This window comes from Pseudopipra pipra, chromosome Z, assembly GCF_036250125.1.
Source record: "Pseudopipra pipra isolate bDixPip1 chromosome Z, bDixPip1.hap1, whole genome shotgun sequence".
Lineage (NCBI taxonomy): Eukaryota > Metazoa > Chordata > Aves > Passeriformes > Pipridae > Pseudopipra > Pseudopipra pipra.
In genome coordinates, this window is record NC_087581.1 from 67,056,818 (window position 1) to 67,345,175 (window position 288,358).

Consider the following 288,358-nt stretch of genomic DNA (forward strand, 5'->3'; position numbering starts at 1 on the left):
CAGAGTGTATCACAGTGTCATTAGTTCTGCTTAATTCTGTGCATACCACAGTGCTTGTTACCACGTGGGAAAGGTCAGTTTGACAGTATGGGATTTTATGAGGGATAAAATGCAGAAACTATTGACTCCAACCAGTTCTATACAAATATATTTAGTCCAGCAAAACTTATGAGGAATACCAAGTACATCAGCTTACTTATAGAAGATGCAAACCCGATAATGCCATAGATTTCAATGTGGTTGTGATCTCCATTTGTGTGTTCTTTTGTTGTCTGTTAGACATGCAGTAGGAAAGGCTTATGTACAAATACAGGCCCATTACAGCCCACGGTAAATTTAAATGTGTATTTGACAGAATGCATGCCCCTGAACTCACTGGGGTGAAAGGGAACTAATTCAATCTTGTATAATATATAGGAATACTGTTAGCATTTTTAGGTGAACTTAGCTACATTCCCTTTTTCTACAGTTAATATTTGTATCATAGGGCTTATTATCTTTTAGAGGAATAAGTTCAGCAGAAGCATCATTATTTTGTACTAATCCTGTTTCTTTAATTAAGTTCTAACACTGAAATTGATTGACTGTGAATTAACTTGGTCATTTATGGATAGATTGGAAAATCAATCAAACAAATGTTAATGGTTTTGTGAAGAGATTGAATTAAAGATGTTAGACTTGGCTGGCTGTCAGATGCCCACTAAGATACTCTCACTCTTCCTTCTCAGCAGGGCAGGAGGGGAAAATAAGATAAAAAATCTTGTGGGTTGAGACAAAGATAGGGAAAGATCACTTAGCAATTACTGCTTAACCCATCACAGAAGAGAAAAATAATGAAAAGTAGACCTGTAGAGTTTTCCTTCTTATTTTGCTATATTTTAACTGGCACTTAAACAATTTCAGGTCATAGTGCCAGAACTGATATTGACTTAGATACTTATGCTTAAGTAAATGGGGAAATATGACAATTTTAATTGAAAACAGGAGCTGGGTTTTCCTGTTTTAAATACAAAAAGTTTGCCTTTTGGTGGACTTTTGAAATTTTACCAGTTACCCCCAAAAAGGAGGGAGAAGTAATTTATGTAATGTTTAAACTAGGAGGCCAAGCAGTCCAAAGTATGCAATAGAAAGAAGCAACAGTGTTCATGCTTTGGACAGTCAGAAAATTGGAGCTCTGAGACATACTGCAAAACATGCGCAGTTCAGACATATCCTACAACTGGCAGGCTGCAACATTCAACCTCAGAGGTCTCGTCTAGGCTGAAATATGAATTATAACATTACTGTCCCTGCAAAGACTGCTCCAGACCTAGAAATGGTGTAACAAAGACTTCACAAACGTACTGTCGGTTTCTGTGGCCAGGTTTTGGTAGCAGGGGGGGCTACAGGGATGTTTTCTCTGAGAAACTGCCCGAAGCTTCCCCCCGTGTCCAGTAGAGCCAATGCCAGCTGGCAGCAGGACCTGCCACTGGCCAAGGCCAAGCAAATCAGGAATGACAGTAATGCCTCTGTGATAACATATTTAAGGGGGGAAAAAACTTGTTTTGCAGAGGAAAATTGCAGCTAGAGAAGAGAGGACTGAGAATATGTGAGAGGAACAACTCTTCAGACACCAAGGTCAGTGGAGGAGGAGGGGCAGGAGGCTCTCCAGGTGCTGGAGTTGAGAGTCCCCTGGTGAAGCCCACGGTGAAGAAGGCTGTCCCCCTGCAGCTCATGGAGGTCTACAGGGGTGCAGAGATCCACCTGCACCCCATGGAGGAGACCAATGCTGGAGCAAGTGGATGCCTGAAGAAGGCTGTGATCCCATGGGAGGCCCACGCTGGAACAGTGTCCTGGCAGGGACCTGCTGACCTGTGGAGAGAGGAGCCCACGCTGGAGCAGGTTTTCCTGGTAGGACTGGTGGCCCAGAGGGGGACCCACGCTGGAACAGCCTGGGCCTGAAGGACTGCACCCCGTGGAAAAGTGGCCCACATTGCAGTAGTTTGTGAAGAGCTGTTGTCCTAGGGGTGGACTTACGTTGGAGAAGTTTGTGAAGGACTGTTTTCCATGGGAGGGATCCTACAGGGGGAACAGGGGAAGGATTCCTCTCCCTGAGCAGCGGCAGAAACAACTTGTGATGAAATGACTGTAACCTCCATTTCCGTCTCCCTGTGCCACTGTGGGGGAGGAGGAAAAGCCTGAGAAGGAGGCAGGAGTGAGGGAAGGGTATTTTTACTGCTCATTATCCTGCTCTGATTTTGTCAGCAATAAATTTAACTAATATCCCCACTTTGAGTCTGTTTTGCCCGTGACAGCAATCTGTGAGTGATCTCTCCCTGTCCTTGTCTCAACTCAAACTCTTTGTTATATTTTCTCTCCTCTGATGAGTTGCAAAGGGTGATAGAGTGGCTTTGGTGGGTACCTGGCATCCTGCCAGGATCAACCCACTACAACAATTCAAGCTCAAGTAAGCAGTATCTGAACCATGAGGCATACAGAAATTATGTGAATTATCAAGGTCATCCTGGAAGTTTGTTTTAGTTCCAGGGACTGTAGCCAGTTCAACAGACTGAATTGCAGTACCCTTGGCAACACTCTTGAGCAGCTTGCTGGCTTAAGTCAGGGCAAGGACACTGCTCCCATGCAACCTCCTTCATCTATAACATGCTTATAAAGTGTTGGCCTGGTAAGATGTCAAGCTGTGGGACTCTACTAGCTCTTGCCAGGTATCCTGCTGGTCTGAGGGGCATCACCTGAAGTTTTGTTTACCCTGAGGAGCAACACTATGGCTTCCTTACTTCTTGCTAGCTGCTGGTAGCCATTAGGCACACCTGCCAACTGATCCTCCCACTTGCTTTACTCTTACCTTACCTCTTTGGTGAAGGAAGGGTCAGTGGATAGTAATAGTTCAACACTGTCTTTCAAGCAAAGCATCTCATCAGCAGCCCTTAAGGCACTTCCCGACTGGAAGCCTGCAATAGTATAACACCCATTTTCCAAGCCAGAGATTCAGTGTGGGAAGTAAATGGGGGAATCAATGTCTTGACAAGAAAGTGATTTCTTCCCAGTGCACACTGATATGTGGAAAGTGGGGTCCTGGCAAGCTGCCAGATCATGTGAATGTGGAACTGGAGAACAAAGAGTCCCCCAAAAAGGTACTCATGCAACATCCATCTAGCTTTTTGGAAATGGGGTTAATTTTCCAGAAGTGGCAGCAAAGAAAACAAGTGTCTGGTATGAAGTCAGTTTAGACTGACTTCAGAAAGTGAAACTGATGTAATGTTACAATCCTTTTATTAAATGTGCATTTTCAGCTCTTGTGACTGACTCACGAGCCACGTCTGGCAAAACAATCTGAGGTATATTTCCAGTATAATTTACCTGCTTTAGTAATTGATTCTACATAATGTAAACAAGGGCTTGCAAGACTTTTCTGTACAGACTGCCATCTCCTTTTCGCAGTTGAGCAGAAGGTATAGGAGTCACAGCAGATTCAGATGCCCAGGGTAGCACTCTTTTTGCTGACGCAGCTTACTAAGTGTACTGTTTTGCTTTGTTTGGCTCGGGAAGTGGAGTGCCCTGTAACTGGTAACTCAAATGTACATAGAATAATGTCCCTCATCTGCTGTGGCGTGGTGGGGCCCAGCAGATATCTGGGTCCTATGAGAGAGAATAGACCAGATGTGGAGAACCTGAGAGTGTAGCTTGTTATCTCAGACAACAGAAACACCACCCCTTGAAATTAAAAAAAAAAAACATTTGGAACTTGTTGTCCTTCTCAAAGGGAGAGAGATGCCCAGGGGAGATAATTTTCTTTCCCAGGCAGCTTCCATTTGAGTCTCCTGCTTGGTAGAAAAAGCTGCCTTGTGCAAGGGAGGTCAATCGCTGTCCCTTCTTTGAGAGCATTGGGCAGCTGCGCTGGTCTTAACTCACCAGTTCGGAGTGAGGACAGGATTTGACCACTTCTTATTCTCATGTCAGTCTGAGATGAAAGTGGGAGACAGGCCAAGTAGAAACAACCTTATAAACAGAGAAATAGTTCCCATCTGAAAACCCAAAGTGGAAAAACTCTCAAAGGCTTTGGTATTCATTTTAAAACTCTGCCTTTGGTTTCAGAGGCTTTGATGAAAATGTGAAGAAAGAGAGCTGTACAATGGTCAAGACATGACAACGTCATTTGCATTCACTGAGGAGTTTGGCAGATCCTAGTGAGGTGTTGACTAACCTTTTTCTAGGAGTATGTTCATATTAAGATTCTTTGTAGCTCCTTTGCTCTAGCACCAAATGGCTTACTTTAGGTTTGTCACTACAATCTATAAATTGTTGTTGGGTATTTACAGTATTTAATTAATCACCAGATTGAAAAGGGATATGAGGTCTGTAATCCTTGGGTAGAAAGGTTTAGGTCGCAAAACCTTTTCAGTAAGAGTATTCCACTTACTTTTTTTTAAAATTTTAACCTACTGTTAAAATTTCTATGAGCAAAAAAGCCGCTTGCTAAATGAGGACAGAACAATGAGGTATCTCACTGAAGGAGAGACAAATTCTCCTTATACACAGGCCTCAGGAGGGAGGAATTTGCTTATTTCCAAAGTCTCTGCCTTCCATCAGAGACAGGACAACGAGTAACAATGGGTCTGTTCTATGCCTGTCCCTCTGTCTAGAAGGCAATGTAATCTGCCTCTGTACTTTTAAATGTGGGGTAACCACAAGAACAAAACCACGTCAGTCCCCTATAGCCCAGGCTATGCTGACATCTCAGACCCAGGGGAACTCAGCAGCTGTGATGACTTTATACATGCTTGGACACTGCTGGGCAGCACCACAGGAACAACCCTGTGCATGGCCTGAAGGTCTGTGTGGGCCTGTTGCCCACTAGAGGCTCTTGTTTTCACTGGGTATTGCTTTCTAATTTAGTGGGCATTGACCTCCAGAAGGTTCTTCTGTGAAATCTTTTACTCACAACTAGATTAAAAATTATCATCTATCTGTAACCTTGAAATCATGTGTGAAACTTCCAAATTCTGATGACATATATCCTTAAATTGTTTCCTTTATTTTCTTGAGTGATATTTCCAATTTTCTCCAACGGTGCAAAAAAAAAAAGTAAAATTGAACATTTTTAAGCACGGCAAGGTTATATTCTTGCTTAATCCCATTAATATAGGAACTGTGACTTTAAAGTAAAGCACAAAAGAAATAAAAATGAGACCCATAATGAAGTGGTGAGAAACTAAAAGCCCATCTACAGCTCACCAAAAACATGGCAATATTGTCCAGCTAACTGGTCTACAGAAACATTTGATGTCTAGATCAGTGCTCTTAGGGCAAGTTTCTCACACATATTCTCTTTCTAAAATTAATTAGATTTCATTTTTTTCCAGATAAGAATCCTAACTTTTATTGTGATACCCAACATTTAACTTCTCTAAATTGTTGAATTTTACACCTCCAGGAGTAATGGATTGTTTTGTTCTGGTGGTAAACACAGAATTATTGAAAAATAATTATTTTCTGGGTGCCACATACATTTTCTTCATCATGAACTGTACTAATCTATTCTCTTTTTCAGAGTATTTTACATTATTTTCCTGGTACCTCTTTTACCACTCAGATTTATTTTGAAAGCAAAATTGTTTTCTGAAAATCAACATCTGGAACATGTCCTTTGCATAAATAGTCTATTAGTACTATTATAATTTCTGCCAAAATTGTAATGTAATTGCAAGCTGCACTTTACAAAGATTCTGAGAAAAGTTACGTATCCCTAATTGTGTACTTTGCCGTGAATTCTCCTTTACAATAATCTTGCCAGGCTGTACTCTGTGCTCTCTGACTTTAGAGTGGAGCCTGGAGTCATCAACAGTGGTGTGGTTACTCAGATATGTGATTTCACTGTGGCTTACAGTGCAAGAACAGGGCCTTGGCATAGCATTGAAGGGACACAAGGACATCCAGCTAATGAGGTGGAGAGGGGATTTGTAAGCCCGTGAGTCACCTTTGAATTTGCGGCACCACATCGTTGCTTGACAACTTACAAATATTGTCATGGAAAATGCATCACCTCAACAGCGAGAACAACAAAAGTTATTAATCGCAGTTCTCTCTATGTCCTTAAGGGCAAATCTTTTATTCTGAGTTGCCTAGGTGTGCAGACATGGGTTTAGGATGAAGCATGGCTGTTGCACTGCCAAGTGTTGGAAATGGTGGGAAATAACAGTGTTTTCTCAGGAGGAGTTTTGGGTTGGCCTGTTCGTCTGGCCTCACTTTGACATGAGCACTGCAGCATGTGCCCTTTCCACACTAACTTTTCCCACCGTGTTTACTTCTGTTCAGGAAACAGAGTGTATGAGAAGTGCCCCTTGGATGACCTGTTGCATGAGACGATACAAATCAAGTATTTACAGCATGAGAGGAATGAGTCAGTCCATAGAAGAGTTAATGGTGTGTCGTTTGCATAGAGCTGGGGTCTCACTTATGAAAATGAGCGGATGATTACATTTACTCATTTAGCTATCTAGGTGTTCAAATTTGGAGATAAACTGATCAGCAGACCCAGGTGTAGAGCAATGCTTTGTACAGGAACGAAGTCATTCTCAGCTGCAATGTGCTGCAAGAGGCACTGTGGGGTGTACCAGGCATTCACCTAGGTATACTCTGCCAAAATTTTACCCCTGTCCAGTGCTTAACTCGTCTTGAAGGTTTCTATATGATGTCAGAGGGAGCATGAATAGCACTTCTAAAGAAGAAATCTGAAATGAGGAGTGATTTGCATGGTGCGTATTGTCATTACTTAGGAAAATCTTTAATAAAACGGAATTTTTTTTTTTTATTTAGTATGTTGTACTTTTAGATTTTGTAGAGATAGAGGCAAAAAGGAAGTAAGAGAAGGAAAACTGGTATGGAGTGATTGTCATATTAGTCAAACTGGAGTTCACAGGAGATTTGTATATATACCTGCATGAAGAATCTTCTCTTCAAATAGATTTAAAGGAAAAGCATTTAATCATGCAAAATGAGAAAAGTGGAAATAGCTCAAGTTACACTCTTTGTCTATTTTGTTTTCTTTTTTTGAGAGAGAAACCATATGTTATGTCAGGCAGTGAAAGCTAGCCTAGTATATACCCTTGAAAATCCAAGGAGTGTAATTTGACAGCTGTAAAAACCCACAGATTGTGAATTTTATTTTATAATGTGATTTGAAGGAACTCATTGATTGTTTTATATAAGACAAAGAAACATCAGCAACAGTGGTAAACAGCATGTAATTTATTAAATCAAAGAATCACTTAGGAATCTGTGGCCAGCCTATAGGTGAAGTTCATGATCCCTGGTGGTACTGGCAAGTTTATATGGGTTTAACCACAATGCATCAGCCTATCAGGAGCATATGGAAAAGTCAAAATGATCCCCTGTAGAAGTGGGGTTTCTGGTGTTGTTCTGGTATTCTTCAGGGGACATCATAGGACATTTGAGCCTTGGAAATCCTGCCTCCACAAAGGCCATTCACAACAGTATCAAGAAGTCCTAGCTGCTGTCAGCCTCCAGTTCTTCTATTTGCCCTTTAGCTGCTGATAAGCAGCATCACAGGTGATCAGTGTTCTTCCTTGATGGCAGCACTATGTTCTCTCTAGAGGGTCTTGGCTGTTGCCCATTGCCAGAGCAAATAAAATCTATGTTCCTCCCAAGCAGAATTTAGGCTCTCCAAGAGAAGCAACTCAGTGTTCCAGGATCCCAGCAGTCCTGAATTCGCAGTTGTTCCTGGGATACTGTGAAAAGGAACTCGGTGGATGTTTGTTTGATTTCCCTCCAAGGGTAACACTGAACAAGGTGGTCCATCAGAAATTGAGGAGCATTATGATTACAGTGAAGGTTCTGTCATGACTTCCCCAAAGGAATGGGTAGACACTCACTATCAACTTCTCTTGTTATATTCTTCCAAGATTGAACTACCTCCTTGCAAGAAAAGGACAGGTTCTCAGTTTGCCCAGGGGATTTTTTCCCAGTAGAAATCTGGACCAGAAAGAAAATCAGCAAAGACCATGGCTGAACAAAGATATGAACCCATGTTCTTGAGTATGAAGCTGCCAGACAAACTTTCAGATCAACTTATCTTGCCTTTAATAAGTCTAACAAATCATACATGTATTTATATAAAAATTAAATCATATGGTCTCCTCCTGAACCTTCATAGTATGAAAAGCAGGGCTAATTGCTGCAGAATCAACTTAAAGTCACCTTGATATCAGAGTTACAGTTCACTTTTACAAACACCATGTTTGTCCTTGTTCTGCTGTCCTCGTGGCTTCACATATATCTTCCTGTGGAGGTGGAGAAACAGAGGAATTCCAAAAAGCTTGAAAATGCCATATGCTTTTTAGCACGTGACAGTGCTGCAGAGAGACAACACAACGGCAGTAGGATGCAGTTCTCCTCATAGTTCTGTGGTATGATTCTGCTGATGACCATTAGTAACATGCAGTAACAATTGCTGAATCCCAGTGGGTGATTTGCCAAATCCGTATAAGACTGCACAGTATGGTATTTCTCAACGTGCTCATTCAGGTGACTGAGCCTCCACTTGAGGGGAGACATTGTGACTTGTTGAATCATTACATATTCCTTGCAAATCTGCGTTGCGACCTAATCAGGTACGACATGGCTATGATTGCTTTACACTGCCATAGGTTCTCACAAATTGTTCTCACTTGTAAGAATCCCTAGGGTGGGAGGTATTGATTTTTTTGCCAGTTTTTGGTTTTTGTAATACCCTGTTTAGTGATTAGGTAGTGATGCTTAACGGGAAAGACTAACTAGGGTGAATTTTTATAGCTGCTGAATTTTTAGTAGAACCTATATCACACCAGTTTCAGGCTCAGAAAACACAAAAACATTTTTATTTTCAGTTCATAGCCTAAAAATGACTGGATGCCCTTCAGTTCAATAGCAGTTTTCAAACCTAGTAGAAGATCAGGTTTTGCATCCTGACTTAGGCAATGAACAACAGTGGATATATCCTGATTCACATAATGTTTTTCTTTCTCTTAGTAATCAAAACCTTGCATTATCCATACTATGTATATTTTTGATCCTTGGCTCTGATCTAGAGTGAATGAAGTTGTCCTGGGTGTGTGAATCTTGGTATAGTCTGAGCCATCAGGGTCCAGACATACAAGATGGATGCACCTCACATTATATCAGCTCTCGCTGCAAGTGAGTGGTCTCTCTACTCGTCTCTTCTCATTTCATTATCCCCTTGTAGCTAATTATACTCATTTATTCATATGGTCACAGTTTTGCAACAGTCCATCTGTTACACAGACATGTGCTCATATTCAATAACCTGCTCTCCTGCATTGCCTGGGAGAAATTCAGGACACGTAATTCCTTACCACAGATTGTGCTCTGCTTTGAGTAGTGTCCATGTGCTTCATATCTTTAAAGAGACAGGTCATTTTTAGTAGAAGCACCAGCATTGAAAATCTATTTCTGTGTGGGACTCACTGTAGCATGATCGAAAAAACACACCTTCTTGTAAGTCAGCAGATGCTTTCTAATGAATTTTGGTCGTGAAAGAAAAATGTTGCAGCAGAAGAATGCTGGGAAAAGAAAGAAAGGTTTGGCTGTCTGTGTGGATAACAGCAATGAGGAGAAAGATCTTTGAGACGTTCTGCTGGCAGGAGGATTTGAAATAAAACAAAACAAAGATAGAGTATAAAAATCTTGTGCAAATGAATGTGTAGGGACTAGGAGGGCAGTGAGGATGGGGCTTTTAATAGTTACTAATATTTATTGACAGAGATTTCGTATGGTCAAGAAGAGGTACTGCATTGTCTTCCTTAATATATCACCTGTGGGTTGGTATGATTTCAGGCATAGGCCAAATTGATGACATTGGCATGATATTGGTATGATGGATGACAGGACTGATCCCAGTTGCTTCCAAATCATAGTCAAGATCACCAGAAAACAGCAAGTCACAATTCAAATGCAAAAGAATTATGTATTAATTAATTAAAAAAAAATTACTGGCAAAGTTATAATTTTCAACACATGCATTCCTGTGCTGTTCTGTTAAGCACCCCAGGACTCTCAAGGCTAGAAGTCTTGTCAAAGAAACCTCTGTGAAATAGAAGTAAGTAGTCTCATATGGCTTCATGAATCTAGAATCTGGGTCAGAGAAAGGAGCAATGAATATTTTGAAGTTAATGATGCATCATATATCCCGGCACAAGAAAAATTCTCACTGGGAGCAGTAATACTAAAATTATTCCAATATTCACTGTGAATTAAGGTGAGGCCTCCACCTACACAGAAATTCAGGTTGTTGTTTTCTGTAAGCATCTCTTCTCCAGATGTTAATGCGATCTCAAATGTCAAAATCAAGTAGGTTTTCTGGACATACTTTGGCAGATATGTTCTTGCAAGGAACAATGCTCTGAACCCTCACTGCCTGTACGCTCACTACCTGTAAAATTCAGCATGAGACAAAATTATATGACAGTATCCAGGGGCAGAAAATACCAAGGCTTTTACGGTAGCTAAGGTGTTAGACACTATACAGCAAGGAGAAAGGCTGATCTCCACTGTCTAGGGCTGGCTACAATACATTCCCAGGAGCATCATGGAAAAGTTTTTTTTTTAAGTGTAGAGGATTTTCTCAGACAGAAAAGACTTGCTTTCTGGACTGTATCCTCAATAATACAGCCCATGATTTACCTACATTGAAGGTGGTAATAAGTAGAATAAATATCTCAGATGAGGGAAAGTCTTACTGCTTAAATTAATCTCAGAGGAAATCCACTTGAGATAAAGCTGCAGATTTTTACCATCAAAGTATTTTGCTACTGACTGCAAGAGGACTACTGTGGCTAGACATGTACCCTAGTCCCAAGTGCTGAGACAACTGAGACCTCACTCTATGGAAATGTAGGCAGCAGTCTGCAGCTGGACTGGAATCACCACCTCACAGTTCCCATTAACAGTCTGTAAAGAGATGTGGACTATGATTCAGGCTGTTGGATTCTAGTCACGCTTCTCCTTCATCTTGGTGGTGTTTTTAAGCCTGAATTTGTATCTGAAATTAAAAATACATAGTTAGTTTTCATAAGACTGAAAGAGGACCCACCAATAAGCGTGTTTGTGAATATTTTCAGTGTAGACTATCCTCCTGCCCCTCTTTTTGCCACCTTATTCAGGAATCTGTGTATTTCTTAAATAAGCAATAAATGTTACAGATCAACATTTAACAGATAACAGGAAATGTAACAGGTAGGCAATAAATATTGTGGTCTCTCAAGTGAGGTAAGAAGGTGTTTGTGGTCTATCTTAATCATCCATTTGAGCGTGCAAGGTCTTCTTGTTACATTCTCCCCTTTTCTTATTCGTAAAAATGGAGTTTCTTGTTTGTTTTTTGGTTAAAAATCAGTCTGATGCTAAAGAAAATAATTTCATCTTACATTTTTCTATTACCTCCCTTCCACAAAAAAACCCCATAAAACCAAAACTCAAGCACAAAACCTTGACAAGCTAAAAACAACACAAATCTTTTCCTAAAAAAAAAATCTGTCACTTTGTTCTACTCTTTTGATCCTTGTATCCATGCACAGGGTGCTGAATGAAATTTATAATTTATGGAATGTAGAAATAAAAGGCATTAGATCTGTTTTGGCACTGCCAAGGTCTGCACAGCCTTCAGGTGCTGGGGCGGGCCCACTTCTTGTCACACCTCCTGCCATGGCTCACTGCTGCTCTCAGGCTGCTGCAGACCAAAGGATGCCATGCACAGCAAATAGCTTTTCTTACGTGGTGGATGTGCTGCTCTGGCTGGCTCCAAGGCACAGTGTGGTCAAACCTTCTGTAATTCTAACTGTGATCCAACAAAGCAAGGTGAAAATGCCACAAGTCCTCTCATGATGCTCTGTTGATATCTGAGATCCCTTTTAGGAAGGTGTTTTTACAGATCGCCCTGCAGATCTGACACCGGATACCTCTGTCTCTGCACTAACGTGTCTGAAACCAGCACACTCTTCAAATGCAAACCAGCTCCAATACATCCAGGTGTCTCTGTGTTCCTACCTGTGAGAACAGGGAAACAGAGATTGAGCCCAGGCCTTGGCAAATGGGTTAAAACATTTCACTGTTTCCTTCTTGCCTTTAACTGTGTCTACTTGAATATTGAGTGTCATTGAGATCTCTTAAAAGAGGTGGGAAGGTGTCTGCGGTCTCCCTCAGCCATCCACTTTAACCTGCATATCTTGTTACCCAGGAGGTAAGAATACCTCATCTCTACATCCTGCTTTTTTATTGCCTTCAATCTTGGATGTAGCTGAGAGGCTGGCTTTGCACAGCAAGCCTTGCCGAGGTGACAAAAACCCACGAGCTATGAGCTAAGATAACCATGTTTTATAATGAAGCACGGACCACATGCCAGAATGCCTTGGCAAACTTTGCTTTGGAAGCAACAAATTTTCCTCAGTGTCTAAACTTGTTTTTTCCTTTTTGTCAACTAATGATTAGACAGAATTTTTCTCACCTTGTTCTCGCAGGATAAAGACTAAGGAGAAGAAATTATTAGTTTTTTTTCAAGGTATATGCTAATCTTCTTTTGGTAATTTAGGAAGTAATAATTGTACTGGTGTCTGGTTTTTTTGGGTCTCTTAATATAGGAGTAGAATCTGGTCATACTGCATTAAAATGAGATTTCCAAATCATCAGATCAGTTGTCCTTGTATCATGCCTGGGAATGGGAGGACATTTGCAGAAGAGGCTTGTAGAATAATCTTTCCCTTGGCTGCTAAGGGGCTTTAGAAAGTAGAGAAAGTGAAGCAGTTTTTTTATCCACCGGCACTGTGACACTTCTGAAGCCAAGCCAGCCCAATTCCCCGCTGCTGGAATTAGAATGCAAAGGCTGTGTGTGCCTGACCTTGCTTGTTCTGGAGGAAACACATGGTCTACCCAGTCACAGTGGGAAAGGTCAGGTATTTAGCACCTGAATGGGACAACACAGTCTTTTGGTTTCTTCTATGCATTGAACTGGAAAGCAGCTTCAGAGATATGTTGCTCAGGGCTGCACCATCTCCTTTGGGTGCTCCACGGCCTTGGAGTGTGGTTAACAACTGGATCATGTTGGAGAAATGCACTAATTGGAGGGTAGAGTTTGAGTAACCAATCCATAGGTGTCCAAGGCCACTTCAGGAGTATGGTGTCCTACTCTCAAGGGGAAAGGAGCACTCAAAATTCATAAATGCTCGTGGTTGAAAGAAACAACAAAAGTCAGAGGGTCTGCCAAAACCCACAAAGCTTTATGAGTCAGTTTTACACTTGGCATAGAAACTGGTATGTTAGTCCCAGACCTACTATATAAGCATATATTTTTGTTTTGGATAAAAGGGTGGGGTGAAAGGGATGAAACAAACCCCATTTCCCCCCCATAAAATTCCAGCGAAAGCATTTCTTTCTTCTAAGACTATGGATAGTCCTTGTCACAGATAAATGAATCTGTTTGTTATAAAAATTATTGAGAAGTCCAAGCATTTAAAAACTGGTAATTGGTAATAAATCTGTAAATGAAGGAGGAAAATATGGTTTAAATAGCAACTTCACTGCCTGACAAGTTTAATTAAACTCATAGCCTTAAGGCAGACAAGTCAAAGTTTCCTTGTTGTTCCTCGAATAAGTTTTCAAAACATAAACTTCCACATGCAAACAGAAATACTGGAAAGAAGTGTGTGAAGAAACTAATTAGATTGAGCAGAGATGAACAGGAGTAACAAGTCTACTGTGCTATAGCCCAATTAGATCTTTGGCAAGATGGAGTTTCAAGGGAGAGAATAATAGAAGATTGGATATTTTGGAGAAATAAGCAGAGGTGATATTTAGTGCTCCAGGAAAATAATTGACTCTAGTTTTTCCTGTTGTAATATCTGGATGGGAAATAATGTAGAACATCTTTGAGAAATTGTCATTTTCCATCCAGTATCAGCCAAAATTTAAGCCTCTTCAGCCTATTCCTTGACTGGTGGTGGATTGTTGGGGGCTAAAAATTATGTGTTGGGGGAAAGGTGAGGAGTTTGGGCACACGTTGGAGCAAAGAATAAAAAATATATTCAAAGACAGTAAGGAGCAGGAAAAAAAGAAGAAAACAAGAAAGAGAGACAGGGAGTAGGATGAAAAGCAAGGGAGAGTGTTCTGGAGAATACTTTTTACTATGGCAACTGACTATTGCAATATGAAGTTGTGAAGCTGAGCAATGTTACCTGACTCAAGGTGCTGCTGTCAACATCAGGCACTGGGAACACCTTGGATTTTACTTCCTCCTGTAAACCAAAGAAAGCAGACTCCTTAATTCAGATGTCTTGGCTTTAGTGGGAATTGCATTCTCTTCCTCTGCAAGCTTAAGTGTCCCAGAGGAACCTATCCAGGTGCCTGGCCAGGACAGACATGATTATTTGTTGTTTCATGGAGGGTCTGCTTTAACCCTTGGCCAAGGGAAGAGTGTTCTTTCTCCTTGGGACTCCAAGTGCAGTTGCACCAGCAGTTTTCAGGGATACTTCAGGACTCTCTGATTTTCAGGTGGTGTCGGTTGTTGACCAAGCTCTGAGCCAAAGCCAGAACTCCAAAACTGGCTTGGATACCATACTGTAAATAAATATACCATGTAGCATAGAGAGATTATTTATCCAATGTACAGGCTGACTTTCCATCATGTCACTAAATCGCAGCTGTGTATGAGAAATAGATCATTCAGCTGTATAAGGACTCAGGGGTCCTTCGTGGTGAACCAATAAAACTTTCTGTGCCTTTTGTATGTCATTTGAGTATCCATATTTTCCATCTGAGTCTGAAAATGTGAAATGGTGAATTTGGCCATTTCCTTTTCTGCTTGTGAGTTCTCCAGAATGTTAAAACAAAAGCACCCCAAATAACTCTTTCCCAAGTTTGAGTTACTCTAATTACTACAGTGACAAAGTTATTACTCACCCTTAAGCACTTTTTTGACAAAGTTATTACTCACCCTTAAGCACTTTTTTAAACTCTCAGATGCATGTTTCCTCTTGTTTATCAATATGTTTGAACAAGTAAAATGTTTCTTTTTATTCTGATAGATTCTTTTCTATTTTTTTCTATTTATTACTGTTAGAAACCTGATACATGAGATGAATTACTTGAATCATTACTATTCCCAGCCACTCCTTCAATAGGACACACATCTGTCATGGAAAACAATTCATCCCAAGAACCTTTCAGTGTCTTAGAGATAATCTTGTATAGGCACTTCCAACTGTTTTGCCTATACTTCCCATAGAAAGACAGATCAGCTTTTCTGAAGGAGTTTTAGACCATGTCTCCAAATCAAAGGTACCTCTCTCTGAGGCCTGGCAGCCTAGTTCATGTACACACAGTCTTCTCTCATTCCAAAACAGAGAGGACTCAATCTTTGTTAATGGTGCATTTCTCACAGTCCTTCAGACTGTTATGTACTTACCATCTGCCCTACCACTGGCAAATGACTGCCACAGAACATCCTGTACCCTGAGCAGGAAGGCTGGCAGACACTGTGCAGCTCCTCTCATCTCATTTTTCTGGCACCTTCTTGTGATGCTCCAGGTTTCTGGCCTTTGAAACCTGTCTCTGAGCCCGGTTACTGATGCTAGTCCTGTTGGGCAACCTCAGACAAGGGTCTTTGCTTACCATGCTGCTGAACCCCATGGAGGTGACAGGAGCATGGCCTGGCCTGAGGGTGCAGAGTGCTCTGGGGGCTGCTGTTTTCGGGATGATGCTCCAGACCTGGGAGCTGTGAGCTGTCGGTCTGCAGAGCAGACATTTAGCAGAACTGCCGTTCTCCCGAGGAGACACAAAGGGAAAGTCTCAGCAGGCTCTCAAGACAGTAGTTGTGTGCTATAAGTAGCTCTACAGAAGACACTTCCCTCCCCTTCTCTGCATCATTACTGTATTTACTCAAGTATTTTGGGCTTTGTCTAAACAACAGGAAGGACAATACCATGGAAATCTACTCCTGACTCTGAAAAAGGCACCACTGTGAGCAAGTTCTCTAGCATTAATGTCACAGCACTGGTTATTGTTCTACTTTGAGTCAGAACTGATGAAATCATGTAGATGTGCTGGAAGTGTGGCTCTTCTGCCTAGGGACACCAATATTTGGGAGTACTTGAAGCTACAGTGAGAACTTCCTGTCAAGGAAGACACTGTGCCTCTCCTTGGAGCTGGATCACACAGCTCTGTTGGTGAATGCAGTAAACTTTTTCGGCATGACAGCCTGACTTTGAGAAATGTGAGGCTTAGTGTACAACCAGATGACGCCTGACTGGCTTTCCTACTCCTGTGGGAGAGTTGCCCAGTGATGTTACTTTCCTCCTCCTCTAAACACCCCATGTCCCCCAGAAAATAAAAAATTGAGAAGAAGAGGGAGAATCTTCAAAAATGTAGTTTCTTTCTCACTTCATTTTCAGCAGGAAGAAAACTAATGAAGGATTTCAGAAAGCCTATGATGCATCATTGTTGGTACTTATGTTTGCTCAAAACAAAATGTTGCATTAAAAAAATAAATAGATGCTTAAATTGCATTAAACCCTGTTTTTTTTTAGGGGACATGAAGTTTATTTTGTCCCAGTTTGAACTTCCTGAATTTCAGACTCACTCAATGTTTAAAAAGTGGTTTTCTTCTCAACAAAACCTGAGATATTGATAAAGAGATGATTGCTTTTCACAGTTTTGGAAGACTGTTACAAAGACACAGGAGAAATTTAACTGAATTGAAGATAGAAAAATGCAGCTAGTTTCTACCAATTACATTTTTTTCTTTTCTTAGCATTATTAAAGTTATTGCTAAGTCATCAAATTCTATCTTCCTTGTATTTCAGCTACTTACTTTTTTTCTGTGCCTATTAAGTGAAAGCCACCTGTATCTAGGGAACTATTATAATTCACGCTTCGGTTGTGGAACTCACTGCCACAGGATTTTGTCAGAATTGTAAGAGATCTCAGAGAGGGATTGAAAACTGTTTATTCCTGGGTACTTCAACAAACAAAGATATTACGATAGTCCAGGTACTTCAGTGCAGGAAGATTTTTAAGGCTCCTTTGGGTGGAAATTTAGGATGTTTAATAAAATAAGAATTCACTTTGCCTTTCACTTACACATCTGTGGTAGGCTGCAAGTGGGGACAGGATACCCAGTTAGCAGTTTGATTTTAATTTGATTCAAGAAAGCTGGTTTTCTGTACACAGATGGGTGGTGCCAGTCCATTAATATTTACTGCAGTGTATTCTTTTTCTGTGTTTGTTATATTATGCCTACACAGTTGGATCTGATATTAGATAGGATTGTCTCTGTTTTATGTCAGCTTTGGATGTTATAGAATTCTTCAGGATGCAGACTAAGTATTTTAATTGTTATATCAGGTTCTCTCTGTACTGTGGATGATGCCTGTTTCATAGCCTGGCTAGCACATGGATTTTCATAGTGCACGGATATTTGCTACTGCAATAAAGCAGGGAATAGCCTTCATCCAGTCAGGAAAAGTGATATTTCCACAGTCAGAGTACAATGAGTGGATCTGCTTTTCTTTCCTCAGAAAAAATCAGCTGAAAAAAGCTAACTTTCCTCCAGGTTTGGTTTGGCTGTAGTGCAAATTAAAAATGCAGTGGAAACAGTGAGTTCTCTCAAGATTTCTATCATTGCTCAGACTGTCATATCGAGAGAAACTGACAGTAGGTTGAAAACTGTATAGGTGTGTGGAAACTGCTTCTCATAGTTATCTAGCTAATTTTGGTATGATGTTTTATTTTTTACAACGCCAGAAAGGAAGAAAAGAAATTCAAAGGTACAGAACAAAAAAAGCCCATCTCCTTGTACACTTGCCCCAAAAGATTTTAGTTTCAGATAAAGATAATAATTATAATGGTGATGATGGTGATGTTAATAATGAGGGGGTCAAACAATTTTCCTACTTTTTATTTACATATAATTTCTGTCTGTGGTGTTTCTAACACCTGTCCTGCCAGGTAGAAAGACAAGGTGTCATAAAATTTTTGCCTGGATTTGGTTGCTCCATGTGGTGGGATTACCCTGCTGTGGAACTACAGGAAATCCCCAATTATTTCATAGTCTCCCTCCTACTGGCCTATCTTCAGTGCTTTAGAAAACATGTATTCACTGTAATTATTCTTCCTAGGTATGGTTTATCCTTCCTTTGGCTGCTCGAAATGAACTAAATCTGAGGCTTTTTGTAGTGGGTGAAAAAAATTATTTATTTTTGTGTTTGATTTCTTTAGCAAAATTGATCAAAAACATTAAAACCTGAGAATTAGAGGGAAGTCCCTGTCTTTGTGCTTCATTACATTACTATAAATTGTTCTTACTGTTTAATGAACCATATTCAGCTAAGACTTTTCATGACAGAGACTCTTCCTCTCCTTGCCACACTATAGACCTCACTGCAGAAAAAGTGAATTAAGCTTGAGTTTTGACCTTTGAGAAATGTTGTGGAAGATTCTGCAATAACAAAAGGTCCTGGTTGGAAATGTCAGTGTCTTAGTTTCAAAATGCTCAAAATGAACATATTGAACTCATACAAAGGCTTTTTTCCCCAGATTTTCATTCAAGATTATTTATTCTTCTCCCTGAAATTACATGTCTGCATATCATGTTTTTGCTTTTGGAACTTCGGACACTCCTAGGGTCAAAACCATTTGTTTGCAAAACTTCCTGCCAAACTTCAGCCTTCTTTCCTCTTCTCTGGGTCCCTTTGCCTGCCCTTCACAGGCTGTGACCACAGCTCTGCCGCTGAGAGGGTGTTGTGCTGACTGTCACCACTTTCCTACCCTTATGCTTCACAGCAGAGGTCATTTACTGGCGGCATATGACTGAACTGGGTTGGGAAAAGTGTGCACTTTGCACAGGAAAAAACAGATTTGCGGTGTTAAGCCTTTCTTTCAGCCTTTGTAAAGGGCTTTTTCCGTGCCCCTTCAGGCAGCCTTAGCTCCAGCACCTACAAACTCCTTCATGAACAAGTGGTATTTAAAACACATATATGTTGAGTGTGATGGGGTGGGGTGGGGTTGGGGAGGGTGGAGGGGAGCAGGATAGCTGTCTTGGGGGTCTTAGTGTGAGCCAGAAAAGCTTAGGAAGAAAGTATAGTCAGCTATGCAAAAGAGAAAGCTTGGAACAGAAAGTGGGCCGCCAGGATCCCAAATGAATTGGGATCATAGGCATCCTGACGCAAAAATAACTTATTCATTTTTCAGCTAGAGTGGCAAAGATCTCTCTTTATGGGCTAGATCCAGTCTTACATTAACCAGGGGGTGCACTAGATCTGCAAAATAGGAAGTGCTACCTTACAAGAGTTAATGGAAAGGATTGGCAAGCAATAGTTCCAGTGCAGAAGACCAGACAACAATAAGAAAGTCTGAACAGAATTGCAAGATGATTTTCTGGGTTGGGAATCAGAAGGCAAAAGAAGCAGTAGAAATCCAGTCACCAACAGAAATCTCTGTATATGGGAGAATAGCTGGTGTATGGTGAAGCTGTGTTACCATTTGCCAAGCTGGATGATCGGATCTGTCATCACTAACGTCCTTCACAGTTCTTCCTATTTTCTCTCTGCCAAGATGTGAGCTTGGATCCCAAGCTGCTTGCTCAGGGAAGGATCTGCATTACTACTTCTCACAAGTACAAAAACCACATGAACTCTGCTAAATAGCAATATGTTTTTGGGAGCCCTTTTTAACTTCCATCGTGCCTATATCTGTGCAGCTGCCAGGACTATTGCTGATTTAAGGAATGGGTGGTATTTTTTCTCTAGCCTGTTATTAGCCTTTTTAATGTAGCAGCCGTTTTTTCATGAGGAAACTCTAGATTTTACATAGTATTTCATATCCCTTCCTCTTCTAATTCAGATCCCTGCATGAATCAGATGATAAGAATAGGCTCTCCTTGGCTTTGAGAGGGCAAACACCTCTGGTTCTACACCAGAGGACCCAGACTGCTGTTCACTCTCAGCAGTTCAGCTGTTAATTTTCTGTGTTTTGTGGCTGCCTCTGCCTCTGCCCCATGTTTCATCCTTAGGACAGAGCACTCATATTTTTCAAGTTTGTTCTAATGGTACTTGTAGGTGCAGCTGTTACAAAAGCAAACAGAGCACAGTAGCCCTTCTCACGTGGTGCTTTTGCCCTTTTTGCCTTGTCCATCTGGTGGCTTAGCTGATCTGAGGGATAGCATCAGAGCAGTCTGCCTAGATGGTAAACTGTGGAACAAATATCACTTCAAGGATATTTTCCATGAGACACTGAACAGTGGCTTTAGGTAATGGAACATCTCCTCCCCCTTTGAACTTTGCTCATGTCACTGAAGTTTCCAATTTGTAAGTGGTTTGTAAGAGCTTAGCATTCACAGTGAAATGCTAAACATGTTTATAAGTGATGCCTGGTCTGAAGGATCTTTGACATTATCCTGTAATTACTTTTTAAGATTTTTTTAACCTAGACTGCTTGTGGTTGGTATGGAATGACTTCATGGAGTTGTTCCAGCTAGATCACTATCTCAGTCTATCTTGCACCAAGGGTGATGACGGTACTATATTTTTGGAAAATATTATTTCCTGCTTACTTTGGTCCCTATCAGATTCCACCTGACAGCTCTGATGTCAGTGACATCACTCTACCCCAGATTGCTCATGGGAAAGTCTCTATTGCTTTGAGTTCTTCATTACACAGCCTGGTCACTGGATTAAGAACAACGAACATTTTTAGTTTTATTATGATGGTGAGTGCTGCTTCTGTAATTTCTGTCCTCTTTCACTTTATAACCTTTTTGTGCAGTTTTTCCAGCCTTCAAACAGTAATTTCCACAATGCATGTTTTCCAGCCCGATTTCCCATTCCCACTAAATGTTTCTTTCTTCTGACATGAACAGATTAAATATTTGCCCAATGTCAACAGGAAAATTATGTTTGTTTTTGACTCTTTGGATAGCTCTGAGAAGCATTTTATTTTTTATTTTTTGTCAGTAAGAGCAAAGCTGAAATGAACAAATCAGCAAAGGCTGATTTATCAGATGTACCAGTCCTGATGAAGACCTTGATTTCAAAGATCTGATCATGTTCTTATCATGTTCTTTGTATCAGAACTGGTCCTTTTAGTCTTGAGCTTACAGTTCTACTCAAGGGTTTACAGCACTGCTTGTACAACTACTTCAGTGTCTTCATCAGGCTTGGCTCTTAACATCCTGAACTGTTTAACTTGTATTCAAGGAGAAACAGTCAGCACTTGCAAACACTCATTTTATAGTAATTCCTGTGGTTCAGCTTCTAGCTCTCCACCTTCACAAGGCATACAGAAAATATAAAACAGGAGAAGGTATGACGCTTTGAAACCACTCCTCTCTTGAGCTCACCATGGTTTCCTTTCAGACAGCTCTCTATAGAGTGCTCATAAAATGTCTGTGAGGTAAATCAGGTGGCTTATAGAAGGATTGTTTTGATTCTTTGCCATAAACCATGTCTCTTCAGAGATCCTTACAAGGTAATTTAGCAAACAGCTACAGCTGGGGAAGAAGAGTGACTGTGAGGATACTGTGAGCTCACTAATGAAGAAACTTGAACAACAAAGAAGAGGAAAAAGTGGGATTGTATGGATTTCCATGTGACATCCCATATCTGTCACCAGCACTACAAAGTTAAAACTTTGCAAGGATTTGAAAATAAGGACAGTTAGTTATCATGGAGTGGCAGAGAGCTGACAGGTAAAGCTTTGTGACTCCTACCACTCCTGCTCCTGGAAAAGGAATAGAAGCTGTCTACTGATGATACAGGAATAAACTTAGGGAAAGGCATTTAAAAAGTTAAAAGTATCTTCATTGTAATCTGTATCTTCTTTGTGTGCTTCTTTTGTGTTTGATCCCTTTTGGCACAAGTGTCTGTCATAACTCTCCTTTTGACAGAGTAAAATGCACTTTAAGACTTCAAACCTTATGAAGAATAAAATTGCCTCTCTGAGACAAGGTATGCTAAGTGCACCACTTCCCAGGGAGTGGCAAAAGTAATGAGCAGGTACTGAAGTACTCAGGGTTGCTATACACTCTGCCACTCATATTCCCAGGAATTAAAGTTGCACTCATGTAATACCGGGGGTTGTTGACATGGATCTCCAGGTATAAGAACAGAGGTGCATTAGTAAATACTATCTGGAAAACAGCAGAAAACCAGGAAGATGTGTCATAATTCCCATGGAAAGCCAGTGGAGGGAACTGAGAGGAGGATAGACTTGGAGAGATGTCTGAAGAAAAAGAAAAACTCTTGATCAGCCTAGGAATGTCAATGTGAAGGAGAGCTCTTATTACAGCTACATCTAACTGGGCAGATATCTCAAGGAAAACTTGGTCAATTCTCTTATTTTTAATCAAATCAAGATCCAAGCAGTTTATTGATTTGTTAAATACACATAATTAATGAGGGAATGATACATTCAGAATCCAGATTGGAGCTTCTGTAAAGGCTTTTATAATTACTTAGTGACAAAAGAAAGGCCAGTGAAAATGTGGGGCCAGTGTCAAAAGAAGTGGGAGTCCTGCTGAGATTGGATGTTGCAAAACTTCAGTACTTAATGCTTTCTTTTCCTCGGACTTTACTGGCAAGACTGGCATTCAGAAATCCCAGTCCACAGAGATCAGGGGAAGTCTGGAGCAAGGAAGACACATCTTGTTGAAAAATGATCAGGTCAGGGAATGCTTATGCAAGTTGGACATAGAGTAAGTCCATGAGCCGTGATGGGATGCACCTGCAAGTACTGAGGGAGCTGAATCAGCACTACGGAGACCACACGAGTGCTGGAATTGAGTTCCAGCTGTGGAATCACCAGCATAAGGGAAACGTGGATTTATTAGGCGGAGTCCAGCAAAGGGACACTAAGGATTAAGGGGCTGGGGCATTTCTCTTGTGAGGAAAGATTTAGTGAGCTGAGACTGTTCAGCTTGGAGAAGAGAAGGTTCCGGCAGGAATCTTGTGCATATAAACACCTGAAGGGAGGCTGCAAAGAGGTGAAGCCAGGCTCTTTTCAGTGGTGGTGAGTGACAGGTCTGGAGACAGTGGGTATTAACTGAAACACAGGAGGTTCCTTCTGAATATCAGGAAACAATTTTTCTCTGTGGGGGTGATCACAGGTCACACACAGAGGTTTCTCTTTCCTGGCAATGTGATTCTCCTCCACACTTCCCCTCTGTGCTATAGGAGATGCAGAAGCTTAATCTTTGGGAGTGCCTATGCTGTTCCATGAAGTCCATGCATGCCCACAGTAGTAGGAAAACTGTTGTGTGGTCCCTGTGCATACCTGGGGCTGGGGTTGCATGCCATCAAGCACCCAACTGAGTTGAGTGCATCTGCTGGCAGCGTGGAGGCTGATCTGAGAGGCTGTGATGACGCCTTCATCTGTGACGGAGGGTGTGACTCCAGCCATTTCTTGCAGTGCCAAACTGGCCTGACTGCTGCTCTGGCCTCACTGCCCCCCTCCAGCATGGGTCCCCATCACTACAATTTCATGCTTCTTTTCTGCTTTTCTGTTTGACTGTCCCTGTGTTCAACAGTTGCTTGGTAATCTGGTTATGATTGGATCTGGCTGATTGTCATCCTCCTTTTCAATGCTATTAGGTGGAGCACAAGCTATTTTGGGCAATTTTAAGTGTGTTGTGTGCACACACTGTTTAAACTCACGTTTGCATTTTACCAGTTTTGCCAAGGTGTTGTGTGGTGGGACAGGGTGTGAGTCATTCTCACAGAAGAAGATGGGTACAGATGTTTTCTGGATGTGCATGGTGAGAGAACAAAAGACTATGGCCATAAATTAAAGAAGAGGAATCCTCATCTGACATATAGAGAAACTTCTTTCCCTTGACAGCTGTGCAGCCCACAAGAGAGGTGGGGAGATGCTTGAAGATATCCAACCATTTGCTGGAGAAGTCCCTTGGCAAGCTGATCTAGTTGACACAGCTTTAAGCAAAGGGGCAGGACTGGAAAGTGCTAGGAATCTCTCCCAGCCTACATTTTTGTGTAAATGGCAAACCTGTGGAAAATGTCAATGTTGCAAAGCATTATTCCACAGCAAATGGTAGCAATAGATCAAAATATTTTGATTCTGCTTAGAAAGGAGATTGTCAGCATTTAATTTTAGAATTGATGAAATATTTGGATTTGATTTGAACAGAAAATAAATGTAATACTCATACTGTCAGATTCCTCCCTCTGCTATGCTACTCAAACACCACATTCTGCAATTTTGCAAATTAAGTTTCCCAAGGTAAATAAGGCCCTTTTTCTCAGAGTAAGTTATCCATAATCTAGGCAGGGAACCCAAAGTGTAAGAAAGGCATGGCACAGTAACAAGCAAACTAAAGCTCTGAAGTATTGGCATACTCACACACAAACAAACAGATCAAGCAGAACTGGCTCAGACAGGAAATTTTTAGCTTGCTGAATAAAGCCAGAGCATTATCATGTTGCTTGGAACCCTTCATAAAGAGGCAATCTTTGGTTGTTCTTTTAGTGTTTTTTGTTTTTTTTTTTGGTAGACGATGTAAAAATAATGTTTCTGAACAATTATGCCGAGTTTTTTTCACCTTGATGGAAAAATCTTGAGTATCTACATCGCCCTCTTACAGTGTATATTAAAGTGTCATAATTTTAAAAGCTCAAATGCACTCTAAATCTCTAACAAGAAATTTTAAAATGTCATCATCAGAATGTATAATACATAAAATGCATTGGGCTTTCAGGCTATTGATCAGTACTAAAGCTTCCAGAAGAGTTGTGACCTGGTGTCAGGATAGATTTGTCAACACAGAAAATTTCCCTATGTTTCTAAAGCTGAAAATGAAAAATAAAAAACCTTCTAAGCTTTTAAAAAGCATTAAGTAGCACTGAATTTCTCACAGTATTGAAAGACCCTGCAAATTGCGACTTGACACAAATGTGAGCCAGACAACAAAGTCCCTGTCAGAGCTGGCATATGTGTATGCAACATGCAAGGGGTTTAATCTTCCTAAATCCCTTGTAAAATGTTTTTCAGGATTTGAAAGTGAAAATTTGATGTGTCCTTGACTAAAGTTAAAGAATAGAGCATAACTTTCCCTTTCTGAAATCTCAGAAAGGGAGGCCTTCATAAAAATCCATTCCTGTTGCCAAGTGGTTGTGTGGGGGGCTTTTTGTAAGTCTGGTTTTGGTGGATTTTTTTGCTCATATCATTTTTTTGCTTGTTTCTGGTTTCATTTTTTTTGTTTGGTTTAGTTTTGTTTTGAAAAAGCTGACATGTTAATTGTCATGGTTAGAGGTGATTTTGTTTTCCATTTCCCTTTTCCAACACTGCCTTGGAATGTGTTTTTAAGAGCAAACCCCTGTGATGGTTTGCTTTGGCTGAGCGCCAGGTGTCCACCGAAGCTGCGCAAATCCCCCTCCCGCCTCCAGAGGGAAAAGGGGAGATGGAAAAAAACCCATAAAAACATGGGATTTACCAAGAAAGGCGGTTTTATATTTACACAGAGAAAAGGAAAAAAACCTAATAACATTACGAACACACAGGCAAAGGAAACTAATAGTAAAATTCTACTTCCCACGAGATGTGACATCTCAGACAGGTGTAACTGTCTACAGGGCAGCCATCCAGGAAGAAGAGAGAGAGCTGCCTTGCTTCTCATCTCTTTTATATCTGTGCTGATGTAACACGGTACGGAAGACCTTACTGGCACAACATGAATCAGGTGATCTATCTAGTTCCTTTTCCCTCCCAGGGAGGGTAACAAACCCATTACAATCTCCACTCTTTATTCCATACCATTTTATGTCACATTCATATCCCATATTCGCCTATATCCCGCGCTTATACAGGTCTTGTCTTCTACAGTTGTCTCATCGTTGAGCATCAGCATCAGCTTAGTTCAGGTCTTCCTCGTCTGGTGACTTTTCCTGCAACATACAACTCAGAATATGAATTACTTTTTTCCCCAGGTTAAATCCCCTTGAGGTACACACTGGGTTTCCCCATCTTCTCTCATTATCCACCAAGTATATCCCGGTCCTTGACCGAAGACAATCCCACAAACGGGTTTGCCTTTGCTCGAGGGAGGGTTAAACCAAACTGTTTTGCCTAACATACCTCTCAGGTGAATTACTGGGACTTTGTCTCCATCCACAGTGTGAAGGGGCTCTGATTGGGCAAGGCTGGCTTGATTGATGGAGTCTCTAGTGTTGACTAGCCATGTAGCCTGGGCTAGGTGCTGATCCCAGCTTTTGAAAGTCCACCCACCCAATGCCTTCAGAGTAGTTTTCAGCAATCCATTACACTGCTCAACCTTTCCAGCAGCTGGTGCATGATATGGGATGTGATATACCCACTCAAAGCCATGCTCTCTTGCCCAAGTAGTCACTAAACTGTTTTTGAAATGAGTCCCATTGTCTGACTCAATTCACTCTGGGATGCTGTGTTGCCACAGGACTCGGTTTTCAAGACCCAGGATGGTATTTCAGACAGTTGCATGAGGCACTGGATAAGTCTCTAACCATCCTGTGGTTGCTTCCACCTTGGTGAGCACATAGTGCTTACCTTGGCGGGTCTGTGGCAGTCTGATATAGTCAGTCTGACAAGCCTCCTCGTATCTACACTTATTCCAACATCCACCATACCATAGGGACTTCACTCTTTTTCCTTGTTTAATGGCAGCGCATGTCTCACAATCATGGATGATCCAGAAATAGTGTCCATGGCTAGATCCACCCTTCGGTCTCACACCCTTCTATAGGTGACATCTCTGCCCTGATAGCCTGAAGCATCGTTATGTGCCCATAAGGGAACAACTCTCCCTTATGCTGCCAATCAGAGCTACCTGTGACACCTTAACTTGTGCAGCTCAGTCTGCTTGTTTGTTGTTGTGTTGAAATACATTTTTAAGAGCAAGCCCCTCTCCACAGCTGGCCAGGGAGGAAGAAAGCTCCTGTAGTCCTTGCTGAGGGGGCAACACCAGCTGAGTTGGTGCCAGATGGAAGTGGACCCCACTCTGTCCTGGTGGAACCACACCCTCCCTGCTGGTAGAGCGGAGAGAGGGAGAGAGACAGACCCATGGGCTGTTGGAGCCATCCCTGGGAGCCAATCCAAGCTGGAATGGAGCCGAGTCTAACCCAAACCACTGCAGCACCGGGACCCATGCCCACCTCCTGGCAACTTGACTTCTTTTCGGATGACATAGCATCCCCGGTTTTGCTTTGCCCCTGTTTCCTCGTGGTTTTTGCCTAGATGAGGAGGGTGTTAGACTGGGGATTTTGTCAGTCACAGTTTTTTTCCTTTGTTTTCCTGGAGAGAATGGCTGGGGGGAAGTACGTGTTTGTCACCGTTTTTGTCTGTGTACAAAAGGAGTGGGGACAGGCTAAGGGTGATCTCTCTCTGTTGTTGGCTTGAACCATTCGGTTTGTATTTCCACTGTTGCTGCTACATTTCTTGTCAGTAAACTTATTTTTTCACTTATATCTCCTCGCAATTGTCTCTCCATACTGGAGACAAGGGAGGAAGCTCATTTGCTGGAGTCTCTGCCCCAGCACTTGTCTTAGACTAGTAAAAAAAAAAGAATTATGATTCTTCATTCTATCTTTTAAACTGTAGAGTCAATCTCTAGTGCACTGAGTACTAACCATATCATAAGCAGTTGGTGTTTGTTTCACAGAAATTCAATACACTTGCTGTGCATGGCTGTCTGTGATACTTTGAATCTGCTACATGTCTTGTCAGTAATGGAACTGAACCAGAATTTTCTATTTGTGGGGAAAGTCACTGTTGCAGAAAACTGCTGACTCACACGGAAACAAAACAGAATTTTTAGCTCAGCATGCTGATTTTTCGGCTTTCTTTCTCTTAGGGTGCAATCTAGGAGAAATCAGAGTTGCCCAGAAAGGATACCCATGTATTTTTCTAGGCCTCTGGTGTTACAGTAGGCACAAAAGTATTTTTCTGAAATGTCTCCCGAACTGTCTTCATCCATATCATGGTACAGGTGTGTTGGTTCTCTAAGGATGATGTGGCTTTCTGTCTCTTTTCCTAACTTCCGCGAGAAGAAATTCCTGTACACTTGGAATCCAAGACAATTGTAAAGGAAGGCTCAAGGAAAACCTCTCAAACAGTAAGATCCTGTCAGTTGGTGTCCTCTATTAAGAGAAAGCAATTTATATGTGGTATGTTGCCCTTGTGTGTCTATCCTTCTGCCTTCCTCCTTCCCTCTCTCCCTTTTGCAAAGGGACAAACCTGGCCAGCTTGGTACAGCTGGATAGCAATTCCATTTCTGCTTGGGGAAACATGTGGTTCATACCCAGGGTTGGTGTATGAACCTAGATCCCTTACAGAACATTCAGTAGGTGTTACACACCCAGATCCTGTACCTGTCTGGAACTAGCTCCTTTCCTGATGTATTAAAGAGATGTAGGATATAGAGGGGTCCTGTAGCTGAAGGTGATTTTTTCCTGAGATGCATAGTCATGATAACAGGTTTGAAAATGCAGATGTTTAGAAAAAGAAGTGTATCTATTTTTGGCCTCCTGTGTCAAGAAACCCTGAGGCTGTTCAGACGCTCTTTTATCTTTACTCTTGCGTGACTAGCTAATGCTTCTTACAAGGTCACTTGGAAAGGGAAAGCAGCTGTGCTTCTCTTGGCTAAGCATTGAGACATCCTGAAAGAGACGTGTAGATGGTGTTAGTGGAATGAGAAAAGACTCCATTGAAAAATGGACACAGGAAAACACACGGACCCAGAGGATTTCTTAACAACTCCATGGATTCCGATTCTGGTAGTTAGAAGGTTTCCAAAAATGCATAATGACTTCATGTTATGACAACTACAGAGAAAAGCAAAGGTATCACAAAAATGATCCAACACTGTATAGGGTGTTTTTTTGATACCTCATGCACTGGCTGTGACTTTTAAAGGTCTGTTGCTCTGTGTAATGTCTGTGGAGAAAGATGGATATCCCTGCCTGCAGAGAATTCTGGTGTCTTCCTAGGCCACTATATTGCTTTGTGCCTCCAAGTGAATGGAATTTTTTCTTAGAAATTGAAATGCAAATATTGCATATAAATATAGAAAACTCAATGAAGGAATATAAATTCCGTATTATAATAAACAGTGACTGTAGCTACCTTTGATAACATTTGCTAAAATGATTTACCTCTTTTATGCTTTTGCAGGGACAGAACACTGGCTAAACATGACCTGTGAAAGGCTGTGGTGAAAAACTCGGCCATATTGGTGTAGGAAGGCAGACTAACCTTGATGCCCATGTACATACTGCAGCAAAAATGTCTGCCTTGGTTTAAAGATAAATATTGGTATGGGAATTCCAATCAAATGAACTCCCTCTCCTTTTTTCTTCCCCCCCCAACATAGAGAGACAAAAAATGCTAGGAGGTTATAAGTGAAAAAATAACAGTTTACTAACAAGGGAAAATACTTTGATTCCAGCCTGGCTGCTGACCTGGCAAGGTAGGAGAGGTTTACGGTGGTGGCTGAGACTGTGGAATAACTTTTACCCATGGCAAAACACTCCCCCCCACAACTCTCCACACGGAGTGGGTGGCCCCCCCCTTCAGACAATGTAGTGGTACTAATGTTCATTGCTATAGCTCCATTCCCTGGCTTGTAACCATAAAAATGTCCTTGTGCTTTTCCTTTATATACCTTTATATACCTTTATATACCTTTATATACCTTTATATACCTTTATATACCTTTATATACCTTTATATACCTTTATATACCTTTATATACCTTTATATACCTTTATATACCTTTATATACATTATTTCAGTGACTGGTTTGCTGGGAATTGGGGGAACTGGTTGAAGTTGGGGGAAAGAGTAGCAGAATGTATTTTTTCCCATGTAATTTAAGTGGGAACTGATTTTGAGATCTTGAAACCCATGGTGATTGGACAATTGGACATTGGACATCGGACAATTGGACAATTAAACCCATCTGCTTATTAGTTGTGTTTATTTTGTTTAAAAAAACCGATTTCAGGATGGAAAAACTGTTCTGGTTATTTTTTTTCCCTCTATGTACATTCAACAGACTTAAACCAGACAATATAAATAAAAGCAGATTTTTAAAAGCTGTTTTGCACACTTGTAATTAATTTAAATTGCTTTTCAAGCAGAGCTTGAACTAATGGCATAACTAAAAACCAGTTTTGTATTAAAAATATTATGTATGATGCATCTTTTGTTAAATAAAATGAAGATTTTCTCCATAAATGTTACATAACTGCCATGGCTGTCTGATTTCCAACAATTAAATAAAATTTTAAAAAAACCCCAAGCCCGTATTTCAGAAGCTAACAACTGTTATAAATATAAAACAAGACTGACATATGCTTACAGCATTGTGTCCTCCTTCCTGATCCAGAAACTTCGCTCCAATATGCCTCACCCATTCCAAATGGAATAACTCCCCAGTCTTAGAGCCTAAGTCTTCTATTGTTCATCAGTGAATTTGTCCAAAATCATAGGAATTCCATTTGAAATACAATGATTTGCTGAGAATTATAAAGAATGGATCGAGTTTCAAGAAGAGAAACCTAGACCTGAGAAAAGCATTCTACAGCAAAGATCATGGAGGACTGGGATGGAGTGGTGAAAGAATGATGGAAGAGCATGCTAGATACATATCTTTCAGAGGAATATCTTAGTAAGACCAGCTCTCATGATTTTAGAGTGAGAGACAGCCAGTCACAGTATTCCTGTCTCTCTTTTCAATATTTCTGTAGCACAGTATTTTGAGAAAGACTTTAATTTCCTGAGTGTTGAATCTTGATTACAGGTTCACACTTAAATGGACTTCAATGGGAAGGTTAAATTACTCCCTTGAAAAAGTAATTAGAATATCTGTCTCTCAGGACAGTCATGTCCTGCACGTGTGCTGTAAAAACTCCAAGGCCAACCATAGCTACCAAACCACTGCTTCCTCAGGGGACCTATTTCCCTGTCCCCACAAAGAACCGTGTAGGGTTTGTGTGTGTGTGTGCTGTATGTGCTGATTAGAGGAGCCATATGTGAAGTGTTGCTTGAAAATATATTGATACCTACCATGCCAAGGATATGAGATGAGAGGGAAATGATATCTCTTGAGGAAATGATGGCTTGCAAAAAAAGGTGACTAAGCCCAGAACAGTGGGCCACCTCTCCACAGGCACTTCTGCTAAGCCAGAAGATCCTGACAGCATGTTTGGATGCCCTCAAACTGTGAAGACAGGCTTCAGCTCTCTAGAAAGGCAAGTGCCCACCAGAGGTGTTTGTGCAGCTTCAGAAGAGGACTTCAGTTCATCTGTATTAGGATGATACCATAAACCACTCCTCCCACTGAATTTTTATGCATCTTTAAACTGAAACACTCCTTATTAGAGAAGATGATGATGCCACACCAATAACTGATAAATCAAGAAAGACTCCTAAAGGTGTGGACAAAAATGAAGGAGGTCAAGGGACTAAAAATTATGGAGAAACTGTCACGCTCTTGGAAGTAGAATTTTTTTCCCCTGTCTGCATGACAAGAAGTTCTCAAAGATTTTCTTCTAAAGGTGTACCTAGTGAGAGCTGTGTCTGTAATCCTTATGTAATGACTGCATTGGAAATCTTCCTAGGAGTACAAGCTATGTGGATAGGGACAGTAAGAAACAGTGATTATTACTTTTTTTGCAGTCAGTTTTTAGATTTCAGTTTGATTTGAGCAAATATTACAGTGATGCCTGGTGCATCATTAGAGGTAGAGTTGTGTCACCATTTCCACTACAAAGTCTGATTTTCAGAAAATTAACTCAGCCATAAATATTTCTACTGGACCAATTCTCGATAAAAGGAACCCCGAAGGATCAGCAAGAGGAATGTAAATAAAGTTATTCTTATGCAAGTCTGCTGATGAGTTACAGCCTGCTTCTGACTGTCTAAATGATTAATAGTGCTTCAGACTGTCACACTGTATGAGTTCATGTAGATACATTGTAGGATAATGCTCAGTGTCTGACTGCTGAATTAACTGTACTGACCTCGTTAGATCACAAAGAGGTTGTGGTGCTTATGTACTGGTGTTCTGGTGACCAGAATCACAACTAAGCAGAAGGCCTGTCTAACAAATCAGTGGGGGCTGGTAAATTATGTTTGCAATACTTTTTCCATCACACATTTCTGGACACTTTTTAGCATTCGTGTTAAAAACAAGTCTACTTTAATTCCCTAGACAGTTACTAATTAGGGCCATTTAATTAAGTCAAACAACAATAAGTGAAGTGTTAATTGTTGTCCTTGAAGTAGTAGAACCTTTTCTAGCCTAAGTACAGCATGTGGGCAACATGGTGACAAAGAGTGGCTCATGTGCCTTTCTCTTCACAGATACAGTAGGTTGAGGCCTGTCCAGCTCTGGAATTGTAGGCAGGGCATTGGTCCTTCCAGGACTCAAAGCATTACACCATATGGAAATCCCAGCTTCCGTCAGAGCTACGGGCGTAATTTTCCATTGCACAGAATTGGAACACCATAACTGTCCATCTCTAAGGAGGCAACAGGTACTAGGAATCTATGCTGATGCATATGACTGACTGGATATGTGTTATCAGCCTGTTGTCAGCACTACAAATCAAGTAGACAGATGCTACCTGTACACTGTCTATATGCACTTTCACAGTGTGATGTGGGCCACAGTCAATTGTCTGGGCTGCCAGATGCATTCAAAGTAAATTCAGGCATTGGGATCTAGAAATAAGCTAGATTTCAAAGTCATCTGAGTAAGATTTGCAACAGAGCAGTCCAGCACTGCAAGTCTGACTGCTTTTCAGACAGCTAGGATCCATTGAAAATCATCTTTTTGCCTACGATGTTCACAGGTGATTCTCATTGAAGAAGAAAAAATGAACAAAGGTTATCTTGTTTCCAAGGACAGAAGTCAGCCAATGCATCCTTCTGTTCTCTTCTGGGAAGCAACTATTTTTCTCTGTATTAAGCCAATGCCTCCAGACCAAGTGACCAAGCCAACCAGCAAGCCTAGTTGGTACCAAAACCTGTCCCATCAGGCACAGTAAAGCAGCGTCTTGAAGGCACTCCTGTAGGTAATGGGAATTTAGTCTCTCTCTCCAGTGGGTTCCTATGTTGACAGGCAATATCCATTCTTTTCACTTCTAAATAGCTTCCTTTCTCTAGGTAGCTACCAGGAAGCTGCTATGACTCTTCTAAGAATTTAATTCTTTCTGTGTCAGGAGAAAGGCAGTCTTGGAGTTTAACAAAAGGAAAAAATTGAATCTGCATCCTACTGACATCTTAGAAAGTTCCAATGTACCTGATCTCATTAGTCACAACAATAATGAGTCATAAGTTCTTTGTTTCTCAATTGAGGTCTCTGCATTTTTGAAGAGAAGTATCCTTTCCTTGCATCTTAAACAGTAATGCTCCTATGAAGGATAATTGTGCCATAAAAGTCATAATCTATTTTCTTATTGTATCTTAAACCAAGTTCTTTATGTCCAACTCTACACAACTAACTCTGAGTGAATATGTTCCTACTAGTGAAATATTTGAACAGGCTTCAGCAGCTCTTGCATCAGGTCTTTATGTTTGGAATTTGGAATTTGGTTTCTTAAGATACCTGTTTGCCAAGCTTTCTAGTTCTGTCACTCAAGACTATTTCCTCTCATCTTCTCTCCTCCAAGAATATTTTTTTTAATGCCATAAAGTCCATTCATCTCAAAAGGATGCTTGGATGTGAAGGGAACAGAAGAAAAATGGTGCCATAAAAGTATTAAATCTTTTAGATCATTGTTCTTCATTTTGGCCTTGGCTAAACACATCAACTGTTCACTTAGGCCTCTTGTCAAGGAACAAAACCACTGTTCTGAGACTGCCACTATGGAGACCGAATACTTTGGGTTAACTCTGGGTTTTTTGCTACCAAGCTTATATTTGGAAGGGCTTGTGTGAGAGGAATTCCAGGGACACTTTTGCTAAAAGTTTACACTTCTCTTTCAGGAGTTCAACTGGTGGCGCTGCTTCCAGTTTTACTGAATCTGCTTCAGACCTGAGAAACAGACACCCAAAATCTGTTTGACTCAAAGCGCATATGACAAAGTTTATAACACAAATTGAAGAAAATTCTCCTCCTCCCCTTTTTTTCAGCAGTGGCCATTTTGCTGAGAATGATCCAAGGCTTAGAGGAGTCTCCCACCACTGGAGAATTCAGAAGGTTTTTTCCATGATGGGTCAGGTGCAAATTCCAACTGTTAATGGAATTGTCGTCTCTGTGCCTGCATTAGTTACAGCCAAATTCTTTCTCTCTCTTAGTTATATGTGCAATCTGTAATACACCATTAATTTAATTTTGTTGAGGGACTAAGAATAAAATTAATTTTCTGTTTTTGCTTAAACTGGTTTGTGCCTAATAAATAGCATTAATAGTGAAAGATATTCTTGTAGAGAGATAATTATATCACAGAAGAGACATAAAAAGCAGACAAAAACATCCTTCCTCTCTTTCAAAGGTTATGCCCATGTCTCAATAATCACACATGCCCTGAGACTGGTTAATTGATATTACTGAAACCAGAGCTTGCAAGACAAATTGTATTTCTGATGTGTTAAATGAAAATGAAATTAGAAACTCAAAATGTCAAAAACCTATTTCAGATCACATACAATTTACTCTTACTCCTATTTCAGCATATTCAGTGGCTAATCATCATATTCTCTTCCTTTCAACTAGACAGTTTGATAAGGTCAATGAATGCACAAGAAAAGTCCCCATATTTAGCATTCAAAGAAAGGCCCACTCTTGGAAAGGGATGCAGCTGTCAACTGGAGTTTTCTCTCTTTTTCCCTTAAAACTCAGCTTTGTGATTAGCTCTTTTCACTGCTAAGATGAATAAAATAAGATAGCAGTATTGTTTAACAAAGATGCCATATCTTTCATCAGTTGCATTTATTGCATTTCCATGTGAAAATGCTGTTCAAATCCTGACCTAAACCTATCTTTTTCAAGGTCATTTTTTTTGCACTTGCTTTGTGTTTGATTTAGGGAGGGTTTTATCTGATCTATTCCACTACATTTTCTCCCTCACACTAGAGCATTTAGGCCTCTCCAAAAGATGGAGTGTTATTACCCCAATTTGTGGGTGAGAACTATCCTTCATAAAGATGAAAACCAACTTCTGCAAGGCAATATATTGCAGTGGTCAGGTCCTGACACCCAGAATTATTTGCAGGTTGCTTGAAGGATGTGCAGATACATATTGTATTTCAGAGTGTGGGGCACGTTCCATCCTGATTTGAAAGATATCCACATCAGCAAGCAGCTGCAAGCTTGTATCTTGAAACTTTCTCTCTGTGGGACACTTAGCTGCTCCCATATTTCTAAAGGCAGAACCTATCAGCTTCTGTTGAAGGTATCTTCAAGGCCTGTTGGACAAGACACTGGAACTAGGGCTGGATCACAAGCTCAAGTGAGAGTCTGTGACCTCCAGGTGTTTTTCTTTGCTCCTCACTAAAAAACTTGGCACGTGTGGATGCTTTTCTAGTTGATGAGCGTTCCTCAGACCACGGAGGAAAGTGCTTGAGCTGTTTTGACAAGGGAGAAAGAAGTAGCTTTGAGACAAATGCAAATGAAATGCAATAACTGTGATTAAAATCAGATACACACTGAATTTGCTGGGCGGATATTAGGTTTCATGGTGGCAATAAAAATGCCTCTGTGGCTTTAAAGGTCCAGTGGTTTGTGCTTCCATTCTTACAACCTCTTCCAAATGCTGGAGCGCTGAGTCAACTGGGCAGGAGGTGCAAAAGAAGATGAATGACTGGTTGGCTTTTACCAGCATCTCTGTTTTTGCAGTAGGTCTCCCAAGGACAGGCTTCACCCTGTGTGAAATTACTGGACCTAAGTGAGAGTATTTGAACAAGAGGGACAGCAGCTGGATGACTCCAAGGAGATGTGATACTGTTTAATCATTACTGCAAGGCAAACAAAGTCTTGCAATGCATTAAACACTGTAGATCTGATAAGACTTTTTTCCTGAAGGGGCAGTGGAGACGTAGGAGGTGGAGTACTGAGAAGGAAGCCACATTTCTAATACCCACTCCCCCCCCCCCCCCAAATTTCTGCTTTCCACAGGTAATGTCACTAGCAGTCTGATTGCTGGACAGTCCACTTTTGGACTTCATTCTGCTGCTGAATCTGCTGCTCTTAATATGTGAAATGCCTTACAAGATGAAGTAATCTGTATTGTCATAACTTCTCTGTACTAGAAGATTGATGCTTCCTCATAAGCAGGTGTGTGATGAAGCCCGGTTATGTGGCAGATACATAGCAAAGTGCTTGTAATATCTAAATCAACAACCAAGATACCCAAGCACTCACAGCATTTAGCAAGGTGTGTATCCTTTCCCCTTCTTCTTGGTACCAATTTTTTTTTCATCTGGCTTCTTGTGCTGGCCACTTGTCATAATTTTGGTCATTTAGACAAAGTATCTGGGACTCTTTGTCTTCATTGATTCATATGGGTATCACAAATCACTTTTCTTCAAAAGGGCAGCTTGGCCATTAACAACCTGCTGAGCTGATGCTGATCCATCATTTCAGACCTTCAGCTATTTGACTCCAGAAAACCTCAAACAGTTGCTTGTGTTACAAAGGTGCAGAAAGCTGATTATGATCCTGCCTTCATTATGACATACTCTCATTCCCATGCTGTTTCCTTGCCTCCAGTACTACACTTTTCAATTTCTTTAGGGTCACCAGCAGCTGCCTGTTTGTAATTTCCTGTGCTTGTGGAAAATCACACGACTTAAAAGTATTGTCACAAAATCTAGAAATGCAGTTGTCTTCAGGTAGCACACTCACAAGCCAAATATTAGGACTTAGCACTGGGCAGAAGAGTTATTTCCCTGCATAAAACCTGTAGATCTTACAAACTGTCCCCCAAAGTAGGGAAAGGTCAGGTCTGTAACAATTAAAAGATGGAAGTTGTTGATCCCCTCTGTTGCTGCAGTGGAGAATAAAGTTTGTATGTTTACGGTAGACACTTCTAATATTGCAGATTTTGCAAGTGAAATTGAAGGTACATTTCATTTAGAGCTTTTTTTCTCTTTCCCTTTTCTCCCTCATAGTGTCACTGTAAGTTAAGACTCTTTGAGTGCTTTAACTACATTCACATGTATTAAGATTTCATTTTAAGTGTAACACTAACTTCCCTGTGTTTCTGATGCTTATTTCTGCATAATTATGCCACCTATGCAATTTAACTTACTAATAAATACTCTGCCCTTTAACTCCATTTAAGTGTCACTCACATGGGAATTCAAAATGTACTTTAACACCACAAACCACCTGATGGCTTAAAAGGTTTTTTTCCGCTGCTGCTTTATAAGTGAGCAATTAAGTTACTTAACAACTGTTTAAAATCTCCGTGGACAGGAATTTGTGCCAGCAAAACCAGACTTCAGGCTACTTAGGGAATTAGTAAGTAGGGTCCTCTGGGAAAGCAGTTTTGCAGATACTGGGGTCTATCAGTGCTGGTCATTTTTAAACATCACCTCCTAAGGGCATAGGATCAGCAATTCCCAAATATCAGAAGTCAAGCAGGTGAAGCAGAAGGCTGGTTTGGCTAAATCTTCTCTTGGAAATAAGGAAATAAGGAAGGTGTATGCTCAGTGGAAGTAAGGTTAAGTGACATGGGAAGAAATTCAGAGATACTGCTTGCCACTGTAGGGAGAAAATCTGTATGGTCAAAGCTCAGCTAGAGCTGAAATTGGATAGAAATGTGGGGAAAACAAAAAGAGTTTTTTAAAGTATATTAATGGTAACAAGCAGTATAGAAATATCATTGGCCCATTACAGGATGAGGATGGTCACCTCACAAACAGGGGCACAGACAAGGCAGAGGTGTTCAGTGCTTGCTTTGCCTCTGTCTTAAACACAGATGGTGGACTAAGGGAGTCTCAGTGCCCTGAGCTGGAGGACCATGACTGTGAGAATAATCAATTCCCATTTTATCCTAAAGCTGTGCAGGATCCCTAAAAATCTGTGGGGCCTGATGGAATTAAACCCAGAATCCTCAAAGAGCTGGCTGATGTCATTGAAAAACCTCTCTCAATGATTTTTGAGTGGTCTTGTGAATCCAGAGAAGTCTCAGCTGACTGGAAGCTGGCAAATGTTGTCCCGATTTTCAAGAAGGGCAAGAATCATAGAATCACAAAATCACAGAATATGGTGAGTTGGAAGGGACCCACAAGGATCATCAAATCCAGCTCTTAGCCCTGCACAGGACCATCCCCGAGAGTCACACCATGTGCCTGAGGGGATTGTCCAAACACTTCTTGAACTCTGTCAGGCTTGGTGCTGTGACCACTTCCCTGGGGAGCCTGTTCCAGTGCCCAACCACCCTCTGGGTGAAGAACCTTTTTATAATATCCAAATTATACCTCCCCTGACACATTTTCAGGCCATTTCCTTGGGTGTTGTCAGAAGGAGAACCCTGGAAAGTGCAGGCCCATTAGCCTCACTTCAATACCTGGTAAAGTTATGGAGAAGAGTATTCTGGGGGGTGTTGAAAAACATCTGAAAGACAACACAGTCATTGGTCACAGCCAGCACAGCTTCATGAGAGGAAAGTCCTGCTTATCAAACCTAATTTCTTTCTATGACAAGGTAACCCCCCTAGTTGATCAAGGGAAGCCAGTTGATGTAATCTTTTTGGATTTCAGTAAAGCTTTTGATCCCGTCTCTCACAAACTGTCCAGCCCACAGCTGGATAAACACATCATGTTCTGGGTGAACAGTTGGCTCATGGGTGGAGCACAGAGGGTAACAGTGAATGGGGTGACATCAGACTGGTGACCTGTCACTGGTGGGGTTCCACAGGGCTCCATGTTGGGCCCTGTGCTCTTCAACATTGCCATAAATGACTTGGACACAGGACTGGAAGGGATACTGAGCACTTTTGCACGGCACACAAAACTGTAAAGAGCTGTTGACACCCTCACAGGCAGGGAGGCCCTGCAGAGAGACCTCGATAAATTGAGGACTGGGCAATCACCAACCATATGAAGTTCAACAGGGGGAAGTGCTGATTCTGCACCTGGGATGGGGCAACCCTGGATGTATGTACAGACTGTGGAATGAGATGCTGGAAAGCAGTGCCATGGAAAGGGACCTGGGGGTCCTAGTCTATGGCAAGTTGAGTCTGAGTCAGCAGTGCCCTGGCAGCCAGGAGGGCCAACCCTGTCCTGGGAGCATCAGGCAGAGCATCACCAGCTGGTTGAGGGAGGGGATTGTCCTGCTCTGCTCTGACCTGGGGCAGCCTCACCTTGAATATTGTGTGCAATATAAGGAAAATACTAAGCCATTAGAGAGGTCCAAAGGAAGGCAGTGAAGATGATGAAGGACCTTGAGGAGCGGCTGTTCTGTTCAGCTGGACAAGGGGAGACCTCATTGCAGTTACAACTTCCTTGTGAAGGGAAGAGGAGGGGCAGACACTGATCTCTTTGTGGTGACCAGGGACAGTACCCAAGGAAATGGCCTGAAGTTGTGTCAGGGGAGGTATAATTTGGATATTATAAAAAGATTCTTCACCCAGGGGGTGGTTGGGTATTGGAACAGGCTCCCCAGGGAAATAGTCAGAGCACCAAGCCTGACAGAGTTCAAGAAGTGTTTGGACAATCCCCTCAGGCACATGGTGTGACTCTCGGGGATGGTCCTGTGCAGAGTTAAAAGCTGGACTTGGTGATCCTTGTGGGTTCCTTCCAACTCATCATATTCTGTGACTCCAACAGTTTGCTTGCAAGGGGAATTAAGTTATTCTTAAATTCTAGAACAGCCTTTTCCTATGAACTGCCTTCCTTTAGACCTAGGCTAGCCATTAGACTGCTTCTGGTCAGCTTACCTACATTGTGGAGTAAGTTGGTGATGCTATTTTGGTAGTGTTCAGTGTGGGACCTCAGTAACATCTATTTTCTCATCCACAATCTAAATAGACTGCAAGGGGGTTTTTTTGCCTAGAATTTGACCTGTGTCATGGAGAAACAAGTGCTTCCAGAAATGAAGGCAGTGTCAGGATGTTCTGACAAGAAACTATCAAGGGCAAGAGAATATTAAATACTACAGTGACAGCTGCAGATAGCAGCAAGCATTATGTTCCTGTATTAATCCGTCTCTACTAATAGCTCTACTTCGGAATTCTCTCTATATTGGGCTGAACTTTTAATGAGTTTGACTTTTGCTCATACGTATATAGCAACATATGTATTTGTATATTTTTTAAATCTATGAGAAAAGTAAAACAAGTACATTTTTGATTGCTTATAATAATTAAAAAAAGTGTTTTAAATTTATTCTCATACTAGGAGAAGAGCTCTAACCTTTGCTGTTTGACTCATAAGCAAAATAGAGCTTTCTTCCTGGGGTCAGTCTTTTAGGTGCATAATGGATTCTGATTCAGGATTTGAACACCTACCTCAGGTTTTAGTAATCCCAGACAAATGAACCTGTAGAAAACAATCATATACAACCCTTAGAAATACTTTCTTGAATCTCTTTCTGTCTTTGCTGTGTTCTCCTCAGCTAGCTATATTTTCTGACCTGTCCTTAGCTGCTGCTTCCATGGAACTTGGACCCTTCAGATAGTTTAGAGCCCAAGGCTTCTCACTTCTCTTGCCTCTAGACAGAATGCTTCAGAAAAAAAAAGTATGTTTCTGTGTCTTTCTAGTTCTTTACTTCTTTCCCTGGCACTCCTCCCGCGACTGGCAATGCAGAAGAGATTTAGCAGTCATCTACACTCTCCCTTGCCTTGTCTTGTCAGTCTGGAGGAGACTGTGAAATTCCATGATGTGCTTTTCTGCTGACAAGAATTTGCTGTCCCATCTTCCCACCATGAACTCATCTGCTTACCTGCAGATAGACAGGTGCACACACATACACCATTCCTCTTGACTGTCTTCCCTACGCTCAATCATCTGCTCAGAACAGATGCATCACATCACATGTTCTGTGGTTTGACAACCATTACTTTCAGGAAAATCTGAATAAGTGGCACTTAGGAGGTTTTAAACATCTCTGCAATCTCATTTGGGACGCTCTCCATTGTTCAAACGGAGATCAGCAACAAGTGGTATTGCCCAGGGTTCTTTATTGTGACCAGTTTGTTTCAATATCTTTGTCAATGACGTGGACAGTGTGATCAAGTGCACCCTCAGCAAGTCTGTGGATGACACCAAGATGGAGTGGTGCAGCTGATATGCTGGAGGGAAGGGATACCATAAAGAGGGACCTTGATGCACTTGAGGAGTAGGCCCATGTGAGCATCTTGAAGTTCCACAAGTCAAAATTCTCATGTTTGTTGCCCTCCTTTGGACACATTTTAATATTTTTTAGATCGTTCTCATATCGTGGAACCAAAACCTGCACACAGCACTTAATGTGAAGCTGCACCAATCTGAGTACCATGGGATAATCATTCCTTTTGGCTGGTTAGATACAGTGTGCTTGGTGCAATGCTTAATGCACGTTTGGGCTCCCGGGCACCTTGCTATCCCTTTCTGCAGGGCTGCACTCCAGCCTCTAGTCCCCAAATCTGTACATGCATCCAGGATTACGCCATCACAAGAGCTGAATCCAGGCATTTATCCTTGTTAGAATTCACATGATTGGTGACTACCAGCACTGTAATCTACCAAGATCACTCTGTAAGGCCGGTCTGGGCTCAAGGGAATCAACAGCTCATCCTAACTTGGTATTGCAGGCAGACGTGCTTAATGTGTACTCGGCTCCTCTGTCCGGGTCATTGACAAAACCACTGAAGAGAACAGAGCCTAAAATTGAGCCCTGGGGAACACCAGTAGTGACTGGTCACCAGCCAGATGTTATCCCATTTACTACAACTGTTTGAGCCAGACACTCCAAGGCAATTGTTCATGCAGTGTGCTGTGCGTGTGAATGCCGGGCGTTTTGTCCAGAAGAATGTGGTGTAAGACAGTGCCAACAGCCTTTCTAACATAAAAAACCCACAGATCCACAATCTACCATTCATCCACTAGATGTGTAACCTTATCATAAAGGATGTTAAGTTAGTAAGGCATGACTCTCCCTTCACAAACCCATGTTTGCTTTGACCAATGACTGTATTTCATTTGAAGTCTCTTTTCAATAACTCCCAGAATAATCTTCTCCATAATTTTACCAGGCATTGAATTGAGACTGACAGGACTGTTATTACCAGGGTCTTCTTTCTTGCCCTTCTTGAAAATAGGAATAATATTTGCTAGCTTCGAGTTGACTGAGACCTCTTCAGATTCACAAGACTTGATAAAAAGAGGGGTCTTGCAACAACATTGACCGGCTCTTTCAGTACCATGAGATGGATCCCATAGGGCCTTATAGACTTGTGTGCATTCAGCTGCAGTGGCAAATTCTGTTCAAGTTCAAAGTTGACTGAGAGTGTATAACTCCCACAGTCATAGTCTTCCACCCTGAGTTCCAGAAGTCAAAGGACCCAACACTGATATTAGAGACAGATGCGAAGAAGGAATGAAATGTCTCTGCTTTATCTTCATCTGTTTTTAACATGACCAACCTCATCATGTAATGGACATCTTTTTTTTTGCTGTTAAAATACTTTAAAAAGTCTTTCTGCTATCCACCACAGTATGCCTGGCTTCAGATTCAGATGAACTTTGGCCACATGAATTTTCTCTCTGCAGCATCTCAGGAGTTCTCTTGTGTAGCCTAACTTTGCTTCCAAAGCCCACACGATTTCTTTTTCCTCCAAGTTCCAGAAGGAAATTCTGGTTCAGCCAAATGAGACTTCTGCCTTACTTTCTTGAATTTTACACATACTTCTGCTCCTGTGTTCTTAAAAAATGGCTCTTAAAAACCGACCAGCACTTATGGACCCTTGAATGTAAATCCCAGGGGACCTGACTACCCAGTTTCTTAAGCAGTCTAAAGTCTGCTCTTCCAAAACACAGGGCAGTAGCTCTGCTGTACAGTTTTCTGCATACCACCAGTCTTTAAGCTTAATCATTTAATGATCACTGTGGCCAAGTCAGCCACTAATCATCACAGCACTCACAAGATTGTCCCTATTTACAAACACATCTGGGAAGCTGGATTTGCCCATAAGAAGAAGGACAACTGATCTAGAGATTTCCCTTAATTCTTTATGGAATAATCACGTATCAGTGTCACAATCCTGGCTGGGTGACTTACAGTAAACTCTCACTTTGTTAGTTTTCCCCCTAGTCTTTACCCAGAAGGTCCCAACCATGTTGTCTCCAACTGCAAGTGCTGCAAAATCCAACCCTCCTTTACACACAGTGCCACCCCTCCACCTCACCTGCCCTGCCTATCTCTCCTGAAAAGCCTAAAACTGTCCATCACAGTAGTCCGGTCACAGGACTCTTCCCATCAAGTCTCACTTATACCACTGAGATAATCACAGTCCTCCTCTCCAGTACAGTGCTTGACTGAGGGAGAAGGAGAAAATAATCAAGACTGATTTTGGAGGCTTGCAACTGACCCAAAATAAAGACTGCTGGCGCAAAGAGCATCCGGACCATGAGAGCTGGGGAAGAGTCCTGGTTATGGAGAGATGCTTTACACCAAATCAGTGGTAGCAGGTCTGTATGAGGTTTCTGCTACATCTGTGAAAGCTTGTGGAGGGAGGACTGGCCTAGGGACAGAAAGGCTGGTTTTACATTGTAAAAGAAGCCACTTTCCCTGAGTTTTCTCTCACATATTTTCAATGAGACATGACCAACTAATGATATGGATTTTTTACTTTCGCAGTCATTTCACCTGATTAGTCTATCTTCTCTCTTAGTACTTTCCACATTTTCCCCCTGATTCACTGGGAGACCTTACTGTGTCTAGGAGGAATTTCTTTTCCTTTCCTGAGCCATGAGCAATCGGAGAACAAAGAATTTTCAATGATGTTGACTCAGATAAAACGTGGACATCCAAACCAGGCAAATGGCAGTTTGGCACACATAACTCTCCCACCTGTTTCAAAACATTTGCTCTAAAATAAGAGCTGTTTGCAGCTGCACATGTTCTGTAGTTTTCATTCTTACAGTCTCTCTCGTAATTTTCCCTTAGATAAATGCTTCTTCAGGGATCCAGAAAGTAGGGATAAGCTGTGTCTCAGGTAGTTCTTCAAAACTGTGAACATGATGCCCCCTAAAAGAGAGATTGCTCATCTCCAGGTCATAGTGAGAAAGTATGGCCATTATCGATTCCTTAGGTAAGAAGATTGGTACATTGAAGAAAGGAGTAAGCTCTTATCTACCCTCAGCTGGAACAGAGAACTTGAAATGTATTTTAAAAGCTGGAGAGATAATTCATGAAGGTATTAATAGAAACTTTCTGATAGTAAATAAAGTTCCCTTTATGCAACTTGTTTTCAGAATTCTCCAGGCAGTCCTTCATCTCCCAAACCAAATTTGAGCAAAGGTCTCATTTTCTAAATCCTGAAGGAGTGCAATAGCAGCTTCTCTCACCCTGATCAGAGATCTTCTCTGATCTTCCAGAGGAGCACTCAGGCAATTGCATAAACCAAGCAGAGTGTTAGGATTTATGAAGCTGTAGAAGAGCATAGAAAGCTATGTTCCAGTTATTCACTTCATGCTGTGCATCAGCTTTTTGTGCTAATCAGGAGAATATTAAAAGCACATATTTCATGCTAATTATGATAAGGCGAGGGGACAATTTGATTAATGCTAGCAACTTAGTCTTGCCAGGTGATCTACTTAGTCAGAAAATAAATAACCAGAACCTAATAGCCTTGGGGTAGATTTAATTCACTCGTGTAGAGAAAGGTTTTAATCCTCCTTACTGGTAGTCAAAGCAATAATCATGTTATGTACAATTCAAGAATGTGCTGTCAAAGCAAACACGATTGTAATTAGAGACTATCCTTTCAGGGAATTTGATTTTATGACATCCCATGATAAACATAATTAAACTTCCTGGGAAGTTGGATACTTAAGCTGAGTTAGAAATAGCCTGTGAGACTTCAGAAATGATGCTGCTGAGGTATGGCAAAGAACTTTGGATCTGTGACAGCTGGAAATGTGAGACTTGTATAAGAAATTCCTTTGCTCTGGTAGTTCTCCCATCATTCTTGTCAGACCAGAGCAGAAAATATTTGTCCTTGCGGATGTCTTTCTATCAAGGAAATTGTGTATGGTGGGGGAAACATCTAAGCACTGACAGTTCATACCAACAAATCTGAGCTTCAACCAATTCACATCTTCACTGGAAAGCCATTTCAACTGAAATTCTTATTTGGCCTCTTTTCCGTAAGATCCCCAGGTGCTGCAAAATAGACATAAAAGGAACCCTGAGAGATGGTCTCCATCACTCACTCTGAGCAGACAACATTTTAAAGAGTGACTACTTTTCCCTTCTGTTCTCTCACAAAAGCTGGACAAGTTTTTCCTCCTACAATACAAAAAAAGACACCAGCCAGTTTCTGGTGTTTGCTGAACTGATACCAGAAATAAGCTTCTAATTGCAAGTCCAGCTCAGACTAGTCTACCACTTCAAGAATGAGAGGGTTATGAGGAAAAAACACAAGAAGGAATGGCTTTTCTGAGGAGTGAGAATGAGCCACAGAAAAACAACAGTACTAGGTAAGTTTTTTTTAAAGGCTGTAAAAGTCTGAAGTTCAAGGGAGTTTTCTTTGTTTGGTTTCTTTTAACAAGCAGGATTGATGAAATCATTCTGTAGATGAAAAGAGCACTGCCTCTGCAGAAGAATGAGCCAAGTCCCCTGGAGATAGAGTTGTCTTGGTGTCCAGCAGATATGGAAAACTGTCTTTCCATTACAAACTTTCATGCACATCTGTCACTCTCAAAGAACTTCCAGAGGTCCCCAAGCCAGTGTGTGCTCCATGGGTTTCTCTTCTCAGTCTTGCACAGACCATGAGCAAAAGTGTGTGATGGGAAAACTGAAAACAATCCTGTCCATGTCAGAACTTCTTTGTCTTTCCTTTCCTCTGCAGTGGCTGAGCAATACTGAAAATAGAGAGCTCTTATACTACAGACCTTTTGGGAGGTTGTGGCCTTGTTCGTAATAGGCTGCTTTTCCAGTTCAGAACTAAATCAGCTTCTATTCTGAACCATGATATTTAAGAGTGTCTGGTTTTTGTTATTTTTCAATATTGAGGGAACTTGGTGTAACACAGAGAAAGTGGCAGAAAAAAAATATATAGTTCATATAAATTTCTGCTTTTTCTCCACAAGACAGCGTCTAATTAGGCTGTAACATGGTTTTCAATAGTCACAGTTACTAGTGGTTTCACACATAAACAGAGGATTAACCATAGGATAGAAATATATTTTTGTGTCAATACAGTACAGTTAATGGTTTTAAGTCACAAAAGTATAGGCTAAGATTTGCATACACCCTCTAGCTCTTAAATGAAAAAAATTAAGCTCCAGTGAGAGTCCCAGTCACATATATTGAGTATAAAAGACAAGGGGCATTAGTCTTGAAAATGTAATTAATAAACTAGCTTGGACTAATTAGTTGTACATTATCCAAAAAAAGCATATTATATGTAATGACTCTAATTGGCATTTGACTCCTTTGTAATCACATCCTGTCATCTGATGCACAGTGCTGTCTTGTCTTCGAAGCTCTTTTCAAATACATACTTTACAATAGGTCTGGTATTGCTAGAAGCCTTTCTTCCCTCTTTTTATCCAGCAAAACTACCGTCTGCTTTGCATTCTGTCTCCCCTAGAAATCTCTCATACAGAAAATGACTAGATTAAATGCTGGTTTGCCAGAGCTTCAGCTGGAGTGAGGGTCAGCTGGTGAAAGCTGTAGTCCAGTGATGTAAGAGCTTTGGCACTGAGAAGGGTGAAGAAGGACACCTTTCTTTTGGTACAGTCTTTATTTGAACACTCATGGTGCTCTGAGGGGGAAGGGGCAGCGAGCTGGAGTGAGCTCCTTCTAATACTAGCACTAGGGACTAATGATGTGCAGCTATCCTTGGGAATCAGCAACCCAAAGAGGAAAACAGCTCTGTTCGGGAACCTGTTGCTGCAGATGGCAACCTGCTTCTCCAAAAGGTCAACAAAGTAGTGGCCTCTGCAGTGGAGGTCTGGTTTTGAACAGGCTGCTGGCCTCTTTAAAACGAAATGGAAGTGCTAATAGCATGGGATGAAGTGCCTGTAACAGTTCCAGCTGCTCCTGTGAAGACATATTGAGCTGCAGAGCTGACAGGGAGATCAGGGTTCATTTTTTTTTTTTCATGGCTTCTGAGTAGCCTGGGAGAGTTGTAATTGTCAACAGTTCCCCAATTCACAACCCTGTAGAATGTGAGTACATTGATATTGTGTTTGACTTTGTAAAGAAACTATTCAAAGGTCCAGACTATACACTTGAATCCACTCTTAAAGCCACTTTCTTAGTCACAACATGTTATGTACCTTTTGAGTCTAGTTTTGTATTTCACTTTTGAACCAAGTTCAGACAGGATAGTGTACACAAATCAGGTATGTGAGTCCTTGGAAAATTGGACTAGATTTTGGTTTCACATGCTTAGTATCTTGGTCTTCTGCAAGCTGACACACCTGAAGGGTGGGTTGCCATCCAGAGGGACCTAGACGGGCTTGAGAAGTGGGTGCATGGGAGTTTCATGAGGTTTAACAAGACCAAGTGCATGGTGCTGCACTTGGGTCAGGGCAAACCCCGGTATCAGCACAGGCTGGGGATGAACAGACTGAGAGCAGCCCTGCTGAGAAGGACCCAGGGGTGCTGGTGGTTGAGAGGCTGGACATGACCCAGCAATGTGCACTCACAGCCCAGAAAGCCAGCTGTGTCCTGGACTGCATCAAAAGCAGCGTGGGCAGCTGGGTGAGGGAGAGGATTCTGCTCTTGTGAGATCCCATCTGAAACACTGCATCCAGCTCTGGGGTCCTCAGCACAGGAAGGATATCAGCCTGCTGGAGCAGGTCTGGATAAGGGTCACCAAGATGATCAGAGGGCTGGAGCACCTGTCCCATGAGGAAAGACTGAGAAAACTGGCATTGTTCAGCCTGGAAAAGAGATGGCTTCAGGGTGACCTAGTTGTGGCCTTTCAGTACCTGAAGGAAATTGACAGGAAAGATGGGGTAAGACTATTTACAAGAACATTTAGTGACAGGACAAGAGGGAATATGTTTAAATTGAAAGAAAGTAGGTTTAGACAAGATATCAGGAAAAAATTCTTTACTGTGAGAGTGGTGAGGCACTGGAACAGTTTGCTCAGAGAAGCTGTGGATGGTCCATCCCTGGAGGTGTTCAAGGCCAGGTTGGATGGGGCTTTGAGCAACCTGGTCTAGTTGAAGTTGACCCTGCCCACAGCAGGAGGTTGGAACTAGGTGATCTACAAGGTTCCCTTCCAACCCAAATCATTCTATGATTCTATGAAACCAGACTCTAGTCTGGAACATTCCCTGAAGCATGGGACTTTCTGCTTAGAGTCCATCTTCCAAAACCGAACTGCTTTGGAGAGCCATTGAACATCTCTGTCTATGGGAAAGAATGTGTTTATTGTCTGGTGAATGATGCTACTTAAAACACTGTCTGTTCATTCTAAGCAGGACACTGGCCCATGGCCTTCATGCTGCAAATGCCTTCCAATCCATTCCATCTCTGTTGTTTCAGCCTTGAGTGTTTTCCTTTGTTGTTGCCTGAGACTTGCTTCAGTTGCCATTACTGTGTCCCCAGATGGGATATGGCATTGTTGGTTACTAGTTTCAACACCTGAAATGTCTGACCAAAGCCCTGCGTGGGCCTGGAGCATCCTAGTGATTAGAGATTAGATATGCAGCTGCTGAGACTGGTTCTTGCTCATATCTCCATCTTAACACATCTATAACCCACTTCACTGTCTCACCTCGGTCCTCCATGAAGAACCTTCAATATATTTCAGAATCTATATTGCTTTCCTATATTAAACTACCCTCCTGACTCTGCTAATTGTGTCATTTCTGGTTACTGAATGATATATTCCTTCCACTCCCACATACCTTTCTTTCCTTATATGTGAAAAAGAGTTTGCTAAGGTCTCCCAGCTGAAATACAAAAATGTCCTACCTTCTTCTCTTCATTGTTAACCTATACACAACGAGAGAAGTGCCTTCTTGAAGTCCTTTTGCAAGTTATAGGTTGAGATTATTGTTGCCTGTTATCTGAAAAATGGGTCTGATGACCAATATGTGCCCAAACATCTCAGGGATGGTTAATCTCCTTCTGTGTGCTCACCTCAGCTCCAGAGTGAAGGTTGCTGAGCCTTTGTTTGTCATGCTTTGTTTGTCATGCTGTATTTGTCATAGATAGAACTCTCTAGCTCATCTTTTAGGGATCTATCAGTGTTAGGATTCAAGACATTCAGGAGCTTCTCAGCGCAGCCATGTGTCTTGAGAAATGTTAAGTGATCAAAAGTGGAACTGTTTCTGCAGATTTTTCCTGTGCCAAACTAAATTTTCTGGGTTCTTAGTTCTTTAAGGAATTTGATTTTGAAACCCAGAAGAATGGATGTGGTAATAAAGAAATGACTAACAACTTGTGGGCCAGGTGGTGGGCAGTGATTGTTAGGTCTTTGTATGGTTCACCGATGCTAGGAATAGAACTTTGTTTTCAACAATATCCTAGTATGCAAAATATCTATACCATGGGGGGACTCACGCTTTTTTTTTCTGTAACTCTTCCAACTGGTATTACTGGTATTACTAAACTGTTCAAAAGAAGCCAATATAAACACTGATTATTCCCATTATACTCCGTGAAGATGGGGCAGATTGAAATGTGAAGCCACACCTGGAAAGTTCACAAAATGCACTGCTGTTTTTACTGAAGGGAAGGAGATGGTTCTTATCTTTTATCTTTTAAGATAAAATCTTATCATTATCTTTTAAGATAATGTTTTGAGTACTATTTTTTGTCTTTGTGTTACAGAACAGAATGAAGTAGGAAATACTGCTATGTTGAGCTCTGTCTATCCAACAACACTATAGAAGTGATGCCTTAAAACTTTTTGAATTTTTTTAATTTTTGTAGATTTTAGAAATAGTTGTGTAGTAAATGTAGATTTTAATGTAGCCTTATAATCCCTTACCCTTTAGCATTGTAGTTTACAAATACCCAACCCTATTACTCCATTTTATATCGAACTTTCTAAATTCCTTTAGCATGTTTAGACTTTTTTTCAAGGTAGAATTGTAGAAAACACCTGTTTAAGAACATTGCACCCTAGGCCTGAACAACAAGATACCATGGCAGACAAAGTGACCTTTCAGCCCAGAACTTTGGAGGACCTCCACAGACTGCACTGCTGTGAAGAAGATGAGGATGAGGAAGAAGGGGTCCCAAAGACCCCAGACCCAACTCCCAAAGGGGCGTGTTGGGGGCAGAACCGGGCAGAACTGGGCAGAACCAGGGGGTGGATAAATCTGGGATTGGACAGATCATATTATAAAACCACAGAACAACTGCCGGGGTGCGCATGTGTCACGTGTATTCCCCTGGGCCTGAGGGCCTGATTAAAGGGCCTGCTCTTTTGATATTATCTTTTACACTAAATTGACCTGGAGTTTTTTCTCCGTGATCCCTCTCTCAGCACCAGAAGCATGCACACAGATGAACCTGCCGGTGACAAAACATGGCATTTAGGATTTCTGCAGAGCAGAAGGGATGGTCTGTGGCGGTTTCCTTCTGGTTGCAGTGGTGTTTATGTCACGGTAAATTGGTTTGCTGTGATTAGCAAACACCTACCTTGTAGGTGTTAAACTTAAAATCTTCATTTGAACATGATTTGAGCCTCCTAGAGTGCTTGTTGAGTTGGAGAGGATTAGGAAAGCAGAATAGTTTGTCATTGTTAGGAGAAGGGGACAAGGACTTCAGGCTCTCTCTCCTTGCAGCTAGCTGTGTAATGCAAGGTATTGGAGATTGTAGGTATGAGAATTGAGGGAGTAGTGTGGGTACTGGGAATGGAGTAGCAAGCAAGCAAGGCTTTTGACTTCCTTCCACACCTCTTAAGAGTACAGATACTCCTCCACAGTTGCCTACAGTGTCCTACTGCCCATAGACTGCTGCTCCAGTGAAGTCCAGCTATCTTCAGATGTTCACTAAGGCATGTCAGAGAGCAATGATAACTGACAAAGTCTGCTTCTGTCCCAGAAACAAGTTGTTCCATTTCCTGATAAAACCCTCTCTTGTGGATTAATCCTGTGGGCAGCTCTGTTACACACAGCTGCTTGCTTTCTCACTCTCCCCCAGTAGAATAGGGAAGAGAACTGGAAGAAGGGAAGAGAACTGGAAGAATAAAACTTATAAAACTCACAGGTTGAGTTAAAGACAGTTTAACAGGAAAAACATAAACTGCATGAACAAACAAAGCAAAATAAGGAATTCTTTCATTACTTCCCATCAGCAGGTATTCAGTCATTTCCAAGAAAGCAGGTCTCCATTATTTGTCACAGTTAATTGGGAAGACAAATGCCCTAACTATGAAATGAAACCCTTCTTTCCTCCAGATTTTTTTGCTGTGTGTGATGCCATAGGGTATGGTATATCCCTCTGGTCAGCTAGGGTGAGCTGTCCCAGCTGTATCTTCCAAATTCTTGTGCACTTCCAGTCTGATTACTTGTGATGTAGGGTAAGGAACAGAGAAGGTCTTCATGGCTGTTGTGAATGGGTGTTTAAGGGTGTTTAAAGAATCACTGGCAAAGGTATCAGCAAAAGCAATTTTAATACAAATTTGTGAAAGCACAACCAAGTTCTGTGGCAAAGTTCACTCTGTTACTACATAGATAAAGCACACAAAGGAAAACTTGATTAAAATCAATCTGGAACAATGTACACGCAGACTTCGGGTGCAGAAGGGTAAAGATGGAGAATCGTAAGGGTGCAAAGGAATAAGGGAGACCCACCCATTGATTCATGAGATTCAGAGTGGACCCAGTTGCCAAACTTAGCCTTGGAATTGCTCAGTGATTTCTGTCTTAAGGATTTGGCAGCACTTAATCCCTGACTAATTTAACATGTACAGAATGATTCAATAGGATTTACTACAAGCAAAACAGTGGCTTAATTACGAATCTAAGATGGCAACACTGATGCTACACTTGCTAGAAAGTATTGAAATCAATTTACATATGCAGACATGGATGTATATATTACATATATATATTTCTGCATATATATGTACAAAGGTACCTATCGAGTTCAGTGAAATACCATTGAATGCCTTTTGCATTTCTCCGTGGGCAAAGGGTTGAGCCTTGGGCAGGGGGTACCAGCCCAGGCCCCGTTGTCAGTTTTCAGTGATGGTCCCTGAGCTCTCAGACCTGTGGGTTGATGAGTTCCGAGAGGTATCCTGCTCCAAGAGAGGTGCTGGCACAGCCACTGTGGCCCAGGGGAGTTCAAAGGGCCTCATTTGGGATCCCTGTTCATAGGGTTGCAAGATGCTTGGCTTTAGTCCTCCATCAATATCCATCTGTCGTGGGTTGAGGTGGCTGGGTTTTTTGGTAGCTTGGGGGGCTACATAGGGTGGTTCAGCTAGAAGCTGCTAGAAGTTTCCCCCCTAAGTGAAGCCAATGATAGCTGGCTACAGGAGGGACTTCCTGCTGCTGGCCAAGGGAGAGCCAACAATGATGTCTCTGTGATAATATATTTAAGAAAAAGTTTGTTGCGCAGAAGAATTTCCAGCCAGGGGAGAGCTGACCGAAGCTCCCGGGTGGCCCCGCTGCCTCCCCTGCCGTGGGGTGGTGGGGGCGGTGGCAGCCCAGCCCGGGCCTCTCGGCACCTAGCCCTGAGCAGGCAGTGGTGCCCCGGCCGAGCCGCCTGTGCTCTCTTGGCAGTGTCAGCCAAGCCGAGCGGCGGCTTCTGTGGAGGGGCGGCCAGGGCCAGAGCTGGGGCCGGGGTGTGCAGCCCTGTGGAGAGCGGCCCCATAGCAGGGGGGCCCCGCGAGCAGCCTGTGCTGGAGCCCATCCTGCCCAAGTAGCCGAACATCACCGACAGCGCCAAAGCCCCCAAGGTGAACTGCGAGGGGTGGGGGGGGAGTGCCCTGTAGGCTAGTGTGCTGGTTTAAGAGTTAACCAGCAGGGGAAATGAACTCAACTCAAAGGAGAGATTATAAGTCAGAATAACAATTTTTTACAATAATACAGTAAGTACAATCATACAAACAAACAATTGGTCTCAACCCACAAAACCCAAATGTATAATCAAGTACCCTGGGGCATGAAAAAAGTGGTGTTCCTTGGGCCCCACTTGAGTCCAAAGTAAAGGGAGAGGGGAAGAACCTGCTGGTGGAAGAGTGGTTGCAGTCTGGTCAAAAGTGGTGATTGCAGTCCAGTGATGGTCTAAGTCTGGTTGAGAGTGATGAGCTGCAGCCTTCCTCTGGATCCCACAAGGGGTTAAAAAATGTTCCAAGACTCCAAGATTATATATCCTCCAGTTCAGGCAGGAATGTTCAGTGTTCCCCTCAGGGTGGGGAGTTCCACAAAGGGTGTGAGGACAAGAGCATCCTCCTATCTCACAGGCCTCTTAACATCTAGTTTATAGCCTGAGGAGTCAGGCTCTATGGGCAGAGGGTGCGAATAGTCTATTGACAGCAATAGTCTAGTTTCTGGGAAATGGCATGGAAGGCTATAGAATACATAGTTTTGGGTTACACCCACCATGATGAACTGGTCTTCAGCTGTCCTAACTAGGACAGCTAGGGTAGGGCAGCAGAGTGGGTCCTGCTGGTGGACACTGTCCTCCCTTCCCCCCCGGCTGAGCCGAGCCGGGCTGGGCCAGCGTGGCCCGTCGCGGTGCAGCTGAGCCCATGTTGGAGCAGACGGACGCATGGAAGAAGGTCATTACCCCTGTGGAAGGCCCAGGATGGAGTGGAGTCCTTCAAGAGACTTGTGGCCCGTGGAGAGGAAAATCCACAGCGGACCAGGTTATTCCTGGGTAGGACACATGGCCCTGTGGGGGATCCACATTGGTACAGCTCACCCTATGAAGGACTGCATCCTAGGAAGGACCACTGGAGTGCAGAGATCCCCCCTGCACCCCATGGAGAAGTGACCCTTGGGACAGTAGATATAGAAGAATTACTGCCTGAGGGGTGGACCCACATTGGAGAGGTCCATCAAGGACTGTTACGCGTGGGAGGAACCCCACCGAGCAGGGGAAGGACTCAGGGCTGTGGCCCCACCTGTAACCTGTGGTGAGGAACATGGTGGAGCAGGCTGTCACCTTGCAGCCCATGGAAGAGTGACCTATGGGACAGAAGATTTGGAAGACTTGTTACCCGAGGGGTGGACTTGTCTCCCCGTGCTGCTGCAGGGGGAGGAGAGAAAACACGGAAGGAAGGAGGGGTGGGTGGAAAGTGTATTTAAGACTGTTTTATTTCTCACTCTTTAGATCTTATCCTGTTAGTAATAAAGTTTAGTATTAACCCCACGTTGAGTCTGTTTTGCCTGTATGACCTCTCCCAGCTCAGAGTGACTTTAGTGAGTGCCTAGAATCCGGCCAAGGTCAATCCACGACACCATCCTGGCCTCAATCCAGGTCAGTAATTTTCCTCAGAAGTCCAGTAACAATACTATTGTTTCACTCTGGCTGTGATTCAGACAAAAACAATTTTCCAAGGCTATTTGAGAGAAAACAGAGGTTTGTTAGGCAACAGAAGTTTTTGAGAGCAGGCAGTGTTACCAATAAGCTCTAGGGGAGCTTAACTGTCCAGCAGCTATTAATTAAAACCTAGGCTTAATGAGAATTCCTGAGATCATAGAGTAGCTCATGGAGGTGGGGGGAATATCACAACACTCTGCATGCATAGCTCAACAATAACTAAAACACCCCTATCTCATCATCATCTTTTTTTTAATCAGAAATCCAAAACATAGCATATATGAGCTCCTGCTGGGAAAATTAACTCCATCACAGACAAATCCAGTACTCTCTACTTGCTTTCTTGCCCGTCTCTTCTGGGGCTATAGATGGGCAGCACAACAACTCACCACAGTGAGAGTGTCTTTGACAAATTAAGGGGTCCATTGGCTGGGCTGCTTGGAAAGGATGTTTGACTCTCGTGTTTTCCTAATCAGTCCTAATGGTAATTCTAACAGAGAGTTTGCCTGGTCTGGTTTCATTTGAAAAGCAGCCCTGATAATACTTTCCTTTCTTGTGCTAACTTTTAGTTGGCTTCTTGTGTTTTTAGACAGGGATGTAAAAATATATTCTGTTCTCTTTCTTCAAGGGTGGCTTGTGGAACTCTTTACCCTGCTATCTATGTTGCCAAGCATTAAAAAGAATGAATTTTTAATTGAAAATTAGTTACATTTGTGTGTGAGTTAGCGTTTGTACATCTGTGTGCCAGACTCATTGCAGAGCAGAGCCGAGCCCCACAGCTGAGCCCCTCAGCCAAGCCAATGACATCTCTGGGAACACAGTTAGGAAAGAGCAGAAAGTGCTGCACAGCAGTTGTGAGGGCAAAGAGTCAGAAAAATATGTAAGAAACAACCCTGTAAACACCAAGGTGAGAAAAGAAGGAAGAGCACTAGAGCAGGGAAGAGTAGCTGTGGAGGACCACAGTGAAGCAGATATCCACCCTGCAGCCCATTGAGAACCCCACACTGCAACAGGTGGAGATATCCTGAAAGAACCTTCAGCCCATGAAGAGCTTACGTCAGAGCAGAATCTTGGCAGGAGCTGCAGCCCAGGGAGAGGAGCCCACGCAGGAACAGGTTTTCTGGCAGAAGCCAGAGCCTGTGAGGAACCTACACAGGAGCAGTTCAAGAAGGACTGTATCTTGTGGGGAGGGACTCCATAGTTTAACAAGGGAAAAGTGTGATTAGGAAGAAGAAGCAGAGAAGATCCATCGAGATCTAACTATAACCCCCATCCCTCTGTGCCATTTTCAAAGAAAGGAGTTGAGAGTGAAGGAGAGAACTTGAACATGAGAAGAAGAGGTAGGATAGGGGAAGGCATTTAAGTTTTGTCTTTGTTTCTCATCATCATACTCTAATGAGATATAAACAAAATAATTTTCTCCAAGTTTAGTCTGTTTTGCCCATGATGGTAATTGGTAAGTGATGTCCCTGTCTTTATTTTAACCTAGGAGCTTTTTCATCTTATTTTCTTCCCCTGTCCTCTTAAAGGGGTAGAGTGAGAGACTGGGTGAATGGGGGTGTGGCAGTCAGCCAGGGCTAACTTGACACAAAAGGAAATAAAAATACTTTCCAATATTGATCTGGATTTTATCTGCTTGATAAAATCCTCTTCCAAAGGTTTTCACAGTGCCAGTACTTCCTAATTATTATTAACATGCATTCATAAAATTCTCTATTGGTGCTTCCAGTCTTATTTAGAAAAGCCTGAAGCTTCCAGGCGGAAAGCAGAGGAGATAGAGTGACTTTCTGAAGAAGTGCAGTTCTTAGCTGAGTTCTTTGAGATATCTCTGTCATTCTGATGCATGTCGCTGTCAACCTTCTGGACATCTTAAGTTTTTGCCAGCTTGGACTTCCCAAGTTTATGTTTTGTAGTTCTCTGCCTCATGGAAGAAGAGGAGGCCACAAAGATGTTTTCAGTTTTCCTGCTCACCCTTTGAAGAGGAAAAACAGGAAGGTAGATAAAATGATGAAGAAACTGGCTAAGGAAAAGTTTTGTGAGTGTGAACAACTCAAAGAAACTCCATAAGGCTGTGCAGCAGCTGCTTGCAGTTGAGAAAGTGATCTACATCAAGTCACAGCTGAGTACTGCGAGCTGTCACAAAAGGAAAGGTGAATGGAGAATTGAACAGGGACATAGCAGGAGAGATTTCTCTCACACGGAAACACCTCTTTTTCAAACTTGGGCAGTAATTGTGTCTCTGTGAAGATACCTCCATGGTGTACATGAAAGATAGTCAGTTTTCCTAGGAAGAGGCTTGGGAAACACCTGTTTAGTACCCAGCAAACTGTGATAGAAGTGAGACTTGTCTATAAGTTTGAAGCAAGAGAAGACAATGTTACTAGGTTAAAATAACTTGATACCATATGCTTTGGTCAGTATTTTAAATGAAATTCAAGATGCAGGGAACACTCATTTGTTTCCATATTTCACTTGGGATGAGATCATCACCAAAACTTTAATAAATAAATATTGCTGGATGAAATAAACGTGAATATTTTAAGTGGATTACCAGTCTAAGGAGAGAAACTCTACATGCAACCTGTCATTACTATTTCAACGTGTATGGTTTGTTAATGATTTGAATTCATGGCAGATTTTAGACATATCGAAGCTATAAGCTGTTTTTGAGGAGGGACCAGAACAGCTCAGAAGGGGTATCTGGGATTGCAACTTTGTGTCCATATTTGACCTGGATTTTCTTTGAGGAAGAGTTTTAGAAGTTATGCAGTCATAAAATTAAAAGTGTGGGCATATGGGTTTGGTTCTATCCACACTTGCTCCCCTGGAGTCATAAGCCTGACACAGACTGTCTGATCTTGGCAGAAGAGCAATACCTCAAGCTGAAGACTGGAGAGTGCTCCCAGATCACAGAATTGTTTGGAGAGGAACTCAGTGAACATTAAACCTAGAGGACATCTGCAATGCAAGGACATTTTGCCTTTCTAAACCTAGTGACTGCTGGGATCATTGCTGTTGAGGGTGTGTGCGTGGAGGGGGGAGCTGTGGAGGAGTGGAGTTGGATTCCAGAAATGCTGTAGAGCTTTAATGAGCCGTGTTGCTACACATCATACAGTTTAATTGAACTGTGGTAGGTAGCCTAAGAAGGAGGACAATGAAATATGATATCAAAGATCCCTAAAGAGGAGGCAGCTTCACTGCAGGAAATAAAGAAGTTACACAGAAATCCAATGCAATGGACGAGGGCTAGATCGGGACCATGACTTTCTCCCTGGAAGCAGCACTGGTTCCTCTTTGTCAAAAACCAGGTGTGGATTTTCGTGCTCTCTAGATTTTATCCCAGTGTTAACCAGTCTGTACGGAGTTCTGTTGTTTTGCCAAAGCAAGTATCCAGCTCAGTTTTAGAAATCTCCTTAACATGGCAGTGAAGCGTACCTGGGATTAAAAAACATCACTGTGTAAAATTAGTAATGTCATTGGAGCAATGCAAATAAGTCCTCTTGAAATAAGAATCAAATAGAGGAAGCTACTTTAGGGAACCCTTATTTTGGGCAACTCTTTTGTAACCTGGACTTCAGCTTTGGTTGCCAGCTCTATCCCATTTAAATAGTAAGCTTTTGAGGGAGGACTAATGCCCTGTGACACAATGCACAGCCCTTACCCCCTAAATCCCAGAAATGGCCCACAATAAATTATTTTTTCCTTTCAATTCCTTTCAATACCAGAGGGACAAAAGTGTCCCTCAGCTTTCACAGAGAATAAAGGAAATAAGCCTGTAAAGGTCACAGAAAATACAGCCTTCACTTATAGAAAATAAGTGCAATAAACTAGGGCCCCTACAGGACTCCGGCTAATGCAGAGACAATCACTAGCTTTTATCATGGGTGATGTGGGTGGTATGGATGCTGTTTTACAGTTGTTATAATCAAGAAATACTCAAACACTAACAGCAAATGCAGGTAAAGGTGAATCTCCTTCTGACTTTGAAAAGGAGCAGGAATGTAATTTATTGGTCTGGTACCTATCTCTCCTGTTCTAATTAAGATCTTGTCAGCTTTCCCACTATAAAGCATTTTTTTTTCTGTTTAGCAACAACTGAATGAATGAACTCTCATAAATACTTGATTCAGCAAATTTGACTTTTGTCTCAAATCTCAGGTTGTACATACCAGACATAACCAGCTTCCCTTAGTGCATACATGCTTATGACTCATTAACAACCCTGCCAGAGATTTTATGACGCCTGCACATCTGGAATCCTCACATCCCTGCTTGGTGCCTTGTTGCCTCTACTAATGCTTCCAAAGCTTAAGCTGATCACCTCAGCTGCAAAGACATCAAATTTCCCATAAGTATATGTGATCACTCTTTCACTGAAGAGCCATTTGGGTCACAAGACAGAAGTGTGTAGACAAGGCTGGCTTATGGAAGATGTTCTTGCCTGCATCAAGCAAAATTAACTAGATAAGCTCTTTTGCTCTTGCTGAGAAATTTACTTTCTCTCTATTCTCTTTCACATGGAACCTATTCTTTGGAATTAAAACCTCTTTCCTTTTTTTTTTTTTTTAAGTTTTTAAGTGAAGATTTTTAAAAAAAGGCATTTAGTTACTTAGATTCTCCACATTTACAGCCATTCAGGAGACACTATTTCTAAGCTAGCTTTGTGAAAAGATCTCTTACCTTCGAAAGTAAGTACAAAAATTTTATGATCCTGTTACTGCTTTGAATGTATAATAGCTAATTTTTTGACACAGTCAACAACAGTAGACATTTAGGCACGATGTAACAAATGCCTGATTATTTTATGTGTTTTCCTCTCTCTTCTGACTAAGCTTGGTTTGCCACAAATAACACTTCTGGTTCACTTGAATGCCTAATTACAGGGAGGCTGACATCCTGGTATGGAATTTATCATAAAATTGGACTCAATATTTTGACTGAATTTTTTAAGGATAGGTTAGGATTTTGTTTCTCCTTTATATTGGAACTTTTTATTTGAGGAAAAATGTTCTGCATGAAACAAACGGCTGCCTTTGAAATGGTTAAAATGAAATTATAACTCATGAGTTTTAGGCTATGTAGTATTCTATGGCCACAGATGTCTTCAGAGGGATAATATTATTTATGTGTTCTATTTCTCTAATTTGTGCTCATATATGACAGAAGAAAGAGAAATGTTACTGCTGGCTGTGGCTAGAATTTGAAACTACTTATTCTTGAATGTGTTATAGTCAATATTTAAGTTTGTCTTTTTCTTGTTCTATTAGGCTGACACCAATACCAATTTAAAGACAGTAGATGGCACATATTTTGTGTAAATATTTAAAATATTTTCATTCTTTAATATCCATATTAGTTGGGCAAGTATATACATATCAACTTTCTTCACAGCAGGCTTTCAGCTAGTTTATATGTGAAAATGGAAAGCTTCAGAGATGAACAGATCATAAAAGCTTTGAGTGACCTGGCTGAGCAAGCTTTGCTCAAGCATGAAAAATATAGTTAGCACATGTATAAGAGCTGCAATACTAATATATTCCTTACAGACTATGGTTTCTAGTGATGTTTCTTGAGAAGAAAATGTCTATTTTGAAATGTTTTATTGGATGAAAACATTTACTTTCACCAAGCTCTCTGTAAGAACTTTTAAGAACCAAATTTCAGAGGTTATTCTCATGAGGTTTCTGTTATGAAACATTAGCATAGGGTGGAAATGGAAAACGAAAACATTAAATCTAAAAGCTAATGAAAGACGGTTTCCTGAGCAATTACACCTGGCAGTCCACAGAAAGTACTTAGTCCTTCTAGTACTTGTATGTTCTCTGCTTTCAGCCACTCTGAAGTCTGATTCTCTCATCAGAGACTCACAGAAGCATTTAGGTTGGAAGGCACTTCTTGAGATCATCTTGATCCTCCTTCTTTCCCTGCTTGAAGATGAGAGTAGTGTTTCCTTTCTTCCAGAGACCTCAGGAACCTCTCCCTTTCATCATAACCTTTAAAGAGTGGCCTTGCAGTGGCCCCAGTTCAGCTCCTCCAGCACTTGTGTGCACATCTTGTCAGGCCTTGTGGACAAGGCAGACCCAGTTTAACTATTTCCTAATCTCTTTCTACTTTACTGAGCGTAAGTCTTCCTTGCTTCAGATTTTTGTTCTTGTCTCAAGGGCTTGAGGGCCCTGAATGCTAATTTTACAAGTAACAACTGAGACAAGGAAGACAGTGAATACCTTGGCTTTTTCTGTGAACTTTGTGACGATGGTCCCTGCTCCATTTAACAGAGGAGCCACATTTTCTCTGGTCTTTCTGTTTTTCTGTTGGTGTACTTGTAGAAGGTCTTCCTGTTGTCTCTCACTAGATTAAATTCTGGTAGGTTTCAACTTTCCTAATCCTACCCCTACACAATCTGACAGCATCTCTATACTCTTCCTGGGTCACCTGAACCCACTTCCACCTCTTTTATATTTCCTTTTTATGTTTGAGTTCAGTCATGGGCTTCCTACTTTTCCATGCAGGCCTCCTGCTGCCTTCTTTTCAGGAAGACTCTTTGTAGAGTTTAAAGTGGATCTTGGAATATAAACCAGCTGTCATGGATCCTTCTTCTCACCAGAATTATATATCATGGATTTTTCCAAGCAGATATCTGAAGAGATTAAAATCTGCCCTCCTGAAGACCATGCCTACTTTTTACAATGTTCCCTCGTCTTAGAATCCTGAAACCTATGACCTCATTATCTCTCCAGCCAGAATTGCACCCAATTTTCACATTCACAACCAATTCTTCCTTATTCATAAGAATCAGGTTCAGAAGAGCACCTTTCTTTGATGGTTCCTCGAACACCTGTATCAGGAAGTTATAATCAACACACTCTAGTTATCTTCAAGGTTTGTACTCTGCTGTATCTCTTTCCAGCAGATACAGGAGTGTTTGAAGTTCCCTGTGAGGGCCACAGCCTATGAATGAGAGGTTTCTTTCAGTTTGCAGAAAGACTTGTTTACTTCTCGATTAGGATATCTACAGCAGACACTCACTACAAATTCATCTATGACTTTCTGCCCATTCATCTAGATTCACCAGCTCTTGACTTGGTCCTGACCCATAGCCAGAATCACAAAATCATTGATCCAAGATCATTGAGTCCAAACTTTGACCAATCTTCACCTTGTCAACTAAATCACATAACTAACTGCCACACCAAGTTTTTTCCTGAACACCTCCACGGACGGTCACTCTATCACGTCCCTGGGCAGTCCATTCCAATGTTTAGCAACCATTTCTGTGAAGAAATTCCCCCCGATATTCAGCCTGAACTTCCCCTGGTGCAGCTTCAGTCTCGGACCTCTTGTACTCTAGATAGTTGCCTGGTAGAAGACACTGACCGTCAGCTGGCTACAACCTTCTTTGGGGTAGTTGTAGAGAACGATAAAGTCTCCCCTAGGCCTCCTTTTCTCCAAGCTAAACAACCCCAGCTCCCTCAACTGCTTCTCATAGGACTTACCCTTTAGCTATTTTGCCTCTCTGGACATGCTCCAACACCTTTGACACATGAGGATGGCCTGCTCCTGTGCCTTTAAAATTTCCTTTTTAAAGTATGTCTAGTCTTCCTGAACCCTTCTTTTATTAAGGACTGAAGCTCTCCTTACCTTCCTGGCCTGTCCTTGCTGAAAAGCCTGCACTCACTTATCACAGCACTCCAGTCATGTGAGTTGGCACACTGTATCTCCATAAGCCCAGAAAGGTCATTGTCCTACAACTGCACACGGACTTCTAATTTCTCCTGTTTGTTCCCTATGCTGCATGTGTTAATGTAGCGATGTTTCAGAGAGACAACCAAGCATGCTAATTTCCCAGACCAGGCATGAGGGCTTTATCTCTGTGGCTGTTCTTTCTTTACATGCTTGGAGTGATTGTATTTCACCCCTGTTTTTTGTTGATTGCTATCTCCCTTCTCTTCCAGTCACCCTGGTTCTTGGTTTTCCTGCTTCATCCACAATTCTTTCACTTGCTGTTTGGCAAATCTCTCTATGACACCATCATTCCTAATTTAAACCTTTCCTTTTCAGGTTGGCAAGCCTGTTGGCAAAGATCCCTTTGCCTCACCTTGTCAGGTGGATCCTGCCTCTTCCAAATTGATCTTCACAGGGGGTCCCAAGTTCCTAGACACTGAAATTTTGCTGCCAACATCATCTGAGGTATCAACTGTTGATCTGTAGGATCCATCCAGTCCTTCTCAGACCCTTGTCCCTCAACAGCATGATTGAGGAGAACACCATCTGGTTGCCCATGCCCTCACCCACTGTTCCCAGAGCCCTCTAGTCACTTCCTAGGTCTCCCCTGGCAGTGCCTCCGTAGAACAGCAGCCACAGGTTAGATGAGTATCTATACATCATCCTGAATTTAAGCCTCCAATAAGCAGCAAGCCTTCCCTAATGGAAAATCAAGTTGAGAGCCTTCATCACCTGTGGTAGGGTCTCCTCCCACTACCACTCACCATTTCCTTCCAGTGGTCCCAAGTAGCTCAGATTCAGCTGCAAGAAAAGATGCATTTGGCAGCACTTTCATCCTCTCATCAGGAATGAGGACAGTAAATGTGTTATCTAGGTGCAAATCTTTAGGTGGGGCAGGACCTTCCTCTTAATGTGAGTCATTGCCAGCTTCCAGCCTTCATCATGATCAGAGTTTTCACTTTTACTTTGTGGACACAGGCGCTTCCTGCTCCTCTGCTACAGCTGAAGGTTCAGACTCTGAAACTGCAGTATCTTAGATATGAGGAGGCTCATGTTTTCTTGTCCTTTCTGATGCTGTATGGTGTGTTGACGCTCTCCTACAGCTCTTTCATGGAGTTAGAGTTTAGCACTCAAATGCTTTTGTGTAGCTGAATGAAGTCCTGTTGCTGCAAAGAAAGAAACACTGTAGGTGTCAGATCCCAGGCTGATGGGAAGTGTTCATGTTCTATTGATCAAATGCAGAAGTGAACATCATCATGGTGACATTTGGAAGGCTTGATAACCCAGGTGCTGAGCTGCCTTTGAAACTATTTTTACATATATGAAAATTATTTCTTCTCTTGTTGCTGTTTCTATGTTTATGTCCTCCAGGCTGTCAGATTTTTCAAAGCTAGTGGTATATTTGTCCATAAAGCTAAGTCCATCTTCTTTTTTGCAGGTAGTGCCATAAGAAAGATAAGATGCAGAGCTCAGTTGGGTGCTTCTTCAGAAAGAAAAGATTGCAAAACATATCTGTGCTTTACCTGTCTGTGCTGATCCAGCAAGGCCAGATGAAGCCCTGGAGCAATGTCAAAATTACTAGAGGTAGTATCTGCTCACCTGAAAACAAACAAGAAATCAATCCAAGGAAAGAGACTGGAGAGTACATGGGAGCTATTCAAATGGACATCTGCCATAAATGACATCAAGGGAGTGGGGATTATCCAGTCAGGGCTCTGATAGGCAATTCTCAAACGAAGAAGGGATTCAATTAAGTCTTGGCTGAAGACTGGGCTCATGCAGTCCTAAACACAGATAATTGCTCAATTTCTGTAAGCGTTTTGAAATATCTGTAATTTCTATTTAGGTTTTGGGGTTTTTTGGTAATTTAGATTGGAAACGAGACCTGCTGTTTTAACAAAGGGTCTCTAGCTAGAACTGGCTACATTTTTCAAGATGAATGAATTAGTGAGTGCTTTCTTTTGTACTGTAAATCACTTGCAAACAAGTGTAATTTTTGTGCCGGTCTTCTTTCTCAGTGTATAACATTTTTACAATTTTTCCCCTGGGTCTTGCTTGAATCCATAGGTTTAAGTGTTAACTACTTTAAACTCCTCTTATAACAGTGAATTAAGAATATCATGGACATGTGAGTGCATTTCTAAAAAAAAAAAAAGTCCTTCCTGTAGAACTTACCCTCTGTCTTCTCTGCCAAATAACTCCTGTTACTTCATGCAGGTGAATCTGCTCTGCATTGCTTCATTTTTATTCTCCTGATAGAGCTGGAGACATTCTTTAATGTTATTATCTTGTTAGTGAATAAGCAAAGTGTTTTTCCCAAGCTCACACAAATTATGGCAAAGCAGGGCATGGAGCCCACGTTTGCAGATGTATGAAAAAGATATAGTATCCTCAGAGGACTCTTTCCACCCACCTTGGTGAAACAACAACCATATTTAGGAAAGTAGAACATGAAGTAAGAAAGAGACAGAGTAGATAGGCTGATATTTTGCTTTCCTGAAATCCATGAGTGAATTTTTGCTATACTGTAAATGGGACACATTGATACTGACAGCATACTGAATCTAATATTAATTACATGTTTTGCTCCAACATCCAGTGGAATCAATGAAAAAGCTTTCAGTTACAGTGAGTCACCTTCTCCGATGAGGTGAAGAGGAACTTAAAACTTACAAGTTAAAAGCAAGTGTCCTCATGGTCAGATTTATGTTGCACACCTGTAAGAAGAAGATTCTGTCTTTGTAGAACACATAATCTATGCCACTGCAGTACTCACAGCAGTTAATGCAGCAATAAACAGTTCAACTGCTTTGAGTCAGAAATCCATTTGTGGTCAATGTCAAATTATATTAATTAATTGTCTTCTTTCAGCTGGATTCACCTGCAGAGTCGGTTGATATATTTGGCCTGCTTTGAGGATGATTTATGAGTTTGTAATTTCCTGTGGAAAATAGTTGTAGAAAATATATAATTAGATATGTAAGTATAGATATATATGTCACGAATTATAAGTACAAATATTAGTACATATATATTGGGAATATTCATATATCCCTCTAGGGAACTTTCTAGGTAATTTAACTTTTTAAAGATTTTTACCCCAAGTACTTATCCATTTGGTTGACTTCTAGCATTGGAAAAATTTCAACATCCTGGCTTGCTGCTGTCAGCCCCAGAAGAGAAACAATACCTTTATTCCAGATTAATGTTAATTCACTATGCAAATGAGAACTGATTAACTGCAGCCCCTCAGATGGACCATCTATGTCTAATCACATCTGCTTTCATCACTACCTGGAGGAAGTCTCTGTTCAACTATTTGCTCCTGCTATACTGTCCTTCTACCATGCTTAGGAAAAACACATCCATAGCTTTTGGTGTGGAAATTAGAGACAATCTGTGCTATGGAGCTAGTTGAATACTGTTATCTTCAAGGACTTATTGAATCCTTCCTACTCCGTGGAAGTGTTAATGTTAGGTAGGTTAACAACATGCAGATGGGTCAGAAAACTGCTGCTTGGAAACGAGTCTTCTGACCAACAGGTAAAACCAAAGGTAAATACACTATGATGCCCAATTTTTGATGTATGATGCGCTTAGCTGTTCATGTCTTGGTTGGATCAAAATTAGGTCTAATCTTTAAGTTCCCAAATGATTGTGATGGAGACAGCTTTGAAAATGCAAGGAAGAAAGTACTCAGAGCCCTTGCCAGCCTTGTCTCCAAGGTGTGAAGAGTCTTCTCTCCGTATGATGCCAACCTTTGTCTGACAATGTTCAATATATCAGCATATTCTAAGTCTGCAAAATCTGGCTACATCTGAGAGACCCAACATGACATGAGCACATCCCCCTCCTAGTTTAGCTAGGTGAGTTAAAGAGTGCATCTGACCTAAGACCAAATTCAGCTCCTTCACTGTTCAGAGCTCTTTTGAGGAAAGATAGAAATAAGAGCCTGCCTCTCTTTTCTCTTGGGAACTGCTTTTAAGCTGAAGCTTTACTGCAGTCCCCTGCCTGCCATCCGCAGCATAACCATGCAGCAGCCACATCTATGCCTGGTCTCATAATTGTCCTGACTCTGACACAGAGCCTTGGCTTCCTGGTTTGGACTCAGACCTGCCTCATCATAACAGAAGTGCTGGTTGATCAGTGACCTATATCTGGTCTTCAGCAATGCCTCTGGCCGTGATCCTGACCTGGACATGCTGCTCTATATCCTGGCTCCTTGCAGATGAGGTACCTGCTCATGCCTCCCTTTTATTGTGCTCTGCTCTCAGCTCACTTTTCTTTGAAGAACAACCTTCTTATTGCTTTCTGACACAAAGTTGTCCATTAGTATTAAGTATAAGGATAAAATAGATCGTACCTTTTCTTTCTCTACTACGTGTTAAGGGATGTTAAGTATGATTCTGCTGACTACACAGCACTCATATATTCATCCTGCAGACACCTCACACTCACAGGCCCTCTCCATCCACCTGATACCCCATCCTAGAACTGAGTTCCCCTGCTCATCAGCTTGAAGATTGCCAGTGAAATACCCACACACTTCCCACACACTTCCCCTGCACATCAGGTCTGGGGAAGGTACAAACATCCCTTCCAGCAGTCGGCACCAGTCATGGGGGTTGTGGTCCCACTCCAGCTGTGGTCCCACTCCAGCTACACTGCTAAGCCATGCACTCACATCGATCACCCCAGAAGCTGGTTTTCAGGTACAAACTCTTCCCACCCCAGTGGCTGTAGATTGAAGATCCCCTTCATTCCAATTGCTGGCACTGAGGCTCCCCCACTCAGTTCAGCAGCCAACACCACCACCCAGGGGTGCCCACAGCCCCAGTCTCACTCCAGCAGGTGGTTCCCACTCCTCACGTGCTGCTCCCCCAGCAGCCGGCACTGAGTCCTTGCAGTCTGGGATAGAGAGTGAGATCACACAGGTGGTTAAGAACAGACAGGACACATTGTGGTGGTCAGGCACTGGGCTCTGCTGGACTGATAAGCCACAGGTCAAGGGCAACAAGCCCGTTTTGTATCCTTATCTGTCTACCCCCCACCTCTTTATTCCTCCCTGCTCCCTCTTGTCCTGCATATTGCCTGCTCGACTGGCATAGTCCTACTGACGCCCCCCACATCCTGGACCCTCGGGTGTGCATCCTTATCCTTTGCAAATTTCCAAGTTTGCCTGAAGACTCTGGATAGCTCATCAGCTGGTGTGACTGACTAGGCTTGTTTATATAGGGATCTCCCTTATAACTTGTCAGCCTGGTTTCTGTCTCTGTATGTTCTTATTTATAGTTTCTTTAGCCAGATACCATTAAAAGAGAAGAGACTCTCCTTCCACATACCCCTACAATATTTAGTTGAATGTCATAGGAATGATCCCAAGAAGGTTTATTGAGATAAACTTACAGAGAATACTGTTAACTACTAGGAGAGGAAAAAAAAAGGGAAGATGAAAACTTTGTAAAGCAATTGGAGATGAGTCATGGGACAGCTCTTTTCCACTGTGTTAGAAACTTGTCATTTTGCATGGCAAAGCCAGATGTCTTCACTTTTACAAGTAATTTCATTTTAATTAGCTTTAAGTTCACAGCTACAAAAACCTTGCTTTAATATAGACTTTGAGAAACTAAAATTGAGGGGAAAGGCCAGCTTTATAAAACCCTGAGTAATTTGGCAGTGATCAAAGCATCATATATTTATTCTCTGCTTGCTTCATTTCTATAATAAATGGTTCTTTCTAGATTTGTCAAGCTTTTAAAGAGAGGAAAAATTCTCAGGCATTTTTGTTTGTTTTGTTAAAGGTGATATTTTGAATCTAAAAAAACCCTCTTTAGCTCTAGTTAATTGGATACTAAATCTTTCAGTGGAATAACTCATACAGAAGTTCTGCGAAAATGTAGAATCAAAAAATCAACAGGAATTGGCCTTTTGTTTTGCCTATCCTCCAGATCAAAAAAATACAAAATGAACTCACCAGAATATTGTTTCCTTACATGGTTTTAGCTGACAGCTGGGTGGTGATCTTTGATACTTTTATCTGCATTCAAATGGAAGAAAATGTCATTTCCCCTATACAATTCTCTATGCGTAATGTGTAATCTTGGTAATCTACCCATTTCATATTGTTTGTCAGTAGGGAGTTAATAGGAGTGCAAAATATCCAGAGGAGACAGTGTTGCAAGAAAGGGCAATTAAAATGGAATCTACTTGAGTTTTGAAAGGGTTAGAAATAAAGAGAATTTCAGCTCTTCTCCCATTGCATGTTTTTGCCTCAGTGAAAAACATTTTGTAAGCATATAGTCTCATTTCTCTTCAGCCTTGGTGAATCAAGCAGGGGTCTCATGCTTCCCACTGCCATGTTAAAAGTAAAAGTGTACAGAAACGTCTTGCTTCTTAGTCTTCTCAGTCCTGTTTTGAGAGGAAGAGACCTTTTTTGAAAGAAACCGTATGTTGACATAACCTTTCTTTCCTCCCCCCAAAAATTTACAGCAATTTTGTCTCAATACAAGTGCTTGAAGGTTTTCTGTATCTGGTGAAGGTACTACAAGAAAAACTCTGAAATGAGTCACTTACTCGTTACTCTATCTGCTCTTGTATCAAAGTAACTGGCAGTGATTGACCTGACTGATGCATAGAGCAGCAGATCTGTGCTGCCATGGTACACGGGGAGATGCTGTTTCCAGTGAGACCATTAAACAGGACTCACTTGAGCACCTCTGCAAAACCAGTCCAGTGTCTCAAACACAAGGATTGAGCAGATAAGAGAAGCCAGCAAAGTTTAGTGACATTTCTGAGAATTGTGTGCACAGCAAATGTCATCAGCCTGCATGCCTGTATCTCTGTATCTCAGCAAGATGTCCTGGCCCTGTCCTGGGCAGGTGGGCCTGAGGATGGGACTGGCTGGCTTAGAACAGCTCAGTTGTCCTGGTGATTGTGAAACAGTTTCACTTTTAAGTATTCTCAAATGCGTTACTGAGACTGACTGGAGCTCAGGAGCCAAATGAATCCTCAGCAAGTTTTCAGACCATACAAAATCTGGGAGGAGTGACTGAACTGGTTGTGTGACAATTCAAAAGGACCTTGACTTCCCTGGGTACTAGCACAAGGATGTCTTGTGCTGGCCCTGTGTGAGCAACACCAACTCATGTAAGTAGCAAGCTGGCTGTTTTTATATCAAGGCAGAGGGGCAAGCCTCACTTATCCTCATCAGCACTGAAAAACTCGGAAGTGAATGGAGATCAGCCCAGCAGGAGTGCTAGGACAGGATTCTTCTCTTGTGACTGCAGCTCTTAGTGCAGGGCAAAAGGCCCAATAGTTAGCTTCTCTTGACCAGCTGTGTCAGGAAGGGTCTGACCTTGGGTCTCATGACACAAGAGCTTTGTGTCACAAAAGCTACACAAAGTAGTTTTCCACAGAAAACTTCCTTCCCTGATAAGGGTCACATCTGGTCCTATGGTTCTATTTAACCTTTGATGTGACAATACAGAAACCTGTCCACCACAGCCCAAGTGTGCAACATCACATGTGGCCTTAGCTGTAACTTCATCTTCAGTATTCTCAGGCCAAATTCTTTCAAAACTATGCTCCAGCCTCCCTTTAAAGCCCCTAAAAGGCAGACTTCTCTCTACCTTTGACAAACTGGGTACTTTTCCGGGGGGGGGGGGGGGAGGGGGAAACAAAAAGGAGGCAATTTCTCATAGTAAATGTTTGTGGCTGAAGAACTGGTTTACCTCTACCTACCTCCCTGCACGTGAAATATTCATGTTTCTTGGTTTCTTTTATCTAAAAAAAAAATTAAAAAAAATAAAAAAAATTAAAGGACAAAGGATGCCTCATGCTTTCAATGAGGCATTGAAAAAGTTTTCTAAGGGATTAAGAAAGAAAATGTTTCCTATAGGAGGTTGAGTGTCCATATGGAGCAGACAATTTTTCACCAAAAAAGGCCCTGGAATTTTCTCGTTTTAAAACAACCAAATCCAAAAAACTGCACTGCATTTTCAGTGGAGATTGGTACAGGGGAAACGCCTGCTTGGAATTTTTGTGGAAATTCCTCTTTCATACATTATCCCTTCTTATCTGTTTGCAGGAATGTACAGGTGAAAATATCACTGTAAATTCCTATGAGGAGGGCTGACAACACGACACTCTGGAAGTGCTGCCTTCCTTCATCCATTCCTGACAAACCAACAACAATATCAGACCTGTTTGACAGCTGAGGGAGGTTATCTTTCACCTATGTTGCTTTATGCACCAGAAAAGATGAGCTCACAAAATCCATCCAGAGCAAGTAATCGATGTGCTATTTCACACTTATGAAGAAGCACAAGGCTTAAAAATGAAAAGGGTAAAGAAAAAAACCCACAGTAACAAAAACTCACATGGGAAGACACAGTTTGCTCACTGCAGGAGTTCAATTCTCCAAGCTTCTGGTGGTGATTTTGCTTGAGCATAATTGCTTTTGTGAATCAGGCAATCACATGATACAATAAATAAAACAGTAAATCAGTTCAAGCAGTGATGTACCTTATAATTAAGCAATGCAAGTAATCAGCCTAAAATGGGGCCCACATGAAATTGTAGTGTCATCAAGCAATAACACAATCATAGCTCTGCATCAAATGTGGTAATCATGGGGAAAAGGTTGTTTAATTATTAAGCTCCTCAGTTCTGGAATTTCTACTAAGACTCAAGCAAAGTTTAAATATCCTGTCAGGAAACAGAACTACTTTCCAGTTAGTAGTTTCTCTTAATGTTAAACTGGTAGAAGACATGAGAATTGCGTTTCTGACAGTGTCCGTGTCTTTGCTCTGAAAGCCTTTATTTTAAAAAGGAGAAACACTCTGTTCATGTCCTTTTTATTCCTCTCCAAAAGCTTCTCTAGTCTCAGAAGTTGACAAAGGGCTCCTACTATTGTATTTTTACAATTTTTCCTAGGAAAAAAGATACGGGACTCTTACCTTTTGCTCCATGGAATGCATTTCCAAAAACAAAACAGTTTTAGACTTCTTTGTGATCAAAGAAACTCCTTGTAAGATCAAAAGAAACCTTTTGTGAAGCAAACTTTCTTTTGCGGTTGAAAATATTTTTCTTCTAGAAACTGGAAGCAGAAATGAGTAATAACTTTTTAAAACATCAGGTTTTATCTGTAACATTTTCTGCTGAAGTCTTCAGTTTTCAGGTGGTTTTGACAGAAATGTGTGAGGTTTAATTTTTTTTCATGCTAAAAATGGTTTTCAGACATTAAATTATCACTATTTTTAATCCAGCACTTGTTTTAAAAACAGAAGGTGTGCCATCATGCGGGTTTTATTTCAATTCTCCTTTCTAGGGCTGGGGGTTAACACTGTTCTCGCAAGTTGCGTTAATTTCCTTTGGAGTTAAGTTCTCATTAGTGTTAGCTTGGTAGATGCTGCTTCATTTATTTCAGTTTCTGCCTTCTGTGATATTTTAAGCTGCAGCCTCCATGAAGTCAGAGGAACTCTCATCTCAGCTGCATCGCAGGGAGTGTCCTTTTTAGACAGCTAAATATATCACCATGACTTGAATTTTCTTCTGGGATTTGTGAATCAAATGGATGGGGTTCTCCATTCCCTCTGGATTGATGTACAACTGTGAAAGCTTGACCTTTACCTGCTGAATATCCATTTCATTCTAGCCTGAAAATAATTCAGAGCTGTAATGAGGTTTCTCTAACTTGTTTGTCTGCTAATTACAAAGTTTTATCCTAGGCCAGGAGCCAAAGAGGGAACTGGTCACCAATTAACCATGACATTTCTGCTGCTGTTCTATCCCAAAGTGACTTGCCATGTCCCACTAATCTCCTTGTGGCTTCAGGAAGTCTACACTGCACTATTCTGTACTTTTCCACTAATATATACTGTAGGAGACAAATGTGACAAAATTCAGTGCAAGACCTTATAGAAGGGTGAGGGACTATTTTTAAACAGTCTCTAAGTAGGTTAAAGCTCAGCACTTATACTTTCACATCCGGTCACCAGCACCAAGAGGAGTGTGTCCAGCTGCTCTGACTAAAATCAGTGACACATGACATAGAGGACAATGGATACTTACTCCTGAGTCTCCATTGCATCTCTTGGATTTATATTGCTAAGTTATCAGACTAATTGTTTTTTGGATAGGCCTTTCATACACTTCAGGAATCACCAGCTGTTTTACATTGAGACTTATTCAAACCTCCGTGAATACCAAACAAGATAAGACCATTGTCCTTGTTTCCTGATTTTGGGATCATTTTAAGAGTACAGTCTGTTTTCTTGTTGAGATAGGAGGAAAAGGATCAGCATAGGATGTGCTACAACTGTGTGGTCACCTTCCTGTTAAGAAAAATGTCAGTGACAGGTCATGGACTGTGACCTTACAAGGGCAGTCATCTTCTGGAGTCAATGCAAAAAACACACTTGCCAGTATTTAGCAGTTTATTTGTTGTCCCTTATGCCCTTTGTTATTAATACAGTCTATTCATGTAAAACTTACTCTGCTGTTTGTTAGGTGCATGCACACAAATACACACGTTTTTATTAGTTCATCTTTCAGACCAATTGTTCCCTTTCTGTTAAAAATCTTTATAGAAAAAACTCAAAATCAGTATTTCCCCACTGAAGCCAGTGATTTTTTCAGAACCACAGCCTTTTTCACCACCAAAAATACAGGATACTGCCAGGACCTCAGGGTCAGAGGGCTTGCAATCTTCAGGACATACTATGAGGGCAGATATCAGGAGCTAGGTTACCTGATGCAGTACAATTTGACAGAAAAGGATCAAAAGAATTTACCCTGTATACCCTATATACAATTATTCATCAACATAGAAGAGTCATTCCCTACGAAAGAGCTCAAAACCTTTCTTCCCCTGAAGAATATCTTACTGCCATTGGGATGTGTATAGCTTGATCTATGGCCAAGGGAAGGAAGCAGACACCCAGCAAGGTAAACAGAAAATACCGACCTACCTATCTTAATTTTTACCAACTTCCTCCCTTTATAAGACATTGATAGCACAGAAAATAATTATTTTTATTCTTTTGACTAGAAAAAAATCTGAACTTTAATAAAGATAAAGCTAACCGAGAAGGAACTAGCTCTGGTCTCAAATTAACCCCACCCCCACTCCACCAATCTCCATCTTAGCAAATATTGACTCTCTCAGCATCCTATTCTGCAGTCCTGGAAGTGTGATCAGCTCTTTAGGGACAAGTGCTCTTCTTTGGGTGTCCACAGACTCCTGAATTGACAGGAGAGATATCTACCCACATCAGTTGTGCTAGCCAATGATGAACATGATTCAGTCTAGGCAAGATTTCCCTTGGCATGCAAGCTGAAATCCAGTGTCTGGCTCTGGTCTGGCCTTATCTGGGCAGTGGAAACCCACTTGTTTCTTGAGGTCTCTGTTCATGATGAAGACTCCATCCATGCATGATCAGTAGTTTGGTATCACCCCTGTGTAAAGAAACTCTTAAGAGGACCACGTGGGACTGAAACCTTGTCTAGAGGCAGGACATTAAAAATAACACTTTTTATTTGAAACTGAAAAGGCATTTCCAGAGAAACCCGGTCTTGTGCTTGGAGACCTGGTTTTGCTATTATTCCTGCCCCCATCACTAAGGCGAGCTGGGACAGATCTTCCTCTGGATACACTACTGTTCTTCTCAGGGGTCAAACTTCCTTTCATGCCCTGCTTTAGTAACTATCTCAACACTTCTTCCACTTGACTTTGCTGATGAGCTTTGGATATTTGTATTTGTGTCATTACACAGTGTTGTTAATATTGGACCTGCTGGTTCATATTAGGAGCACATTCATTTCCAGATGCTTGTGTTCTGCTCCTGAAGAAAGGTGACGCCTTTCTTGTTTTGCTTTCCTTTTCTCTCCGTGCTGCAAAGCTGTCTTCGTGAGTGTATCCTTATCAACAGTGAAAGAAATACATGTTCAAGGAATTTTCAATACATGAGTAGGGCAATTTGAAATCCATGCACATAACAGGCAACAGATTTTAGTGCCTGTCAAAGTTCAATTTCTAGTTTTTATTTAATTTTCTAGTGACAGTGCAGCCTCATGTGGCATGGAGCAGAAGGCAAATCTCATATCTGCAAGCGTACATTCATTTAAAGTTAGCTTATAAAGTAATTTTGCGACAGAAGTAGCTCCAAGTGAAAAGTGGAGTATGGAAAAGATTAATTCAGTTGAGTCTCCCACTATTTCAAATTGAAGTGGAAAAAAACACCAACACATCACCAATTCAATATAGTGTCAATTTCTTGAAATCTCTTCTGAGTAGATTCTTTATTTCATAGTAGGGATTTTCACTACACTTATTCCCTCATGCAGACTCAATAAAATTTTACTCTCCTCTAACAAGCCAACAATTTCCATGAAATTAATTGAAACTCCTAATTTGAGAGTTTTACTTCTGTGTTACAAGAGGATGAAACTTGCGGATGGATTAAAAAGCCATTAAGTGAATAGACAATACCAAATGAATGCACAGGTGGGTTGTATATGTCCCATTTCCACATTAAATAACTTTTGATTCTCGCGTACTCCTTCGGGGTCTGAATCTGTTTTTCAGGCAGGTTGCTGAAGTGTGTGCTTAACCACTGAGTCCAAACCCATTATTTAAATATTTTTCACTATTCCACTGTGGCACTGGAGCAGGGAACTCTCTGAAGTGAGGGATTTAGTCCAAAGCATAATTGTGGTAGGGACTGAGTGGGAGTGAAAGAAACAACGACTTGTACAGGAAGCCCCAGCAGGGAATTTGCCACCATTCCCAGGTGGCTTTGAAACCTGAGAAACAGCACAGATGGAACAGGAAAACAAAGTTTTCTGTGTGATTGCTTAAGTTGGCTTTGAACACACATTTTTCAGTCCTCCATGGGCCGAGCATCAACATCAACAAGGCTTCTCCAGCTCTGCTCCCCCAGCCCTGCCCCTCATGCTTGGACAGATTCAGGGAGTGGGTAAATGACCTCACTCTGCTAAACTATAACTGGCACAGAAAGAGGGAGCTTGGACTGAGGCGTTCATTTCTGTCTGCAAGCATAAAGATCTGCTTTGCTTGATGTGCATCAGCTGGCATTATGTGCTTGATAAATGCTGTCATTTGAAGATTAAATTTTACAAAACAGGATTAGATGGGAAATGGCACGTAATTAATTAGCGGGAAGCACTGTGGAATTAAAAGGCAGAGAAGCGTATGGAACAATGCTTGTTTTTCAAAAAGATTCAAGAACATTAATGATTAAGCATTCAGTTGAATTCTGAAATGCTTTGACTCTCAGCACAGGACATTTTCCTCTTTATGTCTGCATCCCCCCAAGATTCACTAAACACAGTGAATTTTCTCATTTATTTTGTTACTAATTTTTAGGAAGGACTGATCATACAGAAAGGCCCCATGTAAGAGTTAAATTTACAGATCGTGTTTATGAATCCCCTAATTTGTATTCACAGATACTCATCATTTGAGACATTCAGGCCTAGAGGAGCTAATTTGGATTCAGCAAAACACCTATACACATGCACTAATGGAAGTGTCTGTTTAAGTCCAGTTATTTCAGTCTATTAAGTTTAACTCCCTAGTGCTTTAGTTTACATTGGAATTTGTGTTTTGGTCATTTTTGTCTAATACTCAGCATAGTTAGAGGTAAGAACTTTATTATGGCTACTAAACTGTCATTTCAGCTACCCATTTCGTGACTGTTTAATAGGGTCACAGCTGATGTGTTCCACTAATATTGTATAGCATGGTTAACTTTTCTCCATTTTGTTAAGGGATTCACTTGCATGAACTGGGCATGGGGAAGATGTGGAAATTGAAAGACAAAAAAGTTTAGCTCCTTTTTTTTTAATCAGTTCTAGCCATAAAACTTACAGGGTCAGAATAAATGTCTGACCAGTTGCCACAGCCCAAAAAGACAGTGGGATAATATTATAGGTTTAATAGATGTGGTGTAAAGAACATGTCAGTAAGAGAAGAATCAATAATAGATGCAACTTTTTAGCTCTATTTGCACCGATTTGCACACAAATGTATATTTGCAGTAAAAGAGATGAAATGCAAAGGTATAGTATTGTCAGAAACTGTACCACTTGTTGAGGAGAGGAAGTCTTAAAAAAATACCAGAAGGAAGAAAAAAACATTATAGGGACTGTGACTTATGTGATCAACTGGCAATATAAAGATGAAACAGGAGGAGGGATGGTAGTGGATGTCCTTGGAACCCCATGGAGAGAAGCTGATGATGGAATAGTCTGGTGTGTAAGGCCATATATGCCCTAGTAGGTGGGTTTCCTCATTGCGTGATAAACCTTGTGTTTGGTTGTGCAACCCAAGGGGATAGAATCTCCAACATTTCTACCTGCATATAACTTTGTTCCCACAACTCTGTGGAGCTGTTGGTTGACTGACACTTAATGACCAGGGGCAGAAATAACATGCCAGTAAAGGCAGGGAATGACTTGCTTGGATAATTTTATTTATTTATGTGACATTACAAATTACTTTCTACAGTTCCATTGAGGTAAAAAAAACCCCGCAACCTCATTCTAAGGTGACATAAATGTCTATTTTTTTGTGGATTACATAGGTTTGTTATTTTCAGGTATTGCTATTTCCCTCATATGATTCAGGAAATACACTCTACCTAGAAAATTATTTCATCACATGCTTAAGTTTCTTACCAAAGTGAGGCAGTGGAGAGCATGTTCAAGACTGAAATAGGATGGTATGAGGATTCCTGAGCTGTTATTTTGCATCTTACTATTATAGTCTCTTCAGAGACATCCAAGTGTAAAGAGCATAATATTGTCACATCTTAACTTGCCAGCATCACACATCACACCTAAGAGTAATTGCTCTACAGGTGTCTGAAGCATGTAAAGATATGCACACATTCACCTTATGCTTAATGAAAAGATTAAAATATTAAACAATTAAGTTTGTCGTTACGGCTGGGAAATTTACCTACTGAGGTGAGTAGCTCCTTTCTAAGTCGAGTTCAGAAATTGGGACTACTCTTTTTACACAGCCACAGCATCTGACACCAAGCTAGAATCTCAGCCGAGTCTGCAGTTTCCCTCTGTTCGTTTTCTTTTCCAAGAAGCAGAGTAATAAATGAAGGTGAGGCACAGAACTACCTGGGAAAACAGAAATTCTCTTCTGAAGTATGTTTGCTATTTTGAATCTTGCTTGCACTCTAAATTGCAACAAAGGGGAAAAGACTGATCTCTTTCCCCCACCTCCATGACATTAAAAATTCTGAAAAAAAGAGGTACTCTACTATAGTTATGTGTTTACTTTTCATACAGACATGTATTCCTAGAAGCAGAGAGTCAAGGCAAAATGATTCGATCACTGACAAAGTGCAGCACTTTTGCTATATCGAAGCAGAATGTCTCAACAGCATCGAATACAAGATAGTAAAAAAATTGCAGCTTATTTGCCTTTAAACTTCTGTATAAACTGACACATCTCCATAGAATGCTCTGGTTTGGATGATTCTTATTCTCTGATGGAAAAATTCCTGCCAAAATACTTGAAATAATAATCTCATGACATTAACTTAATATGTTTTGAATAGAGACATCATCATTTAATCATTGCAGTGATAAAGATGAATTCTCATCTTTATGACAACTTCTGTCTACCAAAGAAGCCTTATAATGTAGAGCAGTAAGTCCTGAAGATAAGAGCTATAGGATATTCCACAGGAATCAGAGCCCCACTGAGATAGGACTCTTAACCTGCCTGGTAAGGCAAGAGCTTGTTCAGAGAACAGCAAACAGAGAAGGGAACGGAGCTAGAGGAACAAGGGAGTAGCAAAGGGAGAGTACAAACAAGAAACCACCAGGAGCTAGAAGGTGTAAATGGCAACTTACCAAGAGGCTTTTTCATAAACTAGGCTGGTGCACCCGTGTTCATAAAAAAAAAAGTAAGATGTAATTTGCATTCTTTTGTTTGCATGTCACGGAGACAGAGCAACCAATATGTGTTTGGTTCAGCTTTTGTAAGGACAGGCAGCTACAACTTGGTCTTGTGGCACCAAATGCTCACCTAGAAAGGTCATCTTCAAGAAATCTCGAGGGACTTTTTCTTCAGAGCTAGCAAAACCAGTTGAAAAGTCCTTTCACAGTTTTGGCTGAAGGGAAACACCCACTTCTTAAAAAGAATATTATATTTGATTTTTTTCTATTTTGTTGGGAAATAAAGAGCTTATCTAAAGCCACCTATAGCTTGAAAGGAACAGCAAGAAACAAAGCAGTACTTTCGAAGAGACAAAAAAAATATGAATTCTGAAATGTTTTGACAGACAGAATTGACAGCTGAAGAATTGACAGCAAGAAGAAGCACACAGTAGATTTGTGTTCAGTGAACTAAACCACTGAATGAATTGCAACTGCCGTACACAAACTACCCTTAGCAAGTACCTGGCTCCTCTGTCTCAGTAGCTGTATCGATAAAAAGCTAATCATCTTGCTGCTGTACAGGTCTCGCCTGCAGTGCACTGAACAGTGCTGCAGTTACAACAGTGAGAGCTGATAATAAGACAGGGGGGAAAAAAGACACAGAGTATGTTTATTTTGGGCAGCAGCTTAAGTATTTTCCATAACCTTCATACTTGGTCTGTGAGCTTTCTTATTAGTATCGTTCTTACGACGGCATTGATTTCAGTTTAGCAGCCAAACACCATATGGAATTGAATAATCAAACATTGCATTTAAAGATGTTGAAATGAAACTTCATGACTCATTTAAATTTTTTTCTCTTCCAGAAACAGAACTTTCCCTCTTTTTGAAGACCCTGATATCCATTTCTCTATAGAAAGTGTCACCAAGACCAATAACTGGCTTATTCCACCTTCTTACAAAGACATTTGTAAGCACAGATTCTCAGCTGGTGGCCAAAGAAGGAGGCTGAGTTCCATGGACAAAGTTCCATGGAGGAGACATTTGCACCGAGTTTTCTGTACTCTTCATCTGCACCAAGCAAGGTCACAGAGTGGATTCCTACTCTTCTGGTTCTGTAAAGGAAGAACAAGACTTCCCACAAGCAGGATCAGGCATATCTGACAGTACAAACCAGAATAAGAAGTGGCTTTGGTATTTTGGGCAGTTTGGAAGATGTCAGAGCGTGCATGTGTGTGTGCAGCAGTTCTCCTCTGTCCATGGTGCTGGGACAGGTGCTATGTACAGATACAAAACTCTAACCCTCACCCAGGGGAGAAAACATTGCTATTTCTGAGATTTGTTGCCTTCTAGTAAATGTTATTAGATTGCATTAATGCCAGGTTTATAGTCATAAACTATTATGAGCCCAGTGTATTGTTATACAGCACCAGAAAGAAGATACATATGGCATTGCTTATATCATTACCATGGCTGGACAAGCTGTTATTTCTATTGTAGCAGAGATTATGTATTCCAGATAAATAACATAACAGATACTCACGAGTTCATCTGTCCAGCTGCATTTCTGAGCAAGCTGAGGAAAGGTTGTATCTGCCTTCTCCAGAAGCTTTTCTGAGACACAGATCTATGGACATCACCTCTTTTTTGTGGTGCTCTTTTTTGCCTCTGTGCCTGAACCTCATATGGTGAGGAGTGTACTAGTGGGAACTCTCCTGACTGAAAAGTCAGGGTATCACTTCAGTTGGAGGCACCCAGATCAGGCTCACAAGTGATTAGGTTTTCATCTGGAAGGTACCTCCTGTGGCATTTATTTGGAAGCTGATGCTTAGGGTAGGGAAAAGATGCTGAAGTTGAGACTAGAAGTATCTCAATGGAGTTTGTGGTTTGATGATCCTGTGGCTTGTTCTCCTGAAGAGGAGGGAGCTGTGAACTACTTGAGGTTAAGAGTTAGGTTTCACTGTCTCATATGTCATGATTTTCTGTGGCAGCTGTATAATCCGGAAAAAGTGGGAGCAGTCTGGGGACAGAACAATGGGTACTCGAACTTTGGAGGGTCAGCTGGCTGTGGAGAGAGACCAGTAGCTCTAAAAAGGTCAAAAAGAAGCTCACGGACCTTGCAGGGACTTAATGTGCTCATTCTTTTCCTGGGTTCTGAAAGCCCCTGTGGATGACATCACTATTCACTGCACACAAAGAAGGACATTTGCTGTTGCAAAGCTTGTAAGGAGCCTGTGAACAGAAAGTATGAGATTTCTCAGCAACCTCATTTGTCTGTGCTGACTCTTGGCTGCTACAGGAGTTACTTGATGCAGCATGATACAAAGCATGAAGAAGAAAGGTGATTTTAGGCAACTGGGTGTTCTAGCTGTTAGTCCACACTTCTCTAATCCTTGTATTTGAGGGCATTTGAATTGTTCTTTCCTGAACTCCAGGATATAAGAGCAATGTGTGCATGTGGAGGTTTAATAGTGTGGGGTGGGGACACTGCCCTTCTCTTCAACAGCAATCATATGATGAAGGAGGAATGTGAGGTGTTTTGTGACAGAACCAAACTATAAGACCTCCTTAAAGTTATATGGGCACTTGGTGAGGCAACATAGATTTGCAAATACTGTGTTAATTGCACAGGAACCCAGGCACACAGCTCCAGCAGTCTCCTAGATTAATTTCTTGAGCACAGTAATTTTTGCTGAGACACTCCTATGGTATGTATGGAAAAGAGAGCATCAAAAATATGGCATTATGTCCTTTGAATTGCAAACTCTCAGGGGGAGTTAAGGCTTAAAAGAAGAGTGTTCTCCACTCCCTATTAGTATTAATTTTTTCTTTCTGAAATTTTTTAGTAAAAGTGTAGCACATGCCTACCCAGCTGAGTTTCCTAGACTGACAACAGTGTCTGTTGCAAAAGTGGTTTTCTGGGAGCTCGTAGAATTGAATAGCAGAACAGTTCAGTGGAAGGGACCTAAAATGATAATCTAGTCCAACTGCCTGACCACTTGAGGATGATTGAAAATTAAAGCATTTCGTAAGGGGCATTGTCCAAGTGCCTCAAACACTGAAAGGCATGGAGCACCGAGGCAGACCCGGGTGGGTAGGCACTGTCCTGAGATTAAAAGCATGGACTGCATCCCGCATCTGCAGCTGGCACTCAAGAGCTTTGCAGATTGCGGAGCCACAGTGGCCGGCATCGCTGCCCCGGGAAAGATTTCTGTCGTGCCTGCTGGATCTACACGCCTTTCCCAGCGGTGCCAGGTGCAGCTCCGGCGTCCTCCCTGACCTTCAGAGGAGGTCGCCCACGGGCCGTGCCAGCGCCTCCCCAGAATGCAGGCGCCGCTGCTCCCCCATCCCCGGGCTCACACTACTTACTGCCAGCACCATTCCGCTCTAGCCCCCTCCCTCCTTTCAGACCCATATAGGTTACTTTGGGGGTTGTTGTCCCACCTCTCCTGCTGGCGACAGCAGGGTGGATCAGCAGCAGAACTCGTCCCCTCCCCACCCTGCTCCAAGCCGGCGGTAGGCATCCCTAAAGGTGGGTGCCGGTGCCGTGAGAGGGCATTGCTCTACTCTGTCAAGTAGCCCTCTCAGCTCCTTCCTCCTCACCTTCAGATGCTGTCCCGAATCCGGGCTGGACAATGGATCGCTGCACTCGCGTCCTTCAACCGGCAATCGCAGGGAGGCGACTTTCCTCTTTCCCCCTCCCGCCCCACTTCACCTCCCCTCCCTCCCCCCAACCTGGGTAGCGAAAGCACAGAGACGTGCAGCCGGCGATTCTTCTCCGGCCACAGTATATCCGAGTCGAAGCGGGAGGGAGGAGAAGGGTCTGCTCCTTCCCTGTCTTCTTCCTTGCCTCTCCAACTCCTTTCAGGACCTAGGGAATGAGAGGGGATCCCCGTGAAGGACTCAGAACAGAGGACGCAGAACGCTTTCCCACACCCTCTCCCTTTTGCAGGAAGCGTGTTTGCAGAGATTTCCCCTGGCACACACACTGACTCCCGAGGAGATGCAAGGAAGCGATTGCAAAATGCAACAACGAGCTGACACCTCCCCTCCTTCCCCCACGGCAAAGCGCAAGGACACCTGGCTGCTGCAGACAGTCGGAGATGGGGTGGGGGACATGCAAACACACGCACCCCTCCGAGGGGCTAGGGGAGCTCTGGGGGCCTCCTCCGCGGCGAGCACCGAGGGGCCAGGGAGGTGCAGGGAAGGGGCGGGGGAGCCGGAGGCAGGGGGAGGGAGACAGTCCAGCTCCCGCAACGAGGGGAGGAGGAAGGAGGGACCGTGTCGGTGGGATGGTCCGGAAATGCTGTGATAAAAAGAGGGGCGCGGGGGAAAAGTAGGGAGAAGGTCTGGAGTCATTCCCTCTCCTCCACACTGCACCCGCAACTTCCCCGGCAGCCCTCAGGCTCACGGGCGCCGGCCGGAGCCTCCCGGGGAGCAGAGGAGCCGCAGCCACTCGCCGCCGGCCCGGCCCGTCTCAGCACCGCGCCCGCCGCCGAGCGAGGTACCGGCGCGGGGCCGCGCCGGGAGGGGCAGAGAGGAGAGGCGGGGTGCGGGCACACGGGGACGGGGACAGCCCTGGTCCCCCCGGGTGCTGGCACGGCTGTGACCCGGGCGGGGGTGGCCGCGGCCGGGGCCAGCAGCTGGAGGCAGCATCGTGCGCGGCGGGGCTGCTGAGCTGCACCTGCGGCCGGCCGGTCTCAGCCTCGAGCCCTCCCGGCTCATCCTGCGGAGGTTGCAGCCCTCGCTGGCATTGGGCTGGGGGGCTTTCCGAGGGGTTCGGGCGGGGGGCCCTGCCCCGCATTTGAGCTTTCCATCCCGCCACCCGGGCTGCGTCCGCACCCAGATCGCCCCGACATCCTCCGCTTTGTCCTCCCAGGCACTCGCAGGGCGCTTCACCTTCAAATGCCCCCTCGGCGGTCCCCGGCGGAGCTGACACTCCGGAGCAAGCCCTCCGAAAGCCGAGAGGGCGAGAGGCAGGCGGGGAAACAAGAAAGTTCAAAGGTTTAACCCCTTCCTGCCCGTCTGCAGGAGACAAGCCTGGAGGGGCACCGCACTGCTCCTCCACGCTTGCTCCCGGCCACTTGCCCTGTCTGGAGGAACCACTGCATTCCCCTGCCTCCTCCCACCCGGTGACCGCTCACCAGCATGCAGCTCTGCTCCTCAGGTGCCTTGTCGTGCAAAACAGGTCCTGAAGGGATGGATAATTGAAAAGTTGTCTGCTCTCAGACAAGGGGGGGAAGGCTGTGGAGAGAGAGCTGAGAAAGACTGGGTATCAGCCTTTTCTTTTCCTAGAGACACTAGTCCTCTTTTGATTGTGCCTTTTTGCAGGCTGCCCTCCAAGGATTCCTGGTCTCTGTGCATGTGAGGTGTGAAGGTGGGAGCACCCCAAAGCCCTCATCATGGATTTTGTTATGAAACAAGCTCTAGGAGGTAAGTGTGGTTGGCATATGAGGAGCCTTGAATCCCTCCCACCCCTCCCCTTTGCATCTGGCAAGAGAGGGCATGGTCTACAGTGGGGGGGTCTGCAGCTGGAATAGCTCTTCGAGGACTTGGAAGAGCATGCTTGTGACTGATTCATGATCCCAGAGCAAAGTGTTTGAAGAGTGTGAGCAGGAGAGGGCAGCAACAAGCAGAGACCAAAGCCCCATGTCAGAGAAGAGGCCTCCCACACAAGGTGTGCAGGCCCTGGGTCATACCTCATCTGACACCCTACCAACTGACTGCATATCCTGCTGTACACTGTGCAGGTCTTGATTTGCTTCATGCCATGCCACTGAGACTGGCATTATAAAGGCTGCAGACTGGTTTCAGCAGAGTAAACCAAAAGAAAGAGTGGCATTTTGTCTGTGTGCGTGTAAGCCCTCTTTTCATCTTTGCCCCAAACACTGGCCAAATCTTGAACAAAAAACGCCCAGAGTAGAAATTTTTGCACCTGGTATTTTGAGAGTTACTTTTAATAAGAATGTTGGCACAATAAGGAGGGAAATAGTAGTAAAGTGCCCCCACACACCTTACCTGGGTTTGAGGCCAAACTTCTATGTGTTTCAGTGTCTTAGCTTCCATGTATGATGGATTGTTTTAACCTAATAGTGGAAAACAGAAAAGGTCTGTGTGGGAAATTGAAAATAACACATAAGCATTTAGGAATAAGGTTTCTTCATTCTGCCAGTTTTGCTGCCTTTCTAGGCTGCTTGACCTGAACATTGGGTCTAGGCAATGTTGTCACTGGGGTAATGCTGGCTGCTACTGGGAACTGGAATAGTTTGCCTTAGAGGAAGTCATTCTCTCTTGTACTGTTTTTCATGTGTGCATTTTCCATTGTTTTTCCTTTGAATAAACTGTGGAGTTGTGGAACTGCGTGAATGTTTAATGTGTGGTGATATTGATGTCATATACAACTTCAGCATGTACTGCAGGACTCTCTGGCATGGAAAAAGTGTTTTCATCTTTGCAAGTGGTGGGTGTTTTTCACCAGGGGATCAAAACTCTCACAGTTGAGAACAGAGCAAGCAACCCAAGTTTTAGCTGGTGTGTTTTGAATAGGAAGATAAAATTGGAGAAAAAGGGACTAATTTGGTTGCATGAAATAGAAATATATGAAGATCTCTGTGTGAGAAGATAAAGGTTTGTGTGGTAGCAATGTTATGTTTCATTACTCTACGGTGCATGTTTTGAAGGAGAAATAGTTCTGAGACATGCAGGTTTTGCACTATTCACTATAGTATTAATAAGGTTGCTTGCACAGAAATGAACAAGTGTACCTGCAAACTGGAGATACAGCCACTGCAGCTGAAGATCCATGAATCCACTAAAGGGAAATAACTGCTTAGAGACTGCAGTTAAAGGCAGGGGGAGGAGGGCTGCAGCAAAGGAGTATCAGCTGAGATGCGTGTCTTCTTTTGCAGCTTAGTGACTTAACCTTGTGTTGGAAGCAGTGTGTGCCCGTGCTTAACAGCATTCACTCTGGGCAGACATTCATTCTAATATAGTGTTGCATGCCACAGTCAGGATTGATATTGTATGATAATAGGACTTGCTGAGAATGCAAATTCGAAAAGCATCTTTTTGTAAAGTCTGAGTTCCTGATGCCTTTCAAGATGCTGCCCAGGGCACCAGCTCTTCTGCCAGATGACTTAATGTGTCTGGAACTTGCCCACTTACTCAATAAAGGAGAAGTCTCTGCAGAGTGGTAAAATCCAGGAAATGCTAATTCATTAAGCAGAGTCCTAGTTTTAAATTAGAAATAGTTTCAATGAAGAAAAACAGGATCTCCCAGTGCATATGTAATATGGAAAGTAAAGGTCGTTTTGGACACTCGTTTCTCACAAGAGTTAAAGCCCAAGCTGATGTAAAACATGTAAGCTGGCCACACTGGTACAGCGAGTCAAGGACTAGAAGTTATAGTTTGTTTCCTTAATTATGGGGCCAGAACTGTTTTTGTATGCCAGTTCTGACATCCAAAGGGAGATGCTCAAACTGAGCAAAGCACCAAACCTCTAGTGATTGACAAGAGTGCTTTGCCTAGGATACATGGTGTGATCTGCTAGTGACCTTTTTATTATCCTCACTTTCAGGGAGACCTTTGTGTGGATTTCATGGCTCTTTGGTTTTAGTTTGATGCGGCTTTTCCCGGAACATCTCTGAATTCATTTGGCTGTCTGATAAGATTTTTTGAATAGTTTTTATCCCATTTTCAAAATCTCTTCTGGCACTCCTGGAAGAAAGAAAAAAAAGTACTCCAATTTTCTCAGTAAGGTCCCCCTTAATTTACAGAGAATCAGACTTGCTATAGATACTGCTTGCAGACCACCTACAGCTATGATAGTTTAACCCTTCAACTGTCTCAGCTGGTGACAACTCACAGAGGCTGAGGGCCAACTGGGTGTCCTCGACTGAGCATAATGGGTATGTAATTTTCTCTTCCCAGTGTCCAGCACCAAAGTGGGGCTTAGGCCAGAGCTTATGATAGCTAAGAGCCTGGATTTGAGGATGGTTTGCAGGTGGGGTGCTTTTGACCTTTCTCTGCTGGATAGGACTATGTAGGACTCTGAAGCACGTGAGGACTTTGGGTCCAGGTTTTGTCCTACTGGAGTGATCAGAGGAGGTACTGAAAGAGAAGCATCATGGTTCTCCTGCCTCCTCACTCACCTTATTGAGGAAGAGGAGCTCTCACTCTCTGCTAATTAGCAGTAACCGTAGCCTTAGGAGGACACTTTCTGTGCAAGTTTTCCCATCGCCTTTGAAGCAAACTTTGAAGATGTTACCCTTGTCTCTAATGGCATAGGATGATAGGATTTGCTTTTCCTTGGAGTTTTACCAGTCAGAGGGGAAGAAGGGAGCAAGGTGTTTTGAAGGCTAGGTGAGCTAAGTTAACAAGCAAGAAAAGGCAGTTATGTGAGGTAGAGTTGCTTTGTTTTGAAGTCTGTGTGGTTAGGAGATCTAAGTTTTGTGGAATCAGTTTGACGTGTTATTGTATTGCTGGAGTAGAATGTGTCCTTTCCCTGACTTGTTGTTAAAGGGGGTCTGCAAAAGCCTGCTATTTCTGTGCAATGGAAGGTCATCCTCTGCTGTACTGCCAGCACCGGGATTTTGCTGTTGGTGTTGGCAGCATTTTATGCCTGGAGTTTGACCAGCTTGAAATGTGTCTTTCCAAATCCCTGGCCCCTTAATGGAAAAATCCTTGACCCTTTCATTAGCAATGGAGACTGTGGTCCAGGAAAATATTAGCTTATTTGGCCAATTTGCTACTGTGGCCTTTTTTTTTTTTTTTTTTTTGGTACTTCTCAGACCTTTCAACACTCTGTATGACAGTCACTCCATTTGTTGTCTGACAGTGACAGAACCCATAGAGAGGTCATGATGCTGATTATCTGTGTAAGACAAGAAGACAATAGCAAGAAGAAACCTAAGGGCTTAAAGCTGCTGCTTCTTCCACAGAAGTTACAGCAAAGGGATATTTTGTACTTCTGACCCTGCTGCATCAGCAGACATTGACACAGGTGTGTAGCCAGGCTGATTGGTCACTTTGCTGCTCCTGTTCACAGGAACTGTGTGACAGTTCACCAAATGAAGACAATCAGAGTGATTTCATGACTGTATTTTACGCTAGAAATGCTCTTTACCAAGCTGGATCAAAGCTCTGGACTACTGTCATCATGACCAATGTGTTTGACTTCCCAGGAAGAAGCTGGAAGCAAAGGACCTGAAATGGGCCCCGGGGGAGTTTAGCTATAATCTTTTCAGTGGGCATTGTTTATTTATTCTTAAGTTTGTTTGTGAAAGCAAAGGGTGAAGGAACATCTGACTCCCATGTTGTACTGTAGCATATCACTTCCTCTTCAAACAGATAGGGAAACCGGATTGAAATAGGAGACAGTGAACTTCATGAAGCTCTGCTGGGTGTCATTCTATTACTGGGTGACTTGAGGGCCGAGGGTTTGAGGCATTTTCAGACGAAAAAGAGAAGAGGAAAGCCTATGGAAAAGAGGAGGACTTGTCAGAATTTGAATCATGCTGTGTTTGAAGAGAGAGAGATTTCTTGCTGTAGAAACCGGCATTTTTCAGACTAGAATGCTGTGAAGATGAACAGAACACACAGTAGCTCCAACTCTGTATTATATGTTGTGCAGATCCCTTTTAATGTGCTACTTTTATTGCCTTGAATAGGAGAAATGGCAAGTACTAGATGGGATAAGTTTGGGATGCCTGCCTTAAATATTGACTTTTCCTAATGTCAGATTGTGCATAAATCACGTAACTCCTTTCACATATAATGATTTGTATGAGTGGTACTGTCTATATTTATTCTTCCTGCTTCCAGCACCCCTTGTATTCACTGTGCAGTGCAAGCCCCACTGGAAGGAAGGGAACATCTGCATTTCTGGACAGATAATCACTGTGATAGATATTATGGGCATGATTTTCTGTTTTATTGGCAGCAGTGTAGAGTGAGGACTGCTACTTCACATGCATTGCTTTAGCTGTCAGGAATTAGCGGACACTGGTTTTAGTTCATAAAGACTCTTAAAATACTGTAGGCAGAAGTCAAATGCAGCCAGATTGCCATTTGGAATATGTCAGCAGGGAGGCACTGCCTGCTTCATGTCCTTTACCAGCAACTTTGATCCAGCTGTGTATAGAACAAAACATAGTCCAGAGGGAGTCCCCTTGCTTAAAGGTAGACAGAGATTTAAACACTCTTGGAGGTAATGGGATTTAAGTCACTGTCCATAAACTCAGAAAAAGCAGCCCCTGTGCTAAGTGTACATTACTAAAGATGTATGTGTGAATGCCAGATAAGCCTGAATGAAAACCATACATCTTAGCAGTGACCTTCTGTATATTCTGCTGATGCATTTGCCTCATTTTAGTAGCTTGTGGTGTGGGGATTAAGTCCTTACTTTTTCCTGGAGAAGTCAGCTAGATTGAGTGCAGTTAGAGGCAATACAGACCTGTCCAGGGGGGAACAGACTGTGAAATAAACACGGTGGTTTCTGTCTTCTCCTTGTCCAATGCACTCTTTTGTTTCTCACGTTTCTGGTTCTCTGCAGAGCTTCCATCCTGCTCTGGCACCTCATACATCAACGAGGCTGTGCTCCACTGTTTTGTTAATATATGAAGTTCTGTAGCAGGACAGAAACTGTAATGCAGAACTCCAAGTCATGGTGCCAACAAATAGTGCTGATATTTACCTCTGGGATCTATTTTGTCTGATCCTTGAAACCTTTAGCACGTGAGGTCTTTCATTTTGCTGTCAGGGACATCCAAATCGTGAAGACTGAAGAATATGACAAGAGACAGGAGGTGTCAAGGCCACTGTAGCATGTGAGAGATGTTGGGGGGGCACCTACCTTTGTTCTCATCTAACTTCTGCCTGTACTGTCTGCAGTTCCCATAAATTAACAAGGTTTTTAAGGTAGTTGAATGTGTCCAGAGGAGGGCAACAAAGCTGGGGAGATGACTGGAAGGAATGTCCTCTGAGGAGTGGTTAAGGACCTGTTTTTTTGTGGTTTTCTTTTTTCTTTGGAGAAAAGGAGACAGAAGGGTCACCTCATTGTTCTCTACAGATTCTTGAGGAGGGGAAGTGGTGAAGGAGGTTCTGATCTCTTCTTCCTGGGATCCAGTGACAGGATGCAGGAACCTGGGATAGGTGGCCTATCCGATGGATACATTTTTCACAAGCAATTATGTTATAGGCTTTTTTTTTTAATGTATACTGCTGGCAAAGAGATTTTCTTCAAGAAATTTGATTGAGTGTAATCATGATGTCTGTTGCCAAGACAAAGATAGAAAGGAAAATGACGTGTAGGTGTCTCAGTGCTTCCACAAAAACAAAACAGACATGCTGTTCAAGGCTGACAAATCTATACCAGCCTTGAATCTTCTTTTTAAATTTATTTTATGCCAGATCCTACAATGGCACCTGTAGGGCTTAATTTGTTCTTCAGGAATTCCCATTAACACCAAGGAGCAAGATATCTTCCAAGGAGGTAAATTGTTGCTATTCAGATGATACCAATGAAACAACTGCCATGATGGTCAGATGACTTATTCCATCCACGATCCAAACCAGGAGGTGAAAAACCGGCCAGGTCCTTTTTTCCTGTGCCTTTTTCGAGAAACCTTCCTTCTATATTTGCCTGCCTCTGTTGGGTCTGTTGCTCTTAGAATCATACAAATGCTCTCAACTGTGTCTTCAGGCATCTTACTTGTGTTTGTCTTACTTGCAAGCAGGCACTGAGAGCAGAGTTGCTTATTTAGTATCCTTGGAGGAAATGTGTAACCTTCAGCTGATTGTAGAGGTGTCCCACAAAGAGCTTAACTGAGATTTCTCCTGCTGAGGCTCTGCTTGCTGAAAGCCTGCTTGGACTAGAGTGACATGGATGAGCAGGAAGTTTCCTGTCTCAGAGAGGGAGAAATAAAGAAATTCCACCTATATTAAGTAGTTTGTCTAGGATTTATTCATGGCAGAGAAAAAGATGCTTCTCCTTGGTTTTCTATCCACTTCGAAGGAAGTTCTGCTTACTTTTGATTTTAATATGTATTGCTCTACATCTGAATCTTTCTGACTTCCTTTTTTTTTACTTTTCATCATTGAAGCAGAGAAAAGTGGTATTTTCTTGCCAGGTGCATGGTTTTGGCACAAATAGAGTTCGTCAGTGCTGAAATTTTGGCTTGTGTTGCATAGGAAACGCTCTCTGGTGCAGTGGATTTGGAGCCAGAAAGGAGTCTAGTGAATGATGCATTACAATTAATTCAGACCTTCCTGGTGAAATGGGATGCTGAAAATATAAGATACTGGTTTGCCTTTGTATTGGTTCTTAAAGAGACAGAAGTTCAGAATGTAGTTCAACTGCTAGTTGGGGAGATCTATTTGCTTGCTCATATGCTGGCAAAAGGACAGACATTAGGAGAGATTGACGTATATGAATGGTGATGTACTGGGAGAGCCTTGTTCCCTGACTAGAAATGAAAGGTTTGGATTCATAAAGCTGTAAAATCAAGTCCATCAGGGCTATCTGGATTTAGAAATCTTGCTGAGTTTAGTCAAGAGTGTATGGCCTCTATTTGTTAGCACTGCAGTACAGCACAGGGCTCCAAAAGTAACTGCTGCAAAAGCTCTCCATTAAGGGAAGACAGACATCCTGCCTTCACAGAAGACAGGAATGTCTCTTTCATTCTGGGGCACACCCCAAGGCCACCAGCACAAAAATCCATACTAGCAGCAAGATGGTTGCATGGGAGATTGCATGTGGCAGATGCATGGAGATAAGAACTTCTCCAGCAGTCCACCAAATTGTTGAGGAGGCCTGGAATACAAATGGCAATAAGCAGGAAAGTCTGGCAGAAAGAAAAGGATGGATCTCTAATGTGTTGTCACTGGCTTGCTCATGTCAGAGGGTTACATGCAAACGCTTGCTCTTCTGTTTGATGGTCAAGGTACACTCTCTGAACATTATGTGATAGTGTTCAGAGAAGAAAGAGAGAGAATAGAGGCTAGTGCTGAGACCCAGAGACAAATACAGGGTCTGGTGTTATCTATGATGAGAATTCATAGTTTTTCAGGCCCTGGGAGAGGGGATACGGCTCATAAAGTAGTAACTGGGACATTAATCCCTCAAAGGTGCAGTTTCTACTCTCACTTCCAACAGAGCTAAGGGCTCTTCCAAGTTTACCGATTCTCCTCTTTCAATAGTAGGGCAGAAAGCACTGCCTTAGCCTTGGATGTGCCTCTTTATAAGATTGGACCTCTGCATAGCTTCTGTATACTCATTCCATGTGCTGAAATCAAGTGCTTGATCAAGGCAACACAGAACCTTAAACATTTGCTAACTTATTGCTTTAAGCACTGTGCTGGTTGCCGTCATACTTCCTCACCTGCAGTTTGATTTTGAGAGCTTGGATAAAGTCAGTTATGTTTCCTTCAGGTTAGTTTTTTTTTTGTGGCTGGAGTACATGTCTCTCGATGTAGAACATTGCCAAGAAGGCTGAAAGTTTCCACAGCTTACTGAGCAGATGATCATGTAGTTTGCCAAAGGGTAACAGCTGCAATTATGGACATGGCAAAGGTTAGTAGTGATCTATCACTGGTACAAGTCACAGTGCATATTAGAAACAAAATACTCCAAACAGTTTATGTCTCTCTCCTAGGTGTAAATCAATGATCACCCTGTGTAGTTCGAGGATTGATTTTTTTTTTTCTCTCCTGTATTTTTAAATGAACTGCTTGCAAGTGGGGTGGATGCTGTCACTGCAGAAGTGCATTAACACAAACAACAAATTTAATCTACTGACTTTGTGCATATTTTTTGCAATTTGAATTTGTTATTACCTCTAAGAATGAAGCTGCTTAGCAGCTACCTACATTTTTGCAGCATGATTTGAGTCTTGTGGCTTATTTGCAGTGATACTGACCTTGAAGGAATGTCAAACATACAACATCATCAACAGAAATTTGGGATTCAAATGGCTGTGAATTATCTTCTGTGGAAAATAAGTGAAGAAAAAAAACCCACCTAAACCCAACTCTGGAATGGGGGAGCTATTTTGATGACTACAGTCTCCAGAGAGAATTGGAGAAATTAAGGGGAAGGCAGACAACAATTAAAGGAAAAAGGAAGGGAAAGAAATGTGTGTCAATGCCTAGGAAAATAGCTGAGCTGCCGTATCTCTATGTCCCTGCATCTATCTCTTCTTTTTTTTTTGCTGGTGAGCTCAGGCAAAGTTGACCAACAGAAAAGAAGTCTGAACCTTCTATTAAAGGTAACTGAGTGTATTATGGCTGTCTCAACTGCTGGCCTTGTCTGTGGGAGAACCTTGGGTATGCTTGGGAAAGTCACTTGATCTCTAGGTTAGATGGTGCCTCTCCCAGTCCCCTTGCCTGGAAAGCAGTATGAGATCCCTTATCCCAAGAACAGGACAGAGTCAACTAGACTCATGGGCCACTGAACACTGCCCTTCCCTTCATGGGAAGTAAATAGCATTCTTTTTTCCTCCTGACACGTCTTCTGCTTTTTGGTGCTGGGCAGAGCTGAACTTCAAGTCCAGAGCTGGACTTGAAGGTCTGTTCTTGGCTGGGTATTGGCAGAGAAACCTTCTTGCCCGTTCTACCTCCCTGCCACCATGTTATTGCATGTAGTGTGAGACTTTCTGCATGCCCCCCTGAAGGGGCAGAACTGCGTGGGGACTGCCTGATCTCTGTTCCAATACCTGTCTTAAGTGTGTGTGTCAACTGAATTATTTGAAAGTAGTATATATTAATATATTATATGATATATATTAATCAAAATCTTAATTTGTAAAAGGACTTTGGAAAGGTTTTGCTAAGACATGTTTTTTAATTAAAAGCTTTTAAACACACAGGTTTTTTTCTCAATAATTAAGAAAAGAAGGCGCATCACGAACCTGAAAGACTGCGTGAAACTAAGACATCATGTCTAAAACAATGTATTTTTAATCTCTGACAGTAATTTATTTTATGCTGGAGTTAAGTGTATGCATGCTGGTCTTCCCTGAACTTAAGTGAAATGTTTTGTTCTTTGTGAATGAATCAATTTCTCTTTGCAGTTTCCTTTAGATTTACTTTTTCATTAAAAAAAAAAGAAACTTTATTTTAAAAACCTGAACAGAATACAAGCAAACAAAAAAAAAAAAACTGAAGGAGAAAGTATTTTGCCAGCACATCTGTATCGTTGCTGCTGTGCACAATTCTAGCTGGGAATAAAAGTGCGTGGGAGAGTGTTTAGAAAAAATCCAGAGTCCATTAGAAACAGATAAGTCTTTTTAAATTTTGGGTGGTGGTTTTTTTTGTTTGTTCGGGGTTTTTTTTATTAATTCTGTATATCTAAAACACTTTTCTTGTGCCTATTGAAACTTTCTCTTCTGTGTTTTTCTTTAAATATCAGAAGTTTCTGTTCCATGTCAGCCAATCTGCAAAAATGATAGATTAAAAGGAGCACAAGAAAGGAAATTTATAATTACATGAAGATACATTAAAATGCTGAGGAAAAAGATTAAGGAGGGACACCACTACTCTCTCTAAATACATGAGAGAGGTGAACATTGCAGTGAAGGAAGACCTACTTAAATTGAAGGACAATATTAGTAAAAGAATAACGTGAATAGATTTGCCATGAGCATCCTTGAGTCAGTAATTAGAGTGTCTGACTAGGGGAGAGGAGAGAGATGCTCTCTCTGGGGGAGTCTGCTGCTGGACAAGCAGGGAGAAATGGAATCTGGGTCTTGGGTGGGTTTCAAATAACTGTACATGCCCAGAGGGATAGGGCCAGTAAGGAATGAAATGATTTTTGGTCCTGAGTACCTCTATAGAAAGCTGACATCTTTGAGTCTTCACTTGTAAGATTGTCCATAATAACAAAATTGTCCTTAAAACCGGTTTAGATTTTACACTAAATTTTGATTTTTTTCCAATACATGATAATTTACAATGAGGTCCAGAAGTCAAACTTAGCTTAGTGGGAAGCAACATCGTGCTCCTCTGGGTGAGTTTGTTACAGAACAGTGATTAATTTCGCCTTTTCTGAAAACATTTTAGCCATTTTGTGTTGTATGACAGGAGAAGAGGTCTGCCAGCTATTGGATCTCAGTGCTCTGAGGAAGATCTGAAATCAACTATTGGATTCAGATTGAAAGTCATCTTATTTGAAAGGTCTTAGTGGATTTACAAAGTAATTTCTGGAGTAGCTGGCTACACTGGGTATTTTTCCAGCTGTGGTGTTTCAGCCCAGGCAAGGATTTTGAGTTGCATATAAGAAGCGTAGCTTGAAATTCCCACCATGGTATCTACCTGCAATCTACGTGGAAGCAGCTCTTTTCAATATGTTTGGTAATTTTTTTGTTTTATGCTACAGTTAAGAAATAAATAATTTAAGCACTAGGTGTTTCTCTGGTACCTCTTCCCAGTTTTGAACTGTTGTCTGAGAATGAGCTGTTTTGTCTTCCTCGGTACCGATATTTGTTATTCCACTTGTGCTGGCAGATTGTTAGACTCAGTTTGTGCTCCTCACTTTATGCTTCTGCTGTCTGCCATCTCAGTATTATGGTCTCAGGCTCAAATTACAGTATTACTTAGATCTCTTACCTACGATTTTGGAGGGTGACTTGTGCTGGCCTAGCACTCAGGAGAAGATGCATGTTTTATATGCATATCTCTTGGGCTCAAATGTCCCTCACTGTGAGGGGTCTTTACCATGAATGATAACTTTTCACCCAGGTCACCTTAAAACTGCCTGATGACTTCAGGGGTGGCTGTCCAAAGGAAACCTTCAGCAAGGGCACAGAGGCAAATGGTAGGACACCAGATCACTGCTGCAGTGGGATGTTGGCTTCTGGAAGAAAAGTGGAATGTGCCATCCCTTTCTGCTGACTGTGCATCTTATTGTGCTGCCCGAGAGCACTCTGCCACTGCTATTTACATCTCTGAACACCATGTTAAGCTGTTCTTTAACACCTTTTTGGTCATGTGTCCCGAGTTCTACTGTCATGGAGACAATGACTTGCCTCCTGGCTAAGGTGCTTGATTGGGACTTCTGGTTTTGCTTTTCAAATGTCGTCTAGTAGAACTGTTCAGGTGGTACTCCTTCTGCCTGGAACTCAGTGCCTCTCCTCCAAGGTAGTATACATGTGCTCCTGCTATGCTGGCAGCTGCACTAACAGCTGCTTAAAATAGGTGGGTGAAACACGTCCTCTCAACCACCAGCACAGACCAGAGTGTTCTGCTTCCACGCAGGCCAAGGTGAAGTCCAAGTTGCTACAGTTTTAACTTTGCTTCACATCTTGAGTCCTCTTCCTGGCTGAAATGTAGAGAATGTTAGTTTCATTGTTGTTTTTGCTCCAGTCAACTATGGTGAATTGGCTCCCCTGAGTTAAAAACACCAATTATTTTTTTTCTCTCTGTTGTAGGCATGCTGCCTTATTGCTGGTTCTTATGTGGTTATTTGTCTGACATTTATTTAGGACTCACTTTAATGTGTATTTTGCTTTGTACTGTAGAATGTTCTGTACTTGGTCCTTTCTGTGTGCTGAAAAATTAGTTCTAAATAAAAGACAGCAATTGAGATAATCTAGCCTAACACAGACAAGCTTTGGATGACAAGTGAAACTCAATGCTTGATTATGCACAGTGAGGTCCTGAGCCCTCATATGCACTGCTTTGACACAGTATAATGTAATTTACAAATTTCAGCTGTCCTAAACATGTCTTTTTTAACAGAGGTGCATCAATCTACAGCAGCTGAAAACCAGCATTTCTAGTAATTTCTTGCAGATGCAAGTAAAATAATCACAGGTTTTTTTTTTTTTTTTTTACTCTTCTCTTTAAAAAGTCACAAAAATCCTCTCAGAATCTCGTGGGTTGCAATATTCCTTGTTTTCACACAGTCTGAAAGGGATAAGTCAGATCTGCCACCTTCACTGCTGGATGTGCAGAGAAGAGGCTTTTATGGCACATTATTAGGGAGGGCCTGGCTAACCTAGGGGTGGCATTAGTTACATAAGATCTCAAACATACCTCAAGTACAGCATGGATGCTGTAGAGTGAAGCAATTATCTATTTTGCTGTCCTAAGAACAGAGTGACCTAGATTCTCTCTTCTTTTTTTTTTTTTTTTCTTTTTCTCTTTTTTCCTTTTTTTTTTTTTCCCCTCCCTTTTTCCTCACGGGGTGGCCCACTTAGTTGATTAAACTGCAACTCAATTATAGCTGGTTGTGTTACAGCTGGGAATAAAGCAAATGTAAGGGAACTGAAGCTGATAAAGTAATTTATTTTTTGCCTTATTCGTTAACTGGAAATTATGATTAGGATTAAGTGACAAAAGCTTTTTGAGTGACAGACATCTCGCAATAGCTTTGCCTGGCAGCAGGGAATGCAAAAGTGATTTAATGAAAAGTTGTATATTTCATGGTAAAAAAAAAAAAAAAAGGTAATGGTCTAGTTTATAAAAGATCTGAAATAGGCTTTAAATCCAAAATAAGCCCAAAGTCAGCAAATGCAGGGACAGCATGGTTCGTATTTTGTTTGAAGTGAGTGCATAAAACACATTAAATCTTGTGCATTATTTCTACCTTTTATGTGCCTGCAAATTCTGTAATAAATCATCAGAGGCATTAGGAAGGTAAATAAGTCATCTAGGTAGAGTTTACCAAGGAGGTGACCTAACTCCCATCCTACAGTCTTTGATAACAGAATTATCCTTTAGGTTAAGGACATGACAGTCAGGTAGCATGTGGTCCATGCTAAAAAATACTGTATTTAATGGAAGCTGACTTTGGCTTAGTGTCGTATTTGTCTCCTCATCTGTTGTCTCCTCTCACTTAATGCTCGGGGAACAGAACAAAAGCAAATCTGTTCAGTGCAGGACAACCTGGAAAGTAAAATTCCTCTTCCCGTGAAGTTCAGGGAGGAAAAGTATCCAACAAGAATTCATGATCCCATCAATTACATTCCTAGGCAGATATCTCTGGGGAGATCAGGGATGAAGCTGTGGTTGGAACCCAGCATCAGATTTATGCGTGGACTCCAAGTACTGGGAGCAGTACCTTCTGTTTCCTTGGGCTGGATGCTTGGCATGGCTTCTTGCTGGGCTATTGCATCACCTGCAGCCGAGCAATGTGCCTTCACACTGCTGCCACCTTCACAGTCAAGGAAGACAACTTTGCCAGATGAAAAAGCAACTGGAATTCAGCACAGGCTCTGACAGTGTGGGAAGCTGATTCTGCAAATACGTTTCTTGATGGCGGGACAGAGGAAGCCCACCCATCCCTCCTCTGAAAAGTCCCATTACGCAGTTTCAGGGGCAGTGTGCTGTCTTGCTGTTCACTTACTGCTTCAGTTTTTGGAAGTGGTCTCAGAGCTACAAAATCTGTTCTATACGGTGTAAGGTGGATGCTTTCCTTACCTTCCCAGACTATCGTTTGGCTTCAGCAGCACATGAGAGAAGTATCCATCTGTATCAATTTGCCTTTGATATTTTGGGGCTTGAAGAACTTCCTCAGGGATTAGAGAAGACCTCAGGGAGATGGGCCTGTGAAAATTGTCCTTCCTGTGTTTGTGCTGAACTCCCCTATCAGGAAGGAATGGATTGGTGAGGAAGCAGTATGTGGATATTCTGGGAGACAGTGTATGAAGCTATGGCTGAGTTCATGAGTCATGACAAGGGCCAGGTCTGCTCCAAGTGCAGCTCACTTAGAGCAAAAGAGAAGGACAGCACTGTCTTCAAAAGTTTTTAAGAATGAAGGGCTATTCATCTTTGTAGGGAAATTTTCCTCTATTGGGAGGGATTAATCAGAGATACCACAGAAGATAATAGTCATGTCATTTGAGGACCTTGAAGTCCCTAGAAAGCCTTGACTTAAAGGTGACTGACATCATGTGGAAGGCCACACTTAATTTCAAAAGGTCTCTCTGTTATTTGAAATTTGAAAGCATCTGAGACGCACACATGATTTCAGATTCTTTTCTGCACCTCCTCTATTTGTGCTTTTGTAGTGACTTTATTGGTTAATTTTCTTTCCTCTCAATAGCTAACATGCGCTGACATGGACACTGGCTTGTCTTTCAGTCTTCTTTTTTTCCTTATTCCATGAACCCTCTGTCAGAATGTTATCTCTATTCGTTTTACTTTTGTGCTAAGATAGCAGTACAACCACTTAGCAGGAGAGCTTAGGAACAGTCTCTTGAGATGTTTCCACCAGGATCAGACTACCTGTGTGGTATTTCTCATCTAAAATGCAGCCCCTAGCAGAAGGATATCATTGGCATCACTTGTCTCAGCTATGTCAGGATTGCTGCAGTGTCCTGAGGAGGCACAGAGAGGATCTGTTTATTTAGTCACACCCAGGATCAGGAATCCTTTACATATTTCATAAAAGAAAGACAGGCAGGTCTTAGCCTGGATAATGCTTTGTTACCTGTCTTCCTTATCACAAAAGCTCTGGTCAAGCTGCCCTCTGAAGGCACCTGGTGATTCATGCTCATGTTATCGCCATGCACAGAGTGGTAAATCACCCTTGTCTATCTGTGTAGCACTGCTGGGCATCCCTTTCTCATGTACTCCTTAGGAACAGACATTTTTTAATGGTGCAGCTGATGGGGAGGTAACAGCATGGATGTACTGACATTTTACTAGTGCTGTTTGGTATGATCAGAACCCCTTTCTGTGCTTCATAGAAATGCTGGAGTTTGTTCTTCCTGGGGATCTACCAGGACCATCACAATGATGGAAGGAGGGAAATGAAACAATAATTCTTGTTCAAGGGCTCAGCTGTTGAGATATCCACCAGCAAACCTGTTACCCTTCTTTGGACTGCTGCAATTTCTTCCCTGCAACCACGTGCGTAGATTCTGGTGCTTGCCACTATTTACAGCCAGCTGCTTGTTGGGCCCAGCAGGGAGGACAAAGACAAATAAATGATAGCCGTGAATTTATACAGCTCAGCAATCTGAATTAGAGGTCTAATATTCACATGTGCTGCTGAAAGAGCTGGTGCGACTGCCAGTGGAGCATATGAGTAGGGGTTAATGCTATCAGAAACCTTCATCCAGTGAGATTTGGTTCTGGCTGTGCTTACGAGGACCTGGTGATTTTGTGGTGAACTGGAGTCATGGTAGAATCATAGCAGTTTGTGCTGGGGCAATGTTTGTGCAGCTTTTCCTGAGAAAGTCGTGGCCTTGGCTTTAATGAGAAAGAATGATCTTTGGCAGAAATGGACATCCTGACTGTGATGGGGAGAGAATGACCTCCTTTATGCATGGGACTTGCTTCGGAGCTTCCAGCAGCAATTGCAGGACTTTGTTCCCATGGTGGCAAGTTACCCCGTGCTGCTGCTGGCTGTGCTGCACCATGGACCACAGCTGGTGGAGTCTGCTCAGAACCTCAATTCCAGCATATCTCTCCTCCCAGAATGTCCGTGGCACCCTTTGAAGAGCCATTCTGTGTTGAAGAGTACACTTCCTCTCCATCTGTGAGATGCGTTCTAACAACACAGAAAACCTACTGAGCTGGCTTTGCTAAGCTGCCTTGCTGAAAAGATGACCTGTCTGTGCCTCCCACTAGTGTGCACACACTAACTGCAGAATACCAGTGTTGTATAGGACATTGAATATGAGCAAGAAGAAGCCCTTCCTTGACTGTATTGATTATATAAGAGCAGCAGACTCAGAGGTAGGAGAATAATCCCTGTTTTTCCCCATTCCCCACAATGTCCTTTCCATGTGCAATGTGTACCAGGGAATCAAGGAGACTTGCCATAATTATATCACTGACGGTCTCTGAGTAGTTAAATTCAGCTCAGGGCTTAAGCAGAGAGACCTGAGGATCCTTATGTTCTGTCAAATTCTCACTGTTCATGTTTGCTAACCTTTTAACTAGAGAACCAGATAGAGTAAGTCATAAGAGGTAACTGTCTTGAAATGCAAAATGCTCAGTAGAGCTTTATTTTAGCAAGGTTCCTATTCCCAGTCTCTCTATCTGCAAAGCCTTTATAAGGGAATCAAATCATGAATCAGTCTTCATTATGATATGTATTAAAACTAGCAGTAACTACCCTTTAAAAAGTAATAAATTAGTTGTGTTGGGCAGGGCAGGGTTTGTTGGGATTTTTTCTTCTCCTTTGAATCCACTTCCATGCTCTCAAAACGAAAGCAAGAAGTGCACCCTGGGACAGCGAGAGGAGAGAAGAACACTGGCATAATTTCTCTCCAGCTCCTTGGAGAAGCTGGCCTAACCTTGCAGCCTCAGTTGCTCAAGGATAGAGAGAAAAATACATGTAGTCAGCTACTCGGACACCTGGCTCACTTTCGGCTGACTCTGCGGTCATGAGCCTGTGCCAATGTGGTAAATGAGACAAAATTGTCTTATCCATGGATTTTTCTTCCTCTCTGGATTACATAGGATTACATAATTTTTCATGGGAGATATGGAAAGTCCTGTCTGGACATGGGCATATTCTGGGCCCCTGAAGGATATTGGGGAACAGAAGCTGTGAGCCAAGAGCTTTCTTCTCTCCATCCACCATCACCTTAGTTCACTGTCAGAAGCAGAGCTAATTCTTTCTCTCTCGTTCCAGACACAGCATTGACTTCCGATTCTGAATGGCAGTCAGTCGTTAGACATTTTCTCAACACTGTCCATGAACTGTCATCAGGCCTCTGGGTTTTGAGAAGCTCAGTCTGGTTGATACCTACACTGGCCTTTATGTGTACTAGTATGGCTATGTTTAGTTATTTGAAGAGGGCAGAATGTACGCCTGAACCCAACATGGCTTGCTTCTGAGACTGTGCCTATAGTGACAAATGTGTGAGAGGAAATGTGTGAGAGTTGGACAGGCAATGATGCTGTTACTGCTTTTTGGGGCAATGTCTTTGGTGTTCCAGTGCAGTGTCACGGCACAAGTAGGTTGGACGTCAGCTGTGATAGTCTATCCAAAAAAAAAGGTGTTATGGTTTCACTGCTGCATGGTCTATGCAAGACAGGTAAGCATAAGCACAGATACATGGCTGTGTGCTGCAGACCGGTTAGCCACGCAACACCAAAGGATGCAGACATTTGAACTGGTTTTGGTGGAAGGATGTATTTGTCGTGAAAAGCTGTTCATCGTTATCTCAGCTTCAGCTTAATTAACTTCTGACAGATTCGTCTGTGTAACATTCCAGCTGAAGTTCCTGACCAAGCTCATTACAGAGCTCAAATGGATAGACCAGTTTGACAATGGAAAGTAACACAAATCATTTTAACTAGGGACTGTTTCATTATTTAAAATTTGAAAACCATATCTTTCTCAAGCAGATTTCAGCACCTCTGGGGAACATTTACAACTTCTTATGAGTAAGCATGTGTTCCTTCTCTGACCCAAAAGGTGATAATGAAGTTTTTAACAGGATCTGTGGTGGTTCTTTGCTAGAGGAGAATGAAATACGGCATTGGCATATATTCTGGCCACTAATAAAAAAAACAAGGTAAGGGTCATCTAAACATTTTCAGCAGAACAGAATCACTCAGAACATTGGGAAGATTTTCTGCCTGAAACACCCTATGTCAGGATGAGGGAGAGCTGTATTTAGTGGCTCTTATCTTTAATCTGCAATATAAGATATTTCCTGGCACATTGCATTGATTTTTACCTCATTGTGATCTTGTTATAATTGTAGAGGCAAGACAAATGTAATCTCATGTATTCCATGCCTTAGCTGTGACAGTAATTTAGATATCTGTCATCTCCTTTTCAGCAGAACTGCCAGTGAGTCCCTTGCAGGAAGTATTCATATACTTGTGCACTTGAATATTCCTCTTTTAGTAGACAACTTTCCTTTTGCACCTTGTCTGTTTCATTCCATTATTTGAGAGGATTTGTAATGCTAATTTTGCCCTGTGGGGCAGCCCCTTTTTACTTGCCATCATCTAGATACAGAACTGCAGAAAGGCTTGTTTGCTTGAAAGCTGCTCTTTTTTTTCCCTGGCAATGCAAATTATTCTGTCTCTTAATAAGCCACGCATCTGTTACTTTCTTACATCACGCAGGTTGCATTTTATTCTGGTGCTACAGTGGGATAAATGTCCATGTTGTCATTCAAGCAATTAATTAAAATGAAGGGTAGACCTTGCAGAACACTCTACCTGCTGCACATCCTTCCAACTTGACAGCAAATCGATTGTACATCAGCTTCCAGACTTGACAAAGCAATACAAGGGGTTTCCAGAAGCCTTTTTGTGGCAGGTTTTGCAAACATACTGATGGATACAACCAACACAGCTAACTGGCAGATTTTGAGGCTCCCTCAAAGAGGCAGTAGTAACTGACCTTCCAAGGGACTTCCAAGAGGCAGTGGCTTCCCTTCAGGTGATTGGAGAGAACACAGGGAGTGTTCCTTAACCACAGAAACCTTTCCCATCCATGCTGGATGCCCATATTAGCTGAGATGGCTCGCATTAGGATTTTCTTCCTGGGAGAAGGTCACAACTACAGACCCAATTTAAGTTGGCTCAGAATGTTTGCAAAAAGAAAAGATTGTCCGTACTTGCTTTCAAATCTGCTAACCAGCAGTCAGCTTAATTGCTTCATTTCACTGGTTTACTCTTTTATTCCTTTGCTTGCTTCTGTGAAAGTTTGGTAGGCAAATGGAACAAAGAAAGGGACTGTGAGACTAGGGAAGGTTTTGAGTGGAATGAGGGGGTATCCTACCAGCAGAATGTGGTGTCTGACAGGTCTTATATTATTAGTTCCCTTAGAGCTGTGGGTATCCTGGAACTGAGACATGCCTCTGATCTAGAATTTAGATAATAATGGTGGCAAAGCATCTGTAAGGTTTGTGATTGGTGTTCCTCTGCAACCAACAAACCAAGTTGTTATCTGTGTTATGTCTTCCAAAGTATTGCATTCTTTTTAGGTGCAAGGAAGAGGTTGTTGCTCATTAGCACTGTGCTATTACCTCTCTCTATGTGCTCTGCAGTCTGGTTTGATGGATGTTGGTCTCTTTTGGAGCAAACTAAAACCTTCCATCAGTATGACAGTCCTCTTAAAGGAGTACTGGGCTCATATTAGAGTAGGAGGCATCTGAGCCTTAAATCGATATGCAACAGGCAGTATGCATAATACATAAGTATTTTGGGGACATTGCTTTGTATTTGATGGAAAGGAAGGCATAACCAGCATGAGCCATTTCTACGTGCTGTGGCTCCCTTGTCAGAATCAACGAGAGGCTGATCTTAAACAGGGGTGATATAATGGAAACGAGAGGTGAGGATATGGGGGAAAATACCTGAGATTGCCATGTTCACAAGAAGAGAAGCATGGTTTACAGGAGCTGAAAAAGGAGTGCAGTGTCTATTACTGAGAGTAGGTCCCTTGAACAACTGCCTGAAGCTGCTGTGAATAAGATATGCTGCCTCTCTTTCTGACTATCCAAGACAATTGTACTTTTCTTGAACAGGAGTGACTGGCATAAATTTATAAGTGACACATGCATTTTGAATATACTCACCAGTCTAACAACACTTCCTGTTTCCTGCCTACAGAGGCAGACAGATCTTCTTAATTCTATCTTCTGTTCTATCAAAAAAAAAAGTATCTAAACCCATGGCAATCTTCAGGTGTGCTAATTTGGGACTATGTTTGAGCTTTCTTCTAGCAGCATTGGCATTTCTTCTTTTTTTCATGCTGGCTCTTAGGAGGAGGTGTGATATCCCAGTAGTTGTGGCCAGCGTAGTGGCCCCTTGTGTGTAAGTTGACTGCATAGTGGTGGAAAGAATTCTTTCTGTGCTGGAGAACAATGCACTGAATTCACAAAATGAGTTAACCTGTTCTGTTGTGCAGCTGGAAATTTCTTGGCGGTGTTTGCGAAAGGAAGAAACAGAATGAAAGTGACTTAAGGCTTTATCAGATTGCCCTGTTTGCAGTGGTAGCCATAGTTGAGGTATGACAATCAACAAAAAGGTTTACCTCAAGAGCACTCAAATTTTTCTCTGTTAGTGGTCTTCTCTCTTTTTCATCGTGTTTGAAGCTTGGACTTTGTTTTAGCCTCTAAGCAAAAACAATGCTTCAAAGAGCTATTTTGGTGCTGCTACCTGTTCCCCAACTCTCCCCATTCTCTCCATCTGTCACTGTCTGTCACTAAGTCACTGTCTGTCAACTTTGCTACAGACCTAAAGGAGTGAAAAAACCCCATGAGCTTTTAACAGTTGCATTGGTTCTTGCCTCAACAGTGTAATATTTTACTCAATGTTAAGGCATGACTTTTTCTACAGCTGAAAAGTTGGAATGTTTAGCATAAGAAGATGGAGATTAATGGAATTGCTGTGATCCCAGGTAATGATTTGTAGCTTTAATCTGGAAATGCAATAAATTATGGTCAGTAAGGTAAAAAGCATGGGCTAAAATTAAGAATATGTGTAGCCCATTTTCTAGGTTGGGGCTCTATAATTTTCTATGCACAACGAGGAAACTAGAATTTGCCAAGTCTTTATAGTTGCTCCTTCTTTGTTGTCTTGGCTTAGAATGAGATCTGTGCATGACAGAAAGCTGAACATGAGTGCACAGCTGCTGAGAGCTGTCAAGAACAACAGTGAGAACCATGATATGTTGAGACCTGTAAGGAGATCCTGGCTACAGTCATCAGTTGCTACCTCCCTTTATAAGAGTCTTTAGGCCCTGTTTTGTGCAGCCACTGGCATTTATTCTTGGCAACAGGAAGCCCTGTACACCCCTCATTTTAAACATTTGGTGTTTGGCCCATTTGAAGAGTGGGCAGTCACGCATTTTTGCAACCATGCTTCTAAGTCATGTCCCATCTTCCTTTGCATTAGTCCTCTGTCTCCAGTATTGCTTCAGATGCAGCTGCGCTTCTGGGTTCTTTTGCATGGCAGATTTAAAATTGTGATAAGCAGCTTGTAGTTGGAATTGAGGCTTAGGGTCTCATTAGCTCGCAGAGACACTTATATTTTCATTTGCATTTTAGGGGAGCATATGATACCCTGTAATTACAATGTCTGAAGGCTCTCCATCCTCCTGGGGCTGAGTAGCCACTGTTTTTCGGTTCATTTGATAAGTAGCAGCAAAATTAACCATTTGTTTATAAAGCAGCTGGATTTCTTACACTGCTGTCAGCCATAGAGGTGGATGAGGTAGGTGGATGAGGTAGGTAGGAGGTACCCTCCTCATCCCTCCCGCGTGCACTGGAACATCTCTTCAGTATTAGCAATGGGTTCTGCTTCCTTAGAACTGCTAGGCTGCAAGGTATTTTCTAAAGGATGGAAAGGTCTTTACTGTTTTTCACAGAAGAGTGAGTTAAAGCTCAAGGAAAAGCCCAGTCACTGGGCTGTGAACTGGGTGAATTTGCCATCCTGAGGACCAGCTGTATCCCCAGTGCTCATCTGTCCTGTTGAGTGTGTGCAGTGACAGAGGGTTGACACAGGTGTCACACGAAGAGGAGAGATTTTCTCAAACCCTTAATGTTCGATTAGTCTGCCAGTGTCCCAGGAAAGCTGAGACCCTTGTGCCCAACCAGCCTGTCAGCAGCCCAGGTGGGGACCCTTCACCGGGCAGTTCCCTAGATCAGAGGGCGGTTCGACTGACTTGTCCAGGGTCACACACCAAACAGAGGGGCCCCCTCCTGGGTCTCCACACCTTTACCCACTGCTGGCAACTGCCAGCACCCTTGAAGGACTCACATCAACGGTCTACAGAATAACACTCTTTACGAATAAAATTGTGAAAGTTTAAGGTTCGAGAATTGCTGGTGATAGCATCTGAATGCAAAAATATATTTAAAGCAATATACTAATTCTAAGCAATGTGCTAACAGGCTCTAATCCCCAGTAAAAGCTACCTTGAGATAATCAATCAGTGCACATATAGGTTCTTACCAAATAGGCGTCTCTTGGGGTGGAGGGAACAGGTTCAGCTTGTTGACAGATACCAGAAATTATGATGGAGTCTTCCGCTCAACATCTACCCATTTTTAACTCATTTTTATACTATTTCTTTACGTTTAGGCAGAGCTTGAGGGACTTTATTCATACACACATTCTAGTATCTATTTTCCTACCCCATTTAGTGGTGCTTGCTGTTTCACTGCTCCTTGAGGTCCTGAGGATCTGGTTGAGAGGAATGGTTGAATCATCAGTATTGGGAATCCTTCACCAAGTTCTTAGAATCACAGACTGTTTTACATTTGAAGGGACTTTTAAACATCATCTATTCTCAATGCCTCTGCCTTCTAGATCAGGTTACTTCAAGCCCCATCCAAGCTGACTTTGAGCACTTCTAATGATAGAGCATCCTCACCTTCTCTGGGCAACCTGTTGGTATTGCAAAGTTACCAGAAGGAAGTAAATACTTATGACCATTACCTTTATGCTCAAATATATATATATTTACAGAGGTCTTGCCCATACAGCACTCACTAAACTGTTCCCAGGCTAACTAGTGATGGGAAAGGGTCTCTTCATAGGTGATCCACATCATGGAGTTTGGAGTCATCCAGGCATCCCCAGCGAGGGTCCAGTCTGGGACATGTCATGTAGAGAAGTTCCCACAGAGAAACTCATCTTGGGTTAGCCTGTTAATTTTGGTATGGCTTTGGTGTAGACACACAAGTGAGTATAGGACCTTATTTTCATCATTGCAGTTTCTTTGTTCTGCCAGCAGTACCTCATCAAGTATGTCTCAGCTTCTGAAGGGCTTATAAGGAATACTGTGGGCTCTCATTGAACTCAATGGGAGTATCTTGAACTCCTGATGAGTTCAGCACAGTGTTGAGCTTGTCAGGGAGGTTGGGGTGGAGAGCCCCTGGCTAAGTAGGTACCTGTCTTTGTCTGGTCACCTTTGTGGCTGCTCACATCAGCTCTTCAGTACAGAATCCTGTGTTTCCACTTCTCAAGGCCCCCTTTATCTGTTTTCTCATAAAATATGCTAAATAATGCTAAAGTCATAAATTCACAAAATAACTGCCTGCTCCTACCACCTTTTTATAAATTATGATTTTACTCTAGACAGATAAGCAAGAGTAAGCAAAATTAGCTATAGCCACCTGGTCATTAGAAAAACTGCTATTAGAGTTAAACCAAATGTAACTCTAATTACAAAAGGGTCAAACCACTTCAAATGAGGAAGACTAGGCAAGCCTGAGGCCATGAGGACTCTCACTGTCACTATTGCAAATGCATCGATCACCTAAAAATCATTAGCCAGGGTAAAGCAGGACATATAATCTCTGGATGTTGTGGCTGCCTGCCAGACTCTTACTTTCCACCTGGAGGGCTTGGACCTGTTTGTTCTCAGCTTTACTGTCACCAATTGCACAATGCAGACATCCTAGTCTTGCATTGTCATTAACAGCTCTTTTTTCAGCTCTTTTGAGGGAAACTTTAGCTCTATCACAAATTCGATTTAATTTGCATTTTAATGACTTGACTTCTCTGTGCTGTCCTGTTGTTCATGCAGATGAGGATTACACCAATGTACCTGTGATCTAGGGCTCAGACTTTTTTTTTGAACATGTCTTTTAATGCTTAACAATGCCACATTGGAAATATTCCATGATTTCCATAATCAAAAGCACCTTGAATCTGTCAGTATTTGTTACCAAGACCTTGCTACAGAAACCTTCCTGGGACAAGTACAATTATATGGTGTAACACTACACTGAGTTCTGTAGCCTTCAGAGGATCCTGTAATTGTCATATTAATCAAAATGTGCGTGCTGCATTGTCTTACTGTTGTAATTTATTTTCATGTGAGATGCACCAGAACCTCATCTCAGGCAAACCATGGCTGGGACTCCTACAGCAGCTTGCTATGGATTTGAGAGAGGGACCAACTCGCATGCAGAAACTTAGAGTACTGAAGAAGAAAATTTATATAGATCCAAAATCTAGTTGGAAATGATAAAAAAAAAAAAAAAAAAAAGAAAAAAATGGAGGGTATTAAAAGAGGAAGGATATACAAGGAACCTTGATCAAAAACTGATTATGTTAATAGTCAGCCAGAACTAGTCCAAAGTTTTATGGAACAAGGATACATGTCTGAAGACAGGTTTTTTTCTGGGGGATGAGTTGCAGTTTTGACTTTCACTGTGCATGTAGGTTACCCATCCTGCACTTCGTCTGACATGTACCAAAATAGATTGCAGGTCTCTAATCACCAGGGCATATTCTCCATTGATATCGACTTCACAGAGTTGTGGGCTAGTTCGCATAACGCAAGAACTCAGCTTTTACCTTCATCTCTCACAAACAGCACCTCCTGTGTCCCCCTTACACACATTCACTTACTGGTGATGCAAGCTGACTAATCTATGTGGGAGAAGATGACTGCAGTACACACATTATATCTGAAAATGATGAAAGGTTGCAAATGGTTTGAATCTGCACTGTACTCTAGGTTAGAAATGTAAAGACAGAATAAATTACACAGGAATAGAATTTCTGCCTTGCTGTGAGTGGGAGCAGTTTTTGGTATTTGGCATAGCAGGCCTATAGGAAAGCATTTGTTATAAATAGACTTAGGATGAACACAGAGGGGATCCTGATAGGAAGTGAAAAAATGCTGAGCAAGAAAGATACCACCTTGTGGCACTCAGCACTGCTCAGTGTGCAGCGGGATTGGCCTCGTTCATTGAAACCAACACAGTTCCAATCATATAAGCTGAAAATCCTCACTACAAATCCAGTTGGAGTAAGCACTGGCCAGACAAATCCTAATGCAGCAAATTCTGTTTCTGTGCCCTAGCTCATGTTAGTTCCTAGGAGCTGCTTTGCACCTACCATCACTGAAATTCCCTCAAGATTCAACTTCTGTTGTACTCCCTTATGCTGAAGTTTAATCCTTCCTTTTGAACAGTAAGTGCACTAGAAATATGTGTAATATGTTTCACTGTTTAGAGTCAATTCAAAAGCTTATTAAATGGCAGGACTCTAGCAGATAAATGAAAGGACTTTCTAACCCAGTGTTACCTCCAACAATGGTTGGGTTGGGAAGGCAACAACTGGGTAAGTGTGGTGGGGATCTACCCCAGAACACTGTCCAGCCTGCACTAGCTGTGGCTTTCAAATCCATATATATTTAATAAACATGAGGGTTCTTTTTTGGGGGTGCAGGGGAGGATTTATGTAAAAAATTAATTTGATATGGGATCTGAATAGGGACAAAAGTTTGATATTCATCAGTTTGGTAAAACTAGATGTCCACCCCCAAACTTGCGTTTTGTATTGAATTGCATTTGTCGTTTTAAACAAACAAAGCTCTGCCATTTTATAAGCTGTCCAAAGTAAGAGAAGAGGTTAAAAGGCTGTGAAAGTAATTCTGTGCAGCATGCTGTGCCTCTTGCTTCTGTATGTCCCAATCAGAAACTCAAAGACACTGGATGGAAAACCTGGGTGCTGTGTGATTTGGGGTGAATAAAGAATTTTGACATATTTTCTCTTGTGATAATGATGGGTGAGAGCTATTAGCATAAAATTGCTATAAATCATGCTCATTGTAAAGATAAGGGTGTTGATTGCAGTCAGCACTGAAATCTCTAGCCCATTTCCTGTAAATCACTCACTTCAAAGGTAGCATTAAAAGATCTTGTGCTAGGCAGGCTTTACTGTGAAATTTGCAACTCATTGGCTGTCCATTTGTGTAATTAGGATATATAATATTTAGAAAATCTTACCAAAAAGCTGTTGCCTACTGTCATTTAGATGCTAGCTTTGGCTGTCCTTTTCTGCAAAGAGGTAGGCAAATTTCTGCCTACATCTTCCACCACTGAAATTAATGTGTAGGTTTTTTTAAGTTCTGAAAAGGCTGAGGAGAGAAACATAGACCCTTTTGATCCTATGTGTGGTGTGGGCAGCTGACACTGTTTGTTTCACCAGAGTCTCACATCATCTGCTCGCAGTAGGGCCTTTTTACTGTTCCAGGATGCAATACACCAGGAAGGTGTGTAGGAGAGCAGGTCTACACTGTATCAAACCAATGGTCTGTATCTTTCAGCATCCTGTCTCCAGTACTGGCCAGAGGTATATATTTTATGGAAGCCTGAGTATAAGGCAAAACAGTAACTTTCCCTAATATTTTCTTGTCTCTCTCATTCTCTATTTTTAGTCCAGTGGCTTCCTGGGTTTTCTGTATTTAATGATCCTCAGAGGAATGAGCCCAACCTATCCTTGAACCTGTGGAACCTTCTAGTTTACACAACACTTCATGCAGGTGTTCCACCAGCATGCTGGATGGTGCCTGAAGATCCATTTCTTTCTGGGGGTTTTGGGTCTTCCTCCTCATACCTGCACTTGATCTTTCAGCTGATTTTCAGGAATTAAAGTCAGAATGGGGAAATACGTTTTTCTGCAGCAAGGAGGTCTGTTGTCCCATGACCCCACACCTAAAGGAATTCTTCTGAGATGCATGATTCCCTGTGCACATCTCAGGCATTCAAGAACCTGTTATTGAAGACAGTTGCATAATCAAAAGTGGAAACTGCATCCTCACAGACAGAATTCACACTATCTTCTAGCAGTCTGAGAGTACTTCTGAAAGAAATAGGGTACATTGCTGTGCCATTGGACCAGACTTGCAAAGAGTCTTGAAAGACTCTTGTAGGAAAAGGGACTCTTGAAAACTCTAGTTATGATCCTGAGCAGTAATTGAGTCTGATCAACCAAGAACACAGATTCTAAACAATTTTCTTGCTATACAAGGCTTGCTCAGCCTTCATAAATGAATGGAATTTATTTGTTTACTTGCCAGAAACCTTTCCATTACTGCAAAGGTGTCTCTAAATATTCAGTAGGTCAGTTAAGGAGCAATAGAAAATGCTCAGGGACCTAAGGAAATAATTATTTTTCTGACGTAAGAAAGAAGCACCAGCATGAGTTCTGAAAACTTCATCACTTGCCAATCATCTGTCCATGATCTGCTGGCAAAGTGAAGAATTAATAGCAGCACCCCCAGATATTAGAAAGAAGATTGAGTGATGCTGCTAATTTTGCAGCCAAATAAGAATGTATTGGGAATAATCAGTTTAGGGCTCACTTGTTTGTTCTTTCCCTGAGTTACTCAGGTAGGACAAATTGATTTTATAGAAGTCTAAGTCTGACGTGAGATAGGAATCCAGGTCACAGCCCCACCTGTTTGGTTGGAAAGAAGGTGCTTGAAGAAAAACAACAAAGAACAGATTAGCTATCTCTTGGATGAAAGGGACAGTTCCTTCTTGGTAATTTCGAACTATTATTGCTGTTGTTATTTTTATTGTTGCTGTTGTTATTTACAGTTTTTAAGTTAGTCTGAAAAATTAGCATCAATGAAAAACAGTGGAGAAAAATGATCTGCTCTTGTGCTGACAGCAGAAAGATAATTCAAGTGGTTGAGCCTGAGGAGTGAAAGTGTTTACATAAGAGCAAAAAATGGGCAGGTGCAGCTTTCCTCTTAGGTGCTTTTTGTGAGAGCCACCTCTTTGGAGCAAATATCTTCTGCATGGAGGAGTGCTTGGCTCTGTAGGGGTAGCATGGGCTAACTGAAATTCCTTTTGCTTTCCTACCATATACCCCAGTGCAGAGAAACTTTGTCTTAACTTGCCTAAGAGCTGAAATTCTGGGCCATTCATAGTTTTGACCCTAAATGACTGCAGTGCTAAAGGCAGTGGCTGTGGAATATCTGGACCTCAGCTCTCAGAAAAAAAAGATGGTGTAACACAACCCCCCCACCTTTTCCAGCATGAATTTGTTCGTAACTCCCTCTCTCAGATGGTAAAACCAGACTCATGACTATGTACAAATATCATGTTGGTGGCCATGAGAGCTAACAAACTTCCAAGACACTCTTCAGTTGGCTAAATCATGACTTAAGCCATCAGACACTTTCATGGGCTGAGAATTCAGACTTCTTCTATTACTCAATTCAGTATAACAATTTTAGTACAAGATATATGTAAAATGTTCAGAATAAGGATGGGCCTTGGGCCTTGTCAAGTCTTGGTGATTTTTTTTTGGCCTGAGCTGACAGTAAGAGTGCTTTTGACATTAAAAATGAAAAAAATCTGTCTCTAAGTATATAATGCACAAGTGCTTTTTTGTTTGCCTGTTTTTTGTTTTTTTTTTTTTTTTTTTTTTTTGTTTATTTCCAGTAAGTCTTTATTTTGTGCAGGTTATAGGACTTGCTTCTCTTGCCTTCCTCTAGCCAAGGTAATTTTGCCTTGCAACAATTTTGCCTTATACCTGTAGCCAAGGTATAATAAGGTATATTAGAAAGGGTTTCCCGGGATGGTAGTCATCCTTCTATTGGAAACAGAAATATTTCATTTGTAAACTAATTTCATGGTGTTAAACTTGCAGGATGATTCCATAGAGTTAAATTTGCCATTTCCACATGTTCCATGAGGACGTTGCATGGCAAAATTTTGTTCATTGGAGATGCTAGTGTACTTCTGTGGTGTAGGCACTGATGGTTTTTACCTATAAAACAGCTGCAGTCTGTAGTCTACAGTTGTCCTTGTCAAACTGTTGGAGAGTCTCAGGGAAACTGTGTTGGCTGTGCTTTCCAATTTGGTATTCTCCTCCAAAGAAAATCCCATCAGTGACATATTGTTCTGCAGGTCGTAGTGTCCTGTGTCACAGCAAAAAATTAATTTCTCTGGCTTCTGGTTCTTTTGAAGCAGAGAGGTTCCAGCTTTTGCCTTAATATTATGTCTGTGCATATGAGTTCTGGCAGTTCAAATTACTGGTGGTACTCTTTTACCTGTTGCCCTTATCTGAGTAGTTTTGGGGGAGAACTCTGAGTTTGGCTTTCGTAAAATGGTGCTATATTACGTTTGATAGGATGCTTTGATAGAATAAAAAGTGTCAGTTTACAGTTCAATTACCAGGGTGCAAGGAAAAGAAAACATGATTTAGATTTGATGTTCAGGAGGAGTGAGTGGGACCGTAAAGAGGATAAGAGATTTGAGGAAACATAAGTATCCAGCTTTTTATGGCTTCCTAGTACACAAATTATCCTGACCTACAGCTTTTTATGTGTCATCCCTAGGAAAATTCTGCATACACAGTAAATTAAAATCCCTTTCTGATATTTAGACACTCAATGTGCTCATAATTCACTGTGGTAAGAGAAGAATATATACAGGAAGGCAAGGGATAAAATAGTAATAGAAAAGAGAAATATTGGTTTTGTTGTGGTTTTTTTGGTTTTCCATGGTAACTAATCTGCACTGAAGTGCACCTGAAACTTGGAAAACAACTTGAAGAATGAATGCCTTGGAAGCTTTAGTTGTTATTACAGGCACACATCAAACTGTTATTTATGAGACAAATAACAGTCCAAAATTTCTTTAGCACTCAGGAAAAGGCTTTGTGGTTCTTTCTTTGTCCTTCATGGCTCTTTCCTTTTCAGCTCTGAGCACAGTTGTCCTCTGGGTCACGTGCTATGTTCATTTTGTGAGGTGGGGTGTCACAGCAGTGACAGCACAGTCCCTTGCTGTAGAAGTGGACATGGAGATGACAGTTGCCTTTTAGAGCTCCGTTTTTGCTCACATACCATCACAATATCTTGTACTGATGCAGTTTCCTGGAAGAGCTGTCTCTATGAATATAGAGACAGAAAGATCTATCTGACAGAATTTGTCATAACTGTTAGAGAATGAGAAGTAATGAAGTCTTCAGTAGCTTCTTTCCATTTCAGAAAAGCACGGTGCTGTGCCTTGGACCAAACCTTTACCTGAAGGATAGTGCCTGCTTGTTTGAATCTTAATTCCTGTTCTTAACAGAAGTACTTTCAGAAGCACAGGATAGAAGAAATTGAAGGGACCTCTTGAGATCTTCAACTCTCCTGCTTAAGGAGGGTCAAGCTGAAGTACCCACGACTTGGCAGTCAGGCTTGAAACATCTCAGTATTTACTACTGAAGGAAGAGATAAAGCGTTCCCCATGCTGAGTTAGGGAGTGGGAGGGGGGAAGCAGACAGGGTTCAGATGACTGGTAGGGTGGAGGTGGGTTCTGGTAGAATTTCTTCCTCCGAAGAATTAACAACAGATGAAAAAAAAAATCCATCAGATAACGTGATGCAGAAACAGCTTTCTTGCCGTGGTGGGAGAATGGAGTGGTTGATTTCTTTGGGATTTTTCCAGCCCTATTTCCCATGGTTGTTTTTCCCTGACAAAATTCTACTGAATTATTGCTTTAATGAGGAGCAAAGATTTCTCATTTTAGGTTGTGATAAATTATTACAGTATTAATTAGGACTTGCATAGCCAATTTCACTTTTTCAGAGGTTTTAAAAAGATGTTAATTACTTCATTAGTAATAATTAACTTGTTCTTTGGGAATTGTAGAACTTATTTTTTTCCAGTTGTTTGTTTGCCATTGATTTTTTTTTCCCTTTCAGATATGTTTGCTTTTCTCACTGTGCACTTTCACATTTTCACCTGGTACGAGTTACACTCAATTTTTTCCCTTGACCCTTTTGTTTCTGATAAGATGGGTCATGGGTACAAGGAAGAGTATGCAGCTATGATGATGGATCTATGATGAGCTGACTGTTAAAATGAGGCATGACTTCCAAATGTCACTCTAAGAGCCCTTGTGAGAGGGAAATCTTGCTCTGATTGTAGAGTTCTACCTCAGTTCTGCCATACAGTGCACCTGGTGTTGCATGTTTTTGTTATCTTGAAATGTGTTTATGAAGTATTTCAGGGCTTTGGGAGAGGGGTGGTGGTGGGGTTTAGTTTTTTTCCTTGGTAGATGGCTATTCTGATGGAATGGTTGCAATGTTCTCTAATTTGATTTGTCATGTCATCTCCAAGTCTTTTGAGAGCCCAGATGCATTGCCAGGGTTATTCAGTGAAGTTTGATAAGTCATCATGGTGTGAAATCAGGAGTCCAGCTTGGCTCCTGCCACAGCTGTTTCTGTGGCAGTGAGTGAAGTCAGCACCAGGCACATTGCTAGCTGATTACGAGGAGAGTGGAAGTATTTCCTGGCTCCATTGCTGTGTGGATTTCACAGTGTCTTATTCCTAGACAGGTAGGTAATATCTAGCCAATAATTCCTTGATGCTCTTAGGAAGAACTTGCTGATGAAATTAAAATTGTTCAAAACAAGGCCTCCATGTATTATAGTAATACTTCTCAATCGTGCCATGTTAAGTTTAGAAGATACTTGTTACATAAAAAGTAGAAAATAAGGAAAGAGCACCGACAAGGACAGAGATGATGGCCTTCACTGTCCCAAGAGGCAATGATCAGAAGATCAGTCAGCCTTTCTTTATCTGCCAACGCTGACCATACAGATGGGCAGTATAGCAAAGAACAAAGAAAATGGTGGAGTGGGAACAAAGAGGATATGAAAAGTAGCTGGGTTACTGTTAGAAAGCTAGTGGTCCTGATGGCCTGCTCCATCTAATCTGTTTGCAACTGGAAAACAGGGCTGAAACTGTGCATGTCCCCCTCTGTCCCTGGGAGAGCAGAAGGAGGGTTGATGTGGCGTAGATATATAACACAGGGTGGTGTTGTATAAATAATCTCCCAAGGAAGCTGTCTCAAAAGTCAGGGAAGAATCAAACAAAACAAAATGCCAAACCAAAATATGCGGAGGGTAGTATAGTTGATATTTTTTTCTGAGGAGTTGAAGATGACCTGTGCAGCCCTGCCAAGGGATGTCTTTCCGGAAAGACAATGCTTCAACTATTCCAGAGATTTTCACTGAGCATGAACAAGATTTTGACTGCTTCTGAGACTTCCCCTGAAAAGTAATGGTTTTGTAGCAAGTAATCACTTGAATATGGAGAAAGCCTCCAGATATATAAACCAGCTGGTTTATGAATATCTTATTAAGGAATGCTGATTGAAATATTATTATTTTTGCTTTTTATTTGTGTTACTGTATTTTGGTAACCAGGACCTTGCCACAGTTCTTTGAACATCTGGAGATACAGAAATATTTTATTATTAGATTGCAAAGCTTTCTTTATTAGTCTTACTGCTTGCTCTCTCTCTCATTTAAAGTGGAGAAAAGCAAATTGTCTCTGCTAGTTTGAATTAAGTTAGGTTTTTTTCTTGGCCTGCTCAGATCTGATTTCCATAGTGGGAGAGATTGAAATTAAAGTAGGGAGATAATGAGGAAAGCACCTTGAGGCCTCACAGCCTAACCAGGGAATCAACTGATCTTGCTCAAATCTTCAAGCTTGGTCGGTAGGTTCACTGACTCACAGCCTTCATGCCATGGAGAAATTTAAGAACTGCCAGACTATCACTTCTTTTTTTTTTTTCCAAAGTTCAAAGAGAAACTACATTTCATCTAAGGCCCACGTTCCCAGCCTGCTTGCATGATCAGGGAAATAAAGAATAATTTTTACCAGTCATAAAACTTGCAGAGTTCATCTTCTCCATAGTTTGTTTCTTTTGCCAGAAAACTGACTGGCTCCGAAGACAAGACTGTTTTTTTATTGTGCATGATGCTGTGCTCCTGTCTTACCAGTCACTTTCAGAGGCACAGAATTTCACTTCGGTGGATAAGTTCTTCCACTGCTACAAAATAGGTTTTGTTCCCAAATCCTCTGAAGACCTGGGCTGAACCTGTCTGTTGGTGGGAAAGGGAAGATCCGACTCTGATGTACTTGTTTGCTCTTGGAGATTAACACAAGCTATTAGAAGAACAGCCACTTGAGAACACTGTTTTGCTCGAGGTGTAGGAGGTGGGGAGAATAAATGCCTCATTTGAGAGACATGTGTGACTTCTCTTATGTGGAGGCAGAAAAAGTGTCAGGTATGTCGCCCAGCTAATAAGCCAGAGAGCAGCACTGGCATCCACGTGCACATCAAACCAGCACTGAACTCACTCCTTGTCTGCACTAATGAGCAAATGAGTTCCTACAAAATTAGTTACCTGCATTCTGCTTGTGCGTGTGCTTCTTTGTATGTAGGGAGATTGCTGTAGTAAATTCCTATTTACTTTCCAAACCCCTATCAGCCTCCTGTGCGTGGAAATGTTGCAGAAAGTGCTGGTTGCAACCTCCAGTGACAGCACTGGCTCAGGCTCTTATGGCTGGTTTTTGCGACGAGCCATAAGAGCCTACAGACAAAGTTAATGTCATGCCTGGGTCACTTTATCCTATATTGAACTAGAAGTAATTAGTGGCCTGGACTTTTCTGTGAGGTAGAAGCATATCTGCATTCATTTATGCTGACTCTAGTATGGGCATTGCTCTGCTCACCCCCTTGTGCTGCACTCGAGAGTCCAGGTGACCTCTGCCAATGCTGAGCACTCAAATGAGTCCTACCTTCCCACCATTTTCTACCCTTTTGAAAAATATAGAGGATCTTCTTTCTGATTTCGAAGGGAGGTGTGCTGAATGAGAACAGAGCTGTTATGGATCTGTTTGCTTGGCAACTAAGGGAACACATAGCTCCTTGCTGCAAAATGCTATTGCGATGTTCATCTCTTGCCGTCTTTTTGATCAGCACGGGACACTCCAAAGGCAAGCATTTTCTGAAAAGCCTTTTTCTCTGGATCAAACATCCTGTGAGATCTGCTATTGATAAATGTGCAGCTTGTTCTCACTTTGGCCTTGTGTCTATCTAGGATTTCAAAGCCAGGACGTAAATCCCATGTATTTAGAAGACTAAGTGGTGCGAGTATGGATAAGGCCGCTGTACTGACACCTTAAGCCTTGTACAGGCTTGTGTGATCCACTCAGCTTACTTGGTGCATAAGTGTATGAGACATTGACACAGTCCCAACTGGCAAACTGAAAACTTGGACTTCAGATACTCTCACCTTTGTCTTTGCATTTTCTCCCTGCTTGTCACGGGCAGAATGGGAGCTGCAGACAAAGTTGGTTAGAGAATAACTCCTATTTAGTTACAAGGTGCAGAAAGGACCCTCTTGCTTTCTAAATCCTTCTCAGGGTTGAGTCTAGGTGCTGCTGGATCCAGCCTTAGCCCCAGACTTTGTCAACGGTCGGAGTCTAAAGGATTACATAGATGCAATTGAATCTTTATACAACTTTGTCCTGCAGGATTAAGAATGGCAAACCAGATATATTTATATAAATATAAATGATTTATTTTGATAATGATTGAACCAAGAGACCTTAATTGGAATTACTACACAGTATAGGTAGCTGTAACTACTGGTAAAGTATAGCGCACTATTTTTGAAGCAGTATTGAAGCAATTATAATAGAGCAATTATATTGAACCAATTATATTAAAATTAGCAAACCCAATTATTAAGTAGAGATTGATGTCACTCACCCATACTAATGACCATGGGTAATCTCTTTTGCTCAGCCTTGAGGAGTAACCTTGAGGGGTGTTCCTGCTCAAGGAAGGAATCTCGGCACACATTCCAGAAGGATTATGTTATTATGTTAGAAGAACCTACCATTAAAGTGGGACTGAGCTTTTATAGTATAAACTGACTGTCAGTCATTTGTCTCCAGGCCAGCTATGTCAGCTCAGCATCTTTAGATAAGTCATCAATAGTATCACTTGTTTGTTCCTTTACTAGGTCCTTTATCAGATCTACCACATCTTCATCTCACTATCAGGATGTTTAACTTTGGGATTGGTGGGTCAAATTGGCTTCAGCATTATTCAACAGCAAAAGTAACATGATGCCCCCTTCTCCATTCACCACTGCTGGAGGCTTTTCTGTCATTATTTATGTAGCAAAGTCTGCATAGCCTTCGGCCATACCCCTGGATGGTGCAAAATAAAGAAGAAGTGAAAGTAGCAGAAGGAAAATAAGTGGACGTGAATGACTTGAGATGAAAACTCTTCTACTTAGGCAGGACTCTCTCCACTCTGTAAACCCTGACAGCTTCAGGAATTCCTTTTGATGCATTATTGCTGGTGGCCAAATTCAGGAGGCCAGAGAGTGTTGCACTGCCATTCCCCTTATCAGTAGATCTTCTGAACTGCCAGATCTGAGGTGAAGCTTTGTATGGGTTTTACCTGGCTGCAAAGCAGTCTTTGCAGAAGATTGAATGCTATAAGGAAGGGAGATGTGGTTGACCTGATGAACCCTTCCCACCCCTGCAAGATTTCTGGATGGCTTCTCATACAGAGCAGAAATCCTTATACATTTTAGAAGTTTGACTCTAGCTGTGTTGAAAATGGTTTGCTGACCTCTACATTAGCAAGGCCTGCTTTGCAGCAGAGAGAAGACACATCTGAGGGGTGGAAGGCGGGGATTCTGCCTGCTACTATCTCCCTAGCACTTTAAAAGCTTAGTCCTTTCTTAGAATTCCACTGAAGCTGTGGAAGAAGTAGCATCAATGTCATGGAAGACCTGAAATGAGCTTGTAAGAGCTTTCTCTTCATGATCTGTGATGCAATGTGTACTTAACTTCTTTTTCAGACGTTCTTTCTAAGAAATTACACAAGGAAATGTTGTATTTCCTTGGAAAGTCCCAGGGAATGAGCCTTTGGTAGTGTGCAAAATCACTGTTGTATGGACCATGAAATAATGAGAGCTTTTGGAAGTCCAGTGAAGCACGGACAGATTTTCACTAAGTAGAACTCCAGCAAATTTCATGCAGAGACTCGTCTAATGGTTTTCTGGGTGTTTAAGGGTTAGTTCTTCAATGTCTGGTATGATATTTAGTTTAAGAGCTCATGCCTAACGGTTGTGTGCTATAACAGAAGGAAATAACAACAACCCCAAGCAATCTTGTAAGTTGCTGAGGATTTCTCCTGTTTCTTTAAACAGAATCAAGTAAAATAATCTTACTTTATCTTTCCAGGGTACATTGAGTCTGTTAATATTTGAACATAAAATTGAAATCAGGTAGACTTTATGTTTTTGGACTAGCAAAGATGAAAGGAAAAGGCTGCAAAGAAGACAGGATCCTGGAGAACAAATGGGAAGCTCTCTTGCAGGGCTGAGCCATCTTTTCGGTTCCCAAACAAGTGTTACTTCTGAGGCACTAAGCAGTTGAGTAGGTAACTGACTCTGTGAGAAACGTGGTGCTGCTGGTTATGTCCTGCTGTTTGTTATGTTTCAGGGATGGCAGAATGCATGTCAGCATCAAACCAGGTCTGAGAGCAAAAGGAGGGAAAATTGAAAAGAGAGACTCGCATCCCTTTCCTAGATCTTCTCTTCGAAGTCCTTAATTTATCTACAAAGCGTGAAGAGAAAAGAAGGACAGAGGCAGAGTTGGGAGGCACATTGAATAATAGCAGTTTCTTAAGTATGACAGACAGCTGTATAGGATAAAAGCAAGTAATGTCACTAAATTATGGGGGACAGGAGTGACACAGGTGCCCACAAAAGAGTGAAGACCTTCGGAAATAAACCATGATGAAGAGTCAGCCAGTCTGTCATAATTTCCAAACAGAGCTTCACAGCACTGCTCCAAAGGGAGTCAAAGATGTGCAAGGTTCCAGGGGGACATGGTACAGAGTGGGCAGATCTAAGTATCTCAAAGCATTATTGGGGATCTTGCTATGATTCTATACTTTGATCAGGGATGTTAGAAGCCTTGATACTGGAGAATACCAGACATCTGGATCAGGAAGGAGCTTTGCCCTCCACTTATTTTGCGTGGGCAAGCACCCTCTGAAAGCTTTTATGTTTCTTGCTCTTCTTCATTTAGAAAATCATTTTAAAAGGAGAGGTTGTGGTATCTCTCTGCATGAAGATTTCCAAAATGTGAGTAGCCAAGGATCTAGGCAGCCTAATTTAACTTTGCAGCTAGTCTTGCTTAGGCTAGGCTTTTGCTGAACACCCCTAGAGATCCCGTCCAGCTTGAAATGTTCTGTGATTTAGCCAGTGAAGAGGAGTTGGTCAAATCATAGGAAGGTATTCTGGACTTTTTGCTGTGTCTTTTACTAGATGACATGCTTGGAAAGCCCTGGTTTTCCCCATGAATATTATTCTCAATTTAAAAAAAGGAATGAATCAGTGAGACGGCAGCGGTTGTGAAACTCCCGAAGTACAGTAGGGGAATACTCAAAGGCAGCTTGTCTCTGAAATACTTAGCACAGAAAAAAGAGACAAGGTGCAGTGCAGTTCACTGTATAAACTGTACCATCATCTTTGGTGGAAAAATGATGTTAGCAGGTAAGGCAGGCAGAGAAAAAGAATGTGGATTTGGGTTTATGTTTTCGGAAAGATTCATTTCTCAAAAGGCAGCAGAAAGTCAAGGGATGCAGAGGTTTATCAGTAGCTAACTGAAAAATCTTGATGATCTGATCTGTGCTTGGCATTAGAAACAGGAGGTATCAATCATTAACTGAGATTTCCAAAAGCCCCAATGTCATTAAAATGTTCTGGGACATGATGAGATTTTCTGCCAATGTCTTCTGTACAGAGTGTGAAATCTCAGCCTCCGTCCTTGAGATGTGTGAAGTAAAATGGTTGAGCTGGGATATAGATGAGAAATAGTGCAATTAAAAGCAAGTTGGGGAGCTCATCAAGACTTCTTTGCAGCCAGTGTGACTCTGGCCATGCATACAGCATAATCCTCTCTAGAGATCCCAAATGTTCAGCGTAACAGCCAAAAGATGCTAGACTAATGCTTGAAGTGCTTCAGGCCTAATACTTTCAGCTAGTGATCCAGACCTCTGTTTTATCAGCCCACCCTGTGCAAATCCTATGGTAGGACAGATGAGAAGTTAGTCTTGAGGAGACAGTGCGCATGGGAGAGCTGGCCCTGGAATTCCTACCAAAACCCTTGTCACCAAAATCCTACTTTAGTGCCAGAGGTTTTCCCGTAGCCTGCTGCCCTCTTCTTCCTTGTCTATCGCTAGGGGCAAAGGAAGGAGAGAAAGAGAAGTAAGACGAAAGCTGATAGGCCAAACCATCTTCAGACAGCAAGGTCTGGCACTGTTTCAATAGACATTTGTTGTGGTTTAGGAAGGGTATTCTCTGATTTTGTGCCTCTCTTCCCCTGAAGACTCCAAAAGCACATGCTGCTCAACTTGCTTCCTCTTCCCTCTCTTCTGCTGGAAGGTTGCCAGAGAGGAGAGTTAGAGGCAAAAAAGGCAAAGATCACAGGTTGAGATAAGAACAATTTACTGGAAACAGCAATGAGATAAGAAAATGAAGAGTAACAGCAACAATATTGATAACGAAAATGTACAAAGAGAGGGTGACTTACATGCAAAATGCTCACCAAGACAAGACAGTGAAATAATGGTGGATGGGTCCCCTAAGCCACACTTGCTCCCCTTCTCAGAAGAGAGAGAGTCCCTTTCACCCTCCCTCCCCTGGCCCTGGCAATGACATAAGATGGTGTAGAATAACATTAAGGTCTTGGCCACATCCACGCTGCTGCAGGCTCCCCCACATCACAGCTACTGCAAAACATCAATCCTGTCCTTAGCTGAAACCAGCACATTTTACATCAGTTCTGCAGGCTACATTTCCATCTCTCCTTGCAACCTCTCTTTGTCCAGTGCCATGTCTTCTTCTTCTTCTATTGGTCGGTGTAATGTGACAGCCCTTGTCTACTGCTAAAAGATCACACAGAAGACTTTCTGTTGGTTTATTGTGAAGGATTTTGCAATAGGAGCAGGGACTGGAAAGGTCCTGGTCTTTTCTCTTTTGGGGACAAGCTTCATTTTTAATTCAAATGTTCAGGTGGACATATGAAATCAATTTGTGATGAAGCATTTCTGTAGGATAGATTTGGCATAGCATTGTGTTTTCAGGTGATCTTAATTGTGCATTCATAAGACTGGAGACCTACAAGTCTTTTTTCTTCCAGCCCCTGACATAGTTTGGAATTGTTGCATTTTCTCTTCTGGACATTTAGACCTGGGTTTTGCAGATCTACTCGTATTTTCGGCCTGTCTTAGCATTCAGATGACTATCTGAAAGCAAACTCTGCAAATTATTAAAAAGAAACACAATCAAATACATCTTCTCTTAAGATGTATCTGCATGTTTCTTTTTCAAGAACAGCTCATCTGGGAATATTTGTGTGTGTAGACATGCTTGTTCCAGAATCAGCTGGAATCCAGGATAGCTTAATTCCCTTTCAAAGTTTTTGTGCTTGACACTTTCCATTTCTCAGGAAGGTTTGGGTGAAATCAGCAAGTTGCATTTTTTAAGACTGTTAACCTCACTAGCATAGAGTTCTTACCAGAGGTTAAAGGAAGAACCATCTCTGACTGTCATCAGAATTAGTTGCTGAAAAAATGAAGATAATAGATTTTGTGACTGTCTGTTTTTGATTTTTTGTGTGTTTTGTTTTGTTTTAATATAACTAGTCCTTCTAAGTGATGGAAATGAGATAAAATGTGTGCATTTTAAAGGGACGCCTGTGCAAACAACTATCTGCATATTAATAGAACTGTTAAAAACAGTAATTCAAAACAGTTCATCAAATATTTTGTCTTGGAAAACAAATACTTCTCTTAATGTCAACTTCATGTTTCTAGCCTGATCACCATTCAGCCTTACTTTTGAAAATTGTATGTGTGTGCTTTAAGCATCCTTGAGCAAAAACTTCCAATGAAGTTTTTCTGGCAATAAATTAGAGTGAATTTTGTGATGTATGAGCAAAATGGAACAACCTAGCATAGAAAGGGCAAATCAACTCATATACCAAGGGAGGCATGAAGATTTACACCTGGTTTCTTCAATGACAGCTGAGCTGCTGAGTGTTCTGCACAAGAAAGAATGCGTTCAGTAGGTATTTTTACTGAAACAAATGGTACAGTCACAGTGCATAAAACTGGTGAAGTCTTTCTATCCCAAGAAGATGAGAGCTTTGGCAAAATTTCAAAATTGCTGGGAAATATCTGAAAAAGTAAGATGGTGTTTTCCTGGCAAGTTTTTTGAATTCTGTGGGAAGTCCAGAAGAAAACTGATGTTACTTCCACAGTTAATTGTTGAAAGGAAGGAGGATGACCCAATTTCATCTGTCTCTGAAGAAATCAAGAAAATGGCTGACACAAGGAAGGTAAGTGCTTACTTCAGTTTGTGTGATTTAATCAGTGCCAGTCAACATACATTTTCTTAAAAGTGCATCATGTCATACTAAGCCAAATCCATCTGGAAATGATATCACATGCAAGACAGAGTTGCAGTATTGCTGATACAATACCTTGGTTTTTGAAAGATGTGAAGGTAGATACTGCATGCTGTCTTTGAATAGATTAGAATATCAAAGAACAGCATCAAAACTGAGTCCTAGGTCAAACTCAGAATGTGCTTTTAAACAGAAGCCATGGATTTACAATGTGCACTGTTAGGTGACTGGCAGGGCAAGAGCTGGTGAGCCTGTGCTGAACTGACAAAAAAGTAGATGCAAATCACCATGCTGCTGGTTTTCCAGCTGGGCCCATGACCCTGAAAGGTGCCATAGAGACCACAAAAAATCTGCTTTATTGTGGTGGCACACTGATGCTGGGTACTAGGTAACAGCTTTCAGAGGGAAATAAGGCTGCTTGCACACAGATTTGCCAAGACTGCCCATGTTATCTGCAATCTCCTTTCCAAGTGCATGATGCCCAGTTGCTTTTTAGCTGGTCTTTTCAATGCATGAATTAGCCAGGAAAGGTTTTGCAGCTTTGCTGGGATGTTGCAAGTACAAAGAGACAGAATCTGGGAGAGGTTGCGTGGTAAAGTCCTTAACAGAAGGCTCTGATTCTGTGCCCGTATTCACATGTTCATCTTGCTGTTGGTGGAGTGGATTGATTGCCCAGCCTAGGAAAGATGGAGGACCTGTACTCTGCCTCATAGTTTCTCCTTGGATGTTTGGGAGGGGCAGCAAAATGATCACTCTTTAGTGATGGACCAGGATGTACTATAACTATGGACTTGAAAATCACAGCTTACACAGGCCTAGCATTCTTCCCAAGGGTAGAACTGTAGCCAAGGGCCTTCCTGTGCTTTGTGGTATAAACAAATGAATTCTGTATTCAAATTAAAGCCATGGACTCTCAAGCCTCTTTTAAAATGAGACTGCACTTCCAGCATGTTCAGAAGAGGACAGCAGATAAGCATTCCTCATCTGCTCTTATCTCCTTACTCACCTCTGTGCAGTGTTAGAATCAAAATGTGTTCTAAACAGTATGACAGTAAATGTTAGCAGCTTTCTATCCTGTGGGCTAGCATGGGAGAGTCCATGCAAGTGTGTAAGAAAGGATCTCCTTTCCTTGCCTATCCTCGATACTGCGTTGCAAGAACCCTTAGACTCAGACCAGATATTTTTTCAAGGTACCTGAAGAAAGGCATCTTTCACAAGAAAGGCTGAAAATTTTGGTGGAATCTAGAGCCTCTGAAAAGAAGTTGTGCTTTGCATATTGTGAACTACAGCCCAGCTAGTGGTAGATCAGGCAGCACTAGGCTACTGCAGTTTGTTGACTGATGCCTTGGATGCAGCTTAAAACTCTGAAAGAGGATGATGTTTAGAGCTATTATGACAGTTAGTTTACAGTTATAAATATTGACAAGTTCATTGCATGGATTTTTGATCTTGATATGTAAGCTGCTGTACCAATAAATTAGTTTTTGGCAACATCAAATTAATAATCAGAGTAGATTTCTCTGCTGGCTGCATGCAAATCTTACCTTACCTACACTGTAAATAAAGCTCTTGTGAAGTCTCTCTTAGACCTTGCTCTGTTTTATATTATGGACAAGAAAAATGACAGAGAGAGAAAAAGCAAACTGACAATGGAGGAGATCAGCAGAAAGTCTGATGGAGCTTGCCAGCTAAATTAAATGAACCAGCACCGATGTTTATCTAGTAAAAAAAAATCTCAGACAAATCAGGGGCAATCCCTTCATTTAACAGTTTGGGCAAGAAGGAATGTTGTGATTTTTCATGAATTTGTTAAGAACGAATACATTTTGAGATGTGTCAGTGAATGACAAAAAGAACCAGTATGTCAAGCCCAGAAGATGTTCAAGGCTTTGTGTGTTTTGCCAGCAGCAAATGAGATGGAACAGAAGAATAGTGTTGATCTGCTTGAGGGTAGGAAGGCTCTGCAGAGGGTTCCAGCCAGGGCTGAGTCCAGTTGTATGAGTGTCCCGAACTTGGGCCACAGTAACCTCACACAGCGCTACAGGCTGGGGGAAGAGTGGCTGGAAATGGCCCAGTGGAGGAGGACCTGGGGGTGCTGCTCAACAGCCATCTGAACATGAGCCAGCAGTGTGCCCAGGTGGCCAAGAAGGCCACTGGCATCCTGGCCTGTATCAGCAATAGTGTGGCCAGCAGGACATGGCACTGGTGAGAACTCGAGTTTTGTGTCCAGTTCTGGACCCCTCACTACAAGAAAGACATTGAGGTGCTGGACCAAGTCTAGAGAAGGGCAGTGGAGCTGGTGAAGGGTCTGGAGCACAAGTCTGGTGAGGAGCGGCTGACAGAGCTGAGGTTGTTTAGTCTGAAGAAGAGAAGGCTCAGGGGAGACCTTGTTGCTCTCTACAGCTGCCTGAAAGGAGGTTGTAGTCAGGTGGGCCTAAGTCTCTTCTCCTGGGTGACAAGGGACAGGACAAGGAGAAACATCCTAAAGTTGTTCCAGTGGAGGTTTAGATTGGATATTAGGAAAAATATGGTCACCAAAACGGTTTTCAAATATTGGAACAGACTGGAACAGTGAAGTGGTGGAGTCATCATCCCTGGAGGTATTTAAAAGACATGTGAATGTGTCACTTAGGGACATGCTTTAGTGGTGGACTTGGCAGCGTTGGGTTAGTGGTTGGACCCAATGATCTTAAAGATCTTTTCCAACCTAGATGATTCTATGATTCTATGAAAAATATATATGGAAGGACTGGAGATTTTCCAGAGAAGGACCATGAAGCTGATCAAAGAACAGAGAAACCTGCTATATGAGGAAAGGCTGAAAGAGTTGTCTTTGTTCAGTTTTGAGAAAAGAAAGCTTAGGAGAGACCTTGTCACCATGTTCCAGTATTTAAAGTTTGACTAGAAAGAAGATTGAGACTCCCTTTTTATAAGGAGTCACATGGAAAAGAAGGGGAAGGAAACGAGTTACTCCTGGTGAGATTCTAATTTTCCACAATGGGAACAATCAGCAATTCAGTAATTTCCCCAGGATAGTGATGGGCTCCCTATCACTGGAGACTTTTAAGATTCACCTGGATGGGATGCTGGCCCATCTTGCTTTTGTCAGGCAAGTGTTGGACCAAGTGATGTTTGAAGTTACTTCTAACCTGGTATTCTGTAATTCTATAAAAAGCAAGAGATAGAACAGTACAGAGCATGTATGCTGTGGTAACCTAGAAACTAGTTTGAAGAAACTACTTTCTGTAAGTAAAGGTCTATGTTACATGTTAGTTTGAAGGTTATTGTTCTCTCTGGTGAGCAATTTGAGGTCTGGGGAACCTGTGAAGGGACAGTGTTCCCAAGGCAAGAGGCATTATCTCCAAAGGTTTAGAGGAAAATTCAATAGTGACAGCTTCTGCACTGGAAAAATGATGTAGTCTAACCCAAAAATTGCGTCAAGAGAAGTTAGCAAATGAAAGTACTGTAGTCTAAATGAAGCAAAGGTACCAAAATGTGGCACTTCAGACTGAAGTCACCATTTATGTGTATGTGTGTGTGGCTGCACTTTTGTTTCCTCTGGGAATTCCATTCAACTGATAAGGCATCATACACAGTAGGCTTCCTGTGATTAGGAAGTCTGTCGTTTTAGTAGTGCTCACAGATGGAATCTGCTCCACCATGCACTGAAGTCAGTGAACGTCTCTTTACTGTTTTTGTTACAACTTTTGCTTCAGCATGAGTCAGAGTTTCACTAGCCTGAATTTCCACTCTGGCCTGCATAGGTTAAGAAGCTGCATTGCTTCTTCTGAAGATTGCCCCAGTACATCACAAAAATCCTGGCCCTTCTCTCTGTTCTGACCTTACTTTAACAAAGGTCTTCTGTGAGACACACTCTCTACAAACCCTACCATTGTACAGACATTCTGCTGTTAATATTTCCATTTTGGAGAAGATTCCATGTTTTCCCCTTGATTAGTCTGGCAAGGATAAAGCCACAGCTAGTTGTGAAAAATTGTAGCTTGATAGTCCTTTATGATCTAGGTGAAACTGGGAAGAACATGGTGCCAGGAATGGTCTGTGATGCTACTGGCACCAAGACTGGATGCTTCCTTATGGAGCAGTCTTATGGAATAATTTGGCATCCTTTTGTGGATGTTAACGGTGATTTTGGTGCCTGGGTCAGCAGAAAGTCACTATATCTAGCAACAATAACTATTCTTGAGAATAATCACTTAGTACTAACCAGGGGTCTCTTATTATTGCAGCCTGGACTATACAATAAAGGTAAATCAAGTCTATTATTAGGCAGCTGTATTTTGTATAGTCCTGGTACTCTTGGCAATGTGGTGTTAAATACAAATTGCATGAGGAATATGAAAGGATACCAGTATAATTGCTGAATGTTATGTTTCCATAATTACGCTGGCATTATGACTGCATTCAAAGATGCAATCAGGCTCTGTATGAAAGTGCCTTATACTCTTTTAACCTGGTCTTTTGCTGGCCTGGGATCGAGTAACAGTGGATTGGAAAGACATTTATACTACTGCCTGTTCCATGGTTAAATTCCTTGTACAGCTGAATATACTGAAGGCTCAGAAAGGTGTCACTTGGGCTGCTTCATTGACATTTGAGGCCTTACAAACCAATCAAATTGCCCGGTTTAGTTTCACCTTGCATTGCAGTCACATGGCTGGCATTGGAGAGTTTAGGAAGATAACTTCTGATAGGGAAAAGAAGGGACAGGAATTAATGTCTGAGTGCAGTAAGTCCTAGCAATATGTGTGTGGTCTGTACACAGTAAAGAGGATTGCTTTTTAAAGAGAAACCAAGAGCTTAATTGGCTATGGGTTGTTGAGGCTTTTGAAAAGATTATCTAATTCTGTGTTCAGCCTCACATGTTGTGAAGCAAATAACAATCTGTGGTTCCATGAATGGTAGATGGCAGCAGTCCTCAATACAGCAATTTCTTTTGTTGTAGGTTCCCATCAATAGAATCTTAGAATGGTTAGGTTTGGAAGGGACCTTAAAGATCATCTAGTTCCAACCCCCTGCCATGGGCAGGGATGCCATTCACTAAATCAGGTTGCTCAGTGCCCCATCCAACCCAACCTGGAATGCTGCTAGGGGTGGGTCATCCACAGCTTCTCACTGGCAATCTGTACCAGTGCCTCACCACCCTCACAGTAAAGAATTTCTAACATCTAAACCTGCCATCTTTCAGTTTAATTGCCTCTTGTCCTGTCACTATCTGCCTGGAGAGGAAGTCCCTCTCTCTCATTTTTTATAAGCCCCTGAAGGTACTGGAAGGCTGAAATGAGATCTCCTTGAAGCCTTCTCTTCAGGCTGAGCAACTCTGGCTCTCACCTTGTCTTCATAGGAGAGACACTCCATCCCTCTAATTATCTTTGTGACTCTTCTCTGGACCCACTCCAAAAGGACCACGTATTTCTTGTGCTGAGGACCCCAGACCTGGATGCAGTGCTCCAGGTGGGGCCTCACAAGGGCAAAGTAGAGGGGCAGGTTACCTCCCTCGACCTGCTGTCCACGCTGCTTTTGATGCAGCCAGGGTGTGGTTGGCCTTCTGGACTACAGAGCACACATTGTTGGCTCATGTCCAGCTTTTCATCAATGAGAACCCACCAATCCTTCTCCTCAGGGCTGCTCTCAATGACTTCTTCTCCCAGTCTGTGCTCATGTCTGGTATTTCCCTGACCCAAGTGCTGCACTTGGCGCTTGGGCTTGTTGAACTTCATGAAATTCTTGTGGGCCCGCTTTCCAAGTTTGTGCAGTCCCTCTGGATGGCATCCCTGCCTTCTGTTGTGTCAGCTGCACTGCTCAGCTTTGTGTCACCTGCACACTTGCTGAGAGTGCACTCGGTCCCACTGTCTGTGCCATTGATGAAGACACTGAAGAGCACCAGTCCCAAGACAGAGCCCTGAGGGACACAACTTGTCACCAGCTTCCACCTGAACAAAGAGCCATTGACCACAACTCTCTGGCTGCATCCTTCCAGTCAGTATCTTATCCACTGAGTAGCGGATAAGAAATCAAATCCATATCTCTCTAAATTAGAGGTATGGATGTCACGTGGGACCGTGTCAAGGCCTTACAGAAGTCTGAGTAGGTTCTTTCCTTGCCAGTTTTTGCTATAATTCCATCATAGAAGGCAACCAGATTGGTCAGGCATGATTTTCTCATAGTAAAGCTATGCTGGGTGTCAGGATCACTTTCTTGTCTTTTATATGCCTTAGCATATCTTCAAGGAGGATCTGCTCCATGATCTTCCCTGGCACATAGGTGAGGCTGAGTGGTCTGTAGTTCCCTGGATTTTCTTGTCTCCCCTTTTTAAAAAATGGAAGATGTTTCTCTTTTTCCAGTCACTAGGGACTTTACCTGACCACCATGACTTGTCAAACACAGTGTAGTGTGGCTTGGCAACAACAGCCAGTTCCCTCATACATGTCAGCAGATTCTCTAGACTTGTAGCTGTTCAGCTTTATCACGTGATCCTGAATCTGCTCTTCACTTATAGTGGGAGGAACTTCATTCCCCCAACACCCACTCAGAGGATCAAGGGCTTGAGAGAAGTGGGAAGCCTGACTGCCAGTGAAGACTGTGGGAAAGAACTCACTGACTACCTCAGCCTTCTTCAGATCAGTGGACATCAGTTCACCTTTCTTGCTTATCAGTGGGGGTACATTCTCCTTTGTCTTTCTTTTCTGACATATACACTTATAGAATCCCTTCTTGTTATTCTTCATGTCCATTGCCAAATCCTGTTCCAGTAATGCCTTGGCTTTCTTAACTCCATCCCTGCACATTTCAGCTGTATCCCTATACTCTCCCCATGTCCCTGCTTCCACTGGCTGTACATTTCCTTCTTATTTCTCAGTCTGAGAAGTAAATCCTTGCTCAGTCATGTGTGTTTCCAGCTGGCCCTGCCTGATCGAGTTCCTGTGCATCAGGATGGAGAGCTCTTGTGCTCTAGGAAAAGTGGCTTTAAAGAGTTGCCAACTCTAGTCAGCTCCTCTGTTCTTAGAGAGTTTCCCAGGGGATCTCATCCACTAGCTCTTTAAACATTTTCCAAAGTTGAGAGTCCTGACTTAGCTCTTTGCCAGGCTCACATTCCCTGAGATCCTGAACTCAACCAGGGTGTGGTCGCTACAGCCCGGTCTGTTTCCAACCTTAACCCCTTTAATGAGCTTTAGTGAGCACCAGGTCCAGTAACATCTCACCTCTGGTTAGCTTGTCTAATGCCTGGACCAGCAAGTTGTCCTCTACACACTCCAGGAGTCTTCTGGATTGTTCACAGCCAGCTTTCCCAGCAGATGACTGGGTGGTTGAAATCCCCCATCAGGATAAGAGCTTGTGAGCATGATGCTCCCTATATCTAAAGCAAGCAGGCTTTGTCAACAGGCTGCCCCTGATCAGGCAGCCTTTGGTAGCCTCCCATTTTCAGGGAAGAGCTGCAAAGATTTGAACTGGGACATTTGGGATTACAGTGTAAAAATGGAGTAAGAGGAATGAATTGGGAGGATAGAAATGCTTAATCCAACTCTGTGACTGAAGGCAAAATCTCAATTAGTGTGTGTAATTTGATGAATAACAAAGAAATTTTTTGTCTGGTAGGAGATTCTTTACCTGTTCCCCCCTGCCCCCCCTTCAAAAATGAAGGTTTTGGGCATCAGACTCTGTCATGGCAAGTGCTTCTGCATCCATATATCTCAGCTACACTGCAGTGCAGCATTCAGTACAAAAGTATGATCAGCAGTCAAATGTCACTCTCATGCACAGGGACATCAGAGAATGCCTAAATAAAATAGAAAATATAAAATTCCTGAGTATGCACATTTCCCTTCTTCCCTCTTCAAGGAAGAGACTACTAACCACAAATACCTCTTTGAAGAGAGTTTGTATTAGATAAATAGCTCCACAAAATTTGCAATTCAAATCAGAAGTACTTGTGTCAGTGTTTGACAAAGCATGACCAGTGGGGCGCCCTGTAATTCTGTCACTGAGCAGATGGGGAGATAAAGGATTATTGCTTGCTGCATTTCATATAGACAGCACACTGTACATCACAAATGAACCCTCACAGCTGAAGTTTGACAACTGCTAATGGAAAAATACTGGTGAAGTAAAATGTAGTCCATTGAAATGGTAGGCTTACATGATTAGATTTTTTTTTTAATGGAACTGTTTTCAAACTTCTGGACTTCATGGGATTAAAGACGATACATTTATGGTCCTGCAAAAGAATGGAATTGTAATGCAACTTACCTTTTTTCTGTTCAAGTATAAATCTCTTTTTATGGATAAACAAAGAGTGTGGTGACTGGCTTGGAATGATCTCCTTGTCTGCTACAAATTTTGATGGCATACTTAATTTCTACTTAATTTCTATTGTGACCTTCAGTTTTACACTGAAGAACAGTGCTAGTCTGTGGGTTGAATTCCAAAAGCCTGAAGCAATCCTGGACATCTTGTTGATCTAGTTATTTCAAAGCTTCTTGTCTGGTAGAAGCACATTTGTCATATAGCAGAGAAAGTCAATGTGTTAACTCCCAAGGCAAAACAAAATTACGTGAACTTGTAAAATGGCTCTATTTGGTATGGGGGATATTGTCTCCCAGACGCCTCTCCTGAGTGCCTGTGTTGCTTGTACACTTGAATTACTAGGCGAAATAAATAACCAAATGTTTAATTTGAATATCTGTAACCAAAGAGCTGATGACTTTGAGCAGTATGCTTATCTTCTTAAACTCAAAAACCAATACACAGGCACATTCCACCTGTTAAAGGATAATAATATTTTCAGCCTAGCTCTGTTTTTCTCCTTCACTGATAGTTATGTGACTATTACATAGTTTAGGCTCATTTCTCATCCACACATGTTGTTCATTTATGTGAAGCAGAAAAAAGGGAAGCTGGAAGGTTATTCTTATCATACTGAAAAGATGGGGTCCATCTCAACTATGTCAATACATCTTCCTCACATTTTGCATCCTTACTGTTGGTTGCAGTTGCTTCCTGAACAGGAAGCACAAAATCACCCCAATAGAATTGGGTGTATTTGAGGAACAAGAAGGGCTAGTTCAATTTTTAGCAAGAAACTTTTGTCTAAGTACTCAGTTCATCTGTGAAAGTGATGTCAGCATGAGCTGAGGCATCCTTCCCTTGACAGAGCCCATTCCTGTGGCGCGAAGCAATTTTTTTCGCATCTATGAAATAAACAGAATCAAGTATGAGTGAAATCTCATTTTACTTACTAAAGGATCTTGCTTGTAAAACAGACTTGGAATGTCTAAGTGTTCTAATGGTAACAGCCCTTTTAAAACTTCCAAACACCAAAGAAATTATCCATGTCATGTAGTAACATTGTAAAAATACTCACACAAACACCCACAGACTGCTTTCACTTTGGGGAATAAGCAGCAACAAAAAAAAAATCATGTTTTGATGTGACATGGGAGAAGATGATGTGCCTCAGCTTCCAGAAATTGTAATAGAATTTCTAACATCTTATTTTTTTTTTCTAATTTTTTTTTCTTTTTTCTTTCTTTTTTTAAGGACTCTATCACAGAGGCCACAATTTCCATTCATCCCCCTGCCCCTAGCCTGAAACCAAATAACCTGTAGATGTAAATTCCAATTTTGCCTTAATCCTAATCTAGGCTGGAACAGTAGTGCAACAGGATCAAAGCACAGGTCACTTGAGTTCCCCATCCTGCTGCTCAGAGTGAAGGCTACAAGTATAGAGGAAGTTTAGGATACTGCTTCCCAAAATATTCTCCCAGCTTCCAACCATGCTGGTTCAGGAACTTCTTGAACAGAAAGTATTTTTTTTATATTTAGCAGCCCTCTTTTTTCTTCTTGAGCCTCTCTGTTCTTCCCTCCATGCCATGAAAATTCATAGGCAAGGACTTTCACAGGTTAGTTATTTGTTTTAAGAACAACCACATTCTTTTGTTTCTTCAGAGTTTTCCTCAGACTGTTTGAAATTTGCTTCCTCCTTAGGTCCTGCTTATCTCCTTTATTTAAAAAGACTATGAAGAGTCATTCCTTCTCTCAGTCATTTCCAATTCTGAAGAGCTCCAGCAAAGTGTCTTTTTCACTAAATGAAAAGTTTCACTCCAAGTGAAAAGTTTTCACAGCCAGGCTGTCCCATACCTGTCATTCTTGATAACTTACTTTTGTGTCATCTCACTTACCTTGACAAGCTGCAGAGACCTTTCCTGTAGTGCAAAAGGAGTCTAAATTACACATTTATGTGAACGTGCACCTATTCATGACAGATGCTGGCTGCATAAACACACACAAAAAAATGCACTGTGCTTCTCTTAGGTTACCACTTCAGGCTATTGTTAGTGAACAGTGATAAACTTTGTTCCATGGCTAGAAGATCTTTCTAAAGATTAGAGTGTTTCTTTTGACTTAATTTAAAAGATGTTTACTTCCTATACCTGAGAATATATTATCTTTAAATATTTTTTAAAATAATTTTTCCCAATCATAGAGTGAATGGTGAGCTCTCAGCTTTTCACAGGAAAAAAATGGGCAGTGTCTTGGAGTTGCAGCCCATCTGTCTGCAAAAATGAGATTGAATCCAGTTGCAGATGTGCTTGCAGACGAATTGAAAATAACAATCCCTCCTCCTGATTCTTCTGGAGAGCATTTGTTGAACATCTCAGTGCTGAAAACCTGTCCTTCTGATACCCTCCTTAGGCCTGCAGTTCTGGGTTGTAAATGAGGATCCTAAATGTATTTATATGGCTGTTGGAGGGACCAGTATTTGTTTCTCTATGTAAAGCTTTTCCCTCCTTTCCTCTTCATATGTCTGTGTGTATGACTACAGCATTACATGTCAGGAAGTACAGCAGGCAACACACTGGGTTATGTTTTAAACAGCAAACAAGCTGCAGTCTTGAAGGGATTCCAATCGTGCTGTCATGTCAGCCTTGCTCCAGTGACCTTTGATTCCAGAGCTAGTACTAAGGGTACAAAAAAATTACCGTGAACTAGTTTCCTCATAGCAAATGATGTATTGTGCTTGTCAGCTGAGTTTCACTGTGGAAATGTGGCTTTACTGCATTGGTGACAGTGGAGTTAGCGCCAGTCTCTTTTTGAAGTGTTAGCTCATCCAAGAAGCTTGAAGGCCCTGGGGTCTCAGCTTTTCTTCTTTCATGATGAAAGCTTTATATTTGGTCATTGAGCTCCCTTGAGTCTCAGGGCTTGTGGGCATGGGAAATAGCAGTGATGTTATAGCACCATGGATGGCAGGTTTTTAGGAGACAGTGATTTCACATTGTATTATAGAAAGTAGGTATTAAAAAGCCTGTTATTTTCTCTCTTGGCCTGGGGTAGGGAGAGACAGCACTAGAAGTGTACAATAAACACTCTGACTCTGGATGCTGCTGACTTTTTGTAGATAGCCACCGTTGTGTTGAGATGCTCAGGAATTACTCTGGTCTCTCCTGGAAGTCTTGGGTGGCCAGTGGGCTCCCAGCTGGCTGGGAATGCCTTGGTTCAGCAGCACTGCTAACATGATCAAGAGACTGGAAAAGAGTGTGTTAGAGGCCCTACCTTGAATACCTCCTAGATTCATTTAAACGCATCACCTACTATTATGGGCACACATTAGGGCAGATACAGGAGTGGCCACCAAAAATACTGTCCTGACATTTGACAAAGTATTGTCTCCTCTTACCTACTGCAAATACTGCAGTGCTTGGGCTCACAGTAAGGAGAGGTCAGTGTAGCTAATGTACTGTGTGTGGATTCTCCCTGAGTCTAGAGGACAGGTGACAGAAAGACCAAACAGGACCAAGCTCAGAGCTATGGAATTTTCCATTCAGAGTCAGCTATTGCCAAAGTCTCATGTTATCTTCCAGTTAGTCCATTCTTAAGTCTGCTTTACACTTTTTCTGGTTGCATTTTGGCAGTAATGGCATATTAAGTCGTATTGATATTCAGCATGGTCCCTAGGGAATGGACTGTGAAAAAAAAATGAATAGGAGAATTTGATAGTCATCTTTCCTCTAGGTAATAGACCTCCTTGTGATGCTTCCATGACAGGATTAAGCTACTTACAAACCACTGAACTATTGCACACTTGTGAAACAATTTGTTTGATAATGATTCAGGTGTGAATCTGTGAGTACAAGGGTCCAATGAAAAGACTGTGCATGCATAGAATATCTATTTACCACATGAAGAAAAAAATGCAGCTTTTTCACATGATATTGGCATCTCAGATTATGAAGTACTCTTTTTATAGACCAAGTGAATATGGTGGTCCTTTCTTCATGACTACGAGGCATACCCCTGCCCCTACCTTAAAATGCTTAAAGAAGAGCAGGATGTAATCCCTGTTGATTGTGCTGGATTTGATCCTAGAGTATTTAGAACCATATGCTATACTCCCTGCCCAGGGCAAAACCATACCATAGTGTAGTGTCAAGTTTTTGGGTATGGCTGTCCCCTCAGAGTCATGGCTGTCCCCTATTTCAAACCCTGACATTTCTGTTGCTCAGATAAGGCAGCAGATGTGGCTATGGCATGTAAAGGCTTGTGGAGGACTGATTTGTGCCCTGCTGCTGTACCTTCCGTTATGCAGGACAGCAAGAGGGACAAAGTGTGTCTGGAGAACAGGCTTAGTAGACTTACAACAATAGACAGCAGTTCCCAAAAGGGAAAAAAAAAATGTTTACTTGAGCTATAGTTGGTGTCTGAGCAATGCTGACCATAATTTGCAACAGTTCCACTAGAGCACAAGACAAGGCCATGTTCATGCAAGTGATGAATGCAGGGTGAATGAGGCTGTGTTGCTTACATAGTAAACTTTTCACATGTAAATCAAGATGAATTCAAGGAGTCAGAGCAACAGTCTTACACAACAGCTTCCTTGTCTTTTTCACTAGATAGGCATTTGTAAAAATATTTTTTTGCTTTAGGACTGCATTTTTGTCTCTTTCCTTTATGTAATATTTCTGTGAGTTGAGGTTAATATAGTTGCAAGCCATTAAAAATCTGTTTTCCTCATCTTTCATCCCTAAATGAAGATGTAAAGTCTCAAATGAGGCAGCATTTTAAATTCTTTTATAGAAAAGTTTTCAAAAAACATTTTCTTCTGGTTCAAGAGTGTTTCATGCCCTTCAATTTTCTTTTGACTCTCCTGAAATAAAAAGTAAAAAGTACAGAAATTACATCAATTATCTCCTGATCCCTTGAGCTTTTCTGAGTAATTCTATACACTGAAGTAACTCCATACCATGCTGAAAAGTGCATGGATCAATAGAAGGCATGGCCTATATATTAAAAAGGGCGAGAGAAAGAGCTACTGATGGAAGACTGAAAATAGAATAAGCACATCTTGTTCAATCAAAGCTACAAGGTGACTTGCAAAAGGTCTTTGCTCCCTGAGTGTTCAACAGCACAGTGGGGCTTTTGTCTCCTGAAGTAAATTACTATAAAATTCTGCAAGAAAATTTACTTTCCTTTCTTTAAGAACATTTGTACTGAGATCTGCATATTCAAATGGGATTGTGCATCTCTCAGACATCTCTCAGTTATGGAAACTGAGCAAGACATCAGGATATGAAAGAGACTCTTAGAGTAAAGCTGAAGTACAAACTTCAGTAATATGAGATAGATACAGTGATCTCAGATTTGTCAAAAAGTGATAAAGCCTATGTTAGGAACTGTGTCACAAATCTGGTTTTGTCCATATAATAAGAAAGAGCAGCTTTTGTTTTGAGATTGTTACCCACAGAGGTCTTGCAGGACCCAGAGTCACAAATGTTGGGGTGAAAGGGAAGGCTTACCTCTAGGGTAGGAACAAGTGCAACAGAAATGATACATACATTAATTTGAGAATAGAAGATACTTCTTGTTTTTTTTCAGGTATTTGAAGGAAATGGACTTTCTTAGTCCTGAGAGATGGTTTTTCTGGATGTCAGATGAGATTTACTGCTCACAGTCTATGAGGCAGTTTTTTTGTTGAGGTGCTCAAAGGTCTGAGTTGCAAACTGTGTAATGAGATTCTTGAAAAGCATTTCCAGACAGTGGAAAAAGTGTGAAGTCACTTTGGAAGAAGGGAAGATAATGATGTGGAGTTGAGAGTTGTGTTAATCAACATTAAAGGCTAAACCAGTGTGGTGTGTCTGAAAAGAGACAATAGCCAATGGGCAAATATGGGAGTTGTGTTTACTGAGTAAGGGGGCTTATGGATTCAGATTCTGACACTCAGATTCCATTCTGACACTCAGATTCCATTCTGGCACACAGATTCTACGTGCTTGTGCAGGCAACTTCACAAACTGGAAGTTTATGGATACAGGCTTCAAAGGACTTGCAGGTCAAACATTTCATACTGAATCTGCTTCTTGCCAGGATAAGGATTATAAGGTTTCTAGGTGAGAGACAATCATCACAGAATAACCAAACGATGATGGTTTTGAAAATAATCTCACACATCTTACCTAATTATCAGACTTGAAAAATGAACAGCAGTTCAACAAACCTTTCCGATAAATTAGACATCGAAAGAATTGTCTCTTGTTTTATTTTTTCTATATTTTCAAAATATATTTTCAGCTTTCTGTTTGCATTTCCAGTCTTCTAGAATACAAAACAATGTAGTACAATAATGACTACTTTGCCATTGTGGTTTTTCTTATTACTTTTTTACAAATAAATGCATGTGTTTTGAACTGAAGGTGACTTCAGTCATTTGCTTCTCTTAGCAGAATTTTGACATCTCAGATCTCTTGAAAGCTTTGGACTTACAAGGGACCAACTGCTCTAGCACTGCTTCTTCTTCAGCTATTGGATACTTTTTTCATTTCTGCAGCTTTCTAAAAATAATTCACTTAGTGGACTACTAATTTTCAGTGGAATAATTGAAAAAGCCAGGTAACCATTTTGCTGAGTTCCATACTAGCAACCAAACCTGAGGCCACTGGACAGGCAACAGCACTGAGAAAGCACTGGGCAGAATGTGCTAGGTCTTCCATGATCTGATTCTTTCTACAGCTGCTATGAGCTCTAAAGTAGAGACAGAAAAGCACGTCTATCCATTGCAGGTCTGTTTCAGCAGATTTGGATACTGAGTGCTGCATTCTTAAGCTTGCCTGCTGGTAGCAAGCACGTTGTCAACTCGTTTCAGGAAAGCCTTGTCCTAAAATTTCACTGTTGCTCCAGTGGAAAGGCTGTGAAGTCTACGCGGATGTGTGTGAATGTGGTGGGAGAGAAGGGAGTCTGTGCTGTTTAACTTGTGTGTGAATCAAAGCCTGGGGGACGCAGGAGATAAGAATTGTCTGGGAGCAGCTGCAGGGCTTCTTTGCCAGTAGAGCACAGCCTGATAGTAGCACCCTTGAGAGCCACAGTCGTGGGCAAGCCCAGGAATGAATGGCAGGGCATGGTCAGCCAAGTCATAGCTTCGGGAGGGATGCAGGCAGGACTGCCTCGTCAAGTGCCTTCAGGGGAGGGAATGGCCTGGGACTCTGCAACACGTGACACAGAGACTCCTGGGTGAGAATTCACCCAGTGCACGTGCAGGGCTTTGAGGCACCTCTCATGTAACCCAAAACCACACTCCTCTGCCACTGCTTCACCCCTGCAGCCTTGAAGTCTTCGTTTGCACCTCCATTCCAAAGAGATTGCAAATTAAACTGTGCCTGTTCTGCAGGGGTATGGGTTTGTACTTTCCAGGCATTGACAAAGAATCCTCAAATGATGTCATATGATGTCAAACCTGGTAATAAGCCTGTGGAGGTTATGACATGGATGATTTCAGCAGCAGTCATCTCAGAAGTGGTTGTATTTTTTTTTTTTTTTTAAATTAAGGGAAGGTAATGGCTTCTGATATCTTCTGTTCCACACGTCCTGGAGGCAGATTTTGCCTTTTACTGTCTGAATTTTTTCTTCCAGATAGATTTGTCTGTTCCACCAGTGCTGCATCCTAGATGGAACTCCCACATGGAATTGAAATAATCCAAGCTGCAGAGAGAAGAGAGAGAGCTAGTCTGGCTAGCAGATACAATGTTTGTGTGTGTGTGAGAGTGTATATGTTATGTTTCTGTCTGTGGGTGTATGAAGAAACTGCTGAGAGCAAACCAAATTTAAAGAGTTTTTCCTGGGTGTGGTGTATCTGTAATCACTGGTATTTCTTGACTATGGAGGTTCCATAGCTTCTCATGAAAACTCTGTCTCCTCTACTCACAACCTGCCTACTGACCCTCAGGCTTGAGAAAACATGACAAGCCACTGACAGAAAATATGTTAACATTTCTATATTTCTTCACATACCACTTGATTATCTTCAGTAAGATGAGGTTTACAAGCACCTAATTTGAGTAAAAGTACATTCCAATGAGCATTTTTCTCTGTCTGGTATAGGACCATCCCACTGAAATCACTTTAGCTACCAAGAAGCACCCCAGCACAGGTGTTATTACTATGCTGCTGTTACCAAGCATCCACATTTCTTGAAGTACACTAAGAAAATAAGTGGAAGTGAACTAATTATTTCTAAGGAGTTCCTGCCTTTTTCTGATAGGCAAGTAATTTTACCAGTTAAGCTTTATCGCAGCTGTTTAAACTTCTCTTGATGCTATGAAGAGTTCACATCACCAGAAGAACTGAACTGCATGGGAAAGAGTCATGAAGATTGTTGAAGATTTGACTTTCCTGTATGAGGATGTTGTTTTTTGAGTGATGGTCTAGCTTATGACCAGGCCCAGTGCCCTCATGCAGTGTCATTTCTTCCTGCCAATAAACTAGACTCCTTCAAGGAGACGTGCCTTCCAGGAAATCTGCTAGGGCCAGGGGAACAGTTTGCAATCTCCCACCCAGCCACTGAGGAAGCAACTGAGGCAGCCATAACATCTTGCTAAGATGTCTAGGCTTCTGGTTTTTGTTTGGCATTAGTTTTTTTTTTTTTTTTTTAATTAAAAAAAAAGTTTTCTTGCTTTTAGTACTATTTAACAAATTAATCTGGCTTTGGTGCTAGCATAATGTTTTGAAGATATCTGATAAGGAATCTCAGAATAGTTTGTTGGAAGAGGCCTTTGAAAGGTCATCTAGTCCACCCCCAGCCCAGATATAAGATGAGAAATTTGAGGCAGAAGTTCACATAGGGAGCAGCATTTAATGCCCCTCCATGGCAGCAGATACAGGTGACTTGCTTCCCACCAGAGGTAGAAGTCATGTTCTCCTGACTTCTTTGCTCTCACAGCTGTCTTTAGATAGGTTTGAGCCTGCTGCCAATTGAGAAACAATCATAAACATGTCACCAAAGTTACTGTTGTAGTGTCTTGTTCCAGTCTCTGTTAGCTTTTCTTTACAACAACAGGGAGATTCCAGCCAGCAGGATTGTCTGACAGGTTGATGTTTCTGGGCTTTCTGGGTAGACTTGTCATCCTTGTCAGTCATAAACCATGGGGAAGACTGTCATGTTCCAAGGCAACAGAGAAGGTCTGGAATGTGTCACCAGGATTAATTTAGGAAATCCGTTAGAGCAGCAGAAATTCAAACAGTTAGCAATTTATTATTCAGCTGTTCTCTCTGTGCCAAAGTGAATAATTTCTGTGAAGCAGGGAAGTGGGACTGGAACAATCATAAATTCCAGGCAAATAAATACTGTGGCAAGCAGATATGCTTTCATGTTCTTTTCTTCTGTTGGAACTACAAGCTGCATGTGACTAGTGCCAGGATGCTGCAGTGCAGTTGGGCACGTGAACAAGGACCTAGGTTTTCTTCTCCATCAGTAGATACCTGATATAATCAGGCCAGCAAGTCCAGAGGAAAATTCTCCTCTTAAATTAGGTGCTTCAACTTGGCCTGAAGAATCCTATCCCAAGCTCTGTGAGTAGCTGGAGTAGATCTCCACGGACTAGGAAGGGAACTTCTGCAGAGGTTATATATAGCTGCATCCTTGCTGGGTCATAGGGGTCAGGAGGACAAGACAAGCATTTGCCAGTCATTCTTTATCAGAACAAGAACTGCAGTCATGTTACACAGGAAGTTGTTCCTGCTTGTGGGGTTGCATGGAGTGTTCCCCTGAAAATGGGACTGCACTCTTTCAGTGTAGATCTGGCTCAAAAGTGCCTGCTTTATAATGCAGAAAGTGAAGATCAATAGAATTACTGAGAAGGAGGAATGGGAGTATGCCCCAAAGGTGTATACAGCAGCTCTGGAGCAGAGGCAGCAGCAGAACCTTCTGTTATCTGAATCACTGTTAATCCTGTTAATCTTGACCTGTCTCTTAATCCGTTACTGAGTCATAAAAAGCATCATCTTGTTTTTTAGGGAAAAGATTTGTATAACAGTTCAAAGAGCAGTTCACACTGAATGATTAGCTATTTTTGTGTAGTCCATCTGATACATACTAATACAATATGTCCGAAGGCAAGGCAGGGTGTTTTCATAACAAAGGTAGCACACACTTTGCAGCACGAGTAGAAGACTTGGTGGCCTTCTAGGTATCTTGGAGTAATAATGACTTCTCCAAAAGAGTAGTCAGGTTTGCACTCTTCATCTGGCAGCTCAGTCTGATACACCAGAATCACTCCCCACCACATCTGCATCATTTTGATTTCTCTTCCTGTACAAGCTGCCTGTAACCAGTGGGGGCACAGCTGTTGGAATATTCCCTTAGTGCTGGGTGCTGAAGACTGGTGATTGCTTTTGCTTCCAGCTTTTTGCTTTTCCCTCCTGCTGCCTTGTAGCAGGATTTAACTGGCAGGAGTTAGGTGAAAGGAATATCGGGAACCTGCCTGCTGTGTGTGTTGGTCTCAGGGGCAAAGATACCTCCTCCAGGCCCCTCCTTACACAGCTACAGGATCTTGAGGACTCATGATCTGGTACTCTTCTGCAGTGGACACAGGCATCAGAGTGGGATGGAGAAGGGAGAATGCTCCTTCAAGGTACCTGTTTATGCCTGTTTATGCCTGCATGAAGTATGTGTGAGGGAAACCATAACTTCTGCCTTTGGAGGGATCTGGGCCAGCAGGGTGATGAGCTGGGTTTGTCTGATGGTGTGACCCCAGCTCAAGGCACGTTTTTGGGGCAGGCTGATCCGGACACACTGGCCCTGCTTACATGACCTTTGAATCATCAGATATTTATAGCTGCAGGTGTGCTACTTAATTACATATGCACACTGAAGTAAAGCTTTGTGTAACAATGCTGTAATATAAATTATGTTTGAAATACTGCAGAAAAATTCCGTTATTTAGCCAGTTTTCTGGTTTCATCTTCAGTAAGACCTGCTCAGGTGAACTCACTACACTTCTGGACAATCTATTTTCAGTCAATGGGATTATTGCTTTTATGAGTGACTGAAGTAATAGCTTATCTTAAGGGCCTGTGTGTCTTCACACAGTGACAGAAGGGCTTCACTGATTTTTGAGTGTTGTAGAATGATGGGGAAACTGACCTCATACAGAATGTGAGTTGTGTTTAAGTGTGGAACTGAAACTAGGTTTCTCTCTGCTGCAAAACCTTACCCACCTCAGGTCAGAGAGAGCCTTATAACCTTCCCTCAGCTTCTTGTCTTTGCACATTTGTATTATACATTTGTCTCAATCATCTCATCGTGTACCACCATCTTGTAGTTCTCGACATGAAAAGATGTCATCTTATGATATTAATAGCTATTTGGCATAAAGTACACCTACGTATCTGAATATAATTGTTCATACTCCTTCTAGGCTTCATGAAAGGTCACAGAGCAGAAAGAGAATGAATGAAGGTCCATCAGGGAATGTTAATGATTTCAGCTAGGAAGTGTGCTTTTTTTTTTTTTAACAGCAGAGAAGGCTTGCAAGCTAATGAATGAATTGAACATTTCACAGCTCAGAGATATTAACTGTACTAAATCAAATGTGCGTGGCGCAGTAAGAGATAAGAACACTGACTCTGATGCATATAAATGAGGTAGAACTGACAGGCCATCAAGAGTGTTTGACATCTTTCAGAAATTGATTATAAAATGCGGTACCTGCTTCAACCTGGAGAAAAACACCTATAGGGTCATTCTCAATATTAGCCCAGTGGTGGTTTCTAGTTTGTCATGAAATGGAAGTTGAGATCTCCTCAGTGCATGGCTGGTTTGGGTAAACCTCTCACTGCTTCCTCTGAAACCTGTAATTGAGAGTGGGAGCTTCTGCAACATCCTCTGAGATCTGTGCATACCCATACACAGACATTTTGAAAGAGAGGTATGGGGTGCTATGTTTTTACAATGAGATTTGTGCAAAGGAAATTCTTTTGATTTCACTTGATTACCTTACCTGAAGCAACAGTGTGTGCAAATTTCCATCATCCCTTGCTTAATTAAGAATGCCTAAGTTGTTCATATCTTTTTCTCTGCAAGTCATCCTTAGAAATTCTAATACTGTAACTTTTGCAACTCTGCCTGCCCTATTTAGGAGATGTATTTTTTTTTAACAAGTAACAAAGTCAACACTGCTCCTGCAAGTCAATTCTGTGAGTTTATGTTTTCTGTATGAAATCTGGATTGATGTCAGTCAGCTATTGAAGGGTTAGGTCGTAGCTGGTGGTGCTCCTGCAACAGAGTTCAGGCAGTTTACGAATTTACTTTTTTTTCAGTTTAGATGCAGGATCTGTTTAAGTATGTGCTCTTCACCATTTTCCTTGCAAAATTCACTTCAGTCTCTTTCAGATACCATTTAAACCACTTACTTGAGAGGTCTCACAGGGTCACATGATATATGAGGTTGGCAGTCATCTACAGGGATTATCTAGTCCAATCTCATTCTCAAGCAGAATTACTCAGGTAACTGAGTTACCCAGGTTGCTCAGGGCTGTGACCTATGAAGTTTTAAATATTTCTACAGATGAAGACTCCACAGACACTTTCTTCAACTCAATTTGCTTTTTATTATTTTTTAGTTGTATTCCTTGTGTTTCAGTTTGCACTTATGATCCTTTCTGTCACTGGGCACCAGTGAGAAGAGTCTGACTCCCTCTTTATTCATTCCCTTTCGTTGGGTGTTTGTGCATACTGCTGAGACCCCCACTGAACCATCTCTTCTCCAGCTTAAGCAGTCCCAGCTCTCTCAGCCTCTCCTTATACCCAAGATCCTTGAGTCTCCTCTTCAGGGCTGTCTCACTTCTTTGCTGTCTCGCTCCAATAGTCCATCCCTCTCGTATCTTGAAGTCCAGAACTGGGCACATCACTCCAAATTTGGTCTTACCAAGGCTGAGTAGATGGGAAGAATCCTTCAATCTTCTGGCAACAGTGCTCCTACTGCAGCCCAGAAGGCCATTGACCCTCTCTGTTGCAAGGACGCATTGTGGGCTCATGGTCAGCTTGTTGTCCACCAGGACACCAAGGCCTTTACTGTAAAACTGCTTTCCAGACAGGTGACCTGCTTTTCAGCTATTTCACTGGGAAACGTCTCCCATATGTACCTGAAAAACTGTATTACTGTTTTTCAGATGGCTGGTGACAACTTAAACCAGCAAAACTCACATGAAACTGTGTGTTGTGACACCTAGCCAGCAACCACGCAGCTGCTCGCTCACTCCCCCAGTAGCTAGAAAATGTGTGGGTTGAGATAAAGGCAGTTTAATAGGGAAAGCAAAAGCCATACATTCAAGCAAAGCAAAACAAGGAATTAATTCACTGCTTCCCGTGGGCCAGCAGGTGTTCAGCCAGCTCCAGGAGAGCAGGGCCCCATGGTTACTTGGAAAGACAAATACCATCACTCCAAACATCCTCCCCCACCTTCCTCCTTCTTCCCCCCACTTTATATACTAAGCATGGTGTCATATGGTCTGGAATATCCCTTTGGTCATCTGGGGTCAGCTGTCCCAGCTGTGTCTCCTCCCAGTTTCCAATTCACTCCCAACCTCCTTGCCAGTGTGTCTCTATGAAAAGCAGAAAAGGCCTTGGCTCTGTATAGGCACTGCTCAGCAGTAACAAAAATTATTTTATCAACACTGTGTTCAGCACATATCCAAAACACAGCCTGTTACTAGTCACTGTGAAGAAAATTAACTCTACCTCAGCCAAACCAGCCCATCATATCTGAGTGCCCTCACAGTATTTGGTTTAACACCTGATTCTCTAGCTATTTAGCCCATGTGGGTCAAGGACAGGACTATTACTTTGAAATAACTGCCATGCCACTTGTCTTCTAAACACGCCACCTCTGGATGCTTTCCCTTATGGAAGTTTTTTTATCCTTTGCGGACAAGGCTGTTTATTGTGGCCAGAATGGTGACAGCACGTGTTGTCCTGGAGCTTTAGCCATTTCTGGTTTTTTCCTGTAGCCTTGTCTAGAGATGTTAAAAATAATGTTGATTGAAACTCCTCACTGACTAGTGGTTACTGCGGCAGTCTCTATTTTCTCTTTATGTCAAGGTAGATGTCATGGCTGGGTTGTGAAAGAAGACAAAAAAGACCTAGGCTTATCATATGAACAGATTCAGTGTCTGTGTCCTTCCCCTCTGTTTCCCTGAAAGCTTCAAAAGTAGGCTTGAGGACAGAACAACTGCTCTTTCCTTCTGCTTGTGCCTGTAACAGCAGCACCTCAGTTGAATGTAGATCAATTCTCTCGAGCATTCAGTGCTGAGCTGCTAAGAACAGAAGCTATTATTCAGACAATGTTTACAACAAAGTCTGAAGTTTAGGATGAAGAACAAATGAGATGGAAAAAAAGCTTTTCTTCACCAGAAGTAACAAAAGAGACCTTAGTTGAAGTGTAGTGTAACAGTTTTGTTCTCATAGTACATTTCTTTGCAATCAGTTAACAGTGATACCACAGTGAGGCATTTTGCAAATTTACAAAGTGACTTTGAAATCAGAGGTGAATTAAGAGAGCCTGTGAGGACCCTGAAACTGCATTCTTGTTGTTCTCAGTGTCCTGTGTGCTGAATAACTGCAAAATCAATGCTAAAGTATTTAAAATCTTCTTCTTGCCTAAGAGATAAAAGAAAGTTATGCAATTTTGTTTCTTACATGATGAGCTGAGCTGACATTATAACTTAATGATAGCCTAGAATTAGTGCTTAGAGGGAAAAAATAGTCTCTTTCTGCTGCTGAATTCTGTTTCCTAAGTAACTAGTGTATTATACTGTCTGAGAAGTTCTAGGTGGAGAGAAGTTAAAAGAGATAAACTTGATAGATTATTGAACCCAAATCAGTTCCACTGATCATCAGTGGAAAAAATCTGTTCAAGGGGGTCCAGAAATTAACAGTGTTAGTGGCAGTGGTGATCAATGATGTATACACAGTAAGGCTGCTTAGAGAGGTTCCTGCAGTAGGAATGTGTGACCCAACTAGGCTGCATTTCCTTTGCATTTGCTATGAAATTTTATCTTTCTTGTCTTGCAATTTCAGTTAGCCTTCCTTGCGTTACAGGAAAGAAATCACCAGATGGTCTGAGTAAATTTGCCCTCCATATGCAAGAGTTCCTGTACTACTCTGACCTTGCAAAGAAGGATGCAAAATTTTAGTAGAGGAAGACTGACAGTAGATAGGGACCCTGAGTATTCCAGGTGGGGTTTGTCTGGGGTCCCTGGGTGTCTTTCTGGTTTTAGTGACAGATTTCCCAGCAGTGGAAGTGTCAACAGACTTGTGGTTCAGCTAGCTGAATGGAGACAGTCATGTTTGCTGCTGTTATTATTTCTCACCTGACAAAAAAACCCCTGTGTATAATGGCCCGATCTTGTGAGGCTTAGTTTCCCCATGCTTCTCTGTGGGAGATGTAAAGGGGACATTTCTCTGTCACATTTTGGGGGGTTGGAGGGTTGTTTTTGATTCAGGGTTGCTTTCAGTTTAGAGCTCTGGGAAAACATCTGACCTGGAAAAGAAATGTGGAGAGAAAAAGGAATTGCTTACCTCTTAAAAAGTTCTTTGGTGTTTATTAGAGGCAATAGTTAATCTGATAACTGCCATAACTCAGTTGTTTAGAGCCTGGTGCTAATAACATTAAAGTTAAAGGGTTCAATTAAAGGGTTCAATCCCTGTATGGGCCATTGACTTAAGAGCTGGACTGAATGATGATCACCTTGTGGGTCCCTTCCAACTCAGAATATTTCTGTGATTCTGTGATTACTGGGGCAATTCAGGAGGAATCATTCTGACAGGTTGCAGATGTTTCTGCCTTTAAGGACCAAGGGTTTGGCATCATTATCCCGAGAACTGATGTGGAAAGCAAAAACAAACACAGTCCTCCAAACAGAATTGACATACCAAAGAGGTAATTTATAGGGGAGACATAAGGGGTTGTGAAAACCTGTGATAATGCAAACAAACAATTATTTGGAAGGACTTTGATGGTGTCTCCTTCTAGCCTAAGCCTTTGTAAGATGAGAGATGATAAATATGGATACACGTATGTGCCTGTGACTGTGCGTTACAACAAAGCTGTCTGAGATTAATTCAGTTAAGTCTCAGCCTGCAGTGAGCCAATCTGGAGGTGTCCTGACTCAGCAAATAAGGGCAGCAACTAACCAGCCGCCTCCAGTGGTTTTTCCAGGGTGAAGGAAACTATTTTGGTAAATGATGCAGAGTGTTTTCCTGCTCCAGGCAAGGTACAAGGCAGCTTCCAAAGGACATGTGTCTTTACTTCATCCATGTAACCAGGCTTGATCCTGCTGGAACCCTCTGGTGCTCTGATGATGCAGTATCACAATACATGCTTTCCCCTTTCCCCAGCATCTGCTTTCCTGCCCAGCTGAATGATTGACAGTGATTTACTAATAGAAGTGTCTCTGAAATATAGGGTGAATGGGTTTATGCAGGCCTGTAGGGACAGGAGGGCATGCAAGAAGTCACCTCTTTGAATGGCTGTGCAAGGGCTTTGTACAACAGCAAAAAGCTGTCTCAGGAACACACAGGGATTGAAAATTTGGGACCAATGTGTATTCAGGGCTAGAAAAAGGACAAGGCAGAGCCAGGGTCTTACTTACGTACTAAGCATTAGAGGTGATGGTGTCCCAGGGCAGATAAGAGACAAGCAGAGATGCTGCTTCTTTGTGATCCACAGTAAGAGCCTAGAATTTGTCAACAACTCTGAATGTTTGTTAGTGCTATGTGGTCCTACTTGCCATGGGGCGTGTAATTCCTGACAACCATTAAGGCTGTGATTACGCATCCCTGCAATCAAGATTTCAAATTCCTTTCCTAGCCCTGGTGTCATTTCATTCTGGAGGTATTACCTGCCTATTAAATTAAAGACCCTTCAAAATCAATCTTCAGCCACTTGACTGAACTGATGAAGTGAAAACATTGTGTAGGCAGCTTGTCCCCTTCAGGACTGCAAACCAACTATGCTGCCATCATGCAAGTCTACAGATGTAGTCTCTTCCTTTTGCTGCGGTGCTTCTCGTGCCAGTGCTGGGTAACTCATCTGGTCAGGCTGAGTGCTTTGCCCACCTCCTGCCTCCGGGGGGGAGTGTGCTGCCTCCTCAGTGAAAGGTGAAACCTTTCCAGATGCAGAGCGAGTGAAAGATGGTCCTGGGGAAGGAGAAAGCTGGCATCATGGTGGTTTTCACTGCATTCTAACAAGGCTTATTTTCTTTTGTGCTTTCTTCAGGGGCTACCAAAGACATGGGGAAGATGCTGGGTGGCGATGAGGAGAAAGACCCAGATGCTGCCAAGAAAGAAGAGGAACGACAGGAAGCCCTCAGGCAACAAGAGGAAGAGAGGAAAGCCAAATATGCCAAGATGGAGGCTGAAAGAGAAGTTATGAGACAAGGGATTCGAGACAAGGTAGGTGTCTGGCTTTCAGCACACGCTGGTCAAATCAATGCCCAGTGGAGAACAGCTGTTTTCAGATGATTTGTGACTAGTTCCCTGAACACCTGAATAGAGCCAGGTAATTACTTTGCCACACTGAACTTTCTAATCTTGTGCACTATTCCTTATGCCTGCACTGGGCCAAACTTCCAACCCAATCCTCATGATTAAGGATGGAAACCCGAGTAGGGATGAATTTCTCTGGTGGCATAGTGAATTTTGGAAAGAGTTACTGAGAATAGTTCTGCACATAAGGAATTTGGGATTATGCTTCTAAGAAAAGAAAGGACTTGGAGGTAATTGTCTACCTGTGACTCTGCCAGAGAAAGGTATTCATATGATTATTTAAAGGAGGGTGCTAGTTACAAGACAGCCAGATGCAGAAGCTCTACCTGGTCAAAATTTGTTGTTTTATAATCAGAGAACCATAGAATGGTTTGGGTTGGAAGGAATTTTAAAGATCATCTAGTTCCAAGCCTTATACCATTGGCAGGGATGCCGTTCACTAGATCAGGTTGCTCAGGACACCATCTGACCTGTCCTTGAACATTTCCAGAGATGGGGCATCCACAGCTTCCCTGGGCAACCTGTTCCAGTGCCTCACTGACCTCTGAGGAAAGAGCTTCTTCCTAATAGCTAGTCTAAACCCATTCTCTTTCAGTTTAAAACCATTGCCCTTGTCCTGTCACTACGTGCCTGTATAAAAATTTCCCGTCCTCTCTTTTTATAAGTCCCCTTAAGGTACCGAAGTTTGCAATGAGGTCTCCCCAGAGCCTTCTCTTCTCCAGGCTGAAAAACCCCAGCAATAATGTATTTAATCAGTATATATCTAGAGAGTTTAGTATACTAATATAAGCATATAAATGTGTGCATAATATGTTTAATATATGTTATAGGTGGAATGGTTTCTAAGCAATTACATACGTCATGAGGGTGAAAGAAAAAGTAATGAATTTCTGAGTTGCAGGCAAATGAGCTAATGCCCTGTTTCCACTGGTCACTATCTCTTCTGCCAGACCATTGAAGTGTTCCCAGAGGTAGATGGGGGTTGCATTTTTCTTGCTGCTGGGCAAACTGCTGTAAAAGCATTAAAAAAGTCTGAGATGCACTCTGTTATAATTTCAAGGTGGTCACATTCATGAGTAAGATGTAGCCTGAGCTTCAGTCAAGCATCCAGCCAGTGGGTATTTCCCTGTGATACTGGCAGCTATCTAGACTTTGCCAAATTGGCTGAGTACTGGGTGGCAAAGTATCTTGGAAATGCATTGAATCCTTGAGCAATATGGCAAGGAGTTGGGTCTGCAGAGAGAGAGACCAAGAATTGGAGGAGCATTATCTGGCCTCAGTCAAGGCTCTGGACTGCAGCTTTTCTAATGGTGTGGTGGGCTACCTTTGAGATTAGCATCAGAAGGTCCTGCTTTGGGCAGGACACCAGGATTGTGGAAACAGAGGGGCTTGGTTTCCTATGGTTTTCTTTCTCCTGTGAGTGATCCAGGTAGCATGCATTTGAAAAAATGAAGGTGTTTTCTGCAGAATCAGAAAAGATGAATAAGTTTGTAGAAAGGAGCTGTATTTTTCTTTTTTTTTTTTTTTATGTTTGAGAATTCATGAAAGAGACATTACTTCATCCTGACAAAGAGATGGCTTTGATTATATCCAAGGCTCTGTCTTCAAGTACTGTCGATTGGTGGCTGGAAATACAAAACAAATGTTGAAAGAATCAAAGAAATAGCTGGACTATTTCGTCCATTACTTGATTATTTAGAAATTACCTTAATTTCTTTGCCAACTCTAGTGAAAGCAAAAATGTATAAAAGGAGAAAACTGAAACAGAAGTTTTGTCTAGTATGTATACATACACAAGTTGTTTTTAACAGGTATGGATTAAATCCACGACACTTGAAGTTTTAGACAGCTCCATGATGATATTTCCTCATTTCTCACAAGAAAGAGTGAGAACTGAGCAATTAAGTTGAGTGAATGAGTAGGAACAGATTATTTACACAGAATACAGGTTTGAAAGTGCATGTCCTAGGTCATGAACCCACAGTCACAAAGTTAGTCCTTTAGTGCAGCTGCAGGATGTTGGGGAAACAAGCCATGAAATCGCATTTTCATCAATTAGTTAATAATGTTCTAGGTGAGGCTGACAGAAGGAACAGACTGATGATGTTTGTTGTTTTTGACTTTTTGCCTTGGCTTTCCAACAAATGTGATGAATGCACTCTCTTGTTTAGGGCTTCAGGAAATGTGGGAGCTGTGGCAAGCTTGAAAGGAATAATGACAAATGCCATTTGCTTGTGTTACATTAAGCTTGTGTTAACTTCTGGTTTTAAATCCAGTCTGTTAAATTGAGACGCATATGCCCTTAGCCCAGCATGGCAGCTGGGCACAGAAATGACTTAGGGAAAGAATAGTATAAATTATGCAGAAATCAGATATTTTTTTCAGTAAAAAATATGCTGCACTCTCATTTGGAAATTAATTTTTAAGAATGATATTTGGACATGACATTTAGAAATAACTGGACTAACAGTTGTCTAAGCTTCTACCCAGTGTAGTCCAGCACCTGATAGTGAAAATGGACTGAAAGAATGTAAAGAATGTAACTGGGGTACACTCCAGCTTCATCCTACCCCAAGAGATGTGTATGCAGCTTGCCTTCTGATCTGATCTGTTCTTGGTCTTAACATTAATGCCTCACAGATCTTCTGGACCCTCTTATAGCTGTCCCTGGGAAGAGATACCACACTTGACCAACACAGGCAAGAGTGCCAAGAGGCATTCAGTGCCCTTGTGTCTGGTAGGTGAGGCTCTGGATAGCTAATATCCCTGTTACCTTGCTAATAACAAGTACTGTCAGCTTGCCATGCTGCAGCAGCTCTTGTTTCCACTTGGGTGGAATATGGCCTTCTATAAACAGATGAGCTTGTTTGTGTCTGTGCACACCTGCATACCTCAGCTAATTATTTTCTTCATGTAATAATCTGTACTTAGTTATTTACATAATTAATTATTTCCACCACTGTTGCAGAACCTAGTCCCGAGGAAGCCCTAGTCCATGTTTTGTTATTAACACTCTACCTATCTTGGCTGTTAATGAGACAGTGTCCGTAGGCTGGCTTCCTGAAAACCTCACACATGTTTAGGCAGTCAGCGTTGCTGAACCCATGCTGAAAAGTAGCAAAAGGTCTGGGCTATCCTCACAATGATGGGTTTAAACCAAAAATGATGTAAGCTTGGTACTCTGTCCAAATGTCTTGACAGAATTTAGGTTTGAATTTAGTCCATGCTTGAGATGGAGCATGAGCTTCTTCAGTGGTTCAGTTCTCGGAGTAAAAGGGGGAAATATCTCTGGCCCATCATGTCTTTGTCCAGCCTTATGTGCTGGTCATGTGCTATACAGCACATGGTTTTGGTTTGTGTGCTACAAAGCAGAAAATTAGTTATATTAATAAGGATTTTTGTGCTTGTATTATTAAGGATTCATGTTCTATATAAAGCAGAAGTTTAGTTATATTGACAGAAATTCCCATCCTTCAACTGAAGCATGAAATCTGCATGAAAAGTATGGAAAGGTGTCAAATGGAAAATTCTAATGCTGGAAGAATTAAGGTTGCCTCTACAGTTGTAATTGACTTTGTTGGGTGTTTTGTAAAGATTATGGCACAGTGCATGATTATATGTTTATGCTTCTGGGAACCTCAGCTCTCCATTGCAGAAGACAAAGTCAACTGTTTTCTTAATAAGCAGATGCTTAGTATTTCATCTCTGTCATGCCTTACAGCGTGTGTTTTCAAGCTCATATACTATGTAGTGTTGAAATTCTGAGGGCAATACAATGAATTTCCTCGTTTGGGAGTTTAATTCTCTGTTGCTATAATTTTTATGCATTTACTAACATAGTTGAGTTTATCCCAAGCATGGATTCCTCTGAGATTTATCAGGGTGGAGGATAGAGTTTTGTTTAGTGTTTTGTGTTTCCAAGGTATAAAAGCAGAAGGGTCATTATGTGAATAAAGCTTTGATGGCAGGAGAACGTTAGCAACTTATTGCATCAGTGATCCTCAGTGACACAGTAAGAAATGCTCAGGACTTCTTGTCCTTTTGCATGCAATAGGGAATGGTGAAATCTGGGTTTAGTGTTTGTTCCTGCAGGCAGCATATCACACAGCAGGAGAATGTGCAGTCCTTGTTCCGTTTAAGTGTACATCCTTCTGTCTCTGGATGCGAGCCACTAATTCTTCCTATTTTTCTTATTGTGCCATTAAATGCTCTCAGTGATTAGGCAGTAAGATTCTCTGCAGTATTTGGAATTGTCCATAGAATCATGGAATGGTTTGGATTGGAAGGGGCCTTAAAGATCATCCAGTTCCAACTGCCCCTGCCATGGACAGGGACACCTTCTGCTAGATCAGATTGCTCAAAGCCCCATCCAATCTGGACCTGAACACTGCCAAGGATGTGGCATCCACACCTTCTATGGGCAGCCTGCTCCAGTGCCTCAACGCCCTCACAGTAAAGAATTTCTACCTTATATCTAATCTAAACCTGCTCTCTTTTCCATTTAAAGACATTCCCCGTTGTCCTGTCAGTCTAGGCCCTTGTAAATATTTTGTAGCCCCTTTAGGTACAGGAAGGCTGCTCTAAGTCTCCCTGGAGCCTTCTCTTCTCCAGGCTGAAGAACCCCAAACCTCTCAGCCTGTTTTTGTAGGAGAGGTGCTTCAGCACTCATTTCATCCTTGTGACCCTCCTCTGGACTCACTCCAACAGGCCAATGTCCTTCTCATGTTGGAGTCCCCAGAGCTGAACACTGTACACTGTGTCCCAGAAAACCATGAAAAATATTCAGTTCTTTGTGGATATTTAAGACTTGTAATTTTCTGGTCTTCCATGCCTTAAGGTGGATGGTATTGGAATTTGCTTCTAAGAAAGTAAGAACATTTGGTTTGCTGGCAACGGGAGCAGTCCTAAGGTAATGTCTTTATCTTCTCCAGTGGGAAAATGTTCTCATAATGAGCCTTTTTTTTTAAAATCTGATTGCTGAACTTACTTTTAGAACTAAATCACTCAGACCAAAATGCAGTCAGGATTTATAGTTGCAGCCCTAGATTCCTATGTGAGATAATCAGCATGCAACATAATATAATTATTTAATTTTAATATTTCATTTGCATATTTCCTTATGTAACTGGTGCATAGCTGTTAAAATCCTGTCGTAGGGCAGGAGAGATAGCAAAATGTGAATTGGCTCTGTTCCTCAGCAATATCAGACCTTTGAAACTAAACTCCAAGCTCAGGAGTGCAAGCTTAGGTTTGATAAAACTTTGTTGCTATAGAATAGCTTCCCACTGTTAGCTAAACGGTCTTGTTTCATTCTTGTATACCTTCAGATGCAGATATTGCCAAGGGCTTTAAAAATCCCTGTACAATGGATTGAACTTTCACTGCCTTAAAATGCAATTTTGATGGTGCAGTTTTTCCTCATGAGGAAGAAATATACAGTACATTTTTCATTGGAGACTATCGACAGCTGAAAAAAGTACTGAAATTGTATTATTTGCATGCCACAATGTGAAAGATCTCAAAGAAAATGTTTTCCTCAGCAATGAATCATGTTCTCTGATTCAAAAGATAAAATTCATGTCTCAATGAACACAAAGATTCTGTCTGATCTCTTCCAATTTAAATAATTGATATTAAACCAGTGATGTGAGTTTTTGTCCAGCACTTGTGATCTAATGAAGATGTGGCTACTGTTCAGTGTGGGAACTTTAAAATCGATTTTCAGAAATCTATATATACTGCACAGATGGAGAGGTATCATTAACTGGACTCTTCTGCTTCTACAGTAGATTTTTATAATTCAAGGTAAAAAAACAAAGAAAAAATATTCTGCTTAGTTTAGTTCAGTGCAGATTCTATTTGCAGTATAGACAGAAATGTTTACAACTGGGTCACAGGCCCTCTAGCTATGAGAAAGAAAAAGGCTTGGCTATGACACGACCAGTGTTATGATTTGCAAGACAGGGATTACATTGTGCCTTCCGTGAAGTGGAATGGATGAGTGGGATGAGTGGGAACAGTCGTAATGGCACCAATGATGAAAATTGAAAAGAATTGCACTCTTTGCAGCAATTAAATCGTGGGCTGTTCTGGGTGAGGAATTTTGCAAGGGCAGCATCCTGTGATGTTCTGGCCACATTTGATTCATTGGTTATTGAAGATGGTAGAAGCTGCAGGAAGCCCAGGAAGATTCAAAAGAGAGAAACACATCTGCAGGGTGATTGAAGGATGTTGTAACCCCATTTCATATTGGTATTTGGAGGGTTCCAAGGGGATAAAGTGATTTGACCTGGACTAGACTTTTGACCTTCTGCCAGAACTTGTCCCCCTACCAGTTGTATGTAAGGATGTCCTGACTGGCCTGTGTTGCCTCTCAGCCAGATTCTTGAGTTTCTGTTATCAGTTTTCTCCATAGCTTAGAGTACAGATCTTTAGCATCAAAATTCTTCCCAAACTACAGCCCTTTGCAATTTTACTAAGTCACCCACTTCCCTACCACTTTCAACCTTTGTAAATTCCAGACACGATTTAATTTTCTGCTTTGTATTTCCAAAGTCCCCTTGTGTGGAAGGCAGTTACTACCTTTCGTGAAAGGTTGAACAAACTGGTCTCCTTCAGTAAGAGGAAGCACAGCCAGAAAGTGAAAGGTTAATAAAGTTATCTGGGTATGTCTAAGTTCAGCAGTCTCTCTTACAAGTTGAGAGAGAATGATGCCTTCCCAGATGTGCTTTTTAGCACAGAACAGGGATTGATGTTCCTGGTAAGGACCTCCAAGGCCGTTATTAAAGGTGGTCATCTTCAGAGTGATTGTAGAGACTCTGTTCCTACAAAATTTAGTAGTTTTGTCTTTATATTCCCTTAGAAGTCCCAGGATATGCAACATGCCTTGGCCTATGTGAATCCAACCACCTATATCTACACAATTCTCTGGGTGGTCTGAATGGAACTGTGAGCCAGGCCTTATCTCTTGGCATTAAACTAACAGAACTTCCCTAATGAGAAAAGCTGCGTGCATTCCTTCCTGAGCTGTAACTTTAGGCCTTTTTTTTTTTTGATTCATAAAAGGAAGGCACCTTCAGCAAACCATTGGAGCTTGGAAGTAAACTGGCAATGTGCTTCCATAATAGTTAGAGGTTCCATTATTTAGCAGAACCCAGAAGGTGCTGATTCCCCCACTAGTTCCTTTGGGGCTCATTAGTCTGCTTCTTTGTGTAGCTCTGCCTTGCTCTAACTTGGTTTCTATGTTTCACGCTAGTCCAAATCTATACCAGTAGATGTCACTTTGGATACTTGCTAACGAGATCCCACTGGGTGATGCTTCTGAAGTTACTGAAATGTCTCGAAATACAGCCGTTTTTCACTGACTAGGGTGTCCTGTACAGTCGTTCAGACGAAATCCTCACTTAAATTTTGTTTTACTGACCTAACTGGCAAAACCTACGCACGTTGCTGAGAGGGTCCTCCCACTCAGGATTGGGTGCAAAATAAACCCAAGCAGATGACATACAGTTATTAGTGCTGCAATTTAACTAGGGAAGGTATCTGAATAGTGTCTCAAGCCGTCCTTGATGTGACTCATTGGAACTCCACACATTTGGCTCATGTACTTGAAGAGACACAAAATATGGATCTCAATTTTTACAAGTTTATTTCCAGTACTACTGCAACTGTGCATTTACCTCTAAAATACCATTTAGCACTGTTTCTGCCTTTTTGATGCCTCTTTGTGATTGTAAGTGTGACTGAATGATGATCTTGTTCAGATCAGCTGGCACGACCAAGCTACACAGGAGGAAAGGCTTTTTCTGAAGAGATCTCCAAAATGTAATTTTTAATGACTAGTATTTAGTTTAATTATTTATATTAGATATTTTACACATTAATTAGATAGATTCTATCATGTACAATATAGTAAATACTATATTAATTATATAATTTAATTAATAATGTGGTTGTTATTAATTTTTACTTAACATTACTGTGCGTGATTTACAGGTGGAGAAATTGAGTGGCTTACCCAAAATCATGCAGTGTTTGAGTAGAGAATCAATTTCCTGAGCTGGAGGCTTAGGGATATAGTCTACCCCTTTTATAAATGGGTTTTTTTCTCTTCCTGAAAACCTGGACATCTCCACAGACAAGCAGATCATGACAGACAGAAGTTAAGGACTTAGAAATGGAGGCCATCCCAGAGTCTTTATGACCCATGATCCCATTGTCACTGGTCTCTAGAAGTGGTTGCCATGCCCACACCTGCCCACTTGGAATTTCTTTAGCCACTAGAGCTAAGGCTACATGGAATCATTTTTTGGCTAACTCACAACAAGGGATAATATCAAGAAGCAGAGCAGCTCTGCTGCTTTGGGGAATAAAATATTGTTTCCTTGATGGAAAAAAAACTTAGTCAGGATGGTATAAAATTTGGCTAAGTGGCTGGAGGGGCTCTGAGCTTTTGTCCAACACAGCCACTCCAAATCTTTTGGTTCATCTTATCTTTAAAAGTAGACAGCTCTGTCCTTTGAATCTTTCTGGATCATGCTACTTGTGTCAGGCTCAAAATGCAGACAATTTTGTGAGAGTAATTTTATTAATATCATTGCCTCTAATAAGTACAGGTACAGCATTTTTTTTCATGGAACTTTTTTCCTTGCTTATAAATCAGATGCAAGGGGGAGGGCTTGTACCATTGTTGATTCTTTTTTAAGTCAAGCTGATTCAAGGACTATGCAGCTCACCAAACAGGATTTAGAGGTCTATTCCATTTTTGCTGCAGCCAAAGAGCTCCCATTACTGCTTAAAACCAGGGAATAGCTACATTATGTCTCTTCTATTGGCAGTTTGTTATCTGAGTCTTGAACGATCATATAACTAACCAGGAATTAATGAGACCAGTGGAATTATGCCTGCTTAAGAATGCAGCCTGACGCCTTCATGACTCAGCTAATGGAGGTATCATTCTTTTCCTATGAAAGTCATCAGAGGCAGGCTCAGCCTTTGAAATGCTGCTGCTTCCTTAGAGCAAGCTGTGACTTTGTGCTGGCCTCACCATGAAGTTCTGCATCTGTTCTGGCATTTCTTTCAGTTTCATCAGCCTGGGATTTAAGATTGTCAGAGAGAGTTAGTCACCTCATGCCTGAAAGAAGGGCTCATATAAGGCCAGATCTGAGTTCATGCATGGGACAAGGTGGTAAAGTTTAAAGCATGCTTTGCTTGTCCTAGTTCTGTAGCCTTTGCCTGCTGTGTGGCTTCGTTTCCCTTAGACGCTTACTGCTTATGGTTAAGCTGGGAAAAGAAAGGATGGTTTGCATGCCCTATTTCTAGTGACTGGAAATTCATATGGCCTTCCTAAGGATCTCGGGAGTTCTCTTTCCTTCCTTGTTGGCCAGCTTTGAGGCAGTCATGAGTAGAGCTAACTTAGTCTTAGCAGACACCAGTGCAAAGTGCCCTCTTGGAGGCTCCAGGCCAGGATGGTCCTCTTGCTGATGCAGGAGGAAGGCTGTGGCCTTCCTTTGACCATGTGAGAGTTTGGGGAAGGCAGACTGGCTGCTGCTGGGAGAGAAGCAGGGAAACATTCGCCCTTTCATCATTTCCATGGGCTATGGTTTTTTAGGGTTCTCTCCTTTCGCTTTCAACACAACCTTGTCTCTATGTCTACTCCTGCTGGGGAGCAGAGGCTCAGGTTATTTATTTGAGTGGGAGACTTCATAGAGGAATTTCTTTTCCTTGGTTACAATGAAGGGAGGAAGAAGGCAGCCTTTCAGCTCCAGGCCACCACACTCAGATTCCCCATCCTTTTCTGGAACTGTTGACATGATCTTCACAATACCATCAGCCTATACTGAGCACTGTGCTTTTGTGCTTTTGGTCCCAAGCTAGGCCTCCCAGCAGCTCATTAGAAATTTAGGGTCATAAAAGGGCTGATCTTACTTTTGAAACCGGCACCATGTAGTTCTGTAGGATCTCACTGGTAATTTTACAGCTGCTGGATTATTTCTGTCATGCTTATTTGTAGGGAAATATATTCTCCTTGTTGAACTCTAAATTAGAGGAGGGATTCTTCAGCCAGAGATCAAAACACAAAGATAATCCAAGTAAATGCCTGATGTGGGAAAAGCAACTGATAAACTTCCCCTTCAATAGTGCAGAAAGCACAATGGGGCTTCTAGGTGTTTTTTTAATCGGGACTTGCATGCCTGATTGAAAGTTTATTCCAGCTGCTGCCAAGTTGTTTTGGAGATAGAGGCATCCCAGTGTACCTCTCTTGAAGACTCCTCAACTGTTTTCCAACATTCTGAGGTTTCTGTTGAATCATTGGTTGTTGACTTGTGGGTGGTGCTGAAAGCATTTCTTTCCCCCGTTTAATGAGTGGCTAAGATGCCATAGGCAGAACACAGCAATTTAAACTGTAAACCTGGCCTGCAAAGGCAAAAGTGGAAAAACAGTGTTGCAGAGAAGCGGAAGATCAGCTTCAGTGTCTGTGTGCTTGGTCCAGCTGCATATTGGGCTAGAATATTTTCTCACCTTCTGTCTTCTGGTATTGTAATCACAGATTTCCATGCACCATAATTTGCAGTGACTATCAGGTTTGTTTAGAAGGGAAGAAGCTAGTAAACTGCCTTCAGTTGGGTAAGGACTGCACCTCCACTTTCTGCAGTTAATCTCCTGTTGAATGAGAAGGAAGACTTTTCTGCCCCTGCCCACTTTGAGTTATTCTTATATAACATGGGGTTTTAGCTCAAGGTAGGAATTGAAATCTGTGGCTTAAATTTAGCACACTTTGATCTGGAAGTGAGGCTGCAAGTTTTAGGAGAACAACTCTTCTGATACAGTCTTCATCCATACCTCATTGCTACTACTGCAACTCTTGCCTGCAGTGTTTTTGCTTCTGGTCAGCTCTGATAGGAGAGATGAATGAGAAGATTTAAAGCAGAAACAGAGAAACATGTTTTTGAGTCGTGCTTGGATCTCCACAAAGCCTTAAACATGACATGGAGCCTTCTGGAGATCTGAGAGAACAGTTCCTTGTCAGTCTGATGCTGTGTAACAGAAGCATGCTTGGTTTAGTTAACTCCTAAAAGATGGATGGTGCTTTGTAAGTCAAGAAGTACACCAACAATGCCTCCTATGTGTGGTCTTGCAGCCTTTGCAAATCTGTCCGTGCTATTACAGAGAGCCAGCTTTCACTCCTAACTTTCAATAAAATAGGCAATAACCTGTATGTTCTCTTGAAGCAGTCTCTCAGTCTGATGTGTGCTTCTGCTCTTCATTTGCCTTTCTCCCTTGTCTTGAGAAAGAAGACAGATTCCAGAGGAGGAACTGAGGCTGTGTACTTGAAAGTGGACATCCCATCCCCCCAAAAACGGTTTTCAGTGGGGAGGTGGGGTAAGGGTGTATGCTATGTTTCTTACAGGTTGTTCCAAAGGAAAATAATGTGCTGTTGCTGAATTTCCATGCATGGTTAAAGTGACTCTTCCTCCTTCATGACATTTGCTAGGGAAGGGTGATCTGCAAACAGAAACAAATGGAAAAGCATTGGTCTGCTTCTGCATAAATGTCCACTCTTCTGTTATTCAGACTGAGTGTTTGGTAAGTGGTTTAGGGTAATTCTGCCCTGCCATATGCTTTAGATGTGGATTTGAAGTAGAGAGAGGTAGGGGATGCTTCAGGACTTCACTTTGAACATGCAGTGGGAGAATATCAAGTAAGAAGCTGGCAAGCTATACCCAGAGATAAGGATGCTTCTGTTCCTGCAGGGCATCTGGCACTTTTAGGGAAGGAACAGGAACCTAACTGGCTCAGGACTACTCTGAAGGCTCTTTCCATAGGCAGGTGTGCTTGGTCTCTTGTTTAAGTGTCAATTTTCTCAGAGACTTAGCACTCAACCTTGTTTGACAGGCTCAGTGAGTGTCAAAGAGAAAGGCCTGTCACGCTACTCATAATCTGCCTCTCACTCTGACATGTCACATTAGAGCCTGTGTAAAAGACATTATGTATCCTCTGGGCCCTTTCAGGGGCTGGAGTCACAGGTCTGGTTATCAATAATTTTTCTAAGAATCTTTGAGTGAATTTGGTTGGCAAAAGCCATCACAGTGATAGGACAAAAGCAATCACAGATTATGGGAGAACTCAACAGACCAACATTCGTATTAATTTTTCTCTTCTGCCTTCTGGCTCTTCGCTTGTGCTGTTCACATAAAATGGTCAATTCATGTTCCCAGCACTGCTTTTTATCTCTGCTTGGCCCACAAATGCAAAATCAGATTTTAAACCAAACAAGATTGTGTTCCTTTCCTCCTACTGACTGGTCCTGGGTTTCCAACAGGCAGTTTTTCCCTGCAAAATATAGCTATTTCTCAAGGGCAAACATGGGACTTCTGGGTGCTGAGAGCACTTACAGAGGCCCCAGGCAAAGGACAGAAGTCAAGGTGCTTTGCCTTCAATTCAGTACTACCACACTGTATCATAACTGTGAACTGACCTGCCTATACTCTTTGTCTCTTCTATTCAGTTTAATGATCCACTTGAACCCATGTATGTTAGAGGTACCACATGACAGGTAATGAGCAAATACCCAACAGCACAGACTTTGAACCCATTAAAATAATTTAAATCTGCTAGAGATGGTTATGAAACCATACCCTTGACAAAACTTCTTTGGTGAAAGGCTTTATGCTCTATGACATTATATTTATTAAGAACTCTCACCACTTGGACAGTTTTGAGACATCTTGGTTTCCAATCCCAGTGACTTGGGCACTCCTTGCATTTTTCCCGTATTGTTTGTGTGTATTATTGAGGCAGACAAAAAAACACTATTTGAAATCCTGGCAGGAGATGATAATTTGAAGCTCCTCTCTGCCTATTTCTATGACATATATCTTGTCAAGTGTCTTAACCACAGGGCAGCATGAATAAGAGCACTGGCATAACCACAATAGCTCCATGAAAGACTGTGATTTGTCATCTGCTTTTAGTAAGGGTGCCCAGAAATGAAAAATGTATACCTCAAGCTTAGTGAAATTATTTATTTGACTGTCATGGGCTGTTTGCCTCTAGTAGTGGGAAGTAGTTTAGAAAGAAATTTGAATTTTTAGTTCAAAACCTAAATGGAAAAATTCATCAGTTTCTCACAAATCTGATGTGACGTAGAGTTGAGGAACCAACTATTGATTTACAGAGGGTGGGGGTGGTTCAGGTGCAGAGAGACCATTAAAGGTGCTTTTTCTGTCCTGATAGCACCAAAAGGCATTAAATCAATTCCGTTATCTCACACATACACCCTGCAAGCTTTTAACACAAAATGTAACTCTGTTTTTTTAGGAGGATTTCTTGACATTTGCTCAGTGATGACTCAGAAGTAATGTGGTAAACGCTGCATTGTTGTGCACATATGAATTTGTACATAATTCTGACAAAGAAATCTAAAATGAATAAAAAATTCAAAGCTTAACTCTTGGTAAGCACAGCTTTGAAGTAGTTTGTAAAAAAAATCCACAGGACAAAACTGTGGCTCTTCCTAATGCAGCTAACTTAAAACAGGATTGCACAGTTCCTGTTCTCCTAGTCTTCTGTAATCAGGGCATGATGATTGTGAAGTAAGGAAGTTGCTTAAAAGATACTAAAAATGTCGCAGCTCCTCTAATTCAAATCAAACCTGAAAGCTCTGAAGTGTTGGATAAGCGAAATAATAGTTATTAAGGCACGTGGGCCTTGATAGGAAATGCCAGGTCTCCCTGGCTTTTCTGTTCTCAAGGGCACAGTGAACAACTTCACAATATGAATGAAAAATCAAACTGGAAGCTGCACAACAGGATGCCTGTGAAACAGACTAATTTATAAGTTGGTGCAGAGCTAACAAAGGGCTATGTTGGACTCCTTTATCATGACTTTGATAACAGAACACAACCCTGTTTTCACAAGTCTGATTAAATAGGGTAATCTGTGCACTTTCTGGCAATTAAGCTTTTTAATGCAGCTTTCAAAATCTCCAGTCTTGCATGCAGTATAGTCCTAATCACAGTGGCTAAAACTTCTGATGGTTCCTGGTTTGCAAAAGTAGAACTCAAAGGCAAGAACCTCATTTGTAGTTATGGGTAGCGCTTGTGAAAATTCAGGAATTGCAGTGGCTTTATTGTCTGGGAGGTGCAGTAAGTTCCACCCCAGCAAGCAGCCTCACACTTTCTGAAACAGAAATTATGGTGGTACTTTTGTGACAGGGTAAAGGGTGAAGTAACACATAAGAATAAGGATAATTTCACCTCCAGTGCAGCTGGGAGGCAGAAAGGAAGATGATACCACAGCTAAGAGAAGAATACTGTGTAACAGAGAAGTGTTGTTAATCATTCTGGTATAGATTGCTATTCTAATAATGACAGTAGACCTAAATTTGTTATGCTTCCTATCACTTATGCTACACTGTTCATTTAAGGAGAGATACCACTGTGAAGACCATCACAGAGCATAGCAGGAACAGGTACAAGTTTCTTCTATGTCCCTTATCAAATTTGGATTCCACACCACCCCCAGAGCAGAAAGAAAGAAAAATAAAAAAAATTCCAATTAATTCAAAGTCACAGTAGGCTGGTGATTATAATCTTAAACAAGATAAAACATGCATAGGTATTTTTTCACTTAAATAAAACCAACCCCAAATCAAAATATTATCTACAATTCAAAATAACTGAAAAATTTATTTATTATTTTATTTAGAAACTGCAGAGAAATATCCTGCAGTATTTATCTTGTTTAAATGAAAATTTACAGAATAATACAGGAACAATGGTATTGTTATGCTAAGCCCAACATTTTTAGTGTTTTCTAGTTAAAACCTGGTTTTTCCTTTCTTTTGGATCTGTGAGAGCTGGTGTGCTCCGATTCTTTGTTCTGAACCAGTGAAAGTATTCTCTGGGGAAAAGTGCAGGGTTGTTTTGCCATGAATATGGCACATACTGCAAAGGAGGAAGCTTTGCATGATTTCTATGTGGATAGTTAAGCTTGTTTTGTTTCTGTTTGTGTTTAACTGTGGGATGGTTTTGGTTAATCTGACACAAGGTATCAGCCTTTCTGCTCCATGATTGCTTTTCACATAGCCTGGAGGTGTTTTTGTCTTTCCTGAGACAATATCACTAAGTGTCAACTAATAATAAAATGTCATAACCTGATATCATATGTAGTATCTTCTTACATGATTGGAGACGTTTTCTATGTATTAAATAGTGTTGACAATATTTTCTTTGTCCTTCGACTATTTAAGTCATGACAAATTTCGCTCAGCTTATGTCATTAACTTATGCAAGAAGCTTCAATGGGTGTGCAAATGGCAGTAGGTCCCTACCATTTGTTCCCAGAGCCATTAATGCAGCTGGTGGTCACTCCTAGTCCTCAGCAGGTTTCTGAACAGCAGGCTTGTGCCTGACAGGAGCTGCTGGATTCTGTCAGGTGCAGAAATGGAGTGCTGTCGGCAGAGCTTCAACACAACAGAGGCTGTAGTTATGTGTCTCAGCCTTACAATCCTGAGATATAAATGTCCTATAGCTGAACTTCAGGCCGTGGGCATGATACTGTGGTCTCCTTTACTCTGTATAAAGTTTGGAGGATAAGCTGGTTCCATGTTTTTGCAGTCTCCTGGCTGGTAGTGGGCGGTTCCTGGCTCTCCTTTGTGCTCTGTATAGAAACAGTAATAGTGCTTACAAACTAATGTAAAAATAGTGCTCTGCCAAACACCTCTGTCCCTGGTTGGCCAGAGAATTTCCACCCTGCCTGGTCCCTTGCTGTGGTTCCCTACATACTGATGTCCACACTGCTCCAGTGCAAGAAAGCAGCTTGGACAACGTGCCACCAGGTTGCTGTACCTGTTGCCCAAATTGCCTAGGAATAGAAACATTCTTTAATAGTGAGTGGAAAGCCTGTCAGGTTAAACTTTGGTCAGGTCTTCCCTGGCACCATATGGTGAATTCCACACAGTTCCTCTGACATGGTGAAGTTGCCTGTGTTTCCTAAGGTGGCTCTGAGGCAAGTGATCCCAAATATTTCTGAACTGGCACTCCCATGCTTCTCATACAGGATGGGCTGTGTCTGCTTTGGCTAACTATATTGCAGCACAGAACTGCATATTCAGCTCTTCAGGGATCTTAAATACTTACCTAGAAAGTGTAGAAAAAAAGTCTTTTTTGTGGGAGACTTCAACTAAAATGAAATATGTTGCATACCTGCTACTGCAGGACTAAAAACATCCTTGGAAATATTTTTCCTAGCTCAAGAGGTGTTGCTTTCACAAGGAAATTCTATCTTAAGACCTCATCTTGACAAATAAGTAGGAATCCAACTCAGTACTTAAGGGTGAATGAGTCTCAGGTGCAAGGGATCATGGCCTGAACATGTTTGCAAAGCTAAGTTTAGATAAGCAAGGAACAATTATTTGATACTTCTGGCTGTAGAAAGTTCAAAACAATATTGGGCTAAATGAGCTAGAAGATCATATTTAACTAGGAAAACATAATTAATAATTTGAAACTGTTGAACAAATTTTATCACATGAATGCCCTCATTATACAAAAAATCCTGATAGTCTTGGAGGAAAAAAAAGTAAGCATTAAAAATAGAAAATACACTGGAATAAAGGAAATAATATGCTCAAGATCATAAAATGTACCAGAATTTGTAAAGGAGGAAAAGGAGGAGATGAAGAACTTTAGAACTGGAAGAATTAAAGGCAATAAGATGCTTGTTTAAAAAAAAATGGCCTAAGAAACAATACTTCCAATAATATTAATCAACTATCAAATGAGTTCTGCACAACTGTTGTTAGTGTTGAAATTTTTTTCCAGGTACAGAAGACACAAACAATGCATCTGAGGTGAAAATTTTATAAAGTTGTTCGCAGCCAAAGATGGTGCTAGATAGCAGCACTGATGTGAAAAGAGGGAACCTGGGTGACCTGTACTGTAGATAGTAGGTATTGGGCCAGTTGGGTGGATACATCAGAAAAAGAAATACAGATAGATAGTACCAGTGAACCTGCATTTAATCTGAAGTTGGAAGAATTGGTTCTTGTTCAAGGTTAGAAGTTTGTTTCATAATATAACAGGACATTCTCAGACATGGCATGTTATCACTTTTTAATTCTTAGCCTGAAACACATATTAAAGAGATAAAGGTTTTGCCAACAGAATCCTTGTCAAATATGTAGCTTTTCAGTCTTGTGAATGATTAGTCCTTCACCTGAGACCTAATGAATGTTTTTATTAAGGAGATAGACAGTTGTGTAAAGAAAGAGCAGAAAATCTATTTTCTTTTCTGCTGGACAGGTTAAGAGCAAGTAATAACATCCCATGAAAAACCCATGTGAATCATCATGTGACAATAACAATGCTGTGGATTTCATTTCAGCCATCAAGCCTGTGATGGAAGTAAAGGCAGATCCAGTTCTTTCAAAAATTGCAGCTTTACTGAGAACCATTGTTGAACCTCATTAAAATTATATATCCTTTTAAAAAGAAAGAAAAGGAGAAAAAGGCATTTGATGATAAAAATGTCTCCTACTGTTGGAAATTTCCTTGCATTCTTTCAGATAATTAAAGGAAAGAATGAAACACTTACTTGTGTTTTGGATGATGTTAGGGTAGGAGCACAGCTCTGCTTGCTAATGACTCCCTTTCACTTAGCTACCTCTAAGCCATCGATGCTACCAGAATTGAATCACTGAGTTTTATGAAATATGAGTGGGTTTCAGGTTGCTTTTCCCCTTTCCTGGTATGAATGAGAAGAGGAAAGGGAGTAAAAGCTTGCAGTCTCGCCCTGACCAAATTCTTCCCTCTCCTAGAAGAACAGGCAGGTGGAGGATGAATTTTAGATGAATTTAGCCTGACTGCCTGAAGTGTATCTCTGTTCTGGCCAAAGAAGCATTATAGACCTGAAGCAAAATCACTGTTCAGCCAAAAGAAGTGTGCTGTGGGTAGCTCTGAAAGTCCCATCATCCCACTGTCAGAGAAGAAAATGTTGCTGAAAACACTGATGGTGAAGACCTTTGAAGAAAATACATCAGTTTGAAAGAGATTTGATCTAGCTACAGAACAACTGAATGTTTGTAGCCTGTTGATGCAGTCCTATCTAAGGAAGAATTTCAGTGAGGAAGAAAAAAATCAGACATTGAAAGTTTCTTCCAAAACAGCAAAAGCATTGTGCCCTTTGAGTTTTTGTTAAAGCCAATAGCACAACTACTACTTTTGACTTCTGTGGTGCAAAAGAAGATCAAAAAAGTTGGTCATAAAGAGCTCAGGATAGCTGAGAGAAGACAAAGAACATGGAGACAAAATGAGTTAAGTGACATCATCAGGATGACACAGCAATTTAGTGGCAAAGCTGGAAACAATGTATGTTCCTTGAATCCCTGTGTCTGCTTAACTGTATGGCTTTTCAGCATGAGAAGGTAATCCCACTGATTTCCAATACTGTAAGAAGAGAAAAAATCCAATTGAGATACTATTCATGTGGTGTGGAGAGAAGCAAAACAATCATGTACATTAGATCCTTGGCAGACTAGGCAAAACAGACTGCCTTGTGCAAATGCTCTGAGGAGATTACCAGAGTAATATTTGTGAAAATTATTCAATTTATTAGAGATGAAAAGAAGAAATAAGGCAGTCCCAAGCCTGATCCGCTGCTCAGAGAAATCACTGAGAGACTTTAATTAATGTTAATTGGAGTGGATTGATCTTTTTTGGAGCATTAAGTTAGCTTGAAATCACAGTTGAAAATGAAATCTTATATTAAGAAATAAAAGTTTGTATTCCTATCAGAGGACACAAAGTAATAAATAAAATATGGCCCCAGTGCCTTTAATATTTATAAAATGTAAATTGGGAAATGGCATTGATGAAATTACCTCAGAAAGGAGTAAGCATAGCAACTAGAAATAAATACATCTGCTAAATTAGCAAGTCAGTTCTGAATGGTGTTTTTAGACCAGCAAAGTCTGCTATGACAATGCTTAACTGAATCATAGAGAATAATATGGTAAATATATAGGATATATTTTATGTTTATCTGGTATGTATTTCATGAAGTGTCAAGAACTTTTTTTATTCTCTAAATATACACTTCCAAAATGTAACAAAGAGCTGATGAGTTTCTTTGGTTGGTTTACCAATTGCAAATTACCAGTAGTCATGACATGCACACACTGGAAAAACATTCATAGTTTTGCCCAAAGAAGAGGCAGAGAAGACAAATGAGGGATTGTAAAGAACTGATTTCACTAAATACTGAAGAGTCACTTGATTTTTCAAAAAGCTTTAAAAGTTGAAAACCACACAGAATGGGTAGTCTGTGCACCAAAATGTTTCTCTAAGCATGTGCTGTCCCAGCTTTGCACTATAGCTCTGAACAGGAGAAACCAGTTAGCATGCATTTCCTCCAGGTCTCAGACTTCTTTGCTGAATCTGAATAAAAGTAGAACTCAGATTTCCACGTGGCTGTAGAGTTAGCTGTATTTGTATGTCTTTGAATGTATACAATGAAGTATTAGCTGGGTATCTAACCATTCTACATTTGGTTGAATAATAATTTTGTTAGAGAACAAGTGCTCCTTCGGACTAAAGAATGGTCACGTCCACCCATGACACTCACTCTCATGCTGTCTGGAATTTAATGTTAATGCAGTGGTTCAGTGTCTAGCTGTGGCTGAAAGAGAACCTGAGGTGGGATGCTGTAACACTAATGTATGCATCTGTCTCAGCAAATTCTCACAGAGATGCCTAGTAAGAGATGTCCACCAGGGAAAGAGAAGGGATGTAAGATTTTGCAGGGCTTATGAAATCCTTGTCACAGTTTCAGTTGCGTTGCAGTGGTCTATGTGCAGGCTGCATCCATTTTCAAGCATCATGTCTGAAGTCTTTCAACAGACTTGGAATGAAGAATATAACAAGATTAGAAAGGAAGAAACATTACATATGGAGAAGAGCTAAATGTGGTGACCTAAATGCAAACTTGGTTTCACAATGTCCCTAAATTGCTGATGGTTGAAAGTAGTTGTCAGAGACAGGATCATTTAATATTACCCTAATTCTTACAATCCTTCTCAGAGCAGCAACTTCTGGCTATCCAACTGGACCCTTGATCTAACACAGCATTACAGTTCTTCTGTGCCATTGCATTCCTGATACAAATTTTGATCTGTGGGCTTTTTTCTCCTTTCTTTTCCTTATAAGTCCAGACTGTGACTTATCTATACTACTGAAGAAGAGAGCAAGTCTGAGCTGTTAACACTGGTGACTGTGTCTCCCCTGCCCTCTTCTCCTCTCCTCTCCATTTTTGGTGGGCATAGAAATCACTTTACTACAAATCGATATTTTCTACTTAAACCTCATTCTGATTCATCCTTACTCTAGGTGATATATCTGGGCCTTATATCATGCTGTAAGGCAGAAAGAAAAGAACCTGAATAGGTCCATTGTTCAAACCACAACACAACTGCTCTGCTCAAAGCTTGGCGGAAGACTATGTTATGATTTTAATTTTCTGCAGTGAAGGAAACTGTTGCTAGGGGAGTGGGACTGGGAAGAACTTGGGACATTGGGATAGATCTTTGGAAACTTTGATGTATTGTCTGAAAGACAAACAAAGTCACTGTGGTTTTCTAGATACTACATACTAGAAGAATACTGAGGGGATAATATTTTTACCCAGCACTGTGCTCTCTCATCCTTGCACTTGACTCTGGCAAATATGGACCTCCACACACTCTGCCAAAGGCTCCTTTCTCTTCCAGTCGGGCCCTGCTACTTGTTCTTTCCCTGTCTGTGCTGCAAGAAACCGACACAGTGTTCAATTTCACAGATTGTCCCAACACACGACTGCTGGCATTTCTTCAGACTGTCGTAAAGTGATACCTGATGCAACTTCATTCTTGTAGCAAAATTTTAATTCTCCCCAGAAGCAGAAAATTTTCTCTAAAACTCTGACTGGCCATTGAGATTTAAATGCCCTGCAGCCACTCAAAGCTTCAGACATGGGTCTTAAGTTCCCATAAAGAGGTCAGCCTGGAAGGGCCTCAGACTATTGGAGAGTAGTGGTGGCAGACCAGTACCCAAAGATGAGAGCTGCTGGGAGATGACCCTTACTGAACTGTGGCTCAGGATGTGCAGAGAAAAACAGGTCAGGCTGGTTCCTTGACCTTTTCCTGGCAGGAACTATCCAGCTTAGCAGCACCATTGCAAAAGGTCTGTAGATGACTCAGGGAAAGAGGGATAGTTAGTGAGGCGGGCTATCAGCCTTGGTATCAAAAGAGCTCATCTATTCCTGATGTACATTCAGGGAAATGTAAATTCAGCAAGGGGTGAAATTATCTTTTGGGGCAATTGAGGTAAAGGTAGGGAATATTATCATCCTGACTAGGCACCCATTAACTCTGTGGAAGGTCTTTCATACTAGTCAGAAGAACTAGTGAAACTGATCTTAGGTTTGCTCAAAGGCATAGGCTCCACATTTGAAAAAGAGCTAGTCTTGTATGCAACAAAAAAGTCTTCTTGTAGGGAAATCAGAATTGCAGGAAGGCTGTCCTGAAACTACATTTAAACTGAATCCATATTTGAGAAAGCCAAGAAATACACAATCAGCACTAAATTAAAGTAGTTTGGCCTCAGTTTTTAAAGACTCTTTTTCTTTTTGCTAGTCGTTAGCTCTGGAATGATAGTGTGTGACATAACATACATTGGAACTAGTTGGGATATGTTACAGTAAATTTAGCAGCTATTACCAGCTTTCATTAACAGAACCCAAATTTATTCCCAGGTTGTTTCCATTTCTGCAGAAGGAGTTGATTATGCATAAGAGAAGGGAGGTTGAGAGAGAGAGAGAGAGAGAGAGCTGGAGAAAAACGAAGAAGAACCTTGGTGCTTTCTAATTTTAGTGAATCAGTCAGAATGAGAATGGGTAGTTAAGTCTCTGCTTTAAAAAAAAATTAAAGAACTTCACAATGGGCACCCACACAATTCAGAGCAAGAGAGAGATAAACTCAGATGAGGAGGAAGCCTCCAGAATATCTGATATCATTTTAGGGATAGCTAGGTTCATAAATGAGTTTGCCTTATCAAGCTTTAGCTATCAAATTGTTCATTGCCTCCACCTGAGCTGGTGGTCAGTTGTTCCTTGGCACTCAATAGGGAGAAATGCAGACCTCAAAGGATGATATCCCAGGTGCATGCCTTAGAAGGGGATGTATTGCTGTCCACTGACTAGACGAGCTCAAAACAGATGCTTAACTTGTAACTATCAAACTATGAGCAAGTGCTCACTCATAAGGAGCTTCTTCTATTACCACATTCATTGCAAAGCCTTTGTGGAGAGGAGTGCCCAAAACAGGAGAACATCATGTGAATCATTGTGCTAGTTACTCTTAATCATAGCCTTAAACCAGTTTGCAGTCCATGTCTTCCTCCAGAGCTGGAGGTGGCTGTGTCTGGCACAGGGCAGCCCCAGAACTCTTATCATAGAGGCCACACCTCTTAGACCCCACCTATCAGCACCTGGACACATAAACCCATTACTGTGTGGCTTCCCAGACTTTGTCTCTTGTACTGTAGAAATGCCCTGCACTTTTAAGGCATGGTTCAAAGGGAAGTTGTGTCTGGAGTTTTTCTTTTTTGTTTTGAATATACTTCTCAGATGATATCCCAGCAGGAAAAGCCACGAAGCAAAGTGGAAAAAAATATTGTTAATGTCTTCTAATTAAATTCATTGAAGCAAATCATCTTCCTGCTTCCTACATCCTTCATTGTCTGCAGTGTTGCCTTGTCTCCTCTGGCATGAGCTGGCACCTTCTTCTCTTGGGAGCCCCACACCTGCTCTGCTAAAGGCTGATGAAGTTAGTGCCCCAGAAAAGTCATTTTCCAAACACAAGCCTGAACAGCCAGGCAAATAACATTTTCACACAACATTACTGAATAATAACACAGTGTCCTCAGGCTTGCAGTGGCTGTGCTGGGAAGCAGGTGTATGGTGGAATATTGATGGGTAATCTAGAGAGCAAAGCAGGTGCTTTTAGAGCCAGCTACTATAATGCTGTCAGTGGGTTGTTCTTGCCTTCATACAATCAGAGACCGTATGTCTCTAAGGCTCATGCTTTTTCCTCCTGGCACATGTGTGGGAGGGGCTAGCTTCTTTCCATGGAGAGAACAAAGTCAAACGAGCAGGAACTGGGGCTGAGTAAGCTGCCACATTGGGAAAGTGACAGGCAAGCTGTTACCAGTAAGGATGCCCAGAATGTATGAATATATAAATAAGAGGGAAATTTTCTATCAGCAAAAACATGCACACCATATTTCCCACTCTCTTTGAAAGTACTCCATAATCAGAAGCTTGTGCCCGGCTTAAAAATCTGCACACAGTTTTTTTGCCAATGTGCAAACTTCCTATCCTCCCACACTCTACAAATCCCTTTGACAAAAATCCTGCAGATGATGGATTTCCACTCTCAAAGCACATTAGGTCAAGATTGAGAAGTGCAAGAATTCACGTATGTCAGCATCTGCTAAGCAAGATCTGAAAGGTAATCACAGGGTGATATACTTGCTTGACCTGTTGACATGGTGCCAGGAGTTGTCCTTAAGTGGGAATGAAACAACATCTCCTTTCACTTCTGAGCCAGCTCAGACACAGAGCATCATTTCTGTTTTTCCTTTTTATTTGATCTGCCCTGGCTCTAGATTGGGCTGAGTTTGTTGGTGGCTTCTCCGTTCAGCACACAAAGAGTCCTTTCCTTCAGGTACTTCTAAAAGGCAACAGTATTTCTTCTCTCAGTATCAAAGTTTCTGGTTGTGTCGCTTCATTTGTTCTAGCTGCTTCTGTGTATACTTGCATGGTATGTGGTAGGAATTTTTTAAGTACTCTACTGTTGGTAAAAGATACACTTCCACTAACATGGGGCTTCTCTTGTGGCAGCAAACACTGAGATTTGAAATGTTTTTTTTTTTTTTTCTCTCAGCTTCTCAGCCAAAGCTATTACATGAAAAGAACCTAGATTGTAGCAGCAATTTGTGTAAGTAAGGCCTTTACCAAGATAGGCTGAAGCTTTGACCAAAAATCCCAACCAGCTGATCCAAAAAAGCTCACATGATCCAAAAAAAGCTCAGTGAAGTGTATTCTTAATTGATCTTTTTAATTCCTCTTTTTTTGCATCTGAAGAATAACTGTTCATTAATGGCCTGAAGCGATGGAAATTTGTGAAGTAATAGGATTCCTACTTGTTCGTGGCTTTGTTGGGCATGCACAGGTATTTTATGATGGGAAGATCCTAAATAGTAGTAAGGGCACAAAACAGGATGATCAGCTGAGCATGTTGTTGATGTGCATGGTCACACTTACAAGCAGGCTCAGTTACTTATGTGTCTTCTTCCAACACTCCCTGCCACTTGATGTCATGCAAAATGTGATTTAAGGTCTCTCTCTGCCCTTATACCCTGCCTCTCACCCTTCCCACATGGCTACTGAAAGTCTCATTAATGATGTCAAAATGCTCGGACAATATAATATTAAAATAGAGAGCCAGCCTACATTTGCCCAGTTTGAGGAGGATAACATGAGCACAGCTGGGTATCAATTAGCCCATAAGTAAGTGCTTTGAGCTGCTGCTTTTTGACATGGACACAACAAAAAACCAACATGCCACTGCAAAAGATCCCATTCATTGTTGTATCAAAAGCACCCACTTAGATCAAGGAAGAGGGAAAGAAAATGGGCTTGTTACTCTTGTTTTGACTCATTGTCTGGAGGATGAATGCTTCCCAGCAGAAAGAGGTTAACCCTTCAGCTGTTCCATACCCTCCCATCTGAATTGCTATGAGGGCCTGCATATATGGAGAGGGCAAGAAAAACTGCATGTCCCAACCAAGACCTCAAGAACCTATGAAAATTATTATAGTAACTGTTCTCCCTTGAAAAGGCTCCTTTCATTACTTCAGTAATTGAAGGTGGTAGGAGTGAGCCGCAATGCCTTTGTCTTGTTTCTATAAAGAAAAAGGCATGCCTATGAGAAATGTACAATAGAGACAGCAAGCTCTTCTACACAAGGTTCATCTCTCCATTTTGCTGTATAGCTCTTAGCTGGATGTGGGTTGTGAGTTTCATGGGATCTGCCCCTGCTCACATGTCACTGACAATGCTAAACGTTTGTTCTCTGACCACGACCAGCCAAGAGAAATGATGAGAAAAGGTCAACAACTCATCTCTAGTGTGGGTTTTCAACCATCAGCCCAAACTGGTTGCTTGCTGTTGCAATGATCTGAGTTTTTTTATGCAGTGGCTGTTCACATGTGAAAGCAGTTCTCCATATCTGTAATAGCAACCCAACCTTGCAGCACTAGATAGCCTGAGTGGGTCCTTCTAGCATTGTAACACCATTACTGCTGTTTGGTTGGATTCTCAAGATGAACCAGGTATTTTCCTTTGCCAACTTCCATTCACTACAGACATGACTTCCCCAGTCTCTTGGGAAGCAAAAAAACTGTCTAGAATTACATAAGGAAGAGGCTGGTGTGCCAGATCAAAAAGGGCTAGAGAAAAATAAGTAACTTGCCCTTCATTTTTTCATGTCCCTCTAAAGAGCAACAGCATATGAATAAACACTCATAGTTTCCTACTTGCTCTTTTTGGATATCAAAAGTGTCCTTCCTATTTTTAAAGCATTTTGATGTCAGTTCTCATCTCTGTTGCCAGTTAATGGGATTGAAAAGTACTTTTTGTACTTCGGAGGGAAGCATATGTCAAAGGTTTGGTACTAATTGATTAACTATCTTTGATTTTACTGAGTCTCAGCTCTGAGCTTGTGACAATACCTTGGTCTCCACAGATGTATTAGCAGGGTGGGTGTGCTAATTAGATCCTTGCTGCAATGGGGCATGGCAACAATTATTCCACAGAGAAGAATCCTCAAGGAATTGATGACAACAATTAAATACTCTCAAAGCAAGGACTAAAGATAATCACCTAACTAATCTTTCCTGAGCTCTGAATTACATTATCTTGTGCTTTAAACAAAGTCAGCTTTGAAAACTTTGGTGTAGGTTAGTGAAAGAAAAAGAATTCTACTGAAAAGTTTGAGGCAGTTTATTGTCCCGTAAAATTCATCCTATCAAACTAGAGGAATTACTGAGGACAGTATAACTCAAGAAATTGGCATGGAAGGAACTTGTTTTATTTCAGTGCAGCATCATTGTAAGCAATGACTATGTTTCAGAGCAGACTCACTGCAGCCCCTTTAGAAGGGTAAATCTTATTTAAATCCTCTGTTCACAAAATAAAAATTAGTTGTCTCCCACACCGGTCTCACAAAAAGCTGAGAAAAATTTCAGATGAATACCTAAATGTTGGTATAGAGGACTAACTTCCAGGTTAGTCTTCAGGATTCTCAGCAGTAGCGATATGAATGCTGCTTTTATATCTGGGACTGTTGGTTGGCTCTATTCTGATTTTTTTTTTTTTTTTTTTTGCTTGTGTAGCAATTAAGCTATGTTTATAATCTGTTGACTTTGTTTAGGTAGACTTTAATCTTTTTCATTTCCCTCAAATCCACTGTCTAATAGGAGACTAGAGTTAGATGAGACTGTCCCTCACAGTGCTGAATTACAGTAAATTACAGGGAACATAAATGTGGCCAGAACATACTTCCAATCATGTAGAGGGGTATCACTTCCAAAATCCTTTCTAAGTTCCTTCTTGATCTGCTGTGATGAGCTCTGTTACCTGCCACTTTTCTTTATTGATAATACACTCCTACACGTGCAAGGGCACTTTTTAGTCTACTGCAAAATACCAAGGAGAACCTAAATTTTCATAATATCAAGAGCTGACATGTGCACAAAGAAATGAATGCAACATGATAGAAACAAAACTGGCACTCAGAAACTTTTTGTTTTGGTTTGTTTGTTTGTTTTTTTTTTGTTTGTTTGTTTGTTTTTTTAAATCTGCCATTAGTGGCTTCTAGGGATCTACAAAGAGATAAGATGTAGGGAACTCACACAGTTTGTCTACTAAGAGCTGAACTTTAAACGTATCAGCAATTTAGGGCTGAATTTTCATCTGGTTTAAAGCTCAAGTCTGCCAAAGTGCTTGTGATCAATAAGGCAATGAAGTGCTGAACCCTACCAAGCATAAACCTAGAAGAGCAGGATAATAATAATTTCTAAGCCTCATGAGCAAACCATGAATTCCCTATTCCCCTGGAGAGGACAAATTATATTTCTTTTGGCAATTATCTGCATCTCCAGCAAGCTTTGCATTGTAAGAAAAAAAAAAAAGAGACTTCTTATCCTGCAGTAAACCACTCCCTATCCACTGAAGCCCTTGTATAAGGTTCTTGTAGAGACAAACTGACTGGATTAGAGTTTTCAAAATAAGATTAAATAATGCAAAAATAAAAATAAACTCCAAAACCCTAAAGCAAACAAAAAATTCAACAACAACAACAACAAAAAAAGAGCTTTCACATGTGGTAAACAGAGGCTATGGAAAAGAAATGTTATGTCTAATCTAAATTACTGTAGTGTTCTGAGGAAATAATTTTGCCAGCCTTGTACTAAAAGGAAGGTTTTCACCTGGCAAAGCAAAAAACTGCAGGAGGCAGGAAGAAGGACGAGCACCTTATACTCCATGTTCTGATCTTGTGAAGTGTGCACATAAACAGAGATATACTCTATGGATTTATTTATGCTGCCAGATACATAGCCATAACATAAATTCTTCTAAACTTATACAAGCAACTGCACGTGTGCATTTCCAGGTCTCTACCATTGGCTTCTGTAGAAAACTAAATGCAGACTTTGGAAACAGTAGAAATCATAACCTGCTTTGGCTAGGAGCACACGTGCTCTGCATCACTGGAAGACGCCTCTGGCCTCATGGGAACCTTCTGCAGCTTGACCTCATCCTGGTGATCATGGAGCAAAACTGTATTTTCACTGAAACCTACGAGCAATTAAACTGTAATTGTTACTGTGGAATATGTAACTTTTCTTTCTTCTTACCCTGTTTTAGCTGCTTTGAAGTATAGAACTGACCCAGATTTTCTTAGCAGGTTGGGTTCTGGGGGAGAGATTTTCCACAGGACCTAAGAGGCTTAGGAGTACAATATATACTGTACTTATCTTGGGCCCTGTGGTCATGAGTCAGTGCACTGATTTCAGTCAACCCTCCAGGTACCTAAAATCAGTATTGTGGAGCATCTGATCCTATACTCTTCTTCAAAAGTCAGATATTCTCTGCTTACTCTGGAGATTCTTCTCTGATTACAAGATGGAAACTTTGCTAGTCAGTAGTAATTTGATTATCTCCATTACCGAAACTTTCAAAACGTCATTCCTCTCACTGAGGCTGACTGTATAGCTGTAAGGCATTGTTTTAATATGGATGCTGCATATACAAAAGGAAGAAGGTTAACATATTTGCAAACAGAGAGAAAATGAAAAAATGTTTTCTGCCAAGTATTCTGAAAAATTCATGTGTCTGTTCTTTCTTATAGAGTTTTGTTTTCCAAAGAGTAATAACTTTGTTCACAAACTGCTGTTCACACCACCTGAATGTAGTAATGGGAAAAAAGCTTTTGACTGGGAAAACCATGGAGTTGACCAGTGAGCAGAATGGCCAGTTTTCTTCAACAGAGTCAGCATCTGTAGTAGACTGAGCCAAAACATGTTTCCCATCTGCCTCTATGCAAACACAGGCAGCATGGGGAGGAAACAAGAGGAGTTAGAGATGCACACATGCCTTCAGGGCTGTGATCTTGTTGGCAACACAGGGAGGGGGTGCCATGGCTCCTATAGTTGGATGTCAGAAGAGCAGAGTTTGACCTCTTCAGGAATCTGCAAGCAAGCAAGAAAGAGCAAGAAAGAAAGAGCAAGAAAGAAAGAGCAAGTGAGTGAGTGAGAAAGAGAGAAAGAATGGAAAAAAAGAATGAAAAGAACGGAAGAATGTAAGTAAAAACAGAAGGAAGGAAGGAAGGAAAGGAAGAAAGAAAGAAAGAAAGAAGGAAAGAAAGAAAAAGGAAGAAAGAAAGAAGAAAGAAAGGAGAAAAAGCAAGAAAGAAAGAAGAAAGAAAAAAGAAAGAAAAAGGAAAGAAAGAAAAGAAAAAGAAAGAAAGAAAGAAAGAAAGAAAGAAAGAAAGAAAGAAAGAAAGAAAGAAAGAAAGAAAGAAAGAAAGAAAGAAAGAAAGAAAAGAAAAAGAAAGAAAGAAAGAAAGAAAGAAAGAAAGAAAGAAAGAAAGAAAGAAAGAAAGAAAGAAAGAAAAAGACAGAAAGAAAGAAAAAGAAAGAAAAAAGAAGAAAAAAGAAAGAAAAAGAAAGAAAGAAATCACCAATCCTGCTTGCAGCATCAGTCCAGCTGATGGGATGTCTGGGCTCCTGGGGCACTGCCCAGGCTTAGTGGGGGTACCTTTTTATAGAAAGGTTTCCGTGCCCTGAAGAGGCTTCTTGCTTTCTATGCAAATTAGTTATCATTGGCAGTGTGTTCTTCCACACCTTTCTGGAAATGAGTTGGAGGGCTTTGGGGGTCTTGGATGGTCCTGATCCCCCTTACAGTCCATGCTCACTTCTCAGCCTCATTCCTGTGCTTGTGTGGTACTGTGTTGTGTTCATCTCCAGCAACTAGAACAAGGATGTTCATCCTGGGAAAGTGCTGCCCTACCTCCGTTATGGCCCCTTCTCCAGCCACATCTTGTTCTTTCCTGTGGCATAGAATAAGGGAGAATGGCCATAAATAGAAAGAGGACAGGTTTAGACTGGAAATTAGAAAGAAATTCTTTACTGTGAGGGTGGTAAGGCACAGGTTGCCCAGAGGAGTTGTTCATGCCCCATCCCTGGAAGTCTTCAATGCCAGGTTGGATAGAACTCTAAGCACGCTGGTCTAGTGAAAGGTGTCCCTGCCTGTGGCGGAGGGGTTGGAATGAGGTGATTTTTAAGGTCCCTTCCAACCCAAGACATTCTGGGTTCTTATGATCTCCCTCTTTTAGCTGTGTTTGTCTGGTCCTGTCTCCATTGAGACCAATGGAAAGATTCCCTTTGATGTGAGTTTGCAGAAAATTCAGAGTGGCCTCTGCAACCAGGAACCTGATGCAGTTCTGTTTTTCACTTAAACAGCAAGCAATGGACAGATGTCTTGTTGTTTCCAATTGAAAGAAAGGAAGCAAGGCTTCTTGAGTACTGATCAGATCTCTGAGAGAGAGCAGTGCTTTATATTGCACTCTGTCTGTTGTGGAGCTTCAGAAAAGCAAATTTCCTACCTATTGCTTAGAGCACCACTACTCTTGGATGCATAGATCACTGGGTATTCCAACTGGAACGCATTGCAATCCTGCAGCTAGTTAGAATGAAAACCAGATGCGTGGTTCTTAGACAGTAGTGTTGCTGTGGGGCAGAAGGAAGACAACCAGATTCACCCAGTGTCACCAGAAATAGATGCTAATGGAAGGCAGATGAAGATGAGTAATTTGAAGTCCACATTGCATCTGATCTGTGCTTGTGGTGCAAGAGGAAAATTGCAGGCCTCTATGTATCTGCCAAGGGAGCCGCCTGAGAGGAAAAGGGAGATAAGACTGAAGAGAATATGGGAAGACATGAAACAAGATAGGTCATGAATGAAGAGCTGCTGTGATTTTGAAAGGGCTGAAAGCCTGAGCTAGCACAGAGTAGCAAGGCATGTGTAGCCAGAGGGAACTTGTGGGGAGATGGAACCTTGGATGAGGTAAAGGACTCAAAGGACAGAAGCCTGCTTTACAAATAATCTCTGCTGGAAAGCTGGCTGAAAAACTCTGACAGTCCCTGAAGAGATGGTTTGGGAACATCTTTTCCAGGAGAGATGAGGCATGAAGCAGAAGCTGCTCATATATCCATAGCCCTGCCTGTGCATCTTGGGTGTCCTCTATCCGAAGTTTTATTGTCTTCCTTTCTCTCTGTCTGCCACCTCTCTCCTGAGTTATGCTCCTGTTTGGCTCACACGCAATTGAACAATGCAATTTAGGACTGCAGTTTCCAGACTCTGCCTTGTTCTTTTCCATTATTAATCAGCACATTGACAAGGTCAGCAGAGCTATGCAGAGGCCTGTGGAGACAAGAAGACACCCACACCTACGCTCACACCACACCCACACACCTACACATACCTCCATGGTGTGGCAGGGACTGAGACACCCAGTACTCTCTCTCATACCTTTCATTCTCCACCACAGCTTGAAAATGGCATGGTTGCCCATTTGGCAGGTTGTGATTCTTTGTTCATTACTCCTTATGAAGCACAGAGGTTATCCAGGGTCAGCATGTCTGAGTTGCGTGAAACCATCTGTGTAATTATAACAGTGCATGGCAGAGCTTGCACTGAAATGGATAAATTTAAGAGACAAAGATAGTATCCTCCTTTCATATGTATTAAAAGGCTTCCCCACAAGTTTTCTGGGGACTAATCCTGTCCATCAAACCAGGGATAAATGAGCTGTTTGGAAAGACAAGAAGACCAGGAAAAACAAACAGAAAGAGCAAATTTTCACACAAAATGAAATCAAGAGATTTGAGGTGGGAAAAAAGCCAGGGCACTTTGTTGGACCAGATCTACATCAAAGTAGGCTCTGTTCTTCAAACAGTCATGAGAACCAAGTACCCAGTGCTCTGGCTTTCAGCACTGTCACCTCCTGTAGAAAACCCTTCTCTCATTCTGCCACATCCTCAACTTAGGGGCTTGTATGGAATAGATGTAGGGGAGAAAAAAGAGGCTGTTTCCATTGCCACACAAACACATAGCAGCACTGCAGAAAGATCTGTAACCAATACCGTAGCATCAGGAAAAAATTCGGAAACAGATGACAGTCCATCACCATTGGCCAATACTTTCCTAAGCCTCTGACTCAAAACTGCCTCGCTTTCACCTGAAACTTAAAGCCAGAGGTGTGTTTGATAAACTGTTCACTCACAGAGAGACCAAACAAATCACGTAGAAAGGCTTCAGGCTTTTATAAATCAAATAAAAGGGGAGTAATTTTCTGTACCCTGCACTCTCACATTTGTGGAACTAAACCTTACCTATTGCTTCCAACTTGTTTCAGTCCTACATATATTCTTGGCAGAAAATACCATGAGTTAATGATGGGAAGACCTAAATTGGGCTGATGTTCTCTTTGGGAATAGAAGAGAAAAAAAGAACTTCGCAGACTTGATAAATACAGCCCAAAAAGACACATGAACGATAAATATTTTTGCAGTAGCTCTGTCTTTTCAGTTTTCCAGATTTTTTTTTTGTTTAAGGTATTTATTAAAGAATCAGCTTAGACACGAAGAGAAATGTTTTAACTGTAAAGGGTAGCTAAGTTCCAGAGCAGCTGAGAGTTCTTCATGAGCTGAAGTCTCTAAGAAAAACTATTTGTTCAGGTCAAGTTAACCTTTGAGGTGAAATCGTGTGTGTGTGTTGCCCTCCTAGTATCTTTTCTAACCATATGCTTTCAAGTCTGGCTGAAAATTTTTTTGCTGTGTGGTTTTTTTATTTGATTGGGTTTGGTTTGTCTCTTGTTTTATTTGGGTTTTTTTTTGTACTGAGGTTTAGAATAGGAATTTAGTAGACAGGGCTGTGTAAGAATAGGCAAAGTCTCCAATAATTAGTATATTAGGCAAGATAAGGAATAAGCATTTAAATCTCTCACTAGCTTTTCAAACCTTAGCTAGTAAATAAAATAGTAATCCCAGAGATGCCTGTATCTACCACGCTTGTTCAGACATAGATTTAATATCACCTGCAGCTACACAAAATCACTGAGAAGAAAAACTCCCTGAATAGATGTGTAACCAGAATCATTCATAATGCCAACCTTTTCCCAGAAACTAAAACTCAGTGTTATCTGATTTGTGGTTTTATTTCTTGAGGTATAGATGGAAGGCCAATCTCAGGCTCTCAGAGCACCTTGGGAGGAGGAGTTGTTTCCTGAGGGAAAGAAGAGCAATGTTGCCGGCTGCCATAGTGCAAACAACTGTCCATGAACAATCCGTAGTGCTGTGGGTGGTGCACAGCTGTGTTGCCTGGTTTCTCTATGTTTATCTCCAGATTTCAATCACCAAGATGCAGCCATAATGGAGGACTCTTGACTGACAACCACGAAACATACTGGCCAGACAGACCCACCTAGGACATGCTGTACCATTACAAAACCCCAGCTCTCTCTGCCTTCATGGCTTTGCCTTAGCAAGGCATGCATCCTATTCCATGCCATAGGCTTCACATGCACACCCTACGTTAGCTGAGCTGTGTGTTAGAGTCGTGAATATGTCAAGTTAGCCAAGGGAACATAGTTCCTTTCTCTGCCCAAATGACTGAAATGTGCCATTGTTTATCTTCTTTTTACATTCCCAACAGCTGATGCTGCAAGTCTGTACTGCAGGACATGTGTGTAGTTCCAAAAGCACCAGTTCTCATTCCCTTTTTTGTACAGATAACTAGGAGCAAAGAAAAGTGTACAGTGAAAATATTCAATAAAGAAAGAAACCGGGACTATATAAAGTATATACATAATGATATTTAATGGTTTATAGAGACTGTAAAAGATCATAGTTCAACCATGGCAATAGTGATACAGTTATGTGAGTTACTATAATAGTCTTAGCAAGTAAATATAATAATCTTAGGGCATACAATCATGGTAAATATTAGTAGCATAATGTTATTGTTGTTGTGTTGTGGTTAACCCAGCCTGCTAAGGTCAGCACTCTATTGGTCTTTTGAATCCCCATAGAGTGTATGGAAGTCAGAGGAGAGGCATCCTGCCTGTCTTGTCAGTGGAAATGTCTGTTCCTCTGGGCAGCAGTTTGTTCTCAGACTCCAGGATCCTCTGCACTAGTAATCTTCTGTTGATCACACCATACAGTCTTTGAGTTTTATTTGCGTCCCCCTTTTGTATTTCACTAGCTTCCCCAGGTGCTTCAAAGGAGGCAGTTTCAAATCTGATCCAAAGAAAACCACTCACTTGCACCTTGGTTGCAGCTGTCATCCTGCAGCCAGTTCCATACCTGACCCAAAGATAGGCAGTTACTTCTGCAAGTGTCTCAACTGTGTTATTAGTGTTGATTCATTCAGTGGCCTAGATATTTGCTGGATAAATATGCTCATTTTAGTAGCAATGGTTAGCTTGTTATAGGAAATTGTAACTATATTTATCATGGGTTGACATTTTACCTGCAGCTTCCCTTGGCTCAACAGTCCTCTACTCCTTGACACTCTTAATGTCATTAGAGTTTGATCAAATTTCCAGCATGTTTCTAGTTCAGGCACCTGCTTTGGCTTCTTGTGAAAAGCAGGAGGAATAGTAAAGGAAAGAGATGGGGAGGAAGTTGATGGCAGCATGGTAAGTCTGGTGTTTTCCTGCCAGTATTTCCGTAACATAGTACACAGTGAAAACAATCTGCATGTGGCAGCATAGTAATGATTTTAGGAGTAGCAAGGTGTTATACATACTGAAAATGTTTCAGTGTCTTGCTGGGTTAGGTCCATGATTCTGCATATGGTAGAAGACATGAATACATGAGTGAAGGCCAAGCAGGCAATGGTACAAATACAACATCATGATACAAATACAACATCAAATTTTGTGGGGTTGAACCTTGGATAAAAATGAAACTGTTCTCATCCTTCAAGTTTGTTGGAAGAAAATTTTTTTGAATGCAATATTTCCTGTCCCCAGGAAAGTCAGAACACCGGAAAGATTGTTTTTAGTCATATTTTTAAAGTTTTTTTGTTGACTCCACCTAAGTGATTTCATGTGAAGACACTACTTTAAAATTTTTGCTCGTATTAATATTTTCCTTGTATAATTTTATTTCCTCTGAAACAATTTCGAACCTAAAGTATGCTATTTTATGAAACTTCACAGCTTACATTTTTTATTACAAAAATAAAAATACTGCCAGGTTTAGATGAATGCTCATAACTGGTCCTTTAAATTGCTTTTGCTGTAATGTCATCTTTCTCCAAAAGGAGAATACCTATGTCCAAAATAAATTTGTATTTGAATGCTATATATATGCTAGGGAAAATGTCTTTTTTCTACATGTTGTAGCATTACTACAGGTAGGAACGAAGAAAAAATAATTTCTGTATTTGGCATTAGTGTCAGTAAGCTGGAACAGTAGAATCTGCTTGTCCTTAATGCCCTTTTACAGTGAGCAAGCTCTTTCCAGTCAATGTATTACCAGATTCCGCAGCTGCCCCGTAAGACTGCCCGTAAGTTGTAAAATTTAAGGTCTGTCTAGAACTGTGCAATTCTCTGATGGCAATCGGTGAGGGCTTCCTAAGGAAACATGTCAGGACAGGCTGACAAGTACAGTGCTAATTTCTTTGTGGAATCTTTGATCTTCCCTCTGTCCTAGCACACAGTAGCGCTTGAGTGGTTGCTTTTGCTCCTCAGTTTCCCGTGGCCTGGATGTTTGTTCAACAAGTTCATGAGCTGGAGAATCAACACATGTTGAGCTGATACTTGTTTCGAGACGGAGAATTTGAAAGCACAGTAACCCGTGTGTTATTATGATTTTTGTTGTCTCCACTGCTGTTCTTGTCTAGCTGGCATAGGAAGGTACAGTCTGTAGACAAGTTACACTGGGGATCACCTAGAGACATCTACCTGTGACTTGAGAGGGAGAGTGAGTATCAATCAGCCATACAGACTGACCACAGTCTAGCATTGCATGCCATTCCCCCTGCATGGTAGCGGGTCCTATGCTTAATCTCCTCTGTGGTGTGCAGCCCTGTAACTATGGGTTGATCAAATGCTTTCTTTGTCCCAGATATGAATGGAGACATCATTTAACATCTCTCTCATGAAATCTGGTCTGACCAGTAGGTGCAAAAATCGTAAGACAAATGGCCCTAATGAACATTCTGGCTTGAAAGAATTGATTTAGAGTGTTTTTGAAGTTACTGGTTTCAACCTTGTAGGCTGTCATCCTAAATATTAATGATGATGGAGAAAGGGAGCAAAAATATTGCCTTTGCTCGTAAATACTTGGAAGGAAATGTTTCTCGTCAAACCTAACAGCCCTTTGAAATCAGAAAGTCATGACAACAGGAGTGCACTTTTTGCTTTACTGGTAAACAATTTGGACTATTTTTAATTGGAAAAATGAAAAGAAAAAATAGTGAAAATAGCATCTACTTCATGTCTATTCAGTAGTACCATACCAATGATAGTTGAAAATATTGAGTACATGGTACCAGCATAGTTCTTTAATGTTTTTCAAATAATATCTAATTTTCTTTTTGATGTTCTTTTCAAGCTTATTCGTGCAAAATGTTTTGCTGGCCTTTGCATGGGTTTAAGTTAGTTACTTTATAGCTCCGATGTACTAAGAACAATCTTAATTCTATTTGGTACTTTAATGAAAATTTGGGCATAAGTAAAGGAATGGCTTTTACAAAGCAATAATTTTGAAACTGATAGCTGCTACAGCAAATTGAATGCCTTTCCTCTTCCTCACAAAGGTCAAATTCCTCCCTAATGTAGCTGAAATGAAAGGATTGTAAGCAATTGTGCAGGTGCTTTTGATGTCACTGGTGGCTGAGGAGCTGATAGGGCAAGAACAGATGAAAGCAGCCATGAAGGCAGCTGGTTAAAAGGTAAAAAGACTGAGCAGAAGAATGTTGCTGCCAGCCTGTGAGCTGTGGGCCTGTGGACCAGAATTATCCTCGAAATGTGTAGCTGGCCTCTTTGCAGCACAGCTGGGCACTGAGAAATGGGAGACTTCCTGACTTTGCATCATGATCAGAGTACCAAGAAAGTTTAACCTCCATTTATCATCAGAAAAAGTGGAAACAGTCTGTTAAATTTGAATTGGTCTGAATAAACAGAGTAGGTCTCTGAGCAACCTAATCTAGTTGAAGATGTCCCTGTTTAGTGCAGGGTGGTTGGACAAAATGGCCTTTAAAAGCACCTTTCAATCCAAACCATTCTATGAGTCTGTAATAGGGAGTAGCTTGCAGGTATACTTGTTCCTGTAGATTTGCATGTGACAGTTTGAGCTGATTTTTTTTGTTTTTACTTTGTAGCACCATAACATTCAAAACATTGCAAACACTTAAGGAAATATCAGTGTAACCTGAGGAATACTGAAATGTATGAAGACTATTGACTGATGAGGTTTGGTTGTTCAGAAATTGTTTTCCTTGGACATGCCTTCAAACTAGCAATTGGAAAGGATGTCCTAGTCACTGTGGGAACTGAGATATTACAGCATTTCTCTCCCTAGCCTGATTCACAGATGCATATCTTTACTTCTCTATTAAATATAGCATTTTGAATGTAAAATCATAAAATGAGATTCTGGTTACTCATGTAATGTCTCAGTGGAGTGCCTTTAATTCTCAGTGGGAGTAGCGAATTTCAGGTATCTGTTCTCCTCACAGGCTTAAGGATGTTTCTCTTCAAATAGTATGGGCCAGCTGAGTTTCTAATGAAGGTTTATTTTCACAAAGAGTTCTTTCTGTCCCACTTATACAAAGAAAACATGGATGAAGTGGTATAGCATATGTTCCACATGACATGACATCTGAAGCTGTCATTTTTACTGCAGTCCTGTCTGTCCTGTCTTGTTTGCTTGGTTTTGTTGATAATTATTTTTTCCCTGAAGTTTTGCCACATCCATAAACCTTTACAATAAAATGCTGCAGATGGAATTTCAGAATCATGTTGGACTTTGGATTTGAGCATCAGACTGTTAACTGAAGAGAGGAGGACCAACACCAGTAGAATGTCACCCTAAAACTTTAACACAGAGCTTATATTCTCTTTACTAGGCCCACAGCTGCATAGTCCCAGTTTCTCTCACATGCTTGTTTCTGAGTGATCTGAGCAGCTGACTATCTTGTCTTGTGAAAGCTGTCCATCCACTGGGCTATTGTTAGGGACAGGTTGGGTTTTGGTGTCTGTGTAAAAGAGCAAAATGAGAATATTAACAGTGATGTTCATACTGGAGAATATGAGGCACCATGTGCAGTGGCTGGCTTTGTCAGCCATCCTGTTCAGTGGGTGACTGACAATGTGTTATCTCTCTCCTGCAGTATGGGATAAAGAAGAAGGAAGAAAAGGAAGCAGAGGCCCAGGCTGCACTGGAAGCTAATGCTGAAGGGAGTCTGACACGCCCAAAGAAGGCGATCCCTCCTGGCTGTGGGGATGAGGAGGAGGAGGAAGAAGAGAGCATTCTAGACACAGTCATCAAATACCTACCAGGGCCCCTGCAGGACATGTTCAAGAAGTAATAGCTGCAGACTGTTAGATGGGCATAAACAGTACTGCAAAGGATTTCTCTTTTGCCCAATGGGGATTTACAATCTTGCCATCCATCACGCAGCCCTCCCCACCTCTGCCCTCTACTGCTCACTAGGAGTCCCTTCGCTTCCCATTCCTTTCTAACAGCCTCTTTCCCTTTCCTCCACCCCAAGACTTATCCATTCCTTTTTTGTACATAGTCTCACATCCAGTAGATGCCTCTGAATGGATGTAAAGATTAAAAAGCTGCAGACTACACAACTTTTATTATAAGCCATAGTACTATGTATGTTAAATAAGGCAACTGCACATCAAGCATAGAAAAGGAACAATCTCATTTCCATCCAGAGCAAGAAGGAGTGTTCACTAAGTATGAACAGTGGCCTCTTTAATTTTTTTAATTATCTTTTTTTAATTATTATTTTTGATAATAATTAGTCATTATTACAATGTTCTTGTTGATTAGGTCACACTAGCCATTTTTTGTTGACCACATCTGCTCTTGGCAGGGATATCTCAGTTATCCCATGGAAGCAGAGCTTTTCAGTTTTAATTCCATTGCTGACATAAATAAAAGATCATTTGTAAAGTAAATCATGCATGACTTACACAGCTGACATCATGCAGAACTGTGGAAGAAGTGAGTCATCTGCCCTCAGATGCTGTAGAAGTTAAATGCCTCAGAATCTAAGCAAGAGTCATGTTGCTTTGGGAATTAGCCATACACTTAACTTGAAAGAGCATATTGGTGAGACAGTTGCTATACAGAGAGCTGAGACCACAGGAAAGTGGATGGTGCTCTGGTAGAGGACCTTCCCAGCCCCTCTGAAGCCAATGACCAAGTACTTTTGCTGCTCTGTTTAACCCTCCTCTTTCTGCCCAATACCGTATTCAACACTCGCATTTCCAGCACTGTTTGCAGGCTGGGCATTTGGGTTTCCAGCATACTGTTCTGGCTGTGTCATGCCCACCTCTTCCTGCAGCGTGTGGGTGTGTGTTGTGGCTCGAGTGTTAGTTATGGCCCTGGAGATCCAGAAATTCGAGATATGCCTGATATGTATCGTGCTAAATTACTGCCTTTCCTTGGGGAGGTCACTTATTTTTCTGCCCCAATGGCAAAATGTAGGTTTCGGTCTCTGCTTGCTATAAAGGCATGAAGTGAGGATGCTTCTCCAGTACTGTGCAGGAGCTAATTAATATTAGTGCAGAGTGTGGTATCCCTTGATGCTAATAGGTTGGGAGGAAGTCTCTTTCTCACCATTTTTTTGTTGCCTTTTGCAGATACAGGTACAGAGAGCTTCTCAGTACAGCACTGTAGGTATGAAGTAACTACAAAAGATAAATAAAATTCTATTGGAGATGTTGACTTGGTAGTACATGCATAGATTCAATACATAGACAGACTTATTTTGAACATAGATTCTCATGATTAGGTATCTGGCTGGTCATCTGAAGAGCTAATCTTGAAATTTTGCATTTGGCTATGTCTCTGTAGTTGATGCTCTGAGAGGATCATGGCATCTCAGTCTTATGGTCTTGTAAAAGAAATCAGGGTTTGTCTGTTGGAACTAGCATTGCTTATCCGTGTCCTGGAAAAAATAAAAATTTCCTAAATATATGGAAGAGATTTGAAAGCCAATACACACTTTCAGCTGGCCATAGAAAGGAGAGCAATCTCAGACACTTCATTGTGTACCTAAATTAAGCATTTTACTTCAGTGGAACTTCTTAGTTGCACTGGTTCAGTGGAACTGAGTTTGGGCAAACATCTCAATATTTTCCTGAATAAGAAATTTTAGAAGATATTTATCATCTTTTCAGGTAAGCAGACCAAATCTGCACCATGGTTAAGGCAGTGAGCTTGTGAGCTCTGTGCCTTCCAGTAGCATCTATCATAATAGGGGAAAAATACTATGAAAGAGAAGAAATACAGCATTCCCTCCTCACCCAGTTCTTATTCATGTATTATAGTCCTTGCTTCTTCCCAAATAATTTTGACTGTAAGTTTCTGCTGAATCCAAGGTGGACTCTGAGGAAGTTTGACTGACCTACAAGTCAGAGCAAGCTGATAAAGATGCAACTTATTTCAGGCTGGATCTTCAAACAGGACATGCTCATTCAAGTACAGGCTGCCAAGGGCTATCCAGAGGAAAGAGAAAGCTGGTTTTATTCGTTTGGATAATGTCAGTGGGATTTTTTTACCCTAACTTTCATTTAAAACAAGATGAGTGTCTCCCTTTTAAGACTTTTAATGACCCAGAACGCCCTGTGAGTAAGTGCTTGGATATAGCACAACAGTGTTGAACAATGTACCATTTTTGAGGGAGAGTGCCCTACTCACCCCATGCAAACTCAGCAACTAGTAATCTGAGCCTATTTAAGCAAACCTCAAAGAACTGAAAACCCTCCTTTTGTCGCAAAGGCAGCAGCTCCTTTTGATGCTCTACCACAGAGCACCCCTGAAAGCTGCAAGGCAGAGTCTGGATCTTTGCTTCAGCCCCTCATTGGTAGTTAAATCTCCTAAGTTAGATCAAACTGACACACAGATATCAATACTTTTGCAGTGGCCTTAATAATCTCTGTGGCCTGCATCCTCCAATACATAAGTAGAACCAGAAATCTGCCTCTGCTAAAAGAAACATGTCCCTTCATATTGTCCCCTGGCCTTGTGCTGGAGAACTCTTGCAAACAAAGAGGATAAACTTACTCCATTTTGCTTTGGCTTTTCCCTACCACTTGCTGGTTGACCTTTTCCTGACGCCATCCTTGACTCCCTTCCTCATCCACCAAATACTATTCCTGACACAGTATCAAAATTTTCTACCTGGCATCCTCCCTGCAGAATGCTACCGCTGATTATTTTCACAGTCTCTCTGGCAGCTTGATGTGCATGTTTGTGCACATATGTGTGGACAGTTGGGAAATTAGAGAAGAAAGGGAGAGGAGAGATAAAGAAGGAGTGTTTGGTACTGTTTTGTCTAACTGCCTCAGCAGTTGTGCCACTGAGTGACTGGTCTACAAGTCAGGATCTTGTGTGGCCTGTCCTCAAATTTCTTAAGCAGGTACTGCTATCCCTGGGCTCAGAACATTAAAAATACGCCTTTTGTGAGCTGAGCTCCTGAGCTGTGTGAACATCTGGATTGAAACACTTAAGAAGTCCATAGGAACTCTGCTGAGTCTGGTAGGCCTTATGCCAGACTCATAAAGCAGAAGGGAAAGGGAAGGTGGTTTATTAAATAGTGTCTACTGAGTCTTTTTCATTATGGGAGCTTCCCAGCTCAGCCATGTCATCACTTCTGTACCTCAACATCTGCAGCAAACCTTCCTCCGTGGGCAGCAGACAGTTCAGCCAGGTGTGAGCTGGTAGTTCCCATTTTCCTTTACTTTCAATTAGAAACATGACAGAAGATCTATCATAGGTGCTGGGTAGGTTTTGCTTGGTTTTGCCTCACATGACTCTTGGCACGCTGCATGAGTTGTGGACCTCTCCTCAAGTATTTCCACTGTCCCTGAAGTGCCTAAGCCATGCTGAAGAGACTCGAGAGCAGGCACTCTCCCCTCTCTCCTGCCCATCTATTTCCCTTCCCACTCAGAACTGGCAACAAGGTACACAGACACCTTTGGCTCATGTATGGAAGTGAGAAGAATTGTCTCAGACAGTTTTCCCCTCGGCACTCAAGCAGGTGATGAAGCACTTAAACAAGACCAAAGAGAAGCATGGTTCATTGTTTGGATTCTGAATATCTCTTTGTCTTTTCATGACATTGTTTTATTTGCATCACTGGTCTGTTCAATCTCAGGTAAATGAGGTATTTTAATTTTTTAACAGGTTTTTATTTACACAGAAAGGTTGGTGGCTAGACACTGCAGTCATTTTCCCTCACAGCTCCAAGACCTTACTGGTTAGTTAAAAAATAGTCAAAGGGCCTTCACATTTGGAGGGTAAATGATTTAGTTTGCCATTGACCTTGTAAAATCACATTTGTATTTAGAGAAAGCCATATGAAATCAGACTGCAATATTAATTATGAATGCTACTCTTGTGTTTAAAATGAATAAAACAAAATGTAAGATCATATGCTAAATCACTTTGGAGTTCCTCTGTCTATGTTTCTAGTACCATACATTGACTTAGATCCCTCCCAGCCCCTCTCCTTCATCAAAAAAGACCATTCCAATGCTGCTGAATACATCTTTTTGCCAAGCTTACTGTGCTAGAATAAGCATTGTTAGAAATTAGTTGTTGTGATCTAAATGTAAAGTCTTATGTATTTGAAAGTTGTCTGTATCTGTTCTGAATATATGTTATCAAGATAACTGTTTCTTCATGCACTGAGTTAGTAAAATGTTTCAGTATTGTCATTAAAAAATTGCCTGTTTTCTCTCTTTCTCTCACACACACAGCAAAATTCAACTTAGCCATGCATTTTCTAGCAAAAATGCTCCCCAGCTTTCTTTCAGATGCATGCAGCACTAGAAGATGATTTAAAGTAGAAACTTTGTGAGTGTGATTTTGATTTGTTATTTTTCTGGTACTTTTTCCTGCATGATATGGGTAAATGGTATGATGTTCTTTTAAAATGGAATCACAGCCAATAAAAAACCCCAGTGATTTCATAAATTGTTTGCAATGCTTTCCTGTGAAATTGCTGCAAGGCTACACTTGGAAATCAAAGTATGATTGCTGGTATACAAATATAATGCTAACAGACTAGAGGAGAAATATGGATGGTATTTGAATAGATATGCTCATTTTTTCAGTGTCAAAAACACTGGTGAGATTTGACATCTGCAGGTGATTATCAAATTTTAAATCAATTTTGCTATTAGGAGTTAGTTTTCCTTAGGAGAGAAAAACAACACTCCTTTGAAAGAAACAGACATCTAACTAAGGTTTAATGAGAATGTGTTTGGATCTTAAGACAAAAAGGGTAAAACACTAATTTGCAAGGACACCAAATGTATCTCGGGCTCCAGAATTTGTGATATATATATAAAACTCTTTGGATAGCAAGTTACACACAGCTCAGCCTCATTTTACTTGCTTGGGGACAAATCAGTAGTTGTTATATTCAGCATGAAAGTGTTGCATCATGTTAGAAAAAGATATTACCATACATCTCATAGGAAAAGCTGATACCCTTTCCCCTAGGAAAGCTCTTCCTCAGGACCACTGCATGGTGATATAGTGTTGTTGGGTTTTTTTGCTAACAGAAGCAGGCACAGGACTGTCACAGAGAATCAACTCATATGTTACATGATGTAACACCCATTCGGACTTTGAGCCCAGCACTGCCAAAACTAACACATGCTAATGTTACTGCAGGTTGTGGGTTCCAGGGCAGGCTCTCCATCTGCTCCAAGTTCCATGAAAGGTCTATGTTTGAGGATGATGACAGGGCAAGAAAATATTTATCACTGGTTCCCCTAAGAAACAGCCAGCTCCAGGGAACCAGAATAATCATATCAGACCAGTGTTGTTGAGGAGAAGGTTCAGGTACCAAAGAAGGGAAGCAGATGATTTTGACAGGTTTCATTTTGCAACAGAGGTAAATTATTCTTTCAAACCAGCTTCTGCCTTCTTATTTAAAAAAATATAGAAGGATACATTTCAGTGGTTAAGCTGGTGCAATCTACCTTTTACCATTTTAAAAGTACACTTAGTCAGATAAAATATTCTCCAGAGCAGAACATGACAAGAAATCAGCAGGCACATCATGAGTGCTTCTGGTGAAAAATCACTCCAGTTATGGAGATGCATTAGTGATCTATTTATCAGACATTGATCCTGAGATGCAATGATTAGCCCTATTGGAAGCTCCCAGCCTTCACATACTTGAGGTAGAAATTAAACTTCCAAATGGAAAGCTGTGTGCAAAGACACTCATCATGGTTTGTTCTGATTAAGTCTATTATAATGGCTTGATTTAATTTTCTTCCTGACGTACCATGGGTAATGTAGGCCCAATAAAGTTCTCTTTGAAAATGGGACTTGAGTGAAGCCTACTGAACAGTGCTGGCACAATGCTGTTCTTTATGTTGGCATCCCAGGAGGTTTGTGGCAACTATCAACATCCCCAGTTAAAAAATCCCAACCGAAATTTCTCATTCTCCCTCTCCAACCATCCCTCCTCTTTTAAAAAAAACCAAACCAAATCAAACCAAAAAACCAACCCCCCTCCAAAAAAAAAAAAAAAAAACCAAAACCCTCCCCAAAAAAACCAAACCAACAAACGAAAAACCCTTCAAAACCCCAACAACTAAGGATGTAACAGCATTGGGATATTCCTTGTTGAAGATAACTCTGTTACAGCCTGTCTCTTCGGATTTTACGGGCTGTTTGAGATAGGTGATAAAAGTACATCTGAGAAAGGCAAATGGCTGGAACGTGTGATGTCAAACACCCATGCTTTCTTGAGCCTTCAGTATTTACAGAGAAGCTGAATTCTGCTAGGGCTGTGGGATGGAAATACTTTTTTCATCTGAGATTTACTTTTCTCCCAAACCCTATTTTTATATTGGGAGGGTCAGATACAGCAGTGTGTTTGACAAGCTCAAGCTGCAGCAGCCGAGCATATTTTGAGTTACAAAAGGATTGTTTAAAATTTATGATTATCATAGTCTCTCCAGACCAAGGATGTTCCATGAAAAACAATGAAAACAAAATTCTTGGCTTTTTCATTTGTTTTAAAAAAAATGAAAACAGATGAAGAATAAAACTCTTAAGACTTTAATATTAATAAGTAATGTAAGACATTAATGAAGAGGGAAAATTTTGCAAGTCTCTTTCCTGCCTCTCTCACCCACTAGTAGCTCTGAGTGAGGGCCCAGGAGAGGTTGTAGTCAGCATGGAAAGCAATGCTTAGGGCTGAACAAACGCAGAGTTCATTGTGAGTGACAACCCGTAGTCATGTGACTTGTAGTCACTGTCAGACAGGAGACTGGAAGTCTCCAGTGAAGACAGTTCCCCATGGAAGCAGGGTGAGCTACATCCAGGATCTCAGATATGGTACCAGCTGCTGTCAGGGTAGAGGTATGGGCCCGCCAGAAGGAGCCTGCTGCCCAGCAGATCTCCTGTGGCAGAACAGTATTGTTGGGTCAAGAGAGCAGAAATGAGTGAAAACATTTTTTACCAGCTCCACCCTGGCACTAAATGTCTCATATCTCCATTGCCACATTGTGTGCAGGGTTCATTCCTTCTGTGCCTGTCTGTTGACCTGGAGCTGGGACCTCTGCCCTCACCATTACCAATTTGTAGCCTTATTAGTATCTTTTTTCTCTTGTCCCTTGTGCCAGCCATCACAGGCATGCTAGAAGTTTTCCCAGGCAGAAAAAAAGCTGGTGAAGATCAAGTTTCAGGCAGCAGAGCAGATGATTCAGCTTGGCTTTCAAGGGCAGCTTGGCAAGCTGATGTCCACATTCATTCTGAGAGATCACTCCAGAAACTGCACACTGTGCCAGCAGGTTCCCCAAGAGTCACTGGAACAGAAGAAGGTCAGTGACAGCATTACAGTACCTTCACACTTTGCTTTCTGCTTCCATACCTCCTTCCTTACTACCCTTCCACACTCTTTTCAATGATCTGCCTAATGGAATCCTGACTCTTTGGTTATCAACACATTTGGTGAGAACCTGGGGTCTTCTCCCAGCTCCTAGGTATCAACCAGCTGAGAAGGGAGATTTGAAACAGATCCGTTCTCTCAGATGGGACATCTGAGCTCTTGCTGAGCCTCCATGCTGTTGGGCAAAACGCATCCATTTTGCCTAGGAGCCTAAGACTTGTTTTATCCTGGGTGGTGGGTTTAAGAAACATATTTCCCTCACAGGGTGGCTCCAGTTCTTTCCAAAGAGTGAGCGCTTCACCCGGGCTTATGCAGCACGTTTATGTGAGGTTACCACAGAGTGTTCAGATAAGAAAAAAACCCCCAACATCTGTAAGCTTGTTTTTTTGGAGACAATGCACATCAACTTTTCCCCAGTGTGTTGCTGTTTGGCGGAGAATGTCTGGCTCTGGTCTACCCTAAGTCTCTGCAGACATCTAACACTGCTCTGGTTCATTAATTGGTGGAGACTTAAGCTTACATCTTTCACAGACTGCCTTGCTATTGCCAATAGACTTTGGCACTTGACACTGAAGAAACTATTTATGCTTCTCCAAGGAAGACCTCCATGTTCTGCAGAGGGAAAAAAAAGGAACAACTCTCATCTTCAAGAGAATTAATTATACCTAAGCTTTACATGCTTTTAGGATGGTATTAATGTGATGAAAAATGACAGACCGACAAGAAATTTACCCATATTAATGAGCCCGAAACTGGCTTTGCTGTTGGGAAATTAATTTTAATTGATTCATCAAACAGTGGCCTCTCCCTACCATTTCCCAGTGGAATCAGAGATACTGATCTGACAAAACCCTCCAATGCCTAGAACTTTGAATTGTCTAAACAAAAAATGCACTACATCCAAAGCCAGGTCTTTCAGTTCAAAGCCCCTCTGAGTGGCACTGAGGTCATGTGAGAAGGCGTCATGTCAACACGACTGTGTTGCTCTCTCACCCTCTCAGATGAGACTTCCTTCATCAGGATCTAACTAAAATATGTCACATGGGCCCTTAAGGTCCTCCCTACTGTGGTCTCAGTGGAGGCCAGAGTGATGCTGACAACGGAAGAAAATCTCCATCTCGTCATGCCTTGCAATGGCAGCTCTCAGGCTATGCTGACCAATTTATGCAGGAGCACCTTTGTTACTGTTAGAGCAACTGGAATGCCATCTCTGGGACACCACTAAGACCTAGCAATGCTATTAGATGTCAGTGTAATGTAAAATGTCATATCTTTGCCTAACAAATAGCTTGGTTTTGGACAGTTCTGGAGAATCTCCCGCTGTCTTCTCTGTGACTGACAGTCTCTGCTGGGTGCTTAACGTGGTGCCAAACTGCACACACAACAGCTCCACTGCAAGTGGTAGCTGTCATGCCAGATGACTTCATGACCAGAACATAAGTACCTGTGTGAGAATCAGCCTGATTCTCAAAAGTTTCCAGCCTTCACTGATTCCTTGTGTTTATTAGGAAACACATTCCTGCAGGGCCATGGGTGGCATGTGACCGTAGCATACCCTTGTGCCAAACAGAAGCTGTAATCCCACCAAGGCTAGTGGCTGAACACTTGCCATCCTAAGGCAGCCGTGTGGGCAGAATGTGGTACAAATGACAGTGTGACTAGACAAGAAAAGGAAGGACCAGACAGCACTGGGAAACTACTAGCTTTCACAGTCTAAGTGCTAAGGACAAATTGCCTTCCAAGGACATGTTGGCAGTGAACATAACTCTAGCTGTGTCTTGAGCTTTTGTGATAGGTTAAGGCACAAGATGAACAGCTATGGTAAGCTATGGAGACTTGACTCCACAGAGTATGGGTACCTTCCATACTTCCCTGCTCTTAATTTCCTCTTTTGGTCGGGTTTGCTGTGGAAACGTTTTTTTAAGAAGAGAATACACTGTTATATCTCTGTGACTCAGTAGGCGCAGCTTGGGTCTTCTATGGCAAGAAGAACTTGAGAAAATAGAGCAAATAAAATCATTATTTTGAAGTAGCACACATGTTGCAAAGAAATATGAGGTGGGATGGAGCACAGGATGAGGATATTCAAAATAACAAGGTTACTCCTATCTTGAAGTCCCTCACGTTTTCTGTGAATTCATGCTCTAAAGCTGAGAAGGAGCAAGCCCCAGCTAGCAATGCTTCCCCTGCCTTTTCCCTGAAGATCAGATCTATCAACCCACTTGGCAATTACTCACCTACTTTCTCTTAAGTTCAGGCGTAACTATAAAGCACAGGATGCTTTCTACTAATGTTACCTATAAAACTGTAAGAATTGAAGTAATAGGCTATTTTTTAACCTCTGCCATAGACCTCTCTCACATACCAAGCACACAGTAAAAGGTAATGCTTATAGTGTTGGCTAATACACAGTAACATGTCCACTCTGTGTAAAAATAACTCATAAATGTAAAAGCCACTCAGAAGCACTGATATTTTAGTAACAGTCTTCACAAAAATAAGTCCAGAGGGGCCACAACATTCGAAGTAGGCATTGCTTTGAAATGTAGCATTACAGCTCATCAGTGCTTTAAAAGAACTGAAGTTACTTCTGAGTCTGGACAAAAGCTGCTCAGGAAAAAGGAAAAAAAAAATCCAAACCGGCAGATCAGACCAACAAATGAGGTCTTATTTTAATTGCAATCACATCTTTGGGGATGAAAACCTGTAGGCAACTGTGGATTTGTCACTGCCAAAGAACTGCATGAAACTAACAATTATAACTGATGGCAGCAGTGGAGGAACTAATCCCACAGCAACAAATGCAGCTTGAAAACCTCCCTCTCATACCAAGGACAAGACTGAATAAATACTGCAGAGCTAATAGGAAGCTGTAGATGAGAGCACTTGTCAGAGCTGGCTGTGAGTGAGTTTGACCTATTCAAATAGCCTAGCAAGTCCACAAGGCCTGTGGAGTTCCTGGAAGAAAAGGCTGCTATAGAATGTGCAATCAGTCAAACACACATAGATACACAGACACAAATGCTGGACAAAATATCTCAGCACAAAAAAAAAAAAAACCTTAAAGTTATGTCACAACACTGTGTTCTTGCTTGCAAAATCTCCTTTCACAGTGACAAACGTGATATGAGTGCTTATTGCTCCATGAACATCTTCTTGGCTTTGAGACCCAGCTGGCAAAAGGTATGATTAGAATAAAGCAAAGATTCAGCACTTGATGTTTCATCCACCTCTCAGAACACTCTGTGGCTAAGACCAAAACAAATGCAATGAGTACAGGAGTGAAAGAGGAATGTTTGTGCCCTGGGGAAGAACTGGCTCGTTCCAGTCCTGGTGGAATGGATCCCAGAGGAAGAATGATGGAGTGCCCCTATCTTGGAGGAAAACAAGTGGGCTGGGAGCTAGGTCACCAGACTAGGATTTAGGTGGCTTTTGTCTGCCTCTTCTTTTTGTTTACTTTCACCTTGAATCTAGAAATTTCACATTGTTTTGATTAGGTGCTGGGTGCCACTGTGGCTTCAGGTGCCTGGGAATATGAAACGCTCCCAGAATATAAATCATGATATAAATGTTTATTTACATTGAAGAAAAAAACTGCCAAAGCAGAGCTGAATTTGATTTCAAAATAAAACAAATTAAAATCCGTAGAAACTGGGTGTTTAAATCCTATGGCATGGATTAATTATTAGGTTCCTCTTGCAAGGAAAAACAACCAGCTGAAACTTCAAGGAGTTTTCTTCTGCAGGAACTATCAGAAATAGGCTGCTTATGGATTTCAGACTTTCATATGAAATCTACAGGAATTATAAATGCAAAATATATGAGGGTATCAAACTTTCAGAGCTATCAAAATGCTCAAGGGGATGCTTCCACATCTAGAGAAATATTCTCTCATCTTTGTGCTACATACTGGAAGACAGGATTTTTACAAAAGAATGAGCATGAAATTTAGGTCTATAATCAATAAGACTTTTTAAAAAGAGAGATTCATAGTCAATAAAAAGTTTTTTTGCTGAAACTCGGGCAGTGCATGCTTATTGTGCATTACAATGCACAGCACATTAAGAAATAACAATACCAGAATAGAATAACACAGCTTAAGTGCAGCAGAGCAAAGAGAGAATCTTGAGTTGACATGCTATAGAGTGTGGGGCAGGAAGATGGAAGTAGAAAATCTCTTGCATCTCTAGTAATGCAGAGTAACTTACTGAAATTTTTCTCTTACTAATTTATTTGTATTTAATTTTTGTGTCAAATATTAATTTCGTGTGTGTGTCATAATTTGCAAACAAGGTACTAAGGTAAAATTATATAGAACTGAAACCATCTTCAAACTTTGCAATCCTTGGATAAATTTCCTTTTACAGCTTTTCTAAACTTGGCTTATGGTGTTGACAGATTCATGGAGGAGTTCAGTAGACGAGTATTTTTACATGTCTTCATGCATTAACTGAATTAAAAACATGAACAAGTTTACAGGGGTTAAAAATACTATTAACCCCTGCTACTATTAAGTGTTTGCTGTAAGCTTCTAATCAATTAAGAATTCTGACTGTTCATTGCTTTTCAGAGCTCCCTTTCTGAAAAAAAAAAAAAAAAAATGGGTGGAGGATTGATACTAATCTTACATGCCTTACCTTGGCTGCACAGCTGTGAGCTCCTGCCTCAGCAGCTCTCACCCTGCTGTCTGCTGCTCTCAGATCTGCTGTGGGTTCTTTCTGAATCCCTTTTCAGCCCTGCTTCCTCATGGGTAAATCCTGGAGGCTTACTAAAAATCCACTTTCTCTCATGTGCTGTTCTTTCCCTCCTCCAGTCCTAGTTTCCTGAGGGTTTAACATGGTTTTGGGTTCCTACTGGGCTAAGTAGTGGAGACTGAGCCAATTCTGTCTGGAGCAGTACCTGTGATCAGTTCTCCTCACACAAGAGAAGGAAGAAGAGGAAGGTCTTGTAAAGCAAACCGACACAGCATGCTGTTATATTCTGATCAGCATAATTTCCAAAGTAATCTCACTTATCTGAGACAACTTTCTGAGGATACAATGAATCACTAAACTCTTAGCACGTGAAAACTTTTAGGTAGTGGCAGTCCTGCAAAGAGGCAGCACCAGTCCTCCGGTACTCTTTAAAACTAAAGCTTTAAATTAGAGTTTAAAGGGTGTTGTTTCAGCACAGACGAGAACATTTTCTACAGGTCCTGAGCTATCTTTGGAGAGGCCTTTTTTATAATTGTATATATTCTCCAGAAAATGGTTAGCAAAAGCTGACATCATTTAATTGGCTGAAAGTAACTTCATATCATTTAGGAAAGACATCGGTTTAATCTGCCTTTTTTTTTTTTCTTTCTTAATTAAATTTGTCACAGTGATGTATTTGCACTATTAAATCATCTTGAATTTGCAAGAAGATTTAAAAACCAATGTATTTTTAGAATGACGCATTTTCAATCAATCATCTGAATGAGCCTGCCGGGAGAAAGCAGGCTATGGAAGGCACAGCAGGGACAGCATTCTTCCAGAAGAGGGATGCAGACCTATCTAGTTTTCTGCAATGTCCACCATGCTAATCCTCTGACTCAGCTGTAGTGAAGCAAAGGTTAAAGCTGAAAAACAGCTTAAAGTGTCTTAACACCATTAAAGGGAAGGATATTTTCATTGTCTGATAAAGGTAATTTTGTATTATTATTTTATTTTAGAAAAAACATAGGGAAAGCTTTGATTAGCACTGACAAGGAGCCTATGCCTAGAAGAGGTGAACATGATCTGCTCTACCTTAAGTTTATAACATGCACCCAGCTATGGACAAATCCTATGGTTGGAAAAATTTGAACTGAAACCATATTCTGCGCTTTGAAAGTGAGACAGACAGAATTGAGTATAGAAAGTCCGTGCTTTGCTCACTGCTTGACAAATTCCCCACTATTGGCTTATTTATCCTGCCTTTCCCACTCCTTTCCTGATAGCTTTACAGAAGCCAAAAGAACTCTCAATAAGAGCTGGCTTCATAGCTGTGCCCCAAAATACATCACATCTACATCTCAGAACTTGGTGACATCAATATCGTTGTGGCTTGCTCTCATATTTCAGTACAGGGAAGTAGATTTGCAGCAGAATGCTGATCTCTTCCTTGAGCAAACATCTACTACTTTTTCCCTGGAAACAATAAGTTGGAGTCCCTGATAAATTAAGCTCTATCAGGCTTCGGAGCTTCAATCATTTCCATGTCAGTTTGGGAAGTGTAACATTTTCCTTCTTGCCATAATGTTGCTTCCAAAGTTATGTGCCTATGTCAGTGTGTCGCCACCCACTAAGGCTGTGACAGCAATTAAATGGTTTTTTTGTTCTTCAAATCCAAGTACTTCCTTCAGTTTCAGCTTCTGACCTGGAACTGCTCAGGTATGAGAGTTTTGAAAGTACTCACCAGGATGAGTTTGCCATATATTTCTTAAAATTAATATACAAAAAGAAACAATCTGCTACATCAAAATAATACTAACCACAAATGTTCTGGAAGCCCAGCTGCAGAAACTGCCGTTGCCACCTGTTCCTTCTTGGTTCCCTAATGACTTATCATCACAGAATTTCACAGAGAAGAGTTCTCTAAGATGTTGGTCTCAGAAGACCTGTGCCAGGCTTTATAGGGAACTAAATGAATTAATCACATTAGCTCACACAAAAAGATTCCATCAGATATTTATCCTTGTAAATCTCACTTATATACTGGATAAAAAAATTATCTCAGGGATGCTGCTATGCTCAACAGGGGCACTGCAGGACAAGTGGGATGTCTGCTCCCCAGTTCAAGGTTATGACGCATTTCCCTCTTCTTCAGTTCATGCTTCCTGCTTGCAGCAGCTTCTGCTTAAAGTGGATCTGTGAGCAAGCAGAGGTGGCTTGAAGAAAACCTCCTTTTTTCCTGGGCAGCCTATTTTCATTTTCCAGTTTCAGAGTGGAAGAACATGGATTTGATGAGTCCGTGTTGAATGACTTTGCTCTAGGCATTTGTTTTCTTGCAGGCGGGAAGATGCAGTGGGCAATCATGCCTGGATTCCTGTGTTGGATACTCCTGGGACTTGCAAATTTGAAATATCAAAGGCATTTGGATAGGCTAGCTCCTAGACTCCAGTGTAAGGGCATGTGTTATGTGCAATGCTGAGCACAAGAAGGAAGGACTTGCAGATTTTTCTCAAGATATGAAACCACTGTACAACAACATGTGCCTTCCTAAGTGAAGCTCGAACTTGGGGACAAGAAAAGTTACCTTGTACCAAAGGCGTATTGATCCAAACACCTTTCAGGTCTCCCTCAACTGGCCTCTAGGAAGATGGAGCAAGTCAAAGAACTGCATGAGAAGCTGCAGGTGCCCAGAGATTGTTTCCTGAACTCTCCCATGGCATTTTTTTCAAAAGATGGGTATTCTCCTGAGAAGTCATTCTGCTGAAATAAACTGGGATCTGCACTCTCTCAAAAAAATCAGATGCAAGACTATTAAGTCCATGCATAATTGCATTGTTTATCACGGAAGGTAGTTTGGTTTAGCTCAACAAAGTAAGCTTCAGGGCAGGTCCTTTCACTTTGGCAGATTTACCCCAGAAACATTAATATCTTTGGAATGCTCTGAACTCATTAAAAATGTTCACTTTAGAATGAAAAAATTGTCTGGATTTTAGAGTTAGTAGAAAGAAGCTTATCAAAGGCAGGAAAAATTCTTTTGCAATACTTCTCATTCCCTTCTGAGTTTTCTGATAGGATGAAAGAACATGAAAAGGGAATGTGCTTGTTGCAGTTTTTCAGCAGCAGCATCAAAAGTGTTCTTGTTCTTTTGGTAAATATTTCAGCTTTATTTTGGTAAATATTTCATGCCATTTGAGGGTTTACTCTGTCCTCTTTAGTGAGGAAAATTGCCAGTCAAAAGTTTCTTTTTCCCATAAACCGGAGCAAAATGAAATTCCCCCCTGGAAACTGACAGGAAAATAAAATGTTAATTACATCAAGACATTGTTGAAAAAACCAATACAATATTTAACTCTTTACTGCTGAAAAGAAAATAGTCTTTTTCTTCCAAGCAGCTCCATGAACAGGGAATGTTAGGAACAAGAGCCAAAACCAATACAGAAATGGCCCTCTCAACATCGGCTAAGACACATGATCTGAAGTCTGGAGCCTGCCTTCTCCCGTGTGAGAGAGGACATCAGTATTGATATGAGAGAAAGGAAAAAAAACCGTCATTTTTTTACAGAGCTGTTCTGATACACAGTACCTCAGTTGGTATAGAGTTCCACAGCACACTTCACAGACACACTTTGCTAGCCTGCTCCAAGTTAATTTTCATTTACCTCCTTCTAGAAAATAAGATACTGCTTGCAGAGATCCGATCAGTTGTTTCCTACTGTTGCCACCAGCATCTAGCTTAAAACTGATGATTTATGGATGTCTAATTGACACAATTGTTACCCATTTTTATCACAATCAGGTAGCAAGACTCAGCTGCTTAGCCAGTATATCCCAAGCTATTTATATAACTTGCGTTGGGCATCATTCCCCGATTAAAAGTGTGTCAACTCTTCTCTCTCTTGGACCAGTTCTCTTGGCTGGAAAACAGTTTTGTTTGCTATGTATTATATGTGATGGTAATTAACACACTGTCTGGTTGACCTCTATTTTCACTGTCCTGTACCTTCAAGAGACATGGAAATCCTGGTGATCTACGCTTTTAGCAGGAGGAGTACAATGTTCAAAAGACATAGTTACATGGACAGCATTTTGATTTAATAGTATGAAAGAGAAGAAGAAATAAATCTCACTATTTTTAAGCTACTCCTGGTCAGAATTTTTTTGATTGCGTATTTCTTCCCCAAACAAAGGCGTAAAAAAGTTCTGAAGTTTTCAACAGAAAATGTTTGCCATTAAAAGAAGCCTATTTTTCATTCAGAAGCAATTTTTGGTAAGAAATACAACCACTTCTGCTGCAAAACTGAATTCCTAAAATGTCTGAAGCTTTCAAATTCTTCCATCTCAAAAATGCTGACACTTCTTCCATTTCATGGCAAAGTTATGAATCTGTTTTTTTTTCCTATGTGTTACCTTAAGCACAGCATTGAGTTGAAGGTGGTTTAATTACCTTCTTGTTGATATCTTCCTAAGGATAACCCTAAACTTCCTTTTAGTTTTGTATATTTATGGATGCCTTCCATTAGTGCTAATAAATGAACAGCTGTAAAATTAATGAAGTTTTCATAACCAGGTCAACACAGTCTATAGGAAATACTGATACTTCTAGACCCGTCCCCTTCAGAATTTGGTATTTCAAGACATTTCTCAGCCATTTATCCCTGTGACTTTCTTTATCTCTGTGACTTTCTTTACCTCTGTCCAAAGTTGTCTGTAGAGTCCTGCCATTTTACCTTCTTTCTTAGAAAGCACCTGCAGCATCACATTCTCTGCTCACTGTGCTTTATTAGCACTCCCTACCACATGAGTGCTCTGAAGTGCCTTCCTAATGGCAAACATAAATAGCCCAGTATGATCTGGCCCAAACTCTGTAAAAAGGGGCAACCTTTCTGTTGTGAAAGGTAAAGAATACTCAGCCAGGGAGTGCTGGACATCTGCACATGTTGGTGTGATGCACTCAGTCAGAGAATTGCAAACCTCCCTTCATACTAGGACACTGTATTCATTCAGTTGCAGAAGCAAATAGTGTAGAATTGTAGGACTGTTCTGCTTCCCCTTAATTTTTCTACCTTTTATGACCAATGGTATCTAGGATTTTGATGTGTGGGGAGCCTGACAAACAAATAAATGACTTTAATACTCTGTTTGATTTTGCAGTCTTTTGATATTAAAGTCAAACTTTGAAGAAACCCCGTAGCTTAAAAATAATGTTTTAAATATTATACATACCCTTTCCCTTGATTTTTTTTTCTTTTCTAAACAATGGAATTTGTCAATTAAGCATGAAGATGTTTTTCTTCCTTGAAAACTGCACTTTTCTTACAGTAAAATTTTTTCTTCACCAGTAATAAAAAGAACACCTGACATCTAGTTTGATGCTGAAGATAGTCTAATAGTTCCCCATGGACCTAATCTGCAAGGCAGGACTCTCCATAACTCCAAAGTTCACTTCTCAATTTCCTCCCTTCCTGTTGAAGCATGCTTGGTAAATTTGTCCTTGGGGAACCTCGAGTGAAGATTGTCTTCACAGATGTTATGAAGAAATATGATAAAGGGGAACATTTCCAGAATAACTTCTTTTTGCTTCTGTTACGATATTGTCATCAAGAACTGTTTTTCCATCTTAGCACTTTCCTATCCAATTGCTTTGGAGTGAATGGGACTGAATACATAAATTCTTGGTAGTAACTAAGGGCTTGACAGAAGAAAAAAGAAGGAGAAACAGAATAAAAAAAAGGAAAAGGGAAAACCATGAACCATTGAGGGCTGTAGGCAGGAGGAAGAGGAGAGTCCTACTGGAAGCAATCACGAAAAAAAATATTTTCCTTAGCCTTGCTTCACTCAGTCCTTTGTCTTGCTCTGCACAGCAGCAGAAAAATTATGACTTCCTAAAGACAAAATCAGGACCAGAGACTCAGGTTGCTTATTTTTTTGACAGAAGGGAGAAGATGAAGTGCCTATAGACTAAGCAGAAGAGCCAGAAGTTACAGGCTATCATTCTTCATTTGTCTCCAGACAAAACTCAGATAGTTTGGAACTTTCTGAAAGCAGATACACCAGCCTACCAGTAGTCAGAAATGCTGGAGGGAATTAAGGAGATCTCCAGGGCTGCAGACAGCCTGTTCCAATAAAGAGAAGTTCCAGGAGAGAAGACATGAAGCTTTGTACCTTTGTTTCTACCTGAGGCAAAGCCGAATGGTTTCCCATCTCAGAATCATAGAATCACACGGGTTGAAAGGGACCTTAAAGATCTTCTAGTCTCAACCCTCTTGCCATGGGCAGGGACAACTTCCACTAGACCAGATTACTCACAGCTTTTCCCAGCCTGGCCTTGAACACCCCCAGGGCTGGGCCATCCACAACTTCCCTGGGTAACTTGTTCCAGTATCTCAACACCCTCACAGTAAAGAATATCTTCCTAACATCTAACCTAAATTTCCCCTCTTTCAGTTTGTACCCATTACTCCTTGTCCTATCACTACAGTTCCTGACCAAGAGTCCCTCTCCAGCTTCCCTTGTAGGCCGCTTCAGGTACCAGAAGGTTGTCATGAGGTCTCCACATAATTGTCTCTTCTCCAGGCTGACCAGCCCCAACTTTCTCAGCCTGTCTTCATAGGGAAGGTGCTCCAGTCCTCTTATCAACATTGTGGCCCTCCTCTGGACTGGCTCCAACAGTGCCAGGTCCTTCTTAATGTTGTAAGCACCAGAACTGTATGCATTCCAGGTAGGTTCTCAGAGAGCAGAGTAGAGGGGGAAATCCCCTCCCTCAACCTGCTGGTCACTCTCCTTTTGGTGCAGCCTAGGATTCCATCGGCTTTCTGGGCTGCCAGTGCACATCTCTGGGTTGTGTTGAGTTTTTCATCAACCATCACCCCAAGTTCTTCTCCACAGGGCTGCTCTCAGTCACTTCTCCACCCCACCTGTGGGTGTGCTTGGGACTGCTGGGATGCAGGTGCAGGACATTGCACTTGGCCTTGTTGAACTTCATGAGGTTTGTGTTGGCCCACCTCTCAGACCTGTCAAAGTCCCTCTGGATTGGCACCTCCTCCCTCCAGCATGTTGACTCCACCACACAGCTTGGTGTGTCAGTGAATTTGCTGAGGGTGCCCTTGATCCCACTGTCCATGTTGCTGACACTGGTCCTAGAACTGACCCCTGAGGGACAAACTTATCACTGCTCTCCACTTGAACAATGAGCTGTTGACCACAACTCTAAGTGCAGCCATCCAGCCAGTTCTTTATCCACCACTTTATCCACAGAGTTCTTTATCCATCAATCAAACCCAGGTTTCTCCAATTTAAAGACAAGGGCATCCATCACATGGGACAGTGTCAAACACTTTGTGTCCTGTTTCTTGCTTCCTGTAGGCACTACTCAGATCCCAGTAAAAAAGGAGCAGTTGACTTCATGTTCAAAACAATGTTGTCAAATGGGGACAAAGCTCTTCTAATTCAGACTTAAGAGTATTTTTACCTAGAAAACATGCTGTATTTTCCTAACAATTTTCAATTGCAGCAAAAGATGTCCCATGCATAATACTGCTTCATTGAAAGGAGCAGTGTAGGAGCGTGATCTCAGTCATAACGTAGATCAGTTATCCTTACTTCTGAACATTAATGGATTGTCAGTTATGATTAGTTTCTTGTCTTGTCTACAAAAAAATTAATTCTACAGAGAAGTAGTTTCTTACATGAAAGCACGTGTCTCCAAACTTGCTTAAACCAACTAAGGCACCCCACAGAAGTCAGCCAAGTATATACACATATCTTCTGCTATTGCCTACTCAACAGAGATATCTGATGACCAGAATCTTAATAAAAATCCACGAAGGAGTCATCTGGAATAATCCCCATACTTATTCCCCAGAAAAAAAATGTCAGTTTGCTAACTCTGTAGACTAGCAGACATGATCCTGCTGAATATGACAACACTGTCTCCGTATTCTTATTCACATGAGCAGAAACTGATTTGAGGGAAGAAGTCTTCTCACATACAGTCATTCCTGATCACCAGTTTGTGCTGATCAGGCCCATTAGGCCAGAATTCCTAAACAGGGAAGCACATGGTACAAGAAGCCTTCGGTAAGAAAAGTTTATTTTTCTGGTGCTTCATGAACCTGTAGCATCTGCAGAGGTGCTGACAGCTAGGAAATGTGCCTTGTAGTGGTCAGGTAGTGTCACTCATCCCTCTGCCCATTAGATACCATGCTAGTGGAAACCTATTTTACATCAAGTTTGATGTGAGTGACTAGTAATGATTAGTAATGCCTAATCATGCAACAAGAAAATCTGCTGAAGATTTGGCATCTTAAACAGTTTCTCCAGCTCAGCCTTGCACTTAATGCCAGTTCTCTCATACAAGACTTACAAGCCATCTGCGCTTTCACTTTGTGGGTGTTTACTTTTTAACATTGGGCCAACAACAAGATCGGTCTTTAATTTGCTTAAATTAATCTGAAAAATTGAAGATATTACTTCTCCATCAATGTCACAGCCCTAAAATGCTTCCAGTTACTCTGATTAACAATTTATACTTGAAATTCCACAGCCTGCAATATGCATCAGCCTGAGACATCACATTCAGAGAGACATAAAACGCTTATGCCATCGAGCCATTCAAGATATTTGTCTGCCTTTACAGAGAAACTGCGTGTGATTATTCCTAGTGAACTGGCTGGAGCTGAGTTTGTAGCCTAGATACATGATACTGAAAGAGCAATGACATCAGAAAAATAAGTGTCTTGTCCAAATTCCCCAAGTTCTCTTATTTTCCCCATCTACTAATTGATTATGCCAGCCCACATGCTAATCAGGGGGAAGTAAGTAATACAGAAACATGAAGGGAATGCAAAATGGTGAGGGTATACTCTAGTCTTACCTCTCAGAGATCTGTTCTACTACTTTACAAGACACACAGTTATGATCTTATGCACTATACTTAACGTTTGCCCTATCAGTTTGTCACATATTGGTGTTTTGTAGCATCACATCTGCATTTTTATTGGTAGCCTATCTTCAGGAGAATTTCCTTTCCACTGATGGAAATCTTCACAGCTGTGGAGAAAAGTGCAACCATTTACTACAAATGTTACCCTAGAGGCTCAAAAGCTACAATACCAGGATATAAACAGGGAGGAATATGTATGAGACACCTGAGAAAGCAATGAGAAAACATTTTTCAAGAAGAACAAAATAGTTCAGAGCAAAGTACAGATCTGTTACTTCATGGGAAAAGAGAGCAAATGATGAGTGATACAAACAAATATTGCACTTTTTTTTCTCTCTCTCTCATCTTCACAGAACTGTCACCAAACAACATTACAAGGCACGAAAAACAGTATTAGGGTAAGGAAAAGAACAGGATAAAAATACTGTGAAAACTGTGCAAGTCTGAAAAAACTTGTCCTTGGGTGCTGAAGGAAACAGACAAAATAACCATAAAGATTACTGTTTCTGAGAAGTAGTAGAGGAAATGCAAAGCCCTGCGAACATGCAGGGCAAACATATATCCACTTTTGCAAAGGGGAAAAGTTGACCTTTGAGAGCTCTGAGGTAATCACTAACTTCAGCTGCAGAAACCACGAAATTTTGGACTAAAGGAAGCTCACTGTGGAGGAAAGGAAGACAAAGACAGGTAAAAGGCATTTGCCAGGAATCAAGTAGCTGGCCTCACTTGTAAGGGCACACTCAGTGGATGTAATACACATCAGTTTCAGTAAACCTGCTCATAACTTCCTTGTCAGCACACAGTGAACCTACGGCTCTAGTGAGCTTTCTAGGGAGTAGACACCTGGCTGGGGGGTGGTCTGTTTGTCTTTTAGAAGACAGTCAGAGGAGTTATTGATGAGTCACTGTAATTTGTGGAGAGAGATGCAAATTGGTTCCCGTGGGGGTCTGTTCTATGCCTTGTGTTATTCAATTGTTTCATTAATAACCCGGAAGATGAAGAGTAAGTGCATTTACAGAACTTGCAGATGACACAGACTGAAAGGGGCACTCAGGAAGACTGGATCAGAATTCAAAATGATCTTTACAAATTGGACAGATGGCCTGAGGTCAACAAGATAAAATGCCACAGAGATAAGTGACATATTTTGAGGGAAACAACCCAAATGTCACATACGAAAAAAGGCAACCATATGGCTAGTGTAATGTTAGGGGTTTTGAGGTTGAAACTAGCTCACAAAGAGCATCAGGACTCTGGTGCTCTTCTCTTGGAATATGTTAATAGGAATATTTAGTAGGCACTCTAAGGGAGGGGAAAAGGTTTCAGCTGCAGTACTGTGTCCAGCACGGAGCACTATACTTTGAGAAAAATGAATTATTCTCTGGATGGTTTTCTGTCTATAAAGGACATAAGAGATATTAGAAGACATAGTGGTCCCCGCTTGCCTCCAGCCAAAGTCATATAGCAGTCCAGAGGTATAAGACTTGGCAACACACAGGACTTCTGCTCCCCTAGATTGAACTTCTTGGTACAACTTTTTAATACAATTGACAATTTTAGTCTTGCAGCTAATATAAGGATGCCTTTAGGTTCCAAGTTTCAGTAAACAAGACATTTTTCCAAAGCCTGGAAGGCCTACATTCTGCATCCCTCTCTCCCTTCCTCCCTTCTTTCCTCTCCCTCAGAGTATTTGCTTGTCCTATAAAGAAGACTGACTGTTCCTTGCTTGCCATATGATCAACAATATGCCTTTTGTGTTTGCCTCAGACAAATATTTATTTTTCTTCAAACAAGTTCAAGTGGCGAAGCCCTTCTTCCGTCCACATATGCTTTTTGTGACTTCCTTTCTTAAAACAGATTCCAGTGCTTCACTTTCATTTCCAGTATAGGATTATGTTCTTTCTAGAAGCTAGAACTTCAAGGGCAGTTCAAAGCCACTCCACCTGTTAGTCAGGGACACTGACTTCCTCTATCCTTGCTAGGCAATCTTTCTGAGGTTAGTTTTCCCTTTAATGACACATCATAATTTTGTTTTGCTGTTATTTCCCAGAGTTGAGCACGCTCACAAAGTTTCCCTGGGAAGAAGAGCTGGATACTCAGAAATTGTCTACCTTTTTTTGATTGTTTGTTTCTTGTTCGTTTGGGGTTTTTTGTATGTTTTTTTTTGTTTGTTTTCTTAATTCTTCCCCCAACCTACGATCAATCATGGAAAGCAAAAATGTTATATTCCCATCATGAACTGTGAGGATTCTGAACAGCTTTCAAAGTTTTGCCAGAGTATCCAGAATAAGATGTCTTTTTGCACCTCTTGTAGAGATCAATATTTGTGCACCTGTTTCCTACTGTGCTTTATTTTCATAAATCTAATTAATCTTTAACGACATCACGTGGAATATATGCAGCTACAGTAAATGCTAGTCACACGCTCAAGTGCAAAATATAACCACTGAACTGTAGTCTTCTCCAGTGCTGAAGGCAAGCATGGGAAATGGCTCCAAGCAGCTAAGTCTCAGTTCAGTTTTTCAGAACTGTATGAATTGCTGGTAACAGGGTACTTTCCTACTCAGAAGATACTACAGTAGTATTAGACTGTACATTTTCACATGTCCCTTCCTTCTCTTTTGCTTACTCAGAGGGCTTTAGTTCTAGGGATTTTTTTTTTCTGTCAGAGACAATGTTTGTCCCGTCTATTCATAGCCATGCATTGTACTTGCATATGGATGACTTTGCAAATAGGCCAGTAATGGCTGGAATTCAGATGTGTGTGTATAATAATAATTTCTTGGTATCATGATTTCTATCCAAGTCTCAATAAGAGTAATAATAAACACTTTGCATATTAGGCTTAGTTTTGTTCTTATGCGACACGTGCTGCAGAAAGTCACAGCCTAGGTACTGGTGTTACAGCATACAGCTCAAACTGAAGCATAACATCTGAATAAAGGCAGTAAAATACAATTTTTTGGTGCAAAGAAAGGAAAAAAGCCACAGTGGCAAGTTTTACATACTGTGAGCTTCAAAGGAGCTCCAGGAGCTGCCATCAATAATATTGCCTCTTCTACAAGAAGCTTGATCATCCACCCATCCTTAGAGAAAAATGGTACTGACATGAGTACTTACTGTGAAACTCAAACTGGTCCATGGTGCTGCACTGAGCCAATGGTGCTTACTGATTCCTGCTCCAACTTCTTTGAGGTAGTTTGTACAGTGATATGTTAGATACAGCCTCATTCATACCCATCAACACGAAACACAGATGTGCCTCTCAAATCCCAGGACAAATGAGGTCCACGGCTAGAGGTAACTATTTTAGGCAATGATCTTCAGCATCCCATTGGCAACAATCAGTATTTCAAACTCTTGTGCATTGGAGTGATGTTCCCAAGTTCTTTCAGTTCATTTGTATTTCCAGCTGACCTGGAATTGTGATGCACTCTGGTGTGTCTCTTCTTAATAATCTTTCATAACTCTGAGACATCTTCAGAAAATGTGTGCTCCTTCTGAAGATAACTAGAGAAGCCGATCCTCCCTTTCAAATGGCTTGGGACCACAGATTATGCCTTTCTCACTTGCCTGAAGTGAGTCAAATACATTTCAGAGATGGACCCAAAGATCTTTTGTCATATTTTGAGGGATTTTTTTGTTTGTTTGGTTGGTTTGGTTTTTTTTCTTTGTAGATGCAGAAAACATCCATAAGCAATTATTTAGTTGACTCAGCAATTCCCTAGGAAATGAGGATATAAGCTGCACTGTTCTATAACAGCACCACAACAAAGTATAGTCATTTTAGATGAAAGCCGGTGTCCAATCTGTTCCATGAATCAGAGAAAGATCCTGATACTCTTTGCACAGCGGCTGGCTACAGATCTCCTAAGGTGAAGATTCTACTGGTTCAAATGCAGATGTCTGAAAGTCAGATATCTGCTACAAATTACCCACTTAAGCTCCCTTTGTAGAGAGACAGAATCTTAAAACAGCTGTTTGAGAGAGGTGGGTACCTGTGGGCAAGCAAATATACCTTGGAGATTCACAGTGCTAGTAGTGTGTTGGAACCAAACTCTTCAGGGACACTGAGTCTGGAAGGAAGGCTTTAAGAATCTCATTGAAGGGCCTGTGGGACCACGGTAGTAATCACTGCCTGCAAAGAACAGGAGAACCTGCTCTCCCCAGCCACCAGGCAGTGGTGAATACCTTTAATGGGAGGATGGAAGTGGTTTGCCTGCTAACATTCTTTCCAGACACTTCACTGTCCTGTGACTTGGGGGATTCATATTAATAATTGCAAGCCAAGTCACTGCAGGTGGGCCTTGGACTGAAGTAGCCTCTTGCTATATCAAACAGGTCAGTTCCATGAGGACTGTTAGCAGGCTGTGTCATCACATGTGAGGCTGTACACACGTATCCTCTTCTAGACCTGGATCTGTCAGGAAGGAGGTACCATACCCAAGAACTCGGTTTTGCCTCTTCCACAGAACCATGTTATCATGACTGACATGAGTTACAAAGGATTCAGGCAAGCAGCTCTCCTGAGAATCGTGGGAGTGGAAGGAAGAGAGACAACTGCTACTTGTAAATCATCCCTCCCTACAGTCACTCTAACACCTGGTTTTCTAGGAATATCCATGCCTGATGAGAGCAATCCTGGAGGAATGGAAAGGAAAGGAGCATTTTTATTCAGATCAGCCTTCTGTGAGACATTACATTCACCAATGTTAGAAAGAACTTCTTGAGATACATCTAGCACTAATGGGAATAAAATGACATTGGGATTATAATTTTTTGCTGTTAACTTCCATTCAGAACTGCTCAACCCTAGATACAGTAAGCTTTTTTTTTTGTAATTTTCAGAATTTTTTCTGCCTAGACATGAATTTCTGTAGTTCTCTCCTCACGCCTCCTCAACCCCAGGCATTCCTATTAAATATCCATCCTTTCTATCTTTTCTGTTTCACCACATCATATCAACTCTCTGGGTTGCCTTTCCAGTGACCAGAAAAAAAAATCAATTTCCCAGTGTTAATGTCTACAGTAGGATTTCTAAAACAATATTAGATTGTTAGAAAATCTGTAATTCATAAAAAAAGAAACCTCTCATTAAAAAAGGAAAAAGGTTATAGACTATTTACTGACCTGATTCTGGTTCTAACAGATAAAAAGAAGATTTTGGTGCCACCTGGTCAAGGAAAGAAAAAAATTTTGATTGCTGATTGGTTGTATGTAATATTTAAAAATAATAAAGACAAATTCCTGCAGCATGAGCTATATAAAAAAATAATTATTAACAAAATCTGAGGGCAAACCTAAAAATACATTCATATCTCAGGACACTTCTAATTGAACCCATCCGTGTAGAAATTAAATATTGCTGATTTTTTTGGCAAACAGACATGGCTGAATGGTTTCCACGCTGCCCTCACAAATGTGAATCCAACAAACACCTACACGGAGAAGATGAAGACATCACTGCCTGTATATTAGGAAGGGCAGCCACTGATGAAATCAGTACTGAGCCAGGTCACAGCTTAAGGGACAATTTTGGTCCTTCTCAACAGGAAAGACTCGATGTGCAAGAAGCACAGGAAACCAAAACATGCACAAACACATGACAGTAGAAGTTACATGGGCAGTGTGCTTAAGGTTGCAATGGTTTCACACATTTTCCCTGTTGCATGATGTCAAGCCTTTGTACCAGCATGCAATGTGAAAACCACCCGGTGATGTCTAATCAGGTATGGAAGACTGATGTTCCCATGTAAACTGGCTCTCTGTGCCATTTCAGAATATCCATTTTCTCAACCACCTGTTCCTGAAATCTACTCAAAGATGGCCTGAATGCCTACCCCAGCCCACATACTGTGGAGGGCCCTGAGCATCACCTGTCAGGAATTGACACCTTAGATCCTTTGCTCGGTGTGTTTTCCTAAATATGTCCTTCCTTGAGAAGTGATCACTGACTGGAGCTTCCCCAGCATCTTTGTTCCTTCCCTCAGACATTGGGAGGATTGTGCATTACCCAGCTCATCTCACAATGCTTTCTTCCCTCTATAGGGAACTCCAGCTCTGGCTAAAGAACTACTTCAGCACAAGTAGGAAGGGAAACACTGTGTCTCTCAGCCTCTCTAACTCAGGATGAGTGCATGAAAGCAGCTCAGTGTTCTCCATCAATTTCACTGTGCTGGAATGGCCCAAGAACGGCTCTCTAACTCACTGGCTACTGCAAATATGTGAAAAACTGAGGGGAAAAGCATACTGCATAGGGTAGACATGGGAAAAGCACCTTCATATGAGCAATGAATATTTTGTGAATCTGAACGTGTCAGCAGAAGGATACCACAGTATATGAGAAATAGGTAGAGGACAGAATGTAACTAGGTAAAGCATAAGGGTGTTTTCTGTGCAAGAAAAAGACACCCTTTATTTACACATGGCATTTTTTACCTACTTTCAACTAATAGTTGAAATAGTGCTTTAGAGAAAGGCTTGCATAATTCAAATTTTTATGAAACATCACAAATCTGAACAAGACAGGATGAAGTTAAAAGGATCTGCGTTCTCATTTAGGAAATAAAACTTTTGTTCAATTGGAATCTCTGGATTTTTCCTCCATGTCATTGAATCAGCCACATAATTGTAAGCCTTTAGAGAAAAATACTAAAAAATATCCCAAAGCAGGGGGGGGGGTGGGTGTAAAAGTTTCATCTCATTAGGGAGAAATTGAGCAGTAAAAGCCAAATGAAAAAAGATTGTAATTTACATAAAGGAAATCCCTAAGGACAATCTAAATGCTCATAAAGAGAGGGCACAATGGCACTCGGTCCTATTATTTTCATTAAGCCATTAAAATGTAAGGCAGAACAACTGAAATGTCTAGAAAATGTGTAAGCTTTGAAGACAAATCTAAATGTCATGAAAAAGGCAGAAATCTAACATGAAGGAGTGTTCTTGGTACACTGACAGAAACTGTTCTGTAAACACCACAACCAGACAGACACCACACATGGCTTCAGGTAGGCATGGTTTGGGAATCTTAAGTGCATTTCTCTGTATCAGTTGCACTTTAATAAAATCAGTTCAAAAGCTCCAGTTATAATGATGATCATAAGATGTCCGAGATTACATGTGCAACATTAGTGCTCCTTAGGTCAATGAGTGGAGGCAAAAAAGCAGACAGACTTGGATAGTCCAGAAGATGACTGAGACAAAAAACCCCACAGGAATAAAAGTCATGATGGATGTAAATGGTAGGGACAGAGAGAGAACAAGAATGGGGACCACCTGAAGAGTGCCAGTTGAGCAGATGACCAGATACATGGATACAAAGATTCCCAGCTTCTTGTCAGTGCTCATTCTGGACTGAAAGTCCAATGGAAAATATAAACAATTTTTTTCTGGTGTAAGTATTTCAGAAATGTCAATAAGATTTTGATTTGGGTCTTTGAACAGCAGTGGCATTTTTACTTTTCAGGACTTTTGTTGCTGTTTTCCACAGTTTTGAGCTATTCCAAAGAGAAGAAAAATGAAGCAAACAAACAAACAACAACAACAAAAAGAAAATCTGAGAGAAAAATAAACATTTCTGAAAGGGAGAAGCCATTTTTTAATTGGTGAAATACTGTCCAGATCCATTCTGAAGGTCTGCAGTGGTTTGGGATGAACAGAGAGAGACAAATGAGAATGCAGAGGCCAACAGACAACACTTTTATTACATTGGTCATTGCAGCTGTGCCTAAAGGAGACAAATCAGGATAAAAGGATCTTTCAAAATACTGATGCCTTGTGTGAAGAAAAGGCTCTGATAACATTTATTTTAAAAATCTGTATTTTCCACAAAATACCTATTAAACTGTGAGGGTTGGAAAGAAGCAGTTTGACTCCTCTAGTGCCTGAATGCTTGGAAGCTGACTTCTGCCCTCAGGCTTTGGTTGATTCAATGTGTTTGGATACAAAGCTCTTGCTGTTTCCCAAACTAAAGCCTTGTCATTTGAGTCCTCATTGTATGCTGTGGGACCATGGCAACTGTGCTCAATGAATGACTACATCTTCAACCTTGCTCACAGGAGAAGCCAGGTTTTATACCTTATCTCTGTACACAGAGATGGGATTTGCAGAGGGGCCACATGAGTGAGACCCTCTAAATATTGTCCCAAGACACCTTGAAATCTCGGGAGACAGGGACAATTTTCAAATCTTCATTCCACCTGGGTATGCCTGTTATTCTAGTTCAATAGAAGCTTGTAGTGAAAGGCATGGGGAGTCCTTTGAGCCCATCAGAGTTCCTTTAAAAACAGTGAGTCATACACAAATTAGAAATGCTGTACATGCCAGAAACTGTCCAATGGGTGTCCCCCTATAAAAACTGTATGAACACTGCAGTTGCACATTACGAGAAGGATGCTGAAGTTGGAGAAGGGAAAAATATGTATTGAGTGTACATTAATGAACAAAATTTCATGCAAGTTGTGGGACACCCACAGAAAAGAAGTAGTCTTTGCCCCAGAGCTGCTATAGTATGCTTATATATAGTATGCTTAAGTCATACGGAGCTTTCTGTGAGCAGAAAGACTAATATGTGTAGTAGAAGCCCCCTGGCAATTTCTTCTGCTTAAAAGATCATTCCTATTTTTCTCAATTAGATTCTGATCACTACCCTGACAGGTAACTGAGGAATACAGAATGGATCATTATTTTTCTGTGCTTAATATTTTACTGCATTATAAGTGTCATGATGCTTAACAATTAAGAATTTTTCATCTAATTCAGCTCAATTTATTGAGGTGCTCAGTTAGAATCCTAATTCCTCCTTTAGCCATTAATCTACCAGATGTGATAATACACAGCTAGCTTTCCTCCCCTTGATTGATATTTTCCTGAATATTTTTCATCTGCATATTTTCAGTGAGGTTACACAGGAAAGTCTAGGGTTTTCTGATGGCTGTGAGTTTTTGTCTGTGACAAGAATGCATACACAATAAAAGGTAGTTGATTCCTTAGTATCTGGCTCTGCATACTGCAGTTATCACTTTTCCAGTTATCTGAGGAGATCAAGACCAAGAGAAGGCTAGCAAACCTTTACTGATGATTTAGATGAGGGGATTGAGTGTACCATCAGCAAATTTGCAGATGACACCAAGTTGAGGAGGGAGTGTCTATCAGCTGGAAGGCAGGAGGGCTCTGCAGAGGGACCTGGACAGGCTGGAGAGTTGGGCTGATTCCAACAGGATGAGGTTCAACAAGGCCAAGTGCCAGGTCCTGCACTTTGGCCACAACAACCCCCTGCAGTGCTACAGGCTGGGACAGAGTGGCTGGAGAGCAGCCAGGCAGGAAGGGACCTGGGAGTCTGGATTGACAGGAAGCTGAACATGAGCCAGACTGTGCCCAGGTGGCCAAGAAGGCCAATGGCATCCTGGCCTGGATCAGGAACAGTGTGGCCAACAGGTCCAGGGAAGTGATTCTTGCCCTGTACTCAGCGCTGGTGAGGCCACCCCTGGAGTGCTGTGTCCAGTTCTGGGCCCCTCAGTTCAGGAAGGACATTGAGGGGCTGGAGCAGGTCCAGAGAAGAGCAACAAGGCTGGTGAAGGGACTTGAGCACAAGTCCTATGAGGAGAGGCTGAGGGAGCTGAGGCTGTTCAGCCTGGAGACGAGGAGGCTCAGGGGAGACCTCCTCACTCTCTACAACTCCCTGACAGGAGGTTGTAGCCAGGTGGGGGTTTTCTTCTCCCAGGCAGCTCTCAGTAAGACAAGAGGGCACGGTCTTAAGTTCTGTCAGGGGAGGTTTAAATCAGATATTAGGAAGAAATTCTTTACAGAGAGAGTAATCAAACATTGGGATGGGCTGGGCAGGAAGGTGGTGAAGTCACCATCCCTGGAGCTTTTTGAGACTGACTGTGGCACTTAGTGCCACGGTCTGGTAACCATAGCGTGTTGGATCAAAAGTTGGACTTGATGATCTCAGAGGCCCCTTCCAACCCAGCTGATTCTATGATTCTGTGAAATGGATTTTTCAACTCTCTGGAAAAAATATCAAGTTTTCAAATCAAGGACCCATGGGGCAAGTTAGGGGGCCCAGGGCTGGGGAAGGGGTGCTGGGTAGGCAGAGGGACCATGATCATCCGTGGGGCCACATCCATGAATGTGTGTGTGCTTGTGAACTGGGAGAGTGTCATGTTAGCAAAGCCAGCTAAGTCATTGGCAGGCCAATGAACCTTGGTCTGAGGCAGTAACAGGTTTAGGATTAGAGCTCTTTCCCAGAAATCTGTACTAGCCAACAGTCTGCTTGCTGTTGTGGATGTTTAATAGGTCTCTAGAAATGGGAGGCAATCTCTCTGCAAGAGATTTGACTTCAGAGTTGTGAGATTTTAATTACAGCTAGTGAATCCTATTATATTGTGCTGTATCATGCTGCAGAACAACTTCAGGAGCTACGAAAAATTGAATTTCATAAGGAGGGATAAACCCAGAAAAAAATCCACATATGAATATTAATATTGAATACTGCTATTAAACTTCTCCTAACTACATTCCTGTTGTTTGCCAGTTAGTGGAGTTAGCAAGCTAACTTTGCAAAGGGATATTGGGATTATTGAAAAATTTGGGGATAGTGTATGAGAAAATGGCATAGATAGGAAACTGTTATAATGATCAGAGTTAATAGACATGAAGGCTCCATTCCAATAAACAAAAATTCACAGGAGATCCAATGATCTGTAGTCCCTGCAAACCTTTGGCTGTTGCTATGAATCTTTCTTTAATAAACTCTTCGTTGGTAGAATTTTAACTATGTTGACCCTAGCTGGCTTGAAGTTGGAATGATTGCCACCAGCTGTGCTGTCAGTATGATAGGAAAAATGACACTTCCATTTGTATGTGACATTTAAGGTGTTTGTGAGTCTGCATGCATATATAGAGAGCTAAAAACAGGTTGATAACCAAAATAAAAGTTTGTTACAAGAGTATGATTAAGGAAAAAAATAAGCAATACCTGCTAATAATCCCACCATGTTCAAAACATGCTTCACTCTGAGAATGCTTTTAAGCCTACAGCTTTTCAAAGCCATATCCTGACTACCTGAATAAGCCTCCACCATCATGACAGCCATCTAACCAAACCCTGGAAATGGAAATACACAACTGGAAATGGAAAGAGTGAATGAATACACAGCCAGTCCCCCTCTCACAGGCTAGCACACAGCGAGCTGACTTCTTCAAGAGTGAGTCAGTGGCTCTGAAGCTCTTCCTAGGTCTACCCTAGACTACCTCCCAATAGGCCCGTTATGATCGCCTGTAATAAAATAAATCCTCTGCCTCATTAACAGGACTGACATGAATGAGATAGCCCACTAATCCACTCCTTAAGAAAGGAAAATTAGGGATCACTATTTTATAAGCTATACACAGGTAAAGCTGAAACCACCTCATAAAGGAACCTGGCAGTTTATTCTGTTTACAGAGCAAGAGACTGGGGCCCTGTGAGACAAAGTGACCTGACTGACATGAGTAGCAGGCTGAGAAACACCTCCTATAGGATTATTGCTGTCTGATTTCAAAAATAATTTCTTGCAGCACTCTTTGCATACAGTGGAGAATGTTGTCTGACTCCTAGAAGAGTCACAGAGAAAACTTGTTTATGGATATACCCACCTGCACAAGAAAGTTGTTTCTTGAGGGCCTTTCCTTCTTCACATGTTATGCAGCACTCTGATTTTTACTGGTATAGGCCCTGCTACCTCCCTGAAACAGTCCGGGACCAAACTTGTCTGTGATCACTTTTAGAATCCCAAATATGGCAGCTCTTTTCCTCTGCCACAACATCCCTGTGCTAGGCAGGCTGGCAACCTTTAAGAAGGTGACAGATGTTTCTGTTTCTCAGCTGCAATCAGAGGAAGGTAACTTGCATTCTAATGCAAAAAGAGGTTGCACGCAGCTACTTAATTTTTCATTATTTCAACCTCATTTTTCAACCAAGCATTTTCCATCCTCGACTCACTGTATGGCCCACCATTAGACAGGCTGCTGCATATTCATTTCCTTCCTAACTTAGAGAAGAAACCCACTCCTACCTCCTCTGTGAAACAAATCGTGTCAACAGTTGCAAAGATGATGGGTGCAGAACTTTACTCTCAAAAGCTTTAGTTGGTTCCTACTGTGCAAAGACATGGCTGCTTATATTTTCCATAGCAAAAAAAGTACAGATCAGTCTGCTCTAGTAAGTTTTTTATAAGGATCAACAAAAGCTGGGCTGAAGCTGGAGCTGCTTAGGTTTAATGCACTAAAAGCATTCTTGTGAATGCTGTTATAAAGGCATAAATTGCAATGGTAACTGAACAGAACGGCTCAGAGAGGAAGCTGATGCGAGAATATAATGAGTTTTGGGCTGACAAATGCATGAAGAGCCTGCTAGGCCACCTGAATGCTGTTCACTCAGAGGTCACTTAGCCTCTGGGGAAATACACAACTTAAAAGAGGCTGTGAAAGAGCTTCCCCCTGATCTTTGGGAGCACAAAATCTAGGAAGACATTTCCAGACTCTGGCTCCAGCTCAACGGTGCTCAGAGATTTCTGCAGACACAGAGAGAGAGCTGAGTCTGTGGTCTTCACATACTTTCAAAGTCACCATCAGATGACAAAACACTCATGTAAGAGTGGGAAATGGTTCTGCACCCTGTCCCCGTTTCCATTCCTTTGTACACAGATCTTCTCCCCACCTCCAGGCCACCATCAAGAAGAAATCAGATGATGTTTTCCATTCCTTATCATGGTTATGCTCCTTAGATTTCCAGTGCTGTCACACTGCTTATGGCATGTTCTCTCTCTCCTTTTGCCTTTGATTCATAAGGTTATTACGATTTAGCCTGGGTTATTTCACCTTTTCCATCCCTGTTTTAAGGCTGTGATCTGAAGGCAAGTTAAAAGCAATGGTTCAGGAGAAGGCAATTCAATGTTGCTTTGCAGAGTGGCTGGTCTCATGAAATGGTCTTCACCTCCAGTAATGAGGCTGCAAAATCAAATCGGCACCAGAGGCAGAGCTGCAGTTATCTTTGCTGTCTTCCTACACTTTTGTGTGCATGTCTGAAAGATCACAGATGACTGACAACACCACCTCCAGACATCTAAACAGAACTTTTCTTGTTGCCTTTCACCCTCTCTTTAGTAGTCTTCATAGGGTTGCCAGAAATGGCTTTTCCATAATAAAAGTCTTTCAGCAGATAAATAGAAAGGAGCAAGGGATAATGAAATGAAAGCCACATGTAAGAATGCACGTTGCAAACACCTTATCTTGGTTAATTTCTTTTTCTCTCTTTGGAAAAATGTTAAAACATCTAGTGCTGGGATTTCACACACACATAGACACACACAGTCCCTCCGACAAAGGCTAGCAAAAATAATAGCACTGAACAGACTGGGCTGACATCTGAGCTCCATGTCCAACACTGGCTGAGTAACCATGGCTTTCACTAACACCCACATCCTTAGCCTACATAATGCAACCTTTGGACAGCTGCTCTTCTTCAATGGCTCTTCTGTCTGCTTGTGCATGGCCTCTTGGTCCATGTTCACAAAGCCCCCTCAGTATGGTACTTGGCAGATTTTCCGTCTCCATTCCTACCATTCCCTAGAGAGAGACAAATCTCTCTCATACCTTCAATTCCATCCAAGTATTTAATCACACTGAGCCTAACCCAAGGGACCTTCTGTACTGTAGCCCAAGTTTTGGCCAGTTCTGCATGAGTGAGAAATAAGCTGAAAGGGGTGAGGTGAAAGAGAGTGGCTTTTTCTGGTCCCAAAAAGAAAGCTCTGACAAAAAAATGGCTTAATAAAAGAGCTGCTTTAATAAGGAAGAATAAAAGGAGAAATATAGATAGCAAGTAAATCTTATGTCACCTGAGATGCTGAGAGCCCCATGGTTGCACAGCATGGATGGACCCTGGATGGATTTTCTCACGGCATACTGTGCTGATCTCATCTGTGGAATAAGGTTCCTCCATTTTGCTTTCAGGAAAACATCTCTATTCTCCATTTATACCATCAGACAGGAAAGAATTTTTCATGAGACCTTCTTGCTGCTCTGTTATATAGAGGCAGGTACAGCCATCACTAGCACCAGGTGGGAGCCGCAGGGTGCAGTTCCTGTGAGCTGTCTGAGTTTATCCTGAAGCCAATGGACTATGCAGCACAACACAAGCACCAAGGCTGTGCTGTATGAGCAGCACAGCACAGGCCTGGCTGTGCTCAGGTGAGCTGTGCTGTGAATCACTAACTCCTCTGTGTACAATGGTCTCCTGACCACAGCCATGGCAGGATCCCGCCAGAAGCAGACTTTCTCACCACCATCCTGATAAGTACTGTATGCTCTTCTTTCACCTTCCCCACCCTATACCTTGTAACTTCTGTTTGATTCACAAGCTTCTGTATCAAGCAATATCTTCTTTGCATGCTGATTATGTGCCAAAATAGAATCATTGCCTTTGACATGGAGTCCTTTCACCCACTGTACGATTTCTACTAGGCACAGGGTAGGAACCTAATTTCACATCTACCTGTCACTCATTTGATGCCATTAGCTTAGTCCCGAAACTTCACCAGCCACTAGAGCAGGTTCAGTTCTGTTGTGTGCATTTAAAATGCTTTTGACTAGAAGAATGGCACCTGAGGTAGCTGGCAAAACAGGAGGTGGTGCATGTAGTAAAAGCCCTCTGTAACTGCTCTCTGCCACGGGAGGAACATCCCATTATTCTGAAGGTGTTTTATGCAATTACTGTTATAAGTTTGGCTTTGATGAATGCTACCCTCATTTCATTCATTAGTGCTTTGTTCTCTAGAAATTGCCTATAGCCCACAAACAAACTACTTGGATTTTGCTTGGTAAAAAAAAAAAAAAAAAGTAATTGCTTTATGTAGCTTCTTGTAAATGTGAGAGCCTTTGGGGTGTTTTTAAAAAACATCATTAGCAGTTTTATTTTTATCATAATTTTTGGAAGAAGGTTATTGCTTGCCATAGAGGCTTTCACACTCAAAGGGGTTATTGTTGCACTGGGAATTATATTGACCATAATAACTTTAAAAAAAAAAATAAATCACAGACTAAAAATAAGGAAATACAAAGTGCTCTACTTCCTGCTGTTTACACAACACATATATGTCAGACTTTCACAGCTCTTCTGCAATTTCCTCACTCCAGCCTTGCACACCCTGGGTACCTGAGCCATGTACAGTTGGACTACTGCAGAACGTCTCACACACAGTCACTAAAAATACTGGGTCTTTTTTCTCTGATGGACTGCTGTTTGAAGCATTAGTTTGGAGTCACATTAGGCGTAGAGCAGACAAAATAAAGATTGCCACAAAAATTCTCATGCTTTTGGAACACGAAATCAGAAGTACTGTATAAAGATCAGGAGTCAAGCTTGGCAGGGCCTGAGAAAAGTGATGGTTTAAACACCGTACCAGGTTCTTATTGTTTTCTAGTACCTATTTGCACAGGAAAAGCCAATAAGTCTGTCGAGCTCAATTGGTATTTCACTGAGGCAGGTCAAAAACAGGCACAGGCAGGTTACATGAGCTGTTTTCTTTCCCCACACAAATACTAGCACAGAAAGAAAATATTTTTCGGAGAGAATTCATTAATATCCTGAGATAAGTAATGAGTGAGGCACAATACAGGGAACAATGAAGCCTATACAAAGCAACAAAGGGTGCCTGCCTACAGCAGAGCAACATAAAATAGAGGAGTTCACATTTAGAGACAGGTTCCATAAAAACTTTGAAATCTAGATTTTTAGATCAGCCAGGGCCAGTGCCAGAGGACAGATTATTAAAAAATGAGAAGGAACAAACAATTCATGGCACCAGAAGCCAGAGGTGGGTGTTACGCAGTAGGATAAATTAAGAGAAGACTTTTGCTATATATTTTGATATAGGTGATACCTCTCTGGACATTACAAACTCCAACTGACTGCGAGTGCATATGGAAGAACAAGAACTTCCCTTGCACGTTACAGGCATGTTTGACTGAAAAGAAACTACTAGAACAGATCACCATGGTATCAAAACAGCCCTATATATACAGCAGTTTCCCAAGTCCATCATCAGCCAGGAAGGCAGGAACATTACCATTAATACTGCCCATCTCACAGCCCTTAGGAGCTCTCTTCAGCCAGTACCTGCATGTCAAAAAAACCTATATCAGATGTGAATAGATCAGAGTTGGCTGATGTCAACACTCTGATTAGAAGTCAGTCTTATGAACACATTCATCTTTTGTTTTATGTGCCAAAAATACAATACTGAAGAGGCTAAAATTCAAGGGCAGAGAGGAGGTGAAACCTGATGTCAGTACACTTCATCTCCCACAAGGTATGAGAAAAAAGTCAAATGGCTCTATTCTTTCAAGTGAATCAGAACAAATGTGGTTCAGTGGTGTTCAACTGAATAAGGACTGAAAATCAAGCAGTTAAAACCATATATAAAATAAGAAGTTGATCACACAGTCCAGTAGGTGTGCCCTGGCAGCCAATGAAGACACCCAGTTGTTCCTATCAAGACTAGAAAAATCATGGATTCACTGGTGTAATAAATTGGGCAGTATCTCCTAAAACACAAGGGGCACTGTAATCCTCAAAATAGAACCAAAATTCTGTAAGGAAAGAAGTGCTGCAGGACACATTTCAACAGAAATATTTACAGCAGCACTGTAGATCACAACTGTACATTTACAATTGTGGTCAGAGTGTAATTAAATTGTGAATTTACAACTGTGCAATTACAGCAACATTGGCAAAGAAATTCAGGACACTGAAGCCTAGACACAAAAATGCTGGGATGGAAAAGGAATATCTTGACTTTTGTTAACAAACATTCAGCAACTGTCCTTTTTGCTATTTTGAAGAGACCACCAAATCATTTGAAGTCCAGCATCTGCCTTGTGGTGTTTGTTCTCCACTTCCTCTCTGCTCCTTTCTCAGCCTCGTTTCTCAATAAAGAGAGGACATGAATGAGCTACAAGGGAGGTGCTGAGGTGATGTGTGGAAAGGAGACAGAAGGAGAGCTGAGGGAAGGGACAGACAAGAAGGGAGAGGAGCTGCAGGCATTGCCAGAGGGAGAGAAAATGAGATTCAGACAAGGCAACTGTTAACCATCAGTCACTGTTTTACAGAAATAGAGACCAAGTTCATACCCCTCCCCCCCAGTATTATAACTTTTGTATCTCCCTTTCACAAAAACAAAAGCAATCAAGATAGATATGATATTTTGATTGAAAACCAGTTCCAAAGAGAGTGGGGGAAAATCGCATTGCCTGCCACTCTCTACTGAGCTCTGTAACCCAGATATTGTTACAGATGTGATGAACAAGAAGCCTGGGTACTGCTAAACATCTTGCACTGTCTGGAAATGACAACAACATCTTCATCACAGCTTCATTTCTCTAACTTCTTGCTGGGTTTTCCTTGCACCTTAGGTAAAGCAATTCGTTTTAACTCACTCCTGCCACATTTTGAGTCTGCTGGGATGAGGAAACCAGATGTGCCAAAGTCAGTGGCATTCACATGTAAATAGAATCCTCAAACTATTAATTCAAACTGCATCTTTAAATTTCACCTCCAAGCAGAAATCCCACTACATGAGGCACTCTTTAGTTTGCCATTAGCTAGTAATGGGTACACATTAAGCATGAAATAGAAGTCAGTAAAATCTTTATGACTGTAATATTTAGAAGCAAGGCACTCATCACCACAAATTAGAGAGCAGTGGGAAGAGTAATTTTTTTTTAAAGTTGTGCTTCCAGCTGGGCTTCTAAAGCTAAAATTTTAAGAGGAAAGCAGACAGCAGATAAACTAGCAGAAATCAATCTCTCCCAGAAAGTATTGAAATGCACTTTGGTCACAAGCAGTGGGCTTTCAGAAATTGCTGTGTAAGTTTTAAATGTTCAGTGGTGGCCAATTCCTCTCACAGTTCTCACTGACACTAGAGAGTGAGCCTGGGAGTAAAAGGAACATCAGCATTGCATCTGAAGAAACTTCACAAACCCTTCTCCTTCCAAAGTGAACCATTAAATAGTGGTGTGGCCAAGGACACTCCTACCTCTATCACGGAGGATAACCTGGAGGTATCTAAGCACAGTGTTTTCCAGCTGCAGCAGGGATGCTTTGGGGACCCACTCGTCAGGAGAGCTGGTGGTTTTCTGTGAACTGTGCCTGCTTGCTGAGCGCTCTCAAATCTGTTCATCTGCAGAGAAAACATGTGTGTTTGATCAGAACAGTGGTCCACTCAGGCTAATCTTGTGTTCTACAAAAGTAATACGTGGATATCAATGAGGAAAATAGGGTACAAAGCATGAACACAGAGAGGTTCTTTTCCTTTCAATTCCCACATTTCAGCAGCTCAAGTGCCTGGCTGAGGCAAATTATGATCACTTCACAGCAGGTTGGAACACAAGATTCAGTTCTACTCCTCCTACAAAAGCACTCCATGGAGTCCCTTAATGTAGATCCACATCAGTTTTTTTCCAGCATGACAATGGTGTTCCCAGTCTGGCTGCAGGATATTTTCTATCTCCATCACAGTTCTCCATCAGCAGGACAGAAGCCCTCTGGTTAACTGCATCTCTCCACATATGCACATGAAGCAACATTAATACATTGGCAGTGGTTGTTTCCTCCTGCAAGTAACTTAGAGAGATTGCATTATCACCAAACCAGCAATACTTACCCCCTGAGGATCACTGTGGAGGTGAAACAGTATGCTATGTCCTCACTGAAGAGAACAGGAAAAGAAAAGTAGCCAATAATTGCCATTTGGGCTTGGATCTGGAAGGCAAGAAAACTTGACCCTGTGTAAGAGATGGCTTCATCTCTTACTCTTTTTGTTGTTTTCACATTGACAGGTTTGGTGAATAAAATGGAGGACTCTGTCTTTAATTCCTGGCGGGTCTGCCTTCATCGTCCTGAGAGGACATTTTTAGATTACTTGCCAGCCCCTCCTGGAGAGTCTACAGAAGAGAAAAGCTATGTTTTCCCGCCTCAGCAGAGCCAGCCTGCCCAGATAACAGACGGTCTAAACAATCGGCAGCGTGGAGGAGTCTGCCTGGAGGCAAGCCGGCCAATGAGCATTGATCGTGGGGAGCCCAACATCGCCAGTAGGGAGTTTTTTGTTTGTGATCTTTTGTTTTGGGGGTCCAAGACAGCTGGAGTTCAGTTTTGTTTGGGTCCAGGACACGCGGTGTTCAAGATCCAGTCCACCAGGTTCCAGTGTTCCAGTCTGCTCTGGTCCTGGCCCCACTCCTCACTCCATCGCGCCTGACTCCATCTCACCTGCCTCCGTTCCACCTCTCTCACTCGCCTCCAGCTTGGTCGGGTTCAACTCAGGGTCCAGTGTTGGCTGCTGACCCCCGGGCCTGCTTTCACCCATCTCACCTGCTTGTCACCATCCCACCTACCCATTCACTCTGCTCACCACCTGCCTCTGTCTGAGGGTCCTCTTGCTGACTGCCTGAGGTCGTACGCACCCAGTTTCTTCCCTCACTGGTGGTGGCCATCCTTTTGTAATTTAATTTTTGTAGCCTTTCCCTTTCCTTATTTTTCCCCTTCTCCTCCCCTCTTCCCTCATTTTTACCATTTACTTATCGATAAAAATAAAGCTAATTTTCTGTTCGAGACCTTAACATTCAGATTTAGTGCCTGAATCTAATCTTCGTAGTATCCACCTAAAAAACCTCGTTGCAATTGCTAACCGGACTGTAACACCCTGTCCAGAAGTATGGGATGCAAAGTCCTGGTAAAGGCTGCAGGCAAAAGAAGGCGTCTCAGAGCACAGCCACATACCAGGCCCGAACCCTCCTCTGCGGGCACACTGTGCAGCAGGAAACCATGTTGATAGACCACCTGCTAATCCCGAACTGCCATGAGCTGGCTGCATGATCCTGCCTTCTCCTTGCCCCCTTGACTTTCTGAAAGTGCCTCCACAAGCCCTGCTCCCATAGTCCTTGGCATCGCACAGGATGGAAGGCATCTATCACATCTATCACCACACTCTGACAAACACTTAGTGCCCATCAGTACCCCATGGGACCTGCCAGAGGGCTTCCTTTATATTCATGTCATACAGCAGGCAGGAAATATGCACAACTGAGTTCTGCAGGGCATAACACAACTTAATGTCCTGATGTTTCCAAGTGCTGAACACACAGTCTAAGACTTTGTTAGATATGTATTCTTGTGGGAAACTTACTGTCCAGAGCAAGAAGTTTCTCTGATGTACTTGTGAAAGAAATTTATCCCATTTCTAATATTATTTTAATGAGTACTTTTATTGTCCTCCAGAAATTCTGCAGGTGGAAAACATTTTTGGGATCCACTTTTAGATTCAACTGTTTATAATATAAATATAGAGAATAAGTATCTTTTGTGACATAGCTAGAAAGTTTCCTTCTAAGTTGCAGTATTTTGAGAAACATCTGATTACAGGAAAGTCCATTTATAATGAAATGGGGGAGAAAAAAGGCACATGTATTGGGACATTATCCTAAGATTTTGACTGACTCTTTCCCATTTGCAATGGAAGTTGTCTCTTAGTTCAAAATCCCAAGAAGACACTTACTAAAGATCCCTGTTAAGGTGGCCCACGTAAAGTAACTTTCAAGGAAGGTCTGTGGACATTTAAAGAGCTGGTAAAGGAGTTCCACAGCACAATGTCACAATGTGCAAAACTCAGCAAGCTGAGCAGACAGTGGGAGCTGTGCAGTGAGGACCAGGTGAAAAGAGACAAGAACTTCCCGCCAGTAATTCTGCCTTCCCCTTAACACAATTTGTAGAATCGAAAACCAAATATTTTAATTACAGATAAACACAATTGTCTAAACTGTTTTTATTTACTAAAATGCGGGAAAATTTAAAAAGGGAGAAATCAAATAAAAGAAAAATAACTTGGTTAATTTTTATTTTTTTTCCCACTAAGTTGAGTCTACAGCAGGGACATTGTCTTAAGGGATGTGTAGTTCTACATTTGTTTTAATGCCACAGGCACAAATTGGTCTGTAATGGCATTTGGGTACACCAGATATTTTGGTTTTTTCTTGGTTGCCAGCCCACAATTGTGGTGTGAATATTGGAAAGGGAGATGTATATTAGCACATCTGAAATCCTGCAGTTTTTTGACACATTAGGGTTACTTACATGAACATAAATAAGCCAATATGAACTGCTGCGCTCCTGATGGGGTTTCCAAAAGCCACCAGGATTCAATCCACAAAAAAAATCCTATAACATGCTTTTAAATCCTCTGGAAACAACTTCATGTTCCCAGATTCCTCTATTGCTTTTTAAATTGCATCAATAATATAAAAAAGCAAGGATGCTTCTTCATTATAAGAAGATACAGTCAAAACAGTTACAAATTAAGAAATGTTCAACGTAAGAAACATTCAGGCAGAAATAGGATGATTTTTAGGATTACAGCTCCTCAAAGGGAGACATACAGGGTTGGCTCCTTGACAAGGACTCATGGTTGCCATGGGAACATAAATAATAAACAAGTATAAGAATAAAGCACTCTCGCAGTGATAAAGCACAAAGCAGCACAAAAAAGCCACATAGTGTATCGCCTAAGAACCAAGAATTTTGGTTTTTATTTTTACTGCCCACATGCTCTCCCTTCAGATCAAAACCACATAAAATTATCTAAATGCAAGCTTCAAACAAAGCCAAGTAGACTTTCTTCACATTTCAGTGCAGCTTTTCTGTGTGCTGATAAATCTGTCATGAAAAGTTTATTTCAGGCTTTCAAAGGAATTTTGGCTTTTGTATGACCAGGAGAAAACTTTCAGAATAAAAAACTCTGACTACTCCAACAAACAGTCTGAAAGGCTGGGGTCTTAGCAAAACCTCTAAAGAGATTTGGTCCCTTTATGAACAGTAAAAAAGACTGTTTTCTCACCCTGTTGCCTGAAGCAGCAGCAGTAAGTCCTGCTAAGGACTGTATGCTAGGCTTCTTGCATTTATTGTGTGGATTTTGGCCATTCCCCTGCTCTCAAAACATCACCAAGCACGGTTACTTCTTAAAATTGCAATGGTACTTTTCAAAAAGCCTATAAAATATTTTACTTTTTCCCGGTTATCAAACATCAGTGAGCTATTTTAACATGCTTCTCACTCGAGAAGCGTTCATTATAATCCTGTTTCTGTAAGTTTACCACCAGGATAACTGTCAAGTCAGGCTCTAAAAAAAGAAAATCCTGGTAGTTTTTCAGTCTTCAGTCAGCTTACCAAAGGCTAGAAATTTTGAGTGACTGGCTCAGCTTTCAGTGGCTACTCCTACGGGGACTTTGGCTTCTGGTGGCCTTGTATGACATAGATCCTTAGCACCTAAGGTATCTGAACTTTTCTAAATCCAAATTACACTGGCTAACTTGAGCCTCTGTGTATGATTCAAAGCTTTTTGATTCCTTCTTGACTTCAGATGGCTCCCAAACTGAAATAAAGGTTGTATGACACTGACCAACAAAAATGGACTCAGTGACATACAGTTTGTCAGATTGCTTAATATGCAAGTCTTAGCCCAGATTTTTACTATTACCAAACAGAAGTTAAAGAAGCAAGTCCAGATGAGGGTAGTTTCTCCAAAAGGGGACTATGCATGCTACAGAGCTAGATCTGGGCCTTGTTCTCTTCTGCCATGCTTGCAGTTTTCTTGGGATATAATGCTGGAGATAGTTTTGTTGTTTCTTCCCAGCCACATACCAGAAGCACTATGCCAGTGCTCTTTGGATGTCCATGCTCTGGAGCGTTCCACAGTAATGTTGCTCCAGACAAAGATGGATGGTGGAAAGCTAGCACTCCATATGCCCAGGGAGGTGATGGAGTCACCGTCCCTGGAAGTGTTCAAGAAATGACTGGACGTGGCACTTGTTGGCAAGGTGGTCAAAGGTTGGACTCAATGATCTTGGAGGTCTTTTCCAACCTAAATGATTCTGTGATACCCAGTTGTCTTTCTCTCAGCAGGGCAGAGAGAGCCTACAATCTCTCATCAGACTCTTCAGAGATGGAAGGAGACTTTGCCAAGTGCCCACGTACCAGGCATGATGTGACAGTAAGTGCAGAATTAACCTGACAGCAGCTGTTATGTCTGTGTTGCAGCTGGCTGAGAATCTGCACTCTGCCACACCTGGCACTGTGCTGAAATGCTTAATAAAGCAAAAGTCCTGTGTTCCCAAACAACTGCAGAAAACAGTATGAGAGAGGAACAAACCCTGAATACCCTTTGAAACAAACTGTGACTTCCAGATAGGCTTCTAGAGTTGAGATTAACAATGTCACCATACAGACACCATATACAAGTCTCTAAACAATTTAATTAGTTTTAATCTATTTCAGTTCAATGATCATCTGTGAAGAGCCCTATTGAAAAAGGAAGGACTTGAATTGTGACAGCTGATCAATGAAGAGCCTGTAATGGCACGTACATGATTATTCCAAAAATAAAATGTTGACAATTTCTTCCATGGTTCAGTATTATTAGCAAGTTTATCTTCAGTGAAAAGGCAACATTAATGCAAAAAAAGTGTCAGGAGGCCAAAAGAGGAAAGAGCTTCAGATTTTGTTTTGATAAATGAAGAGTTATCAAGGAAAATGTAGAGAAAGAAGATGCCCCCATAAAAGTTCTCTCTGTCAAAATAAAGCCTACACGAGGGAAACCCTTCTAATGCAAAACAACAACACAAGACAAGTTCAAAGCCAGTTTTAAGTAGGACTTCCTGATTATATACACTTTGTGATGGTACCTACAATATTGCAGAAATTACAAGATTTGGCATTATCAAAAAAAAAGGCCAATGCATAAGTAATCAGCATGAGCTTTCCACTGAATTAAATGCATTCAGTGTATTTCCATTTCAGTGAAATACTAAGAAGAAGATATTTTAATCCTAAAATAGAAGAATTATGCAACTTCTACTTTAATCCCAAAATTATCCCCGTAATAATAATTGTCTAAGATACTTCCCTTTCATAATAAATGATTATTCTCCTCTTTCACGAAAGAGGACCAATACATTTTTATTTATTTATTAGCTTTTTATTTCTATTTAAAATAAGAAGGAGAACATTTGTGTAATAAGAGAGCCGGATTTGCAGAGAAAGCTATTTTTATGTCTCCCATCAGTGGATTCTAATAGTCAGTCTAGCTCTCACGAAATGTCCTCACTTTCCCTTCTGACCCATCCTCTCTCTGCCATCTGTGTGTCTAGCTTCACTTACTGTGAAAAATATCCGTGGAAGCCAGCTGTCAGAGAGCCTGCCGACTGAGGAGGGAGTTTCCTCTGACAGAGCTAGGATTTGTGCTGAAGGTCCTTCTAAGACATGTCACATTTCCTCCACCACTTCCAGGACTGATGCAAAAATTATCAGGTGAGTTGTTCACCTGTATTACAGAAAAAGTCCACTTAGGAGATCACAGAGGGCTTCTGCTCCATCCTCTGTGCATTTCCTCACAGAGCTCTGAAAATGAGAGTTGTGGCCCAGAGCTGGAGCTGCCTGAATTGAGTGCCAGGACAGAATTATGTGTTCTGAGATTGCTTTTTCAGCACAGTTAGGTACCCATGACCTTACAAAACTGGAGGCACCCAATGAAATGGAATCTCTAGTACAACCAGTGGGACCGCATACCACCATGAATCCAGTTGTGAAAAGAACAATATTGCAAGAGGAAAGAACAAAACAGCTTATACTCAGACTTTTCTCCTTTCTGTTTGTCTTTTGAAAAAAACAAGCGACTAATGTCCTGGAGATATGATGACAATTCAGACCATAAAGTGCTCTCTGCTCAAATTAGTGCACATCTTTTATTTGTTTTCTGCAGAACCTGGACCAAGGCATATGTTTAAAGAAATGGGGAGGGACACAAAAATGAAACATAAAGAATACTATAGCTACTATGTATGGGTATTGTGATTTAAAAAAAAAAATAAATTTTAGAACCTTAGAAAAATGAATAAGAAACATTTACCTCCAGTGCTTTAACAGTACACAAGAAAAATTAAATTGAAGAAAGTATAACCCAGCACATAAGCATTACTGCAATGAGGCAGGAAGTGTCTCCTGAAAAGGATGTTTTGCTTGCAGCATGTCTGAAAGATCTCAGGGCTAATTCATCAGAAACTCGATGCAAGTGCATACAGCATGTTAATATATGTGGCTAGAGTCAGAACCTTAGCAAAGAAACAACTCTTTGTTTGACAGCTGTGCTCCTTTTTTTTTGAGTGGTTGCTCTTGTATGAAATTTGTCTTTAAAGCTCTATGGCTTTAATAGAAAGAAATTATCTTCTCATCCTTCTCAAAAATTCAACTGTGCCTTCTCAGTCCAAGGATCAGACTTGGAACACTGAACTACAGTGAGACAGTGACTTTCATAACAGCAGAGAGATGATCTTCCTTCTAAATGCTGCGTGAATGCAAACACATACAAACAGAGGACAAGTAAATACCTTTTGTAGCAGGCTCACTACACAAATTCCAGATATGGCAGTATACACCCTCAAGTCTCTTACACCATGCTTACATGTATGCATAAATATGCAATGCTGATTCCACAGTGTGAAAGCTATTGCATTTTGTCCCGTACACAGAGAAGTCAAAAAAGAAAGTCACGCATGGAGTGAGCAGGAGCAGGGAAGACCTTTATTTACTTTGAATGCAATACAAATATCTCTAGCACCCACAGAACAGAGCCTGAGAGAGCCAAACTACACAGCCTGGGTGCTAGAAGCATAAAACAGAGGAAACTTGGTCTTGGTCAGGCACTTCAAAAAAGTCCCAAACGTTTCATCAATTCATTATGTAAATTGGTTAAGCTGCCCATGGCACTGCATCTCCCCTGCTCCCTCTTTGCAGTAGCTGAACTGTGAATTCTATAGGAGTGAGAGAAGTGTGACTGCAGAGCATTTGTTGTAAATCCTGTTTCTCAAGAGCTTGGGCTTCTGAGGCTCTACCAGCAGGTAAAGCCTCTCCTGCCCACTACTGGGCAGTTTTGCAGGCCCCTCCTCAACACTTGATCCATGCATTCCTGGATGGATGGGGTCATGCATGCTGGGGAGGATGGGGAAGATGTGTCCTATGGCACATCAAAGCCTGCTTGCAAGGAATAGATAAGCCCATAAAATCACAGCACAGTCCTTTTCATTAGATCATACACTCCTGTTGAAATGTTTTTCTCCATCATTCTGATGTTGTCTCGTGCAGAGTTTCAATTGGTCTTCATTTTGTTTAAGATATTCTGAGGTTCTCTGGCTTAATTTCCAGGGAGTGAACCAAAAAAACCCACATAAAATATAAGAAAAAAACCTGTCATCTTTAGGCTGATGACAAGAACTTTAGATCACAGGAGATAGCAGCCCTGGGGCAAGTTCTGTGGCTTTACCATCTATTTGTGTTGCACCTGCTACATTAAGGCATTGGGTCTATTACAGAGACACTAACACAATGTTCATTTATGTAAGTGCAAGCCTGTCTTCCAACCGAAGAAAGAAAACCCTGAGAGCAGGTTTATGTTAGGGCCTGTGAGAATCAGTGCCTACCCAGCCCTGAAAAAAAGCACCTACCAGATACCTACTGCCAGGCTGGTGGGAAAACACGAACTGGTGGAGACAGCAGGAGCAGTATCCAGGAGTGATACAGATTTACAGAGTGAAAAATCTCATCTGTGTTAGATTACGGTGTACCAATATTGGCTGATGAGTCTGCGAATTGATAGTAGATGCACAGCTGAATTATTAGCTGCACACAGCTCCCCAAGTCCTTCACATGCCTCATAGTACCAACTTCTAGATCACTAACCATGACCATACAACCAAATCATGAGATTAAAGCAGAAGGCTTAATTTGATTTGAGAAGTCATCCTGTTAATCTGTGACAATGTGTTGTGTTTCTATTAAGGGATTAATGTCAGGATTTTCTGTTACAGTCATTACAGAATTCAATAATTCTTTAAGGAAAAAGTTACTATGGGATTGAAATGACTGACATGAGTTTTGTACTTGAGTTTGTAATTGTCATATGTTTCTACTAGAATATTTAAAATATGGCTAAGTGCCATGAAACAGATTGCTCACTGGACTCACATTTCTGGTTTGATTGTGGAAGCTGCGAAAGGGGATTCATACACCCTAAATGAGCTACCTAGAAGTTAGAGGTATGAGACTGAGTTAGTTAGTCAAGACTTTCTTCATACAAAAAGGGGAAGAATAGGACCACCGTATACATTCACCTCATCAAACAATTGCTCAAGACAGGTTTGGACATGCTTCTTAACATCCAAAAGAGAAGCCAGCTCAGATACAGATGTTGAACTCTATGGGCGATGAAGAAATGAGGTTGCACACACAGCATTTGGTTTTTGGGATTCTGCACAGAGCTGTGTGCTTCTCATTTGCTGCACAGTTTAAAAAATTCCATGTAACTATACTTATACCCACTTATACCTGGCTAAAAATAGACGAACATATAAAAGTGAATTTTTTAAGTCAAGCATCACAAACTGGAAAACATCTGAAATAAGTCCTGCCTCAAACTCCCATCATATCGCAAAGATCAAACAACCTCCACACGTCCTCCAAGTTTTCTGGTGCAACTGCAAACACTGAGTTACAACAAAGAAATAAGTGCAGATGCTTCATGCTATTTTCCTCATCCAGGAATCCCTTCTAATTATCAACACACTGAAGAGCTTTGTGAAATGAATATCAGAAAGGGATTTTTTGAAACACAAGTTGAAGGTCACCTGAAATACAGTAATAACGGAGCTGATCCTCCGCCCATCCAGTTCTGCAGCTGTATTTCAGGTGACCTTTAACTTTTGAGTTGTGAGCCTTGCCCCAGACTGAGGAGTGAGGGTTTCACATGGAAATCCCTTTGTGGTAACAATTTCTTAAACTTTTTCTGTGCGGTGGTGTATTTCCCGCTGTAGGGCTCTTGACTGAAAGAAAATGAGAGATTTTGAAAGCTGGATTCTAATTCCTCTTTTTTACTTTTTTTCTTTTCAGATGGAGCGCTTTTCTTTTTTTTTTAAGCAGCATACCATGCCACAGGGGAAAAAAAAAATCACTGTTTCCTTTTTTCTTTATTGTAGTCTATCAGCTCCTGGAGAAAAGGATCCCTTCTTGGTCTTTCCAACAGCTGTGAACTCTCCTGCTGGCCTTCTCTTGGCAGTTCCAGACTCCTGGTTTAGAGGCTTTCAGATGCTAATGCCACAGAATATACAAAGAGATCTCTCCTTATATGCTTCTGAAACAATTCTTACTTGCACAGCATTGAAGTGAAAATACAGAAAATTTGCAGAGTGTCCTTTCAGGGGAATGCTTTGTGAACATCAATGCAGGAGAGAAAGATTATGCATTGAATGAAGATAGTAAACAAAATTTCCCTTAGAGAAAGAATAAAGTAGTATTACTTAATTGGCAAATCACAGCACATATTGATCACAGTAAGTGAAAACTCATGCATTATCTGCTCAGGAATAACTACCAGAGCAAACAGTGGTAAATTACTCTATAGAAAATGTAGAAAAAAAGTACCTGGTGCAAAGAACAACCATTTATTTCTTTGCATAATTGTTAGCAGTTTATGTTCCCCCTTCCTGAATCTGCAGAGATTCCAACACATCTGCTTGCTTTCTTTCAGCAGGGGAGGCTGAGACCTTTTGTACATTAATGTTTAATAGTGATTGGATTGCGGCAGAAAACAGAAGAGAGAACAAGCAGAATGAGTGAGTTGTCCTGTCCTGCCATAGGACTCATAAATGTCTTTGTGCAACTCACATCACACAAGATGAAAGAACAGAGCAGCAGTAAGAGATACAGAGATAAATCTGAGCATGTGCAGGCTGAAGCCTCTTCTGTAGACAGAGGTGAGAGCCCAGCACTTCTCAGCTGAGATTCCTTGCACCATCATACACCAGAATGTTATTTGGTTCCTAGCACAATCAAATCCGCCTATCCCTCAGGACCTCACCATTCTTCTGTCTAGAAGCATCCTACTTTTTTCAGTGGGCTGAGAAATTCGTAGCTCAGCCTGACTGGATATCTAAGGCTTCCTGCTGTGTCTCTTGAGGAGTCTTTTAAGGAAGGAGACCAAGGTCCTAAGTGGCCAGCACAAGCCACCAGTAATAAGCTCCACATGAATGTGAGTAAAGTTTCAGTCAGAGCACATAGATAAGGTCCTATGGTTCTACTCTTTTTCTACATATTATAATACTGGTCTTCTGTGTAAGTGCTGGCCATGCACTTTGCAATATTCTATATGCATTTTTGAAACTCCGATCCCAGAAAAAGCTACACCATTTCAGTGGCCCATATGAATAAACATCTCTACCCAGCTCATCTTTCAGTCAGCATGGCCGTCTCTTTGCCAACAAACACAATCTCTGAATGGTTAAGAAATGGAAGGAGGGTGCAACATCACTGAAGGTGGTAAAGCTTCTTGACCCATTCTGTCACAGGCTCTCTGGAGAAACAGGCAATCAGGGCTAGTCCTAAGAAAAAGTTGTCTGCCTTACCTGTGCTGCATAATCACTACTGAAGATCCAGTGGTATAGAACTGGGTAGAAATAGAGGTCCAGCAGTATGGATTTCTCCTGAGGATCACTATTGCAAGGGTGCAATGGGAAAGGAGAGGAAAACATCGGAAAACTGGAAGGGTTGTTAAGAAAATTAGGCTCTTTCTTAGACTGAAATAAAGTTAAAGAAAAAGTAGCTTAATGGTCATTTTTCTAAGTGGAAAATATTCAGTAATGATGTCCCTCAGGTTTTAGTTAGCATCCTCATCAGAAAACTTAAGAAGGAGCTGAACAGTGAAATATCCAATCCTGCTGATGATAGTCTTTCAGGTAGTCAAATGCCACAGTTAATGATGAGGCAGTCCAGAATAACTTTTCAAAACTGATTCAGTGGGCAAAGGATGGCTGATGACCTCTAACATAAACAAACACGAAATAATGTGTCTACAGAAAAATAATTCTAAGCTGTGTTATTGTGGCACTGAGAGCAGAACTGGCAATTATAGCTCAGGTCAGAGTTCTCAGAGTCACTGCACACAGGTCTCTGCAAACATCACTTCAGCATGCAATAGCACTGAGTTGAACAAACCACAGAATGGTAAACATCAGCAGAGAAGATGCAGAACAAGGTTGGGGGAATCACTGTTTCGTGCCCAAAGACTTGGTGCACCTACCTCATAACCACTGTGTGCAGTTCTGTTTCGTGCCCCTCTAAGTGGGTGGTGGTGAGGATCAGAAAGATAAAGGTAATCAGGTGGTAGACTTCTAGAGAAAGACTGTTCTACAGTCCTAGACCAAAGAGTGACTTGATGAAATTAGAATGAAATGGTTTAAAGGAATAAAAGAATTCAGTGGGGAAGAAATTTGTGGAATCTGCTGTCATAGGAGGCTCAATATGGAGACCATGTCAAAAGTTGTGGTCAGCAAGCCTGTAATTATGTAGTTTAACTTTTACCTCACAGTTCCAGTGACAAGCTGAATAGCAAATCTGCAGAAAACAGCCAGGTTTCCATGGTTTCCCTCAAGGTTCACCTCTGCCCACTCTCACAGCTGTCCTCTCTGACACTCTCCAACAGGAGAGAGCAAGCAGGGAACAGTATTGAAATGAGAGTTTAGAGGGTCTCCATGGCAGATAAGGGATTTTCTAGATATAGAGAGTAAAGATGGATGATTCCTATTCATGCCAGTTCTCTTGAAAGCCTGGGAACATGCAGATGGCCTGACCCATCATATAGCCAGAGGCAGAGAAGGTTGATCCAGTCTAGAAGTAAAACCAGCTGCAGACAACAGTACTGGAAGACCACAGGCAGATGTGATCTCGGAGAACAACCTACTTTGGAAAATAGGAACTGCAAGACCGACAGCAGAAAAAGCCTTCTTAATTTTTTTTTTCCATCATTTGTCTCAGAAATTGAGATCTGTCTGAGGAAGCATTTTGGCCCAGAAAAATCAGCTTAGATACTAACCACAAATATTTGAATAAGGAAAGGGAGAGCAGTATGTGCTCCAAAGCACTAACCAATCCAAAGAGAACAAGCAGTCTTTTCCTTGTACTCAAGAAAGCTGCAATTGCTCTTCTTCAGCAGCATGGAGATACTCATGCTGAGGATATTATTTCCATTTTGCTAATGACTGCTGATACTGGAGAGGTGAAGAGAAGGCAGACCCAAATACAAATAGCTGCTACCTGCAAAAATCATCCCCCTGTGGGTAGAACACACCTGACCCAGCTGGTGTGAATGGGTCTCTGCAGGCCTTGAGCCATATAGTATGGAGGAGTAGGTGACAGTAGGACATGCTCTTGTTCCTAAGTTCAGACCCTACACTCAGATACACAAGAGATCCATGCTTGCCCAAATGTTTCAAAAAAAGTTGGGATGATCATTTAGAGAGATCCAGAGTCTCAAATGATAGCACCATTCTCACAGGCCCTGCTCAAAACTTAAAAAGAGATGGTGACACTGGCTGCAGAGCAGAGTGCTGGGTAGAGAGTGACCCTTCACTCCAGAAGTTCCTCAGACTCTTTCTGGTATCTACCTTGGAGATAAAAAAATTGCTCAGGGATCCATTCTCCTGGTGCTAATTACTCCAAGATCAGGGTTTCAATCCCCATGGTCATTCTCTTACGAGTTGGACTCAATGATACTTGTGGGTCCCTTCCAACCCAGAATATTCTGTGATTCTGTGACTCTGTTTATTTGTCTAATCAGAGACAATTTCCATTATTTGTTGTCTATTGTTTTCTATCTCTTTATGTATGGCTATATCCCTAAAAGCTGTTAGGAGCTTTTTTTTTCTATAGAGTTAATTGAATCCACTGTACGTGTATTCCCCCCCTCTGTTCAGTTTTATCAGTCCAGATTCATCTAAGTTGCTATTTCACAGATTATCTATGTGCCCCATTCCACATGGGACCACAGTGAAAGTGAAATCTGTGTGCAAACTGGATGAAACTTCAGGGGAAAGACATATTATCAGCCATTTATTGGTTGCTCACCCAAATACAAGAGTCTGGCAGCTCTGTACAGAGACTAGTCTGTATCTAAACAGCCTCTAAGATACTTGCTAAGTCTATTGTTGCGTAAGGTGGGCTGTACATAAGTTCCAGCTGGCAACAGTCCTTTATGTGGTTTGCCAGTAGAAATGAACAGTGTAGAGTAATCTAACACCTGGTTGGATCCAATGTGTGTTATATACAACTCACTGCCTGCAAAATACTTTACTTTATGAGGAGTCATGCAGCCAGTGAGCACACCAAAAGAATATATTTCATCTATAAAATGTGTGGAATTTCAAGCAGGCAAGCTGACTGCTTGAATGCCAGAATAATAAAGATGGTTTCAGGCCATTTCAGTCTGATCTAAACATCTGTCTTCTATGAGGGTTCTTTAAGTCCAGAAATCAGACTTAGTCTTTCTTCTCCTTCATCTTCGAATAGAGCCATCTTTCAAAAGGCATAATGAGGAATGTATCTTGTTGATACTTTACAGTTCTGGAAGAGAGAAAAGAAATGCTGCTATTATTATTATTATTATTATTATTATATTTTTATTTAAATGAACTTCTCTCTTTACGGAAAACAGAAGCAGAACAGCAAAATGGGCAAATGTTACAACCTGAAGCTGTCATAGCAGCTCTCCTGAGAATTTTAATCTGCCAGACTTGTCACAACCCATCTCACTGTTTGCTGAGTCACCTTGCATCTTGAATGAGCTGTTCTTGCCAAGTAAAAACCAAACTTTCTTCCCAGGCTTTGCCAACCCTTTCCCTGCAACTGTGGTGGAGAGCTGATGCCATTTAACTGCTCCTTCAGCAAATTTGGAATGCCTGTACCTTTCTTTCACAGCAGAGACTCAGAAAACTGCGAGTGCTTAGTTAAGCAGCAAAGACTTACAACTGAGCTTTTGTTTTCTCTGCCATATCATATATTAATTTCTAAGGGACAGTGTGTAAAGTGGCACATATTCCTTCATTCCACATTGCTCTCTCTCCTTACTCTGAGAGGAAGAGATGTGGCACATAGGGCTGAAGATCCAGAGAGGAAGCGGGGTGGTGGGCTAGGTACGTTTGCTCTGCATGAGGCAGAGCTGGGGACTAATGGGTGCAGAGGGAAGGCAATATGTAAGACATGTCATGGTCATGATGGGGAAGGGAAAGGCAGTGGGGAAGCCGGAATCAGTGTTATGATCTTTGGTTAACAATTTGCTTTTGCAACTGTCTTGTTTTTCCTTGTTAGTGTGCAAACAAACAAGAGACATTCCACCTCCCCTACAGCTGTCTCTAAAGGAGTAAAAAACCCCCTATCCTTCTTTTGTGGATGTGGAGAAATTTATGTACTACAGGAAAGGCAGCTTTGCCACTGTCCCCTATACCAGTCAAATAAAACCCATCAATTATCCTTATAACTCTTTTAAGATTACAAGACAAGAATGCAAACAGGGAGCTGAGCTTTGGAGTTGAAAAGCATGGAGCAAATCCATAAAAAATTTCAGTGTGAATTGCACATCTAAAGGCTAAAAGGCTAAAACCTTTTGCCAAGACACAGAGCAGTGGCAGAGGATGGAAAATTACTTGGTTTAATTAGTTTAAACAACAGAGGAAGATTATGAGGATTTCTGGATGATTCATAAATGCAATGCTTCTTTTAATTTAGTCATTACGGGATTGAAAAATGAACTTCATAGGAATTTTCCTTTATGCTCTGAAATTGGTGATTTTTTTAATAACTGCTTCAACTGTCAAAGCAATCTCTGGTTTACTGACCCGGAAATATATTCTGCCTTATTGAGAAACAATGTCTGAGACTGATTGCTATTGTTGATACAATTATTAGCTGACAGCAAAAATGCTGGGGAGAGCAAGGAATCCTGCCTGTTAGAGTCTGTGGATGCTTGTTACACACACAGTTTCCTTCTAACTTATCCAGTGGGTCTGGCCTTCAGACACATCTCATACACTTGTATTTTCTCACCAGAAACTCGCTTCTCTTTACACCAGTTAGTCTGTTTCTTTTGGATATCGGGCAGGGACATAGTAAAGATTTTTCAAGTCTCATTCACAACAGCTGAGCAGATTTACCTGAAACTTTCTAAATAGCATTCAACCATGGAAGAGTATACCTGGCATAGAAGAGTATAGGCCTGGATGCAGTTGTGCCAGATGGGATGTCACGGAAAACATCTGTCACAGAACACACTATCTGCTCTCCCAAAAGTGAGAGGACCGGTCCTTGTGATTTTCTTTTTATCCAAACTGACTATAGCTCTCTTTCTTTTAAATGCAGTTATGATCTTAGAATCTCATGATTGGTAAGTTTCTGCATATTTGTGCTGCTGCTGAAAGGGGTTCAGTCAGATAGATCAGGCACATTTTGGAACAATAGAGATGTAAATGAAATAGTGAGTTTTGTCTCTGGTTTTCTGATAAAATCTAGATACCCTCTCCAAACTGTGGCACTATGAAGGTGGGAAGAACTAAGACAAATGCTGCCAGATTCGTAATACAACCACAGCTGTCCCAATACTCTTGAAGACCTGGAGGTTAGTAATCTGTTCTCCTTCCTTTCCTTTGCAGTTTCTGCTATCTGTCCCTATCTCAGGCCCTTGAGCCAGTTTCAGGTGCTGGCAGAGCACACCGTTATCATCTGTATATACAGAATAAAGGAGACACTGCCCTACACACAGTATTTGAATTCTGTGCATCAGAGAGGAACTGCACATCTGATTTTCCAGAATAGTTGGCAAATGAAGATAAAATAAAAAGCTCTGTGCGGATCTGAAAGCCTCAACAAGTTAGGACATCATCATCTGCCTGTCTGAAGCAAGTCTGAATGGCCTAGCCTGCTGTGCTGCGAATTTGTTTTCTTGTGTAGTGATTCTCTCAACACTGTCTGATCATCCCTAACGGAGCAAGAGTAATAGCCTGGAAAAACTCCACAAACTGAAAGTGAAAGGTGAAGAAGCAGGTGGGAACAGTATGTCTCTAGTGCTGGTCTCATTCTGACTTCTGAAACACTTAAAAAATATTCTATTACTGGGATATTCTATCTGGGCTCAAATTGCACCTCCCTGATAAAACCCGATAGCAAGTCTCAGAAAGATGACAATTCACTTTCTTTCTACCTACTGTCTCTGGGACTCAGCAGCCAGGTTCTAAGCAAAGAGCAGCTGTTCTCTCTCACTGAAAGTTGTTCCTTGCAGCAGCATTGGCATTTAAAGAGTCTGATGAGGGATAAACAAGCAGAGATGACCTATCTGGTGCACTGGTGGAGCAAAACTCAGCTAGAGGTGCAGTTATGTCATTTCTCTGTATCAAAGCATCTTCTGAGGTGTTGACTAGGACTCAGTCTATATGATGCCCAAAGTACATTGAAATTAGCCCTGCTGTGGACCACAGCCATTAATAGTGTTTTAGTGGCACTGACCCCTTTCTTGGGGTCTGTGGACTGCTATCACCACAATAGTTGCTCAGTGAAACCATTTCAACAGCAATCGCTGGAGCAGGAAAATTTTGAACTGATCAGCTTAGAAAATGGCCTAGGAAAATGGATCGGGAAGGTGGCAGTGAGCTTGCTCTCTCAGGACCTCTGCTCAGGGTTAGTGCCACATCTGTATGCTAACTGCACTACGGTGCTACTAGTTATTACTCTGCAATGTTTCCCAGAACCTTGTTTCCTGTGCGGGAACACATTGCATGGTGATCCTCTGTTCTCACAAATGGTGTATACATATTACTGCAATGCGAGAAGCAAATCAGAAGTATGTACTTATTTCCTCTATTTAATTGGAACAATCTTTCCGTATAATGAAGCATGAAAGTGGAAACAAAAATATGCTGGAGGTGCAGGGGAAGGAATTTGTTATACTGTTTGCACTTACTGTTTATGCTTATCGGTGATAAAAATAAACTAGTTAAAAACATATCTTTTTTGACAAGTTTAAAGAAGCCGTCAAGAAGTGAATCAAATGCATCAACAAATGATTTCTTTGCAAGTGTATTTAGAAGTAGATGCTTGCTTTGTAAAATGTATCTGAAGCCTTCTGGGTTTTATGTTTCTGGCATCTGTTTTTGGTACAGAGGCCATTCAGGAGTTCAGGAAGGTCATATCTTCAGCAGGACCAGGGAAGTGATTATTGTCCTGTAATTGGCATTGGTGAGGCTGCACCTCAAGTGTCCAGTTCTGGGCCCCTCAATTTAGGAAGGATGTTGAGGTGCTGAAGTGTGTCCAGAGAAGGGCAATGAGGCTGGTGAAGGGTCTGGAGCACAAGTCCTAAGAGAGATGGGGTTGTTTAGCCCGGTGAGGAGGAGGCTCAGGGGAGATCTCTTTATGTAGAACTCCTTGAAAGGAGGTTATAGTGAGGTGGGGGTCGGTCTCCCAGGAAACCAGAAATAGCACGACAGGAGACAGTCTTAAGCTACACCAGGGGAAGTTTAGGTTGGACATTAGAAAGAAGTTCTTTACAGAAAGTGTGACTGGCCTTTGGAATGGGCTGCTCAGGGAGGTGGTGGAGTCACCACCCCTGGAGGTGTTTAAGGAAAGATTGGATGTGGCACTTGGTGCCATGGTCTGGTTGATATGATGTTTTTCAGTCATAGGTTGGATTCGATGATCTCAGAGGTCTTTTTCAACCTAGTTGCTTCTACGATTCTGTGATTCTACTCTATTACTCTAATCTGGGTTTCCTGCTGCACAAAGAAGTCCACTGAAATCAAAGGATCTTATTCTGCATATCTGAGGATGACAGTTTCCAACAACATGCATACAAAGGAGATAAGTCACATCTTTGGAAGTTAGTACTCATTTTGGGCTTCCAGAGTAAACAAAGAAAGAAATCACAGTTATGATGAGGGTTAGCTGAGTAAGACGTTCCGTAGGGTCTCAAATTCAATCCCTCTGCATATTCACTGAAGAAAATCAGACTGCTGCTTTCTGATGAACTGCCATTTTCCTACACGGACCTGTGTTGTGCATTTTTGCTCAGGGTAGAGGCTGGAATGGACAACATTCGTTTTTTGGGATGACACATAAGCAGATAAAATCCAGTCTGTGCATTTAGTCCTAGAGTTAAAGACACAGGACACAACAGTAAAAGGAAAAAAGGGTTTTGTCATTTTAAAACATGAGATAGCTGTTAAGCCCCTGCACAAAGGCATTGCTGATTTTAGCAGATTTTAAAGTGTCAAAGTTTACTCTGGCTGAGACAGGACAAAAAGGTTTGTACTGTAGTTGACATCTCAACATTTTCAACACCTGTCTCACCTTCATCTATAGTTACATTATCCATCTTGTGGGAGTTTTCATGTGTCTAACAATTGTTGTTTGGAATTCAGCAAAAGCATTTGATGTTTTTCTTTGGGCTCTGCTCTCCATGAGCTTGGGACATTACAAGTGGGTTTTTTGTTTGTGAAAATACTGAGTTTCTGCTTGGCTAATTGCAGGAAGGCAGTAATACAATGTGAATAGTGCTACACACTGTTCATCTCTTCTCTAAGCCAAAGCCACCAAACACTTTCATCTCAAAGGGGCCTAAGTCTACGTTCTGCCCTTCGTTCTTTTTGTCTACACTGAAATCAGCCACACAAACTTTGTTCTCATGGCCCCACTCCCTCAACCCACCCAAGACACCTCCAAGGACACACGTGAGACAGAGGAAGAGTGATCTGTAGGTGTGGTACTACTAGACTTACTCATAAACCTAAAGGTAATGTTGTGTGTGGCCACACCATGTCCATGTCAGCAAACCTTAGGAGAGGGAATCATCTGAACAACAAAGAATAAAGGTCCTTTACACTGGGAAGACAGCTGACATAAAACCAGAGTTGCTGTGTTAAAGTTTCTGATGTGTTCGCCTCTCCAATAGCCCATAAAGCCTCCCCTGATATGCTGGGATGCATGAATTCTTTCTGTTTCCATCTTCCCCAGCCAGAGCTTTATCCTAAATGGAAATCCCCCTGATGAGCAAAAAGAACCCAGCAGCATCGTAAAGTTTCTTGCTCTGGATGAAGGAACACCATGGATGGTTTGTTTTTAAGACTCCCAAGGACTGTTTCTCACTTCTCTGCTAATTTAAGCTGTGAACTCAATCTAGAATTGTGGTCAGCACAGTGGCAGCTGGTGATTGGAACTACAGGAAACAATTTCTCCCTGCTCCAGTGGGAAGTACAAAATATTTTGCCTCTGAATATCTTAGGCAGTAGCAGCAGCTGCTCCCTACAAGCGTTAGTGGGAACAGTGCAATAGGCGCCCTATGTCACCAGAGACAAACCTCTCAGCAGCACACCACCACATACAACAAGCAGTGTCACATCTCATAAAGCACCACAGGTGACTTGAGATAGTTTTGTCAGAAACCTAGAGTACCTGACTTTTGGGAGACGGGACTAGCCCAGAAGAACGAGCAGCAAGCCTAGTTCACCCAGGGGCCTCACCTCACAACTACAGCCCTGTCCCAACCACTGGGGCCCCAAATCTCCATTCAGTGTGTGCTGCTGAACAGCCTGAACCAGTCCTGAAGAACAAAAAGGAGGTTTGTCTGCCCAAAGGTCTCACTGCAATATGGGCTACAGACACTAGGGACCAGGTACAGGGTAGCAACCACAGTGCAGAAGTTCAGCTAGTCTGGGAGCAGACTCCACCTGCAACCAGTCATCAATTAAAGGGACTGACAGCCTCTGGCTAGTTCAAAAATCTTTCAGACCCTCAAACAGGAGTCTGCACAACATTTACTTGCTCGGTCAAGTATGATTACAAGAGCAAACAGCAAATGAAAGAAAATCTATAAATATTCTGCTAACTGCTGCTCAGAGCTTTTTACCAGCTAATCTGAAAAAAAAGAATCCACTAATGCTTGTGTGTACTTGCCCTTGCTAGTGGTGGCAAGAGTCTGTTAATTGAAAGGCAGTTATCAATGCCACATTAATTTAATTCTCTCAATTTTTAAAGGGGTAAGCGAAACCTTTGCTGATGGATGTCTTAGCCTGTGGTTTCAGCAGCATGGCTTTGTCACAGAGCAGAATCTGGCTACTCAACCTAAAGAAGTTTTGGGTTGGACAACACAACTAGACTGGACTCTACTGCCCTAGTCCCAAGGTTTTTCTCCCCTCTCCCCCCAGTTCTTTTCCTCTCCTCCGAGTGATTTTGTGAGTAACTAAAATATTTCCCTTCCCCTGAATGAACAAATTAATAAAAGAAAGAAGGATAAAAGGAAAAGGGAAAATCTTTTGTGATAAGAGCTACCAATTGTCTAGAAGTTTTGTGAGCATAAAGATTCTGCACACCAAACACACAGCTCAAACTTCTTGGACATCCTCATCTGGGGTCAGCAGAGATATGTAACCACTTTTTCATGAAAAATGCTATTTGTGTTGAAAGATAGGGAGCTAGAAACCACTGTAATATCTTAATAATTGCATGATTAATAGCAATTCTTCACCTTGGCAAAAGTATGAGAAAGAAAATTCACCTGGGTGTGCAAGATATACCTCTGCAAGCAGCAGTGTACTGAGGCATCAGCATCTTCAGTTTCCCTCCTACCAGCAATGTGAAGGTGCACACTGCAAACTCTTTCTGGCTGATGAATTAGTAGGGAAAAGCCATGGCTAGTTCAATCTTTCCACTTTATTCCACCTAGCATAATAAAAAAATTATGAGTAATGAAGAACAAGATCTCAATATGTGAAAACCTGTGCACATGAGTTAAAACTTCTTCCTTTTCTTTCCCCAGATTTTCACCAACAACCAGCCAGCCCACTAAGTTATGGGAACTAGGGGGATAATCTCAGGTGATCCTTCACAGGTTTACATTAACAGCTGCTCATATGTATAATTACACATTTCTTGTTGCTTATCAAGCTTAAATGATTTCTCATGATACAAAAACACATGAAAGAAGAAACCATCAATTTCTGCAAGAACTGTGTTCAAACTGACTTACTGCATGACATTTCACACGTCATCCATTCTGAAAAGAATTTTTCAGAAACTGGCACAGAAAAATGTGCTGTAAAGAGCATAATTTTAGAAATCCCTCATTCTTTAAGTAACAACAAACCCAACAAACTAACCAAACAAAACCCCAGGTGAACACAAAAGAGTGAAAAAAGCCATTTGGACTTCAGGAAGTAGTTGGTTTTGTTTCTGAATTTCACCTTCTTCACCCACACTGAAAAATTCTATGCAGTTTTTCAGAAAAAAAAAAGCCTGAAATTTCTGCATAAGTGTTCTCAAGGTGTTTATGTTGCAACAGTGAAGTTACTTCTGGCAGAACTGGCTGAGCTTGAATCTGCTCATCTCATATATTTCTAGAGAGCACAAGAAGGAATAAAACCCCTTATACTTGTCCTGAGAGGTAAATTAGTGTTTCTCTAACTCCCAGTGGCCTTGAACTCCACAGATTGTCAACAATATTTACTTTTTAATGTCAGCTATAAAGCTGCCCTCATCTACTGGCCAGCTATTGAAGATTTTGGCAGTGGAAGAGGAATTTGAGCAGTCAGGGCACCTGAAAGTTAATCACTCCTCCACAGCACAAAAAGCTAAAAGTAGTTTTAATTCAGACTGCACACTGGTTTTCAGGCCCTGTACAGTCAGAAAAGTAAATGCATCCTTTCAGCGTACTCACACACCAAGCTGATGAAGGACAGTATAGATTTGTATTCTTTCTGGATTTCAAACCTTCCAGATTTCATGGTAACCCTTAATCACTCTCTTTTGTCAGGAGGTCTTAACTCTAGGACATGGCCTGTTTCCCTGGATTTGTTTTTAGGACTCTTCACCCACTCTGCTTGGAGGCAGTAACTCACCAAGAGCAGCTTTGACGTGACTCATTCTGTCTCCTGGATGATCTAACAGATTGTAAATATGAAGATTTATGAGGAAATACACTGGGGATTCTGTGCCTGGATGTTTTTTCACTAAAAATATTGCTACCTGTGTTGCTTCTGTCCAACAAGGCAGACTTTTATATGTAAATCTTTCCATAAGCATGCTAATGAGGTGCCTCTTTCTTTTGAGCAGAAGGAGTCCATGGAGAACTCCCTGTTTCAGCTGTAAGTCATAAATACTCTGGAGGATGCACTAACATATCCAAAACTGCCTTTATCTTTACGCAGTACTGACCTCTCCCTTCCTCACTATGTACTAAGCTCACTTTCAAGTCTTTCCCGCTACAACAAAAGGCAGAAAAGGTTGAAGACATTTACATATTTTTGAGGCAAGACTTCTTGTTGAAAAACTGAAATCTATGTCTTTTGCTGACTGAGTATTCCTAAGTGTCACAGGTGCTCCAATGGTAACTTGATGAGTTTGGCTCTTAGTATGGGACTCACCTTAAGTGCCTTGTGTAAAAAGCAGGGAAAGTTGATTACTGGGTGAGGAGGAATGTGCATTCTTGAAGAACTTGGGACACATCAGAAGGCATTCCCAGTGTTCTTGGAGCAACCCAAAGTCTTAGGAGACAGCAGTGAGTTCCTAAGACAGAGACAGCGATATTCTATCATAGGAAGGTTTGGAAATCTGTGTGTTTCTGTCTCTGATCTTATGACATTGTCTGTAGGGCAGACCAACTCATCTTCAAAGAAAGGTTTTCCCAACATAGGCTCTGAGCAGTGCTTACTGGAAGCACAGGTATCCACAACTCTGCCAGAGGACAGGCTTTTCTTCGTTGAGAGGGTGCCCAGAAAGCTACACATCTAGTCTTAATGTCACCACTTAAAGTCACCACTACAACAGGCCAGTGCTGTTCAGTCTTGATGGGATCTGGCAATGGTGCCCCGTGGTGCTCTGGACCACTGTAGTGATCCACAGAGATTGGTGCACCCTGTTTTGTCTCTTTGCAAGGGCTATGGACAGACTCAAGCTTCTCTCATCAGAAGGCCAAACTAACCCAGTAGCAAGGCATTATGGGTATGTAGGGGTGAAGACCCAGGAAGAGTCAACAAGACTCACTTTTTGGCTCTGATGATACAACCTTGCTGTGCCTATGTCACTCCCTGGTACGACTGCACTTGCATGCCATCAGGAGTGCATAACTATTCAGTTCTGACTTCTTAGACTCCAGGAGAACTTGGTATTCAAACTTCCAACTAGACTGCCCTCATGGGGGTTAGGGCTGGTTATCCTTTTTAATATACAGTCAGCCAGAGAATGGTTACTTCTGGCTTCCCCACCTAACACAAGCCTTCCTCAGACTGTAAGAGCTTCGGGACATTACACTGCATCCTGTTCTACCCACACAAACAGCACTACACTCTGTGGTCGAATAGCCAACCAAAGAGGTAAAGGGCATAAGACAACTGTCTTGTTTATGAATTGATAATGGCTCCTTAATGCTCCTTTGACAAGAAGGTTGAGCAGCATAAGATGAGGTGGCTCACTGGTGTGTTACTGCATATCCTAGCTGCTATCTGTTGACTAGGAGGGCTGATAAATGGAGTTCTGATAGACAAGGACCTTTTCACACTGGAGAAAAGGACAGTGGGTGAAAGGATAAAATGCAGTTAAAATATACAAATAAAAATCCTGAATTCATTAGAGATTAAAAAGTAAGTGCAAGTCTTGATCCCTGGAGACAGCAGTGGAACAACTGGAAAACTAAAACAGAAACAACAAAAGACATGACAGGAGAAAAGCTGAGTTTCATAAAGCAGAGACCTGTAGGCACAGTAAATAACCAAGGAAAAAAACCCAAAATCAATCTGTCCTTTAAAGGAGGTCTATAAGCACGACTTTAAGTTTTTCTAAAGGCTTCTGCCTTTAGAGAAGAACTAAAGAAACACTGTCCCTAGCTAAACAGGACAGGTTCAGCCCATCTCTCAACTGTCCCCTGGTCATTAGTTATGTCCGTGGGTTCTCACCTGGAAGGTGTTCAGGCAGCAGGATAAGGAGGTCATCTCTCCACCTGAGTATACTTTGAAAAGGGGATGAAACAATTGTTTTGTATTTATTGAGCAAAAAACAATCACGTAGTTACAATCAGCAGCATGGTAAGAGAGCAAAATACTGCACCATATTTCTCTGTCACAAATAATATCCAGGTTCTGAAATTTGAGGAGAGCTGCAACACTGTGGAAATCTTAAGGATTGGATTTTCCAACACTGTTCACAAAATCTCTTCTTTTAACATAAAAGTTGCCATTTTTTTCCAACTCAAGGGACCATTTAGCCCAACCTGTTTGTAACACTCGACAAGAGAAAATGTATTGGAGAAAGCAGAAAAGGGCAAGCACACAGCAACACGGTCCCAATCAGCAGTAATTTGCAGTTCAAGGACTTCCAAAGGAGATGTTTTTATATTTGAGACCCCAATTAATTTCTTTTTTATGACTTCGTCAAGTTACCTTCTGAACCTGAGTGAACTACTAACAGCCACAGTATCCTGTGGCAAGGAGTTATACTAATTAATGGTAACTTGTATAAAGAACAAAAGAAATTCTTCTGTTTTGAAACTCTTTCCTTCTAATTTTATGTGTTGCTCTGTACCTTTTAGATTTGAAGAGACAATGAAGAGTCAAATTCCATTCACCTTCTCAAAACCACGTAAGAATTTAAAGAAACCTCTCATATCCCTTTTCAGTTTTCTCTTTTCCAGGGTGCAGTGTATTTATTATTTTTAGTAGTGGCAGCAGTCTTCCCAAAGCCATCACAGATGATCATTCCCCTTTCTTTATACTGTCTTTTTTACTGAAGAGATACTATTCAAAGCAGTTACAAATGGCTATTGTTCTATATGGGCATGAAGAGCACTTTGCAGAGAGCGGTGGACCATAAGGCTTAGGTAGATAGCATGAGTGACAAGGTATTCAGGAGCTCAAGGTATCCAGCAAGCAGTTATCTGAACCTGGGCTAAATGAAATCCTGCTAAGTACGAAGGAGAAGTATCTCCAGTGATCCACAGGCAGGAGAGAGACGGGCCCCTACCTTGTCCCTTTCAGCATTGCCCCTTCTAGATCTGTAGCAGATCTGAGTCTGCTTTCAGGATGATTTCCTATCTGTAGAGAAAGGGTGTCCCCAGAATCAGAGTGTTTTCTAAGTTTAGTTAAGGAAACCCAGTCCTGGAACAGACACAATCATAAATGACACACAGAGATAACCCCATTTCTAGAAATGGGTATTTCTAGATGGCATACCCATCTGCTGTCTCTCACTTTAAACACTAGAGGTGATAATTTCTGAAACACATTTTACTACTCTTTTTTTTTTTTCCCCAAGCCCTTTATTGTTTGAGCTTTTAAGACTGGGTTTTATTAGGCAAATTCGGTGACATCTCTGAAAACTCTGGAAGTGATGTCTGACACTGCTGACAGCTCTGTGAGAGTTGATCTTTTCTCTTAAAGGCTGTTGGACTTCTATTAATATATATAAAAAATTCAATTTTACACAAATTATAATATTATCTATCCCTCAGGCTTATAACAGAGAGCTAAATAATATGAATCAACAATATCACAAGAGCTCTAAACCCATAAGGCAAATAAAATTAGACCCACATCATTAAAAGTTGCAAACCATAAGCCAGTCTTGCGATTTCATGGACAAGGATACAATTTTGTATGTTTCAGCTTAGCTATGCTTCCAGCTGACTTTCAAAGCCATGGATAAACACTTCCCAGAATCATAGCTGAGAAGAGCATAATTGGCAGAGACTACTGTATGAGTACAAAAGAAGATATCAAGAAATACAAAGAAATTTTCCAGATGAGAATTGTCAGAGTCCGAAAAAAAAAGGGCGTCTCCAAACCCACCTTTTCTAGGACAAAATAAAGTATATGGCTTATTAAATTCTCTCATAGCTGGAATACTCAAAAGAAGAAAAATCAAATGAGAAGCACTGGCTGCTCTAAATGGATGAGAAAATTTAAAGCTTTGCAGGAATGTCTGTTTTGAAAGAGCAGGTACAAGCTTATGTACAAGTACATAAGCAAGTACAAGTCACGAGCAGAGCTGGATCATTCCTTCAGCCTATCTGTGAAGCAAGAACAGCACATGCAATATGGAATGACTAGGGCTTTCCATAGGTATGAGTTGTATCTAAGGAAGAAGTGGCTGAATGATATGAAACTGTACTGAGGAACGGGGGCAGTGGACAGGTTCATATTGCTTTCCTTAAGAGGGATGTATTTAGAGGTGCTTTGTCATCATGGCTCAGGACTCCAGTCTCCCATGTACATGCATACCAGTATCTGTACAATCTGTACTGCTGAAGATGAACCAAAAGAATCTGGGATACACACTGGAAGAGCCTCCCAGAGGCAGGCTGAGACTTGAAGCACACTGTGCTTCGGAGAGATCATCTAAAACTGAGGGTATTCCAGTGATTTCAGAAGGGTCTAGCTGGAATCTCAGATGTCTACTTTAGCATCTGAAGAACAGACCTGAAGTTCAAATAGGCAGCTTCTGAAAGATTCAGTTGTAATGATTTTGTTCTGTTAATGTTCTCTACAGCTTTTCAAAGTCTCCTGGATAGACAGGGAATAATGTCCTTCAGCATGAAGGGAAGAGGTGTCACTGCTTAAACTTTGGCAGTTCTCACTGGGCCTGATGTTCCCTGATGGCTGTCCTGGTCTTTTTCTTTCACCTGCACTACTATTCTTCCTTCCTATCCCCTTAACTTGTGTTTTGCTTTCCAGAAGAGCTTCTGTGTTTTTCCTCAACTTCTTTGTTCTGTTTTCTTCTTTTCTTTTCCAGTTTTTCTCCCATTAGTCTACCACAGGTAGATCGTGCTTACCTTCTCCCAGACTCCTGGGAAAAGGCTCTACTTCTCAGTCTGTGCACACCACCACACTGGCTACAGATTGAGTCAGAGAGTATATTTAAGCCAATGAGTCATCCACAGCTCTTTCAGCAGGAGATTTTTTTTCTAAGATTGCAATTACTGACATAAGCAAGGAGCCTATACTGTTAACATTGAGACATAACTTGTAAGACAGGTGAGAGTAGGGAAATGTCCCTTATTATGGGTCAGAATAGCCACCTTTCTAAGTGAGATGCTTTAGGAGAGGAAGAACTCATTTTGAAGAGATCAGTTTTAGTGCAATAAGTGACACTTCTTTTTTTTTTTTTTAAGATTTCATTTTCTTCAACATACAGAAATGCCACTCAGCTTTTTAGGGGTTGTTGGCATGTGCTGTATAAAACTGTATAATGAATTAGTTTCATTTATAGTCACATAGAGAACTAAATAGAACTAAATTGCTTAAGTATTCAAAAAAAAAAAAAAAGCTATGCATACTGCCAATTAACAAAACCATCTAATGTTCAGTACTTTCAAAACGCTTTGCCAAATGAAAACCAAAAATGGAGATGATATGTATAAAAAATTACTCCACAGAGTTAACATGTGTGTTTGTAATTAAAAATAAAAGGGAGCCAGCATGTTTCAGAATGCTTCGATATTATATATTCTTCCATTCCTGATGTAAGTGAACTTTCCCAGAGAAATTTAGTACAAGGTAGAATCACCTAAGAGAGAATTACAAAATGAATTAAATCAGCAGAAGTCTCCAACCTGCAGAAAGAAACTGTAGTGATAAAGCTCCTTATCAAAAGGATATTACAGTAATCAAAAGAGAATATAACTGACAGTAGTTCACCATAAAAATTACCATATCCATTCATCTGCAGTTTCAAATAAATGCTTGCTCTTTATTTCTTTGTTGAGCAGGAAGGTGTCGTAATTGACAGATAGTCCCATTAGGTATTGTTCCCAGCTGTCAGACTTCAGCAAAAGGTTGCACCTTATCAAACAAAATAGTTTTCAGAAAGTTTTTCAGGGCAAGGCACAGGCTAAAAATTAAAGAAGAAAGAGGTTTTTATAAAATTGAAGACTACATCTTTCAATCCAGTCTAGCACTTACGGCTTTCAATAGAACAACAAAAGCAATTTTGACCTTATCTTTGACTACATCCTTGGATGACAGCTAAAGAAATGAATGTGAGTCAGCACAGAGAAATGCAAGTGTTTTCTAAATTCCTAGTCACATAAAGACAGCGGAAACCCAATTAAATCAAGGGAAAGGTGCTCATTTATATCAGATGTGGGGCTGTTAAGAGATGAATCTAAAGTAAATTTACATAGGTGTCTCTAAAAAAAATAAAAAGAAAGTTTAAGCCTGTGAAATTATGTTTACAACCTGTACAAGCAGCTTTCTCTCTCCAGACCTTAACAATTTGTTCTGAATAGACCCAGCTCATGAATAGTAACTATCCTCCCTAAGCAAAGATTGTACCTAGTGGTGGATGTGCTTCAATTTCACCTTTTCTGCAGCATCATGGCATAAAGCTCCTGCAAATTCCAGGATGCAAAAGCCAACAATGCTCTAGAGAAATCAATCCACCTCAATCTATTGAAGCAAAAATACCCCATGAATATATGACTTATTAAATAGTGAGAGACCGAAATCAAATGGCAGTTTCTCTCATCATCATTGAGTTACCAGAACAAAAATTACACAGAACAGGCCTAATGAGGACCTAGTTGACAGCAAAGTAGAAAAATATGCAGCAACTGAAATTAATGAGGAAGCGGGATGGGAAATGAAAAGGGTAGAGCTGCTCTTGGTCAGCACAGGTTCATCAACACCTCTTCTCACTGACTGAGTTAAAAATCTTTATTACCATGAAGGCAGTGAATCTATTTGCTGCACACCATGTCCTTTATGTCAAACAGCACAGCCCTGGCTGTGTCAGTTCCAAAGGCTCACCAGAGCCTATACTTATCTACAATGCTGTTTTTTAGTTTAGAGTTTGCTTTTCTTGCTCCAAGCATCACAGATCTCTTAGGTCATGTATGCTCTAGAGTCTCCCGAAATGCACCTGTACATTTCTGAAGGAAATTGAAACCACCTCAGGAAATATGCAAGTGACATTCAAAGCATTAAGCAAGTTGCTTGTGTGCATAGCTTTCCACCTGAGCATGCAGTTGTGTGGAGCTTTTGCCACTGAAGAATTTTCCATCCAGTTAGATGAATTTGTATTCTACAGTTCTTTATCAAATCACTTCCCCTAAGCGGAAGGCATTCCAGAGACAGGGTACTAACTGTATAAGCAGACTTCTGAGTCTCACTAGTTCTTTCTTCCCATTGTGACATGAACCCAAATTTCTCACTTATGACGGAATTTTCTCCAGGGAATTCCACATGTAGCTTTGTGTATATGCCACCTGCAAAGAATCCTTGAGTAGAATTGCTCTGTCATCCAGAGCTTGTTATCACTGCTATCTCCATGCTGACTACATCATATTTTCTTCTCCATAAGAGTCAGATCATCTCTTTTTTCAGACTCAGCTGTAGACTCTGTCAGTACCCTACCCAATAGGAAGAGAACAAAGCAGGCACCACACCCCAACTCATCTGCATTGATCACAATGATGTGGTACTCCCATGGGTCTAAATGGAAGGGTGCTATGCTTGAGATACATCCCACAAAAAAAAGAATGAAAACATTTGTTCTTTCTTGCACAGTTGAGTAAATCATAACTGAGAACATGTGTCTGACCTCTAAGCCTCCAAACCCAAGAAGACAAAGACCTGGCAAAATCCACAACAGCTGTTTTGTTGGGCTGTGAACTATGCTGGAGGCCTACCAACCAAAACCCAGAGGAAGCTTGAGGAAGGTGGTATAAGAGCACTGAATAGCATAGATGAACTGCTACAGAAAGAACTTCTGTCATCCTATCTAGTGTTGCATGGGTGGGGAGAATCTGGAATGAAGGGGGTGGAGGATATACAGGCTGCATATTTTTGAATGTACTCTCTGTACAGATCAACTTGTTTGGCAGATCAACTCTTCACATTTTTCTGCTCTGGCTTTGCCTTCCACCTCTCTTAGGTCAAAGAAGAGGAGCAATGGCAGAGCTGCTGTTTCTAGATGACACGGTTCATTTGCACAGGGTCTACTGTGATTACAGGGACATGGAAACTATGACATGCACTTTTGTTTCTGAAGCACAGCTGGAGGATATCTTGAACCACCTCTACTTACCAACACAGACTTCTAAGATGGTCACCCATCTTGGAATGGAATTATTCCACCAGCAGAGCACAGAGGGTGTTACTGAGATTTTAAATCGGGGGAGAAGGAAGAAGGGACAGCATTACTAAGACTGTGAGGTCTTCTCCAGCTTCACAGGGAAATTACCCCGTCCTGAGACCAAAATAATATCATGGAAGTCAAACACTGCCAGTGCTGACAATGGGGTAGGCAAAAACTTCGAAGTATTTAGGATTCACTGGTCTCACTCAGCCCAACTGGCCAGAAGCTTCTGCAAGATTCCCTCCCTGCCACATGGTGCTGAGAATCTGACTGCATTTCAGGTTAAACACAAAGTGCCTTTTATTTGCTAATGTGAGCACAGGCAGGCAATACCCTTCTGGTGAGGACGCTGAGAGGTAAGAAGACAGTTTTTTCTGACTTGTCAGCACTACACTGTCAGCCGTGTGGTGGGCAGGCCATAGCTTCAGCCTGGATTTGTGCAGCAAACAGGAGTGGGAATTAAAGTGGGAGCAAGCAGAAGATGAACCACATAGGTGCAATGGAGGTGATTTTGCAGCACACCTGCCCTGATGCAACTCTCTGCACTGAAGAGTCACCACTTACTACAAGGCCACATAACAGAGAGGAGATCTGAGCTTTCCCTCTGGGAGAAGAACACCGTTAAAGGCTTGGCCGTAGTCAACAAGAATTGGATGACATGAATCAAAGCCATTTGAGAAAGCTGCTTATGGGAGAGAAAGATAAAACCCAGCAACTGTTCCCAGGTACTGCAGCAGCAAAAAACTCAACCAGTGCTGTTACTGTTTTTAGGGTTCACAAGCCTGGGCTGGCAGGAAAGAAGCAGGGAGGCCCAGTAGTAAACTGCAGAGAAGAGTGGGCTCTGAAAACAGCAGGTTCTTGATAGGTTACTATTACAGATCTTTGAAAGCCGTTTTTCTTTTTTTTTTTTAAGTGAAGCAAACCAAGACACAGAACGAAAGAATGGGCCATGGAACACAAAGGGGACATGATAAATCTTAGGAAAGTGCCTGAAAAATGTTCATCCCTTATCTGTTTGAAGTATTGTAGAGACCAAAGTGATGGGGTTCCAAAATTCCATGTGCGTGGCTCCAGCTTGAGCTATTCCAAGGGAGGGATTCAAGCTGATCAACAGTGACCCTGGCACACATCACAGCTTTTGAGTTGTAAGAGGGACAGTTTCTGCATAAGTGATGCTTGTCCAGAAAGTGTCACAGTCTCGGTGACATGAACAGGCTTCACATGCTAGGAATCTGACTGTAACTGTGCAAGACAGATTTTTCTCCTCTGTGTGAAGAAAAAGCTCTGATGTAGTAATAGGCCTTTCTCCTGCAAAAGATCAGACACAGAGGAATACATCACTGGAGTTTGGTACAACAGGGTGATAGGCAGCCCTGTGTGCTCCACAATATGCATCCCTTAGTGAAGGATCATGATCTACCCCACCACAAGCAGACTGTCATTAAAATTTCACACAGTGGCACATCATGAGAATCATCAGGGAATGATCAAACCATTCTATGAGTACAGTAAAGGGACAATCTTCCTTCCAGCAAAGCCATACTAATGCTCTGTGATATCTCCTTTTGCTACTGAAGGGTCTTCTCTCACTTGTCTCTGCTTGGTTCTCATTTCTTACCTCCTTATCAGGATCTCTTTATATGAGGAATAGCTTGAGCCTCCGTGATTTATGATCTTAGTGGGCCTAACTGAAAAAACTTAACTTCCATACTTGTCTTTAATTCATACACTCAGTATAAGAGAGAACTTATTTAATTTATAGTTCCTGATTTTCAGAGATGTCACTGTGCATTATAATTTTGTTATTGCTTCATATAACTCATTCCTGTCTAATGATATTTGGGCTGTTTATGCAGGAAGCAGCAAGAGACCACATTCTTTCCAACAAACACACTCAATATGACCATGAGATTGAGAGTGCACTTTCCCACATGCAGTCAATTCACGGACATGTTTCTGCAATAACATGCAGGGAAAAAACAAAATGAAATCAAGAATGCAACCCAAACCAAACAACCAAAAAATCAGACCTGCTCCCACCATCTTAACTTGGAAACATCTTGTCCTTTATAGGTCACGTATTTCCTCCTCCAAACGACGATCTTTATCCAAACAGAGAGACTCTGCTCTATGCCCTGCTGCTGGCTGGCTCACAGTCTGTTGGCAGATATTAGAGACTTATGATTCAACACGAGAATAATACTCCTCACCACTCTGCAGAAAAAAATGTGTCTCCTGGCAGGCATTTATCAGTTGCATGATTTTAAAAAACAATAAGATTTAGTTAAAGGATAAGGAGCATGCCATTAATTCTCTTAGAATACACAGCGTGGGATAAGATTGGGGAATGTTGGAAAAACTAATAACTGTCTTCCCCATTTTGTTCTTAAGAATCCTGTGAAACTCCTTTAGTTGCATGTTTGCGTTCCTGCCTTAGGCTCTAGGTGAAAGCTAATGAAGGGGAGAAATGAAAGAATAAAAGTCATTGTTGGGCTTTATTTAAGCCAAACTCAAGCAGACACAACATCCCAAGAGACTTCACAGGAGCTACCATGTAGGCTAAATATAATTAGTTCAGCTTGAGTGTTCTTTAATTGACTTTGAGTGAAAGGAGGTAGAGGAGGCAAGCTGAAGACCCCAGACTAAATGTAGCTGCTCTTTGGGCAATATGCAATAAATCTACACAAGAACCAAGTTATCTCAGGATTTGTTATTAGATGTGTATAGCCAAAGCTTAAAACTTTTCTTGAAATCATACCAGCTTGCTATTCTACTGTGTTTTTTTGTATCCTGGAAGACTGATTGTCTGGCAGAGTGCTACAACTCATTCATAGTTTTTTGTGAAGTGGAGGTGTTAATAATCTCTCATTCCTGGGTAGTTTCCCAGGGGTAGGGTGTTTCGCCTTACATAACTCTAAATAACTTGCAAGTACGTGACTCTGTGTGAATCAAACTCACTTTATGAACAGCCTAAGGTAGCAAACTAGGTCAAATGAACCGTGTCCCAGAAAGAAATGGCAACTTCTCTCTCACGCTCCTTTGGAATTCTGCTGGTAGAAATTATGGAAAGATGTCAGTTCCCCAAGAGGCAGCTTGAAAAGCAGCTAGAATCAAGAGGTTAAGAGTCTGAAAAACACGGCAGAACAAATTACATGGAAGTACTACAGTGCCAGCTCTTATCCAAGGAGCCTCATCTCCTACAGGCAGTCACATGCCCCAAAGTTCCCTCACCTCTTCCAGTCATGAGGCCTGTTTGCTTCACTTCTTTTTACCCCAAGTGTCACAATTTTGTAACACAATACCCCAAGTGCTTACAGGCTGCTGTGTGACTGGTTGGCAGCACCAGATGACCCTCCTTACCTATCTGCCCTATGAGGACTTCAGAGCAAGAAAGCCCCACTCATTAAATATGTAAGGATTCACCTGTTTCAGCCACAGTTAGATGGTGAGTAGCCTCCATTTGGTTAATTGACGTGTCATAAATGTTTTCATACTGGTCTGTGATTGCCTGTTTCTTGACTCCACCATACCCGTATATAGCACAGATATATTGCTATGTAGGTACATAAAGACATAAGTTAAATATACATGCATATATTCATAAGAATGTAGGTATAAGCAGTAGAAAATACGCTTTAATCAGAGCTTGAGACATTAATAACTGATGTCTGACTGTGAATAGAAAGCAATTAAAGAAAAATTAAAACACAGATTCAGTCCCCAACCTGATTTAAAAGGCAGCTGAACAAATCTTCGCAGGTCTGGGGTAGCAGAAGGGCAGTGGGCATTATAAGAGTGGGAGACAAAAATGAGCTACAACATCTAAACCCATCATCAGAGGCCAGTCAAGGGGTTTCCTGTGCAACCCTTGCACTATGCATAGAGGAATCAGTCCTGTGAACTGAAGTGGGAGGCCCCTGCACCTGGCCACAGCCCAGCTGGATGATCATGCAGTATGACTGAGGCAGACTTTGGGTTTTTGTACAGTAATGCAACACACAGGCAACAATGTGCATGAAAATGGAAAAACAGAGAAAATGCCAGTGTCAGAAGAATGGGGGGGATGGGGGTAAACACAACAAAAAGGCCTAAAATCTTTCTGACACAGACCATACAGACTGGGAGAACTGGCCAATGGGCCTAAGAACTGGAAAGTAAAATTTTGGTATGTTTCACACAGACGGGGCAGGTCTTGATGAGCTCCCTTTTCCCAAGTTTCGGGTCAGTCCTAAAGCTAGCTGGAAGACCACTTGTGCAGGGGTTGTGCAAAATTTGTTTCCTTATCCTCAAGTCAGTGACCCTGTAGAAAGTTCCAGAAAGCTCCAGCTGACTGACTGAGGAGACAGAAGTCAGTAGTGTATCATGCATGATCTGCCCAACATTCCTGTCCAGAGCCTGGCACAGTCTCAGAAAGGAGGGTGGACACAGATGGGACAAGGACATTCTGGGGAAAAAGACTGAAGAAGATGAGAAACCAACTCCCCCCATATGTTATTAATAAAGTTTATCTGTTCAAATGAACATTAGGTGTTGCATTTCTAACATGGCTGTGGTAGCAGTAGGTTGCTAGACATGCCTGCATCACTGCTTCTGTTAAAAGACATTTGTTGTGTTCCTGGGAAGGTGGGAGGCTTTGGAGACAGAAATTATTAATTTGAACAGAAGGCAAGTGGCATCCTGGCTTTCAAACCGGGACATGTAAAGCCTACACAAGGTACAAGCCTTACCACAGAAGTTGGAAGAAACCGCTTTAGAAGACCAGGTGATTGTGGCACGAGTGGATGTGCGGTGGAGGCAACCTTGATGAACATGTAGTGTTTTTCAACATATGACAGTACCTTATGTGTTAGTGATGGCCAATGTGTCCGAACATCAGTTCAAAAGGTAAAACAAGCTCTGAAACAGTCCAGGCTTTAAGACTATTTTAGCAGGTGGCCACACGCCTCAGAAATTCAGATTGACTAGAGAAAAGAATTTTTAAATCAAGTTTTAAAATTCAGTTAAAGAAGTACAACGTTCATCGTCTTCCTACTAGTAATAAGTGCAGCAGTTGTAGAACATGACAGAATGAAGATGTGTGATTTATTTCACCGTGTGCAACACTTTTTCCTAAGCTGCTACATTATCAGAGTTTACAAAGAGTCACAACCATAATTCCCGGGGACCTCTCAGAGCCAAGTGGGCATGAACCCTTTCAACTTGTAGGAAAGCATGCTCCGACAAGTGTCAGCAGGAACAGTATAGTGTGTTTCCACTTGGACAGGACGTCCTGTGGTAATACCACCATGAGGTAAACATGGAGGTGTGGCGGCTGCTGCCAGCCAGTCTCAGGGCAACCTGTGAACACCCTATGGAAGCTATTCCTGCTCTGGAAAGCCTTCTGCTAGCAGGCATGGATGTCTCATTAATACTGAGTCTGAGTTCAAGCCACATGGCTTAGGCTGGATACCAGGTGGTTTGAAGACAACACCGAGGAGGTGCTGTGGTACATGATAGTGCCAGACTGCCTGCAGGGTCTGAACAGCAAAGCAGTTCCTATAGCCAGGGCAAAGCAAGAGCAATGACAAAGGTGCAGAATGCAAAATTTCTTTCTCAATGCCCCGTCAGGCAGCCTCATCAATCCAACAAAGATGGTTTAAGGAGCCTTCAAGCCAGTTGTTAGCGTGGATCAGGATCAACTACCCACCTTCAAGCAAGTTATCAGACAGTACCTGTATATCATAAGCCAACCCATATCAACTTTGACAATTCTGAAAAAGGTCTATTTTCACACCAGATATTACATATGTGAATAATACTGCAAAGTTCATAACATGCTGAAGGCTTCCTTCAAGGCTTTGCTTTACTGTGCAAAAAGGAGTATGAGCTAACAGTAGCAGTCACAACAGAGACACAGACTATTTTGAAAGAAGCTGAAAACTACTTGAAAAAAATCTGTTCAAACAGGAAAACCTGGGGGGAGGGGAGGATGATCATAGATTGTAAATTTACATCCAATGCTATCTGTGGATGAGATTTGGAATTCATAGAGTCATTCATGACCTGGCTTTTCTATATTCAGTACTGCATCTCATTTTATTTCTCATAGCCAATCCAGATAACTGAGAATAAAATTCTATTCTCTTTTCCTAGCATGTAGGATCAGCTTTCAATTGCTTACCTACTTGCATCAAGAGATAAATGAATGAAGTGACTTGTGATAACTAGAAATGAATCATAGAATATTTTAGGTTGGAAGAGACCTTTAAGATCATTGAGTCCAACCATGAAGAAGGGTTAAGTGGTGAGTACCATTCTGAAGGTGTTGAGGTACAAAGTGTTTAGCTGTGCATGCACAGAGATGGCACAGCTGTGCCTCCCAATCTTTCCCCATCTTCTTCTTTTGTCCCTTTAGCTTTGTCATTGGAAATGATGTTTTTCCAAAGGCCTGGTACTAAAAGCTCTTCCGTCACATCTGCTCAAGAGGTTTTCACAAATTGACCTTAATTGTCAGGTTCGTTCATCTGTTTTCTCTTTTGAGCAGATTTTCCATAGAATTGAATGCATCAGAAACAAGAAGTACAATCAGGCTGAAAATGCCATCAGCTCAAACTCTACACTGGATTCAGATACCCACATTTAAAGCTGTAGGCTGTGTCTGCATGAGAAAAGCTGTCTCCCTAGGCTGTTCCCTGAGATTCAGTTGTCTAGCAAACAGGAACATTTTAGAGGTAGACACACTTACCATACACTTGAAAAAATGCCAGCAGTCTGAGATGGTGGCAAATAAGTCATCATAGGATCCCAGAATCCCAGAATCATTTAAATTGGAAAATATCTTTAGGATCATCCAGTCAAACTGTTAACCCAGCATAGCAAATCAATGACTAAACCGTGTCCCTGAGTGTCACATCTACACATCTTTTGAATCAATCTGGGGATGGCGACTCAGCCACTTCCCTGCGCAGCCAGTTCCAATGTTTGACAAAGCTTTCAGGGATGAAATATTTCCTAATATCCAAACAAAACCTCCCCTGGTGTAACTTGAGGCTATTTCTTTCGTCCTATCATATGCTACCCAGGAAAAGAGACCAGGACCCACCTGGCTACGAGCTTCTTTCAGGTAAAAAGAGAAACAGTTTCTTTCACTCTCTGACACCTAAGGAGTTTAAAAGGAGGAACAATAGGTGGGTACCATTGCTGTAGCCCAGTGTTAAAACAAGCTAGATCTGACCTATCTCACTAAGACTGTGACTAGACAGGGTTAAGTTCAGCTGTCTGGGTGCATGTGCTGCCACACTGCAATGGAATTTACTGCCTGTGTACTCCCAGGAGATGTAGAAACACCACCACTGACCAGCAGGATGAAGTGATAATCTCATGACCTTGCCTACACCTCCAATCAAATTAAAAACAGAGTTTATGTCCTCTGGATTGCTGTCTGGTACTTTATCCATTAGTTCATCTCTTACTGTGGTGCAGTTACAGAAGCCCATGTGTTGCATGAGAACATCAGGCTTCCTATATCTGACACACAAAGCCCAAGCTTTACTGCAATGAAAACCTCTCCATCAGTATCCCCAGAAGACTCCTCTCCATAAAATTCCTGCATCTTGCCATTGGAAAGGCTCTAATTTCCTAAGAACAACTTGCCCTCTGAGCACTATGTGCTAACTGACCATTAAAAAGGCTCTGCATTGTGGGAGAAGACTGTGACATGGTCGCAGGAGACTTTAAAAGAGCACCTGCTGGAAACAATGTCATGTCTCTGCTCCCACTGCTGTGTGCTCTCCCCGTGCCTCTGCAACTGCTAAGAAATCTTCTGAGTTACTCAAGTCTTCCAATATCATTGCCAGGCACTGCAGCAAATTGCTCAACATAGCTAAAGAGATTTCAGAGATTTCACGTCCCAGTCGTCTTTGTTTGACCCACCGGAAAACTAGAAAATGGCTCCATTACTTCTAAGGCTTGGCTTCTGTTCACTCTGCAGGCAGTTACCTCCCATCAGACTCTCATGATTGTCTTGGGACTGAGAACTGGCCAAAGCTGAATCAGACACACAGAATTCTTTAGCTGGAGAAAAATGTGGGAATGAAATGTAGGCTTCTGCTGTTACATTACATTGTTTCCTCCAATTCCTTTTCTCTGAAGCTTTCTGATTTAAGACTAATTTTCTTTTAAAAGGTGTATGTTGAATGTGAAAATGCTAATTGGTTGAGCTCAGTTTAGCAGTCAATTAATGTCAACTGTTTTTTTGCAGTCACTTCATTCCCATAGGTCACCTTCAGTTCCTAATTTCCTGCCAGTTTTGTTAATTTTAACAAATGTATTACCTGATCTTGTTGCAGATCTATCTATCTTTAAGGGTGGGTCAGAATACTTCACTGATCTCAAGGGTCCCTCCAATTCAGGTGTCACAGCAGTGCCTGACATAGATGTTTCCATCACTCTGTCTTCCTGGGCTGTTCACAGTACTGCAGAGAGCAACACAGGTGTGACAGACAGCTATCATCGTGGGAAACAGCTGTGGGGAACTAGATCCTAGCTCACAGCTTGGGTATAGTGACTTCATGCCTTCCCCATTGAGCTGTGTCACAGCCATTCACTCTCTTAACCCATCCGAGTATGAGGGAAAACCTTTAAATTTAAGCTTCAGTAAAGAGGCTTTAAATAGCTATTTATCTTATCCAATCTACAAGATTCAAGAAAATACACAAATGAAATTTGCTGCCACAGTTCAGCTGATATGAAATAACTCTGTAAACACCAAAATTAAGTGATGCCTGAACTGTTAGATGGAGTTTTCTCTTCTGGTGTAGTTGCAGACACTGTTTTCACCATTTCAGCAGCAGTTTTGGCTACCCACATCATCTTCTGACTGTTGACCAGGCTCTCCTGGCCCTCACAATTTTGAATTCCTCATATGGATGGCATAGGCCAGTTTCTTAGCTCACTGAAACAACTCAGTAACAATTTTTAAGTCAGTGAAATGATGTAGATTTCTGCTTACTGATCTACCCAGATTGTCCACTGCCAAAGAAGGTAGGTTTTCAGGTGAAATTAAGAATGTCTTTAGACTGCTTTCTAGAATCCCACAGTCAGGCAGAGAAAGTCACTTACCTAACACTTGAGCAGGGGAAAAGAATGATTGAGGATTAAAATAGTTTGTTGTTGATGTGTTCATTATTGGGACCATATATCCACAGCAATTATAAAACACTGTAGAAACCCACACTTTTATGTCATTGCTGCCCTTCCCAAACCAGCACATTCTATAGATAGGAGAGTCTTGTAATGCATTTCCCTGCACTTGCATTTAACTCTGCTTGCTCAACCTCCAATTGCAGCTCCAGCCCAGCCTCATAGTGTCTCCCCTCTCAAGGCAGCAAAGACTCTGCTGCTGTAATCACTGTTATCATTCTCTGCATTTTAATGTCTTCAGAAGCTAAGATAGCAAGAGGGGAACATGAATCTTATCAGAAGAGGTTCACATGAAATGTGGTAGAATTTTTTGCCCTCTCACAGGAAGGAAAACTGAGCCACAACCAAATGTTAAATCTGGCCCACCATCACCTAAAGAATCCCCAGAAGAAAATGGCTTTTAAATTACTTTTTTCTTGGTCAATGTTATTTAGCAGATCTGCAGACTTCCAACCTCTTTATGGCAGGGAGGTTGGAACTTGGTGATCTTTAAAGGTCCCTTCCAACCCAAACCATTCTATTCTATGCAGATTGATACTGGGACTGGGATAGAAGTCCTGTTCAAAGATGAAACTGACCTACAATTCACATGTCACAGAGTAACACTTCACCCATTTTTCTGTATTTGCATGGTAAGGGTGAAGGTAGATGTTCTTTAGAAACTGTAACCAGATGTAGTATGCGGAGCTCATGTATTTTAAAACAGAATTGCCACAACAGACGTATCTGTGTATTTTACAATTAAAGGAGTCATGATGTACTTAGCCCAAGGTTTCCCAGACCTTCCCAAACCTTCCTAAACCTTCCCTTCCCAAACCTTCCCTTCCCTTCCCAAACCTTCCCTTCCATTCCCAAACCTTCCCTTCTTCCCTCTTATCCCATGCCTTTTCTGCTCCTAACGCATGCAGAAAAGGGAAACTCATGTGTGTTGAGTAGTTGTAATATAGCTGGAAATTTCTGAAATATTTGAAGAATAGCCTGATACTTCAAATTTATTGTGTGTTTGTGAGTAAAATCACAGAGAAATCCAATCAATCCATTTATTCTTCTAGGCATCTTTTGGTCAGTATGCTGCCTGGGGAGATCAAGCTTCCAATTTTATGTTTCCTTTTTTTTAGATTCTTACATGAGTGAAACAGGAATCTTCTTCTCCTGTATATTGTCAAATACATTTCCTGTGGATAAACTGTTCTGGGGGTAATGGACCATGCTAAAACCTTAATCTTCCCTGTTTGAAGGTGCTTTTGTTTGAGTAGTAGTTTCATTAATTGTTACTTCATAAATACTTATTCATTTACCACGCAGGTGTGAGTGTACCTCCATTGTCTTTAGGAGAGAAATTTCTTTCTATTCCCCTGCATTTTGTAAAAATGACATCATATTTTGCTTCCTTTCCCAAAGTCACGAGACTTCCATTGTCTACTGCTGTTTCTATCTGACACTATATACTGATTCTGCTTATGTCCCAACAGCTTCAGACACAGTGCTACTGATAGGATACCCCTTAAAAAGGACACCACTTGGTTAATGTGAAGCTGCAAACTGGATGTTTACAAACGTGGTTTACAAACAGCTTTGCACTGGGAAGAGGCTTCCCTCACTTTTTGTCTGGGGCTGATTCCTGCCATAAGGCGCAAATATTTTCACTTGCAGGGATATTTCCCAGAGCCTATGGGGGAAAAAAACCCCACCAACCTCTGAGTTCATTCTGCTTATAACAAAAAAGCATCATAAATAGTCTTGTAGCAACCTACTCCCAGGCTCCAGAAGCATTTACTCGGTGTGGGGTGCACACAAGATACCAACACAGAGCACAGCACTGTAAGGGCTACTGTGGGGCAATAAAGCTAAAGCAATCATTATGTGTGTGCAAGCAAAAGAAAGAAAGAAAGAAAGAAACAATAAACCAAAAAAACACAAATGACTTTGTTCTCTGCTTTCCACCAACAAGTGATATTCAGCCGCTCCCTGGGAAGTAGAGCTTCAGTAGACAAGGAAGGTGCTTCAAAAGGCAAAATAAAGAATGCCCCACCTTCCTCCTCCTTTCCCTTACCTTTTGTTTCTCAGCTGACATCATGTGGTATGAAATATCCCTTTGGTGGGTTTGGGTCAGCTGTCCCAGCCATGTCATGTACCAGGATCTTGCTCTTCCCCAGCCTACTGATGAGAGGTGGAATGTTTCAGAGACAGCACTGGTGCTGTGCCAGCACTGCTCAGCAGGAGCCAAAACACTGGCTTGTTATCAACACCTTTCAAGCTACCAATGTAGAGCACGGCTCTGTAAGGGCTGCTGTGGGGAAAAGGAACTCCATCTCAGCCAGACCCAGCACACTCTCACAGAAGGAGGTGTTATTTTTCTGAGATGCAGCGATAGTGCAAAGGTGTCCATTGGCAACTCTTTAGGAAACATACTAATGTGTGAGATAATTTTTTCCAAAGAGAATTAATGTAGTTATCGAGTTTAAATAGCTGCTTGTATTCATATTCGTAAGAGCAGTTGTGCTGGCTGAGGATTAAGAATAAGAAAATGTGGAGGAAAATATGAAATAAAGGTGAAAATGTGAAATAAAGGTGAAAATATGAAATAAAGGAGGAAAGATGGAAGGAAGGAAGGAAGGAAGGAGTTATAATGAAAGGATAATAAATCCAAATATAGTCTTTCTAAATAAAGAACAGATGTCATACATCCTTCTGGTGTCCATGGCTGAGCTAGCATCTCTGTAATGAGCAATGTCTGCTCAAGACTGGCTTGGCTAACATACCAAGGCCCAGAGGGAGATTTATTCCTGTTCATCTTCCTTTTACCTCCTAGGAAGACAGAGAGCAAAGCAAATTGCAATAATTTGGGACTGTAAAGCAAACACAGAGTTCTAATTATGTTGTTTTTCACCAACAGTCCCTTTAAATACACTGTCCTGGCTTGCATTTTCTTTTCTCAAGCCCATTAGTTCTGTCAGTAGTGTCTTTCCTGGAGGAGAAAGTTATTCTAGCAGAGTAGCCCTTGATTATTTTCATTATTATGTGAGACACCCGCATGACTTACAAAACATTTACTATGGCCTCTGGCCTCTGCAAATGCTGCTGTCTCTCTTCGGCATCACTTGATCTGGTTTAAGAGATTCATCTAATTCAACTGACAGAAAATAATTTAGTCAGGTCTTAAAGCAGGTTTCTTGCTTGACCTACAAATCTAATTTCCCATCAGCAGTTGCTCTTTGGTTGTCTTAGAAATTTAGACACAGACAGACAGATAGACAGATGTTCTCTGTTCTAATACCCCTTTATTTGTTTTGCCTTCCGGATGTCATGAATATGCTCACATGAAACATCCTTTCACATACTTTGTGTGTCGCAGTGCTGATTGTACATACATCCTGAACAGTGGCTGATTGACTGTTCATTATCACTCTAAGTGTTAAGAGGAGAGCACCAATATCAAGGCTGTTTCTCTAAGGATGACTAACAAAGCAACAAGTCAGATTAGACAATTTTAAGTTACCTCCTGCATCTATGCAGAATGGCTCCAATAAGTATTTTCTCCAAACTTGTGTCGTAACCTATACAAATGTCCTTTTCTTCCAATTTTTTAAGCTGCTTCCATCTTGCTAAAGCTGGAAGGGACTGTTCACAGAAGTAAGGAAAGCAAGGAGAGACACCACCCTGGATGAATTGAGATCTGCTGATCAGACTGAAGGACAGGAAGGAAATGCCCAGCCAGTGGAAGCAGAGTCACGATGATGGTGCTTTAGGTTTGTAATTTGCTTTGCCATGAGATTAATGTGTTTGTCAGGTTATTTCCTTTGGCTAATACCAGAGGAGAGAACACCTCCCACCAGAATATTGTGCCAGTTGACTTAAGAAATGGCAATTGTAATTATGAAGAGCTTTTCCATCAGAGTGGAGGATTTAAAATACTTCTCAGTTTGACAGCCTTTAGCCTGTGTAAGGCCAGAGTGTTTCATTCCAGGTTGGTTATGTGGGGCAGTCACCCCCTGCTGCTGGAACACTCCAATGGAAGGTGAAGACCAAGGACCCAGGCAAGGGCTAAGATTCATTGACTATGACCTACACTGTGTATCCTCTGTGTTATCTTTGCAGATGGAGATATACATAATTGACATCAAGAAAGTACGAGCTGGCTGAAGGATGAGGGCTGGTGGAGAAAGGATGGTACTCTTTTTGTCTCTGAAGAACTGAAGTAAATGAAATTGTGTGACAGAACTTTGAAGGACATTAGGAACAAAAAGCAAATTTGCCTCACTAAGGGTTATTTAAATATACAAATACACACTTTTCATGTGCTAGTAATCTTAATGAAGTTCATGTTACCACATATATGACTATATTGCTCAAGTCTCTGCCTAGATCATGTTGTATGTAAACAAGAGGAAGAGGATAAGACTGGGCTATACAGGAGGAGGGTAGAAATTTTAGCTAATTAGGAAGAAGATTGAAAAAGGCCTTGAAGACAGTTAATACACTACTCTCCTCTCTCACTCCCAAGGGGGGGATGCCATCCTGGTAAGCTTCTTTGTATGGTTGTTATGATTAACTCAGTTAACGCAATATTACTGTTACTGTAAGAGCTGTATCACAGCTCGTGCATTTATAAATGACAATTCTGAATCTGTATTTCTGTATTGTTCAATAAACCTCACTATTCATGAGCCTGTGATGGCAAAAGTTACTATTGAATGCTACCAGACTTATTATACTGAATTGGTTGTAGTCAGAAAGCAAGCACAGACGCACCAAGCCCCTCTGGTCTCTGAGGACCAGGTGGAATGCAAGGGGATTTATTTTATGCCAAATTTCTTACACTTAACACGGCACCCAAGTAAAGCCTTCTCTTTTCGAGCAACCAGTCGGTGACATAAGTGCCTAACAGGCTTGGAAATACTTCATCTGTTACTCCTGCCCCTTCTTAATACTGATATCAAGTTAAAAATAGACCATTGTAGTGCTTCTGTTAATCCCAAGAAGATGGGATTTAGCTGTAAAGGTGTGTGACTGTTCAATGACTCTTGCTGCAGACTCCCAGTGGAGTTTGCCAAAATTGTTGAAATGTGCAATCAGTTCCTAAATTAACACTTAGTAGCCAAAGCATGTGACCTACTTGAAAAATCTGAGCTGGGGTTATAATTTCTCTTGTGTTTACACTCTCTGTAAGATTTACTTTTTCATTAAACATTTCAATGCTGTTGTTTAGTCTTGTTTTAAGGAAGACAATCAAGAATAACAGGGAGGGATGTTCAGTGGTTCCTCAGTGTACCAATACATAGAGTCTCCTAAGTCATAGTGCTAATTTATGTACAAATTTCTGGGTCAAATATAGTCTTATATTTTTCTATTTCTATTCAAGCCATTTTCAAATACACTTGGTCATCCAAGCTAAAAGCAATTAGGACTGTTTGTCTGCAATATAAAATCATGCAATCTTACATATAAGCATTGAAAACATTAAAAATGCACATAACTTCTTAAGAAGAGCAGATACTTTCCACAGCAGAGAAACTGCTTTCCACACACGTGAATTTTCTGTGTTTGAAAGCTATACATGTGCAGCTGCTTTTATTTGACATCAGACATACCTGCCAGCCTTGATACTGATGAGATACATTAGAATTCTTTTTTTTATCAGAAATTTTCTTTTTATATGGTTTCTAATAATAGATCAAAAATAAATCGCTTCACTAGCTTTCTTCTCTGGAATTACTTTCTTTTAAGGCATCTCAAAGAAATGGCTATTTCTTACATACTTAAGAAACCCACACTGTTGTATATTTAATCCTTCTGTTTTTAGCCTGAATCCTCAAGCCATCTTGGCACCGTTGCTCATTGTATGACTGATGTGTGTTTGTTCTCCCTCGGACTTGTTTTATAACAGTGTTTCTTTCAGTCGTGCTGCCAATTTCCACCAGTTTTCTGAAAGTAGTCTTTTATTCCCTGTGCAGATTTTCAAACCAGACATTCCCCATTGCTTACTGCCTCTCTTCATCTGTTCCAAGCTTCCTAAATCCTGAGGTTTACTACCACGACTTCTCTGCAAACTCTGCAGTCCTGCAGAGTCATAGTCTTGCAAACTAAGCCACTTGAGTGCTCATTGACCATTTTCAGACACGCTTCTGAGTTTAGAGAAGCAACCCTGCATTCAGAAAGGAGAACTACCTCCTCCAAAGTCCACCTTTGAAAAACGACAGCTTTCAAGACAAGATTTTAAAGGCCTGAGAAGTCTTCATTTTTTCAGGGTCAAACAACTTCAGGAGGCAGACCTCTGAATTCTGAATTTATTTAGACACAGGAAATATCATCTTAAAGACTATTCTCCAGTGCTGAGAAGTGTTGCTGCATTCCAAATATCAGTTTCAGCACCTGGAATTTATCTAGAAAGCTGCTTTATGAGTGTAGAGGTAATATATTCGTGGTAAGCTGCAAAAATAAAATAACAGATATTTGCTGCATTACCTGAAATCTAAGCAGCATCTAAGCAGAGATGATGGATCATCACTTTGCATTGAGTAAAGGACAAATTCTTGAAGAATCACAGCATAATTCTTGCCAAGTGTATGCAAGAAACCATTTATGGCAGCCTACTGAGACAAAGAAGGGGACACGGAGGAGTAAGAACTGCTGCATTCCTTTTGAATAAATGTGGAGTAGGTCTATTGGCATTAGGTGCACACAAGTTCCGAAACAGAGCTGCAGCTAAATGTCTTCCAGACTTTTCCGTTCTAAAAGGAATTCGAGACTTCTCAACTGCTGCTGGCATCCTGGAACAACTCCTGTGCAGGGCTGACTAACAACCCAACCCATACGTCTTGGTCTGAGCCGCCCTCCCGGGAGCCGAGGGCCTAGAGTTGATTGGTCCCGGGAGAGTTGCCCCTGAGGGACCAGCGGGAGCTGTTCTTTTTCGCTCCTGCGAAAATTAGATATCAACAACAGCCGGAAGTTGTTGGCAGTGTGTGTGTCGGAGGGTGTATCTGACAGAGAGAGAGAGAGAACCTAGGGGTGGCTGCCCCCTCCTGCCCCCCGAACCCAGAGAGGGGGCCCTGGAGGCGGCGTGGAGTGTTATGAGGTAGATGGACTCACAACCATGAGGTAAGAGGGAGAGAGGTAGGCCCCTCACGAGGGGACCAGGCACTCTTCCCCTCCCCATTTAGGCTGCAGGGCACTTGGGACAGTTTTAACCGGACCGAACGCCTGTGGCCAAGGCTAGGGGGCTCTTTTTCCCCTCACTGCACATGAGAGGTGGTGGAGGTGGATTTAAGACTCGGTATTGGACCCGAGCCAAGGAGACGGGCCAGAGGAGCCTCGATTGCCAGAATAAAGCGGCTGCGATGCTGTGTAGAAGCTGGAAGAAACTCCAGGCAAAAACTGTAGATGGGCCAGGAGGCTCAGTAGTTGCCCCGGTGGTGGTTTGAATGAGGAGCAGCCGAAACTGACGAAGGAGGACAAGCTGAGCTGAACTGCAGCAGCTATGGAACAGAGAGAGAGCCAAACAGCAGCAGGGGTTTCTGGGTAAAGACTTAAAACTATTTGGGGTAAAAAAGGAACTGAGTGAAGCCCAGAACCTTGCAAACCTGGAGAGTGAGAAATGGAACATCTTACTCTCTGGGGAGGAAACCTTCACGAACCAAGGAGGAAGGACTCTAGAGCTGTCTCCTTCTTGGACCTCATGATGAAGATGAGACCTCAGCAAGGAGCTGAGGGCTGGTGGGGGTGCAAGAAGAGCCCCTTTTCCCTGATACCCCAATGAGAGAGAGACTGTTTAACTATCGGCCTGAGGGCTTCTCCTGAACTGATATGGGAGGCCCTAAGGGGTGGTAGGATTGTGTTAATGTTGTGTATATAATTGCTTTTTAGTTCCTATAGTATTTATTTGTGTATAGTAATAAACTGTATATATTCCCTTCCCCTTTACTGAATTTTGCCTGTCTGAAAATTTATCTTTGGTGTTGAGGTAAATCGTGGGGGGGAAGCTTGAATATTGGATTTTTGTGGGGTCAAACCCCCACACCAGACAAATACACTGCTCTTAAAGATGTGTCTGTGCTCCTTAGACTGCACACACCATGAGTTATGGAGGACTGTCTGACTCAGCACAAGCAATCCAGTCCACCCACTTAAAAACATTCTTTCCACATTAACGATTTTCTTTCCCTTTCTTTTTTTTTTTTTTTTGTTTTCCTTTGGTGACGGGAGGAGGGAACAGAAGAAAGGTATTGATGATGCAGCAAATCACACAGCTCTTCAAGTCTGAAACAGCAGGAAGACAATACCTACATCTTTTCACTACTTCTCCTCCTGCAATCCATCTTGGATCAGTGTAGGTAGTCCTCCCAGTGCATGTTCTGGGTTAGTGAAGTGTACAGGTGATCCTGCAGCCTAAACTTCAGATGCAGGCTCAGATGGGTAAATATAGGGAGAAAAACTACACAAGAACATGTTATACACACAACTGCATTCAGGGTGGAAAACGTAACAATCTGATTCTGTTAGAATTCCCCGTCTCTACCAGAAACCACAGACAAATTTAGTAAACAAACATGATTGTGGTTATTCCCTGAAATGAAAAATCTGGACAAGTCCTTGCTAATGTATCCTTGCCAATTTTTACTGGCTGGTCTCAAGAGCAGAAGCCATCTTTTGGTCCACAGCTGCACAATTAGTAATGAATAGCATATTATATGGGACGTTACCTGAAGTTTGGTGTGCCAAAGAACTGAGCATCTATAAAGGCATTGTTGAATTGTCTAACTACAGGTCTCTGAAATTATTCATGGCAGATTGTCCTGTTCCTCTGTAGATGACTTAAATCAGGACCATAATTGGGAGTTCGATGAAGCACGGTGGGTGTGACCTTGCCATGCAGAAAATCACTTTGAAAAGAGAAAGGATCAGATATTCAGAGAATTTGTTTTTTAATTTTCACCAAAAAGGTCTTTGAAATGCATAACAATTGTGACTAAAAATAGAACATCCATTCTACGTAACATGAGCTATAGTTAATAAATTAGACTGTGTCTTTTATATCAGATTTTTTCTGTGAAAAATAGGAAGTAATATGACTTCAACATAGAGGACTTATCGGTATGGGATTTGTGTCTTTCTAGGATAATACATTTTTGCTTTTTTATCCATAAAAGTTGTTCATTTTTTAGTAGTGACACAAATTCAAATAGCAGTATCCAACAAATTATTTCATTTTCTTGCTTATAAAGAGTTATTGGAGAATTACCACATAAAGTATGGTGACTTATTCTAACTATGAACAAGACTTGTCAGTACAGGAGGATTCTGAAGGTCTTTGGAACTAACTTTGTAATGTGGGTGACTGAGGAATGAACAAGGGTGAGTGCTTTACTGTATCTGACATTTACAAAAAAGAATGGATTAGAGATGTAAATGATGGGAGCTGCTGGACAGGACCACTGCAGAGAAGGAGCTGGTGGGGATGCTGATGCACAGCAAGCTGACCATGAGCCAGTGTGGACTGCACAAGGACAAGAACCACCAGCAGAGCGATGGGCGTGACCCTTCTCTTCTTCCTCTCAGCCTTGCTGAGGTCACGGCTGGGGTGTGGAGTTCAGTTCTGCATTTCCCAGTACAGCAGAGACTTATGCTTTCTGAAGCAAGTTTAGTGAAGGGACTGAAGCATCTTTTGCACAAGAAGAGGGTGAGAGAGCTGTGACTGTTCAGTCCAGAGAAGTGAAGGCGCAGGAGGGCATTACCAATGAAGAAGAAGGAGTCAGACACTTCTCAATGGTGCCCAGTGACAGGATCAGATGTAACGGGCACAGACTGAAGCACAAGAAATTTAATTTAAGCATAAGAATAAATAAATTTATTGCAAGGGTGATCAAACAGACAGGTTGTGGAGTCTCCAACTTCGTGGACATTTCCAGTGCAACAGGAAAGGGTCTGGGATATCCTGATCCTTCAGACTCGCTCTGAGCCGAGAGACAGTCTATTGTTAATTATAAAATATAATGGGAGAATAACACCCAATTTGTTACTAACTTCAGTGATTATTAGTGGTATAAAACCATGTAGCTTCAAACCTATCAGTAACAGGTCCAAGTGATCCCTGCCAAAGTCACGGTGCAGTGCATCTGCGTACAAACAGGTCCAGGATCCTTAGCTTTTACTCTGCAACACAAGGTTATCCTGAGACCCAAAGATATGCTGTTCTCCTATCCTGCCAGAATACCCAAGAAGACAATCAGCTGCAGTAAACTAAGGTTCCTAGTGTTAACTCCCACAGCAGTGGTGGTACCTCCTTTTAAACTGGAACCCTGTCATGTTGACCTGCACTGTGCAAGACACAATTTGTCTTCCTTTGAGTAAGGCATATGAGTCCCTCTGCTTCTCATGCAGGCTTCTAATGATGGAGCAACCTTAAAAAAGGTCACTGTCAGGAGATGTACTCTTCACTTCTTTTGCCCTATTATTTTTTTTAAAATGCAAATTATTACAGCTAATGTACAACAGAACAAAGCGCTGCTTTTCTTCAGTCTGGAAAAAATCCAGTCAATTTGGAATGGTTCTTTTCTTTTTTTTTTTTTTTTCCCTTGATGTGTGAATCTGTTCCTGGATCAAAAACCAGAGCAGAGGAACTTTTATAGAGAGTCAAAGAAAGAGTAGAAGCCGTTTATCCCTGTTTTCTCTTTCCCAAATATAGATTCTCTTTCAGGGAGTGTACTGTTCTGTAAAAGCCTCTCTTGCTCCTGTGGAGTTTTATGGCATTTCATTACCAAAAATTCTGGCTCACTGGGGAGGTCCCAAATGATTGGAAGGTGGCAAATGTCACGCCAATCCACAAAAAGGGACAGAAAAAGGACCCAGGAAACTACAAGCCCATCAGCCTGACCTCAGTACCTGGCAAGGTTATGGAGCAGATCATCCTCAGTGCAATCACACAGTACCTACAGGATGGAAAAAGGATCAGACCCAGCCAGCACGGGTTTAGGACGGGCAGGTCCTGTCTGACCAACCTGATCTCCTTTTATGATCAGGTGATTCCCCTGGTGGATGAGGGGAAGGCTGTCGATGTGTCTATCTGGACTTCAGCAAAGCCTTTGACACCGTCTCCCACAGCACACTCCTGGAAAAGCTGGCAATCCACGGCTTGGACAGGGGCACCCTGTGCTGGGTTAGGAACTGGCTGGAGGGTCGGGCCTAGAGAGTGGTGGGGAACGGGGCTGCATCCAGTTGGGATCCGGTCACTAGCGGTGTCCCTCAGGGATCAGTGCTGGGCCCAGTTCTGTTTAATATCTTTATTCATGATCTGGATGAGGGGATTGAGTGTACCATTAGCAAATTTGCAGATGACACCAAGTTGAGGAGGGAGTGTCGATCAGCTGGAAGGCAGGAGGGCTCTGCAGAGGGACCTGGACAGGTTGGAGAGTTGGGCTGATTCCAACAGGATGAGGTTCAACAAGGCCAAGTGCCGGGTCCTGCACTTTGGCCACAACAACCCCCTGCAGTGCTACAGGCTGGGGACAGAGTGGCTGGAGAGCAGCCAGGCAGGAAGGGACCTGGGAGTTTGGTTTGATAGGAAGCTGAACATGAGCCAGCAGTGTGTCCAGGTGGCCAAGAAGGCCAATGGATCCTGGCCTGGATCAGGAACAGTGTGGCCAACAGGACCAGGGAAGTGATTCTTGCCCTGTACTCAGTGCTGGTGAGGCCACTCCTGGAGTGCTGTGTCCAGTTCTGGGCCCCTCAGTTCAGGAAGGACATTGAGGGGCTGGAGCAGGTCCAGAGAAGAGCAACAAGGCTGGTGAAGGGACTTGAGCACAAGTGCTGTGAGGAGAGGCTGAGGGAGCTGGGGTTGTTCAGTCTGGAGAAGAGGAGGCTCAGGGGAGACCTCATCACTCTCTGCAACTCCCTGACAGGAGGCTGTAGCCAGGTGGGGGTTGGTCTCTTCTCCTAGGCAGCTCTCAGTAGGACAAGAGGGCAAGGTCTTAAGCTGTGCCACAGAGGTTTAAATCAGATATTAGGAAGAAATTCTTTACAGAGAGGGCAATCAGGCATTGGAATGGGCTGCCCAGGGAAGTGGTGGATTCACCATCCCTGGTGGTTTTTAAGATAAGAGTGGATGTGGCACTTTGTACCACGGTCTGATAACCACAGTGGGATTGGATCAAAGGTTGGATTTGATGATCTTGGAGGTCTTTTCCAACCTGGTCGATTCTATGATTCTATGATTCATTATACTCTGACTTCAGTGCATAAAAGATTTGTTGAAGCTTTCACTGCTTTAATGAGTAGGAACAGACATTTTGATGCTTCAAGCAGGTCTGTTTCACATTTTATTTTCTGGTTTGTTTTCACCTTCTAGACTCAGACACTTGAAGAACAAAACTGAAATCACTCAAAACAACAGTAGATGATAGAACCACTGTTTTGTTTAGTGATGTGGAACAACAGACTTTCTTTTCCTGATGCAGCCAAATTGTACACTCTGTAGCAACTGCCAGGGTATTTGATTAGATTGTCCAGATCTTTTTGTATCTTGCCAGAATGTCAAAAACAAGATCAAAGACTTGTTTATTCTCTACCTGGGGTAGATGGGATTTATTATGTCCTGGTTTTGCTGGATTTATTTTGCTGGATTTGAAAGCAAATGACTTGCAAAGCTTAAGCATCCTGAGCATCATTCCACTTAAAACTGTCACATCTCCCTTTTGGAAAAGGTTCTAAGGCAAGACCCTTGAAAGAAGAAATTGAAGAGCTCATTACATATATCCTGATCTAGTCCATGACATTTGAAATGTGGAAAAACCACAGGGAAGGAAAGTGAAATTGAGTCTGAACACCCCTTGACCCTCTGAAGCTTGTTTTTTTCATGAAAAAATTTTGAACAATTTCCTTGATATTTCACTATTCCTTTGCAGAGTCCCCACCCGGAGCAGCTTGAGAAATGTGAGGAAGAGACAATTCTTACTATTTGGACAGTCTATACAATCAGAGGGAATGGGAGATATCAATACTTTATCACAAAACAGTTGTTGGTCAGTTCTTGGCCAGTGCCATAATCTCACCTCTCTGATATTCAGTGAATGATGGTAGAAAAGTTGCAGTTAGTAGTTTTTGGAAGGCTTGGTCAAATTACACTAGATTTTATGGGACGAATAGTAAATAAATAAAAAAAAAATAGTAATTGATTAATTACCCAAAGATTTCCAATAGGAAATGCTAGTTTTCACTGGAAGTGAGATACTTCACACAGAAGACTTTTCAGGCTGACTGCAGCAAGCAGTCTTGAAAAGTTTCATTTGCTGGTTTAGACGATATCAGTTCCTTTTCTACTCATTTCCAAGAACATCACCCACTCTGGCCTCTGCTCTCACCACATACTACAGCCTGAAAAAGAGAGGAGATTTATGGCATCTCCAGCATCATGTCTGAAAGCTGCTCTTCTTTTGCACCATAGATCACAGGTTTTCAATGACTGAGTAGCCTAAATCATGCCAGAGGTTGGCCATTTTTCATTCCATAAAAATAAAACTATATTCTTTTTTGTATCCTTTAAGGAGCCAGAAGGTCTCATTCTTTTACAGATCTGTCCAATACATGATCCTGTAACATGATCATGTATTGTCCTTAGGAGCTCACCACTTGAGTAAGTATTGTCTTGATTTACAGGAAAAGTTTGTTCATAAAATGTGAAACCTGGAAAATTGCATCCTAGGGAACCCAGACAAAGAGAAAATGAGTCTCAGCTGGGCTCATATGTCCTCATTGAATCTCTCCAATAGGTAGAAAAATCATCTCTTTGTAGCTCCTGCTCAGAATAAAAGTGGGACATCATTATAGCATGAATCGCTATCAAAGACGTCTGTCTCCCCTCCTAACAAATCCATTTCCTTCAAGTATCCTGATTCTTTTCTCTCAGAAAGGTGTGGGGCTATAATAATTTTTAACTTTAAAAATGATTCTCAATCTATTTGAGTTTCTGAAGATCAGATTGAAACTCTTATATCCTCATAAACGGAATAAAAATCTTTCTATATTTTATACTCCAAAATGGTGAGGTAGATGCCCATGAAACTCTAAGAAAGGTTTCATGGAGATGCTATTAAAATGTGCCATGAGAAAGTCACATCTCCAAACCTGCCTGCAGAACACAGTTCCTTTCTGGGGAAAACTAGTTAATGAGATGATCAGAGAAGGAAGAAAGTGCCTTTACCTGCCTTCTTGCAGAAAAAAAAGGATGTCACTGTAGCCCACAGACTGACATCTCATTCCTGCCCCATACTGATTCCCATCCTTTGACTATAAGCAGCTGACTTTGTGTGGGATAGTGCTCTGTTCTGGTTTGGGTCATTCCATAAACCATTGCATTGTTTGAATTCAACTCACTAGCTATACCCAATGGCTTGTCAGAGAACTGACCCACACCACAGAACCTTAAGTTCCTTTCCGTGGTCCAAAACAGACTTTCCCAAGGCAGGAATAGTCCTGTTCACGTCTGTGATTCCTAAAGTATGTTTCCAAAATGCAAAGCATAAAATCCCCAAAGAAAACCCTAAAAGCAAACATCATCAGATAACATTCAGTGTCCCTGAACTGCTGGCCAAAGGAAGAATACAGCATATAACTCCCCACAGTCTTTCCAAGAGCAGCTGAACAATTGTCTGAACTAAAGTAAAATAACTCTGGTACCTGGAAAACATCCACTTGTGACCAGTACCCAAAGTTTCACGTACTGAAACTATGAACTACAAGGACAGGACCAAGTGCCTTGTCTGGTCACGAGTGGTCTGGCAGGATGGAGCATGGAAAGGATACTGGGAAGTAGACAGATGTCAGAAGACGCATGTGATAAGTGAAATGGAGAGAAGCACTTGGGTAACCAGGGAATTCTGTCACTGCAGGGAATAACAATGAGGGTATCTTGGTGGTCAAGGCAAATCTGCTGCAGGAACAACGCTATTGTGATGAGTTTAGGTAGACAGGCATCATTTTTATCAGTAGACTGGAAGTGGTGTGCAATTACATTTTATTCAGACAGCTGTTTATCCTTCAGCAGGTGACAGATTTCCTTGAAGAAAGTCCTTCCATTCCTTTAATCTGTTAACATCCAATTCAGGGAGCAGAGGCTATCCTTCACCTAACTTCAGGCAAGAAAAGCAGAGTGGGGCCGAGCTATCCAGTAAAAGATCTTAGGAACAGTGGCTGTAAAGGGATTCAGAGAGAAGAAATTTCCGAGGGATCAGTGTAAAATCTGAGAACAAGAGGGAGCCGGTACCTTTGCATCTGACTCTACAAAAGAGATGCTTCTCGTTGCTTGTTAGTTAAATGTCAAATCTTTCAACAGGGCAGAAATTGAAATCACTGTGTGCGTGGAGAAAAGAGGCTGCAGAACCCTCAGTAAATTAGCAGTGATAAATATTTGGAGGATTTTTACATCTTGCTGGTCTGTGATGAATAGTAGAATTAAACACAGTAGACCTTGTCTTCCCTTTGCATCCCAGCAGCAGGAAAAGAAGAACTCGCGGAACAGTGACATACTGGTTAAATTAAAATCTTCCTGAAGATGTGTAAGAAGCTAAAAGATAATGTTTCATGGATCATCATTAGAAAATAATAGATGGCATGACTTCAGTAAGCCATGCTGTAGCTCTAAGCTGATGAACATCCACTGGAAGATTCAACCTTATGTATACAGGTAGATGTAATAAATACAACGAGACTACTCAGTGTTCAAATAAGGCCTGAAGGCTGCACCCATCCCAGGTATGCCCAGGTACACTCCAGCCACCTTTAGCAGCATAGCATGAACAGACTTCTTATCAAATTTATTTTTCACAGGGAGTAGCTGAAGTCCAGATGCCTGTGGCAAATGTTCATTGAAAGATCCTATCTTTGGACAATGTTCAACCAGTCAGGAATGGGAGTAATAGTCTACCAGTGCCTGCATTCTGGGAATGCTCCCCTACCGATTCAGATCTGTTAATATGGATGCAGCTAATATTACTTACAAGATAAGAGCTAAAATGAAAAAGTAAGACCGTGAAAAAGTCTACAAGTATCTCAGTAATCACTATGACGCAGTGGATTAGAAACACAGTGTCTGAGTCTGGGTGTAACGAAGTCAACAAAGGGGATCCTTTGATTATTTCAGTTGGGTTTTGGCTGTCTCCGTGTCTTTACAGATGTCTAACCAAGTGACGGATCACTTTGAATAGAAATAAATACCTGAGATAAGTTCTTAAAATAACTACCAAGTCATTAAAATGCACAGCCAAGCAGAATGCTTCCTGTGCACCACTATATGGCTGTCAGCAAACCTCCAAGTGTGATTTCTTATGTGGTCTTAGCTGATGCATGGAATACAGTTGGGGTATTTTGCGTGGTCTTTCACACCACTGGACCTGCTCTCTCCTGCATTAAGCAAAGCTCCAGCACAGGAAAAAATTTTTGTCAATATCCCTGAGTCATTGAAGATATCAAAGGGAGACAATCTCTCCAAGATTCAGGTTTTGTACATTAAATAAATTTATTTTTGTTAAAGAGGGTTCGCAAGAAAAAAAAAAACGCAAAATTGCATTGCATGTAGTTAAAAGTCTAAAAGAGAATTTAAAAAATTAAGGCTAGAAGAAAATCTTGGAAGAGAAAGGAACTTAGGACTGATTATCAACACTTACATTTTTAAATTGGTTATGTTTTCTGAAAAAAATATTATTTGATTTTTCCAAGTCATAAAAAGATGTGGTTGTTTTTCCAGTAAAAAGATAACTTGGATTGAGTAAGTGTTAAACAGAAAATTATAGTTCCTCTGCCCCAAAAAAACAAGCAGGAAGACAAATAAACAGAAACTCATTATGCATGCAGTATGTCTGTGTAATGTAATGATGTCTTTGACATCCAGGGTACTCACTTCAGCATTCAATGTCCTTAAGTCACTGTACAGAAGGGTTATTGAAACAAAACAAACAATCAACCAGACCAAACCAAAAGAACAAAACCCCAAACAAACAAAACAAAACCAAACTCTCAAAGATGCCTAAACTGTTCATAAATATGGATCAAAATTTAACGGATACCTTTAGGGGGAAAAAAAGGAAGTAACAAGAAAAAAAAAATTTTATTTTGTGCCAAAGGAAATATTTCTGTTGTCTCTAAAAGACTTGTCTTTTGCTTTAGAAGGAAAAAAAAAACCCAAACCAAAGCCAGTAAAAAAATTTGTTTCATGCTGATGTAGAATGAGGTCACCTGCACGATTACTAATAGTTACTTACTAATTACTGCCAAATGCTATTGGTTTGTATTTGGTCACTTACATGTATGACTGTTTGGAAGAACCAATTCATGGCCTTCACTGTTTCTATAAACTGAATGAAGGTTTTTATCTGTCTCGAATCCTCACCATCCTGTGTTGTACCATCTCATATCTTTCACACCCTACCGGTCGCTTGCTGACGTCTTTTAATCCTGCTTTTTAGCACTTGCAAAGAAGTGAACAGTTTTGGTTCCCATTGTTCACGTGCTCCATTTTGTATTATCCTAAAAAAGTATTTAACAGAAGGGACAACAAAATACCTACAAGAATGAGATCTAATTTGGATTCTGTGTAGGCAGCTCCAATAATGTAGTTCATTTGTTCTGTCTGTTTTAACCAGTTCTTTGTTTGACTGATTTGCAGCCCAGTCACTTATCCAAATATCTCATCAGTTACAACTTTCTCGTGATAATCATCCTAATCAAGTTAAACCAAGCCTGTAATTGTTTCTCAGCCCTGTAGTTTAACTGTTGAAACCCCCTCCTGCTCCACAGCCATTCATGTCAGTCTCCTTAGGAGGTGGAATTTTTATCTGATATGGATAAATTATTCAGAGTGCCTGAAATATATGTAAATTTGAGAAAACTGCAAAAGAGTGCATTTTAAACTGAAGAATAGAGCTAGAAGGAAAGAAAGAAACACTTCAAACAAAAGAAGAACATAACCAATTATCCATAAGCTTCTTTTACCTACCTCTACTCATACTAAAACCTTGCCCAAACCTCAACCCATTACAAGTGTTCATGTTCATTTTATTTGAAGAATAGCACTGTGTAAATGGTTCTCTTCTACTAGCTGCTAAACCCCTATAAATCTTGTAGAAGTAACACACAATATAAAAACCCCACATTCTTCTCAAACAGCTTCTAAATGCTTTCTTTCTGAGACCCTATAACAATAAGCCTTATCCAAACTGAAATTAGGAAACATGCTTCTTTGAAGCACACTGTGACTTCCATTTTACAGCACTAGCAGAAGCTGCAGCTAATGTTACATTTGTATTTATATTCTAAACTGTTCCCTTTTCGTTTTCTCTGTTCTGCTGAGTTTTCATTGTTTTCCTTGTTCTCACGCCCAGGAAAGTGGAAGGATGACAGAAATCATACATGAAATTGAGGAGAAGGATAAAGATTTTTGTATTATAAAATCATGAAAAACATTTAAATATGTAAATTACACAGAAAACCAAAGGACAACACTTATCTCTAAAACTAGATGCGTGAAATTGTGGACTAGCTCACTGATGTTAACTTTTCAAGGCCCAGACTTGTGCTCAAAAAGAAGACCACAGTCAATCCCATACATGTTCTGTCTGGTTTAAGGACCTTTCCCACTATCCCTGAAGTTCTTTCAATAGTCAGTATAAAGCCATGTTCTCTGCAGAATTCTGCTAAATACTTGCCTGCAAAAAAATGCAGGACAAGGAAAACACAAAAATATACAGGGCTGCATTAGCTTCCCCATCCAGCTGTTTTACATCCTGACTCTTTCAGTGACACACACAAGATCTTGTAGATGAAACTGCAAAGATGCCTCAACGAAAGATGAGAGAGAATCCCTGTTCCTAAAGTGTCTCTTTCCAGTAGTGTCATCTAAATCTGCAGAGCTGAGGAAGGATTTGAACCCAGAATTTTTTTCTTAAACTTTCCTTCTAGAGCGTGCATTTAGATATTTACAATCACTCTGTAATGAGAATAGAGATGTTCGAAAATGTGGCTTTAAATAAAAGTTGTCATTGCTAACCCATTCAATTCAAGGAGCAGTGCAAGAGACCCCACTAGGTTTCACTCTGATTCCATTCTTCTCAGTATTTCAGTTATCGGCTTGAACAGCACAACCTGCAAAAGTTGTACCCAGCACAAGAGTGAGAGGAACGTATATACCGACCATCTGAACACAGGAGCCAAGATCCCAACAGAAGAGGTGATGGCAGCAAACACAGAAATGGATTCCAGAAATAAGGAAGAAAGGATTAAATATGAAAATAAATTGGGAAGTATCAGTCAATCAGCAGAAAGGCAGAAAAGTGTTCTCAGTTATACTGGATAAAAAAAAGTAAGTTTATGTATGTCAGGGAGATGCAATATGGCAAAAACTGGTGTATGTTAACAGTAGTGCTTTATCTGAGAGGCAACTACCTCTCCCTGGTCCATTCATAGGTTATGTTAACTGGAGGAGTCAGTACTTTTCCAGGGGGATTCCAGAGCCCAAGGAAGGCATAGGAAAATTGAATAACCTAGAGAAAGGTTAATGCCAGAAAATGTGGCATCTTAGGGAAAGTTGGAAAAAGATGAGTTAATTTCACCTCTAAAAGAGGATATAGAGTGTGAGTAACTTGTTAACAGCTTCCTAATGCTCCAGCTGAGGCTGCCTAAACTAGTTCTCCCCCCCACACACAAGGAAATGTCATTAGCAGCCAAGTGTAGTATGGAAAAGGTGGCTGGCACCTCCAATACCAAAATTAGTTGGAATCTTGTATGTCTTTCAAAAAGACACAGGTCCTGTTCTACGGGTAGAGGATCCTGGGATCAGAATCTGCACAAGTAGAGGTAGGGGCCTCACTTAGAGGACACACACTTTTAGCAGCTCCTTATAATGATGAGTTCAAAGGCAGCATTCCACCAAAGAAATGAGATTTTTTTTATCTCCCTGTTCAGAAGTATCCCTCCCTCCCTCCCATGCTGTACATGCAGTCCTGGTGTTCTGCACCACTCACAAAGGTAAAGTGTAAATGAACTGAGCAGCACAGTATTTAAACAAAAGCATAAACAAAGGAACACCCTGTGCTGCAGAATCAATAAATTCCAGTTACCAATCCTAATGGGTACGCTGTACATTGAAGAACTACTGGTCCATGTAATAGGTAGCGTGAAAGGGCCCAAGCCAGGGCTGTGCTCTGCTCTGCTCTTCTGTGTGACATGCACAGCTCAACCTTCAGGCCTGTCTTGTGCTGTGCATGTCTATTAACTGCAGGATAAACTTACCTGGTTGGATGTAGCAGAGAAACCCATAGACAGGTCCCGGTTTACATTCCACTTGCATGCCCTTGCCTTTATCTAGTAGTGAAGCAACAAGTTTCTGCAGGAATCGCCTTTTCTTGAACAATGAAAACAAAGAAAATAATTATTTTCCTTGTAAGAAAATCTTATAAGAATTCAGAGGAATCAAAATGAATAAACTTTCCATGGATGGATCTGCACAGCATGCCCCACCCATTCTATATTGCACAACTTGAGATTGCCAGCACTTGAAGTAAGTTTGTCTATATTTTGCTCTCTTTCTTAATAGT

General features: G+C 41.5%; 1 protein-coding gene and 2 long non-coding RNA genes across 4 annotated transcripts; 1 reads left to right on the forward strand and 2 right to left on the reverse strand.

Moving 5' to 3' along the window:
- Nucleotides 1–74,400: 74,400 nt before the first annotated feature.
- LOC135407219 (uncharacterized) lies at nucleotides 74,401–83,312 on the reverse strand. Of its 2 annotated transcripts, none has more exons than XR_010426763.1 (2): nucleotides 82,989–83,312; nucleotides 74,401–82,175 (listed from the first exon to the last, which is right to left on the reverse strand). It is a non-coding gene; the product is annotated as an uncharacterized LOC135407219 (long non-coding RNA). The 2 variants fall into 2 exon arrangements; XR_010426764.1 differs by lacking the exon at nucleotides 82,989–83,312 and adding an exon at nucleotides 82,438–82,600.
- On the forward strand, nucleotides 82,577–192,987 carry CPLX1 (complexin 1). The gene is made up of 4 exons (XM_064642085.1): nucleotides 82,577–82,808; nucleotides 83,636–83,737; nucleotides 149,826–150,001; nucleotides 188,159–192,987. The coding sequence occupies exons 2-4, from the start codon at nucleotides 83,707–83,709 to the stop codon at nucleotides 188,354–188,356; spliced, it is 405 nt and encodes a 134-aa protein (XP_064498155.1). The 5' UTR covers nucleotides 82,577–82,808; nucleotides 83,636–83,706; the 3' UTR covers nucleotides 188,357–192,987.
- LOC135407220 (uncharacterized) lies at nucleotides 164,789–234,136 on the reverse strand. Its single transcript, XR_010426765.1, has 3 exons — nucleotides 233,784–234,136; nucleotides 227,617–227,760; nucleotides 164,789–165,757 (listed from the first exon to the last, which is right to left on the reverse strand). It is a non-coding gene; the product is annotated as an uncharacterized LOC135407220 (long non-coding RNA).
- Between the last annotated feature and the right edge of the window lie 54,222 nt (nucleotides 234,137–288,358).

Coding starts and splice junctions, on each gene's coding strand:
- CPLX1 (XM_064642085.1), top strand. CDS start 83,707: ATGGATTTTGTTATGAAACAAGCTCTAGGAG. Junction 83,738..149,825: donor TATGAAACAAGCTCTAGGAG/GTAAGTGTGGTT, acceptor TGCTTTCTTCAG/GGGCTACCAAAGACATGGGG. Junction 150,002..188,158: donor GACAAGGGATTCGAGACAAG/GTAGGTGTCTGG, acceptor TCTCTCCTGCAG/TATGGGATAAAGAAGAAGGA.